Below are 243,793 nucleotides of genomic sequence, written 5' to 3'. Positions count from 1 at the left end.
GGGTTTGGGGGTGGCCGAGTGGGGTACGCCCTGAGCAGCTGGACGGCTTGCTCCAAAACCGGGGTGGGGGAGGCCGTGTTAACGGTTTCGCTTTGGCAATAGTTTTGTTCACAGTGAACTAAGGGCTGTCCATGAGAGGTAAGTGGTAGTGACCCAGGGAGAGCAGTGCAGGCTGCCGGGCGGGGCGCACGGCGACCTCGCCGAGTACCTGGTCCCGAGAGAGACAAAGGCGCTGTCAGCAGAAATCACAGATTTATTAACTCTTAAATATGTCAGTCAGTCGTTTACCAGTATGGCAAGAACAATGTAAACTATGTACAGTGTCCCAGGTGAACTGTGTGCTCCTGACACCCATGAAGCCAGCCGCACAGGGCCGACCGCCTCACGCCCCGTGTGGGACAGATCTCTACGGTGACACTTCCACACCACATGCTACGTTACAAGTGTAAAAAAACCCACTTATACCTATTTTTAAAATACATGTATGCCACGGGTAGCCGTTTCACAAAAAGGTAAAAGAAATTAAAAAGGAAAAATGAGGCCATTACTTCACAGGTCTCATTGGCAGTTAACACGGCTCATACATTTACTGTGTACATTTAGTTTAAATATATATGTTGTTTTAATTCATGTGATAATGATCAGAAAAGCTTCAATCCACCTACACATCCACTAGCAACAACATCTAGGGAAGAGGTGTGCACAGGGAGGGACGAAGGGAGCTCTGGTCTGTCCTGTGTCTGCTCCGGCCTCCAGCACAGGCTTTGGGGACACGTCACCATGGCAGCGACGGGGAGGGCCCGACCCCGAGGGAGGGCAGTGAGAGCAGCATGCCGCGTGGCCTGCGTGCTCACAGGGACGCATCACTCTGATGGGAAGGATCTGAAAAGCGCGGTGTGATGCTCAAGTTCAAAACACGAGGATGGAGAACGCATGTGGCCTCTGCTTGCTGAAGGGCGTGTGCGGTGCTCTGTCTGGCGCCTCTGTGCCAACCTGGCCACGGGGCTGCAGTTGGGGGTCCACAGCCGGGGTCCCGCAGCCGAGGGCCCACAGCCGGGGTAATGCAGCCAGGGTCCCGCAGTCAGAAGCCCACAGCTGGGGTCCCACAGTCAGGGGCCCACAGCCGGTGTCACGCAGTCGGGGGCCCGCAGCTCGACGTGCACTTCACACCCCTGACAGGGCCTTCGCGGCCCCGAGGTGATCAGAGCTGCAGGCCGGCAGCTCTGTGTCACCTGCGTTGTGCAAACCTCACTCTTCTCACACATGACCAGACAGAATGGAGAAGCAGACTGGAGAACAGGAAGAAGTGGGTCAAATGAAGAGAACAGATTTGAGAAATAAGTCAGTCCAGTGACATCCCCAGAGCCGCACGAGCACACGCTCGTTTGAGCACACTTCTGATGACAGCTGGAGCAGACGCTGTGCTGTGACGCGAGGTGACACGAGGTGGTGTGAGGGCAGCGCCCCCTCCACGCCCTCGAGGCTGCCCTCACGCCACCCGCCCCTCGTTGCACCAAGCAGCATTTCAGGTAGAACCACCATTTCAACCAGGATCACAGCAGGGAAGAGAGCGTGCTGTTTGCTTTGTTAAACAAGCCAGAATAGATGAAGAGCAGTTTTTTAAAAATTTGCATTTCTCTTACAAACAGTCTTTGGGGACAGAGATGGGAGCCTGTAAGTCTTGGCATAAACGGACAGTGACGAGACGTTGCTGGCGGTGGGCATCGTGAGGCCGACCTGTTGTGTGCGTGATGTCCTGCGGCCAGCTGGCGTAAACACGGACAGGAGGGTGACGGGATGCAGTTGGAGGCACACGGCACGCACTCCAGTGGGCACGAAGGCCAGGTCCGTCCGGAGCTCACAGACTTAATGGGGAGGCTCAGCTGCCGGGAGGAGGGAGGAGACAGGTTAGAAGAGACCCCGGCTGCTCCGCCCACGCGAGGCTGGGCTGCGAGCTCGCAACGCAGCCAGCAGCCGAGGAAGAGGCTGAGCGCTGTCTTCAGCTTGCGGTCATTGAAAGATAAAACACAGTGTTAAACGGGGCAGTGTGGAAACAGGACGTCCGGGTCAGTACCCGTCAGTGCGCCCACGCAGTGCTGAGCTGAAAGAGGGGCCAGGCGTCAGTCCTGTCCACTCTAGACACACGCTTGGCGTTCTCGTTCACCAGCAATCTAACATGAACATGGCCAGCGGGTGGAGACGGACTAGCAGTCTCGTCCTCCCTGAGCCTGGTCATTGCTCTGGGGTCCTGGACATCAACCTAACAGGGGTGGGGCCTCAGATGTGGGACGCATGGCGGCCGGCTGCCCTGGAGTCTTGCTGGTGGAGGCCAGCAGCTGGAGTGTGCACCCTTTAGAGCTCCAACCTCTGGGAGAGCACTCACAGGGGAGCCACACACTCCTGGACCTTCCCGGCCGAGTTAAGAGACAAGTCGTCAACAGCAGCACAGACAGGAATGCAATCACAGTTGACTCTCAGTCACGTTCTGCAATGACCCCGTGGCGAGTCCTGAACTTTGGGCAAGGAGGCAGCTTTGGAGACATGGCCAGGGCGAGCCGGGAGCTGCAGCCTCCAGAAAGCCAACAGGACACAGAGCACTGGACCCCACAACCTGGAGGCCCGGGCAGCTCAGTGCCTTCAGAGTGAGCACTGGGCTACCATGGTACCAGACATTGGACTCGCGAGCTCACACACAGATGGTGCCAACGTCCAAAGACCTGTTTCGGTTTTCAATGAACAGATGCAGGGAAGTGTGCCCTCGGGGGGAAGGGAACAGCATTCTGGACTAGCAGCTTCCTGCTCACCCCCGTCCCCAGGCCCACGGGCAGGGTGCTACTTACAAGATGTTTTGCCACAAACAGGTGTTCCCTGAGGAGTTGTCTTTGCCGGTGGAAATACAGGACGGCCTAGTGAAAGAAGCCCTACTCAGCCTCTGCACACGCGGGCTCTGTGCCATGGGCCCACCCCAAGGCGCTCGGACCTGGACCTGGGGAACGCTGCCCCGTCCACGCTGGCCATTTGTCCTGCAGCTCTTTGGGGTAAAACACACAAAAGGAGGGCCTTCACGGTCGCTGTGCTCCCTCTGCCTTTCTCGAGTGTGTAGCTCTTGTTTAGACTGAACCTCGCCTCCCATTACCTCCTGTGGGTACAGCTCACATGCCCACAGGAGCCTGCTGCGGCCTGGGAGAAGCCCTCAAAGCCGCTGTGGTCCCTGAAGCTGAATGGCCACTGTGGGGCCTTCACTTCTTGCCCTGCCCCAAACATTCGGGGCTGACCCAGGTGAGGGGGGAGGTCAGTAGAGGCCACACTGCACCGGGGACCCGCCCCTTGTTCCTAGTCAACTGTATCCCCTCTGTGGCTCCACTGCAGAGGGGCCGCCTCCTCGGCTCTGCCCCTACCTCCCGACACTGCGCCCAGGACACAGCGCTCCGTTTCATCACAGAGGCCTCTCCAGCACCCACAGGGACACAGGCACTCCACTCGCCAGCCGCACCTGCTGCTCTGAGGCTGACTGCGCCCCAATGCATACTTCCCGGGGCCCCGGCGGTCTGGACTAGAGTGCGAGGCACCCGCCATGTCTGGTGACCTGGCTGTGAGCAGGTGACAGATGCTGATCCCCTGGGACGCGCCCTTCAGTGTCCTGCTGTTTATAACTTCCCTTTGTGTGAGCCCCTGGTGGGTGACCTGCAAGCCTGAGCTCCCTGCTGTCCCCGTCCCTCCCGCTGCCGACTGTGACAATGAGGTCACACACAGTTTGCACATTACACAGGTCCTGATTTAACCCACGGGGGCTGGCCTGGCCTGGCAGGGCACCCGCTGGCTCCCAGCTGAAACCGGGCCGAGCTGCTCGTGACAGGTGTTAGCCCACAGACGCTGGGCGGTCGGTCCTTCCAGAGAACTCAACTATCCCCCACGAAGCACCTCTTCTTGTCCCACGGTGAGATGGGCCGCCCGCCCGCCCTGCGCCGGGAGCCGGGCACTCACTTGATGGGCACCTCTTCCCCGGCAAGACTGACCGCCCGCCCTGCGCCAGGTACTCACTTGATAGGCACCTCTTCCCTGGTGAGACTGACCGCCCACCCCGCCCCGCCCACCCTGCGCCAGGCACTCACTTGACGGGCACCTCTTCCCCGGCAAGACTGACCGCCCGCCCCGCCCACCCTGTGCCAGGCACTCACTTGGACAGGCACCTCTTCCCTGGCGAGACTGACCGCCCGCCCTGGGCCAGGCACTCACTTGACAGGAACCTCTTCCCTGGTGAGACTGACCGCCCGCCCCGCCCCACCCGCCCTGCGCCAGGCACTTACTTGGCGGGCACCGTGGGCGCGCCCGAGCGGTGGAAGTGCACGTTCTGCCACTTGCCGTCGCGGCGGTGCCACACGCGGGTCTCCTCTGACTGCATGGTCTTGGGCATTCCGCCGCCGTCCATGTATTGTGTGAGACGGATGTAGGCGATGCAGGCCGCGTCCTCGCCCACCAGGTGCACGTGCGGGTTCAGGATGATGGTGTGGATCGGCTTGTTGCTTTTGGACAACGCTGGAACAACAGAACTAGGGACTTGGCTTCTGGGCCAAGAAAACCGGAACCCACAGCTTCCGCTGGGATCAGTGAACACGCTCTCAGTCGCTCCCTCAGCTCACCTCCCCTGAGGGCCTGGCACCACGCCCCGCAGAGAGAGAGGATGTGGACACTGCCGCTATCTCCCTCTCCCTCTGTGGACGGTGCCCCTCGGGAAGCCCAGGCCAAGCAGGGCAGAGCTGGATGCAGTCACAAGCCACCACGCCAGGCGGCTGCTGTCTTTCCGAGGGAGGGGCCGCAGACAGGCCCTCCTGGTCTCGCCCGCCCCTGCTGGAAATGCACCAAGACTGTGTCTCCCACGGAGGCTGGCCACGGGGGTCCCCCTGAGCCTGCGGCCCCTGACTGAGCAGGGTCCCCTCCGTGATGGGCCAGGTGTGCCCCACAGCAAACCCTCCCCCACTCCATATACCGTGTCCGCAGGCGCCGGCCCTCCAGCCCTTTCCCCAGCCTAGCCACCCGCTGGCCCTCGTCCATGGCAGTGACACCAGCTGCCACCATCGACACTCGGACTAAGATGTATCTAATCATCAGTTCTTACACAAAATCAGATTTTTTTCAAAACACACTAACACTTTTAATCCTGTCTTGTTTTTTAGTTTTAAGTATTAAAATTTCTCACTGCATACAAGAACCAAGGGACCTACAAATCTGAGAGAAGTTCAAACAGAAGCTAGAAAAGACATGCTATTAAATTTAGAAAAAATGTACCATTTTCGAAGTAGAATCGATGAAAGTCCATGCCTTCCACTAAATTGCCCAAAGCTTCAGGCTCGAAAGCAGTGAGGCCAGGGTCACAGATCTTCCTGTGGGAGGAGAAAGAAGGAGACACATCCGTAAAAGAGTTGGTGTGTCCTGCTGTCCCCCAGAAGTCCGTCTGGCCTCCACCAGCCAGTGAATAGTAGTCTCGAACAACTACGAAAGATATATCTGCCACAGGCCCTGGCCAGGTGGGTGTGGAGCCGACCCTAAAACGGCAGGTTTTGGGGACAGGGACTGACGGGCGAGATGGCACCGCCTGTCCCAACGGGGAGTGTGCAGGGCTACAGGACTCCCATGGGGCTCCTGCCTGTCCCAGCAGGGAGTGTGCAGGGCTACAGGTCCTCCCTGTGGGGCTCCCGCCTGTCCCAGCGTGGAGTGGACAGGGCTACAGGACTCCCGTGGGGCTCCTGCCTGACCCAGCGGGGAGTGTGCAGGGCTACAGGACTCCCGTGGGGCTCCCGCCTGACTCAGCAGGGAGCGTGCAGGGCTACAGGACCCTCCCCATGGGGCTCCCGCCTGTCCCAGTGGGGCGCGTGCAGGGCTACAGGACCCTCCCTGTGGGGCTCACATCCTTTTCTGGCCAAGGTGAGTTCTCCAGGCCTCACTTTCTCTAACTCTCTTGACTAAAGTTTATTATTTTTTAAATGCTGCCTGAATCCAAGCCTCTCTCCAAACCCCCAACTCTGGCTCCAAAATGAACTGCGTTTGGATTGGCTTCTGACGCCTCCTACGCTCACGACAAACCTCTACGTTACGACGGATCTGAAGGCAGGTGCCCCGTCCCACACTCCCTGGCAGCGTGCACAAGCTTAATTGTCTCGTTTAAATTTTAACTTTTAAAGTAAAATGAATGAGCAGTTCAAATGCACCTAAGAGTTTTCTTTTTAATCCTAGAAACAGAAGCATTGTTAAACACCTATTCTGTGGCCTTGATTCTTTGAAACTATTGCAACACAACTATTAACCCTGGAGCAGAAACAAACGAGGTGCTCCCAGCCAGGCTCCCCACACAGGCGGCAGGAGACTGAGGGACACAGGTGTGAGCGGGGCTCTCAGAACTGTGGAGGAGTTCTCCGGGAACGTGGGGGTGGCGGGCAGCGGAGTGCAGGAGAGCCCTGGCACTGGGCGTAAGAGGCAGAGCGTCTGCTGTGAGCAGCACTAGCCCCTGGAAACGGGAGACAGTTCCCTGAGCCTACGGGGAGTCGGGCAGGCTTCTCAGCAGGGACAGAAAACCTGAGTTTGAAGAATGAGTGGGAGTTCACAAAGTAAATAAAGGAGTACAAACTGAAGTAGCTACAAACTGAAGGGTTCTGGACTATTTATTAATCTGTGGGGCCTACATCTACATTTCATACAGAAGTCCCCCATTGGGAGGGAAACACCAAACGGTCCAATAAAAATACAGGATTAAAAGGCTAACCCAGAAGGTTCACAGAATATGGAACCGAGTTTAAGAGCACTTTTTAAGTAAAGCATCATTTTAAACTAAGAAGCCATGCTGGTCTGTGTGTGGGAAGGAAAGCTGTCAAGGACCCCCAGGGAGAGGAGGGGCTTCAGCTTTGCCCCAGGCTTTCTGGTGGGCAGTGTTTTCATGCTCACAGTTGAATCCGTACAAGCTCTTTCTACAGAGTCAGCGGGAAGGCCAGAGCTCCCAGGGCCAGGTGGGCAAGGACGTCCTCTGTAAACGTGACTCTGGTTATCGGCGCTGGGGACAGACGTTTGCCCTCCCCACATCTGCACTGTCGCCTGCCCTGCGACTGACCTTCTCCCCGACAATCAGGAGTCAATGCATTTGAAACCTGTTCATGTGCTGTGACCCCTGCCGGTGCTCCCAGCCTCTCCTACAGCAGGCTCTGCGTGAGGACAGGACTCACAAGGCTGCACGTGGCCAGGGGTGCCGTGCTCTGGGCAGTGCCTCGGGACCAGCCGGCTGGCAGGGCCACCCTGAGGCCTTCTCCAGAAGGTTCTCACAGGGATGTCCTGCCGGGTTGTCCCTGGGTCCACGACATGAAATCAGACCCAATCACAGGCAAGAGAGTCAGTGAACTGAGGTGACCCCAAGGAGCTGCACTATTTGTAACACCTGACTCACACTGCCTCAGAATACTGTAAGGACTCTGGCCAATTTTGCCACCGCCACCAGCAAAACATACTTCTCACTGTTCCACAGGGGATGCTATTATAGAAGGAGACTTAAAAACCACTATTCTTACATTTGGAGAACCATCTGGTGTAACCGTTCTATCAGCAAACAGAACAAGTCCTCCAACCCTGTGTGACGTGACCGGGACGGTGTCTGTGACCAGAGCGTCCAGCTCTACTTCTCACGGTTTCCTTCGTTCTGACTACACCCCGGGTCACGACACAGAATCGGCACACACAAACACATGTGTGCGTGTATCTGCACACGCACAGGTTCAGTCTGTGGAGCAGTCTGGATTTCATGTAGTCTTACACTGCTCCTCCCCCCACATGGCTATTTCAGTGCCATATTCTATGAAACTTGGAAAGCAGGAAAACCCAATTTGTTTTCCTGAGCCAAATAAGCATGTTTTTTCTTCCTTTGGGAAAATAATTCGGCATTTTCACTCACTGTTGCTCTTTTCCTTATGTAGTTGGGACCATATGGACACACTTTCATACCCTGCGTGGCCTTCAGTGACCACACCACAAGCATTCTGCCAGGTCCCCAGACACTCTGTAATCATCCGCATCCCAAACGCAGGGCAGACCACCTCGCTGGGACCAGGACTCTGGACACAGTGGTTTCCAATGTTTTCTGTTGTGAATGTTCCTTCAATAAATATCTCTGTTCACAATCTGTCCTTGTTTTAGATTCCAAACCCATAGCCATGTAGTTTTTTATCGGTGGAGTTAAAGGGTTGAAATAATGTGAACCTTTTATAAACTTGGGCCTCGTTCAAACCTGCACCCCATCACAGGGAATGTGCCCCCCACTTCCCACCTTTCAGTCTCATCTTCTCCACGAGCACACGCTTCCCGGCACCTCCTCTCCCCGTGAGTCTTGGTGGCCCTGACCGAGGCAGTCTCGCCAGGTACCTCCTCCCTGGATGATGCCCTCTGGTCAGCCGCCGCGAGCCCTCCTCAACCAGAGCCCACTGCCCCTGCGTGTCCCCCTTTTCCTCCAGAGGGAGCACGGCACAGGGGGGCTGAGGCTGACCTCACCGCCTCCCGAGCACCAAGGCCGTGAAAACACAACGGTGTGGCCAGGATGGCCGGGAGGGGAGCTGTGAGGACGCTCCCAGCCGTGGTGGCCTGTGTGTGTGCTCTGGCCTGTGTCTCGGCCAGTGCTGCCTCCCATGCATGGAGATGCGGTGATTACGTTTCTGCACCTGACAAAGAAGCCCAGTCCTACCAGAGTCCACCTGCCTCCCTGAGACCTGGGCCACTTCTGTCCTCACTCCCTGAAACCACACTGTGGCCGGCCTGTCAGACCCAGGAAAACCCACAGGTCAGCGCACTGATGCGGGCACTCAGCAGGCATGTACTCACGTGTACGCTTCAAAGTCCCCATTGTTGATGGCCTCGATCAGCTGTTCCGTGACCTTGATGATCTCCTGCTTCCGAGCTGTGGGTGAAGGTGCAGAGTTGGTGAGAAGAGAGGACAGAACCACGTGTGGCACACAGCAATGACGCGGTACACGGCAGGACACGGCCGCGTCCTCACAAAGGCACCGCCTCAGACATGCAGCCTGTGGGGTGTGCTGCTGTCTCTCCAACCCCTCGCCGCTGCCTGTGGCTGGACCCACCTGAGCTGGCTCTTCTGAGCCCGCACGGGACTGCAGGCCAGGCCCTCTGTCCCTCCCCCCCCTCCAGGAAGCACGCTGCCTACTGCCGGGCGGCCACCAAGGTCCAGGCTGTTTTTAATCAGCGCTTGTTCCCTTCAGCATCACACCTTCTCTGAGTATTCGCACGTCTACACTGTTCAGCCCAACCTGCTCCACTGCGCAGGAACGTGGCCCTTAGTGAGCTGCCCCATGACGCAGGGTTGTGGCTGTCACCCTCACACCATGCGGGACCTGCACTTACTCTGGCTCAGATCTCACCTATGGGTGATTCTCTCCTGATGGCTCCTGCCCTGCGAGTCCTTCCTGTCTTGAAGGCCTCGCATGTCACTCACGGCAATGAGGTCGTGTTACATCCCATGCCTACTTCTTTATTAAATCAAATGACCACCTGTTTAAGTTGTTATCAAATGTTGCTTACTGTGTGGCCTGGCTTCCTATTTAACTTAAAAGCTCCTGGTGGGGAAAGAACATGTTATTTCTGTGAACTCTCAAGTCCCCCACCCCTTTCACAGGCTGTGCTGGCATCTCTGTTCTCAGAGAGCAACACTAGGCCCTCTCCTGGATCCACACTCAGGGGCCAGGGCAGCTCAGGGGACAACTGGATGCTCATGTGACTGTGTTGGCTCACGGGCCTGGCCCTGCGGCCCCTGAATGCTTACTTCCCAGGGCAAAGGACCGAGAGAGTCATAGGCAGCACATGATAGCTGACCCTGGACAGGACAGTGGAGGCTGGCAGTGAACCACTTGTCCTCCGATGTCTGCAGTGCTTAAGATGGGTGCCACGTGACCCAGAGGAAGCCAGCTCTGTTCTGGCAGTGGGGAGGGCGAGGGACAGTCACGGTGCCCGGGTACATGCCCCCCCCCCCCCGAGTGTCAGGGATGGTCCCTGGAGGGCACTGCATGGTGAGGACCGCGCCCTGCATTCCTGTGACAGAAACTCAGGGCTGCCCCCACCTCACGGTGAGGCTGGCCACTCATCTCAGGGAACCAACAACCTCACTGTTCCAGTTATAGAACTGCAGTGCCTGCTGGCACCTACAGGCCCCATGCCGGCTTTGGGGTCTCCTGCTCCCAGGGAAGCTGGGCAGGGAGGCAGTCAGCAAAGCATGGTCCATTGCAGACCCTCCCATGCAATGATGCAAAAGCATGGGGCACCGAGGCTTGAGTCCCTGTTTCCTGGCTCGTCTTGCTCTGAGAGGTGGGAGAGGGCGGGAGGAGCCCGAGCGGTCCCAGGGTCTGAGCAAGAACACAACTGGCCGCAGGTGTGGCGACATGGCCTCCAGGGCTCAGGGGCCACCGGGCTTTGTGCACCACAGGCACTGGTTGCGGCCCCTGCCCTCCCCTGCTGTCCCTCATGGGGCCTTGCTGTCCCTGCCCCCTTGTCCCTTCTCTTCAGTACTTCCCACACGGCTACTCCTTTCAGAGGCTCAGCAGGCTCTCACCACACGTGGCTCCTACGGTTCATCTGCACTTTTAAAAGGCCATTGATACTCCATATCCCAGCCCGGCATGTGGTGGCCCTGCCACTCTACCCAGGACGCTCTCAGTGATGCCATGGCCTGTGAGACCTCACGTGTGGCCTTCCCTCTGGGGATGCTGTTCCCACTTCTGCCTCCACTTTTCTGAGCAGACCTCAGCCGCCGGCACCCTCGTGCTAGCAGAGGTCCCATAGGCCGCGTTACGCACACGGTGCTCACGCACTCACTGCGGGCACAGGTCAGTCGTTTTCCCTGTTGCTGCATGAGCTGTGAGCTGTGGGGCAGTCGTTTTCCCTGTCGCTGCGTGAGCTGTGGGGCAGTTGTTTTCCCTGTCGCTGCGTGAGCTGTGGGGCAGTTGTTTTCCTTGTCGCTGAGTGAGCTGCAGGGCAGGCCTCCCCGCCCCCACCCGCAGCACAGAAACGCTCATGAAGGTCTGAAGGAGCAGCCGTCGAGCTCCCGCACGTGCTAGAACCCGACACGGCCTTGTTTCAGATGGACCAGTCAGTGGAAACACACGCCCGTTCTGATCCAGGTGGACCTCCCACCTCCGGGTCCTCCTACCTTTCACGTCTTCATCTTCAATCGTGGTGTTGGAACTCTCTGTGGACTCCTGTTGAGAAGAAACATATTTCAAGTTGCCAACAATGAACAGCTTGACATTGTGTCTTCTTAAAGTTTGGCAAGTGATGTCACATCATGCAAACTCTTCAGCAGGCCATGTGCATATTGGACATGCAAACGGACAGACACGCTTGTGGCTTCCACAGAAATACAATGCCAAATGCTACAGACAGTCACACAGGGAGCTCTGGCCTCCGCTCCACTGCAGAAAGAGCCCAGGGGTGCGCAGACACAGCCTGAGGACGCCTCTCACCTTCAGAACAGTCTGAGGCTGCCTGGGCATGGGCCCTGCAGGGAGGCAGGTACTTACGCGAAACTTACTCCATCAGCCTAATGAATCTGAACCTTCAGACAACAGTTTTTATTCTTGACCTCTGAATCTGGGTGAGCCCAGCACTTAATCGACAGTGGCCTGTCCACCTCACTCCTCAGGGAGAGTGAGCTGTGTTGCGCGCCCCCCACATAGGGCGGGGCAGGGCGTTGCTAAGATACGCAGACGTGGTCTCAGAAGCGTCCTGCTGGGGCCAGCACTGGGGCAGGACATGGAGCCACTGGCTCTCGAGGACACGCACTCCTGAGTCGGGCCTGGCTGTCGGTGCCAACAGCTCCCCAGGGCTAGGCCCTTCCTGTCACCACCAGGGAAGTGGAAGGTCAGAAAGCACACCTACAAGGATGCCATGACCCCAGAACCAGGCTGCATCCCTCAGAGGTGGTCTGATAAATGTGTCCACTGACGTATCTTCCAGTAAAGAAATTTACAAACATTCTGAGACACAACTTTCTCCTTGGATGGATTCCAGGCTGGCAACCAAAACGCAGCTGTGTGCCCAGGGACCAAGCAGGCTCTGCAAAACGGTGCGAGTACCCATCGGTGTCCAGCCAGAGTTGCCGCTCGGAACAGTGGTCAGCTGATGTAGCCATCACACAGACAGACCAGAGGCGCATCCAGAGCCTCTGTCCACACCAAGCCCATCTCCATTCACTTAGTGTGGCCTCGCGGGCACCCTCACTCACGAGGATGGGACCCAGGCACTCACAGACCCGCCCGTGTGACCTGCCGTGCAGCGGCCCTCACAGCAGCAGGGACACAGCCCCGATGTTCTGGCTGAGCACCTGCCTCGCCCTAGTGCACGCACGGGGACATAGCACCTGGGGCTGCCCCTCACTGGCTCCGGGCAGCCATTTTCAACCTGTGTGCCATGAGAATTTCTAGAAGATACCAAACCTGACTGTGGGTCAGGGGCACTGCCTTCTTTTTCCCTCAGATCGTCAATTATAAACAAATAGTGGCCAGCACAAAAAAAGCTGTCCGGTGTGAATGCATCAAAGTTATACTGCCCCCCCCCCTCCTTTTTGTCAGATTGGCAAAATACATTCTTGGTATGCCATGGAATGAATCTTCGTCATTAGTTTCTGTGTGCCATGAGATGAAAAAGGTTGAAAATCGCTGGTGTAGAGCATCTTAAGTATTGTGACTTTAAATACATCTTAACAAACATGTGTAACACTTTTATGTTTCTCTCCTTTAAGGATTTTAATATCCACCAACTAAATGTTAAACCAGAAAAAATAAATGTGTTTTCGAACTTGACCACTGCTGACAACAGCGAGACGTGAGACCCATGACTTGTCTGTGAATGTCTGAAGGAGCATTTTCCCCCTCGTAGAAATATAATAACGTATGTGAACAATAAACTGCTCAGATGTCGTGTGTTCAGAAGATGCCCCCTCCCCCTAGGACATGCAAAAGGGCTGTTCCTCAGTAAAAATGCTGAACAGTTCAAAACAAACAGGAAACGTCTGATTCCTTTCACACAGTTAAATGTCTGTTATTGAAATGCATATAAATTCAACAAAAACCTATTTCGTAAAAAGTGAAACTCCCATATGCCATTCAAATGCATGCTAAACAAAAAACACCACCGCCAACAGAATTGAAAGAAAAAAATGGGTAACAGAATAAATGCAAAAGCAACATGGAACTTAAACACCTATGAACTCAAGTTGACTTTCTGAAGACGGTGGAATGACAGAGCGAGAAACTCTACAACTCCATGCAGGTACATCCAGAGCAGAGAGACGGGTGTGGAAGGGCAGCATGGACTTGCGGGGAGACAGTCATCGCAACAGAGACATGGTTCACCCGCCTTCCTTCCACTGACTACTGCACCCTCCCTGTCTATCAAGGTGCCTTCTCTTACTGTTCTGACAGGAACACGGGAGCGGTTCTACAGGAACCAGTCCCAGAAGGGGCTGAGGACTGCTTCCCTGGGCTGGGTCACTAAGTGTGCGTGTCTGCCACGCTGGGCAGTCGTGCTGGGCAGGACGGGGCCCTCAGCATACCTTGTTTCCTTCGGGGTTGTGCACTACAGTAGTTTGGGGTTCCTGAGCGAGAACAAAACAGAGAAGAAAGAGTTGCATTGGTAAGTGTATTCTGATGGGTGAGGGGCAGGCAGAGAGGGCCGGCCACAAGGCCCACAGGGGCGAAGTGGAAGCGGTGTGAGTTACGTCAGAGGTGGCGGCCAGGGCTCTGATGGGAAGGGGAGGGCCAGTCCGGGGAGCCCGGGGGACCCCGTGCCCAGAAGCGGCATGCAGAGACCTTATTCATCAGCAGACAGACAGGCTTTGAAGCCTGGGCACTGAGGAGGTGGGCACCATTCCACACACAACCCTGTGCCACAGAGCTCTCCTCCTGAAGCAAGTGCCCATCCACAGTGTCCCAGACACAGGCCCAGGACACCAGAGGTGGGGGCTCGTGCAGAGATTTCAAATTCTCTCTGAAGACACTTGTTAGCTGTTGTGTTTTCAGAACTGATTACGGGCTTACTTAATTTTATCCAAAATATTTTGAACTTCGTGGATTAGTCTGCGGGCCACACAAAATTGTTTGGCGGGCTGCATGCGGCCCGCGGGCCACGAGTTTGAGACCCCTGATCTAGAAGGTTCATTTACAGGGTTATAGAACTAATCATACAATTGCAGTAATTTGAGACACACTGCTGTTAAGTTCTGTGTTGATTCATATTTTAAAAAATTCTGCTTCATGGACTATCTGCACAGAGGATTTGCTTCTAAAGCCATGCTTTCCCATGAAGTATTAGTTTTCCTTTGCTTTCTACCAAAGAATTGAAGAAATAGTCCCCAGTAAAGAAAAAATACACAGAAACATTAAAAAAACCCAGCATCCGTCTATCGCAGACAATCTCGCTCACCATGTGGCGCCTTGCCGAGCACCCCGCCCGTCGGGCTGCAGGATGTCCTCACAGGCCTACTGACCACTTCCTAACCCTGCCAGACCTGCGAGCAGCTGGATCTCCTGCCACCTTGACGTGTCTGTCCTTTAACTGTTTTAAACTGGGCCTGCTGGTTGGTCCAAGTGAAATAACCTCTGACCAGTGTAGATTCATACAAAATATAACTATTGAGGCCAGTAAAAAAATCATAAATATTCCTGAAAATCATAGATCCAAACATGTAGTAGTTTGGGGAAAACAGAATGGGACTCAGATGTCAGAAGTGAACGCAGAACGGCTGTGAAGTGTTCGTCAGGCCTGGCCGCTGGCGTGTACGTGTGGCGGACAGGGACAGCCCTGTACCCAGGGGCACGTCACAGCTCTGTGCTGAAGTGAAGCAGGGATCACTGAATTTAGAAGACAACACCCAGATGAGGTAGAATGACCCAGTGCCTCGTCCTCTCACAGGGAGAGGTCCTGCAGAGCCGCTGTCTGAGAGGGAGCGGGTGTGGGCTCAACTGAGGTCTGCGTGGACAGCTGGCCACGGGCGGTGTTCCTGCCAGCATGCCCCTGCAGCCTCCAGTGGGGCAGAGTGGAAGCAGCCCAAGCACATTCACGCATGCTTCCAGGGCACGTGCAGGGGGTCAGCTGCAGGGACGCAGCCTGAGCGGGATGCTCGGCAGGGACACGAGGGCACGTCATGCTGGAAACATGGCGTGGCATCGGCCCCCACAGGAGGAGGTGAGCTTGTCCTTGTCTCAGGACGCAAACCACAAACAGAAACGAAACCCGACAGAAAGAATGGCTATGGTGTCCAGACAGAGAGCGAAGGAGAGGGATGGAGGGGGGACAGGACAGGGAGCACTCGCAGGGTCAGGAGTTAGCTGTACCAGTGCCGGGGGAGGGACGCTTTCTCGGGGACTAGTGACCACGTTGGCTTTGCTGTTGATCTGTGGGTGTGCAGAGACAGAAGAGACACCTTAAAGCCTGGCAGCAAGGTGTCCACATGGAGACATAGAGCCGCTGTTCCCAGGGAAGACATGGTGACAGCCACAGGAGGGAGGGCCGTCCAGTCCTCGAGGCCCCACATGCCGGTCTGTCCCTCTGAGCGGGATGACCAACTAGACCCACTGTCCTGCCCTGCCCCCACGTCAGATGACACAGAGTGGCGCAGTGGAGCCGCCAGGGGTCGGGCACTGGCCCCAAGCACACTCTCCGCGTCACACTCTGCGCCTGGCTCCCTGCCGCGCACACCACGAACACACTGCTGTGTGTGTCTCCTGCTGCCGCCCGGCGGACCACCTTCCTCAGGGGCTGCCATCACATCACTCTGTTCAGTAGGCACCCAATTAAACTGGCATCTTCTGATGAAATGCTGGTTTTATCATGTATTTTTTAAAATGTTAAGCCTGGGTTTCCTTTAAAAGATACATCTGCAAGGCCCTGGCCAGGTAGCTCGGTTAGAGCGTCATCCCCATATGCCGAGGTTGTGAGTTTGATCTCCGGTCAGGGCACATACAGGAATCAACTATGAATACGTGAATGAATGGAACAGATCAGTGTTTCTCTCTCTCTCTCTCCCTCCCTTCCCCTCTTGCTTTAAAACCAATAAAAAGTTAAAAAATACATCTTCAATTATAAGTTGGCAAACTGAACGTTTTACTGTATTCTGACTGTGAAATGACTATTTTTCACAGTTCTGGGAGAGGAGGAGCTGTGCTATCGCTAGGACTGAAGACGGAACCTGGAATGCCAGACCCTCACCCTGAGATAACTGGGTCTGCCCTTCCAAAGTGGTCACTGTCCCCGCAGAGGCTGCGCGGTGACCATGACCAGGGTCAGAAATCTGCGATGGGCCCTGGGAAATGGTGCCCAGTGGTGACTTGAAACTGTGTCTGAGTTTGTGGTTATCAAACAGAAACAGAAACGTTTTCTTGTGCTGTGTTCTCTCGGTGTTTCCTCCACATCTCGTCACAGAGAGGAACGTTTCACACAGTTTTACTATTTACGCACACATGGCTCTAACGGGACAAGCACGTTGCATAGAAACACAGACACCAAACGGTGTTGACAAGCAGTCTTGCCAGGTAGTGGCCTCCTGGGGACTCTGGCCGCTCTTACACTGGAGAGGAGTGGGGACGGCCCTGAGAGAAACGCAGGGGGCTCGGAAGCTGCCTTAGGGACATCACCCACATCTGTGGGACTGATCTCGTACTATGACCCTGAGCTCTGGGACATGAGGGAAAGAGAGAGGACTTGGGATGCCCCTGACTGCACAACACTTTAAATACCCATCTTTCTGGCAGACAGTGTGTCGGAAACCTTTCTTTAAATAAAAGTACATAGGAAAAATAACTGCACAGAATTTAAAGTTTGTGAACAGCCAAAAAGAGACATGAGAAAACAGAGCCTGTTAAAGGAGAGAGAAAACTCAGGGTCATGTGCGTAGAGAGCGTATGAGAAGAGGGGACGCACACAGGTGACCTCGTGTCCAGCAGCTGTGCTCGGCTGGACAGCCAGCTCCTCCACATCCAGGGGTCAGAGGCTACCTGCCACATTCAGCATATGTCCGTGGATGCAAAGGATGTAAGAGGAACTCCCTTTTATTTCTGTTTTCAGACAAAAGAGTTCATTTTTTTCTTCTAGAATGTGGATGACAAGAACTGCTTTATTTCAGTAAAAACGTCCCACGTGCACACCTCTGCACACAAACTTGCACGTGTGAGCACGCCTGCACCATCTCTCCCACACCAGGCTGTAGCCCGGACGAGCATGGGCCTCAGGCACACCCAGTGTGTGCCCACGTACAGTCAAAGATGTTTTTGTTAAAGCAAAGGTTAGCTGATGATTTCTCGTTTCACTGTATCTGTAATGTGGACTCACTGGAAAACACTAGGAGAATTTCTAAGTCAAGGCCAGGGGCGCTGCCTTCCAGAGAGTCCACACCAGGCTGGGTTTGGCCCTGGGCATCTGTCTTGAGACATAGAGAGGCTGCCGTCCAGTCTGGGAGATGCAGGGATTTTATATTATGGAAGCTGAGTGTTTTTCTTAAAAAAAAATAAATAAATAAAAAGACATCAAATCAGATACTTAAAGCGTGTGCTGAATTATTCTTATGAAGTGTGGCTAAGATTGCTCGTTTCTTGGGTGTTTATTCCATTTGCAGGTGCCTCACTAGGATGGTCCCCTGAGAGGTCACTGTCATACTGTTTATAAACTCCATGGTGGATGTATCATGGTGCATCTGTACTAATAGTCACTCCTATTTTAGTCATCGTAATCATCACTAAATCATCCTACAGTCTTACTTATCAGTGAACAGACATTCATTACCTCAGTGTCAAGAGGAGGCTGGACTTTGTCCTTGTAAAAGATCCTTTGACAGCACACGGATGAAGGAAGAACCTTTTTACATATTTAAAATATTCAGTTTCAAAGAGAACAACATTGTGCGACTGTGGATACTGTATGACAGTGGACTCACATTGACCCGCGTGGTCCTAGACTCTCCCACCTGACTCCCTCGGGCAGACAGGCTGTGGTTCCCTGGTGTGAACGTCCCCAGGAGAGATCCTCACCACCATCCAAACATTTACCTGGACTTCATTTTCTGAACTGACCCATCAGAGAGAAAGGGAAGACCAACCTGACTAGTTGAGTTTTTAAGTATCAAGCATGGAATTAATTCTGTCTTTAGGAAGAGCTATAAGTTGACTAGAAGAAAAAACTTCTGGAAATATCTCTGGAAGGGCACGAGGGAGGGTAAATATCTCAGTAGGTGCTGTGAGCTCTGCAGCTCTGAACGGGACAGAACTAGGCAGGAGAGGGAGACGTTCAGAAAATGGAAAACGTACCATTTTCCCCCATGTTAACTGGGAAAAGGGCAGATGCCCACTGAGATCTGACATGCCCACGAGTATGTGAGCAGAAGGGAGATGCCCAGACAGGCAGCACCGTCTTAACAGTCAGTGCCAGGCCTGCCACCATCATTTGGAAACCCACAGCTCACCCAGACGGGGTAAGGAGAGGATGGGGCACGCATTCAGCCACAGACCACTGTCTGTGTTCTGTTTCCAAAGTGAACAGACCACCTGACTTTGGGTCAAGTTCAAATGTCAGGATAGTAACTAATTCCCAAGAATGTTGAAGTGTTTGTGAGGTATGCGTGTGTTTGCCTTTGGAAGAGAAAGAAAAGTATTAAAGACAGCATTTGGGCAACACCCTGGGCAGGGAAACAGGCAAATATACAGCTACCTTCCAATTCCCACGACATAAAATGAATCAACAGGAAAGCAGTGGTACGGTTTTGCTTAGAAAGTAGTAACTTCCTATTATCTTTCTCGGAAAACTCTCCCATATCTGCTCCGAACATTCCCCTTGAGCACATCTCAGCACCTTGTGACAGCAGCACAGTGACCCCTGGGACCTCTGCAGAACAAGGCCAGGCAGAGAAGCCTGGTCACTTGATACTTCCAGACCACCTGATCCAGGCCACACGGTGTGGCAGCCTCCAGGGATGCAGCGTGACCATTCAGAGATTAGGTTTCCATGGATTTTCAGGTCACTGTGATAGTCTGGGACTATGGAAAACCCGAGAGAGGACTTAGATGTCCCACTTCTACAGGAACTCCCTATAAAAGAATTGTCTGTCGTGACTGGTTAACAAGCAGTAAGACAGGCCCTGGCCAGAGAGCTCTGGTGGTGAGAGGAGCGTCATCCTGAAACACCAAGGTTGCAGGTTCCATCCCTGCTCAGGACACAGACAGCAAGTGACCAACGAGGGCACAGCTGAGCGACACAGCAGACGAACGCTTCCTGCACCCGTGCCCTCTCCTCCCTCCCTCCCTCTTGGTCTCTCTAAAAACAATCAGTAAGAAAATATGTAATAAAAGAGAAAAAAATTACAGCTTTTCTGGGCATAAATATTGTCATCTTTGTGTATTGTTATTTTATACTTCAACCTGTGTTCTTTACAAGAACTATAAAAAACAAGCTACAAACACTCGGGTGTCATATTTAACATTACAAAATTATCAAGTAATTTTAGGAGCACACGCTCGACTTACCTTCACCCCGTCTGGTTTCTTCAGCAAACTCTTGGCTGCTACAAAATCAGAGAAGATCATGGTTAGTGAGCTGCGCCCGGCGCTCAGGGCCAGGAAGCGGGGCAGCCTCTGCCTCCCACTACCCTGCCAAGTCACGGCCACCGCACGCCCGTCACTGTCATGGCGGTCGTGTGAGCTGACTCACAGGACAGAGCTGCACTGTACCATCCACATGGAATTCGAGACCCTGTTCTTACTTAGCTCACTGCAGAGAACTGAGCATGAGGCCAGTCCTGATGCTGGACCGGGGACCCCCGCTGGCTGGGAGGAAGACATGCGTGGGAGCTGGAGCCCACTGTGATGTGTCCGCCAGGCAGGATGGCATCACATCCTGCAGCCTGAGCCTCTTGCGAGGGTCAGAACTTACTTGTGAAAATACACTGCCTAAATAACACCCTTTTATAAATATAAATATACACATACATGTATATATTTGAAATAGAACCATTTCATTTCTACAAATAATATTAACAACAGCATTTAAAATGAAATGGGATATTTTGACCCAGAGAAAAAACCCTTACTATTTGCCCTTTAAGAAAGGAAATTATATATTCTTCTATTTTTCAACATCAGAATACCAAGGTTTCATAAACACTAAAAAACTAACAATCAGTGTTTGAGGGGGGAGAGGAAACAAAACAAAATCCTGAACTAAGAGCACCCCCGAGGGACACGGCTCTGTAGGAGTCACCTTCCCAGAGGGACCTGCCTGCTGTCCAGCTGCTGCTAAGCCCGGGCACATCACGGGTGACGCTGTCTCTTCGGAAAGCGCACAGTGAGCGGCACACACAGACGCCACTGGTCACTAAAGAGCAGTGCTGAGTGCAGAGTGCTGACGAGCCCGCAGGGCAGAGCACGCCATCCCCCTGCGAGCACTGGAGTCTGCCTTCTGACTTGGGACATTGTTCTGCTATTTCTTTGGTGTAAGTTTATGTTTATTTAAAGAATCCAAAACTTAATTTTACCTAGTAGTCCTCTGCAACACAGCACTAATTTATTATCAACAGAGACGGTAAGAAACCCACCCCGGTGACAACCATCTGCGGGAGCTACAGAGCGAAGCTGAGTAAGGCCGGGCTCACAACCCGGAAGCCACCTTGGCGGGCAGGGCTGGGGCGGGGGGATGTGACCGCAGACACACGTGGGCCCAGGGCAGGGGCAGGGTCAGGACACATGGAGACGACCCCCTGGCTCGCCTGGCTCACAAGAATACATTCCTCCCCAAGGGAGGAGGAGCAATGGAAGCAGATCTATAACCACACGCCTGCGACAGATTGCTTCAAAGGGCACGTCTGGCAGCAAAACCGAGTGGATGAAATTCTCAAAACTCAAACAGCCACACGTCCAAGATGTGACCAGTCCCATGTGACCATCTGGCTCTGAAGCAGTGAACAAGCCCCACCTCTCGCGCAGGAACGGCACGCGACTCACGTGTCGTGTTTCATGTACACAGGATGGAGAAGTGAGGTACGCAATATAGTTCCTCTGTTGTTAAAAGGCTTGAGTCTGCCAATGTGTTCAAGACTTGAAAGAAACACACACTCTGTCCTGACTCCCTTCTCAAGTGAGCCTGACGTTCACAATACACACTCTATACACCCTCCTAACTGCGTGATTCTCAGGGGGTGCTCATTTGAACAGGAAGCACAGAGGTAATGCTGAAGGAGATGAAGGGAGCTCACCCCCATGAATGCCACCGTGTGATCGACAGCTCTGTCGTGCAGGGGAGCTTGCCAAGGGCAGGGACCAGGTTTCATCACAGCAAACACTGGACGAGACACACCCCCTGGGCAGCCCAGCGTCCCTTAGTGCAGCAACACAGCTGCCGTCTCAGGAGACCACCGGAAGGCCCGCTGTGGCCTTGCTCGTACCAACAACCACGCACAATGGGGACCGAGGGGCCACTGACAGGGACCGCTGATGGGCGATGCAGGAGCAGAGAAGAGAAGCCCCTGGACACACGGACACTGCACAGTCCGCCCATGTGAGCAGCCAGCCAGATGAAAGCGTCATGTGCTGGGTACAAGCTCTTGCCAACACTCTGAGGGTCAACGCCAAGCAGAAACTACCAAGAACGGCTTTCTGGCTGCGACAGGCCTGCCCGTATGTACAACTGATGTGCCGTTACCAGAATCTGACCTGGAGGCTGGGTCCCCTGTGGAAGGAGGGCCCCAACTCCCTTTCTGGAGACAACAGAAACCTGTGTGTGTCCATTCAGGAGAGACACTGGGCAGTGAGTATTGGCTCAGCTCCCCCGGGCACACGGACATGTCCTGCCCTGCAGGGTGCCAGGGTGCGTCTCTGGGCTGCTCTGCACACCACTGAGGGGGCCCATGCCTTCGCCAGGACACTACTGTGCGTCTGAAAGGACTAAGAGCACCGGGCTCCTCAACAATTCTAAAAGCCCTGTAGCTGAGATTCTGCGTGGACAGTGCACGAACTCACTGATGCTTTATGGAAAGTCAGTGGGTGAAGCCCCAGGCTAGCGCTGCACCCTGGAACTGGACACACATGTTCAGGGGTGTGCCGCAGGCCGGGCGGTGGGGTCACCTGTCCAGTGTCCCTGTGGCAGCACCAGGGGAAGCCGGAGGGCACCGTGTGGGCGCATCCACGAGACCATGAGTCCCAGAACAACGCAGCAGTGTTTTCCTAATTACTATTGTTTTCGGCTCCAAGGATACTGAGGAGGAAATGGCAGGCATGTCATGTACCTGAGAAGTTCCTCGTGGCGAGCATGGTGGTCAGGATGGCGCCCTGTCAGAGAGAGGAGGTCCAGTCAGTGTCGCTGGGCAGACCAACCCACATGCCGTCCAGGGACAGTCTCCCGGCCCAGCTCTGGTCAGGGGGTCTGTGGCCTGCCACTGTCTGGGCTCCTAGGCAACGGGCCTCTGGGTGGGGCCAAGGGTGTGGCAGACACGAGGTTCCCATGGCAGCTGTCCCTCTGCTGGGAGGGGCTGTGCACACGCGGTCATAGCCCCTCAGCTCTCCCTCACGGGTTCGATTCCAGGGTGCCCCGGATCCCCAAGACCCAGGAGACAAGCTCCAAGGTCTGAACGGGCAACAGAACCTGCTGCTTAATCCACCCGCCGCCCCTCCTGAGACGCTCTGTCTCACTTTCAGTTTCCTTCGAGCGTTGAACTTCTTCAAGCAGTCCACCGTCTCCTGTCTGTGCATCATGGAGGCCACGGTGGATCGTTGCTGCAGGAGAAGGAGACACTGACCTAGGGCCCGCTGTCCTTCAGCATTACCAGGCTCCCCCCCAGCACGCCTGTGTGGTGTCGTCATCACCGCCCATCACCTCCCTGCCCTCACCTCCCTGACAGGATGCCTTGCATCAGTCAGCGACGTGCCCACCTCTGCTGCCCAGGCCTAGAAACCGTGTCCATCTATGTCCCCAGTGCTATGCTATTCTCTCAGCCTCCCACGGCCACTCTTCCCTGCGAGGACGTCCTTCTAGCCTCCAACCATGGCACTGTCTCCTACAGCTGCCTAATGATAACTGATGAGCTCTGTCTACTCTTTCTCCTGGGAGACATTTCATCTGGGGCCACTTCCTTAGCTTCTGCTCACGAAGGTCATCAGTCATTGGAGGTGACCTGCCTGCGACACCGCAGGAAATACTTAGCCGTCTATGCAAACCAGATTGTCCATCCCAAAGTGAGTTTTTAACCATCATAAAATTAACTTTGTCAAATACCTTGAGTCAAAATTCACTCATTCACTCACTCACTCAATCTCTGTCTGCAAAAATTATTTCACACCCGTGAAAAGCCCTGTGGGTGAGCCCGTGGTGCCCAGGCCTGGGGTGGCACTCACGCAGATCCAGGGATGCTTCAGAGCCTCAGCCGCTGTGATGCGCTTTGCAGGGTTGATGGTCAGCATCTTATTGATGAGGTCTTTGGCTTCAGGAGTCACCGTGTCCCACTCTGGTGATGGAAACTTCAAAATAGATATTTATAAAAAGAGTTTAAAAAACAGATTCAGCCTGACCAGGTGGTGGTGCAGTGGATAGAGCGTCAGACTGGGATGCAGAAGACCCAGGTTCGAGATCCTGAGGTTGCCAGCTTGAGCGCAGGCTCATCTGGTTTGAGCAAAGCTCACCAGCTTGGACCCAAAGTCACTGGCTCGAGCAAGGGGTTACTTGGTCTGCTGAAGGCCCATGGTCAAGGCACATATGAGAAAGCAATCAATGAACAACAAAAGTGCCACAACTATGAGTTGATACTTCTCATCTCTCTCCCTTTCTGTCTGTCCCTCTCTCGGACTATCTTTCTCTCTCTCTCTCTGTCTCTGTCACACACACACACAAAAGAAACAACAAAATAAAAAACCAGATTCACTCTGTCGAACAGATACACTAATAATTTCCTTGAGAAGTAAATTTCTTCATAAATGCACTTTTTGCATGAATTATGCTGTATCTAGAGCCACCGATATAGATAAAAATACCCCTATGTGCATACACTTACTAACTGTACACTGATGAACAGTAGCTGGTGAGGGACAGATATACACACCAATGTGCCTATGATATCTATTTAGTAAATATTTTATACATCTTAAAATGAACTCAATCTTTTTGTCTTCTTAAAGTATCTTTGCTTTGAAAATGAAGTTTTATGTGATCCTCCTATTTGCAGAAATCAATGAAGTTGAAAGTTGTCACATGCACTCACACCTTCACACTGTCACGCCAGGGCGCCCTGAACAGGGATAGCAGACATGGCAGGAGCTGGTGTCTGGGGGATGGTGGGAGGGTGTGGGCCGTAAGGTCTCCAGGGGCCTGTGCACCTCTGCAGGCCGGTCTGCCACGCCCGGCACTACGGTCATGAAAGGACCAGTCCCTGTAACTGCTGTCGGAGACACCTTCACATTAGTTCCTTCATAATAAGGCTACTCATTCTGGGTCTCTCTACGTGAAATTTGTGTTGATAATTATGAAATCTCACTCTCACAAAATTAGCATCTTTAGTAGAAATACTCTTAGGGAAGGGTTAGAAAACTTAACATCAATTTAGTTTCCAGAGAACAAATATTCACAGTGTTCTTCAGAAAGTCCTGGGAAGAGCCACAGTCCCTGTATCCCGGCCTGAAGTCACTTCCCTTTCTGTAGCTGTATCAGGGGAGTCTGTGACCCATGGGCAAAGCCACAGTTGAGGGCACGGTGCTGACTCTCTCATACTTATAAGCTCGGAGTGTCACACTCGCCACTCTAACTCCATATATACTTTGGGCAGTTGTAAACATTGCTAACAATTAGGGACCATCAGGAACACTGTGCCGTGCAGGCCTCTGGTGGCAGAGGTTGGGGCTGCGGGTGAAGGCGGCCCTCCCCTCTCCCACGGTCACCAGGTTGCGTGTGCCGTGTGCCCTTCAGAGGGGCCTCACTCTCGTCCATCCGCAATGGCGGGGCAGGCGCTAGCCGTGGCCACCAAAACAACAGTCTGTCCCATTACTGGTCTGCCTGGATAGAGAGCTTCCAAGGGGAAAGAACACACATTTGAAACCCTCATGGCACAAACGTCCGTCTGACCAGAGTACGTGGACAGAAGGCAGGGGCTCACAAGGCCGGCAGCATGATTCAGACTGCACGGTCCTCTCACCTCTGCACTGAGCTCCTAATGCGCAGAGGGGGGCCCAGACCACCTACTACTAAGCACGCCAGCTCACACGTGACACCAGGGGAGAGGCACATCATGTACAGATGTGCTCATTGGAGAGAGACCGTGTCTGTGAGCAGCATGAAGCCAAGAAGGGAAAACAGACGAGACCTTCCTAGTCAGTCGGAACATAACGAGGACGTGTGCATACACACACGTGTCCACTTTCAAATAACCTCGTGACACGTGTTGGGATTGGGATTTTCAAATGTGTCTTGATGGTGAAGGTCCTCCTTCAGGTGAGTAGGCAAATACGACAAAACAGTCAATGTGGCCCTGGCCGGTTGGCTCAGCGGTAGAGCATCGGCCTGGCGTGCGGGGGACCCGGGTTCGATTCCCGGCCAGGGCACATAGGAGAAGCGCCCATTTGCTTCTCCACCCCCCCCTTCCTCTCTGTCTCTCTCTTCCCCTCCCGCAGCCAAGGCTCCATTGGAGCAAAAGATGGCCCGGGCGCTGGGGATGGCTCCTTGGCCTCTGCCCCAGGCGCTGGAGTGGCTCTGGTCGCGGCGGAGCGGCACCCCAGAGGGGCAGAGCATCGCCCCTGGTGGGCAGAGCGTGGCCTGTGGTGGGCGTGCCGGGTGGATCCCGGTGGGGCGCATGTGGGAGTCTGTCTGACTGTCTCTCTCCGTTTCCAGTTTCAGAAAAATACAAAAAAAAAATTAAATAAATAAATAAATAAATAAAAACAGTCAATGTGACACGGACAGGGTTCCACTGCTACAGGGGCCACTGCCAGGGATGCTGGTAGGTGGCTGAGAGCCATGTGGCCAGCACTGGGGTGACAGTCAAACAAACAGGCGGGAGCCTCCCCTAAAGCAAACATGCTTTAACTTTTAGGCATTAGGAGGCACTAAGAGCCAAAACATTCTGACAAGAGGTGCTGCCTTGGGGACTTCGCACTGTTCCCCCTAAGCCCCAGCAGACGGTGCGCAGTGAGCAAGCCCTCTGCCATCCTCACTGTCCGCCCTGGGAGGGAAGCCGTGATGGCTGCCTGAGATTGCGGCCCAAGCACCGTGAGCAGGTAGGTACGGGCCTTGGTCACTCACGGAGCAGGACCCCTGGGGAGAGCTCTGAACGCTACTACGTACGTCGTAAGCTCCAGCTTTGATTTGCTGGTAGAGTCTGTGCTGGTCCTCATCCCAGAAGGGTGGGTACCCCACCAGCAGGATGTAGAGGATGACACCTGCAGGGGGGCATATGAGACAGTGTCAGGGCACCCCAGTTATCAGCCAGTCCCTCAGCGAAGGCAGGGCTGCTGCTGGGCGCCCAATCAGACACGTGGGTGCCTGGGGAGGGCAGTGCCCACCAGCCCGGGCACCCCACCCACACTCGGGCCTACGACTGTGGGGGACGGCCATGTGCTCCCCAGCCTTTCCGTATACCACCCTTGCACACGTGTCCGTATAGAGCCCGTGTTGATGCTAGTCTGCAGGCTCATCTACAACTTGACCTGTTATAATTCTCAATCACGCCTGACCCAGCAGCACGCCAGGTCAGAGCCTTGTGCCTGACAGGCAGGTCTCGGGGACGTGGACGACCTGCAGGAAGAGGGGTCCTTTCCTCCTCGACCACAGCAGCCACAGAGGACGATTTTGAGTGACCCCTGACCAGGTGTCCGGCAGAAGGGAGCGGCTCACCTCCTTCAAGAACAGCCCACTGCACCGTGTGGTTACTCTGACACACAGCGCACACAGGAGGGGTCGGGGAACTGATTCTTCCCGTTTACTAACCACTTTTAGAAACAACACACTGCTTCCCCAGGCGGGGCAGCGCTGTGAAGGCACTGATTCAACGTCTGACTCTTGCAACACATTCCTGTCATTTTTCTCATTTATCCTCAGTTGTCTCATCTTTAACCAGCAGAAGCCACTTCAGTGGGCTCCTTAGCCTGTTACAACAAGCTCTGCAGCCGTACAGCTTCCTTCCTGGATGACCAAGCTGCCCCTGGTCACTGGGGCTCTTCCTGTCCAGACTCAGGACCGGCCCTCTACTAGAGTCTTGGCTTCTCACGGTGGCAGATGCTACGTGGAGACTAGGTTGGTACTCTGTGGGGTGCCTGTGGGGTCTACAGGGTCCCTCAACAAATAAACTGCGGAGTGAGGAGAGGGAGAGAGAGAGAGAGGGAGAGAGAGACCAGGGAGGGATGGGGGGAGAAGTAAAACCTACAAATTAAGAGATCCAAGAGACCAAAACGGCAAAACTATGAGCATGAGAGCAAACTGAAAAAACTACCAGATACCTGATTTTAAGCAATCATTAAATTTTAAATGTTACCATTAAAAGAGACCGTTCCTTTGAGACACATGGAGCCTGCGCAGGGTGCTGACAGGGTGCCTGGAGGGAGGGGCGGGCAGGGAGGGAGACCAGTGGGAGGGTTCTGTGCTGGTCTCTACTCTGGTTCACATTTTCCACAAGTGACCACTTGACACAGTGTCGTGCAGCCGTGGCAATGGAAGCCGCCAGTGCCCTCCCACCTACACAGCGGCTGTGCTCGGGGACCCCAAGACCCTCTAACTGCCGACTGGAAAGACAGTGCGACCAGGACACCCAGGTGATTTCAACAAGAGCCAGGGCTGGAAGAGCAGTCGCAGTGAGAAGCAGGTTAGGACCACCGCCCTGGAAGGCTGCTCTTTGGGGTGCGGGGCTGACGCTGTGGGGGGCCAGGGGAACAGAGCGGAAGGCAGAACCGCAGGTCAGACGTGAGACCCAACTCCTACAAGCCAACACTGAGGACACTAAGCCAGAATGCAGGAGGAAGTTCTGCAGAACCAGTGACTCAGTGAGCTCAGCTCATCAGGGAATCCCAGCAGCAGAACCGATCTGCTGCTGCTCATGGCAGAGCAGAGGGAGAGCCCGCGTCAGCAAGGCCCAGCACTCACTGCAGTGATGGACTAGCTGCTTCCTGGGCCCAAGGCCAGGTCAACCCTAACGGCTCTGAGCGCACAGAATCCAGCTGAAGGTGGAGTCTGGTGTCCCGAGTACCGGCTGTCACGTGTCCCTAGTAACCGGGCAAGGTTTCTCTCAGCCACAGCAGCCTCACTGTTCTGCTCAAAGGCCAAGCAACAGAGGTCGGCCGTGCCACAGCTTAGTCCCCAGAGGCCAGCTGTCCCCTGCCAGGCCACTGTGCTGCATGCCCTCTGTTACCAGGGGGCACTGCTTCTTACCACCTGCCACCCCATCACGCCTTGGGGGACGGCTGAGAAGTGTCTTCTCAGAGGTGCCAGAACCGGAAGCAGGTGTGCACTGTGGTGACACTCTGCTGGTCATGACAACGGCAGTGACAAAACATGTGTCACCTGACAACTAGGGTGAGTTTAATGTGCCTCTCCTGTCACTGGAGGTGACATAATAAAATGGTAAGATGATGCTCCAAACCCATAGCAGTGACCCAGAGATGTAACAAAAGGCAGGAGGATCTATTATGATGCTTCTGGTAGCGGGCAGTGGGGGTCACTTCCCCACACACGTGATGTTAGAAGAGCTGAGATACTTTGCAGCTGACTGTGTGACCCCAAGTGCACCTGTAGGCATGCAGTAACAGATGCCACAATCTCTAGGGGGACAGGAGCTGGCAGCAAACGTGCGCGGTAATGGGGAGGGGCCTGTCGCCAGGGCACGTGGCTGCTTGTGGGAATCGTGTGAGGAAGCGAAGGTGAGGAGAGACTGAGGACATGAACGGTGGCTCCGTCCACGGCAAAGCTGGGGTTGAAGCCCAGGAGATGTCCTGGGGTCTGCGTGCGTGCACACGCACACACGTGTATGTGCCGTATCCACCCATCCTCTACCCATCCCTCTCTCCCTCCACCCACCCATCCCTCCATCCATTGCTCCCTCCCTCCATCTACCCAATATTTACTTATAGTTTTAAAAATGCTGTATGTTCAGACAATGAGGAGGAAACAACTCTTTTTTCTATCATTTCTTCCTCTTCCAGTCATAAAAGTCAGCTCTTCCACCCTGTAACCTCAGGCTCACAAGTGTGAACTCGGATCATCACAGGAGAGCCATGACTTCAAAGGCGAACTCACAGCTGGACTGTGGAAACGCCCTCAGACAGAGGCCCAGGGAACTCCTGAGCTGAGCGAGGCGTGTGGTGAGTTTGATGACCTGTCCCAGTCCCTGCAGGGCAGGTGCCCGCGCTCAGCCCAGCAGCACTGGGGGTTGCTGTGACGCCTCCTCACCCAGTCTGTGCCCAGCCCAGTTCCCTAGCCCACCGCAGAGAGACACCACTGAATGACGATGTCACGGTCGTACCACAGAAAGCACACGGCAGGGGCTCCTTACCGCAGGCCCACATGTCCACGGGCTTTCCGTACGGGTCTTTGCGTAACACCTCTGGGGAGAGGTACCCGGGCGTGCCGGCGAAACCTGTGGAAACAGAAGCTGGGAGTCGCTGCTGACCTAGTGCCCACGGTGAAGTGGGGAAGACATGGCGGCCCTCATTCTGTCCGTGTGGGGCTGTGTAGGGCGAGGACACACCATCCCGCACACCACAGAGGCCACAGAGCACCTCAGCTGTGGCTGCCAAGAGCAGCAGACACAGGCAGAATCCTGTAATCCCCCCCACCCCATCCAGAGGGCAGGTCGTCAGTTTCCTGTAGGAGGGGTGCCCCCCTGCACCAAGCACACACCCACTAAAACCACTCCTGTGTTCCTGCAGCTGCCCTGTACCCGGTCACCCCCACCCCTGGCCCAGACCCTTTCTTTAAACTAAATCACGTAAATGCCCGGGACGCTGGCATTGCACATAATGAAGAGCTCTGCTCTCTCCACAGAGAGGGCGCAGACAGGCAGGTGTGTGTGCGGGATGCGGCAGAGAGGAGTGGACAGGCAGGTGTGTGTACGGGACCCGGCAGAGAGGGTATCAGTCAGTGGGCAGTAACTTATTCAGGCCAGACACAGAGAATCCATAGCCGGTTAGAAATACTAGAATTTAAATTTGTTTAGTGTTAATCTCAACCTAAATTATAAAGAAACAAATTTCATCATAAAGACATTTCAAAATTATCAACATTTTAGAGGAAATGGGCATTTTAGGGAAAAAAAAAGTTAAGATGAAATATAATATATATTGATGTAGATATACTTTTTAATAGTTTTTAAAACAAATGTACTGATCGCAAAGGTCTGTCAAATGTCCTGCACTTCCTGAGCACCTGCTGTTCACATGTAACTCTCTGGTCTGGCGACACTGCACGTGAAGAACCCATTTCTGCCCGAGTAAAACATGCCTGTGCTCCCTGGGCCTCTCCCACACCGTCTCACCCAGCCTGGCAGGAGCTCTGTGTGCTGTGCTCTCCTCCTACCTAACATCTCCCCACATCACTTCTGACCCATACCTGTGACGTCAGCAGGATCGAGGCTCAGACCCAAGGTTTCAAGCTGGTCGCACCACCGTCTGGGCCAGGCGACCATTCCCATGTCCTTGGGGCAGGGAGGGGGTGCGGCTGCGGCGCGGGGCCACAGGCCTACTCACCGAACCACGCCTGCTGGTCCCCTTGCACCTCGATGGCCAAGCCGAAGTCTGCCAGCTTCACGGCTGCCCCCTTGGATTTGCTAGCTAGAAGCAAGTTCTCAGGCTTTATTTAGAAGGAAAGGAAGAGACTGAAGTGAGAACCTGTTTCAGGTGGCTCTTCAGAACCAACCACATCTGACCAGATGGGGAAAGAGAGGCACACCCTGCCCTCTCTCCCGCCCGGGGCAGGCCAGGCTGGGAGTGACTCGGGGTCTACCTGTATGTACACAGGCTCAGACAGGGGCACAATCGCACAGGCCAGGTTCCCACGGGAGAAAGACCGCGCTGGGGCGGGGCAGAGGAAACGCCTGTCTGGACCTGCACGCGGGCTTCCCAGGGCCCCCCCCCCCCAAGGGCCAGGCGTGGCCAAGGACCCCGACTCGGAAGCCTAGCTGGTACAGGCACTTTCGGCAGAAGTAAACTTGGCAAAACGACAATAAGAGCTGGACCAATTTACACACATTTGGCAAATAAAACTGCAAATTAAATATGAGTTGACTTCATGACTTCAAGAATTTGGACCCAAACACAGTGATCTGGACTTGTCAGTGTTTCCAAACAATTTCTGTACAAATTTTGGAGTCTTACTCTGAATTATGTATTAAAATTGCTGTCTTTAAGAATCTGTTTATTCTTAAAGGCAGAAAGAGTGTGATATTATTTGCCAAATGTTATAGTCAGCTTTTTTGTTCTGTATAAGCCAGCTTTTCAAACATAATTTACATGTCTTCAGAGTGACTGAAAGCATTCCTTGTGCGTGTATTGTCACATGTTGGAATACTACGAGGAAGGAACATGAGTTTTTCCTTCTTGGGCACTGATCATCACTCCAGGGCTGCGACTCCATGCTGGGGTCAGGCTGTGTCCACCCCACTGCTTCCCAGCCACAGCACCGAGACACACGAGTCCCTAGGGGAGCAGTGCTGTCCAGCGGGGTATCCCCTGGACTGCCTGTGCAGCTATGAGGATCAGGGAAGGGGCTGGTTAGGCAGGAAGGAAAGTCTGTCCACTCCCCGGGTATGGAAGGACGTGGGGTTGGGCTACCACACACACGTCTCGGGGTGGGTGTCTTCCACCCTGGGACAGGACCCAGCGAACGCACAGGTGTGTCTCAGGCTGAACGAGGCTGGAAAACAATGGATTCTTCAAGGCCAAAACAATTGTCTAGAAATCTAAACATTCAGTCAATCAGATTGGCTTTGTTTATATACTGACAAACGCCGATTTCACATTTTTTCATAAAATTGGCAATTTTTTTTCTTACTGAATTAGTCGATTCTATTGTTTTGACCTTGTAGAAACACAGCCTAAACCAGTATTTAACTGATTAATTAAGCGAGCCATGCAAATCAGCAGAAGAATCATAGCCAGGACGGACTTGCAGAAACCAGACTAAGTCACAAGTACAACACTCCGTCGGGGCGTTCCCTGCTCCGGCCGCTCCTGCACTGCCATCAGACTCAGCGGTGCGGGCACAGCGGTGGCTGCCGGGCCTCGGCAGCGCTGGAAGGGCGCCGGGCGTTGAATGACCTCATCCCTGAACATACGGTAATTTAACTTGGATGTTGGGATAAAGATGTCTCAAGATGATGAAATATATCCATGCTGAAGAAATGGTCAGCAAAACCTAACGTTCAAAATCACCTGGAGCTGTTCTCTGTCAACACAGTACAGCAGGGGTCCCCAAACTTTTTACACGGGGCCAGTTCACTGTCCCTCAGACCATTGGAGGGCCGGACTATAAAAAAAAACTATGAACAAATCCCTATGCACACTGCATATATCTTATTTTAAAGTAAAAAAACAAAATGGGAACAAATACAATATGTAAAATAAAGAACAAGTAAATTTAAATCAACAAACTGACCAGTATTTCAATGGGAACTATGGGCCTGCTTTTGGCTAATGAGATGGTCAATGAACTTCTCTCACTGACCACCAATGAAAGAGGTGCTCCTTTCGGAAGTGCGGTGGGGGCCAGATAAATGGCCTCAGGGGGGCCGCATGTGGCCCACGGGCCGTAGTTTGGGGACCCCTGCAGTACAGTGTCCAAGCATGGAGTGCCACTGTCTGATTATTTTATCTTCACAACTAAAACCTATGGCCTACAATATTCATGAGTTTTCTGATGTAACGAAGAGAATTCATTTCCAGCTACTGATTTATGGAACAATGACTGAGAAACACATGGAGCTGTAACAATGGTTTATTTCTCTGTAACCTTCACAGTCAACAGCACTGAGTGGCGAGACCTGTGCTGATCCACGCGGCCCTGATCTCATGTCACCGGGGACCCATCTCGGGCAAGACTTGCAGTCCCTGGGCAGCACGGCCAGCTTAGGTCTGTGACGGGAAGGAGCCAGTCGTCTCGGATACACTTACAGATGCCACGTGCTCTTCTCATCGCTCTGTCAGGATGCTCTGGGCCCTGCTGTGTGCTCTGTGCCTTCCCCATGGAAAGGAGATGGGCACCATGGGCCTCATCCTGCGGGGCGCCTGAATGCTGTGCATGTTCGCACAGAGACGGGGTCTGCGGGCTCGCTGTGCAGCCTGTCACGCAGGAAGTCACAAACCCGTGTGGACAGGGTTTAGCCTCACACCTGTGACGACTGTTCAGCTGCAGGATGGACAGAAATGGGCAGGCTACTGTCCAGGCTTAAACGTTAATAGCACTGAAATAGCTTCACGCTTATATCTATCTTTTAGGCAAAACTAAAATACAGAATTATGGAACACAACTTGAAAAATTAGTACGATTACTAACTTCCTTAAGAGATTATTCACTTTATAAAATGTTTCATCACAAGACTGCTTCTAACAGCCAGTTTCAGTGGAACATGAAGTGTCACACAGATCTCACTTCTACATGACACCGTGGGAAGGTAGGGTCCCACCATCCACGCAGCCTCTGCCTGAGGATGTGCCACGAAGCTCCCCGGAGAGGATGCAACTCCCGTCCTGCCTGAGTGCAGGGAGGGAGGGGGTGGGTTATACTCCAGAGGAGAAGGGACAGCTGAGATGGCGAAGCCCCTCCGCTCCCCACAGCCACTTCCTTCACAAGGGTCCCCGGCACTGTGGGTGCTGCTGTCCCACCACTTTGACTTTCTAAAGGAAACCAGAAAAGGGAGCTCGGGAACAGGCTTCCTGTGTGGCTGTGTTGGTGTGGTGAACCAAACAGGCAGTGAGGTGATGCAGAAGAGGCCCGGGCGTGTGCCAAGCGTGGGCCCTGGGCGTGTCCTGAGCAGAGCATGGGCCCTGGGCGCGTGTCCAAGAGGTGTGTGCTCCGAGCATGTGCCCTGGAGGTGTGTCCCGAGTGTGAGCCCCAGGCATGTGTCCCGGAGGTGTGTGTCTCGGGCATGTGCCCCAGGCGGCGTGTGTCCCCGGGTGTGTGCCCCAGGCATGACATTACGAGTCTGCAGACTCATGAAGCTCAGTGAGTGATGTCTTCACTTCTCAAACACTGGGGGTAGTGATTATGTCTCCTAACAGCACATACGTGACTATGACATCTCAGAGGGTTTATCACAGGGCTTTGTCCTCTGCAGTGGACATTAGTGATGAGCAGCTGTCCTCTATGCACCTGGCCGTCTCAGTGTACAGAACCCTGAGTGTCTGTAACTAATGTTCCTAACTCCAGCAGTGCCGTATTCCTGACCTGTGTGTACTCTGTCACACTGCTCTGTATGAGCTCAGACTCCCTCTGACTTCTGCAATGCGGTCACTCTTCAGGTGCTTTGTAAGTAGACTCCATCTGACTTCTGCAATGCGGTCACTCTTCAGGTGCTTTGTAAGTAGACTCCCTCTGACTTCTGCAATGCGGTCACTCTTCAGGGTGCTTTGTAAGTAGACTCTACGGACAAGGCCTCACCCCGACTGTCCCCTGCCCCACAGCTTCCTCACAGTGCGGTTCTCAGGGACATCTGGTCTCCGTAGCAACAGCCATTCACAGTACATCTGCTGGATGAGCGGCACCTGCTAGCAAGCTCGGTCCTGTGCGTTCACATGGCCACAGTGGACACTTCTTCCACTGAGATTCGAGGTCTTCTTGGAACTGGTCGGATATGTTGAAGTGCAGAGGAGCTGCTGCTGGAACCACGTCTAGGGCTGCAAGAGACGGGCAGACGGAGTGACTGGAAACCCCGAGCCCCCACGCAAGCAAGGGGGTCCACCACGGTGGGGCAGAGCAAGCCCGCTGTCCGGTCCTGCTGTGACCGATGACACCAAGCCTGCTCCTCCAACAGGCTGCAGACGGTCCACTTCCTAAAGGCAGCCCACTTGGTCAGGATCTGGAGAGCAGGAAGCACTCAGGAAGGCTTGCCCCCCATACTCAAAAATGAGGGAGGATTATAAAAGCCTCAGTTCTGATCTTGCCTTTCCACAGATCTCCTGACCACGGAAGGGCCCATGTCAGCGGGAAGAGGTGGGGCTCAGTGCCAGCGCATCACAGACTTCACCGTGGGGCGCGGTGATGGTCCCCAGGGACCCCCCACAGGCAGGGATGCACGTGGGCAGTGGGATCCTGTCTGAGCTCTTCATGGGTTCTTCTCTGTCACACAAACAGCTGGTGATTAGCTCTGTTTTCTCACCTTATTACTCCTTACAAACCCTTAGCTTCTAGAATGTGACCTGGTCCCTGAGATTTCTCTCCTCCAGCGAGCATCTCAGCATTTCCGCATGGCGTGAGCCAAGCTGCGTGCAGTGTGTCCAGTCCGTTCCTTTGCAGAGGAGGTGTGAGCCCACCAGCACCTGGAAATACACTAAGATGAAGTTTTGCAGGAGCCAGAAAGCCGGAATATCGAGTTCACAAAGACACAGAGTAGAGGTAGGTTCCTTAAAGTTCTATATAAGCGTGGTTCTGACCAGAGTAGGACAACTGTGATTTGGAAATTCTTCCAAGTGCAGAATTCACAATTTGATCTGTGTACAACCTACGTGAATGACTTACTGAGTGTGTGTCCCATTCCTCCCAGAAAGCACACTCCTTTCTTTCCCTGTCAAATTCAGTTTTCTTCCCATGAAATACTCTTTAAATCCTCCCAAATTTCAGAATAATAACCTTCCTCAACATTCATCTGTTCCATCTCCATCCACCCACCTTCCGGCCAACGCCGTCCCACTTGGTAACACGGCTTTGCAGGAGGCCGGCTAAGAAAGGCGAGTTCCCAAGGAGAAAATTCACGGGCGTTGGTTTGTTGCCAAATAACCCAGTTGTGTGCGAAGCCTCGTATTCAGAATTTCAGTCATGAGGCAATTTCGTAGTGTTTCTGAAACACTTCAAACTGAAGAAGTCCTCCATTCTGTGTGCAAGTCAGCTGTTTGAAACAGCACAGCTCGGGACTCTCTCCTTTGACTTACTTCTGTCAGCTGTTCACAGAAACTCTTCTCTGGGCTCTCGCACAAGAACACGTCTGAGTAACGCTGCTCTATATCTTGTGACATCAGCATTGTCACTTGTCGCTGCAGGCTCTCTCTGACGCAGTGTTTTTCTGGTTGCAGCACTGGTCTGAGGTATGGCCTCCTCTCTGGGCAGGAGGGCAGTGACCACACAACACAGCTTTAAACGATGTCGAACCCGTGGCCCAGCACAAAGCTCTGCTCTTGATCTGCCTGTAACTCACGCCCTCAGCTCAGAGGTTCTGTGAATGTTGTCCTTCTCTTCCGCTCCTCAGTGTCCAGCCACCAGCTCACGGATGTGCAACGTGAGTCCCAGCGACCCGACCTCACACACAGTCTATTCCCAGCGCTCCACACCACCTGTCCTGACATGCCCCCCTCAGATGGGGCAGGGCCTCAGCTCTCTGAGCTGCGTTTCCCAAAGGCTGCAGCAGGCCCCCTGCTGGCCCTGAACAGGGAGCATTCAGTTCACACAGCGGCCTCCTGTCAGACGACACCCTCCCTTCCACGCTCTACCTGGAACATGCCTCCTTCTCTCATTCCCGTGACACAGACTTGGCACGGCTCCGGGAGACCCATAGGCGGGATTTAAAAACAGCTTTTGAAGCCCTGGCCGGTTGGCTCAGCGGTAGAGCATCGGCCTGGTGTGTGGGGGACCTGGGTTCGATTCCCGGCCAGGGCACATAGGAGAAGCGCCCATTTGCTTCTCCACCCCCCCACTCTCTCCTTCCTCTCTGTCTCTCTCTTCCCCTCCCGCAGCCAAGGCTCCATTGGAGCAAAGATGGCCCGGGTGCTGGGGATGGCTCCTTGGCCTCTGCCCCAGGCGGAAGAGTGGCTCTGGTCGCGGCAGAGCGACGCCCCGGAGGGGCAGAGCATCGCCCCCTGGTGAGCAGAGCGTCGCCCCTGGTGGGCGTGCTGGGTGGATCCCGGTCGGGCGCATGCAGGAGTCTGTCTGACTGTCTCTCCCCGTTTCCAGCTTCAGAAAAATACAAAAAAAAAACAACAACAAAAAACCCCAGCTTTTGAGCCACTAAACTTAGACCCATGTCCCATGTGACTCTTCATGTTGCAACTTCACTTCCCACCAGAGCAGGCCTATTCTGTGGCCTCCACAGTGAGTTGTGCTATCGCCGTGACCTGGAGCCACTCTGGTGGGTACAGCCCAATGGCTAGTGGCATGGACCTGGAGAGGGGCTGTCACTCAGGCCACCATGTCTCCCTTGGCAACAGGGGTCCCTCGGAGCCCTGCATATGAGACGGTTGTGAAGACCCTGGGACGCCTCAGGGGGCACACAGTGGCTACTAGTAAGGCCAGACATCATCCTGTTTGTTACGAAGGTACACCCTTGACCCTGACCCTCCCAAAGGCTAGCATCATACCCGAGTTCCCAGCACTAATCGCATCACTGTGGCCAGACCACTGCCTAGGTCCCCGCCACTGTCCATGGCCGCCTAGTGACAAGCTTGCGGCAAGCTGGCACTGGTCCAGCAGGTCCGCAATGGAATGGAATGGGGCCAGCACAGGCAGTGTCACAAGCCTCCAAGAACCTCACCTCTGCCCCCAGAGTCAGGGCAGGAGGGCGCAGGACAGTGCTCCCCTGAAAAGGAGGTGCTGGCTGAGGCCAGGCCTGACTCTCAGAGGGAAGCCTCCTGACGTCCCCACCTGAGTGTCTCATCAGTGACTTCAGCTCACATGTCAGAAAATGTCTCCTCCCTTGTGGCTAACCACTGGGCACACTGCCCTGATGAAAGCTGCAGTCAGGGGCTTATCGAGTGTCCAACAGGACCCAGGGCTGCAGTACAGAGTCTGGGAGGAGAGGTCACCCTTCCCGCCATGGTTCTGTGGTTTACTTACAATCACATAACATGCAGTAAAATATTTCAGATGATAAAATGATACACAGAGTATCTGCTAAAAGAGTACAAAAACATGCATGTCCACATAGGTCCACTCACAGAGCACGTGGGAGTCCTGAGAGTCTGAGACTTAACAGAAAGGCCTCTGTGTGTGTGTGGCAAGGAAGGGACTTCTGAGGTGATCGCCAGAAAAAGGGACTCCCAGCTAGAGAGGTCTGGGTCTGTGTGTGGGAAGCCAGCCCAGGGCCCACGGAGCACACCGCTGGACAGCACTGAGGACACCTGGATGCACGCCCGTTCACGTGGTGCTCAGGGCTCATGTGATGGCTCACGTGTGTTCTCTCCGCTCTGTCCCTGGGCCCTCACTGCTCTGGAGTCTGCAGGTGAGACCAGAGCGCCGAGCGCGTCCCCTCCTGCTTCCTTTCCAGTGATGTGACTGTCCCTTCATCAGTGACAGAAGCTGAGAGAAGTCTTAAGAATGTTAGTGTGCACACGTGTTCTGTAAATGTTACTCGATAATGAAATCACTTTACTTTTTTCCATCTGGCTGCAAAGGCACCTGTGCCTGGGTCCCTAGGAATGTGAGCTAGTGGAGAAAGAACCAGGAAGCCCCGTGTCTCCAGCGCTCCTGAAGCTGCTGTCCAGGAAAGGGGACTCAGAGTCCGGAGCAGGGCTCTGTAGCACCCAGCCACGTGGGCCAGAACCCACCCAGCACCTGCATCTTTTCCCACTCTGTAACCTGTTAACCTGACGTGGTCCTGGGGCTGCACAGCACGCTGGGCAGTAACACGTCTAAGTCACTGTCCACAGAGCGAGGTCAGAACGAGGCATGGCTGCAGGTTAGCGGCCCCATCAGGGGCTGTCGGTACCCTGATACAGAAAACCCTCTCCCGCTGAGGACACAGGCTAAAAATCTCAAGCTGGCGGGGGACATGCCAGGTGCCAGCTGAGACGAGTGCACACAGCTCTCCGGCCGGGCCTGCCTTTAAGACATGACCACAGTGGATAGCGTCCAGGGCATCACTTACCTTCAGGTCCCGGTGGACCACGCCCATCTGATGGCAATGCAGGGCGGCCTCCAGGGTCTGCTGAATGCAATGACTGCATGCAAACACCAGGGCAGCATTAGTCCTGAGCCACACACAGCAGACTGGGTGACACGCAGCCGGCCTGGGCGGCTGTGACACCTCCCGGAAGCGACACATTGCTCCAGCAGAGTGACGGCCTCAGGACAAGCAGCATCTTGCAGATGTGAGCCCAGCTGTGGGTCCACCTGTCCTAGAAAACCTGCCCTAAAGCTCCTTCCTTGAATGCAGGAGCTCCCTGCCTGGTTCAACACCCCCTGCCCACAAACAGCACCAGAGCTGTCCCCACACCCTCCTGTTTTGTCACAAGCAGCACGGCCCCATCAAGGTCGGCGCAGGACATGTGAAGGATTTTGGAGCAACCACTGGACCCCACTGCTCTGTTCTGGTGTGATGACCTCCTGCCTGAGGCCCGTCAGACCCAGGGGAGCAATGTGTAGCCAGTTTTTCTGCACGGCCACCGTGATCTCAGAACAAAAGTAGTGTCTAGTCTGCAGGTGACACACATCACAAGCTGTGGTCACAGTCCAACGCTAGATGCTGGGGGAGCAGCCCCCACACCGCGGCCTGACTCACTGCGGACACCACGGGTGTGCCCAGCACGGTGCCCCCCGCTGTGATGCGTGTCCGGCCTGCGGACGAGTAGCTGAGAGGCACATGCAGTGTCACCTCCCCGCAGTCGCTGCAGCGAAAGCAGGGAACAGCGAGCGAGCTGTCTCAGGTCCCCGCCCTCCTCCCTTCCCTAAACACAAGACGCTTTTGATTCTGATGCACGGACTCCACATACTGACCTTCAGGTCCCTGTGGACTATGCCATTTAGGTGACAATGATTTACACTCTCTAGAATCTGCTGTATACAATGACTGGAAGATACAAGGCAGAGGGAAGAGGGTGTGGTGAGGCACATGGTCACTCCGAGTCCAGGTCAAATGCGAGCTCAATGAAACACAAGTACGTCTCACATGTCTTAGCTGTGACACGGGAATTAACAGTGCTGAATGGAGCTACCTCTAGTTCTAACTAAAAGGACATCCAATACAGAACATGTGGCGAGCTCAGACAACACGCTCTGAGCTGTGTTCTGCTCCTTGCAAGTCTACAAAGTCGCTGGTCCCAGAGGTCGAGATGTGCACATGTAGGGAGGAAACTCTCTATTTCCCACCAGGTTCTGGGAAAACTCTTCAGAGACCTGAACGGTTTACACTCTGAGGTTACAATTCTCTCAGGTGTTGAAACAAGAGGATGGACACAGAGGAAGAGGCAGGGGACATAGGCTCAGACAGAGGACACATGAACCCTGACTGGGGAATGCCTCGTGGGTGACTAGGAAGGTCCCGGGAACAGGGAGAGTCACCGTCAACCCAGGACGTGAATCAGCCTCTGCAGTCAGGCCGACACTGGGGGAGGATAAGCTGATGGGAATGGATTCGTACCTGGAGCACTGTGATTGTTGAACATTCCCTCACACACCTGCTTATTACCTGTCACACGCACAGTTTATGCTCTTCCCACCACAGGCTCCCTGGTGTCAAACAGACAGCTAACTAAGTGAGAGGGAGGCCACGGAGGTGGTTCTAGAGTCCTTGTCATCTGCTGGACAGTGACGAGGGCCAGCACCTGTGCCGTCTGTCCAAACACAGGCATAGTCACAGAGGAAGGCCACCGTCCAGTGAGGACACGCTCAGCCATGTCATGTACGGAGTAACATTACTCCAAAGCGAGTTCCTGAATGAAAACAGTCCCACCACCGCTCTGTGTGTCCTCACAGAGCAAGATGGAGGTGGCCTGCTGCAGCTCTGTGCAGGGACCCACGACCAGGCCCATAGGCTGCTTCACATACAGCTGGTCTGGGTGCTGCTACTCTTAAGTCACATGACTCTAAGTCACATGCGCTACTTTTTAGGCGTTTCACTTTCTCTTCTGGAACCACAGGCACAGGTCCCTGGGCCAAGTGAGTTGAGGAAGTAACGAAGTAAACACTAATTCACACTAAACGACCCTAACCACTTTTCCCCAGTGAGAACGCACTGAATTCTGCACTCGAGGATCGGTATGAAACAGACTTTGGCAAATTATTTGCAGAATATGCTCTTTATGCTTGTGATTGGGAAGAGAATGTTCTTCTCCTTGATTCTGTGTGGGACTTCCCTAAAAATATCCTACCGTGACCTTCAAAGCTTCACATAAACAGGGGCAGGGGTGACCTAGCCCATAGGTCCGCCCCATGAACCCATGGCCTCTCCAGTGGTGAGAACAGTCTCTACTCCTATTTCAACCTGGATTCCCAGTGGTAACAACAGTCTGCTTACAAAACTGTGAAAAGCACGTAACTAACACTTCCTCACTTGTTTACTACCTCGATTTAAATGACTGCTTGCTCAGCAAGTGCTCCCTGAAGTCCCCTTGGGCCTCATGGGGGGGGGTCTGGGGGAACTGAGCTGGTGACAATTCACTCATAACTGTGCGGTGGTGATAGGGAGCTCTTTACCTGACTCTGGTAGTAAAAATCAGTGTGGTCACGCACAGGGAGACCCACGGAATGCCGCGAGCAGCAGCACCAGGCCCAGAACACGACCCAGAGAGGCAAAGGGCGCCGTGCAGGCAGCGCTGCTCTGGGGGGTGGGGCCCTGTGGGGCTGCGGCTCCGAGATGAGCTGAAGAGCGGCCAAGTCCTCAGCATGTCCCATTCCCATGCTAGCGGGGAACCCTGCTCCTGGCCGGGGTTTCCAGAGCACGTGCCCACTACGGGTCTGGACAAGGCAGCTGAGCAGAAGCAGCACCTGCAGGCTCAGCACCGAGAGTGTGGGCTGACGCTCCTCTCTGCGCTGTGCCGGGCAGCGCTGGGCCTGTCTCCTCAGCAAAACCTGGCCGTTTTCAACCTCTGCACAGACTTTGCCAAGAGACAGATCGGGAAATCTCCTGAACCCTCTGAAATACCTGAATAAGGACAATGTTTCTCAAACGAGGGTTCCTGGAACAGTCCACAGCTAACGGTGACTTCAAGTGAGCCGTGCTTGGGGCTGCCCCTCCCGTCACAGCCACGGGCTGTGATCCATGTTGGATGTGACCAAGGAATTGAACTTCTAATTTTATTTAATTTTAACTAACTGAAGTTGAGATTAAAGAGCCCCCGTCACCAGTGGCGTATCAGGCACCCAAAGACCTACAGACGAGAGGTCAATCTCTGACCTCTCACATTTGCTTAGAAAGTATATTTCTTCAGCAGAAGTCATTCTTGTAAGGCTTCAAGAATGAACTACGCACTGTAACTACAGACATTAAAGACAAACAGAGCTTAGACAAGATTCATGGATTGTTGTTTTCTTCCCTCTAAAGGATCCTCTTGGAGAAAAGAATCCCCAGGAGAACACAAAGCGTCACTCAGACGGGCTACAACCCGGCAGCTGGCAGTGAGGGGCCATCCTGGGGGGTCGGTCACTCACCTGGCGTCGGCCTCACTGTAGTACTCTCTCGCCACGATGTCTTCAAACAGCTCGCCTCCAGTAACTCTGAAAAAGGAAGAAATCAGGGTCTGTGGGTTTGTGTCAATGTTCATGCAGAAATTTTGTTTTCAGATTACTTAAAAAATTTTTATCAAAACATGAAATGTTTTAAAACACTGTACAAATGACAGCTTTGTAATGGCCAGTCTGGACAACCTCAACCTTGCCATCCGGCCTACCTGCCTGTGTATTACCGGACCCCGAGGACACCACCCTCTCATGCCATGAACACACTCAAAGACTGATTTACAGAAAATGGTCTCAGCGTCCCCAATACTGAGTACTGAGGTCTGATGAGGTAAGTGTAGAGTGTAGGGACACTTCTCAGCAAGTGGAGGAGATGGTGCCTGCCAACCAGCGGCACATTTATAGGGCACGCCTTGGGAGGGCTCTGTCACCGGGGGGGGGGGGGGGGGGGGGGGCACGCCCGGTGGAGAGAGGTGGCCTCGGCAAACGCAGGCATGGCCCCAGGCTGAGAGCCTGACCTTCTATCCTGACGGCACTGGGCTTCCCTCCCGGCTGCCGGGTTTCCCGGGGAACCAGACGCTGGGCTGTGGCTCTGCCCTGAGAGGCAGCGGGGCGACCCCACTAGCCATGAAGACAGGACCTGTGGCCTCGGAGCGAGGACTTGCCACACCACCAGCTGCATCTGGTTACTCTGGCAAGTCCCCTCAGACCGTGGGCCAGCGAGCCTGCTCAAGAGGACAGGGAACTTCTCCAGGTCCGCAAGTCACTGGTTTGGGGCTAGAAATCCCTAAACAGGGATTGTCCGGCTTAGGTGTTGTATGCCCTCTAAATAACATGCGTTTAAATTTCAAAGTAATATCGTTCTGTAGTAAAATTTTAAAAATATGGACATGTACCAAGTACTTACCTCCCCCATGTCTCAACCCCAACTTCATGCTGGACCAGACTAACTTTGTGCACATCCTTTTCACTTTCTGTGTCTTTAAATATTTACACTTTCCCCTTTGCAATGACGCAAAGGAAAACATACTGTTCTCACAAGAGAGGGAGTGTGCACCACGCATAAGCTACTAGGCGGCTGCAAGGTGTTCCATTTTATGTGAAGTCGTGGGCACTGTCTCCCGTCAGCCTTTCTCCTTTTTACAAGACAGACACATCCGTGCTTGTACACACACACGCATGTTCCAGAGTATTTCTAGAAGACAAACTCTTAAAAGTAGAATTGCTGGGTCAAAGAGTACCCATATTTAAGTTTTTAAGGGGGGCTAACACACCTCCCACAGTGGTAAGGTGCCGACAGACCACATCATTCCTAATGGTTATTGTCAACAAACAGAAGGCCAGTCCAGCGGGAAAGTCGCTGTCTCACATTGACACGAGGTCTTGGCATTAGTGACGGGCACCTTCTTCTCGTGTCCTATGGCTGCTTCCTCCGCTGCTGTGTCGGGTTTGGTTTTAAAAGGATATTTCAGTTTGGAGTTCAGCCCTGCAGGAGCTGACACGTGCCCAGCACGACGTCTTCGTGAGTCCCCCTGGTCCCTCTGAGCTGGGACCTCCTGTCAGCTGCTCAGGGACGGGCAGATAGCGGCACAGAGATGTTGCAAACTTGCTCAAGTGTACACAACCCTCCGTGTCGTGGGGCCACCCCTCCACGCTCAGGCTCTCCATCCCACGGGTAGCCCATAGTGACGGTGCCGCCCACCTGTCCAGTCGTCCCGAGGGCAGGAGTGTGGCAGCATGCTGGGCAAAGGGATGTCACAGAGTGTGAGGAAGGGCTGCCCGAGGGCAGCTGTTTGGACTGTCTGCCTTTGTTTTAACGGGTTCTGAAGCACCACTGCGTGACAGCTTGCTCCAGAGGTCCATGCTGCCCCCAGCCAAGGAGCTTGAGTGGCTGACCTGTGAGGGCTCCATCTGGGGCCTGTGCCTCCCCCCACTCCTGCAGCAGCAGAGCCACTCCTGTCGAGTAGTCATGCCTATGTGTAAATCGTGCATCTAAGACGATGCTTCTTCTCGCTTGTTTAATGTCTGTTATCCCCACCATGACGCTGCTGCGGTGGCAGACACTGTCCCTTTTCCACCGAGGGGACTTGGGGCCTCCTCTGGTTCCCTCTGGTGACTGTGCTCACACCCCATACACCAGCAGGGAGTCAGCTGTGGAACGGAGAATCATCAAACTAGACTCAATCCAGGGCTGCTGTTAGGACAATGCTGAGTTAGCCCCCACCCAGGCTCACGGAAACGAGAGTGAGTCCTGGCTCTACCCCCACCTCCCGCTTTCATCAACAGCCACGGAGGGTTGGAGCACTGGCTCGTGGGCGGAATGCATTCCCACGAGGTCCTCAGGCTGCAGCCGGTCCCCGCTGTCACAGGACACCGCCACCGGACCACAGAGTTCCCTGTGTCAGCCGGGTCTCTGGGATAGGACCCAACAGCTCACACACAGGCACACACCCTCACTTACTTCGTGAATGTGAAAAGTCAGAACCCATTGCTCTAGTAATCTCACCTCATTTTTTATTGGCTCTAAACTGTTCTGTGAATTTCAAAATAAAATGGCATCCCAGGAAAGCAGCCATAATTCAGATGAAATGCTGGTCTAAACAGCCACATTTATGAATGATGGGATTGTTTCTAAGGGAATGAAACTATACTTCTTTTAAATTAAAAGTAGGAAAGCCTCCTTTGCAAATGAAAGGTTCTGCCAGAGCTCAACTAAGCAGTAGCTGAGAGGTTTACATCAGCACACTCCATGCAAATTGCTGTGTCAAACACCTGTTTGGAGTCTTATTTACACGCACTCAGCACACTGCCTACCTAGAATGCCAAGAAGACCCAGGTCATTCAAGTTAGTGTCGATTTAAAAAGTTGCTCGTTTATTTATGTATTTGTGTGTTACTCGCACCACTTTCCAGAAGGGATGTGACAGCCAGTCATCTGTCCAGTGACCTTCATTATCCGACTTCCTCACCTGAGCTCTGAGTGCATGCACCTGGGTTTCCGACCAGGTTGGCACAGGGAGGAATAGAAAGTTCATTCTTGATGCCCCCAACCGAGGCTGTTCCGTCCTAAGTGACTCCCTTTCTCATCACAACAGCACAAGACAGATGTGCTTGAACAAATTCTTCACCTAATCTAAAATTATTTCCTGCTTACTATGTGCAAGCCACTGTGTTCAGCACTTAATTTAGCGAAACTTGGTTTAGCTGTTGGTCCATGGAATTTTTTTAAGGGACACTGAGGTTCTCAGGAACACAAGGCTTTGTGTGACTTGGTTCCTCACTGCACAGTGACTGTCCTCGTTCAGTCAGCAGCAGGCACACACAGAGCCACCACGGCAGGATGTGCACGGGTGGCACTGTGCCCTAGGGCCGTGAGTGCCGGTGGCGGTGGGCACAGCAGGATGTGCACGGGTGGCACTGTGCCCCAGGGCCGTGAGTGCTGGTGGTGGGCGCCCTGGGAACTCCACCCACGTGTGGGTTTCCTCTCCCTGTGTCTCCACCCTGGTCCCACCTCCAGCCCCCTAGGGATGGGTGAGTGCAGACATGGGGATTCCTTCTGCAGGGAGGTCTGGGCATCACTTGGAGATGGGGGGCTGCTGGAGAAATGGGGGTGCCCTTCTGCAGAGGGAGGACAGGTGCCTGGCTCTCCGGGAGGCACGTCTGGGGTTCACGGCAGAGGTGGTGGCAGGCCTGCTGCAGCCGATCACCTCAGCTGTCTATATATCTCCAGGGTTCAAGTCTGGAATGTCCCCAGACTCAGCTGTTCACCCCAGAAAGAACGGGAACAACCCAAGTCAGCACAGTAATCAGACCTTCCCCAAATATACATGACGTCAAGGTTTATCTTTGCTGAAGCGAACCTGACTGTGAGTAGTTCTTATGAAAGGGGGAGGGGACAGTTCAGTGAGAAACACGTGACAATGTAAATGGGAGCTGGCCTAGAAATCACAATTCCTTAGTGGGCCGTGAAACAGGGACCCTCACCCGGCTGACCGGCTTCTTCAAACCCACTGCTGTTTCCCATTTTCAAAGCCTTTCCCCGGTTACCAGTATGCGCTCTGCAGCACCCGCAGCAGGATGAACGAGCAGGAGATGAAGACGTCTACACACTCACAAATTCTCACCCTGTAGAAAGCCCTTCCTGGTTCTCTGAACCTGAGATGCCCAGCGCCGTGCTCAGACGTGGCCCTCCCTGCTGCCCTGGCTCTCGCAGCGCCCGATTCCTGACCCGAATAGGGTGCTCAGAGGGGCACTCGGATGATAGTGAGGCTGTGACATTCACACAAGGAAATTTCAGGTGATTGCTAAACTTCCTCATTAGGAATCTGTGTTTTATGATGCTCAAAAGCTGTAAAATCACCAACCTTAGGAGCATTTGAATTAAGAAATTTCAAGCTATGTAATAGTTCTTTAGTGTAACATTATCCCTCAGAGCAAAAGCATACTTCTCTTTCCGTTTTTTTTTTCCCCCAGACAGCTGGGAAAATGCCTTTCACAGGGAAGTTCACGTGGACGCTGCTTGGCAGGGTGGGGGCCTCGTGGTCTGCGCCTCCCGAGGCAGAGCTGCCTTAAACGAAGGACCCAGTCCCCCGGGGTGTGTGGTGTGTGGAGGGGACAGCAGGGGAAGGACCCTCTCTGAGCTTAGGCCCGGGCTTCCTGCAGCAGTTGGCCCCCAGGTGCCGGAGGGCAGAGACAGCTCTCTTGGCCCTTCCCAATCTGAGGCCGTGTTCTATCTCTGCCAGTCCTTCTGCGGTGCCCACCTGCCCCTCTCGCTGCGGTCGTCGGGTCTGACCGGGCAGGGAAGACTCAGTCACCTCTGCTGGAACCGTCTGGCTCCGGCCCCGTCCTCCACCCTGCCTGACACGTCCCCTGCCCCTGCCGCCCATACTCCTGGTCAGGGGGCAGATGGACACGGCCCACTGAGTTTGCCGCTCTACGGCTCTGGTGCTGTGGGAGTCGCCCGACGAGGTCAGCTCAGGGGTGTGAGCTGCAAGAACACAGAGGGCTTCGGAAACCAGACTTGTCCGTTCTCACACTGGACACGAGGTCTGCAGATGTAACCCTTATCTGGTGTATGTTAATTTAAAAACATACAAATCTTACCTAGTTTTGCTTGGTTGGTAGGTACGTGAGGGACAAGGAGCAGTTAGATTGGATGATGCAGCTTCAGTGGGACCTCTTACACCAGGAACTACACTCAAGTCTTTGTTTTTTGTATTTTCCAAAGTGAGAAGAGGGGAGGCAGATAGACTCCCGCATGAGCCCGACTGGGATCCACCCGGCATGCTCTCCAGGGGGCGATGCTCTGCCCATCTGGGGTGTTACTCTGTTGTAACCAGAGCCATTCTAGCGCCTGAAGCAGAGGCCATGGAGCCATCCTCAGCGCCTGGGCCAACTTTGCTCCAATGGAGCCTTGGCTGCAGGAGGGGAAGAGAGAGACAGAGAGGAAGGAGAGGGGGAGGGGTGGAGAAGCAGATGGGCGCTTCTCCTGTGTGCCCTGGCCGGGAATTGAACACGGACTTCTACACATAGGCCAACGCTAACCAGCCAGGGCCTGTACTCAGGTTTTTAAAGGAAGGACTTTTCATAGAGCTAAACTGACCTCTGCACAACTGCTTAAATATCTGTTCCATTTCCTTCTCACTCAGCCAGGACCCAGAGCGGAAGACACCACCTTATTTTCCAAAACAAGAGAGCATCCCCTTTTCATTTTGCTCTATTTAAAGGCAAAATACCATGACCTTAGCAATTAAATGTTTTCATTTCAATTTCTTCAACAGCCAGTTCAGACAGCAGCAGAGAACAGCAGCCTGATGCTCAGTGAACAATCGGGACCCTGGCTGGGGGTCTCTAAGCTCTGGGACAGTCTGTGGGACCAAAGTTATGAGTGCTGAGGACACACAATCAGACATAACCAGAAACGGTCTTTTATAGCGTGTTCATTAAAGTGCAATTATACGTCAATATTTTAACTGCCCCCTCAAGATAACATGACAAATTTAGTACTGGCTCTTTAGCACATTTTCTTTCCCCTGGATATAACTATCTCTCTAGTTAGGCAAGAGAGTCAAAAACAATTAAAATCTAAGAATGACCTGCCGATTCTGCCGCTCTAATAGACTGATGAGCTGTTTGCTGTGGTTAGGCACTCAGCCTCAGAAGCAGGTCTGTTTGGATTCAACGTCAGGTGGTAAAGCAGTGCTGTGTAGCTGTAAGACACTGCTAACTTCATGAATGCTTCTCACCTGAAAAACGACGTCACTTAGATGAGGATTAAACACTGTGTCCAGGGCACTGAGTGAGGGGCGCACACACGACGCTCTCTGTTCAAGTTGATGGTAATTAACTTTAAAGCTGTAGCCCGTCTCCAGAAGGAAGGCTATTTGTTCACCTTCCTTTAAAATACATATACATATCAGGCACCAGACACTCAGTGTGAAAGTGGAGATTAAAGCTTCCCTCGTGTAGGGGATAATTCGTGAGGAGAAGAGCTGGAATCAACCACTACGACTCTCTTCGCCTTCCTGTGTCTGAACAATCTTCTGTGGAGGAAGGAGAGGCCCAGCCCAGGGCTCGACTCTCACTGACAGGGAACCTGACTCAACAGAGCCTGGAATTCTGAGATGAAACAAGCTGAAAGGAACAGCTCGGACTTCTGCTCAGGTCCACTGTTCTTTTCCACTACGAGGGCCCTGCATTTTAGGAATAAATGAGGTGATGCTATCAAAACCTAGCGTTCGCCTGCATTTGGGGAAAGACCATCAAATGTCACTAGGCAATCTTCCTGCTCTCTACACAAAAGCTGAACTCACACTGGCCACAGCAAGTGACGTCACAGGGGAGCCTAGTCAGAGAAGCTGACGGCCGGTTCAGGCTGGCCTCTGAGAACCTGGGAAGCCACCGGGGAACGACGTTCTCCCTTCCTGTGAGCCAGCGTCCAGCCTCCGACCTCAGCACTGACCCCTCTGGCCAGTATCACTGTTTCTGCAACTCCGGAAACCCCTGCCCGCCATGGCTTTCAGAGAGATCACCTGATTCCACCCAGACCCGTGACTGACCGCTCCCACCTGCTCCTGGTTCCAAGCCAGGTGCCGGGCCCAGCTGGGCATCCACACCCACTGCAGTGAGCTGTGCCCGGGAGCAGGGTGACTTGTTCTGGGCTGTGGGTGGCGCTGTTTCTCCAGAACCAGACGAGGTAGGAAGAGAACGTGTGATGGACCTCAGTGCAGACCCTCCGCCTGCCTTCATCAGGGAGCACCCTCAGTGCACGCACACGCACAGTCACAGACTACCTCATGGGAGACAGACAACGTTTCTGTCACCACCTTGGGTTGTATCCCTCCAATGTTACCTAAAGGCTTTCATTAAAAAACTTGGCCTTTAAGGGAAAACATAAAATTGAATATATTGATCCTGACACTTGAGTGAACAAGTCACACAAAACCCAGAAAACAGGCTGTTTCTGCTCTAGCCCGCCTCAGGCTGTTGTCTGAATAAACACGGAAGGGGTGACCTTCAGCTGGACGTCACCAGCAGAGTGTGGGAGGTCCCAGCCCCAGGACTGACCCAGGGGCTCTCTCTCGGGTGGGAAGCTGCAGTCAGCATGGCTGGTCCTGCTGTGAGTGCTGGATGTCTGAGTTTAGAGCATGGCTCGCTGGTAAACACACACAGACCCGGCCCTGCGCCAAGGACGGCAGGACAGCTGGGAGGTGTCGAAGGTCGCAGCTCTATTTAACACCATCACACTCCAGGTTGGAAGGCAGGCATTTCCCGCGGGACACAGGCTGTCTGACCCCATGACTGTCCACCTGCAGTCCAGCCAGGGCCTGCCTTCAGAGGGTAGGGCTCCCCGAGTGGCCCACAGCGGGCCTCAGCCATTGTCATGGGCTTCCCGTCACATGCTGCCAGGCCGAGTGCCCCTCCCTCTCCATGCGTCTCTGAGTCTCACCTCGCTTGCTCAGAGGCCCCCCTGGTTTGGGAGAGTCTCCCAGGCCGTGGACTCCAGCTGGTGCTGAGTCTGCCCGGGCCACGGAGCAGTGTAGCTGATCCGAAACGGGAAGGCGGGCCTCAGGTCGGCCCCCCACGCCAGTTGGGTGCACCGAGTAACCTGCACAAACACCTCTGCGACAGCACTCTGTGGTGACAGGGCCCCCAGGAAGAAATTAAAAGCGACACCTGTCTCCTCGGGGACAGGTCAGAGGTCCTACTGAATGCTGTCACCACTGTGTTGGCTGCCATCTGACTCAGCTGGCAAGAGCACGACTCCTCTCACCTGTGAGGCCATGGGGGGTGCTGCATCTCCTGTTCACAGATGCCATGGTCCTGCCACCACGCCCACTGTCACAGAGGCGGGGACAGGAGACCAAGTGCCCGACGCTGTCCACCGCATTGCTGGTCTCCAGCCACAGAACCATAGCAGGAAGGACTTCTCACTGCCCATGAAAATGCCCCACTTGGGTCAACATTTCTGGAAAGGGTTGAATAGCTTTCACATTCCAGAACTAGAGATTAAAACAGCAAACAAAGGAGGTTTTCTATCCCCTGACCCCGATGAAGAAGATACCCCTGAAGAAACCGGGCACACTGCGTGACCCCAGCCTGGCCCTGTGGTCTCAGGAGGGGAAGGACGAGGACTCACTGCCCACAGGACCACAGGGACTGGCATCAGGCTCCCGGGAAACTGAGCCCTACTGGCTAACTGACCAATGTCCCCAGAAGAAGTCAAAATAGAGGCACACATCAGTTCATCAGGCCTCACAAAGTCAGAGCTTGGATGTAACGTATCAGAATAATTGTGTCTGAGAACCTCACGTTTTTTGAAAGGTGTGTGTGTCCATGACGACAGCACAGATTGAACCAAAGCTGGTGTTTGCTTGAACAAAACCTCCAGAGTCCGAGTTGTCTACAAGCCCATCTGTGAGGCTGAGAAGGCTGACCACCTGGCTACAGGCAGCCAGGCCCCAGGAACTGGCCCGGGGCACTGTCCACACGTGGAGGGGCCAGTGCCCTGACCCTGCTCAGGGCAGAGTGCTCCCCCAAGTGCTGCCGTGCGGGACCGCGGGCACCCACTCAGCACAGGGCTCCCCCAGGCCTGGAGAAAGGGAAGTGCGCCCCGCGGCCAATGGGACAGTGCACTGGGAAGTCCAGTCAGTGTGCAGCTCAGGGGTAAGTGTCCAGGGGAGGAAGCAGGCACGTCGGAAGTGGGGAGGAGCTGGTGAGACACCCCCGTTCAGCTGAACACTTGGGAAGGCCTCCATGAGGGTGACAGGTGAGCCGAGCCCAGTGGGAAGGCAGGGGTCAGGGACACCCAGGGCCCGGCCGGCACGCGGAAGGCAGTGGGCGGGAGCTGGAGGAAGGCCACCGCCCCCGACATGCTGGGCCCGCGGTCACGTCCCCACCCAGACACCGGGCACCACTCCTGCAGCTGCAGGGACTGCTCTGAACACATCCAGAACAGCACCCCCTTCTCCCCTCCTTCAGAACTGGGCCCCAGCCCAGGAGTGATGGGGGTTGGGGGGTGGGCCTCCTGTTCCTTCAGCCGTGTGGCCTCACCGAGCTCCCTCCTGCCCTGAAACCTACAGGCCTTCCCCGCAGACTGCAGTGTCCACACTGTCCTATGCTCTGGGCCGGCAGGGGCAGGCAGTGCCCCCCCCCAAGTCCCAGCACTGGCGCCTCCTCCCACTGGGCCCTGGCTCAGCAGCTGCCTCTCCTGCACTCCACACCACACCACACCACACAAACCAGAGGCTCCGGGCCAGGTAGGGTCAGCCATGGAGCGCACGGTCAGCCAGTGCACTCATCACTGGGTGAACGTGCCCCACCGAGAACCTGTTCACAGGGAAGGCCTAGCGCTGGCACACAAGAACAGATGGTGACGTGGTAGAGACAGAGATTCTGAGCAAGGACAAGAGAGAAAACAAACACTAACAGAAAGGAAGAATGAGCAACAGGCCCCTTGCAGACTGGACACGGCCATGGCCTCTACCAGAAACGTTGGACCCGGCCGGCAGGGGAGCTCAGGGGCACGGCCCATCGAGGGGATGCGATGGACGCCCACAGACGCCGCCCCAGCAGGCAGAGCACACACGTTCTCCTCGAGCTCCCAGAGCACATTCTGGGGGTCACAGCACCCCTCATCAGGTGTAGACGGACAGAAATCATACATCTGCTCTCAGACCACATGAAATTAAACTAGAAATCACTAACAGAAAAATCCAAAATACTTGGAGATGAAACAATATACTTCTATATAAGACACAGATCAAAGATAAAATGTCAACAGAAATTTAAAAATATTTTGAATGAAATGAACATGGAAATACAACTTAACAAAATCTGTGGGACATAGCACACAAGATGTTTATAGTATTGAATGCACACATCAGAAAAGATGAAAGATAAATAATCAGTAATCTAGGCTTGCACCAGGAAATGGAAAAAAAGGGAAAATTAAATTCAAAGTATGCGGAAGAATATCTTATATTTTATAGGTACCCAATACGCACCCAACTATAATTCTAATGGAATTTCTTACATTGGTTTTGAAACATACATACACTGTACTTCAACTTCAAAGCAGAGAAAAAAAGAAGTACTTCATGTACCAAGATGTGTTTCTGCTATGGGAAAAAAACAACGTGCCTTTTGAAGATGTAATAATAGCATTTTTCTCTAAGAGTTTAGGATCTTAAGAAATTTTATAATATTTAAAAATGACATCAGGAGTCCCACCAATTCCACCGAAAATCTCAGGCTGAGAACAGCGTCGCGGCCTCACGGGGCAGCTAGGCTCATGTTCACCGGGTCCGGCAGCCTCACTCCAGGCGAGGAAAACGGGGCCCAGAGAAAGCGGGTTGGACGCTCAGCGCCAGAGCTCTGACACAGCGTCATCCTCCTGGGTCAGCATTCCTTCCGTGAACCCTCATCTGTCCACTCGGTTCCTGGTTGAAACGACAGGGTCACCCCGAGTGCTGCTGCCTCACACGTTTACTCAGAGCCCCACGCCCCGTGCCACCGCCTGCCGGTGACCCAGGCTTCCGCGGACGCACATCACAGCCGACGGCTGCCTGTGCAGGCCTGTGTCTGTGGTAACGACTAACTCTGCGGTCTGGGAACAAAGCCTGCACATGGGACCTGGAGGGAGAGTCTAAGGCTGCTGTTGAACCCCTGAATTAACCAAATCAAGGATCCTTCTTCACTCTCGCGATGAGGTAACCAATTATATGCGCTCTTATAAAATTCAGTGGCAACTGAGGGCTGTCAGGCAGCCACATCCCTCCAGGGTGACGCTGTGCTCCTTACGTCCCAGTGACAATCCCAGGAGACTCTCATGACTGAAGATTAACTTCAGCTTTAAACACTGCCGGGCAGTCCCCGCTTTTCAAAAGAACTGGAGTTGAAAGTTACGTAAAGAACGTTAAAAAAAGATGACAGGGTCATTAACTTGGACTGTAAATGCCTGATTCGAAATGGTCTTCAAACAGCAGGAGGAAATGGACAGAGGCCATGGTACTCACAGGTCGAACACCAGGTAGTGGAAGCCCTCCTCCGAGATGCTGTCATGGAGCCGCACTGGACAGAGGAGAGAGAAGGAAGCATGTTAAACGTGTGCACTGACCCCCACAAGCCCCCATGTCTGCAGAGCTCGGCTGTAGCCCCTGCGGAGTCATGTCCTGCAGACCCAAGGGCAGGTGCTGGCTGTGGTGATGCACTGCGCTCACGACTACATCCGTCAGTGTGCAGTGACAGGAGCACCTGCCCTTCACAGAACGTCTGGGAAGGTGACGAGATGAAGGAGGACAGCCCCACATTGCTGGGGGGAACCTGGCTGATGTCACAACAGCCCCCATGTGCCCAACACCCCGGGCCCCAGCTTCCAGCAGGCCTCCCCTGAGCGTCTCTCTTGTGAGGTTCTCTGTAAGTCTCTCACCAGGTCTGTATTCGCTCATGCCTTCACCACTGCGACAGGCATGAGGGGCGCTGTCTAGGGCCTCACCCCCTTCCTGTCCAGGGAGCTGCCACACAGCACGCCCAGCCACGCTGGGAAATAGTTTGTACCACGCTCATTCTACACTCAAGTCACCAACATCCACTCACCAATCCATAAGCCAAAAACGCACAGCTAGAAGTTTTAATAAAATAACCCACTAGTTCTTCAAACTAACATGAACTTTAAATTCCCAACCAGAGAGGCTTACTACTGATAACGTGCTGAACCGCATCTCTCTTTTGAACCGAAAACAGTGTGGGCCCTAAACCCTACGTACACCACACGTGCAGAACGTGTCCACTGCTTATCTCTGCTGCTTCCTCCTGCCTGAGTCTCTCCCAACTCGCCCCAGCGACAGTCACTTCCTAACGACCTAAACCGCTCGCTGGCTTGGCTTTCACTGGGAGCCATTGAGGCAGGAAATGGGACAACTTGCGGGACACCCCTGCTTTTGAGAAGTCACCACAACTGTCCTTAGTATGTCCCCGTGCAGGGATGACTGCCACATGGAAACCGTGGACTCAGAGAACATCTAATTGTCACACACATGACAGCCATAATGGAGGGCTGTGCAGTCATCATGGAGGGGGACCCACGAGTCCCAGGCTCATTCGAGGAGTAAGGCCTGTTCTTCACCCCCAGTCTTACACGTCAGATGCCACCCCTGGCCCACTACTGAAGCCTTTCCTGAAACCTTCTCCAGAAGCTTCTCTGAGGCAGAGAAGACTGCTGCACGCAGTCACAGGCGATCCCTGTGCAGAGGCTCTCTCTCACTGGCCGGAGGGTCCAGGACACAGGCGACTGGGAGCGTCGTTGCGCATCCGGGCTCTGACCTCCGTCTGCGCCCCCACCCCGTGTCTCAGCATTCCCAGCACTTCTCGGGGAACCCTCTCTTACTTCAGGGACTGCCTCTAGTAGCCGAGCTTTCTTCAGTCCATGGAATTCCTTTCTCTTCAATGGACCAAAGAGAACCGTGCTCTTCAGCCTTGCACCCATCACAGAGACGTGACACACAGCCGATGGCCTTTCCAAACCTCCTGTTTGAGCAGGAACGGAGAGGAACCTGCTCCAGGAGTGCAGAACAAGGCAGCGTGTGGCAGAAGAGCCAGGTGACGGCAGTGCTGCTCGGGGGCGTCACCGAGGCTCTGCGAGACTTCTGCTTGAGTCACACACACAAACACTGTACACAGGGTTGCGATCCAGACTTCTAGAAACTGTGTCTGTAGGTCACAGACAACAACACTGAAGAGTGCTGGGTCGCGTGATCCTGTGATCCTGTACGAGGATCACGTAAGGTCTGTTCCCGCGGAGTCCCCGGGTGCCGATGCCAGAAGCTCACACACAGGAAGGAAGACCCACAGGCAGTGCCACCGAGGCAGGGTTCAGCACTATCCCTGCAGGGCAGGGCGTCTCCCTCTGCCACAACCCAACCAATTTACATTTAAAACAGACTCCCTTTCATTTCGCACCTGGTTCTAAGAAATAATAGCAAGAAGACTCCAAATGTCAATCTGGCCGAGGCAGAAGCACAGCTCTTCACAGCCGCCCGGAGCAGGCCGGCTGCTGTTCTGAAGGCGGCCCTTGGAGAGCAGAGCAAACGGAAAATGGACTAGCTCATGCTTCCACAGCTTGGCACATGACCCGACATCGCCTGTGAGCTATCCTGGGGACAGCAGCTGCAACACCCTCATCTCTCAAACCCCCTTCTGAAAATTCATTCCCTGCATGGAGTGTTTTTCCAAGCTTGATTCATGCAGTCAGTGGCAAGCAGGCGTGTTTACTATTCTACTAAGATGATACGTGCACTGTGAAACTGCAGCCACCATTCATACGACATCACTGTTATTCACGCCTTCCATTTAACTATTTTTGCGCTCTAAGTACTTAAAAGTAGCAGTTTCTGTCCTCCGGATGACACACACAAACTTGGGGCCACAACAACACCCAGTCGCCTCCGGCTCACACCCCAGGAACTGCATGCAGTCACTGCGAGCCTGGTCACAGCTGGACAGCACAGGAGCACAGCTGGTGCAGGTCAGCACCGCACACCTGCTCCTGGTGTTGGTTATGTGGTCAGTGAAACTGTCAGTTCACCTGGGTCAGTGATTTTATTTTGTAAAAAGAATAACTGTCCATTCATCATGAAATCAGAAAGTTACAATAACTGTCAGACATCCCAAATGAAAGAAGCCCAGAGAACTCGCGACCTTTGCTCAACCCAGCTCTGCCCAGTGCCGTCCACACCCTTCCGGTTCTTGGGATAAAAACCTCAGTGTGGTTCTCAATGCCCTTCTCTCAGGCTCCAAGTACAATCTGAAAGCAAACCCTTCAGAAACACAGAACAGTGTTTCTCTCTCCTGCCCCTCCTGGTCTTCATCATAACAGCCTGGACAGTCCTGCTAACACTCACACTGGCTACGGCTCTGGGACTCCTCCTCAGACACACGGACGCCCCAGCACCCGCCTGCTCCTCCTGGGCTCTCCTGCTCGCTGGGCGCCACCCCCTCAGGCCACTCCTGCCCCACCAACGCTGGCTGAGGCCCTGCCTGAGATCCTGACCTCTGGCGACAGTCACCATCTCACCTCCAAGTCCCCACTCAGCCTCTCACCATGTTTCTGAACAAGTCCCACGGGAATAGCCCATCTACGCTTCACATCTCATTCGGCTGCTCTCAAGCCGGACCGCATGCTTAGTGCTGCAACAAGGACCGATGGGCAGGCCTGGCGACAGTCACTGTTTGGCCGTCACGGCTGAAGTCTGCTGACCCTGAGCAGAAGAAAGGCTGCTGACCGGGGCAGGCCTGCCGTGAGCTGGGGTGTGGCAGAGGCCAGCTGTGGTGTCGACAGAAAACGGGAGGGAAGCGTGCTGTCTCCAGGACTGCAATGATGGGGTCATCACCTACAACCACAGGGAAAAGACTAACCCAGCTCTAGACGTGGACCACCTAATCGCTGAAGAGTCTGATACATTTTCACACTGACTTTTCTACTTTAGAAGACACATTTTTAAATAAACATCAGTGTTTAAGACCCAGCTGAAAGACTGCGAGCTTCTCATGTCATGTATCAGGGTCCGACCCTGGGGCTCCTGCACCTTACGAGAGTATTGCCGTGACATGTCCCCGCTGATGTGACATGTCCCACGCACACACGTGACCGCTGCACGCTGACCACGAACAGTGCCATCAGCAGCTCCTGACCCTGCCCACTTCACGTGGCAGGCCACGTCCTGGGCCCCCGGGAGGCCCTGGGCTGCCCTCAGTCCTGCTCTTCAGCCCGTCACTGTTGCTCACCCTCAGGGACCCCCTTGTGCACAGAGGACACCCAGAGAGCTGGGATTTCAGGGCCCCTGTGATCAGAGGTACTAGCTGGAGATCTGATATCTGCACTTCAACCTGCAGACAAGCAGGGCTCCTAAGCTGTCCCTGACGGCCTTGCCCTGTGACCTCTGAGACCCAGACCGTCTCTCCTGGAATGCTGTCTGTTCAGTCCCAACTGCAGAAGCCGGCCAGCCCTGTGTGCGCAAGGCTAGCCCTCTCCCTCTCCTTCTGTGTGTGCCATGATCCTGCAAACTCACTTCAGCTCAACTCAAAGAAAAGGCACAGTAAAAGTTAGCCGTCGAAATAAAAAACAAACCATAAGCAATCTTGAATGCTGGAAGTGAACACTGTAAGATTTTTTTGTACAGGAAATCAGGTAAGAAAGTCAGAAACTGTATCAAATTCCCACAGAGCAGGAGCCGGGCTGTGAGGAAACAGGCTGACCGATGTGGACAGAAATAAAAAGAATCAGAACAGTCTTTCAGTCACCCACACAGGCTCCGTCTATGATAACAGGGTGTTCTGCACACTGGCGAGAGGACGACGTGGACAGAAGAGCTGCCGTGCCGACCATGGCTTCGCTCAGATGAAGCGCTCCCGGTCACTCGGGAAGGTGACCACCGTCTCCGGCCCTGACTTCCCAGACTTCAGCGGACTCTGATGTCACTGCCTCCTGCTGTGAACTCAATCTAATAAGGCAACCCCGACAGCCTGCTTGCTGGCCCCGGGGGCGATGGGGCTCCCTGAAATCCGGAACCACACCGTGGTCTCTCCTGCACAGACCAGCCGCGTCCCAGCTACGCTGCTGTAAGCTGCAGAAGGCCGGGGCAGGAGGTGGCACTCAATGAACAGTAGCTGATGAAGAGCTCACCCATTTTCCCGATTAGTAATTACGAAGCACACGCTCTGTGTACAGTCCTGGGGCCTCTAGGGACAGAGCAGGGTGCTGGCCTCACAGGGCTGTGCTCAAGCGTGGGGGACGTGCCATCAACCCCAGGCCAGAGTGCTTGAGCGAAGACTGCCCTGGAACACGGCTGGGGTGGAGAGCGCCCGCAGAGGGGCAGCGGGCATCTGGGAAGAGCCTCGTGGTGAGCTGAGCTTCCGGGAGAGCAGATGGTGCAGAGCTGGCCCTGGGGATGGTGCAAGAAACCTGAGGGAGTCCCGTCAGGCCAGCAGGTCCTAATGCAAGAGGACACCGTGTGTTTGAGAAACGGGGCACTAGAGCAAGGTGGGTGGCGTGTGAGTGCGTGTGCATGTGTGTCCGTGCGTGCATGCACCCCACACCTGGAGAAGGGCCTCACAAGGGCCCTGCCTGCCCTGAGCTCCCAGGTGCTCACTGCGTCCTGCTGTTCTGGAAATACCACCTGCTGTGTCAGAACCGGCGGCCACTGCTGGGGAGCACAGGCATGTGCAATGGGCTTGGTGTGTGAGGACGTGTGGACAGCAGAGAGGACAGGAATTGTGGCAGTGCTGGGTGGGACACAGAGGAAGGAAGGAGGGAGGACTGGGGTTCTGAGAGACCAGGCCTCAGCGCAGGTGAGGAGGGAGGAGGAGCCGTGAAGACACAGGAGCAGCTGAAAATGCGAGGCATACACTCAGGGCTCTTCTGTAACAGCACCGCCCCGCCTGCTGGACACGCATGAGGCCAGGTGTCAGGCTCCCCGGGGGATGCCTGTGCTCACCATGGCTGTCACCTGTACCTCAGCCTCTCAGCTGTCGAGTGGGGAGACAGCGCTTGTTTAGCACTGGGTAATGGGGCGAGCGGGGAGTCAGGCACCCCCCACCCCTACTGCGTCTGTGCACAGGGATGTGATGAGGCAGCAGCCCCGAGCCTGGCGACTGCCAACAAAATGACGTGTACTGAGCAGGTGGCATCACGCCTGGCACGTGCGATACGTCCATCAAAGGTTTAACAGTTGTCAAAAAAAAAAAAAAAAAAGGTTTAACAGTTGTCATTCAAGAACCAGGTTGAAAATGCGCACTCACGTGCTCTGAAAAGGGGGGTGTCATCCTGGCTCTGGAAGGAGCGGCTGTGCGCACCAGGCAGAAGGCAGAGCGGGGTGCAGCGTATGGGCGCAGGGCCCTCTGACAGACGCCCTAGCCCTCTCTGTCCGACCCTCAGCAGCGTCTACGCTCACATGGTGGGGAAGGCAAAGAGGACTGAGCAGGGCCCCTGCGGGTCCTGACCTCTCAGCCAGACACAGAAAGGGGCGGCTTACAGCCCAGGAATGGTACTGAAATGGGGCTTCCATATCGCTCTGGCAGGGGGGAGAGTGGGTAGAAACAATACTGACACCCCACACAGGAGGACATCCAATCCTGCTCCAGCAGTGGCAGTTCCAAGTCAGGCTATCTGTCCACTGGTTAAAGCTGCTCCATGGACGGCACCTGCCCCAGTGTGCCAGCTTCCCTGGGAGTTCAGGATGACCCTGCTGTACAGGCCGCACACTGCTTATCTCCAAGTGTGAACAAACACTTCCTGTGCACTGAGGCTGCCAGGCTCGTATCTAGACTGTCTCACCCTCGCTCCCACGTAGGGTGCGGCCCAGGTGATGCTAGTGTGCCCGGAGCAGAGATGTGCAGAAGACTGGGGCACAGGGTCAGTCTTCTGAGGTTCAGAGGCTAGACTGTGCTGCACCGAACATACAGCCTACCGTGCCATTGCTCTGGTCCACGGTGACCAATGCCGGGCCCCGGACACACAGTGCCACGGGAGTGCACAGCAGGGGCAGTGCCCCCAGCTGCCGTGACAGCGACGAGCACACAGACGAGCGACAGCTCGCATGCAGCAGGACGTGCTGACATGGGCATTCCCATCTGACCGGAGAGTTGCTGCCACACTGACCTCTGCGGATTGTCCATGCCTGACGCTCCTGAACACAGCCCTGCTCTGACCCCCATGCGGCACAGACCTTGTCGTGGCGGCCTGACCACTCACCACCGAGAGCGCAGGAGGAGGGGAATGGTGACCCACACGAGAAAGGGTCCCACAAAGTGCACTCACTGCGACGGGACAGACGTCAGTCCTCAGCAACGCGAAGGTGTCAGTATCAGTTTTTATGGATTTTGTTTTCAAAAAAAGGAAGGAAAAGGAGGTTTTCTTTCAGCATGTGAGCAGCACTGTGGAGGGCCAGGGTGCCCATCAAACATGGGGTGCCTGTTCTAGAAAGCAGTATATTCAAACCAGTCTCCAGAATACGTTGTTCAGGCCCTGGGGAAAAAACAAACAAAAACAAAACCAGTCCGCCCTCCCTGATGTGGGTAGAGAGGGGAGAAAGTGGACGTGCCGCTGGGCAGCCCGCCGCCCTTCCTGCAGGCTCCGTGGGCTGCACTCCTGTTGTGTCTGTGTTATGTGAAGTCTGCAGCTGACCCTGTGAGTGGAAGCCCGGGGGGAGGGGTGCTGATCTCAGGCCACAGGCTAGTTAATATTCAGATTGCAGCTTGTCACCTCCAGATGGTCTTCACCGGCTCTTGACCTAACGTCTCCTTGTGGAAGTCTCACTGGCATTTTCAAATCCACGTGCCAGAAACACACCCTCAGCTTCCATTACAACACCACACCCCCACCCTGCCCATTTCTCCCCACGGCCACCGTCCCAACTCCTCAGAGTTTCTGCTGGAGTCCCCTCTGCTGTGGCAGCCCTGCCACCCACGTGGGTTCTGCCCGCAGACACCCAGTGTGGTCCTCCAGAAGAGCACCCAGAGCGACCCTCTTCCAGCCGGGGCACTGGCTCCCTCTCTCCTTATGTCTGAGAGCCCCACCTCGCACCAGCATGGCCGCACACCGGACATCACACGCAGGTTCACGCAGTCCACGCTGATCCTCCATTGGGAGGCCCCACATCCCAGGTCAAGGTGCTAGCAGAGCTGGTCTGGGGAGTCCTTTCCCTGTCTCGCAGATGGCCACCCTCTCGCATGTCCTCAGATGGAGAGTACCTCTGGTGACCATGTGGGAACCCAGGCACCTCACTAGGGCCCACCTCAAGTGCCACCACGCTGGGGGTCAGGGCTTCAGCATGGATCTGGTCCACAGTCCCACCCCACCAGGGAGCAGAGCAAAGGCCCTACACCATGAGGACGCCTGTCCCCTCCCTGGTGACCCCGACACCCTCCAGGCCACACCAGGACACGTGGCCGCAGGCTCTAGCTCCGTCCCCGAGGCCCTGCCCTCTCCCTGCAAAGCCTGTCCCCTCACTGCCTGTGGGCTGGCCTCGCTTCCACATCAGACCTCTCTGCTCCTGCCCCAGGTGCCCAGCAAGCATGGACACAGGGATGGATGGATGGATGAGTGAGGCTGAGGCCTACAGGCCGAGCGCAATCTTACATCAGCAGTGACCTTCCTACAACTCTGAAAGTAGATCTATGTCCAAAACTGGGCCCCTTCTAAGTGCTGTTTGTTCCCCAGAATAATGTAAAATAAAACATGTCAAGTGGAAAAAGGAAGCAGAGTGGGGGTGGGTTATGAAAGGGAGTTATTTAGAGCTGGCTGGTGAGGACTTATCTCTCCACCTCGGTTTCGCTCGTGTTTGGTTTCATTATCCTCGCAGGGAAGCTAAATGCAGCCTTTTGTTGGGCCCGGACACCACAGGAAGCCTGAGAGGCCCAGAGATGGGCGTTGCCCGTCCGGAGAGCTGGGGTCAGGGCAGCGTGGGGTCAGGGCAGCGTGGGGTCGGGGCAGCCTGGGGTCGGGGCAGCCGGGATCAGGGCAGGGCTCTGTGTGCAGTGAGAGCTCACATTCTAACCTGCGGCCTCCCTCCCAGGTGTCCCGACTGCCAGCTATGAATCAGAAGAGGCAGTGTGAGCAGCACCGTGGCCTGCGAGAGCCAAGCACGGAACAGGCGTGCTGCTCACCAGTCTGTGCTCATTGACTCCGTGACTCCACACTCATCTCTAAAGAAAACGTGAATGCGGCCTCCACACCTAAGGAGCGAAGGGCAGGGAGTACGGGCACCTAAACGGGCTGCGTGCCAGCCTGCATGGCGCCCTGCCCTGACAATACCCAGGTGCCCAGGTGGGTGGAGGGATGTGGTCAGAGACCTTTCCGACACAGATGGAGAGAGGGCCTCTCCCTGGTGGAAGAGTGGACGCGAAGGTGCTAAGCAAAGACCAAAACTTTGACTTGGGACGAAGACGGGTGGCATGCTCGGTCCAGGGCGACACGAGAGGCTCTCTGCACGTCAGGGGGTTAGAATGCAGCCTGAGTGCTGGGGACACAGGGCAGGGTTTCAGGACAAAGGGCAGGCAAACAGGCGTCCCCCCTCCCCCCAGAGCAGAGCAGGAAGGGGTAAGAGGAGAGGCTGGAAAAGTCCAGTCCGTGGCCCCTTGTCAGGGTGGAGGACATTCAGACACCATTAAGGTCACTGACACGAGAGGAGCTGCTGGAGACGGTAGGTTGTCACAGGAATGGTGCGGCCAGGACGCATGGCAGGACAGGGAGCTGGAGCCCAGCTGCAGGTCTGGGTGTGTGTGTGTGGGGGGGGGGAGCGCGTGGGGACGAGGTACACTCTGTTTACAGAATGCCTGCTGGGGGGAGTGGCTGCCCAGCATGGGGGAGTGCACCACCGCTGAGATGCCCCAGAGGCCAGGACAGAGGGACTCGCTGGTGTCACAGGGGCCTCGTAGATGACTCACACTTTCACCATGACCCGAGGCCGTGCTGTGCGGCCAGAGCAGCTACGTGCCACTGGACTGAATCAGGGGAAGGCGGTCACCACGGGCCACTTCACTGGGATGGGCAGCAGCTGAGGCAGGGTAGGGATGGGGACAGTCTCTCCCCAGCGCTCAGTGACCAGCGAGGAGAGTGGGAGCTGCTTAGCAGCTGGTCCAGACAGTCTACACATGCACGCTGTAGACGGTGACTGCCCGCCCGCCCCCAGAACCAGCTCATTTCAGCTCCCATGACTCTGGGGCGGCTCTGTCCCACTACACCTGGCTCCTCAAGGTCCATGGCTCTGCCAGCACCGTGCATGAGCACCTGCAGACAGCACGAACCTCTTCTCTGACACCCAGTCCGGGCCTCCACGACAGCCACGCTCCACTGGGTCATCACCACGCTGGGTACTGTGCTGGCACAGACGAGAGCCTGACCAACACAGAGACCAGCTGCCCAGGCAGCGTCTGGCTCCCAGCAAAGCAGGAAGTGAGGAAGGAGGCTGCAGGGAACAAACGTGAACTTTGGAATCAAACAAAGGTTCTCATTCTGGTTCCACCCTTCGTAAACTGTCCCCTAAGGCAAATCAGTTTGCTGTGAATACAGCTTCTTCCCTGTGTGGCCACCTGGCCAGGTTCTGTGTCTATTACACCTAAGCAAACAATGGGGACACCATGACCACCCAGGGCAGCTTCTGGGGAAGCAGACGAGGTAAGAGTGGTGAGCATGCAGACATGACAGGGCTAGCTAGGCCCGACCTACTATTCTTAGGGGCTCACGCTCCAGACCTCCACTGGAGGGCAGAGGACGGGAGTCAGTGGTGGCCTGAGTAGACAGATGGCTCTGGCTGAGAACAGTGCCTTCTGCAGCGTGGTCCCTGAGAACCTAAGCAGAATCCCCTGCCGCCTCCCTCATGAAAACACAAAGCAAACAGACACACAGACACAGACTCCCGTGCCCACCCAGCTGGGTCAGCGACGGTGCAGGTCAAAGCAGCCCCTGGTCAGGGACCTCACACCCAGGAGTGTCTCGGCTCAGCTGCTGTGGGCACCTGACCGCCTCATCGGGGTCCCCATGCAGTAGGCTCTCTCATGGAGGCTGTGACCCATGGGGGCTGGGAGGTGGAGGGGTGGGCGAGAGTCCAGATGTATAGAAATCAGGCGCGTGGCCACGGCCAGCACTGTCCCCTTCGCTCCGCACCACTTTCCTCACGTGCAGGTGCCAGCAGCAGGGTCGGCTGCACAGCGTAGGCTGAGCTAAGCCCACAGGTACCACAGTGTCTCTGAGAAGGACCTGGCCAGGTTCTCCCCAGGTCAGATGTGGGCAGGCGGCTATCCATCTCCCCTCTTTCCTTGTGTAGTGCCCACGCCCAGCCTCGAGGCTTGTTTACTTTTCCACAGAGAGGTCGTGAAACCACAGCTCTGCTCCCCAGGGCCTCTGGCGAGCAGAAAAGATCCATGCCTTTTCTGCTATACAGGACACGCCAGAGGCACAGGCCAGACCCACTGGCTGAGCGCCCATGGAAGGGTCACGCCCTTGGAGGGACCAGACCACAGCAGCACGAAGGACCCTGCTGGCTGATACGCACTGGGAGACTAGTTCAATAAAACGTGACTTCCTGGATTTCTATTTCCACTGCCTACTGCTTTAGCTCCTCAGTCAGAGAGTGACGAAGTCCCACCAGGTCCTGAAGCTACCATGTCATTCGTTACTATGATCATCTGAGTGCCACGTGATAGTAAAATACCAAGGGAACCATTGTCACACCCTCTTGAGGTGCTTTTTAAAAGGAATGTCCTTTTTATGAATAAGACATTCCTGAGCACAGCACAGTCTGGTGACAGTGTCCCCAGGAAGGTGGGCAAGCAGCCTGCAGTCAGGTGTCTGGAGGGGACATGAGTCAGACTCCTGCAAGGCAGGGACCACACCACAGGTCACTGGAGGGCCCGTCTGGGACCTGGGGCAGCTCAGGCAAGGAGCAGAAGGAGGCTGACTCACGGGGCTGGCCAACCTGCCCCACCAGGCGACACCAGGCAAGCTGGAGCTTGGGTTTCAGTCCCTGCAGCTGTGGGCGTGCCCAAGGCCACCGACACACATTTCAGCAGGAGGAGACCAAGCTTCTGCAGACAGCCCTGCGCCTGGATGAAACAGTCTTCAAATGTTAACAAAGTTTACTTTTTCCCTCTAATTATGTTAATTGGAGGGTTGTTCCCCTTCAGAGTCCCTACACCTAATAGACATGTGCACCGTTCGCTGCTGGATTCGTACACGTATGTACCAAGCACAGGCTTGGCACAAGACAGACGGCTGACAGGCTAACCTTGCCTCCAGGACTTTGAGAGCTGGTGGTAGAAAATACACTGCATCGTGGTAAGTGGCACAGATACAGCAGTGGGGGACAGTCCTGCCAGGTGGAGGGTGTGGGGCGGAGGCACTCCTTTGGGGGGGGGGGGCAGGTCAGAGGGACTCAGACCAGGAAGGTTCTAGGGGGAAATGTCAGACCTGGAAAGTAATCTCCTTAAAATGCAGCTGGAATCGCCCACTTCCCTATTTAAATATGAAAATTTTCCTAAGTTAAAAACAAATACAGCATAAACACTGTGCTCAACTGTTCTCAGAAATATTTGGTTCATGAAAAACCTCAGGACCCAGTCACACCTGTGCCCCAGCTCCCCGGGGGACATCATGGGCACGTCTCACCAATCCAGACCAACTGGGGAGACCCGTCAAAACCACCTGAGAGACAGACCCACCACCCTCGAGTATGCGAGATAATGAAGCAGGCTTGACGAGGCTGCCTCAGAAATCCTGTTGTAAGAGTGGGTTTTAAAGGTGTGACCGTAGCCAGCATCAGCACCGGTCCAGGCCCAGGTCCAGGCCCAGGCCCAGGTGAGGCTGCCTGCGGCCACTGTCTACGTGCACTTGAACTAGAGGCGGTGCGTTCTCTTCTCTCAACACACACCTGAGTTCTAACACTGCTCCTTTTCTAACAGATCCAGTGGGAACTACAAGGAGCCATAAATACACGTGAGGTTGGCAGGGGTCCTGTCTGGGGTTTCGACTTCCCAGTGAGCCGAGTGGGACTTGTACCCCAGGCTGCGGTGCACAACCTCATCCCCACACTGCGCTAAGACAGCTGGACGGAGGGAATGTGCAAGTCTTTCTATAGGAATTCAAGGTCATCAACGTTTTCCTGAGAGTCACATTAAAGACAGCATTTTACTGTGTTTCATCCAAAAAAGGTTTGTTTTGGTTTACTATGAAATCTATGGTTCAAAGGTCCGTAACTCTACTGGTCTCTGAAAATACCCCAAACTCGATGAAAAACTTGTGGTGTCAAAATGCAACTTTATGGAGGAAGAATCTATAGCCAAAACGTCCCCAGGACAGGAGAGAGCAAAGGGGCACAATCACCCCAGGTGGAGAATGGACCTTAAGTCACTGACTTTGGCTTCGGAGGGGGCGTGGCCTCATCTCATTGTCCTTGTCCCTGGGCTCCACCCTTCCTGCTGTCCACTCTCAGGCCCTGGGTCAAGACTGCTCATGCATCACACAGAAATTCATTCCAACCACCTCCAACTGTCCTTTCAACATCAGTTTCTCCTGACTCCAAATAGTTATGCTTCTCATCTTCTAAGAAACCAACATTCCCCATTTCTACACATTAGAGATCAAATTCCTCGTCACAAAGCCGAGGCTCCGCACTGTTGTCCCCGTCGACCCTTCTGGCCAGCACCCCCAGGCTCCTGTGGTCTGCAGGCGAGGAGGACATCCACAGCTGGCCTCTCCTTGTGTCTCCGCACCCTCCAGTCCACACTTGTCTGCAGCGGATTCTCTGTTGTCCCAGCACTTCAGTTACAATCCCTGGCGTTTGAGCAGCAGCTTTGTGGTCAGAGGAGATCACAGCGCTCAGGGCTGCACACGTGCCTCTGCCCTCTGGCCCTCTGGCCTCCCGCAGCCCCTCACCACACCAGCATGGGCACTGCTTTGCTGTCGGGGCTGAGCCCTCGTCCTGGAGGGAGATGGCGGCCCCAAGCACACAGATGTGCACGCTGCGCACCTCCCGTCCCGTCCCGTCCCGTCCCTCACCTGGCCGCTGTGGCTCTATAACTGGGGAGTCAAGTGCAGGCATCGAAACACTCACCTCATGGCTGTGTAACAATCTGAAGGGCCCTGGTCAGGGGTGCAGGGGATAGAGTGTTGTCCTGGAGCACCCAGGGTGCCAGCTCAAGCCCAGGGTTGGGGGCTCAACCCCAAAGTCATGGGTCTAGGCCCCGATCGGGGCAAATATGAGAAGCAATCAATGGCACAACTACTAAGCGGAATGAGTTGATGTCCCCCCCTCATTCCCCCTTCCTCTCTTTCTTCTTTTATTTCTCAAAAACATTAAATCGCCACTTCAATTTGAAAGTGAGAGCTTTGTCCTTATTGAAAAATAGGTCAATGATGACAATGCAATGTATTTTTTTTTAAACCAATAGCCAACAGAAATGCAAAACCACTGATACCCACAGGGGACTGTTTCCCTAGATAAGATGCAAATCACGTATTTGTAGGTAAAACCCTACATTTTCTGAATAGAACAAATGCAAGAGGAGGTTTCCGAGACTGCAGGATGCTGAACACGCAGAACCCGCAGCCTGACCTCAGCTCTGGGACCAGCTGGGGCCGCGGGCATTCTCTTCTCACCCCAAGCCTGCTGCGAGCGCTGACATAGACATGCTCGAGATGTGGAACCGCCTCTCAACAATGAACTAAAAGAGCTGCTCACCTTCAACAGCATGAACAAAATCTTACCAAATACGTCCTCTGCCGTTTTTTTTCACAGGACATACACATCACAACTGAAGTACCAAACGTAAAAAAAAAATTTAAGAGAAAAAGAATTCAAGTCACATTGCTGTGTGCATCCACTCCAGCCCCCTGCAGCACCAGTCAGCAATTAACTTTCTAAAGTAAAATTCAACAAAACAAGTCCCAAACACCAATCTGACACAACCATCACCCCAGGCCAAGATCACGATTTCGTTAAGCAGATTCACTACAAATCAAATATAAAGAACAAATTCTTCTACTTGTGGAACATTTTTAAAGAAAAAAAAAATCCTATCTCTAAATTTATAAACAGGAATACAAAGCTACTTTTCCTAAAGTGACAACTTTTCTGCCTAAGTAAACCACAGCTAGCCTTACAAAATGCTAGAAATAAATGATTTATCATTGAACTCTAAATTACACTTTCAAAAGTTATCTCAAAACTCTGCAGTCAGTATTTCCTGTGTATACTCTATTAAAACCAGACATAATCAACAGCTACTTAAAACATACACACAAACTCATCCCAAGGTTTGTCTGAGCTCAGAATCCATCCCAGTGCCCTATCCTGATTCTCCGTCTACAGATTAGAGAGGGGCTGCTAAAATTTGCTTTGTCATCTGTTACACAAACCTGTTGCTGGTTTGTTTTCCACCCTTTGCTGTTTTGTGACAAACATTTCATTCATTTTCCTGATCAATGAGAGTAAAAGATTGTCCTGCATTGCAAGTAAATAATTAATTCAGGGTTAAATATAACCACATTCAAGATTTTTGCGCCGAGATACTGGAAATTGTTGCTGTTAAATATCACTAGTCCTACAGTGCCTGGACTTGCAGTGTGTCCGTAACCGCACACTGACAGTTCCAGGAGGAAGGACTGAGGACAGCCAGTTAAACCCTGTAACCGTCCAGAACAGTCAGTGACTACTCGCCTTCAGAAGAACGAAGCTCAAATGAAGGTTCTGTTTCTCCGGAACCTGAACAAGAACGTGCTCTCTTAACTGCAGGGCTGTGCTGTGTGATTTCCCCATAGATAGTTCTGGGCTGAATCATAGTGACCTCTGGCCTCAGGCCCCAGAATGTGGCTGCATTTGCATTAATCTTTAAAAGGCTAATTCAGTGAACATGGTGTAATGAGGGCAGACCCTGACCCAGTATTACTGGTGTCCTTACACAGAGAGACTACAAATAGAGACAAGACCATATGAACACAAGATGTCGTCGCCCACCCAGGGGACAGGCTGCAAACTGCCACCCCGCCCAGCCTCCCGCTGTCAGAGCCAGGAGAGTGGCTTCCCTGTGCGAGCCCCCATCTACGGAATGTGGTTGTGGCTGGACGGCACTTGCCCAGAACAGGCGCAGCAGTGGTTATGCTGAAGCGCACTCTGCTCCCCCAGCGGGTCCTTCGGGCGCTAATGCACGGCCCCGCTATGTATCCACTTCTGCCTACAGAGCCAGAGCCTGAGGGGCCTGCAGAATGTGGCAGTGAACCCTACAGTGGGAGAAGACGCTGGGGTCCTCTGATGGGCCAGCAGCATGGGGCCTCCACAGGGCAGGCAGCGGTCCTGCAGCCCCGTGCCAGCCCTCAGCCCCACCACAGAATGGCTCTGGTGCCCACACAGCCGGCAGGGCTGGGACAGGACATTTCCCAAAGGACCAGTCCTTGTCCCAGAGAGCAGCCTGTGTCTCTTCTGCTTCCTCCTCCTGCCTTTCTTATCCTCACCTCTCTCTTGCTTTGAATGTTGCCATGCTGTTTTAAAATCCACGAGAAAGAATACTCTAAAGCAGCTTTACTAGTTTCTGGAATAGAATCAGAGAGGATGACGTCCCTTTTCCACAGAACAGGTGACTGAAGGCATAAGTGTCTCTCCAATGCCATCAGCTTGAGGTGAGTGACCCCTGAAGACGGCATTCACCTGATAATACCTCAGGTTAGTCCACAGAGAACTGCTACTTTTGGAAAAACTTTAAAAACTTTAGAGAATCAAATGTAACCAAGACTAAAAGTTAGAAACCTATCTGATAATAGCTGCAAATATTCAATTATTAAATAAAGCATTTCCTTACCAATGTTGGGATGCTTTAGGAGACGGCAGATTCTAGCTTCCCTTTCCAGTTTCTGATGATCTGTTATAAAAACAAAAACAGAAAAATAAATCACAACTTCGGTAAAAAAAAGTTTAAGACAATCAAGAGTGTAACGAAATGAGATAAAGGCTGCACATTCACTTATCCTGTGATTTCGTCTGAAACCCAGTCATTTGAAGTTGGAGTTACATGAACAGGTAGTCTGTAACAACCTCATTGCACTCTTTTCCGTGGGCTTGGCGCCGAGGGAGTGACGTGACCCGGAACCCCGTGTCCTGCGCCCGCCCTCACGGCATGTCTGGGCATGAACCCAGAGCAGGGGACTCAGGTCTGGAGCTGGCCGCGCCCACACTGTCCTACAGAGACATGCTCATCCCGCTATGTCCCATGGCTGCTGTCCCAGGTCCCTTAGCCCTCCTCCCAGTACCCCTTTTCGGCCCCTGGGCCTGCGCCCCTCCCCACCGCCCTCCCCCCACTCCTCCCCGCCTCTCCCCGCGCTCCGCTCTGTCCTCCTCCCCGCCTCTCTCTCCGCCCCTCTCCACGCTCCTCTTCCCGCGCTCCTCCCCGGGCTCCCCCCCCTTTGCCCCCTGCCCCCCTCCACTCCCCCGCACTTCCCCAAGTCTCCAACTGCTTGTTCTTCTCCACCCTAGTTCCCTGGCCATTTAAAAACTTTTTTGATCCCTGTTTCCAGCTTCAGAAAAATACAAAAAAAAAAAAAAAAAAACTTTTTTGGGGGGGTTCCTTTCTCTTTTTTTAACTTGACTTATGGGGATGGCACTGGTTCCCAATACCAAACAGGTGTTACTCCATGTAACCCTCTGCACAGGCATCGTGCACTCTCCACCCCATCTCCCCTAGACCCTGCCCCCCATGGCCCCCACGCCCTTCCTTCTGGCTGCGGCCACCCCACCGCCAGCGTCTGAGTCAAGAGCACCCTCTCTGGCTCGCCCCCTCACCTCCCTCCCGCCAGCCCGCACCATGCTGTGAGGTGTGGGCCCTGGTAACCTGCCCTTTAAGAACTGTCAGAGCTCTTTCCCGTGTGTCGCGGTTCCCACGCACGTGATTATAACAGAAGCCACAGCCCAGCACAGGACTGGGGGAGGAGCACACACATGCGAGGATCCTGCGGAGGAGTGGCTGTCTGGCTCGGAGCCTCACGCAGATGCAGACCTGATGCTCCCCAGGCAGCCCTGGAAGACACACACCGCAGCTACAAACATGAGCACTACAGTGCATAGGGGCTGCGTCTCCCTGGATCATAGCATGAGTAAGTGGGGTCTGCCATTCAGCACTCATTATAACTAATGTAACAAATCAGCCTTAAGAGAACATGGGGGGCTCCAAACTGCCCCCCAAACACAGCCTACACCAACAGTCCTCACTGGGTGGTCCGGACCTCAGTGCCTTTGTCCGTGGGCAGGATGTGTTAACAGTTACTCTATTACAGCCGAGGACGTTTTAAATATATACTTAATTCATTTAAAAACAATAATGAGGCCCTGGCTGGTTGGCTCAGTGATACACTGTCAGCCCAGCATGTAGAAGTCCCAGGTTCGATTTCCGGTCAGGGCACACAGAAGCGCCCATCTGCTTCTCCACCCCTCCCCTTCTCCTTTCTCTCTATCTCTCTCTTCCTCTCCCACAGCCAAGGCTCCATTGGAGCAAAGTTGGCCCAGGCACTGAGGATGGATGGCTCCATGGCCTCCGCCTCAGGCACTAGAATGGCTCTGGTTGTAATGGAGCAGGGGTCCCCAAACTATAGCCCCCTGAGGTCATTTATAGAGCCCCCCCGCCGCACTTCCGGAAGGGGTACCTCTTTCATTGGTGGTCAGTGAGAGGAGTACTGTATGTAGCGGTGCCACAAAGCGCGGCATCACTCATGTACAGTACTACTTCCGGTGACGTGGGACGCATGCGTCACGGCTCCAGAAGTGTGTCATATATCACTTGTTACGGCCAGCAGTGACAAATATGGAATTGCACATTGACCATCTCGTTAGCCAAAAGTAGGCCCATAGCTCCCATTGAAATACTGGTCAGTTTGTTGATTTAAATTTACTTGTTCTTTATTTTAAATATTGTATTTGTTCCCGTTTTGTTTTTTTACTTTAAAATAAGATATGTGCAGTGTGCATAGGGATTTGTTCATAGTTTTTTTTTTATAGTCCGGCCCTCCAACGGTCTGAGGGACAGTGAAATGGCCTCCTGTGTAAAAAGTTTGGGGACCCCTGCAATGGAGTAATGCCCCAGATGGGCAGAGCATCGCCCCATGGTGGGCATGCAGGGTGGATCCCGGTCAGGCGCATGCAGGAGTCTGTCTCTGCCTCCCGCTTCTCACTTCAGAAAATTTAAAAAAAAAAAAAAAAACACAAATAATAATGAACCCACTATGTATTAGCATAAGTGATTATTTAAATTTAAAAACTTTCTCTGGAAATAACAGAAATATAAATTTGAATAGACTAGCATAAAACACCTGTATACAACTTACCCTGTAACAGATCACCTATTTCTAATCATGTATGCATCTTCCCCATGTGCACATACGTGCACACACACACTGATCTGACACACATGTAAACACGTACAGCCATGTGAATGCATGTTAATACTAGTGTCCGAGTGACTCTGCACCCATTATCTCTGAATCACCAAATGTGAAGACAGACACCCTCCGGCCAGACCACTGTCTAAAACTGCACATCTTTGAACTAAATGCAAATTCTTCAACCCTCCATCTCTTCATTCTTAAGAGAAGCTACTTCTAGAATATTCTTATTTAGAAATAATACAACTAGACACAAAACATAGATTTGGAAAGTGCACCAACACCATCTTCAAAACTGAAGTGCTGTATGTGAGCATATGGAATATGTTGCTTATAGATTTCACAGCTGTGTTGTGGAGACAGAAATATGCAAATACATATGCAAAGCCATGAGATATATAATAGAATCATTAGCATAGATTAATGTCCATATTAAAAATCTGATTCAGGTATAGTTATGTTAAGGAAAAACAAGGTAGTAAAAGACCTTTCTTGATCAAAGTGGTACTGAGTGACAGCTCAGAGAAGAGCATAATTACAGAATTCCGGTGGCCTGTCCCCATGGGCTATACTGGGCCCCTCCCCCCCCCAAACTCCTGTGCTAAAGTCCTAACCCTCGTACCTCAGAAGAGGACTGCACCTGGGGCTGGGGTTCTTAAATGGGTCATTAAGGTAAAATAAGGCCCTTACGGTGGGCCCGACTCTGATACAGCTGGTACCCTTCTAAGAGATTAGAAAGATGATTTGCAGAGAGGGGCGCCCACAGGAGGACACAGGCAGGGGATGGCCGCCTGCACACCAGGGAGAGGAGCCTCAGGAGGAACCAGCCTGCCGACACCTGGATCTCGGAATTCCAGCCTCCAGACTGGAGGAATGAATTTCTGTTGCTGAAGTGTGCGGTGCTGTTGATGGTAGCCCCGGAGAACGGATACACCTGCCCATGGATGAGCTCTCCACAGCTGCAGAGCAAACCACCACAACCACAGCAGCTACCAGAACAGCCAGAGGGTCAGGACCCTGTGCGAACCCGCTGCGCCCGGCAAGGTCTCCCAGGCGGCACACAGGATGGAGGCTCTGCCGCACACAGCACAGGGTCCCTGCTGTCCTGACTGGGGAGAACGTGCTTCCCTGCCACAGTCCTGGTGGCCGTGCAGCTCCCACGGGCTGTGGCTGGAGGCTGTCCTAGGCAGCAGATGCTGTTGGCAGGGCACCGTGCTCGTCTGTGTCACCGGGGACAGAGCCTGCTTTCCCAGATCACAGAGAGTTAACCACAGAAGCAACACTCCACTGGCTGGAGCGAGTCACTGGCGGGCCACTGCGCAGGAGAGGTGACCACATAAGATGGGACCCCTGGAGCCAGAAGCCCTGGGGAGTCTTGGGGCTGCGCTAGGGCACAGCTTCCTGCCACCCGCTGACCCAGAGCCCACACGCACAGGAGGCACCTCAGATGCCACCTGGACTGACTCGGGCTCCTTCTGAACTCTGAGAGGAAGAGTACCTGCTTCCATGTTGCAACCTTTACGCTGTCCAACAACGTCCTGCACAGGAATGAAGGGACCCCTACCCTGCGAGTGTACAGACCCCAGCCATCTGCCCAGTGTCTGTCTGCCACTGACACTGAGGACAGTTCCTGACTTGTGTTCATCCGCAGCCATGAGCAGGGCCTGCACTGGCCCCCCAGCAGCTGGGAGGGGGCGGGGAGCCGGGAGCTTGTTGGATCCCAGCGCTGTCCGTAGCCGCTCTGCCCGGAACACAACACCCCAGCGCAAGGGGTCACCCGCACCGCACGCCCCTTATAGCCCGGACTTGGGGAGTTGTACACGGGGGCTGTGACCATGCTCCTCCAGCGGTGTCCTGCAGTCAAAGCCAACACCTGGCCACCGTTCACCCACGGCTGACCGTGCACAAGCCCATAACCGTGCACAGAGCTTGCGCTTGATCTCCCTGTCCCTATCCTCATGTTACCTTCTTTTCCCAACAGTATTTTTATTTTTGAAAAAATGTATTGAAAAATGACAGATTCCAACTGAAAAACACATATATGTGACATTTTTTCAGGAAACAGCTGAAAACACTTTGCGGAGACACTGGCTGGCTGGACAAGCCTCTGTGGACAAGACATGGCCCAGTCACACCACAGGTCCTCCTGCAGCCTCGCAAAGGGACATGCCTGACTCCTCAGAACAGTTCCATAAATGGTAACATGCCCACGGAGTCGGGGGAAGATTCAATGGTTCTGATGAAAAGTTCACCTTTGGGAGAAAACACGAGGTGACTGTGTAAATGGCGTGCGCGCCCAGGTAGCTGTGGCAGAGGTGAAGTGGGTGCCGTGCACCAAGTGCACCGAGGAGCACAGCCCACTGTGGGGCTCTCCTGCTTCCCGCCTGCATGGCGGGTGGCCTCCACTCCCCAGCGTGCCCCCACCCATGATGCCCACTACGGGGAAGACGTGCCGTTCAGAATCCAGGCTACTTCCACTTCATGACGCGGTCCCTGGGCCTGGCGGTCACCCTCCTCCGTGCTGCGCCCACTCCAAGGCCGCACTGGGATTCCACAAGCTCCGGGCTCCCCGCCCCCTGCCCAGCTGCTGGGGGCTCAGTGCAGGCCCTGCTTGGAGCTGAGATAGGCACAGATCAGGCGCACTCTGAGCCACGTCATCTGCTCGTTCGTGCCCCAGGCTGGCACCTCTGCTGGCTGCAGCCCGGTCTCCCTGGCGTCCCTCCCTCCCCCAGCCCACGGTAACCGTTCTCGCAGCCACTCCCTGAACAGCCACCTCCCCAGAATCAGGAGGTGCAAGTCCTCACATTCAGCCCCAGTGGCTCACTTTCCACCACCCGTTCAATGTCTCCGAGGTAACTGACCTCCTTCCAACCATCAGCACCACCAGCCGCTGACCACCGCCGGCCTGGTCCGTGGTCCCCTCCACTGTCCACCTTCCACCTCTCCTCCAGCCATACAGACTCCCTAGACTCCCAGAGGTGCCCTGTGTCCTCCGAACTCAGTGCACAGAGTGCGCTGCCCCGCACTGGAACGCCCTGCCTCTCTCTGACCCTCTCTCTGACCCTCCCTCTGGCCCTCTCTCTGACCTCTCTCTGACCCCACACCTCTCCCAGGGTTCTCAGAGCGCTAGGTGGAGACCAAGGGTTTTCAGCCCAGGGCACGTCCCTTGTCCGCCACTTCAAAAATACTGAAGTGTGAACACAAATGGAAGATTGCACATACATACTGCCTGCACTGTGCAGTGACCCTTCCTGAAATGGACATACCCTATGACCCGAACCCAGAATCCCCGGCCAGCCCCGGCCTCCTACCCCACAGAACCCGTCTCCTCTGGTCACTGAGAATTGGAGGAAAAACGCCCTCTGTTCCAGGGGAAATCTGTCCTTGGACACAGAGTGATATGCACTGCTCTGTGCAGGGTCCCGAGACCAGCGACGGCCTCCCAACGACAGGTCTGAGCGATGGACACTGGTCTCCGGGACAGCGTGGGGTGCCTGGCCAGTGAGGTGTATTCATATTCATACGTTTGAGAGGCAGGTGGGTCAGAAACAGTACCACACTAGACTGCGACCCAGAGAGACAGGAGCACAAGAGGCAGGTCAGGCGTTCCCCTCCCGTCACACGCTGAGTGTGGAGCCAGGGGCCGCAGTGGCAGCGCCCGGCACGCACACCTCCTGCCGCAGAGACTCAGTATCACCGCTGGCCACGCCCACATGTAGATGTGCCCCCCTCCACCTTCTTCCCATCGGTCATGTGAACACTCTCGTGTTACCACCAAGCAGTGAGACACACTATTCATTCCCCACGTTCGGTGCAGAGACAGCGAGGGACACGGCGCAGCCAGCAGACCCCTCTCCGGTCATAGAAAATGCCACAGCCGTGCAGAACTCCATCCTGGGCTCATGCCAAGCTACAGAGTTACCACCTAACGAGGGGCTCACACCCCATGAGCCCCCCTTTAGTCAGACCCTCTAATGAGATATAAATGACAGTTCAAGTATGGATCAATCTTCTATTTAGGTAACTTTTGCTTAAAATAGGCCACAAGTCAGGAGCCCAGACTCCTCAGAGCCTCCACCTCTCACCCTCAACTGTGCTGAACTCATGCAAAGACCTGTGAACTGGCATCTGTCTTACTTAACATTAGAAATGACACCATCCTGGTGTTCAACAGATTAAACACGAGCGGTGTCCCTCGACCATCACTCAGGTAAGTGTGCAGTTCAAACACTCCTCAGGAGAGCTGGCCAAGCACTTCCCTCAGGGATGGAGAGCTGCGGGGTCTCCGAGTTCCATCCCCCCAGCTCCCCTGGACACACGCGAGTCAGATGACCACAGCTGGGCACACGATGCAGAGGGTGTTCCGCCACGCCTGGAACGTGAGGGGAGAGTCCCTCGGCCTGTCCGCAGTGCTCTGCTGCCCTGACACCTCGCTGGCTGCCCGCTCCCAGACACGGGCGTTGCACACTCACTGTTCCCTCCCACCTCTTACATGCCCAGAGGACAGAAACTATTGGAAGTGGGTGTGCTGGTCTGGTTTCAGGCATTTCAAAACCCTGCACCATCTGCACAGGAAACCCTGACAGAACACCAGCAGGATCCAACGCAGCACCCAGGACACAGCCACGCGCCCGGGCAGAGTGTGGTTACAGGAAGTCAGCAGTGGGACATGCACTCCCAGTGGAGGGCACGGGACACCTTCTCTTGTCAATAAAGGGCTCAGCCAGGTTCAGGACGCCTCAATCTTCTCACAGTCTAGGCTGGACACTGGTCCCCTGAGGACAGAGTTAAACACTGACCTGTTGCACAAGTGCCAACTCTATGCTTGGGGGCTGCGGGCATGAAGCCGGGCAGGTCCAGAGGAAAGCCACAGCAGATAAAGACTGGCCATGACGAGGGAAGCGCCACACACAGGCACCCAGTAAGTGCTGCGGGCACATGCTGTGAGGAAGCCACCGTTCTGTCAGATGCATGGAAGAGGGGACGTCACCCTGGCTTCAAGGACAGCAGGGGTCCTCCAGCTGGATGGCATGAGTACACTCTGGACAAGAAGGGGAGCATGAGGACCCCACTGAGTCAGGAGAAACACCGCCGTGGACAACCTCAGCCGCCAGACGGGCACCCGCAGGAGCCTGCAGCGGCCCTGAGCCAGGAGGCAGGGCTTCCTGCTGCGCAGAACACAGATTCTGATGAGGGGTGGTGGCAGTTCCGGTCTGCAGGGCAGGACAGAGTGGTGGGTGAGGGCGTGCACTCCACAGCTGTCCCATCTGGGTCCAGGGTGCCAGGGTGTCTCAGTTTCCCCTTCCATGAGGTAAGGTATGAATAGTACTACGTGTGGAGCTGCTGAGACTTCTCTGAGTAAAAACAGATGAGTGCTGGCATGTGGCGAGAACCTTAGTGCGCAGTGTTACTGTTACTTCAGAAGAATGAGGTCGGTGTCAGCATGAAGGATGACACCGGAGAAGGAAATGCCACAGGCAAGGACCTCAATCAAAAGGTTCATAAACACTGTGCCTGCAAAACTAGGCAGGTCTGTGAAGACATCTCTGCGTGATGCTGTTCTAACAGAATGACCATGTATCACATAAACGAACACAGAATTCCAAGTCTGGTGTGTGTGTGCATGCGTGCACACGCACCCAAACCCCTAGGCAAACTAACAGACACGTCAGGCTACAAGTCGTCAACATAAGCCTGCTCTCTACCGACGACCTGGTGGGTGCTGTGTGGACAGGCAGAATCTAGCAGGACGCAGATAGCCGATGGGAAAGAGTACTCCTCTCTGTGTCAGGGACGCGGCGGAGGGATGAGGAGGAGACGCACCCTCTCTGACGCGGCCAGTCCGAGGGTCAGAGCCACAGGAGAGGGAGACACAGCTTCCCTCTCCTGCCCATCAATTCCTATTTACTGGAAAAGCTGCAGAAACCTTTACCAAACCTCTATGTAAAATTCCAAACTTCTACTTAGAAAAATAACACTGTTTCAGCACAGAAATAGCATCTGCAGCTCCCAGCAAACACGGCCATTACTCTAAAAACAAACTTAACAGATCAAAGTCTTGAGTTCAGTTTTAAACACTGTGCTGAGCAGCTACACAGGCAGTGGCCCATCCACCCACGACAGTGTGGGGTCCCTGAAGGACAGGACCTCAGGGTGGCGCCAGGAAGGGTGTGTCACGGAGGAGGGCGCCCCCAGGTCCAGACGGCAGCGCGGCCACTGTGCAGGCTCTGTAGAGGCATCCAGCCTGACACACCTGACGTCACATGAACAGGCACCCCTCGCTAATGGTCCAGATGGTAGAGAGGAAAGCCGTGAAAGTACTTAAAAAGTGAAATGTCTATACATTGTGAAAATAAGCAGAAATCAGTAATATTGTAAACAGTGTTGCATAGGAACATTTTGATTTTACATTGATAATCATGAAAGCTGTTCATTTTTCAGAATAAATAATAGATATCTTTGGGAACCAAGAGAGATAAACATGTAACTACTATAGCCTCCACTGTTTTCTTTGGAAATTACAATGTAGAAAGATAGATTAATGAATAATGGATGAAAGCCAAGTCACTAAAATGCACTTGATGCTAAACAACATCTTTGACACTAAAATTAAAATTAACTTTTATATTGAAAGTAATGGTAAAAACTTATCAAAATCTTTCTGAGTGACCCAGTCCGAATAATGGCCACTCGTCTACCTGAAGTCACCCAGCACGCCTCTGAGATGTCACCGGCCACACCTCTCCAGCTCTCCGGAGAGACACCCATATGCACTGGATCTAAAACGATGGAGCTAATGACAGAGCAGCCAGAACCAGAGGTTCTTTCTCTAAACGTGGCCATGGCCCCAACACGTCCCTGGGATTTCCAACCTTCTTAAAGGGTGTTCAAGGTCTCTCTACACTCAGCAAGGAAAGATACAGCTAATCACAGTCCTCTTGGAGGAGATGAGAGTTTTGGAAATTAAACCTGCACAAATCTTGAGCCTCATCCCAAGAATCTAGTCTCACAAGCTCTGGGTGTATTGTAAAATGATCACTGAGAACAGTGTCTTTGGCCCTGACTTCCTAACAAGAGACCCATTCTCACCCGTGCTGGTCAGTGTGAGATGTCACGCCACAAGTATTAATGCAAACATATTAAGCACCGTTCTTGTTTCAGTACATAAGTGAGTGTACCCACACACCAAACAGCTCACGTAGTCATTATCCCTTAAAAATCCACCAGAGGAAGAACAAAAAGGAATAGTTCCACAAGATAAAGGGCTACGCTTCCCAGGAGGAAAAGCAATGGTCATGGAGACAATAAATGTGTACAGCATGTGCCCAGAACGAGCCAGGAACTCTGGCGCTCCCTCCCTGCACCCACTGTGGCCCTTCCTCAATCGTCCATCCCTCTTACTGAGAAAAGGAGGACACTGGGCCTGCTCATCTCCAGCCACGACGCTGAGGTGGACACAGACCCATGGAGAGCACGTGCTCCAGGGGACCCGCCACAGGGCACTGCTGATGGCCCTGCGTGTCCTTTCCTGTGGCCTGTGCTCATAAACCCTCCTCGCAGGGCACACAGGTCCTCCACCACATCCAGGTCACGGGGCTCAGCAGGCCAGGGAGAGCGAGTGGGGGCCTGCAGACCTGCCTGCCCTGCCCCAGAGCACCAGGGACTGAGTGACCAATGGGCGCTGCCTCCACCCCGAAGGCATCACCGAGTCGGGTCAGGGCTGCACACCACACTCCAGGTCAGTCCGCCTGCGCCTGGCGGCTGCCAAGGCCACCCACTTCTGAGGCCTCCTATCTGCCCCATACTTCCTGGGAAATAAGAAACTCAAGAATTCCTTCCACGCCCACCAGCTGAAAATGGGCAGCTTCTGACTGTTTCTGTCAATGATAAGAGGCAGCCAGATACAAATGGGATACTTTAATTCGCCCTGACCCTGAACATAGACTAGTACATCACCAGGCGCTCTGCCTGTCTGCTAGCCCTCCTGGTTCAATCAGAAGCTTACACAAATGTCGGCTTTGCTGTCAAAGAGTGCAGGTAAGTCAAATCACGCGTGCAGAGGATTCTGTTACAAAATGACACACAAACTAAAACTTCCAACACATTTTGACAGGGATGCCAACAGTCACAAATCAGAAAACACACCTATACACACACAGACGGTGGGGGAGTTGTTTCAGTTAATGACAGTCACACCTGATCAAATAAAACCATTCGGTAGATGAGGCTCAGCAAAGAAAAGCAGCTGTCTTGGTGACTGAGTGGTGACCGAGCCTGTGACCCCAGCAGACGCCTCTCGTCTCTGGCACTGTCCCCACAACCAGGGCATCGGACAGCAGCCTGGAGCACGCACCAGCCCCAGGCAGGAGGAGTTCTGCTTTTCCAGATGTCTAGCCAGCTGTGTGCCCCCTGGGCTGCTGGGACCTCTGGAAAGGACCTCAGAAGACCTCAGAGCCCGGGAGACAGGGTGTGTGCCCCTTCTCACTGTGTCAGTCTTCAACACCTGCAAGAGACAGCCCGCCACCCCCTCCGGTGAGAACGGGGTGCTTTCTGTCGAAGATCTTCATCCAGACGGAGCACAGGAACCGTCCCGACATGCCCTGAAAGCCGGGTCTGCAGCCCGGCCTCTCCTTGGCTTTCCAAACAACTCCGGCTGCCAGAGGCCTACCTGCCCTGCCTAACCAGCACTGCCTTCCACTGAGAACCGAGGTGGGAAGGCATGTGGGGGACACCCCGCTGAGTGACCAAATGCACCAAGATTAGGAGAAGGAGGAACCGATGGCAGACAGAACGAAACCACCACCACGGAAAGCGGCGCCTGTAGGGACAAAGGACGAGACACAGACTGCCCTGCCATGACCTTCCCCCAACAATCCACCCCACTCATGACCTGACCCCTGCTGAAGGGGCGGATAAAATGCTGAGATGATGAGAATGGTCACAGGTCTGTGGCCCTGCTGCCCTGGCCACTAAAGCATCTCACCAGAATTCCCCGGCTCCCAGCAAGGAAGCCACAGGGGAGTCCAGGGGGGTGAAAGGAGGTGGTCTGTGAAACTGAGGGAAATGGGCTCCTAATGGTGGGACTAGGTCCCTGGGCAGACCAGGGCCCACGCTGGTCTCTAACCTCATGTCCCCAGACAGCGGACGCCCGGAAGAGGCTGAGAAGTGTTCCTGTTACAATCACTCCATACCAAAGTGGTGTTTGTCCAGCTATCTGCAGACCGATTTCCACCTCACTGGCCCTTCCTCAGCTGTGGTCCCGCCACATCTGAGCAGAGCACTCCCCACTCCACAATCACCTTCCAGTCCTAGACTTAGTCTAGACACACTTGGTGACTGCCGTGCACGGGTTACTGTGAGACAGAAGTCAAAGCTGAGGTTCTGTTGAGATGACGTCCCCACAGACTTGGGCAGACTCCGGTCCAAATACTCCTTTGAAGCTGGTACGTAGGGAATATGGCAGGGACTGCTGTGAGTGCTGGTACCCCAAAACCCGTAGAAATAAGGTAATCACAAGCGCTGAGATGCTCTCCTCTCCCGGGGCTGGCTGCAGCACAGAGCCTGTGTAACAGCCACACCTGTCTGCGTTCCCACAGCCACACCTGTCACGAGAACCTCCTCAAGAATGGAACCTCCCCTGGGGACAGAAAATAGGCGCACTACCCTCCACGACACTGGCGAGAACCAAACCGGAGCGCTCCTGCTCTGCAGAGCCCTGGACATCGGCTCCGTGGAAAGCTTAGGACAGGAAGCCTGGTGCCTTACTAAAGATTAAAACTAGTTACGCGTCCTGGTCGCAGAACTGGGTGCAAAGCAGAGTGCAGGCTGGTGGAACCAAGGCAGGGCCGTCGGCTGAGCCGTTCCTGGGCAGTCCTCCTGTGGCCGCGGCCTCAGTGAAGAACATTAACAACTGCCCCCGAGCGGCGGGGAAGCCCGGTCACCCTGGACACACTGCCGAAGTGGCTGGAGAGGGAGACTGGCCAAATTACACGAGGACTCCTCTGTGCTGTGACCACCGCCCAGGATTCTATTCTGAGCTTTAATGAAATTTTCTTCCTACTTCTGAGAAAAGGAGAGAGAGAAAGAGCAATGTCGTGAGCAGAATAAAGTCAACCGTGAAACAATTACAGAAGCAAGGCTTCATACGCTGCTGAGAAGACGCAGTGAGTAATCTAAGAGGCCTTGCGAAGCGCCTCCCTCCTCGACCTCTTGTTCTCTAAGGGACCGTCCCTAGCACGCCAGTCCTTCCTGACATCCAGCTGCCCGTCCCTGCCTGAGTCACCTGTGACTACATCTCCCCACTTGCACACCACAGCCTTCGTCCTCCCGATAGAACATACTGAAAATAGGTAAAATCAATGCTATACTCTCATTTACTAAATAAAAATATGTTCACCGTCTTCAGTTTGTGAGCTTTTTGAGTAATATTCACTTAATGCAGCATCTCAATCCTATTACACTAATATTTATAGAAAACACACACAAAACGCCTGTGTGCTAATACACCCCCTGAACACAAGTGAGTATGTGAAATTTACATTGTTCTTGGAAATGCTACCTGTACCGACCACCTTTTAAAAGGACTCTGGTCTCCGCACTGTATGAAGGCAGGCAGAGCTCCTGGGGCGGCTGTCCGAGTCCCAGGGTTCAGAACACTTCCACTTCCTCCTGCGGCGGAACCCACAAGAAACCACTCCTATGCCCTCTGACCCACAGGAGACAGGAAAAGTCCACGAAGCAAGTCTGCAGGGGCTGGACCTGGCTCTGCGCCCACCTGCCGGACAAGTGCACCTACCCAGCACAACAGAGGGTGAGGAGGGGTGTAGGCCGGGGAGGGGTGCGGGGCGGGCAGGGAGGGAGGGGTGTAGGGCGGGCAGGGAGGGGTGCAGGGCAGGGGAGGGGTGCAGGGCGGGGAGGGAGGGGTACAGGGCAGGGGAGGGGTGCGGGGCGGGCAGGGAGGGGTGTGGAGAGGGGTGCGGGGCAGGGGAGGGAGGGGTGTGAGGCGGGCAGGGAGGGGTGTGGGGCAGGGGAGGGGTGTGGGGCAGGCAGGGAGGGGAGCGGGGCAGGGAGGGGTGCGGGGCAGGGAGAGGTGCGGGGCAGGGAGGGAGGGATGCAAGGCAGGGGAGGGGCAGGGAGGGGGGGTGCAGGGCAGGGCAGGGCAGGGGTGCGGGGCAGGCAGGGAGTGGTGTGGGCAGGGGTGCGGGGCAGGGGAAGGAGGGGTGCGGGGTGAGAAGTGGGGTGGGGGAGGGGTGCGAGGCATGGAGGGGTGCGGGGCGGAGAGGGGTAGGCAGGGAGGGGTATGGGGCGGGGAGCGGGGCGGGGGAGGGGTGCGTGGCGGGGGAGGGGAGGGGAGGGGAGGGGAGGGGAGGGGAGGGGAGGGGAGGGGAGAGGGAGGGACGGTGGTCAGAAGAGGAAGCCCGTCCCAAATACCATTCCAGGTAGCAGGTCTTCCTGGAGTAGTGTCACTGTGTTGTCAGAAACATTTGTCAAGTTTACGGGACCCAAAGTTGCCATTTAAACCCCTAAAAGACCTGCCTGGAAGTCAAGAAAGACAAAGAAAGACTTAGCTAGTTTGGCTCAATTCCAAAACGTTAACAGATTTTTTGAGACTTTATTTGTATAAAGTATTTAGAAACAACGCAATAAAATCCTGCCTTTTCTTGGTAGCTTCAAGTCAACCCTTGTAGAGCTCACCTACTCATTGGCTAAGCCTCTACAACGCCCCTGGTTTGGTTCCATCCCGACCCGACTTGCACAGAGAGAAGGGCAGCATCTGGCCAGGGAAGCAGTGGGAGACAGGGTCAGGGGCCCAGTGTCCCTCCTCCTCGGTCTCACTGTGACTGGGGGTCCCTTGCGTTCCAGCCGGGAGGGAGATCTCTGGCTTAGGACCTAAGAATTCGGAAGTGTGTTCTGTGAACTGCGAGGTTGGAAATGGGCGTATCCAAAGGAAAGTACAGAACGAAAGCAGTATCTCATCATCAATAAAAATATTTTTACTTGTCAAGATTACAGCTGTTTGGGGATTATCCAAAAGAAATGTTTGGGGCTTTCTCATACTACCTATATAGTATTTTCCAATCTTAAGATTTGTTACAGTGATTTTCAACTGGTGAGCTCCAAGAAATTTTAAAATATGCCATACCTGACTGTGTATTCAGGGCACTGACCTCTTTCCCCTTAGATCATCAAATAAAAAAGCGAAAACAGCCAACACAACATTAGTTGTCCGGTAAGGAATGAATCAAAATTGTATCTTTTCTTTTTTTTTTTTTTTTTTTTTTTTGCCCAGCAAGAAATACATTTTTTGGTGCGGTGCAGAATTTTATAATTAGGTTATGTGTGCAACGAAATGAGAAAGGTTGAAAATGAGCCCCCCATAAGAAGATGGGTTCTGCTAGAAACAGTCCGGTAAGCGCTATCCGCCCAGTGCAGAAGCGCTGTTCCGACACCCCTCACTTGTCCACGGCAGAGCAGGTGCCAGCAGGAGCCGAAGCTCTTCGCTCCGTGCCAAAGCCTCTCCTGTCTGCCAGTCTTCCCCTGGGCGTCCACAGCCTGTGCCCGCGAGCTTCCCCTGTGGGCATGCGCGGGTCTGTGCAGGGGAGTTGGACCAGCTGGTCTGCCCAGAGAATGGAAACACCACCTGATACATCTGACCTCAGGAGCATGGAGATGCACTCGTGTCCTCAGGAAGAGGGAGATCTGGTTTCCGGCCGCTGCTGAAGTACTGATGGAGCGCAGACGCGAGCCTTCATGATGCTCCAGCTCTTGCACAGACGTGCCTCCAATGTGTTTCTGTCGGGAGCCGTCAACAGTTGAGATCAGGAGGCAGCCTGCAGTCCACGCAACAATGTGTTTCTCAAGAGCAGGTGCCTTGGAGACCGAGGCTCTTCTCTTCCTTCGGGATAGGGTCCCACACTCACACGCCACAGAGAGAAGGGGGCGCAGCTCTGACCTGAACACCTGTCGCTGTGTCTCCAAGGCCTGTCGGGCTAACAGGAGAACACTGCCAGAAATGTCTACAGTTAACTGTCTCAGCTCCTCCTCCTGCCACTGTGCACCCTGCCCGAGGCTCACTGGGAGTGCCTGACTCTGCGCTCTCATGGCCCGGCAGCGTGAGCCCGGGCTCTCAGCAGTCTGCAAGTTCCTTGAGGCCAGAAACTCCGGGCAACGCTTCTCTTCCGCCACCCACATGTGTGTGACCATCCCTGCATGTGCAGACCTGGACTAGCACACAACTGGCACAAATAAGACCGCCGACAAGGGGTGAGATGCAAGTCCCCTGTGTCCTGCCAGGAGCCGAGCTGATCACAGCTGGACCATGTCCAAGAGCTACCCTTCACCTCACTGTCCATCTGGCTCCCTCCCATGACAGATACCTCCCTCGCCGGCAGTGACTGTCAGTGCTGTGGCCACTCTGGACTTTGTGGGACGAGAGGAGGGTGAGAAGAATGAAACACAGATGAAAGAAAAAGGATGCAGAGAGGTCAAGAGGAACCTCCAACTCATTCATCATCCAACCCGACCCCAGCACATGAACATCTCTCCTCTCACCAGGAAGGTGGGGGACAATGACCCTGAGGGCAAGGGGATGGCCTGGTCTGTCCCAGTACAGGGCAGAGGCGCTGCCTCCTCTCTCTGGCTTCTAAGGGGTCCCTAACTTATTAAACCAACAGCTGCTGCTGGCGTGCTGTGTCCAGGCACCACTCTGGGTCCTGGTGACACAGCAGGGACCGGAATCAAACATAAGATCTGCCTTCTGGGAGCTCATGTCCTAGGCCTCAATAAAATGCAGTAAGTATGTAAGACAGGAGCAGGGCTGTGGGCTGGAGAGAGGGAAGGAGAGAGGGAGAGAGAGAAGGAGGGGAGAAGGGAGAAAGGGAAGGTAGGAGGAGGGAAAGAGGGAGGAGGGAGGGGAGAAGGGGAAGGTGGGAGAAGGGAGGGAGGGAAGGTGGGAGGGAGGAAAGGTGGGAGAGAGGGAAAGAGGGAGAGAGGGAGGGGAGGAGGGAGAAAGGGAAGGTGGGAGGAGGGAGGGAGGAGAGAGGGGAGAAGGGGAAGGTGGGAGGAGGGAGGGAGGGAGGAGAGGGGAGAAGGGGAAGATGGGAGGAGGGAGGGAGGGAATGAAGAAGAGACGGAAGGAGGGAGGAGAGAGAGGTAAGGAGGGATTGGTGAGAGGGAAGGAGGGAGGGGAGAGAGGGAAGGTGGGAGGAGGGAAGGAGTGAGGGAGGGAAGGAGGGAATGAGGGAGAGAGGGAGGGAGGGAAGGAGGGAAGGAAGGAGGGAGGGGAGAGGGGGAAGGTGAGAGGAGGGGAGGAGGGAAGGAAGGGGGGAAGGCAAGAGGGAATATGTGTGTAGCTGTGGGCAGCAAATTTCAGTGTTCTGGTGAGGAGAGACCAGCACCATTGGGGAAGCCCTGAAGGGGTAGACAGCCGTGTGCACCCCTGTGGAGGGCTTTCTGAGCAGAGCCCAGGAAGGTGCACGGGTGGGAGTGGGGAGCACACCGGGCATGCGCAGGAGTACCAGGGAGGCCGTGTACTGGAGCAGAGTGATCACAGAGAGAGGGGGGTGTGGAGGGGCGCAGGCCCGGGGCACACAGGACCCCTGTCCCAGTGCAACCCCCACCTTCTGTACTGCGTGAGGTGGGGGTGCTTGACTGAGATGTGAGGGCAAGAGCCACGTGGACCAGGTGCAGTGGGGGAGGAGGTGAGAAGCACTAGGCTGGGGCTCACCTGGAAGCAGAGCAGTTAGACACTGCTGACAGTGGCAGCTGGGGCAAAGGCGGGAGGAGTCAGCCACAGGGAAGGAGCTGTCACGAGTGTGACTAGGAAGTGGAAGCAGAAGGGACGATGGGTGTGGGGGAGGGACGGGGCTGAGCAGGTGCCATGCAGACCCTCGTAGAGACGGAGAGCTGAGCTGGGACTCAGGGAGGTAGGAGCTGGACACGCGCCCTTGAGCTTGCAGACTTAGATCTGGGAGCCACGGAGGCTGTCCTACTTGTGTGGTCCTCTTCGTGTCTACCTCATGGGGACGGCACACAGGAAGCTACTGCCCCACAGCCTGTCCCACAGCCGTCACTACCAAGTGTTCACAACACAGCAGGGCCGTGTGGGCACCTAAACACATTCCCAGTGCTCATGGCATTCTGGGGTGCAGGCTTCTCTTCACCTCATTCCTGTTACGAGGACACCGAGGCTCAGGATAGACATGCTCACACAGGCAGGAAGTGAGAGTCTGGGTCTGAACGTGGGTCCACTGTCCAGGGCCACGTCCCCCTCCAGAGGCTCTCACGGGTGCAGAGAAGGGCTGAGGGGACGCATAAGTGCCTGTGAGGCTGTCTGGAAACAGCTCAGTGACAACACTGACATGCAAGGAAGTACACACCGGTCTGGTGCAGGACGGGACGTTGGGCACACTGACCGGCAGTCTCTCCACAGGTCCACGGGTCCCGCTCCACTGGCAGGGAGACAACAAGAGAAGCAGAAGGCAACGGGCACATGTGGGAACACGCACGTGCACATGTGTGCAGCACAGCGGACGTACTCCCTCACCTGGTCAGCAGCCTGTGTCTGTGCTCCAGGCCCTGTCACACGTCCGGGGGACCCAGCCCTGTGCTCGAGGAGCTCCCTGGCTCCAAGGTAGGTCCAGGACAACAGGGAAGCTCAGTTAGCAGCGCTGCGCCCAGTCCCCACACCACAGCCAGGAGGAACAGCAGGACAGAGCGTGTGAGCCAGTGACGGGGTGCCGACCTCGGCTGTAAGTCGTGCTAACGGCAGGTTCTAGGCTCACGGTCCCCCGTGCACTCGAGCCCCAGCCCCACCTGGGAGCTGTGCCCCCCTTCCCAGAGAACAGCAGCATGAGAGAAAATCATTCCTAGCGTCTCTCGGCCCAGCGACGGGCTTGGAATAGGAGGGGTTTTTCTCACTGCCCTGGGCCCATGCTCACAAGACATGACTCATGCGCTACCTCTGTTCTGAAATACCTCCCCAAAATTCCAAAGCAGAGCAGACCCCCTCCCCCCCGTGGAAATGACTCCCTCAAACACAAGTCCTGGGAACTCATCAAACAGCCCCTTTTCTCCTTCACTTAAGCCCGAGGCCCACTGGGGACCGCCCAGCATGAGGGCCTGCCTCCCCTTTCCCTCTGCTCACAAGACAGCAAGCACAGTGCGCTGCCTCTGCAATGAACCGCTCACAGAGGGACACGCTCTGCAGTACCTACCCCCAACCCTCCTGGGGACCCTTCCTCACACATGCCAGGGACATCCGCCCGATTCACCATCAACATAGCTGGGCTCTTAAGACCTGCCTAGTAGGGTTTCTAGTGAGAATCTAGTAAGGACAGGCCAGCAGAGACAGTGCCTGGACCACTGGGAGCACTCAGGGCCGGCCACCGCCACTGCTGCTGCTGCAAGCATTTTCAGTCTCCTGTCTGTGTTTTCTATTTAAACTTAAACATGTCATGCCCCGGCTGAGGGGCTCAGTGTTAAAGCATTGGTACGGCGCACTAGAGGCCGTGGGTTTGATCTCCAGTCAGGGCGCATATGAGCAGCACCCAGTGCATGCAAAAGTCGAAGGAACCACTAAGTGAAACAGCAAGTTGATTCTCTGCCTGTCTCTGTCTCTCCCTTCCTCCCTCTCTTAAACAATGGAAACATTTTTCAAATATTTTTTTACATATATATATATACTCCAAACCAACGCAAACAGTCCAAGAAAGAGAAAGGGCAGGTGCAGACCCCCTGCCCTGTCCCTGGGCTCTCTCTACCCCACCCTCCAGCAGTGTCCCATCTGCGTGCCCTCCTGACACACTCCAGACGGGGCGCCCAGCCCCGTGCCCAGATGTCTCCTGTCCTAGTTACACAGCAAGGCCACACTACATGACTGCTGTGCTCCCCATGCTTCCTCGGGGGCATCCTGTGCAGCCCCCGGGTGTGTGTGCATGGCCTCTCCCTGGCAGCCGCCATCTACAGGCACGTGAGCCACGTTCAGTCTCCAGCGAACAGCACGGGTGCTGTGGCCAGCTGTCACTGTCAACACGCAATGCTTCAGGGAGCACGTGACGTGCGCACAGGTGCCACGTGAGGGCCAGGGTACCCTAGAAGAGTGTCTCTGGACCATGGCTGTGTCTACACGCAGCTTGACGAGAACGGTGAGACCACACTGCCCCAGTGCAGTATCTCTACCATCTTAAAGGGCACAGGAACCCAGCAGGAACAGAACCTTGGGGCGCACAGAAGAGCAAGTGTGCAGGATCCCTGCGGGACAGGCGCTCCGGGGACTGAGGACGACACGCCCCTGAGCAGACCTGGGAGAAGAGCAGTCTCCCCGAGAAAGGCCCCAAGGTGAAGGCCCCGCATGCACAACGCTCCTCTCCCTTCCTATGCGTCATCCGTGAGCTGCACACACTCAGATTCACCTTCCAGATAGCATGTCCTCAGAAAGCGCTGACCGCCGGCTCCTGCCAACGTGGGCTGGGGATGCTCAAGCACGCGCTCTGAGGCTCGGCAAGAGGTGCACGCTCACCCGCTATCAGCCCACGAACTCCAGACAACGGGACAGGGCCATGTTCCTTCTCCCTCCTGCCCGCCCCTCTCCACGCTGCCCCCACGACCGCAAAGTGTCCACACCATCTGCAGTCAGCTTGGTCCCATCCCAACAAAGATCACAAGGCTGACTGACCGGAGACAGAAAGCTGGCCTTGTTTAAAGGAACCCCGTCACGAACTCAGACACAGCTACAGTGCACACGCATACTGAGAGAAGAGGCCAAACCGTCATGTCGGACACTGCGGTAAAGAGACCATTCCCGTGTGGCTGTACTCTCCCAGACACAGGCAGACCTTCGTCTGCATTCGACATTCGGACAGACCAAAGGCACCAGGCTCTAGGATCAGTCACTCTTTCAGGAAAACCACGAGGCACTCTGATATTGCAACGTTGTTTGGGAATTATGAGTCAGTGCAAGAAGGTAGTTTAACTTGTTTATTTCATTTAGAATGACAGCGTGCTAAGCATCCCACGTTCCTGCCTGCCCATAACATCCCCATCTGGTACCTTCTGCAGATCGAATTCTGAGAACTCGTTTCTGTGGAAACGCGAGCACACACCTTCGACAGAATACCCTAAGAAAACCTGCCAGCCTGAAACAGGCAGCAGCTTCACGGCCCTGTCACAGGGTCACTTTTAATAAGCTCGTTACAAGCGGCCCGTCTCTGCTTCTGTCAGTGAAATTTAAGTAAAGCGAATTCCATGGACCTATCATAAGGCCAAGGGAGAATGAGCCCTGTCAGACCAAGAGAAGTGCCACACACAGACTTCTGTCCTGCGGGCTCCGGGCAGAGAGCAGGCCAGCTGAGCCTCGCAAGGGCAGCAGTCCGTGTGTGTTTGTGAAATCCCAGAACCATCCTGACCCTCACCCCTCCAGCGATGGGAGCAAGGGCTTCTCTGCCTTCACTGGGGAAAGCAGTATCCCAGAACCAACCTTGTCAGATCCAGAACAAGACATGCAGAAAGACTTCCATCCACACCAGACAGACCCGTGTGGGAGACACACTGCTTTGCCAAATGACAGAAAAGACCTGCATCAAGTGTGGAGAATATTTTGATGGAAAAAAGCTTTTAAAAGATTTTACTGTACTCAAAGTGATTACTGTTAAAAATGCATTCTTCTCTATATACAGTAGGACATGAAATTACTTCTTCTTTAACGAAACAGTTGACAATGCAAGTTTGCCTCAATCATAAGGCGTCTGGAACAGCAGCAGCCCAGGTGAGTGGCCGGAACTCCAGCGGGGAGCCACTCTGTGCCCGGAAACCCCAGATGAAACGCAATAGCAAGCCACCACTCTGGTGTTTCAAACGAACATCACTGGGCTCAGAAATAGAAAATTTGTTTAGAAACTCTGAGGTAAGCTTCTTATCTTACCCTCCACTGCCGGACTCACACTGGACCAGCCTAGCGAGCTCCCCACACCCGAGGGGTGCAGAGGGACGAGGACGGAAGCCCAGATGATGAGAGGGCTGGAGAGGGGAGAGAGGAGAGGACCCGGCGTGCCAGCTGGGAGGACACTCTCTCCTGTCCTGAGATACACCTGGGCTGCGGGAGTGAGATCAGTCACCAGCTGCCCTCCATCACTATTCAGGACACACCAGAAGAAGACGGCTTACATCAAAGCAGTGACACAGGTTACTAAGAGAAATCAATGAATCTTTTGCAGAGTTATTTAAAACTAAACACTTAATTTCTGCATTTTCTATCAGGACAGAGATTAAGATGCAGAGAGAGCCACCAGGCCTTACTGGGCACAGTCAACTACTCTGGCCGGAGGAGCAGACTGTGCTGGGGAAGCCTGGGACATGCCGGCAGGGCTCTGCGCTCAGCGCGACCCTGCGGCCCTGCATCTCTGCGGGGGCTGTGCCAGAAGTCACCCAGGAAAGTGCCCCATGGGTCCACTGAGCCAATTCGCCTGTGAAGAGCTGGGCCCTCTCAGACTGACCTGTCACTCAGTCAATGTGAGCTCCTGCTATTCCCCGGCGGACGCGACGCATAGGGGTCTCCATCCTGCAAGAGGGACAGATGCATACCCACGACACCTCCCAGACCCGCAGTGGAGACGCAGAAGGACCCCCCAGTGCACCACTCCGGCCTCGCCTCCTCTCAGGTCTGAGCCTGACTCTGCATGTCACCACGTTCCTGCGTCACAGGCAAATGACAGGAAACCACAGGGCTGCCGCTCCGTCCCCGATCCCGCAGTTCACTGTGGAAGAGGCCCGAGAGGTCAGTGCTGGGTCTGGAGGCTGCCAAGGTGTCTCCACATTCGGAAAACAGAGTCTGGGGACAGACTCTCCAGCAGTGACCAGCTCCATAAACCACCTCCAGGAAGGGGGCCAGGGCCTGCAGCTCTCTCCCCAGAGGCAGGATGGCCAGTGGTGTGGACAGTGCCTAGCCGTCAGCTGCTGCGTGCTGCCCCGGCCAGAGCTCGTCCGGCACCAGACACGCCGGTCCTTTCAGCCCAGCACATAACCGTCCGGTCACTTCCACACACAGTTGGGGAACGTCTCCTTCACAGCTCTAGAGACGATCTTTATAGAAAGCTAGACCTTTCATCACGTGCTATCAAATTGAGCATGTTTTATTTCCTTCAAAATAAGAGGGCTTTGTTTCTTTGTGTTTATTTTTTGATGGAACCAACAAATGAAATTTTAAGTACAGAAAAAATATTGATATGGCAAACTGATTTGGCTCTAAGAACAGGAAATTATTTTCCTGTTTATTTTTTAGAATAAATCACCCCATCATCTCAGAAACAGATTCCATTCTCTGGAGATCACCTCATTTCTCTAGGCACCCACATGACAACCTAATTTTTCTATCAGAGAAATTTCACATTAATCAAAATGTTTTTTCTTAAATCCAGAGAAGTGAAGCTCAATAGTCACTCTGTGCTATTTAAGGGTACATGTTTCTCATTAAAGTAAACGAATAGTAATTGAATATATCAGGCTGAGAAACGGAAGCAGCCCTGGGCCCCCAAATCAGTCAGAACGCTGAGGAGACAGTATGATCCGGGGGCAGGGCTGGGGGCTGAGGGGTAAGTGGTGAGGGATGCAGAGTGCAGGGACTGGGGCTGGGGTAGACTGCCGCAACCCAGTGAGGATGCACAGAGCATCCCTGTGGCCTCACAGCCTCCCCCAGGCCAGGCGGCCTGGACTCCAGTATCTGAAAGACCCACCCCAACAAGTCCCGCAGGTTCTGAGGTGCAGCCCCACCTGCTCCGCTCCCCAAGGGCCCCCCCACGTCATGGGAGCACAGAAGGCCAGAGGTCTAGGGTGGTGCTCCTCTCACTGTAACGCTGTGTTGGGGGAGGGCAGCACACCTCTATCTGTGACTGCTCCCCAGTGTGACGCTGGGGGGAGGGTAAACTGCGGGAAGAAATCAGGGTGTCTGGAAGGCCAGTTTAGCACTCCGACCGTCTGACCAACCAGATCCCCTAGCACAGATCTGATACACTTAGATTTCAGGGTACTTAAAAACTAGGCCATTAACAAGACTTACTCACATACTTGTGAGTACATCCCCACTATTTTTAAGAGTCAAAGGCCTGAAGGACAGGTGTGCAGGCCACAGGAAGTGAAGCGGTGTGTACACAGAGGCTCCGGGCCCTGAGCCGTCTGGGGAGAAAGGGGGATAGTCCTCAGCACCAGCATGCGCAGGCCAACATCCTGGCTGGGGGGAACCAGAGCCACAGGGCCAAGCCCCCAGGACCATCTGAGGCCTCGTGTTCCTGCCCCTGAAGACAAGAAACACCTTGCTCTTTGGGCCCAGCTGTCCTGGCAGTTCAGTACACACACAGTTCAGTACAAACACAGTTCAGTACACGGTCCAGTACACACACAGCTCAGTACACACACGGCTCAGTACACACACGGTCCAGTACACACACAGTTCAGTACACTCACAGTTCAGTACACACACAGTCCAGTACACACAGTACAGTACACTCACAGTTCAGTACACAGTCCAGTACACACAGTACAGTACACTCACAGTTCAGTACACAGTCCAGTACACACATGGCTCAATACACACATGGTTCAGTATACGGTCCAGTACATACACGGCTCAGTACACACACGGTCCAGTACACACACGGTCTAGTACACACACACAGTACAGTACAATCACAGTCCAGTACATTCACAGTTCAGTACACGGTCCAGTACACACACGGCTCAGTACACACAAGGCTCAGTACACACACAGTTCAGTACACGGTCCAGTACATACACAGCTCAGTACACACACGGTCCAGTACACACACAGTCCAGTACACACAGGGCTCAGTCAGTACACACATGGTCCAGTACACATACGGTCCAGTACACTTACGGTTCAGTACACACACGGTCCAGTGCACTCACGGTCCAGTGCACACACAGTCCAGTACACACACGGCCCAGTGCACACACGGTTCAGTGCACACACAGTCCAGTACACTCATGGTACAGTACACACGCAGTCCAGTACACTCACAAGTGCGACTGTGTGTCGCACGCACACACAGTCGTCTCAATCACGCCTTCCTCTCATTTGCTCTGGGGAAGATGGAGATACGGGCTCCAGTTAGGGGACGGGATCTGCACTGAGCCAGCAAAGCGGACTAGTAGACCTGCCGCACTAATCCGGTCTCAGGGGTCATGCACCCTGCATGTGGCTGCAGCTCCCTCCAGGGGGCGGTCAGCAGCCCCTCTGCATGGACCCCAGCAGTGCAGGCGCACCTTGCCAGGGGGAAGGCCACCACGCTATTTTCAGAGAAAGCACAGGGCAGTGCTGCTGAGGAGGGTGCACGGTGGCGGACACACTGAAGGCACAGCTCCCAGGGCCCTGAGCCTCCTGGGGGCTCCTTCTCCGGGGGTCTTAGAAAGGTGAACATGAGAAACACCTTCCAGTGCTCACCCGTCTCTCTCAGAAGGGCAATGACTGTTACAGGATAAGAGGAAAACAGATGTGTCTCAGAAAGCAATCAATTCTAACTTGAGGATAGCTTATATTTTCCAGAATTGTCTCTCCTCTCTATTAATTTTCAAGATCAATTAGAAACAGCATCAATACCCAAAGAAAATGCTTGTAAAAACAAGTAAAACAAAATAAACAAAAATCTCATTTTGCTGGCAGAAAAAAATTGTCTTTGTTCATCCTTACCCAAAATGAGTTTTAAAAAACACAGAAGATAAAATGGTTTAACAAATTTATTAAAACCTTTTGGAGAATTTAGTATAATGAATGTTTATGGTATGTTTACCATTAAATTATCAGAGTCCGGGACCTGGCACGACCTCAAACCTGTGTCTAAACCTCTCTCCAGTGGACTTCACTGTGGTCACGGGCATAGGGGAACCCACCCTCACCTCCACCACAGCGTGCTGAGGGGAGGTGGTCAGGGGTCTGTCTGAGTGCACAGCTTTCAGGGGCCACATCTCTTAGCTGCTGTTTCAAACTACAAGGCTGGGAGGGGAAGTAGGAGACAATTTGCATTCCTAAAATCTTTGATTATTGGACAGAGTTGTTCATATGCTTCACTATCTTTTACTCCCTTTGGAAAGCAATAGTTCCAGTTCAGTAATGATACTTCAAGTTACAGCTTATGAGTATACTAAAGTTATATTCAGATTACTGGCCTTCACTGTAACAGAAAACTAAGAGGATCACATTTTATATATAGTGAGGTATGCTGATAACCTTAACTATTATGTCTGACCTTGAGCTCCCAGTCACTTTTTAAAAAAATAGTCTCTAGTAAAATGAAAGTTGTAAGGGGTATTAACTTGGAGACGACCTATATTTTTAAAGCAAATCGTGGGAATGATTTCTCAAGCAGAACAGAAATAAAAGACAGATATAACACAATTGTAGACAGAAATATGTAATAATAAATTATTTCTTTTTAGAAAAAATATACTAAATATGTATTAAGAAAGGTCAGTGAAGACTGAAATAAACGTAACCAATAACGATTTAAGAAAATGACGTGCGGGCCTTCATCCTCTGGTGGAGAATGAAGTGAAGGCATCACACAGGACAGACCCCCCCCCCCCAGGCCCAGCCCGGTGGCCCCGTGGCCTCGCGGTGGCCCCTGCAGCCTGGCAGCACTGTGGGATGGCCCAGGCCACCCAGCAGCCGTCGCCGATTCAGCAGGGGTGTCCCTCTGGCCACCCTGGGAGAGGAGAGAAAGGAATCTCTCATGTCCCCATCCTCTTTCTTTAACATCTAGTTCAACTGCTAAATTTAGTCAGCTCATGACAGTTCCTCTTTTTATAACAGCTTTGGTCAATGTAAATATCTTCTGTGTTTCTGCTGGTTTGAAAGCTTACTTTTCTTTTACAAATTCCGTGTCAGGCCCTGGCCGGTTGGCTCAGTGGTAGAGCGTCGGCCTGGCGTGCAGGAGTCCCGGGTTCGATTCCCGGCCAGGGCACACAGGAGAAGTGCCCATCTGCTTCTCCACCCCTCCCCCTCTCCTTCCTCTCTGTCTCTCTCTTCCCCTCCGCAGCCAAGGCTCCAATGGAGCAAAGATGGCCCGGGCGCTGGGGATGGCTCCTCGGCCTCTGCCCCAGGCACTGGAGTGGCTCTGGTCACAACAGAGCGACGCCCCGGAGGGGCAGAGCATCGCCCCCGGTGGGCAGAGCACCGCCCCCTGGTAAGCGTGCCAGGTGGATCCCGGTCGGGCGCATGCAGGAGTCTGTCTGACTGTCTCTCCCTGTTTCCAGCTTCAGAAAAATACAAAAAAAAAGTACAAACAGCCCTGGCCGGTTGGCTCAGCGGTAGAGCGTCGGCCTAGCGTGCGGAGGACCCGGGTTCGATTCCCGGCCAGGGCACACAGGAGAAGCGCCCATTTGCTTCTCCACCCCTCCGCCGCGCTTTCCTCTCTGTCTCTCCCTTCCCCTCCCGCAGCCAAGGCTCCATTGGAGCAAAGATGGCCCGGGCGCTGGGGATGGCTCTGTGGCCTCTGCCTCAGGCGCTAGAGTGGCTCTGGTCGCAACATGGCGACGCCCAGGATGGGCAGAGCATCGCCCCCTGGTGGGCAGAGCATCGCCCCATGGTGGGCGTGCCGGGTGGATCCCGGTCTGGCGCATGCGGGAGTCTGTCTGACTGTCTCTCCCTGTTTCCAGCTTCAGAAAAATGAAAAAAAAAAAAAAAGTACAAACAAACAAACAAAAAAACAAATGCCGTGTCAAAATGGTTTGCTCCTCAGACTCTGACGTGCTAATCTGTTTTTCCATTCATTTTATGCTAGTTTGCATTTAAAAACTAGGTTTGCCTCCTCAGCATTTCTAATATCCTAAAAATCCATTTCTGAGAAAACGTAATAGTAGGAATTAATTAATAAGTTTAAGATGTGCTTTAGGAAACACTAAATGAAAAGAAGCCGGTAAGAATTGTGCAGGTAGAAACCGGGAGCGGACGGAGCAGCGCGGGCCCTCGCGCTGTCAGACGCAGCGGCTGTGGAGACCGCCAGCCCAGCTCTGCAACGAGACAGACCTGCCCATACCATAGGTCACTTCCGTAAAGTGGAGACAGGAGAGGGGTGACCAACCTCGTTCTCACTCTGTAACTCTACCCTATTGGGTTTTATTCATAGAGATGAATCACTCTTAAGGAACTAAAGTATATTTTAAGTATGTGTACCCCAACCTTTTGTTCTGCATTAGACTCACTCTGCCTGGAGTGGAGCGGGCCAGTGCCTTTCTGAGACACTGATGTGGAGGGAAGCACTCTTGCCCCAAAGAGCTCACAGGGAGATACTAGCAGCTACTAATAGGTTTAATCTGTTTATAACAAATCACTTCAAAATTTATTATCAACAATCATTGCTGGAGTGACTATAAAGCACTGGAAAACAGTTTTGGTCCTTACATTGCCGATAATGAAAAATTCTTTTACCATGGCCCTACTCGCTCTTATACAACTGAAGGATGATTTCCACACAGCCTACACACGGATGTGTTCCTAACTCCAGAGAAGACAAGTTAAACAACAACAATATAATAATAATGGTAGAGTAGTTCCCCATCCATGGTTTTGCTTTCCGCAGTTTCACTTAATTGTGGTCAACTGTAGCCTGAAAATACTCGATGGAAAAGTCCAGAAATAAACAATCTGTAAGTTTTAACCTGTGCACCATTCTGAGCAGCATGACACAATCCCAGGATGTCGCCCTTTGTCCCGCCCGCAACATGAGTCACGCTTTGTCCAGAGCATCCACGCCACGTACACTACCCCTCCCACCCATCTATCACTCAGTGCTCACCTCACCATCACGGTGTCACAGGGCTATTTCACTTAGTCATGCCCCCAAAGCCACTCACGTAACTTTATTCACAGCATACTGTTACAACTGTTCCATTTCATTCTTAGTTACTGTGCCTAATTTATAAACTAAGGTTTATCACAGGTATGTCTGTCCAGGAAAGCAAAGTGTACGTGTGGTCTGGTACCATCTGTGGCTTCATGCCATCTGCTGGACAGTCCATAGGAGTCTCAGAACATATCCCTGCAGGTAAGGAAGGCTGCTGGATAGTCAAAAATTCAGCTGGTTGGAGAAACATGAACTCTTCTCTTTCCCTAAAGATTCCCATGGCCTCTGTCTTAAAAAGTGTATCAAAACCCAACCATTTCTCTCTCCTGAATGGCTGCCCTGTACAAAACCATGATCTCCTGTCTGGATTACTTCACAGCCTCCCAAGCATGCTTCCCGGTGATGTCCCTGCCTAGCAGGACAGCCAGAGGGATCTTCTAAAGGAATGTCAGGTCACAGAAAACCCAATGGAAGCTACAGAGAAAAGGAAGGTCATAGGATACATGACCAAGACACAAAAGTACGCCCTATTCCCAGTCATTAGCAATGAACCCTGGAAACAGAAATTATGACTGCTACATGATGGGTCACCTGATGCCAATGTCACAGACACGCACAGGGCTGTGCGCCGAGATCAGCGAGCACTAACCAGAGAAATCGCAGACCTAAGGACAGGGAAACGCAGTACAGACGCCAGTCCTCCTCAAATCCATCTGCAAATTCAATCTAGTTCCTATCAAAACCCCATGTCTGCTGTGGACGCAGACACAAATATCCTAAAACCTAAGGGCAATGCCAAGGAGCTGGAATAGCTGAAAGAATTTTGAAAAAAGGGGGAAGGCGGTGTGCGTGCACTGTTAGGTCTCATGGCCTCCAGCTGTCCAGCCGTCCAGCTGCTGTGGCCCGGAGACAGCAGACACAGATCAGTGCACCAGCACAGAGAGAGACCCGGTGATGGCACCCCACGCGTTCTCGTGGAAGGACACGCGGCCTCGACAGCAAGCAGTGCTGGACAGGCACCAGACACACAGGGGTCACAGGGTGAGCCTCCACCTGGACCTCACAGCACACAAAAGATTAACTCAGAATGAAAACCTTTTTAAAAATAAGAAAATTATCAGGATCTAGGACTATAGAAGGTCATGGACTTGACACAAAAGCACGGCCTGCTGGAGAAAAAACCGAGGCCTGAACCTCGTCAGAATTAACAACTCCTGCTCTGTGAAGTCCCTGATGAAGAGGCAAACAGCCACCGACAGGCGGGGTGTGTCCACAAGCCACGTGTCCAAAGGAAGACAAAGAATTCTCAGAAATCAAGGGGCAAACTCAACAATCCGATTAGAGAATGGGCACAGACATGGACGAGAATGCATGGCAGATGAGCCTGTGAACAGACCTTTCTCTTCACCAGCAACTGAGGAAGTGAAAATCCAACCAAAAGGAGCCGCCGCCACGCGTATCATAATGGCTAAATACACGCAGCATTCGATGCTGGTGAGACCCGGAGACTGAGCACTCATGGCTGTCTGGGGGTTCAAATGGCTCGGCCCCACTGGAAGACAGTCCGGCAAGTTCCTAAAAACTAAGTGTGCAATTAATTACCGCACGCCCAGCAACAACTCTCCCAGGCAGCCATCCTAGAGAAATGAAAAGCCATGCCAGGCCCTGCCCTGTTGGCTCAGTGACAGAGCGTCGGCCTGGCGTGCAGAAGTCCCGGATTCAATTCCCGCCCAGGGCACACAGGAGAAGCGCCCATTTGCTTCTCCACCCCTCCCCCTCTCCTTCCTCTCTGACTCTCTCTTCCCCACCCGTAGCCGAGGCTCCACTGGAGCAAAGATGGCCCGGGCGCTGGGGATGGCTCCTTGGCCTCTGCCCCAGGCGCTAGAGTGGCTCTGGTCGTGACAGAGCGATGCCCCGGAGGGGCAGAGCATCGCCCCCTGGTGAGCAGAGCGTCACCCCTGGTGGGCGTGCCGGGTGGATCCCGGTCGGGCGCATGCGGGAGTCTGTCTGACTGTCTCTCCCCGTTTCCAGCTTCAGAAAAATACAAAAAAAAAAGAAAAGCCATGCCCACAAACCTATAGACAGATGTTCACAGCAGCTGTATAACTTATTTACTTATTCATTTTTAGAGAGAAAGAGAGAGAGAGAGAGAGAGAGAGAGAGAGAAGGGGGGAGGAGCAGGAAGCATCAACTCTCATAGGTGCCTTGACCAGGCAAGCCCAGGGTTTTGAACTGGTGACCTCAGCGTTCCAGGCTGACACTTTATCGCTTTATCCACTGTACCGCCACGGGTCAGGCAGCAGCTGTATAATCAATAGCCCCAAACTGGGGACAGGAGTGCCCTTCAGCAGGGTTAAAGAAACTGCGGCTCCAGACCAAAGAATAGAAAGGAACAAAATACCGGTGTAGAGGCGACAAATGGGATGAATCTCACCTGCATCATACTGAGTTTTAAGGTTACAAAAAGGTTACATACTATTGATTTCATTTCCACAATGCTCTTCAAATGACAAAATTATAGAGATGAAAAAGTGTGGTGGCTGCTGGGGCTGGGCATGGGGTCTAGGAATTCTGCAGGGGGGTGGCAGGGCAGTGACAGGAAGGAACCCAGGGGAAGACATTTCCTGTTCAGGGTGCTAACACTGGTGCTGGGAGGGGAGAGGTATGGGGAGAGGAGGGGAGGGGATGGGAGGGGAGGAGTACAGGGAGAAGAGGGGGTGGGAGGGGAGGGGAGGGGAAGAGTGGAGAGGGGAGGGGTACAGGGAGGAGAGGGGGTGGGAGGGGAGGGGTCAAGGGAGGGTAGGGTAGGGGAAGGGTAGGGAGGGGAAGAGAGGGGAGTGGATACATTTTTTAAGTGTTGAGGCTGTGGTACAAGAACCCAGTCAAATTCTGAGCACACCACTCTCTGTACGTGGGACCTTGGGAACGCTCCTTCACCCCTCAGCCCCCTAGTTCCTCATTCTCAAGAGACTCCGAAAGCTCCCGCCTCCCAAGACCACAGTGTCTGGAGATGCAGACTAGATAGCCCCGTGCACAAAGCAAGGATCGGATTGGCTCAGAACCCTCAGCTGTTACCCGTTCTACTCGGAGCTCCCCAAAGAACACGCCCAACACAACCACGGGTGAGTGCGCACAGGTCTTCACTGAAAACTCACTTCTTGCCCTCGTAGGTGATGTAGTTATGATAAAAAACGTGATGATTATAAGACTGCGTTTCCATGGAGAAGCATGGGATTAAACCTGCAGTCAGAGAACTGCAGACCACGGGAAAAAAACAGAACATGATAACCCCCTCAGCCTGCACAGCCCACCACCCCTCCCCTGCACTAGCTCAGCGGTCTCCTGACATGACTCCCAGCTTCTTTCCAGCACTTTCCTCGATCCAGAACCCAGACTGACTGGGTTTATAAACAATTGTTGATAAACAATTCGGGTCACGGCAGGCCCCTGCTGAAGTCAGCTCACTGGCTAAACACTGCCGTAAGGCCAAGTCTGCACTTCCTACCCGGCCTGGGAGACCCTCTGGACACAGCTGCTGTCCCCTGTGCCCTAGCTGGCCCCGCCCTCCCTCACTGCCCTGAACCCGGTGACCCCTGGCCTCTGCACTGCCGCTCCCTGGGCCTCATGTACGCTGGCCCATGTCCCCTGTCCCCTCAGACCTCAGTCTGTGTCCTCAGGGAAACCCATCCTGGCCACCCTTTCTACAGCTTCCGGGTCACTTCCTATCACGTCACCTCGGGTGTCGGTTAACCCTGCGTGCACCTGTCCATCTCCAGTCTCCTGAGGATGGAGAGTCTCTCGGGGTCACTCAGTAGCCGCAGCTCCTGACAGTGCTCAGCACAGAGCTGTTACATTAATTACTGAACCCAGGAGTTCTAACTTCTCAGCAAACTCATTTCAGCCACACACTCATAGTCAACGTTCTGCTTGAAGCTCATCTTGTCACTTATCCTCACATCTTTCATTTGAGCAGTAGTTTCTTCTGAGTGACATGATGACTCACAGTGAGGGGGATGGCAGTGAAAGTTTCTGAAAAGGAAAAAATTTCATATAAATGACAGCAATTTCTTCTAATTTCTGAGATGCTCCCCGAAGGCGCCAGGACACCATTAGCCGTCTATGCTGCTCCTCCACTTGTGTCAGACCGCTGACACTCAGCAGCAAGCGCCCCGCGGGAACCCTGACCCCGAAGAGCTGCATCAAGGCCAACTACCGACTGGCTGACACACTCACCAGCAGCCTGGACCACAGCCCTGGCCCCTGCCACCACCCTTTCCCCGGTGCCAGCACAGAGCTCTGGGCCTCGTTGCCGTTCCCTCAGCTGTTGAACCACTCTTCTCACAGCAGCTGTCTTCTGCTTGCTCCCCGGTCCACCCCCGACTGGACCCTCCCTCTGCAGAGGGACGCAGGATGGAGCTTCCCCACCTGGTTACTACCAACCCACTTCCTGGGTGAGAGTCACGCCCTCCTTTGCCAAGCAACACGAGCATGCTCAGACCCACACTGAACTGGAGAAGTCGTATCATCAGAAACAGAGGGCACTTGGTTAGCAGCTGCTGTGATATCAAGCCCTGCAAATCACTGACTTAAAACAGGCAGTGGATACAGCCCTTAACCCTTACTTATGTCGCCAATTTCAATACAGTCTCTGAACGCCTCTTTTCAAGAAGGGTTAGCAAAATGCCTCACATTGTTGCAGGGACAAAGGAAGCAACTCTCGGAGGACAAAGATGCTCAGACAACGTGAGGAAGAGGATTTATTAGCCAGTGGAGCAGTGTTGCCTAATAGGCACCAAGTCAGGAGCTCCCTGAAGCTGGCATTCTTGAGCCTTACAAACCTTTACAGCCTTTATGTGAAAGCATCTAATTTCTTTGTCTGCAGACCTCCATGTCCCTCCTGCCTCCAGGAGGGGACGGAGCGTCAGGGAGGTTCGGATCATTTGTCCTGACTGTTCCCATAACCCGTTTTCCTTGCTTGAGTTGCAAGTTGCTTCAGGGAGCTGATAAAGGTGGCCACATGGCTATGGTTTGTTGTTTTAATGACTCAGTCCTTGGGCTCTTCCTCCCTCAAAACATCAACCTCGTTCCAGTAACTGCCCCTCAGTCAAGAACACAGGAAAGCAGAGACAAGCCACAAAGCTAAACTGGAGGCAATGGGCATGAAATCGAGTGACCACTGGTCATTCCCTGGTCCTCTCTGTGGTCAACATTTCTATTGAAAACCGGGCTCATCAATCCTGCTTGTTTCTCGGGCTTTACAAAGATGTAAAATTATAAATGCAAAAATGATTTCAAAGAAGTCTGAGTACTATGAAAATAACAATTCTGCTATAACTGAGTTTCCAAGGACTCAGAGATTAACATGCAATAGAGGACAACTTTTATAAGCAAGGTACATTATCTGCAATAACCTAGTTATTCCTTGCCTCTTACTCTTTAATGGTGAAAAAACCACTCTAAACCACTGAGAGTATCTAAGAAGGGGCCATTGTTCTCTTCAGATGACCCTCTCTCCCAGCTCGCAGCCCCTGAGTCCACAGCTCTGGTCACAACAGTCAGAGACACAGGACAGCAGACCGTATAGATGGGTCAGATGGGTCACTTCACTTACTTGAAATTAGTTTCCTCATCTTTAAAGTTAGGCAACTGGACTCTAGCAGTGAGGCCTAGGCTCTTGGGACATCAGCAACACTTTTCAATGTTAAAACACACAGTAGTGGTGTTTCTAGTATTGTTGGTTGAGCTTTTATGAATTCAGTAAGACTTTTACATGAATATGCCTTTAATCAAAACAGCATCAATTCACAGTGGTGTCGATCACAGGGCTGTCCACATATTCTCACACATCATCAGTGTGTGTGAACACCGGCCTCGAGTCATCCAAGAACAGGGTCCTGGGCCCACTGGCTGGGGACTTTTGAACTGGATGAGCTGTGACAACTCTCCACCTGCCCTGTCCTGCTGTGACTGACTAGTTATGAGAACATGAGCCTACACCAGGGCAATGAAACTATAAGACACAATATCAGTATTCATACATCTGGCAGCCCCCATGGGTAGGCTAGGGCTCAGAGCAAAACTTAGTTCTTCTGGGTTCTATTAAATAGACCCCTTTTGATAGACTTGAACATTTTCTTTTTATAGCAATCTTTCCTTGGCCATCTTTGAAATGTGTCTTTTCACATAGAATTTGAACTAAAGGAGCTCCGATTGGGTTTCCACTGGGCACTCGGACCCTCCTGGAGAGCTCGTGTCCCACGTCTGGAACTGAGACCCCTCCTCTCTGTGCAGCATCCAACAAACTTCATGGTCACACTTGACACAGGTGTGTGAGCTACTCCACATCTCCAGCCAACTTCCAGTGGACATAGGCTAAGATTAATTTATTTAAATTTATAAAAATCTATTGATTGATTTGGGGGGGGAGAGAAGGGGGGGGAGAGAGAGAAATCGGTATTTCTGTATGTGCCCTGACTAGGGATTGAACCAGGCAACCTTCGCACATCGGGACCAAGCTCCAACCACCAGAGTCCCCGCCCGGTGCAAAGGTTAATTTAAAGATGTAGTGCACATAAAGGAAGAGAGCCCTGTGGACCAGATTTACCGAGAGGCTGCCCACTGAAGACTGTGGTCCAGGCGCACGGGGAGGCGAGGCAGATGGGTGGACAGTGAAGCAGGTGTGGACCGTGCAGAGACCACGGAAGTGAGGAGCGGCGTGCAAGCAAACCAGCACCCAGATGGTGCCGTTGCATGAGGTTCTGAGACACTTCTGAGGATGTCTGTCCAACTGTCCACGCATCTGAACGTCTGGCCCTCGTACGTACGAGGAGTCTCCATCTCCACGTCTTCTCTGCCGCACACGCATGTCTTCTTCGGTGAGCTGTAAACCACTTAGGCATGTGCAGCATGAGTGACAAATGAGTCACTGAGTGCTGGTCTGACTCAGAGCTGCTCTCAGCAAGCACAAACCCTGTTCTAATCGCTAAGCTGAACATCTGTTTTAGTCTCACTTTCTTCCCAGCCACTTTTACTTTTTAAATGAGCTACAAATCCCCAAAGAGAAGAAAACACAAGTGATCAATCCCAGAGATAAATTAAAATACAATGCCAATGACACTGAAATTCTCAAAGATGAAAATGCTGCTCTGTTGAAAGTTTGGCCACTGGTCTGAAAGCAGAGCTTCAGAAAAGAGTTGCTGCACATTTCCACATAAAGGGCAAAGGCCACTCACTTCTAAAGCTTAGAAACACTGGCTCTGCTCAACCATGTAGTTTTGAAGTGGGAAATTACATAAATGGCATTTTCTTCATGAGTAAACTGTGATGCAGACATCTAATTATAATGGGCCACTTCACGAGGTGATTGCTTGACATCTGCCTTTTAAAATAAATACATAAGTAACTCCGTTGCTGACTCACGCACTGGGGAACCGGAGGTAAGCCAAATATGTGCAAATGAGAACAAGTTTCCACTCCGCCTTTCAACAGAACTGACAGAAAAATGGTTATTAAGGAAAAAATAACATCAATTTTAAATATCAAGAAGACTCTCAGCTGACCTCTGAGAGAGCAAAAGAACAGGAATTGATTGCAATTCTCATGTTTAACCATCTTCTTTAATGAAGGGTAGTCGTGTTTGAGCCGTCAAATGTGGGTAGGAAATAAAATCTCTGCACACCAAACTCCTCAGAAACACAGAGTTGAGAGCAGCACACACCTTAGGCGGGGTGTTGGTTACAAGAGATTCGCTCCATCGTGTGAACCTCCTTTCTGTTTCTCAGCTCCTTCTCAAATACGGCGCTGACGGTGTGGGCACGGACGACGCTGAGCTGGCGGCCTCCTGACGTAACTCAGAGTGAGTAACTGGGGGGAAGTTCACAGAACCACTTGCTGAACCCTGATTCACCCCTTAGGGAACATTCTTCGGTTCTGTTCCAATATGGAACATTTTATGCTGTTCTTTTTCATTGCTATAGTAAGCTCTCTGGTTTAACCACTTCAAATATAATTTTGCAAACAGTGACTTCTATCTAAACCAGTGAATGGGCGTGCCCAGCAACAGTGGGAATCATTCAGTGTCACCCATCGCCGGGATTAGGGGGAGGGCCAAGCACGGACGCCAGGGCAGCCTCACCAGAGCAGGAACCAGCTGACGGCCCAGAAAGACTGGTTATCACAGTGCTGGCGCGGTCATCATCAACAAGGTACAACAGAACTGAAATGCTGATGGGAAAACACATTTTCACTGTGTGTTTATATTTCTCTAAATGCCATGCGTGCACGTGCATCAGTACCACGGGTACGCTGAAGGAAAGCAAGAATAAAACGTGAACATTCCACTCAATCTCTTAAAATGCCTCAAAAAAGTTTAACCAATTTTAATCCTAACAGCTTTAGGAAAGTGAAAAAAAGGTCAGGAAAAAATCATGAGCCAGGGTTTTTAATGTCATATGTCAAACTGCTCAGGCTTTAATGTATCATCACCAAATTAATAATGCAGATTCCAAAAGTGATCCAGGACACACAAGAACTGAAACACAAAACAAAACACAAAGAAACTGCCCATCAGAGAAACGGCAACACCCACAGCACTCTGGGGCCTGGCAGACCAGAAACCTCTGTGCCCACGGAGTTCTACCTCGAGGGGACACAGGACAAGGACTGCTGTTCCCACTGTCACCATGTTCGGGATAAACAGGAGCTCCCTAGGACGCAACACAGTGGCTGAGGCAGTTTTACACTGAACATAAAACAATTAGAAGGAAGGAAAAACAAAAAGGAGACGGAAGCAGAGAGGAGGCCAAACCAGCACCGCCACCTCCTCGGACGGTCCCCGGAAACAGAGTCCCCACACCTACCCAACAGAGGAAGCAGCTCAGGCTTTGAACATCAGAAAAAATAAAAATGAAAAACATCCTTTCATCTCCTTTGTTAGAGCATCAGAAGACTTGAAAAGGCTCTACCAGCCTTCTGTGCCCACTGGGCAAGGACACAGGACGGATTCTTCAGGAAGAAGTGCCTCCTCACCCACAGCCCTGCTGAGTTAGACGCTGACTCATTCTGAGAATAAAGAGCCATCCCCCCACCATCCCAGTCACTTTTTAACAGCATATTTGAGGTGACTGCCATCTTGAGATAATAAGTTTACCACTTAGAAGCAGTGGGAGATATAACCTGATTGGTTGATCAAATAAATCCTTAAAAAATACAAGAATAAAAATTAACAAACAAAATACAGATCTCAAGAATAGGGTTTATTATAAAAGTCTTTCTTTCCCATTCACAATTGTAATTTTACATAGAAATATTCGCACACAGGTTGGCCTGTGGTGGCGCAATGGGTCAAGTGTTGACCTGGAACACTGAGGTCGCTGGTACAAAACCCTGAGCTTGCCCGGTGAACGCACCTATGAGAACCAACTACCACTATGAGCTGATGCTTCCTGCTCTTCCCCCTACCCCTCTTTCTCTCTCTCTCTCTTTAAAAAATTTAACAAATAAAAAATTATTCTCATTAAAAAAAAAGGTCTTCATTAGAATAAGGTTTTCCAAGTCATCCAATTATTCCAAAGGCTTTTTAAATGCTCTTCTTCAGCGCTGATAAATTTATAGTTTTGTTGTATCTAGTGTTGGATATTAAGTGTACATAGTACACACATTAACCCTAGTGAAACATATTAAACCCTACACTGTTCACCTAAATTAATCCCGCAAACCAAAAGGGTACACACCACTCTTCCGTGTACTCTAGCATTTAAAAGATAATGATTTATAAAGGCAATTCCCTACCAATATCTAGCAACTGGATTTAGTCAAAGTTCACTTCAGTTTTATTTTATTGCCTTACGGCAAATGGAACAGGAAGAAGAGAGGTATCCCCCCACACACAGTCTTTCTAAATCACAAGTCAGCACCTGCAGGGGCAGAGGACGTCGGCAGATGGGCGACCCCAGGGCACAGCCACATGCACGCCCCTGTGACGGGCTTCTCGACAAGCCAACACTGCTTCAGTGCAGCACACGCATTTCAGATTTGAAACGGAAATGCTGCGGCCCTTCTTTTTATTTAAATATCATCAAACTAGTCAAATGAACAGTCGCTATGAAAGTCAACAAAAAATATATACTGCTAAACTAAGGATTAAAAAAAAGGGGGCCACATGACCCCTAGCTCCTCCTGATTTGTCAAATCACATTACAACAAGCAAAAAAAGTCAGACTGCAGGTGAGAGCTTAGGGTGGCCAAGGCTACGAGATTGCTAAACCCACCTATCAGGAAGACTGCACTTCCCTCCACTAAGGGGGCGCCTGCCTGCTGAGTGCCCTGTGACACCTGTTCCCTCCAGTAAGGGGGTGCCGGCCTGCTGAGTGCCCTGTGACACCTGTTCCCTCCAGTGAGGGGGTGCATGCCCGCTGAGTGCACTGTGACACCTCTAGCCACACAGTGGAATATTCGACTTAGCAGTGTGCAAAATAATGCAGGTATCTTAGGGTCAATGCCCCGCACAGCCCTACGGACAGCAAAGGAGTCAGAATTATAAAATACAACATGTATTTTCCCTCCTCTTTTCCCGCCTTCATTTTCACCCATGAGAATATTCAATTTAATAATCGTAATAGCTTTTAGATAAAACATTGAAATCTCTACTACTCATAAGAGGTCAAATGTGGAAGAGCCCAAACGTGCATCAGTGGATAGACAGATGGATGAAGAAAATGTGGCCCATACTACAGTGGAACCCTGTCCAGCCTTAAAAAGGAACACAATACAATATCCTAATGATATATGAAAGAACTGCATATTTGAAATGTACATAACTTTATTAACCAATGTCATCCCAATAAATTTAATTTTTAAAAAGAAAGGAAATTTTGAAACATGCTACAAGATGGATGAACTTTGAGGACGTTATGCCCAGTTAGATAAGTTAGTCTCAAAGGACAGACAGTGTTTGATTCCAGTTTTGTGACGTTAGCAAGAGTAATCCAACTTATAGAGACAGAACATGAAAGGTGGGCGCCTGGGGCAGAGGACGGGGTGGCGGGTCAGGGTTTAGTGGGTGCAGGGCTGCAATCTGGGAGGATGAGAGGATCCAAGTGCCAAAGAACTGCACCCAGAACAATGGTCACAAAAGTAGATTTTAAGACAGTGCACCTTGTAGGTTCCCTCATTGTTTCACACAACTCTAAATTAGGGTTTAAAATAACAAAATGTTAACCAAACTGCCTAAGGTCGTCTGTCTCCCCATGTTAAAAATCAGAGTTTCCCACTCTGTGTAAGAGACTTGATAAATCACAGCTTTTACTTATTGCACACCAGCAGGAATGAGTGAAGAATCAAAGTATCTTGTTGAGAAATCACTTTGTGAGGAGGAATGATGAAGTTACATAAAGCAATCAATTAAATTCCTACTTAGGAAATCATTCTTTGTTCTCCGACAGTCTCCCTCAGCGAACCCCAAGTGTTACACAAGAGGACCAAGCACGCCCCTTCCCGTCCACGCTCCACAAACCATGGTTTCTGGAGACTGTGGACACCGACTCGGACGAAACCACGGGGCGGAGGGACGGGTGAGAAAGTTAGCTGCTTTTGTATTTCCAGCTTACAGCCTGATTTTTTCCGGTTTTTTTGTTTGTTTGTTTTTTAATTTTAGTTTCTTTTAGAGAGAGAAGGAGAGAGAGACAAGAACATCAAGCTGCTCTCGTATGTGCCCTGACCTGGGAATCGAACCAGAAACCTCTGTGCTCCCAGACAACACTCCAACCAACCTACCTATCCAGCTAGGGCTCTTTCTTTTTCTTTCTTTCTTTCTTTCTTTCTTTCTTTCTTTCTTTCTTTCTTTCTCTTTCTTTCTTTCTCTCTCTCTCTCTCTCTCTCTCTTTCTCTCTTTCTTTCTCTTTCTTTCTTTCTCTTTCTTTCTTTCCTTTCTTTCTTTCTTTCTTTCCTTTCTTTTTTTCTTTCTTTCTTTCTTTTTTTTTTTTTTTTTTTTTAGAGAGAGAGAGAGGAAGGGAGGGAGGGGAGAGAGAAGGGAAGCATTCATCTGTTGTTCCACTCAGTGGTGCATTCACTGGCCGCTTCCTGTGTCTGCCCTGACCGGGGATGGACCCACAGCCTTTTTGTTTGGGATGATGCTCTTAACTGACTGAGCCAACTGGCTATGGCTTCAACCTGATTTTTAAAAATGAAATAAGATAATGCCCAATCACTGAACACAAAAAATATTTTTAATGCGTTGTCATCCTATTGGGACTTTGGCAAAACATAAGTGGCATTTTCCATAATTCCTGTTTCTCTTTCTTAGGACTCTTGTGTATGTGTGTGTTCACAGAAGACTAAATAACATACAATTTTATTATATTTTCATATATTATACTGAGTGAAAATACTAAAATATAGTAACATTAACAGAAACTCACTATTTCAGATGTTAATACAAACCTTTCCAATATGGATTTCTTCATGTCACCAAGAGACAGTAAACTCTGAAAGGCTTAAAAGGTTATTAATCCAATTTAAAAGTTAATTTCAGTATTTTATGAAACATGTAATGTGGAGAACAGCACTTAATTCACTTGGAGATATACATCAAATTGTAAATATATGCGACAACACGGAACCTGTCCAAAAAATGTCCACTAAAGAGGACCTGTGGACTAGACGGCCCCCAGGAAAGCCCACTCCTGGTCCCCAAGTGGTCAGGTGTGCCCAGCACAGGACGCGGCACACCGTGGAGCTAGCTCTCAGGGCGGGAGCGCACAGCGCAACGGGAGAGTTCACGGCCACCACGAGCGTCCTGGGAAAGACAGGGCGTGAGCACTTACCCTCCAGTGCGTCCTGAGCCCACAGTTCCCCTTCTGCTGCAGAGGAGCCAGACAGAGGTCCTCCCAGCTGTCCTGCTGACCAGGCTTCGGTGAGGCAGTCCTGCCCGCCACCCTGCCCAGCCCCACCACCCCAGCACTCCCCAGGACAGCTCCCACCCAGAAGCAAAGAGCCTGCAGACCCTACACCAGCGTCAGAGGGAGGCGGTCTCTACCAGAGCCAGCACTGACACACAGAGCAGGAGCACCTCCCACAAGGGGATCTGGGAGGCTGGTCTCACCAGAGAATATCATCACACTTGCTACTCAATCAGCATGAAAATACACATGTGCACCAGTATCCTAACAAAACCACAACACAATAAAGACCCCACACCAAATTCCTTCTAGAGCAGTCGACATGAGTGAGGAGGTCACAGTGGAGTAGACAGACAGGTTGACTGATGATTCTTTGACATGGAATAGATGTTCAACTCTGGGCAGAGCTAATTCAAACTATGATTAAATAGAGGTCGTCCTACTCAGTGTAAGGTCTCTTTATTCCTCATACACAAGAGGAAAGCAGCAATAATTCACTTTCTTGTGCTGAAACTCTACTTCCATTTCTTTTACACACATCAAACTCTCTACACCACACACCATCTTACCTGTTTGCCAGACGCACATCAATCATTAGTTCTCACACTCCACTGGACGGTACTGTCTCCGTCATATTACTTTGTATCTTCAGTGAGTGAATAAGAGAGTGCGCGCAAAGTAAACACGCAAGACAAAGGGAAGCACAGGTCTGTACAGAACACCTGGACACACACATCCATACAGCACTGTTTATGAACCAGAAAGTGGGACGGGCACATGCCCATCAGCTGATGAGCAGATGAACAGAATGCGGCCTGTTCGTGCATGGCATGGTGTTTGACAGCGGTGTGCCGCATGGGGACAGGCCTGGAGCAGGTGCAGAAGGAAGGGAGCCAGTCACAAAGGCCACATGGGGTTGGAAGTGCGTACAGAGAGTGCACGCGTGGCCAGTGGTCTGCTGGTGAGAGGCAGAGGAGAGGGGCAGGACAGACTGCTCATAGACAGGGAGGATGATTTCACACTCCCACCTGAACTTCTGCTCCCCCCAACACAACTTCAGCCCACAGCTCCTGTCCTGGTCCAGTGCAGAGTCCCCTTGGCCATAAGCTAGGAGCCACACCTCCCGCTCCCCCACGCCTCCTCGTCTTCCCGTGGGCAAGTCCTGTGTCTCCTCCTTCCAAAGTGGACCCCTCTTCTCCCACTGCTGCCGTCACAACGCCCACAGGCCACTCACATATGGCAAACTCTGATCACATCTTCCCTGCGCCACACCCTCGAACGGCTCACCGCTTGGAAAATCAGGTGCAAATCGCAGGTTTGATTCCTAGTGAGGGCACACAGAAGTGCTCATCTGCTTCTCCACCCCCTCCCTCCTCTCTCTCTCTCTCTCTCTCTCTCTCTCTCTCTCTCCCCCTGCCCTCCTGCAGCCATGGCTCACATGGTTTGAGCTAGTTGGCCCCAGGTGCTGAGGATGGCTTCACAGCTTTCCCTCAGATGCTGAAATAGCTCAGTTGCCCTGTAGGGGGCTTACTGGGAGGATTCCCACTGGGGCACATGTGGGAGTCTGTCTCTGCCTTCCTGCCTCCCACCTCTCACTTAATAAAAAGGAAAAAAGAAAACTATTAAGGGTACCAATGCTTTTGGGAAAACCTACCAACCAAAAGCCCTCATCACAGTCAACGATCCAGAATTACGGAGAAAGGAAAGCAACAAGGCACATGGAACAAGAGTATTCGTGAGGATAAACCCACTAAACTCTGTCATGAAACACCAGGATCAGCCAGCTTCCATCTTTACAGTATTTATTCGCAGCCCAGACCTGCAGTAATTTCCCCGTCAGCGCTTCTCCAGTGAGGAGGCCACACGCAGCTCTGAACCAGGAAGGCTGCCAGCAGTCTTTGGTTTGTGCAGAGAAATGGAAGAACTTCACCCCAAATAAGCAAATAGCTAATTTAGGTCACGAACTGAAGATTCTCCGGGCTTCCCCATCAAGTAGAAAAAGAACGCTGCTACCAGACATTCCAAAATGATGTCATCCTGGCTGCCATTCCTGCAGAAGGCAGTTTTCTCCCTAGCCGCCTGCACCCTCAGCCCCGCCTCCCCCCCACACCCCCCCCCCACACCCCCGCTGGAGGCAGCACGCAGGCACGGAGCCTGGCAGGAACATCACACAGGACCAGGATGGCCGTGCTTTTCATCCTAGCCGCCCTGTTCTTACCCGCTGAACAAAGAAGGAAAACTAATGTAAAACAAACACAGAAAGCCTTTCTCCTTCAATGTTTATAAAGCAGCAGAGCCCGTGTGGCCTTCGCCTTGTCAAGCCCAGGTCCCCAGGGCCCGCCCATTAGGCACTCTAGGGTGAGAGTCAGGGCCGCGTCCCTGGTCCCACTGATGACCAGCTGCAGCTGCAGGGAGCTGACTGCTCACGAGAGCCCCAGACCACAGCCGTCTGCTCCACACACTGCATTGTACACTGTCGCCCCTCTGCTGTTCCCCCTCTGCTGTTCCCTGCGCCCAGCTGAACTGTGCCGTCTTCTGAGGGGCCAGAGGAGGGAAAATGTCTTTTCCCCCAACCTGACCCCTGGTTGCCACTTTCATTGGTCAGTCTCTAGGACTCAGGCCGCTTCCCTTGCTGGTGTTCCCAGATCCTTGCTGATTCTTTTCCTCTTCCTCCAAATAAGCTGCAGTTTTATTTACCACCCAAGGTAATTCCTTCAACCCAGCATATCCCTGGAATTAGTCCTAAGAGTGTCCCTCCCTCTCTCTTTTCCTATTTTATTAAACAAGCAAGATTTTACATATTATCTCCATTTATCCTTTAATTCCAAGAAACCCTTGTTCTTCTTTACCCACTCAGGGATTAGACGGCGTGTCATCTGCTTGTGGGTGGGACAGCCTCTCCCAGGCCTCCCCCCCCACACACACACTCCTCTGGGACACAGAGCAGAGCAGGGAACTCCAGGTAGGAGTGCGGCCCATGCCGCCTGGCCCCTGGCCTGGGTCCTCCCCCTTATCCACTCTCTCCTGGGTGGCCTTGTCCATCATCTCTGATACCTGGTCACGAGCCATGGCAGTCTGACTGGCACTCCAGCTCCTCAGGACAGTATGCCCATGCCGGCCCTGGCCAGAGCCTGCCCACAGGCAGAAGGAGAGGGAGCAGGGGGACAGGTCTGGGACCCTGGCCACCAGATTCTGGAGCCTGCACCACACCATTTCCTCAGGGACTATGCCCCATTTCCAGTGGTCTCTCAGACACTGCAGCCTGAACACAGTGCACCTCAGACACCACAATCCATCATCTTCCTGCATCCAGACCCACTCCCAACTCTGATGTCTTGTTCTGTTGGAATGACAACCCCCCGTGGCTGAACCCTGGAAGCTCACTTACCCTCCACCCCGTTCGGGCTTCCAGTGACACCCAGCTTGCCCCCTCTGCACCAGCCCACCCCGACTCCTCACCACCACCAGGCAGGTGCTGGGCCTCCCCATGTGTCCCCACCATGTGGGGGACACAGGCCCCACCCAGCGACCAGTGCTCTGGGAGGCCGTGCGTTTCTTTCCTCACTTCCCGCAGCTCCACAGGCAGGAGTGGGCCCACACAGCTCTCTGGGTCAGTCCCGCCCCGTGTCTGGTCCTCCCTCTTCCTTTCATCTGGGCTAACTTCTGCCCCCGTTGCTCCACTTGCTCTTACCACTGCAAGTCATGTCCAGGGACTGACCTGCCCGCTCTGCTCTTCCGCCCTCCCCTTGTCACCCCTGCAACTAGGGATGCACGCCTCCAGCCCCAAACCCGGTTTTAAGTCTGCTGCCTGAACCGGCCGCATCTCCTCATCCGCGGCCTACTGCTTGCTCTGGGCAGGCAGGGCACACGCGGCCTCAGGGGACCTGTGACCTCGCTGTCTTCTGTCACCCACCCTTGCTTGACACGGGAAGCCACATTCCTTAAGTGTTGAGCCCCCAAAGGTGCACCCGCGGCCAGAAGGGAAGTGAGGTCCGGTGGGTGCTCTTGGGGAGAAAGCAGGGTATAAAGTGGCTGAAAGGCAGACCCCTGAGGAACAGGGCTGCTGACCCAGGGACCTGGCCAAATCCCAACCCCGGCCACTGCCCTGTGCTCCCACAACGCCCAGAGTTCAGTAGGGGTGCTGCTTCGACTGCCTTCTGGTGTGGAGGGGGTGTAATGAGTCCCACGGAGTAGCTACAAAGTGCCACTCGGGTCCCTACCCCACACCCCAGAAGGGCTGAGAGACAGGAGCTGCCTCAGACCCTGGATGAGATGCTCACCAGACACTAGTGTGAGCTACCAGCACTTCTGAGAATACTCATTTCTCACTCCCCCCAGCTTCCCTGTGCTAGCGGCCCAAGGTTGGACGAGACGCTACCGCACGGTGGGGGACACGTCATCCTCTACCACACGGTGGGGGACACGCCATCCTCTACTGCATGGTGGGGGACACGCCATCCTCTACCGCATGGTGGGGGACAGGCCATCCTCTCACAGCAAATGCTGGTGCTGGAACCAGCCCTGTGCGTGGTCTCTGTGTATTTCCAACACTGGCATCTCTAAACTTTTCTTTTTTGCTTATTCCAAAACATATTAATAGCTGAAAGTCTCCTACTTAAAACAGTTTGTTAAAGTTTATAAATTATCAGCATTTACTGAAATAAAGTATTATTTTAAAGGACAAACACCTCAGCCATCCCTCCCCGTCCCCGTCCCCGTGCAGGGACTTCTCTCTGCTGTCGCCGGCAGACGGCAGACATGGCGGTTGCCCCGTAAACGGGGCACACGGGTCTACAGGAGCCGGGACGGGCTCTCTTTTCCTTTCAGACTGAAGGCTAACAGTTAAGTTCTGTTTTCCCTTTTCCTGCTCACGCAGACACACAGGACGCAGGGGAAAAAGTCAACCCAAAGAACGTTTTGTTTTGTTTTTCTCAAAAATAATTTCTAAAGCATGTAAGTGTAAGAGAGGAGCAGGACTCAACCTCACTTACGGACACACCGTTCTCTGTGGCAGCTTCTTTCCCTCCAGCTGTCCTGCGTGAGAACGGGCTGACTTCAGACCTGCTCTCAGAGGACAGGGAGCCTGGGATCTGGAATGCTGCTTGGGGTCTGGAATTAGGGTTTTCCCAGCCTGCTTTCCAGCGACAACGGTCCCCACCCTGAGTCACTGCTTCAGAAGTCAACAGAAGGCTTTCTGCTCTACAAACACGGCTCCTACCTCAAGAATGTTCCACTGCAAATTACTCGCACATGTGGAGTAAAACAGTATTCCCCTTTGAACTACAGGTCATACAGTCCTCAATATCAGTCACCCTGAGAGAGAGCTTACAAATTGAATTATTTTATAGCTAAGATCTTTTTTTTTTAATAGGGGGAAATATTGCAAGGCCGAGCTTGGGGTGTTAAACACTATTTAAATTGAAGTGTTTTCTATGTAAATGAGAGATCTGTTTTCACTATTTAAGTGAAGGGAATAAATGACTATTTTCTCGCCACTAGCTTGTGCTAAATTATACCACAGAATTCATCTATTAAATTTTGAGCTTTTCTTTGAAAAAAAATTTTTTAATGGTCACAGCTGGGCTAAGTGTATACAAATCCTGCTGCTGAAGTCCTGGGTCTGGCACTTGTCCATTTATCGTAATAAAATGTAGTTCTACAGTCACTTATTCATCCATCGATCCAATAAAAGTCTGTGAAGGGTGCCGGGCAGTCCCAGACCAGTGGGAACTCAGGAATTCAGAGAATGACGTCAACACCTTTTTAGACCTTGGGGTTTGAGTCAAACCCCACAAACATTTTTTTCCCCCAACAGTCAATAGTCCAACGTGGCAGCTGAGGGACCCCAGCCTCTCCTGGTTATGAACAGGAATACCCTCCCTCAGGCACTGTAATGCTGCTGGATTTTAAAAATCTCCCATTACCCATCCTTTATCTTCTGCTTAGTCACTCAATTATTTTTTTGGATTGCCCCCAAGCTAAATAAAACAATATGGTAGGTTGATAAGAAGCTATTCCTCTCTTATCAGCTGTTTATCCAGAATCCTCAGGGCTGTAAACCCCACAGCCCACCTTATCTCCTGCCTCCCACAAATCTGCAGGCCCGAGTCACTGGAAGAGACAGTCTGCTGGCTCAGGGAACTTTACACTGGTGGTCCATCACGCAAGGGTAGGGCTGTTTATGCACTTTCAAGTTCACTCTCTATTGGCACTTTCTGACTTCCTTGCTTCTCATGAATATTTTTTTATAATACTCTACTAATTTGTATCTGTTCTACCCATCTTTACACTCAAGAAAAACGGGTTATTTTCTAAACACAGTGCAGACATGGGCTCCATCAGGAAGTAGTCCCTGCCCTGCAGTCCTGCCTCCAAACTCTCTGCTCACAGCTCAGGAGAGCATGTCCACCCCAGCCGCCGGCCGGTGCTGATGCCCAGCTCCAGAGCCACCCCACCCGAGAGGAAGGGCCTCACCACCGTCCGCACCTGTGCTCATCCAGTACCCGGCATGGGGTCCAGAACAAGGTGAGTACTTGTTTTCTTTTCTTTCTTTTTTTTGGTTGAAATTGAAATTTAGAATCACTCTCCCAAATTCAGTTTCATTAGGTTACTTAAATGTCCCTGGTGGAGATGTATAACTTGCAGGTCAAAACCTGGTGACATTCATCAAGAGCTCTGGAAATCCAATCTTCTAACCTACAAGCTCTCCTGTATGAATATTCCCTAAGAAGAGAATCAGAAATCTGAAAAAGTTCTACAGAACACATTTTACTATTATATCATTTATCACAACAAAGAACAATTTTTTTAAAAAAGCTAGTGATACTAAACTGATGTTTTTACTTCCTGAATTATAATTCATAAAGAATTAAAAGTAAGAGGAAAATTTTGCAATATTAAGCAGTACAAAAAAATGTATATTTTAGTCTAGTATTCTAACAAATTAAAAAAAAAGACAACAAAATATTAACAGTGATTGGGGAAATTGAACTATGTCTGTTTTCTATTTTTCTGCTAATTTCTATATTTCTATAATTTTTCAATATATTTATATAAATTAAAATAAAAAATATATTTCAGAGGTATGTCCAAAGTGTACAATTCTCTCTGCATCTAACAAATATTTATGTACAATCTTTAATATAAGAGCATATACAACTTGCTTAAAATAACACAGCAAAAAAATAAAATAATAAAGCATTCATCATGGCTAAAATTTCTACCAAATGGGCAAACTGTTGAGCTGAACCATGTAATTTTCACAAACCACGCAGCCACCATGACCACAGACTTTAAGTTTTCATTTAAGAACACAAGTGACACATTTGGAATATGAAAAGAAAAGTGTATTTTCTAAATATGTGTGTGTATGTGCATGCGTCCGTGCTCGCATGCCCAGGGAGTCACAGAACCGCACACCCCCAATCTCCTGCAGCACATCGCACAGGCAGGTTCCCTGGAGGGACACAGGTGTGCTCTGAAACATGCCCCCTGCTGTGAGGGTCCCCCAATACAACGAGCCCTCTTCAGTCCTCCTGAGGAGGCAGGCACTCAGATGACAGACACGGCACTGTGACAGCTGGCCGCTAACTGCCTTTCCCAGAAAGTCAGATATTCTCTGTGAGACAGTGATGTCCATCATCTGTGTATCCAAACTCAATCAAGTGTCACCACAGTGCTTTCTATTTATTTTTATTTTTAAAAAGTGTGTTTGATTGATTTTAGAGAAAGGAAAGGAGAGAGGGAGAGACGTGGAAACGTCAATCTGTTTCTGTGTGAGCCCTGACAGAGACTGAGCCAGCAGCCTTCGCATGTGGGGACAACGCTTCAGCCAGTGAGCCACCCTGCCAGGGTTCCACAGTGTAAAAATAAGCACCTTGGAGAATGGATCAGAAGCATAAACCCCGCCCACTTCAGAATCCTGTGACGAGGACACGAGTGACCTTCCTCACGTGACCTTCCTCACGTGGCCCCGGCGGGGCACACAGGCCATGAGGACGTCACCCCCATTACTGAGCCCCCCACAGTGCCCAGAGAGAACAGCGGAAGGACTGGAGCACCAGGGGTCCTCAGGGAGGAACCTGGCAGCTGGATGAACTGAGGGACACAGTAGACGCCATCGATGATGCCTCAGCTTGCTTTCGATGGCCTTCCCTGCCCCAAGTCTCCGCACAGCACACGCCTGTCTTGAAAGATGCAGTCTTACCGGCTTACTCACTTGTCTGTCCACTCATCCCACAAACATCTACAAGTATCTGCAACACTGCACGTGCTGTGCCAGGCGCAGTCAAGGGCAAGTCAAAAACTGTCCACAAGGAGCTTGGGAGCCACGACACACCTGCGTGCCACTCAAGGGGAGGAACGGGGTGAGAGCCTTGGGAAACAGAAGAGCTGGTCGGAGGGGGACCCCTCTGAGGAGAGGGAAGCAGTGGAGGGGAGTCGGAGCTGCCCCTGCAGGCGGTGCCTCACACTTCATTTCACAAGTCTCCGCGAGGTCTGCCACAGGACCAGGCGCACCCATTCCGTCTGCAGGGTGTGGCCCACGCCGCCTCCCTTCCCCGGCACGCTGCTACTCCGCCTGGACAGTGGCTCTCTCTTCCCCACCAGGCTCCCATACCACTCAGGACACGAGCCCACACACGCCTCCCCAGGAAACGCTTTGTGCTGCGCCCCCTCCAGCTGGGTCTGCACAGGGGAGGAGGCGTGTCTGCAGTAAGCCCTCAGAACCACACTGAATCTCCACTGTCCTCCACACAGAGGGCCCACGGGGCATGGCTGGAGGGCTGTCTCTGCCACCCTCCCCTGGAGCACCAGAGAGCAGCAGAACTTTAAGCACAGGGCTCCCGCAGACCTGTAGGGACCGAGTAAACTAATCAACAATGGTTACTGTCAGCTGAAAAACCAGTCTAGGAAGTTTCTGTGTAAGAGCTGAAACAAGGAGGAGTCATACCTCCAGCACTCTGCAAGGAGCACTCGCTGGAGAGAGCGGAGATAGAGGAGGAGAGGAGGGAGCACCAGCTCCAAGCACAGGGCAGAGGCCCGCCAGGCCTCCCGGCACCAGAGACTCTGAAATTCAAGGTATCCCCAACACAGCCTCCAAAACTCATAAAACAATTTCTTTACCAAAACACAGAAGGTTAATGTAAACACGAAAGCTGTAACATGGCGTACATCAACTCCCTGTAAAACACAGTGTAAACCTGACTCACTCTCCCTTGCTATACTCCCTTGGAAAGACAGTTTCAGTGCACAGTTTACTCTTGTTTAATGTCAGTGTGTAGTCATCATCTCTAATGGCATTTCTTCAAGAAGATGCAGAAGGAAAATTACTACTAAAAAAATCCAGATAATCTAAGCCTTTCCTAGCCCTATGGGAGAGAGTGAAATGAGATACTGATATATACGACTTAATGCAAGTTTATTCCTTGAATTTACATAGATGAATTACAAAGTACAATACAGTTTACCTAGATAGTGCGTGCAAAGATTTTCCACAGGTGACTGACCGGTCACCTGAGACTAGTCAGCTGATTCCACCGCGGGGCTATGAGACAAGAAAGAGGTGTCTTTCCTAAAAAAACCTAGGAACAGAGATGAACTCTTAGACAAACCATGGGGACCACAAGGAGCACCCCAGTGGCTAAGCGTGGGAAGGGGATGTTCTAGTTACGAGGTGCAGAGGTGGGTTACAGGGTTCCTGACTCCTCTTTTATCATCATTTATATATGATGTAAGTGAGGATATCACATTTTACATAAAACAAATGTTTACTCCCTATGTAACCTCTAACTAAACAAAGCAGAGACCTTGGGGAGCACTGACCCCAGAGACTACGGAGCAGCACCATGTGTGGACCCTGAAGCCCCCTGCGGCACCCGAGTCATTTCTCCAGCAATACAAACCACGCACTTGTGGGCTCGTCCCGTCGCCACACTGCTGAATGAATCTGATGTGCACGGCAGTGCTGGCCAGGAAGCAACGACAGGCACCTGTCGTCCAGGCCTCTGGGTAAACGAGAGCAGCCCGAGAAGCAGATGCCCTTCCTGGAAGGTCTCTCTGTGCCCCAGCTAAGGGCTGAGGGTCTCTTGTCAGCAACATGTGAGTCGCACAGAATTAGTCATCCTAGGAACTTATGGCACATTGAGATATTTTTAATCAGTTAATAAAAGTAGGATTATCAAAAACACTGCCATCTTCTGCAACCCTCTTCCTACCATTTCAGTAAGTTTTTCATGACACTGTTTCCCTCCAACTGCAGCAGGAGGGTGGCTGAGGCTTCCATCTGATCTGATCTTACTGCACCAAGTGAAGCACTGTCTTCTCTCATAAGCTGGAACTCCAAAGACGTTTTCTTACAGAGACCCTTTGTTCTGCACCCTGCACTGAGGACACAAAGATGTGGAGACACAGTGCTTTCCACCCAGGCCCTGATGCCTCCTGTGCAGACCCACACAGAGGGCTGAGTTCTCTGGGATGACCGTGACAGGGCGTGACAACAGAGCCCTGCTTCCAAGCTGGAGGAAACCAGGCTGAAGTTGTTCCCACCACTTATTAACGCTGAGGCTCTTCGTAACCCAGTTTCTGCCATTAAAACCAGAGTGAGCACTGTCCACCCGGAGGCGATGCTGTGTAAAGTGCATTTAAGTGCACACTTGTTGCTGCAAGGTCTTCTTTAAATAAGGACGATTAACATTTCTATTATTTTATTATTGTTGTTGATTTTGGTAGTAACAAAGTTCCAACAAGTTAAAAAGGAGAACTCAGTCCCAGAAAAGGGCTCATCTAACTAAAAGAATCAGTGATGATGTTCCCCTGGGCAGAATGTCAGGATACTTAAGCTATTTAGAATCAAAACCGAACAAACAGAGCTGTCCTCTCCCCACTCCAAACCTAGCAGTGTCCCCACCGCACGGTAAGAGCCAGGCTCTGGCAAACAGAAGGTCTGTGCCTGTGCCTTAAGAAGGTACTGTTATATCTACCTCAACTGGATATTCTGTCCCCTAAAAGAATATTCTACTTCATTTAAAATTATTTTCTTCTAAAAATAACTTTGTACTGGTAGTTGCACCAGATTTACCATATGAATAACATTTTCATCATACTCAGGTATCTGAACTATTTGAACAATCTCTCCAACCTGCCTATGTCCATTTTGGTGCCTGAGCATCCTCTGAATAGTGGCTTCAAATTTTTATTTAAGTCCGTATTATGTAAAAGCCTTCCTTCATTTTCCTAGACAGAAATAAGCTTTCCCTCCTTTGAAAACCCACAGCACTTTATCCGTGAGGCTGGGCGTCAACCCCACTCACGTCTTCCACAATGCCCATTTGTATAGGTCACCCCTGTCTTTCCCAACACTCTGCCCACTGCCCTCATTCAATATTTACGAGATAAAAACACACAAAATAAGGTCACATATGTGAACATACTTAGTCATCTATAAAGTAGTATGAAATATAAGTTCCTATTAATAAGGTATTATGTTTTAGACTAAAATGTTGCTAAACTACATTTAATGTATCACACAGTCAAGTGATACTAAATGACACTATTCTAACTTGAATGCTTTACACACCTCTTATGTAAACAGCCATTAATTAATCACCAATAATTTATAAAGAACCTTGTACACACTACACCCTAATACTTGGAGGGAGACAGATGTTTAAAAAACCAGCCCAGCCCTAGTGACGCTAATGGTCAGCCTGCCTGCCTCAGGATCAGCCCAAGTAGACTTTTAAAAATTAAAATTCTAGTTAACAAAAGAAGTCAAATGCCCAAGAAAACACTAGTATGTGCTTCATAGTAATTCACAACATTAAAAAAAAAACTATAAAAAGTAATTACCAAATTTTAATTTTCACACTAAATTGGTTTAGTGTGTCAATGGAAATGACAAATATTGGTCTAATTGCAGAAGCGATCAAGCTTCCCAGGGTGTTCAGTTCCTATTACATAATATGTCAGCTAGGAGCTGACACTCGTTATTAATATCACAGCCCGGCACCTGACAACCACATTCTTTATTTAATAATGCTGAAACACAGACAGGATTTTTATTATTTCCTGGAAATGTAGATGTACACTTTTATTTTTATGTCCTAATTAGTTTTGAATATCAATTATTTTCTCATTCATCAAAGGAAGAAAATAAGTGTTTAATATCAAGGCTATGTAAGAACGGAAATACAGTTAAACATAACTAAAGAACACATAATAAGGATGATACATACCACTTTGAGACCCAAGAATTGAAAAACTGAAGAAATTCTATGCACAACAATAAAAATGGCCCTGGTCATTTAGTGCAGTGGGTTAAAAATGTCACCCCGAAACAAGCCCATAGTTTTGATTCCGGGTCAGGGCACATACAGGAGCAGCTCTATGTTCCTGTCTCTATCTCTCCCTGTCTCTCTCTCAAAAATAAGTAAACAAACAAATAAATAAATTACTAATTTTCTTAAAACATTATTGGAGCCAAAAAACTTATTTTGCCCAGCCAAAATATTAATTTGCCCAATGAATTCCAAAGTGCAAATCAATAACCTATATTCAGAGGTGGGCTTATCTATTATCTATATCATCCCAGATCAACTTTGACATCAACACAAATAATCACGAGGCTGAGAAATTACACTAATTTCTAGACTGTATGAATGCCAAAAAAGAGAAAAAATAACAAGAATTACTGACATGCCTATTGTAACATAAAAAAAGAGACAAGAACATATGTGCAACCTTCAGATTTCATTGCTGGGACCCAATTTTGTGTACATGGTCAAGTAGCTTTACAAAGTCATCAATTTAGGAGTTAACAAAACTAGCAAAATCAAGACAACCAAAATGATTTCACTGCATTAAATCTGAAGTTTTACAGAAATATAAAATGAAACCCTTTACTAACTTCTGCAATGGAGTAAAGAGAAAATATACTTATCATAGCATATATTATTTCAAGGCTCTACGGTAATCCATAATATTTTACAAAAACAGTGACTTCTGGTATATCAGGTTCTATGTAACTAGAAATGGTTTCTAATGATCGAACAAGACACTGGGAGGCCCTGGACCAGTGGCCCAGTGGGTAGGGTTTTGTCCTGGTACACCAGGGTCAAAGGTTCGATTCCCAGCAGGGGTACAAAGGAGAAGCAGTCAATGAGTGCAAAACTTATTAAGTGGGACAACAAGTTGATGCCCCTTTCTCTTTCTCTCTTCCTCGCTCTCTCTCTTCCTCCATCCCCCATTCCTCTTTGTCTCTCTCTAGTCAATGGAAAAAATTAAAAAAAAAAAAAAACTCTGGGAGATTAACATCAAGTCACTACAACCATAAAGTCTTTTTTTTTTCCCCTTTTTTGTATTTCTCTGAAGTTGGAAACGGGGAGGCAGATAGACTTCCGCATGCGCCCGACCGGGATCCACCCAGCACGCCCACCAGGGGGCGATGCTTTGCCCATCTTGGGGCGTCGCTCTGCCGCAATCAGAGCATAGAGCCATCCTCAGTGCCCACGCAAATGCTGCTCCAATGGAGCCTTGGCTGAGGGAGGGGAAGAGAGACAGAGAGGAAGGAGAGGGGGAGAGGTGGAGAAGCAGATGGGCGCTTCTCCTGTGTGCCCTGGCTGGGAATCAAACCTGGGACTCCTGCACGCCAGGCCAACGCTCTACCACTGAGCCAACCAGCCAGGGCCAACCATAAAGTCTTTTATCACAGGGAAGCGTCAAAGCGGAAGCCCATCCCCTGCCCTGTTTCTAAAGACATCAGCCACCGGTTCTGAACTCAACCCCAGCCTTGCACGGACCTTCCAGATCCTGACAATACCTTACCGTTATAACCAGGTCAGAATAGACAAATATCAAGACAGCACGGCAAATTAGCACTTACTAAGTACTAACCTAACTGTTTGGGATCAAAATGATGTCATTTCTAATTCTCATGGTGAGAACATGAGACAAAATTCAGTGCCATACTACTCAGCCTTACCTTCTTATAGCATGCCTTCTTATTCCTAACACACAACTTCTTGAACTTCGGCAACTACAGAAGCAATATCATATGCTTTGAGATGTTTCTACATGACTTATTTTTAAAACAAACCAAATTATGTACGAGTATACTTTCTTATTCATCTGATCAGTAGTATTGCATAAGGCATGCCCTGCACACACGTCTTAATGCAAAAAGAAAGAACTTCTTCAAAACTCCCAAGTACGGTGAGTGTGACTAACAGCTGAGAGGAAATATGGCTGGAGACCCCCTGGACTCAGCACAGAGGACCTCCGGAGACAGGGTGGGGGTGCAAGTCCATGAGGGAGGCAGCCCTGTCCTTTAGCGAGTCCCTGATGGCCTTAGGTGACAGTTACTGACAATGGCCCTTCTTTTTCAGTTGTGATGTTTCATTTAAAAGATATGTGAAGATTTTAGTTGAAGGACCAGCCTTATCTTTAAAACAAAGAGGGTTAAAGCTTGGATTTACAAAGACATGTGGCATTTCAAATAAAACAAAAATTTGTACAGATAAAAGTTGTATGTTCCACAAAAACTGCCATATGCAGCCCAAAACAACAACAAAAAAAACCCAAAACAAAAGAAAACCAGAGTCTTAGAAAAAAATACGCATGACTATTTTGCATTTCATTCTACATTTCCCATATTTGTTATTTAAAAATTTTTGTAAAAATTGACACAACTTGACCTTGCTATAGCAACAAGGTCTAATAAATTCAAGCACTCTCCCCTCTATGAGACAAGCATTTATATATTTATATAGATTTAGAAGATATAAAGAAATTTTTTTTTATAAAAGTAGTGTTTTAGGAACGTTATCTTCTGAGAATGCAGTGTTTCTAAAGGAGAATTCATCTTTTAATAAAGTGTATGTTCTGCACACACTATTTATCAATACAAACAACTTTACACCCGGAATTTGTCTGTTCTTCAGAGTAAACGAGGCAGGTACCTCACTCCTCTCCTGTCAATCTCCTGAGCTGTGCTCTGTGCTCAACACTGTGCAATGCTTTACGCCAGAACGAAAGTGTGGCACTTCTCCTTTAAGAGCTCATAATCTGACATAGGCATAGATTAAACAAAGGGACACACTCCCAGGTGCAGATATTCTGTAGCCAGCTCGAACTGTTCTGGTAACACCAGGAAAGAGCCTCTGAGAGGACAGTCTGGTCGTAGTTTTCAGGGGAGCAATGATAGCAGTAAACTCGACACAGCACTCTGCAAGTGAAGCAGTGACTCTCACAAAACTCACTGGGTCCTCACAATGCCACCTTCTGGGCACCCCTCCCCCCTCTACTGACAGAGAACCTGCCATCAGGAGGAGAGAAATGTCTGACCCAGTTTTACATGCTAAGCAGCAGGGTTCTGACTCACTGGGAGCCCAGCTAATCAGGGCTGCCACTGCCCATGTGACTGATCTCTGCTGCTCGCCACAGCCCCAAGCCAGAGCAGGGCACACTCAGAAGTCGCTGTCAGTGCGGTGGCAGCCCAGGCTCTTCCACTCACCCACAGAAGGAAGTGCTATGTTATCACATTCTAAAGATGAAGAAACACAGGCTCCCAGGAAGCTGACCCACAGGGGAACCAGGAGGTCTACCTGCAGCGGGTACCACAGAGCAGGCGAGGGAACCCGCCCAGTCCAGGGAGACGGCCTAGGAGAGCAGGGGGCACCCCGACCGCTTCTCCCACACGTGACCACACGTGCGAGGGTGCACTCAGGAGCGCAGACGGAGGCCTGGAGACGCGGGGCAGGAGCCTCAGACCTGGAGGCAGGCCTCAGACGCGGGCGCAGTCTGTGTACCCGAGTGCAGATGGCATCTCTGCCCTCTCAGCATGAACCAGGTGGAGGGAGACGGTGACTCTGGCTCAGGAAACAGCACAGTGAAGCACAGCATTTCTGCTTTGAGAGAAAGATTAAAGACACTGAAGAATCCTGGAGAGGTGTTGTAAGGCCTCTGTAAGGAGTGTGATCCGTGCAGGCTGAAGTGCCCAGCACACAGGGAGAAAGCACACCAGCTCTCAGAGATACACCTCATTTAGATTTTTTAAAAAAAGTAAAGTGTCACTTATGGTTTAGCAGCAACTTCTCACTGAAGAAAAAAACCTTCTTTCAGGTGGAGAAGCGGGAAGGGACGTAATAGAACCGACGAGCTCCCCCCTGACCCCCCGGCCTACCTCTGCCCCATGGCCTGCTTGAGCACTGACGCTCCTCAGACACAACACAATCCCACCCAAACGATGCCACCGAAATGCCAGCCTCAACCTCAAATCCACGTTCAAGTGGAACTTGCTGCAGGTAGAGAAAAGAACAAGGCAGAGAGCAAGCACATTGATACCAGGGACCTGGGCAATACCACTATTTAGACAACAAATTAAACCCAAATGGAATTCCTTTTTGCATTACTTAAAATAAAATAAACCAGGTCACTGATACGAGCTTACACTAGGGCACTGTGTTCGTATTCATTTCATTTTTCTCTCATTAAACCATACGTTCCCGTGGAAATACTTGGACACAATAACCGGAATGCCTAGCGTTTCAGAAGTCCTTTCCGCACGAGTTCAACGCAACAGGAGTGCACTGAAGGTCCTCCAAGATTTTTGCTTATGTCAAAAGCTATTTCACGAGCATGAATTATCTCTGTGGCTGTTAAGCATGTGCAAAACACATTCCGGGTCTGTGACCAATCTCAACGCGGGCGCCAAGGAAGGTCTGACTTGCACACAGAAACATTACAACCGGCTGGACTTCATGAGCATAGCAGTCAAATTTTTCCTCCCAAAGCCACAAGTGTTAAATATACCCTGATGAATTAAGTTCAAGTGTAACTACAACTAAAATACATGATTCAATGAAGCTTTGACCTATTTTTCCTCTTAAAAGCAAAAGGGAATAATGACAGTTGTGAGACTCATATTTTTTTCCATCCCAGCATTTTTCTGAAAGTTATTTCACAGTAGTCCTAAAAGCAAAATTCACTTAGTGACATATACTGGGTTTAAAATCTGGTGGTTGATGTTACTGCTCACAGGATAGGTAGAATTCTTACAATAGTTTGTGAAATTATATTTGTTGCTTTATTTCTAAACAGTACAGACTGAGAGACGTTCAGGAAGGAACCACTCTCAATATATAATATACTACCTAAGTCTGTAATTCAGTTATAACCATAGGATGCATGCACAAGGGAACCAACAGTGGACGTGAGACACAGAATTCACACACACACACACACACACACAGTTGGAAACACCTACCCCTGGCAGAGAGCTTCTTGGTGTTGATGATTTTGGCAGCATATTCTTGACCAGTGGGGATTTTCATACATCTTCTAACCACTGAGAAAGCCCCCCTGAAAATAAAAAAGAATTTCCAGGTAATCAATATTATCAGCTCTGACAGTACATGAACAAATTACATCAATTTGAGCATTTTTATTGAATGTAGTGAATTTTCAAATATCAGTGCACTACAATGATATCCAGAAAATGACCATCTCTTCCTGGAAACCCAGACCTTCCTTAATGCTGAGAAATAAAAGTAAATTTTATTTAGCTGTGAATACACATTATTATTATTATTTTTTTTCACTTTTCTGAAGCTGGAAACAGGGGGAGAGAGTCAGACAGACTCCCGCATGCGCCCGACCGGGATCCACCCGGCTCGCCCACCAGGGGCGACGCTCTGCCCACCAGGGGGCGATGCTCTGCCCATCCTGGGCGTCGCCATGTTGCGACCAGAGCCACTCTAGCGCCTGAGGAAGAGGCCACAGAGCCATCCCCAGCGCCCGGGCCATCTTTGCTCCAATGGAACCTTGGCTGCGGGAGGGGAAGAGAGAGACAGAGAGGAAAGCGCGGCGGAGGGGTGGAGAAGCAAATGGGCGCTTCTCCTGTGTGCCCTGGCCGGGAATCGAACCCGGGTCCTCCGCACGCTAGGCTGACGCTCTACCGCTGAGCCAACCGGCCAGGGCGTGAATACACATTATTAATGGGCAAAATGAAAGGGACTGCCAATTATGAGGCTCTCATTTGTACATGAAATCTGAAAACCTTTCACAATTCACACTCACACAGCACCCAATGCTGGGAGGAAACACCCTGCAAAGAGCGGAGCTGAGGAAGAGCAGCACAAACCTGCTGCCTATTTATTCTGGTAGAAGAAAACAAATGCGGCTCCAAGTAAGTAAACATGGCGATTGTTTTCACTAAAATATAAATCTTTGGAATATTTGAGTGGTTTAACCAATCCTGGTTGGTGATTTCTCTGTGCGTGCCCTGTACTGGGCTAGGGGAGGGGAGAGATTTGAATTAACCTGTCTTTCCGACATATTCTCCATGTTTGAACAGCAAACAATGCATAAACATGGGATAGAATGTTCATTTCATTTAGAAGACATTTCCATTTCCTTTCATTCGCCTGCATAAACCACCACCATACTCCGCACCCTTTCACCCGCGACAGTGAAAACGGGAGCAGAGGACTGGGTTTGAGTCAGACGCTGCAGGAACCATCAGTCAGCACACCCCGTCGCCCTAGTCCCCAAGCACAGCCCAACCCTCAGCAGGTCCTGTCCCCGCCTGCACACCTGCAGCCCTTGGTTCTCTATTCACGGTCCCCAGCAGTCCCCGTGCCTCCTGCACGCCCAGCCCCTGGTGGCCCCGCACAGGCCTCGGCGGGTCCCTGTCCTCTTCCCGCACATCTCCAGCGGTCCCGGAAGTCCACGCAACGTGAGGCCACCCTGGGGGCTCCCTGGTGTCCAGAGGGCTCTCCCACCGCGTGCGAGTCCTGCGGGGAAGGCGGGGACGCGCGCGAGCACCGGCGGCGGACGGCAAACGAGTCACCAGGGACAAGTTGCCATCGGTGCGGGGCACGATCGGGCTGGTCATTGCGGCTCCGCTCTGGACGTGGAACTCCGGACGCCAGTCACAGGGCACCCGCGCGTGGTCGCCCCGCGGGCTCGCAAGCATCTCCGCTTACAGAGGCCGGTCTGCGCGGCGTCCCCACGGCTCTCGGGGTGACAGTGACCACCGCGGGGCCCAGCCGCTCCGGCAGGGGCCCTGCCCGAGCCCCCAGGGCGAAGAGCCCGTCCCCGCCCTGCCCGCGCTCCCCGGCGCCTCGCTCACTTTCCGAGCTCCTCGAAGAGCTGGTACTCGTCCGTGAAGCGGGTGCAGGTGGTGGTGGAGGCCATCGTGGGGCTGGGCCGTCCCCGGGCCCGCTCGCCGTCCGCGTCCGCGTCCGAGGGTGGGTGGCCGGCCGACCGTGGGGCGCGCGCGGGGCGGGGGTGACCACAGAGGGCGCCTGCTCCTGTCGCGGCCCCGCGGCCCCTCCGCACGCCGCGCTGCTCGTTCCCGGCGCCTCTCCCCGACGCGGGGCAGCGCGCTCACCGCCGCGGGCCGGGAAACTACAAGCGGCTGGCGCGGGCGAGACGCAAGCGGCCAGCAGCTGCGAACGATCACTGGGCCCCCGGGCGGGGCGGAGGAGGGAGCGAGCCCTAGGCGGGGGCGGGGCCTGAGCGGGCCGGGGGTGGGGGGGTGGGGCGGGCCTGGAGGGCGTGGCTACGTGCGGAGAGGGGCGGGGTGAGGCCGCAGTTACCCGGCAACCCCGGCCGTCCCCTCGCGGGTCTCAGGCGCGCCCGCGTGGGGAGAGGCCGCGATGGGCCGACGGGGCGCGGGACGACCCCGCTGGCCGCGCCTCCGCCGCGGGGCTGCCCCTGCTCTCCGCTTCCCCGCCTCTTCCAAGTCGGGGCGCTCACACTCGGGCAGCCCCCGAGACGTGAGCGACGGCCATCACGCTAGCGGAGCGAAGGCTAGAGCGCCGCCTCTCGGCCACACCTCCGCCCCCTCAGGGACCCCGTCAGCTCCGAAAATGCCGCGGCGGCGGCTCTCGCGAGATCTCCGCGCGCCCGCGGGCGAGGCCTCCCGAGGCTTGGGGCGGTCACGGGACTCGCGGGCCGAAGTCGCCGCACCACGTGACCGCGGAGGGTGCTGGTTCCGGGCCGGCGTGGGCCGAGCGCGGCCGGAGGCACGAGTACAGAGGTCCCGGTCACGGCTGACCGTGGCAACGAGAGGAAGAGTCGAGATCGCTGAGGCCGCCCCTCCGGCCCAGGCCTCTCGTTATAACGGGGCGCGTCCAGACCCGACCCAGAAGCGCCGTGCGCAGTCCCGGTTCTGCTTCCTGACAGCGCCGCTGCTCACTGCTCCTCCAGCATCACGTCACGGACTCAGTGTCACAGTTGGAAGAGGAAAGATCAGGGGCAGAGATGGAGACTCGAGGATTTCAAGGCTCTGCTTGCACCCGGGGAAATGAAGGGAGCTCGGCATGTGTTAGTTTCACCCCATAAACTCTTATAAAGTCCCTTTAAGAGAAAAGTAAATCAGCCTTGTCCACATCCCACCTAATCCTCATTCCCTTGTGCCCTGATGTTGGGAATGGTGGACTGTCAATACTGAGCTCTTACCAAAGTTCTGAAATGTTTACAATTTTATTTTATTTTTCAGTGAGAGGAGGGGCGATAGAGACAGATGCCCTCCTGCGCACCCACCGGGATCCCCCTGGCAACACCCCCCCCCCTCCCCGGGCAGATGCTGGAGCCATCCTCAGCTCTGGGCTGATGCTGACAGTGGAACCAACTGAGCCCCTCGCTGCAGGAGGGGAAGGGGGGGGGGAACCAGATAGATGGTCAGTTCTCCTGTGTGCCCTGACCTGGCATGGAACCTGGGACGTCCGCAGGACAGGCCGAAGCTCTCTCTACTGAGCAACCCACCAGAGCCACATTCACAGTTCTTAACACTTATTATAACAAAATTGAACTTTGTAGATATTTTGATTACCAGCAGTAAAAAGCAAGTGTAACAGTGATACAGAAAAAGGATGATGTCAAAAACTACAGTGTGTCCTTAAAGTCATGGTGCACTTTTGACCGGTCACAGGAAAGCAACAGAAGACAATAGAAATGTGAAATCTGCACCAAAGAAAAGAAAAACCCTCCCAGTTTCATACCTATTTAGTGCAGTTAAATGTGGGCTCACACACAGATTTTTTAGGGCTCCTTGGGTAGCTATCCAATATAGCCTCTACAGACTCGTCACTGACTGATGGCCTACCAGAATGGGGTTTCTCCACCAAACTGCCCGTTTCCTTCAACTGCTTATCCCACCGAGTAATGTTATTCCTATGTGGTGGCGCTTCGTTATAAATGCGCCAATATTCACGTTGCACTTTGGTCACAGATTCGAATTTAGCAAGCCACAGAACACACTGAACTTTCCTCTGTACCGTCCACATCTCGACTGGCATGGCCGTGGGCTGCTCCGCTGTATACACGGTGTTACATCATCATCTGCGCATGTGCACATACTGCCACATCATCCTACAGAAACTGGGAGGGTTTTCCTTTTCTTTGGTGCAGATTTCACATTTCTATTGTCTTTTGTTGCTTTCCTGTGACCAGTCAAAAGTGCACCATGACTTTACGGACACACTGTATATTGGGGTAACACTGGTTAATAACATATAAAGTTTAGGTGTACAACTTTATAATGTGAAATCAGTGTGCTCCACTATGTACGCCCCACCTGAGCCTTGGGCTAGGCGTTAGGTCACCTTCCTGTGGTGAGTGCACACTGGAGGGGTCTGACGTCTCCTGTGGTGAGTGCACACTGGAGGAGTCTGATGTTGTCTCCCTGTGGTGCGTGCACACTGGAGGAGTCTACCATTGTCTCCCCCTCAGGGCTGACATTATTACTAGCTCACCATGTACTGGTTGGGGGAAAAGTCCAAAATCTTTAGGAGGCACAACCAGACATTTCCTGGTCTGGCCCTGCTTAGTTTCCGACTTCCCTACTTGGCTCCTACACATTTCTAGAACTATCTGTCCACTCTGTCCATTTGTCACCATTAGCACTCGAGACCAAGCTGTCATCTGCTCTCAGTCAGTGCAAAAACAGCCTTCTAACCGTCTTACTCTTGTACCCTGTTCCAGCTCCCCACAGCTGCGAGGGGGCTCCTTTGAAAGCAAACCTGATCCCACCCTTCCTTTGAGAACATGTTTCACTCACTTCTGTCGTCTTGAAAGAGAGACCAGAACACCTTACGTGTCTGACAAAGCCCTGTGTGATCTGTCTGCTTCTTTTGTCTGGTTCCAGAACCTGTTCTGTTCCCAAGGCCCTTTTCTCCTCCTGTTGTACTTCCATGATTAGTGTCTTAACCGTCTAAGTGTGTTGTGAATGGCATGAGGCAGGGATCTCCTCTCCTCCCCCCTAAAACAGATCGCTAGTTTAGCCAATGGGCTAAGTAAAGAGCTCATGTGTTCCCACTTATTTAAAAGACCTTTAAAATATATATATATATATATATATCTCATATATTCATTTATATGTGAATGTTCCTGTGGCAATTTTTCTTAATTCATGTAGCTTTAGAGAGGGCAGCATTTCCCTCATCATTGTTCATTTTCATAACTTTTTCAAAAAATTTTTTTCTCAGTATATACTTACTCAATATCCTGTACCACTTCTATCACAATCCTGTCTAAATAATAGGATTGCCATCTGTCTTATCTGCCTAACAGGTGCAGCTAATTTATTACTATGTATTATAATTTATTATTCAGATATTACTTACTCATTTTCTGGATCACCAAGACCTTTAATATTTCTTATCTCTCTGCTTATTTGCTTCCCAGAAGTTTGTTATGGATATGTTCATTCATTCCTTCAGAAAGTAGAAAGAGCTTTTAAGACTATTTTCAGCTCTGGCCAGTTGGCTCAGTGGATAAAGCATCAGCCCGGTTTGATTTCCAGTCAGGGCTCAAAGTAGAAGCAGCCATCTACTTCTCTCCCCTCCCTTTCTTCCTTCTCTCCCTCTTACCCTTCTGTACCCAGTGGCTTGATTGGTTCAAGTGTCAGCTGGGGTGCTGGGATAGCTCATTGGTCCCAGCATTAGCCTTAGGCACTAAAAATAGCTCAGTTGATTCGAGCATCAGCCCCTGACAGGGTTTGCCAGGTGGATCTCAGTTAGGGCACATGGAGGAATCTGTCTCACTATCTCGCCTCCTCTCACTTAAAAAATAATTTATATTTGCCCAATGAGATAATGCATGTGGCTAAATCTCCACGCCCACATCCATTCTAGCCTTGTGCAGATGTGGGCTGTGTGGGCACATAATAGGACTCAACCACAGATGACTACTTGCAGATGATATTTCTGGCAAAGGAGTGGGAACACGGGCCGGGGGCCCACTCCTGGTTGTACCCAGAGCCCCATGCCCGCTCAAATGTCCTCATATTTCCTTGATGGCAAGATGGCAGCTCCAAAGGATATGTTGGCAATCTCACATGGACAATAGCAGGGCCTCTGTTGCCTGGCCCCTGGAAGATCTCCTGGAGCACAGCTGCTGCTACCCGGGCACCCTGCCCCAGACCAGAGAAACAAATGTCTTTCCTTAAAGGAGCTGTTTTTGGAGGACCCTGTTTTTAGTAGGTTTGCGAACCCCCTCTACAAATGAAGTGTTATGAAACCATTAAAATGGAATGTCCTGCAAAAGCAGAAGCTTTCACTATGACTTAAAGCTTATGAATGAAATGACAATGGACGCATGGAAATAGGTGATTTGGATTATGACCACATCTACTTTTCCATATTACTCCAGCTTCCCTCAGTGTAGGCGCTGAGGGTCGGCCATTTTGCAGAAGGGCCTGACTGCGGTCAGAACAAGTCTCAAGGTGGCTCGAGTTAAAGGAAGAACCAGTTTACCATTTACACACACACACACACACACACACACACACAGATAGAGAGAGAGAGAGTCCATTCTGCAGGGGAAGCAGTTCTAGCGGTTCTGGGAGCTGTAGCCATACCACTTCAAGGGCCATGAACGTTTCTCTCTACACCCTTCCCAGTTCTAACACTTTCCTCTTTCATTTATCGTATGTGTCGGAGGAAAACCTTCAATTAGTAGTTTATTTGTGAGCAACACTCCTTTCTCACACTGCTTGGCTGATTTAACAAAGAACGTGTGCCCTCAAATTAAGAGTGAGAAGGTGTTTCTGAAGGTGAAGGCAATCACACTGAGGGGATAATCAACATGGAAAACAGAGAACCCTGCAGCTTAAGTGTGAACAAGTGTGAGGTTACTTCTGCAATATTTCTTCTATACATTGCATTTGTGTATGAAGCCAGGCACTGTGAGGATGAAAAATAGACCCAGACACTGTCCCCACTTCCACATGGCTCACTGTTGAGTGGCTGAGGTTGCCATTAAGTCAATTATTCATAAAAATGTAAAAACTAAAAGAGAAGACTGTGGGGAGCTATGAGAACGTATTCCATCTGTCTTGGTGGGGCAGGCGGAGTTTTAATGAGAAAAGAGCAAAACGAGATCTGAAGCCTAAGCAGGAATTTTACCAGATGGACGAGTGTCCAGGAAACAGTGTTCAGGTGGGTGGCACACGGTAGGTAGTTCAAGGACCCGTGAGGTCCAATGTGTTTGAGCGTAGTGAGCAAAACGAGGCTGTCATGGGTACTAGAAACCGTGTGAAGTACAGAGTGGCAGCACAGAAGGATTTTAGTAAGGGTGTGACATCTGTACGGCTCAGTTCACCTGGGAGCTGTGTGCCTCGTGGGGCATGAACGTCAGCCGTCTGGAGTGATCTGCTCACAGCAAGTGAAGAGAGAATGACGGTGGTGAACACAGATGTAAAGTATTTAAAATATATTTGGGGAAATTAATATTGATACAATGATAAGACATTGACAATTGAGACCATCTGTGTGAATATGAATTAGACAAAACTGTACACTATCTGTGTGAGCATGACTTAAATTCCATTTTTTGTTTTTAGGAAAACGCTGCCCAGGAAATATAGTGCAGTTGTGCGATGCTAACCAAAGAGGATACGTTCCGAGAAAGGTGTTGTTGGGTCGTTGTCATCATTGTGTGAGGACCTCAGAGGAACACACACAACCTCAGTGGTGTAGCCTACAGCTCCTGGGCTACAGCCCACGACAGCAGGCTGCTGCACAGAATACTGTAGCAACTGTAACACAACAGAACAGTCTGTGTATCTAAGCATAGAAAACACAGTACAAAAGATAAAAACAGTACACCTGTTCAGGGTACTTCCCATGGATGGAACTTGCAGGACTGGAAGCTGTCTGGGTGAGTCAGGGAGTGAGAATGATTGATGTGAGGGCTGAGGGCACCACTGTGCATGACTATAAATGTAAAGGAATAGCTGCCACAGCCAGCTGTGACGTCCATGCCCTCTGCTCTGTCCCTGTCCCACAAGACCCTCTAACAACCAAGGCCTCCAATGACCACATCGAGGCAACCTGACTCCAGCCTCATCGTTGCAGGAATCTATACAAACCTGAGGCCAAGTACCACCTCTTCTTGAAACTGGCTCCCTTTTGGTTCCCCAATTCCAGTCCTCCTGGTCTTCCTGCAGCCATGAACTGTCCTCCTGGTCTTCCTGCTGCCATGAACTGTCCTCCTGGTCTTCCTGCTGCCATGAACTGTCCTCCTGGTCTTCCTGCAGCCATGAACTGTCCTCCTGGTCTTCCTGCTGCCATGAACTGTCCTCCTGGTCTTCCTGCTGCCATGAACTGTCCTCCTGGTCTTCCTGCTGCCATGAACTGTCCTCCTGGTCTTCCTGCAGCCATGAACTGTCCTCCTGGTCTTCCTGCTGCTATGAACTGTCCTCTTGGTCTTCCTGCTGCCATTAACTGTCCTGCCGTCACCTGTTTTCCTGACTGGACTTCTTCCCTCTTTCTGCTGAGAGCGCTGTCATAGCCCTGGTCACTGCCTGTGTGCAGACCACGGCCACAGCAGGAGCCCAGCCTCCAGAGCTCTCCGGTGCACCTGCTTTGATGACAAAGCATATATCTATACTTTCCAAAGTCTCAGTTTCTGTTACTGGTACCATTTCCTCACTTATTTCAATTCAGTCCTTCCAGTAATGTTTGCTCTCCTCCTAATAGTTCCCATTACAACATTACCATACCCCATAGGTTCTCTATTAAAAATATCTCCATCTACAGCCATACCACCCTGAACATGCCTGATCTTGTCTAAAAATATCTGTATTAAGAGTTCTGTAGGCTTCACTCCTTCCCACTCAGAAGCCGTCATCATAGCAGGTGTCTGTGACCTCAGTGCTCAGGGAAGGCAATGTGGCTCCCCTCCCTACCACCAGCCCACCTCTCTCTCCTCCATGACTCCCCTCAGCCACCTCTGCACCAGAAACAAGGCCCAGCTAGCAGATGAGACCCTAAAATAACCCTCCAGTCTGACCTGTACTTCTGCACTCTCCCACGGTAACTGTCCAGTACCCACTGTGTGCCAAACACACTGCTCACCACTTTCACATATCACTTTTAATCCTTCCAACGACCCAAAGCAAGGCTGATACCTGTTGTACATGGTTCCAAACATGGTTCAATGACCAGCTGTTGGCTTTGGTCAGGTCACCTGGCTAGAAGGCACAAGGGGCTGTCCTTGTCCAGGTTGTTGGGGTTCCAAAGCTTATTCTAAGAACTTAATACCTAATACTGCAAAGGTGCATAATTAAAAATGAAAACTTGTTTTATATGTGACTGTACATCAGAAAACATTTTATAAATCCATCCAAGGAAGGTAAGAAACTACTCTTGGGAGTCGTATGGCTATGAAATGAGAGTACGCCTAAGCACAGGAGAGGAGATATCAACACTTCAGGCTAAGCTCAGCATCATGTAGTGCTCAATTCTCCACAGCCAGTGTTTGTTTTCCCCGAACTGTAACACCAGCCACGCACCGAGCAGTAGCGGGGACATCCTCTGCGACGCTGTGTCCAATGGCTCTTGTCAACCGGGCCACACAAAAGAAAGGACTCTTACGAATTCTCTAATAGGTAGAGGTTGGTGTAACTGCTCTTCCCCAAAGTTGAACCAATTTGCAATTTTTAAAAACCATATCCTCACCTTCTGAATCATACACGGCTCTCTGAGCCAGGATTGGGAACTATATTCATTTTCTTCGTGTGACTGGACCTGACACAGGCAAGACTATGGCCACCTGGTGGGGCCCCCACTCACCCATGTACTGCCCGAGAAACTGGAAACCGTCGCCTGTCCAGGGCCGGTGAGGAGAAGCCGCCCCGTGTCTGTGGGCGCGGATGGGCGTCTCCTCTGCTCTGCAAAGTATGCCAGTCAGACGCACACGCGTACCGTCATTTCTGTAAGGTAGAGATTAGGAGCTCGTATTTACAAAAGCTATTGACCACTGGTACTTAGAAATATTTATTAGCTCCTCTAAGCCACACATATGAATAGTTGTGTCTGGTCTGCAAGCCTGTATGATACACCATTATAAAAAAATGTACTGTGTTCCTAAAATATATTTGACCTACCCTCAAGGTAGGAAGTACTAAAATTTTTCCTGGTTTCTTGATTCTCTCTCTCTCTCTCTCTCTCTTTTTTACCAATAAAGATAAATATATGATTTTAAGAATTAGTTAACATTAGTATTCAACAACCTTTTTCATGTAGTAAATTATCCAGCTTCAATTGTGGTACACTGTTTGAAGCACATGGATAATGACCTGTCATCTTTTGTTGGAAACACCTTTTTGTAGGTTGTAGAAGTATTTTCATCTTTGTAAGTTTCTGCCAGCCTCAGAGACTGGCAGCATGGTATTGACCACTAGAGGGCTAGAAATTTGGGGTCCCTGCAGTCCTGGTGTTCGTTTCATCAAGGGCTTCTAGTAAATTTTGAAGAGGAAAATGCATACACCAACTCTGTGGATCCCGTATGACTAAAAAATGTTATCATTAAAATCCATCTTAATGTGCATCAAATCTTCTAAATAATCGTACCATGTACAATTATTAACTGATGATTTTTTTCAGAGAATCTTAATGAATTTGGAATATAGTATAATTGAAGTTTTGGAATTAACAATAGGGAGAGGCTTTTATATTACTACTGGGAGAAGAATCCAATAGAACCCTGGGTAAGACACCACCCCCCACAGAGAGGAAAGGAGAGAAGAGAGGATGGCAGTGGTCAGAGAACCAACCAGAAAGAAATTGAGTATTCCCTCCTTGGAAAGGCTGGCATACCCTTGGCAATGGGAAGCCAGGGGCGAGAGACTGGCTGCAAGTGTGGGTTCGGGGCCAGCGCAACAGGGTCAGGGGCCCTCTTCCAGGTGTACAGACAGCTGTCTCTCGTCTCCACATGTGCCAGTGAGCAGACACAGGGACCGTCCTCTTGTGCTGTATCCTTTTAGGGCTCCAATCCCACCAGAAGAACTCCACCTCGGGACCCCATCACCTCCTGGGGGCCCTGTCCTACTGATCACAGCAGGAATTAGGACTTTAGTTATAAACTTTGGGGAGACACAAGTCTTCTATTCACAACAGATGATACTGTGGTCACAGCACAGGCAAGCAAGCTGGGACTCGGCCTGGAAGGTTATACAATCCGGAGGAAGTAATGCCCGGTGTCAGTCCTCATGTGCCCACACCAGAGCCTTTCAGTGTTATCAGATTGTCTCCTGACTGCTCATGCTCTCCTCCTAAGATATAGGAGTTTATTGCCAACGCAGACTCAGTATACAGTGACAAAAACAGAGCAAATGAAGGCTAATTTTATTGTGACATTTAGTGTTTACAAATGTGACTTTCATAAAAAACCCTAAATGTTTTCCTGGGCAGTAAAATGATACAAAAAAAAAATAGCTAAAAATGAGAAAGGGAAAAATGGCTTATATAATGCAAATTTAATCAACACTTCCTTTGGTTTATAGGACACATTTTGCAAATGATACTGCTTGAGAGTCAGCTCAGCTAGGAATAGACCAAGAACTCCCAAACACAAATTCCACCCAGATGGAAAGAAATAAGGAAAAGTCTTAGTGTCATGACATTTCACAGAAATTCTGACATCAGGTAATAAGACAGGAAGCTTTATTTTGCATTTAAATTATTTAAGTTGCAGCACATTGTTTAGACCTGAAAGGCCCAATAGCCTCACATGCCCTCCCATTCGGAGCACCCTCCTTCCTGAGCTGAATGCTGTCGAGTATCCAGGGCCCACGTCGGGCTGTCCAAGCCAGAACCCCAAGAGCGATCCTAGGCTCACCCTGCACAAGAGAACCCAAGGGTCCCCTTTGCTGGAGAAAACTCAGGTGTGCGTGGCCAGAGTGGGCTGTCGTTCTGACAGAGGGACACGTGAGCACTGTGGCAGACCTGGGTGGAATTCCATCCCTGTTCCATCTTCTTGGCATTTTGTGGGAGCATCACGGTCACTCTGGACAAATAAAAGGGTTCCAATGACTCAGTGATCGAAACAGTCACTTGGTGCAGTTCATGGGGGAGGGACTGTCCTGTCTCTGGAAAACCAGAAGTAGCATCGGCAGCAGGACATTTTTTAGAATTAGAAATGGGTGGAAGAGTTGCTGTCCACAAATGGGTGCTCAGTAGACAAAGCAGTTATTTAATTAACTTAATCACATGATTCAGTAGAATAACTAAAGCCAGTCAAACACAAGGTGTTGAATATATAGGTTGGTGATTCTCCTCCAAATAAACAGATAACTTGCAAATCTTCACTTCACCTGATGCTTCATACACACATCCTGATGGTTATGGGCAAACAGAGCAGTAGCTGCTTTGTTGTAGAATTAAAGGCCCATGGAAGAGGCCACACTGACAAAACTGGACTTGAACTCTGCGGGTCACACCTCTGAAAGATGGCACTTGGGAGTCACTGGCCAGTCTTCCCAAATGGCAGGGCTCTGAGTGGACCTTCAGGTGTTCACCCCATCTTAACTGCTTTAACACCAACAACTTCTATCTGGACTAAGCAGGATCAGGCAGAGTCTCTCTGACATCACCACTGGGCCCATGTCAGCACAATCCATTCTGATGACAGTTTCATTTGAACAGGAAACAAGATTAGAACAGGTATCTCAGACCTGACCTGTCTCAGACTCCACCTGAAACACGCAGTTCAGCTCACTGGTTGTCTTCCCCGCACGTCACTACAGGGACTGCAGTGCACCTTCGCAGCTGCTCAGGGCAACGCGCCTAGGGCTTCTTGGCTTCTCTTCTGTGTCGCACATGCAGTCCTGCTGCAGGTTTGGCTGGTTATACCTCAGAATACATCCTGACTCTGTCCACTTCTCAAAATGTCCGCCAGCTGGCTTAAAGCACTACTCATGCAAGCTGTCCACGGCCTGGAGCTGCCCATGCCACCAATGCAGTGTCCGCTGTGCTCAGCCATACTGCTCCCTGGCAGCATCCTGCCTTTACACATGTCCTTCCCTCTGCTCCAGACATGGGTTTTCTTCCCTCACTTCCTCTGTCTCTGCTTAGACGCCACCTTGCTGTGAGGCATTCACCCCTGCCCAGCCCCTCCTGGCCATGAGGCTCCCTAGGGCACTGAGCTGTAGTCCCTCCAGCTACTGGCTCAGAGCCCAGGACTCAAGTGCTGATCTCGTACCTGCTGTACTACCTGCCCTTCCTGATTCAGTCACCTTGACACCCAGCTGCCAGCCCAGTCGTGGCCCAGCCAGAGTGTGACCACAAGTAAAACCAGCCACCCCTAGAGCAATTCCTCAAAGTGGCATCTCTGCTCTCTGGCCTGTTTCCCCATAGTGCTGTGGTTGTTACTGCCCTCTGAACTGTGGCGATGACAGGGGAACATCTGTGGAGGCTGTAGGAGAGACAGCAGTGACACAGAGAGATAGCCCACATGCTCGCTGACTAAGCTTGGCCCCACTACGGGCCCCAGAGAGACGCTAACCTTCCCTAGAATTTCTTCTGCAGATCCTGTGTCCAAGAAATACACTCTTTAACATAATTCAAATTATATATTCTTTGTGAATGCCAATGAGAGCCTATAGCATCAGAAATTGGGCCTAAGTGCAAAATCACTTTATTATTCAGGATGAAAAGAGTTGAATCAGTTTTCAGTAGACGCTAAAGTAGAGTGTGATGATTCATAGTCATGTTCCCAGGTTACATAAACTCAGAATCAGCACAGACAGGTGCATGAGGGGACTGGAAAGTTGCTGCTGTTCATAGTGATTTCACAATGAGCCAAATGGAAAATCAGAGTCATTCTGGTTTTAAAAAAAGCTCCCCAGCAAGAGAGGTTTTAAGTGAATTAGATAAAATGAATTCAGATATTGTTATGGCCCAAATACTTGCACTATTGTTGTTTAAAGTCATTCACACGGACTCTTTTGTTGCCATTATATTTCCGTCTCCTCCCTATCGGAGAACAGCGATTTATCTGAAACCAGCTGCTAGCTCCCTGGTTAAAAATACCTGCTGCCCCAGCCCCAGAGCATCCAGGCCCAAATCATCCCACGACACAGAAACACTTACTCTTTAAGGCCCGTTCCTGACCACCTGTCCACTTCTGTGCTTGCAGCTGGAACACAACGATTCCCTTATGGTCCAGCTGCTTCCCTCTTCCAGGCCTTCAGGGATCTTCCCACCCAGGAATCCTGGACGCTCTCCAAGGCCAGGTCCGAAGTCGCCCTTGTGGAAGGGAGCTCCCACACTCAGACAGGATTTTAAAAAGCTCTCCTCACTGCAAGATGAATGATAGCAAAGGTGTTAAAATATACATAAAGCCAGTATTTTCAAAATAAAGGACACGTAGCATGTACACAGGGTCTCTCAATCCAAAAGCTAAAGTCATTACATAAATATAAAGGATGAACTGTCTCTACCTCCAGATTGGGAAAATAAAATTAAACGTGACGACATGTCAAAAATACTCAAACTCTGGCTTAACATACCACCAGCCCCTAGCAATTCATGACTAGGAATCCTGAAGCCATTATGCACCCTTGGAAGTATGAAACGATATTTGCGAGGTGCATCCCATTAAGAGTTCTGTTTGTGTGCATGTATGTAAAGGCACCTGAGGCCCAGTCACATTTTCCGTGTGGGTAGAAGGCACCCAGGTGGACCTGAGCTGCTGGGACACTCTGCTCGTCAAGCCCGCTATTTGTACGAGCGATCCCACTTGCTGGTGAGACTCTCCTGAGCAGCTGGGTGGTCAATCCAGTGCCAACCCCTGTTCTTCTTTGTCCTGATGGCCCTTGTTTTACGGCCAGAGTCACACAAAGCCAAACGCTCACGTACCAGGCCTGCGTGCCAAGTGTACCCGCAGCCCGGTCCGCGGCAGACAGGTGGCTGCAGGTCCAGGGCGCTCCTGTCCCAGGCAGGAACCGGCTGCTGATGGCCGGCCCACGGCACCAATTCAGGCAAAGTCTGAGTCAGGATAGATATATGTTTTAAAATTTTATGCCAGCACTGGATCCATCTAATTAAAAACTGTAAAAAAAAATGCACAAAAAGCATAAACAGCTTTAACAGCATTTGCTCTGCGGACACACCAGGCACCACATGGGTGCCACTTTCCTGGTCATAAGGAAAAGCCCATCAGACAAAACCATGGCAACGGAAAGGAAGTCCTGACGTGATTTAATGAGCTTAATGGTCGTTTCATTCTGGATAATAATTCTTTCGGACAGTTAGGAAAAATGTCAGAAAAGACACAGTGTCAGGTTGGGTTTATTTCCATTACATTTCACGGCCATGTTTTCTGCTGCTGTGTATGAGCATCTCCAGCATTGCCACAGACACTTGTAATGATCATTGTAATATTTATTGCAGTCAATATTTATAATAATACACAGTTTAGCACTTTTTTTACATTTACTTCCCAGTTTATTTTTAATATTTAATTTTAATTTTATTTTTTATTTAGGCTCTGGCCATTTGGCTCAGCTGTAGAGCGTTGGCCCAGTGTGTGGATGTCCCGGGTTCGATCCTCGATCAGAGCTCACTGGAAAAGCGGCCATCCCCCTTCTCTCGCTCTCTCTCTCTCTCTCTCTCTTCCCCTCCCACAACCGTGGCTCAATTAGTTCAAGCGCATCAGTCCCGGGCGCTAAGGACAGCTCTGTGGAGCATCTGCCTCAGGCGCTAAAGATCGCTGGGTTGCAAGCATGGCTCTGGATGGGCAGAGCATCAGCCCCAGACGAGGTTTGCCAGGAGCATTTCGGCTGGGGTACATGCAAGAGTCTCTCTATCTCCCCTTCTCTCACTTGGAAAAAGAAGGAAAAAAATTTATTCATTTATTTTTAGAGAGAGAGGAAGGGAGAGAGACAGAGACAGAGAAATGTCAACTTGTTGTTCCACTTATTTATGCACTCACTGGTTGATTCTTGAATGTGCTCTGCTGGGGATCCAGCCTGCGACCTTGGCATGTTGTGACGATGCTCTAACCAGCTGAGCTACCCGGCCAACGCCCTCCCCAGTTTTATGAACCACTCCTTATTCTTGGGGACTGTCTGTCTGCAAATATAAAATAAAGAAAATAAATAATAAAGAAAATATAAAGAATTTTACATGTATTACATATTTAAATACTAGTCTATCAATATTATTCTAAAAATCTAATTAAACGTGAAATATCTTCAAACAGTTTTGAAAAGTGGGTGTTTTTAATTTAAAAAAATATTGCTTACGGAAGTAACAAAAACACTAAGTAAAGGTGTGATGGGACCACACTGCTTTTAGGCAGACATGACAAAAAGAAATGCCCATCAGAATGTCATAAATAATAAAACTAAATTTAAATTAATAAATCAATGGTTTGGTGCGGAAAAAAAGAACTATGGCACTAGGGTAACTATAGAGAATCCCAGCAGGAAGGAGCGATGAGTTTCTATTTTTATTATGACCATCAGTCAGGTTTTATACCAGCGTCATGATGCATGTAGGCTCTGCAATTGCTTGCAATCAGTATGAGAATTTGCAGTGAGATTCAGGAACAAGCCATTTACAGCTTCACCCTGAGGAAAATTTTATTGGTTTAAATATCACAACCAAATGGCCCAGTGGTGGGACTGAGGTGGTAGCCTGGACTGACCCATCAGCTCCCTCCTCTCCTTCCACCCCGGGTGGTTCTCGCTAACCTAGTACTAAAGTGTGGGTGCCAAAAGGGTCACTCCAACACTTCTGGAGGTCAGGGGTTATGTTATTTACTCAGTTACCCGAAGCAGTTTTTTACTGAATTCTAAGTGCAATGCAAAATTAATACAACCTGTTCACGGGCTGACTAATTAGCAACATTCTATGCCCATTCAGGGCCATGTACTCTATGAATTTTATTCTGTACTGGTGATCTATTACTGAATAACAAATAATCCCCAAATTCCATGGCTTAAACCAACAAGTTCACTTACATGTTAGCAGGATTCTGTCCTCCGTAGACTTTTGCACTGAGGTCACAGTTCCCCACTGGCTGGTGGCTGGTGGCTGGCGGCTTCTCCCCGTTCATTTTCACATGAGCCTCTGACAGGCAGCTGACAACCTCGCGGGCACTTCCATTAGAATGAGCTGAGCAGGTGAGCAGACAGGACATCAAGACGGAAGCCAGCCTCTTGGTAATGTAACCTTGAAAGTGTCACACTATTATTTTTCCCACGTTGTTTTCCTTAGAAGTGACTCATGAGGTCCAGCCCATTGACAAGAAGGGACTGTCACACAAGAGCAGGAACACCAGTGGTAGGGAGCTCTGGGCGCCATCTTGCAGGCCCCTCGCCCGTGTCCCTTTATAGACGAGGAAACAAGAGTGTTAGCAACACATTCCAGCAAAACACAGAGTAAATTCAAAAGCTGGAATCAAAACTTAGGTTGCAATCTGATTGATTTCCAAGTCCAGAGTGTTTCTATCACAACACATTGTCCCCTGTGGCAATCAAAGAATAAGTTCAAGTGACATGAACTACTTTTATCTGTAGAAGATAAAGAAACCAAATGTACCACCATGACACGAGTTGTGTATATAAATATTTCAAGTGAACTCTACAGACAAATGTTCAAGAGTTCAGTATGTAAATCTTAACGCCTGTCCAAAAGAAAAAATTGAGCCTGACCTGTGGTGGCGCAGTGGATAAAGCGTCAACCTGGAACGCTCAGGTAACTAGTTCAAATCCCTGGGCTTGCCTGGTCAAGGCACATATAGGAAGTAACTACACTGAGTAGATATTTCCTGCTTCTCCCCCCTTCTCACCTCCCCCTCCCCTCTCTCCAAAAGTCAATAAATAATTACATATATATATAACTAATTGAATTTTAATTTCCAGCAAAATAAAAATGTTAAGAAAATTAAAAAGTGTAATGCTATTCGGAAGTGAAGAAATCAAATACCTAGTAATAAATATAACAAAATACATATACCTATCCTCAGGAAACTACCAAACAATTACTGAGAGAAATTCAAGAGGACCAGAATAATTGGAGTGATGCAATATGGTCATGGTTTGGAAGAAGTTAACATCCATATTGCAGAGAAGTGAATTCTTCCCAAATCGATTTATAGATTAAATGCGGAATTTCAACACTTGAGAGAGTGCTGTGTGTGTGCGCATGAAAACTGACTGACTCTTATAAAATTTATATGGAAGCACAAAGGGTCAAGAATGACCTGACAACCTGAAGGAAGGAGGAGTCCAAGGTCAGACAGGGGTCACAGGGTCTGTCATCTCCATAGTATGAACTGCAGTGCTGACTGCATGTGTTTAGAGCTCAGACATGAATTATTTCCTGCTGTAATGCCCTCTGCTTGCCTCATATCTCCCATCAGTGGCTGTTTTTTTTCTCATTTATTTCAGTTCATCACGGAGGAAATTGAACATATATCGCATACTCCTAAGGTACAGTTTATCTCAGTCCTGAAGAGCATCTACGTGTTTTTCAATAGCACTTATAATTTTGAAAAGGTATAAAGAAGCACTTAGAATGAAAAAAGACACACCTGAAACTCAAGCACATTAAACGTATCTTAATTATTTCTGAAAAGTCCAGTTTCAGGTCATGTTCTAAGTGAAGGCAATACATGGACAAGGTAGCTGGTTTTCATAGGTGTGGTCTTACAGCATCTGTTTGACTCTGAAATCTGGGAAGTCAGATGGAGACCATTTTTTTCGGGGACAGCTGTTTTAACAATGAACACCAGGCGGTGTCACCAAAATGCTAGATTCCTTTATATGAATTGAGAACTGACCTAAATAACTCACATTGTTAAAAAGACAAAAGTACTCGGCCCTGGCCGGTTGGCTCAGCGGTAGAGCGTCGGCCTGGCGTGCGGGGGACCTGGGTTCGATTCCCGACCAGGGCACATAGGAGAAGTGCCCATTTGCTTCTCCACCCCCCCTCCTTCCTCTCTGTCTCTCTCTTCCCCTCCCGCAGCCAAGGCTCCATTGTAGCAAAGATGGCCCGGGCGCTGGGGATGGCTCCTTGGCTTCTGCCCCAGGCGCTAGAGTGGCTCTGGTCGTGACAGAGCGATGCCCCGGAGGGGCAGAGCATCGCCCCCTGGTGGGCAGAGCGTTGCCCCTGGTGGGCGTGCCGGGTGGATCCCGGTCGGGCGCATGCAGGAGTCTGTCTGACTGTCTCTCCCCGTTTCCAGCTTCAGAAAAATACAAAAAAAAAAAAAAAAAAAAAAAAAAAAGACAAAAGTACTCTTTGCTCCTAGCAGCTGGCTGCCAACGATGGCAATGTCTCCCTAGTGCTGCCTTTAATGGGGAAGTAAAAAACATCTCATCAAGGCAGAAAGGTTGCCCCAGGCAGGCAGGGAAAGCTCTGTTGTGACCGTGGTCAGCCCTGCCCACTCCCTCCTGGCCATGCTAGGAAGCAGGGTCCCTGGGGAAATGTCACATCAGGAGGGAAGTGGACTGTGACCGTCACTCCTCTGGAGCCTTGGTCAGTCCCAAAGCTGGCATTATCCTGGTGAGGCATCCTTGGGCAAGGACGGTCTCATCTGCCACACCAGCTTTATGGCTACAGCCCTGCATCCCCTGCATCCCCTGCTGTGCTTTAAATGACAAGACTCACTGTGGACACCACCAACAGGCAGCATGTTCTGAGGAATATATTTCTTCACTCATGTCCTCTTTAAAAAAGGTCTTAATGGCATATAGATTTAGAGAAAAATGTTATGTTCATTGGAATAAATTATTATATAAAATATAACTTTATAGTGTCTGCATTCCTACTGTTATTGTTATAGACATCAAGTTTTAAAATAAACTCTAATTTATTCCTTCGTTGTTGTTCAATTTTTACAGAATTCTTAATGCCCAATTTTTTAGGGAGGAGGGGGAAGAAAACGACTTTTTGCCCTTAGAGTATAACAAAAATCTTTTCATGATTTTGAGAAATGTTAAGCATAAACTTCAAATTATAGCAGTTCTCATTATAACAGCACTGAATAATCACCTCGTTAAGAGTGATTATCTGGACGTTAATAGAAGTCCCTGACCTACAAGCCTTTGGTAAATGTTGAGTGCTACACAGTGTAGTTTTTATTCTTCCTTAGTACTGAAGAAGCCTGTTGGTCCCATGGTTTAGGAGTGCTGAATGTTGCAAAATGTCAGGATTCTTTGTCTTAGGGAAAATAGCTGTGTGTGTGTGTTCATCATTTATTTTCTTGTGCTGCGTTACTATATATTAAATCAAGTGACACACGAAAGTGGCCTTAGGAGAAGCAGTGTATTTTGGTGGTGAGTGATTTTACATGTTTTAAATGGTTGGTGGTATTACTAAAGAGTGTTTCCATATCTGAAAATTTAAGTTATAAAATACTGAGAGGCAGATCTTTTCTTCCTATTTGCTATTGAAAAAAAAACAACTGACTTTAATAATCCAAGTTTTTGTTTCCTTTTTTTTTTTTTTTTGCTCCCTGCTGGAACAGGAATAATTTGGTGAAAAAAATGTGAGCAAAAATTTTGTCTATTGAAAAACATTTTTCCCTTTTTATGGGCAATCATTTTTCTTAATTTAAATGATCAAGCCATTCAACTGGATACTTTTATAAGTTGAGAGAAAAAAATGAAAAGAAACCATTTGTTAGCTAAAAGAAGATACTGGTTAATTCTTTATCCTCTACTCACAAAAGAGTTCTTATGCCTTGGCCAATATTTTAATACACTTCTTTATAATGTTATTACTCATGGGCAGAATTAAATAAGAATTTCACATGAAGAAAACAACTGAGAAGTAAAAATATACAGATGTCACATTTGTAATACATTTTTAACATCTCTTTTGAGAAGCAAAAGCCAAGAATCAAACCTTTGAGAGATGCTTTAAAATACAATGGTTTTATGAGTTAAATCGGTACTTTAAAAGGGTCCCTGGAAGCTGACATCATATGTAGACCATGGAGCTGTCCCCACATTGTTGAAATGAATACTTATTGTGTGAAAGTGTTTGGAGCAAATGTGTTAGAACAGGGGTCGGGAACCTTTTTGGATGAGAGAGCCATGAACGCCACATATTTTAAAATGTAATTCCAAGAGAGCTATACAATATGTTTAACACTAAATACAAGTAAATGTGTGCATTTTATGTAAGACCAACACTTTTAAAGTACAATAAATATCTGAATTCTTTTTAATAACATTGTTATGCTGTTGCTAACCAATGATGAATAAAGTACTTCTTACCATTAATGCAACTTCTGCTGCTGCATGGTTTTGCTGATGGCTTTGTAGTCTGGTTGATACGTGGTGAGGTTAAGCTTCATGCAGGCATTGAGACTTTCATCCATTAAACGTGATCGTAGGTTGGTCTTAACATTCTTTAGATGTGAGAAAGATTGCTCACATGCATATGTAGAGCCAAACATTGTCAGTACAGCAATACTCACACGCTGCAGTGTGTGGTATGTGATGGGAAGCGTGTTCCAAGTTTTGACAATCAGCTGGTTCGCGGGTTGAAGTTTTTCCCCACTTGTGTTTGCTCGACAACTCTGCTTGCTGTCGTGCAAGTCTTTCCAAATCTTTATTCAGTGACTTGAACTTATTCACCCACATGTATGAGGCCTTCAGGTCAGCAGCTTGTAGCTCAAAATCTCTGATGGAGACACGGGGGATGTAACTCAGGTTGGCACTGTTCACTGCACACTCAAGTGGATGGATAATGAACTTAAAAAGATGAGTGCACTCACGAAATTCTCCAAAGCATGCTTTGAATGACTGCAGGAGATTAGATGTGAAGCCCGCTAGCTGCTGGAGATCAAGATGTTGAGCAGGGTCACTTGCTATGCATGCATCTTTAAACTCACCCAGTTTTTCAAAGTGTAGTGAAATAACTGTTTCAATGTCAGCGATGAAGAGTTTCAGCTTGTTTTCAAATGCAAAGAATTCTTGTTGAAGGGATAAGACTGTATTTCCAACACCTTGCATATTCACATTGAGCTGGGTCAGATGTTCAGTTATGTCCACAAGATAGTAGAACTTCAGGAGCCATTCAGTGTTAGCTAACTCAGGATACTCAATGTTTTTCATTTTAAGAAAAGTCTGGATTTTGCTCAGACAAGCTACGAAACAGCTGAGCACATTCCCTCTTGACAACCAACACACATTGCTGTGCAGATGCAGACCAGGATAATTATTCCCAACCTCATCCAGCAGTGTTTTAAACTGGCGATCATTTAAAGCTCGGGCAACAATAAAGTTGACCACCTAAATGACCAGTGATATCACCTCACCAAAGCACCTTCTGTTGTAGGATGCAGTAAAAACTTAGGATGGGTCTCTTTTTATGTTCATGAAGAAGTGCTACGAATCCTCTTGTTTTTCCCCACTGTGCAAGGAGCACCATCAGTGCATACCGAAATAAGTTTATCCATCAGTAGATTTTTTTCTTTAGCGAACTCAGTGAAAAACTTGAATAAATCCTCCCCTCTTGTTGTCTCTTTCATAGGCAAAACAGCAAGACTTTCCTCACATAGTGTCATCGACAGCATACCTTGCAATCACGCTGAACTGGAAAAAATGGCTTACGTCTGTTGACTCATCCAAAGCAAGAGAAAACAATGGTGCTGCATTTATGTCCTTCACTTGTGTTGCCTCAATTTGATTTGCCATCATGATAGTACTATCGTGAATAGTTCTTGCTGACAGAGGCATGTCTTTTATTCGTTTGATTATCTTGTCCTTATCCGAAACGTCGTCAAAAAGTTCACTAGCAACATCAAGCATGAATGTTTTTGCACTCTCCCCATCTGTGAATTGCTTTCCGTTTCTCACAATTGCTAAAGCACCAGCAAAGCTAGCTGAATCCCAGTCACCTTGTTGGGTCTAAACACGGAGTTGCTGCTGACTAGCTTGCACTCTGCACAGTAGCTCTTGACATGCTTTCTTCCTGCTGTCCCCAGCTGGATATTTTGATGCAAGTGTAGTATGGTATGTGTCGAAGTGCCACTTTATATTTCACTGTTGCATCGATGCAATTTTATCATTGCATATTAGACACACTGAAGAACCTGCTCTCTCCACAAAGGCGAATTCCTCTGTCCATTCCTGCCGAAAGTACGATACTCCTCATCTTTTTTTCTTTTAGCCATCTTCTTCGTCAAAAGGGTTTCTGCAATTAGCTAGCTGACTACTTGATTAAAAGGAGGGAAATTTACTTCCTGACCTCACAATGACCCATATACATTATGCATTATCCAATAAAAATTTGGTGTTGTCCCGGAGGACAGCTGTGATTGGCTCCAGCCACCCGCAACCATGAACATGAGCGATAGGAAATGAATGGATTGTAATACATGAGAATGTTTTATATTTTTAACGTTATTTTTTTTTATTAAAGATTTGTCTGCGAGCCAAATGCAGTCATCAAAAGAGCCACATCTGGCTCGCGAGCCACAGGTTCCCGACCCCTGTGTTAGAAGCATGCATTTCAGGGAGACGGCTGGCAAAGGAAGCACTCAGCACTGTGTATTCAAGGTTTCTCCTGCACGCATTTCAACCTGCTGGTCTGTCATCCCCAACTTGAAATGCCCCCCTTTTACTTTCTGTGGATATGGGGATGACAAGATATCAAGTCTCCAAACGCCTGCCAGGGTGACCATATCAAAGACAGCCCTTCGGGTGATTTTACTGAGGATTAGATGACATTCTGTCCACCTAGGAAACCGGTCTGATTTGGGCACTCATCCCACATCAGAACAGCCTTATTGAGGATGGCAGAATTCTCCGTGCTCCCCTTTCACACCTTCTATTCTAGTTTCTTGTGACATTTTGGAAAAAACCCAGCAGGAGAACCCAAGTCGGCAAAGGAAAGCATGAGTGTTCGGGGGAACGTTTCAGAACGAAACCGGGTCACTCCTGCAGGGCAACAGGCCACGTCTCGTTCGCAGTGAAGCAGCACATCACAGGCTGTTTACAAGAAACATGAAGAAATGCTGGTGTTAACTCAGAGCACTGATGATGTCCAAGCCCTGAAGTGTTCTGTTCAAGCAGGGACGAGACTGCGGCAGGAGGAGGAGGCCGCAGAGGCAGAGGCCGCTCTGCGTGGACCCAGCTTTGTACAAGCCACCTGCAGAGCAGCTTTAGGACTTCAGGACCTTGTCATGGAGTCCCAGCTCACCACGCAGGCAGGCGCACCCCTGTGGTAAACCCCCCTGCCCCCTCTGCAGTGAGAAGGGACACTATCCCATTCTCCATGTGCTCAGGAGTCTGCCGCTGCAACAGCACTTCTCAAGGGGAAGCATGCTCCCCTCAGGTCTGGCCGTTTTTGTTTATCTTCAGTGTTTAACTATTCCTTGGTTAATTAAAAACGGATAAGTTCTCCAGGGTGCAAGTAGGCATGGGGCACCAGGTAGACACCAGAAAGAAAATGAACACTGTCACAGAACAGCAGGTGAGGCAAGAGCTCCTGGTGACAAGTGGTGTGGCGAGATGTTGACTTTCCTCCATGTTCTCTAGTCCTCCACCGTTTTCTCTGCGTTCTTCTGGAAACACTCACGTAACGTAAACAAGCTCAAAAGAGAAGCTCTCCAAGGACGATGTTAATGGTTCTTGACTCCGTCTCCCGGTCCCCCGTGGATGTGTACTGAATAGCTCTCCTTTGTGCAGAGGGTCCGGAGGAGGGCTGGTGCTCAGACGCAGCAGTATTAACCTCGGTTTGATTACCAGGACTTACCAGGAGATTCCGATACATGCTGGCTAAGTTTAGGGTAATTATCAGAGAGAGTTTGTCTTCCCGTTCACAGAGCTCATAATAATATGTTGCTGCAATTTATGCTCATAAAATGTTTTAAAAATTAAAGCCTCTGAAAAGAGGAATGAAACCTGGACATGACCTTCTGTTTCTTGCCTCTCCAGACATGTTCTTGCGAAGGAAGGGAAAGCTGAGATGTCACTCAGAGTACAGGTGACCGTGACACTGAAGCAGGTGCCGAGAGGCCACAGTCGACTAACCAGAGACCTTCCTGCCCTGTGACCGTGGTGTGGTCACTTCCACTCCCCATCCAGCCTCTTTACTTGCAGAAGAGAGATAAATACTATGGTAGAGCCTGTGTGACTGGGTCCTGGTGAGGATTCCAAGGATGGGTGTGGACTCCAATGAAGGCCTTGTCTCCACTTCCCCTGTATTCATTACTTCACTACTGAATGAATGTTACCAGATCTCTGAGAAGAGGTGCTCGCTTTATTCACTCATCTATCACCCATTACGTGGAACCCAGCTTCTGCCTGTAAAGGAGTCCCACTTAGAAATAGAAAGGTGACTTTATGCTTGAGCATTCGACTACCTTCTTTTGGAATGGCTTCTTCACCCATCAACCCCACAGTCATTCTCTATTTCTATGGTGTGATTATTTTGGCCATCTTGCCTATTTTAAATCAATTCTTTACCAAATTTTCAAGAAGAGTTTGTTCAGCACATTTTCAGTGAGCGCTGCATGTCCACCCCGGTGTCTGCAAAGTGCCCAGAGCTGTGGCCATGGATGAGCGGGGACACATGCAGCCTGACTGTCAGCACAGACTCTCTGAAGGAGCTTGTCCACCTGCTGATGAGATTCAACTTCTGAAAGGAAAAGTATTCTAAGTATTTCCCATCCAAGTACTAACCAGGCCTGACCCTGCTTAGCTTCCGAGATCAGATGAGATCAGGCGCATTCAGGGTGGTATGGCCGTAGACTATTCTAAGTGTTTCATTAGCTCCTCACTGTGCAAATGACAGAAATAAAAAAGCTACCTCCTGCATAAAGTTTAGGGATGGTGATTTAAAGTCAATGGAAATGTCTCTTTAAAGTAAGAACTTAAGCACCTTGCACTGTGTGTGCTATGACAGCAGATAACGAAGAATAATATTTCTATTATTGATTTGAACTTGTGCTGTGTCTGTAAATTCACCCAAAAGGATGAAGCTTTGTAGTAGTTGATAAAACATGATGTCACAAAACACCCAGGGGATTTTGCTTAGCAGGGTCTCCTCTGCTAGAAATACACCATCCACGCGATTGAAGACTAGAAATACTGTATTGGGCAGTTCTTTTCTTTATTCTTCTTTGTGAAATGTATAAAATAAGGCCATGGAAGACAATAAAATGGGAAACATGTATTTAGGTAACATTTTTGGATTCTATGTGGAAGTTAGGATGCCTTCTAGGCAAATGTCAGTGAGAGGGCAGCTCGTCCTCTATTAGCTTGTTACTCAGCCTCTACAGGTATTTGCTCGCTAATCTGTAAAATGGGTACAATAATTACACTTACTCACACAGTTGTTACACAATTAAATGAGGTAGTAATACTTGTAGAGCACTCAGGGTAGCGCTTGGCACTAATAAACATTCAATAAAAACTAGTGTTGTGCCATCCTGATTGCATCTGACTGAGCTATAGGAGACAGAGTCTTGTTCTCAATATTTCTCCCCAGGACGCCAGAAACCACAGCGGATGCTCTATTTTATAGAGACAATACTTACGACAATCTTTCCTGGCAATTGTTAGGCAATACTATAGACTTGGAGGGCTGTAACTCTTCTAGAAATGTTTGGAAACTGTATCAAGTATGGTTCTATAGACTTGGAATAGGTTTTGGGCTAACTGTTGACAAACTGTTAAAAATGAATAGATATTATTAATGTTAATTAAGTAGTTAATATTACTCTGCTATTAATAGCTATACTATATATAACATTCCACTTTCCAAACACAAAATTATTTTATGTAACATCTTACTTGGACTTGGTGCCATGGGAAGTTAGGTAGCTAAGCATCATTTTGCCATGTTTTATATAATGAGGAAGTAGAAGGCTACTGATTTTAAGAAGACATGTTGCTGTAAATGACAGATCTATGACATAAATTCAGGTGCTCTGATTTTATCCTCTGGGATATGTCAAGGTGGACGGACCTGGGGAGAGCCTGAGGTCGGACTTGATTCAACAAACACATGAGGAGTTTCCAGTAAGTCAGACACTGTACTGGACCCTGGAGCTAGAATGGGGACCAGGACAGAGGAGTCCCACCCATCTTGGAGCATGTGGAGCCCTGGGGGAGAGCACGCCCAGGATGGAAGTGAGTACCTGGGATAGTCATGAACATGGGACACAGTGCATGCTCTATGTGGGACACAGAGAGTGTGGGAAGAGAATACCACAGAGGCTGTCCATGGAGACAGGCAGGGACTTGCTGACATTGACCTCACAGCTGCCAACGGGAAGATACTGTGCTTATGAGACTGGTGGAGGTACGTTCCAGCCACTCTGACACTGGAGGCTTAGGGACAAGAAGAGACATGGTATTAGGGACCAGCAGCAGGTTACTGTGTATGGATTTGTGAGGACTGAGGGAGGACAGGGTTGGACAGGAGCCACGTTATGGAGCAGGTGTGGTGGGCACACTCTGTAGGGTCAGCCCAGCTCACGAGTGCATTCCTCACTGCATTCCACACCCCCGCAGCCCCATGTGGACATGACTCATTTTGCCTGGCCCGTTATCAAACTGTTTGTTCATGCCCTAAAAAGGACCTGCACATCTGCTACGTGCAACATGTAACAGGTCATCAAAACACACACACAGGTGCTGCCCCTGCTGAGTCTGCAGCCCAGTGGTACTGTGCCTAGATCCCAGCAGGGCCAATGACAGCTGCTCACCCAGGAGTTTGGAACTAGGCTAGAGAGAGGTTCAGCGTCTGCGTGACTAAGCCCTTGCCTGCAAAGTGGGTGTTTTGGAAGTCAGATTCCACCACATCCCGGGACGAGGCTGAGTCCAGTCCTTGGAGAGAAGAACGACACACAGAGGAGGAGACCATGCTCCCGCGGTCATCGACAGCTTCACCATGTGGACTCTGGGCTTTCAGGGATGGGCTGTACTCTGTCCTCTTGTTCTTGGAGATACCCGTAATACTATAACGTACTCACTTTCCTAAGGTGACTGAGCTATTTCGTTGATGTTGCTGCTGGTTATAAAATAAATATTACGAATACTCCAGACTGGATAACGAGGGAGGCACAGGCTCTGGGGGAGAAACAGGCTGCACACTGAGGGCTGAGTCAGGTGAGAATTTATGACCCCGGAGGGCAGAGACACCTCCTCATGGGGTTCACACAAACTTGGAGCAACAATATTCAAAGATATAAAAGCACTGTCTTGACCTCAGTTACTTCCTGATGCTGAGGAATACAATTACAATATTCAAATATAATTATGTTCCTGATGCTGAGGATGACAAGAGGCCACCACGCTTTTGCTAGACAGGAAACACATGCAGCGAGCCCTCTTGAAGCAACCGTTAGGCTCCAAATTATCCCCTTACTTGTGTCCAAAGCTTAGTCCCAAGGGGCCACATGCAGGGAAGTGTGCAGATTGATTCCCCTCCTACATCCAGGCCCGATGGGACTGTGCCCTCAGCACCTACCGTGTACAGGGTGAACACACAGAAGTGGCTTTTGCTTTCATAAACCTTGTTGCCTGGATGGGGGGCTGGGGGGCACCTGCTCCAAGACTCTGGGCCTCATGCTTCAATGTAGATTCTCTCTAGCCCTCATGGTAACTCTCCAAGTGTCATTATTCTTACTTTACAGAGACAGGAGCTGGGCCCCTCCCTCTCCGGGAAGTTGAGTGTCTGGAAGGAATGAGGGCAGAGGGCAGAGCACAGGCCGTTACTGCTGTGCCCTCCTATCACAGGCCCAAGCCCCACAAGCAGGGGACAAAAGCATGAAGCTGGGACCCTGGGGCCATAAAGCCACAACTGCTGCTGCTGCTGAGACAGGAAGCTCTGCATTGGATGCCTCCAGTGAGGCACTGGATAGCAAAGCCACCTCAAGTGACCTCCCCACACCAGGAAGCTGCAAAATCCCACCACCATGTATGCTGGCAACAGCAGGTCAAGGACCCAGAAGGGTTCCCTGCTCACCTTGCTGTCCATCCTTGGCACCAGAACATCTTGCTCTCCGCACCAGCGTGCACTCAGAACCCTAACGCAAAGGGCTCTGAGGAATGCAGCTTTCGGGCGTCTAGCCTGAAAGAGGACAGGACAGGAGGGACCACAGCCTGAGCAGCCCACTCCCAGGGCTGCTGCTCCCTTCGCTCATGGTGCCTGTCCTGCTTCGCACTTGAGCATTCACTGGAAATGTGGTACTTCATGTCCGTCAGTCTGGACAAGCTCAAGGTATGTCAGATCCTCGGGGTTGTTGCTCCTCGTGTCTGTCACATAACTGACTACCTACATTTAAAAGGTGGACATTGTCGATGCTACACACAGAGAGAAGAAAAAAGCTGCCTGGAGCCAGAAACCTGGAGTGTGTATGTGTGTTTTTCCTTCCAGGCCGCCATAACCACATCACCTTCCACAGGATAGCTGACCCCTCTGGGTGTTCCAGCGTCTTCTCTACAACAAGAGGAACGGCTCTTAGCACTTCCCTGTCTCTAGGGCTGCGGGGAGAGTTAATGGGCCACCAGGGTGAAAAGCTCTTCACTCTTTACCCCTCCTAGAAAGAATGCCGGAGTGTAAATAAAAGTCGTATCTCTACTTTGTGAGCTCTTTTCCTTCAGCATCTCTTAGTAACATTGAGAAAAAGAGGGTTTTTTTGAAGCGGCAGCAATTACCGTAGGTGTAACATGTAATAAAGGAGCTGTTTCTGCCAAGAAAAACAAAGGAGAGAGCAGAGCTTGAGTCAGCTCAAGTCTGCTCCCGGCTCCCTTTTTAATAGAACCAGTGGGAGGCTGGGCGATCACAAGTAAAGTATTACTGTTCAGAGAGCATATGAGAGTAGGAGGAGAAACCAGTTAGAGCCGCCATCCTGAAAGGAGAGAGAGAGGAGGTGCGGACTGTGCCATGCTCTTCACATCCTGGACAGGGAAGACCAGGGGGAGGCCAGGTGTTAGGGCCGACCGGCCCAAAGCAACTGGAAGTTCAACTTGAATAAGACGAAGATATTCCAGCCACGCCTGCTTAATCAGGCAATGAACTGTCTGTTAACATAAGCAGCATGGGCTATACTGTCTCTTCAATGAAATGCAATCTTCTGGTTGTGATTGGTGTTATAATGTCAAAAGCACAATCTTAAAGATTTTTTCTTTTCTGTCTGTAGATTACAGATGTCTAAATAAAGCAATTCTCAGGGACAGAAAATAGCCAACCTCTCTGGGGACTGTGGCACTGTCCACATTTATAGTAAAATTGCTTTCTTTATTTAGACTTTTTATTTATATCCCTAAGTAAATGATACATGACTTGAAACATGTTTAATGGTGGCTTCACAATGCTTCAAGAAGGCACTGAGCGGACTTCAGTGGTGTTTTGAGGCTGTTTCCTTATCTTAATTTTTCCCAGGCTTTTGAGAATGGAAAAAAAACCTAAATATTAATTATATGTTACAATATTAATTTGTGAGAGAGTTTTAAATCATCATTTAAAAATCAAGTCAGCCTGACCAGGCAGTGGCGCAGTGGATAGAGTGATGGACTGGGATGCGGAAGACCCAGGTTCGAGACCCTGAGGTCGCCAGCTTGAGCATGGGCTCATCTGGTTTGAGCAAAAGCTCACCAGCTTGGACCCAAGGTCGCTGGCTCAAGCAAGGGGTTACTCAGTCTGCTAAAGGCCTGCGGTCAAGGCACATATGAGAAAGCAATCAATGAACAACTAAGGTGTCACAATGAAAAACTGATGATTGATGCTTCTCATCTCTCCGTTCCTGTCTGTCTGTTCCTATCTATCCCTCTCTCTGACTCTCTCTCTCTGTCTCTGTAAAAAAATAAAATAAAATAAAAAAATAAAGTCAGCTCTGGCCAGTTGGCTCAGTGGTAGAGCATCGGCCTGGCGCATAGGAGTCCCAGGTTTGATTCCCGGCCAGGGCACATAAGGCACCCATCTGCTTCTCCACCCCTCCCCCTCTCCTTCCTCTCTGTCTCTCTCTTCCCCTCCTGCAGCCAGGGCTCCATTGGAGCAAAGTTGGCCTGGGCGCTGGGGGTGGCTCTATGGCCTCTGCCTCAGGTGCTAGAATGGCTCTGGTTGCAACAGAACAACGCCCCAGATGGGCAGAGCATCGCCCCCTGGTGGGCATGCCGGGTGGATCCCGGTCAGGTGCATGCAGGAGTCTGTCTGCCTCCCCGTTTCCAACTTCATAAAAATACAAAAAAATAAAAGTAAATTAATAAAAGTAAAAATCAAGTCAATTAAGAAGCTAATGGCAATTAAACCCATAGATGCTACTCACAGGATGGAAGATTTCTGGATGCGGGCAGAAGATCAGTGATAAACTTGGGAGAACTGTTCTCAAGAGTCAGGGAATCCACGGAGGGGAGCAGGACAGCCCTGATGGTCTGCATCTGTCCCCTTTGTTGAGCCATCTCTTGCCACTCCCACTTAAAGACTTCCTGTTTCTCCTTGCTCTCCATCTTCTCTCTTTTCTTCTAAATAGCAAAGTTGCATCAGGTGGTGGAATGTGAATAAAGCTGCAGTCACAAAAGGCTGTGGGGACTGTGGGAAAGAGGGTAAGTGACCTTTTCAGGTTATCTCTTCCTCCAGCTCAAGCTAAGCAGAAAAAACACACATAAAATCTTTCATTAAGAAGAGGTTATGGAAGATGCCTGCAGTGCACAGCAATGATAGTGCCGACAGCTGCTTTATAAGAGCAAGGTAATTGCTTTTAAGTCCTTTCCCTCCCTCCCAAACACGGACATGATTCTGGGATTCTAAGGGACAAAACCGAGCATTCAGCTTTTTGTCAAACAGAAGGAAGCAGTCTGGTAGTGAGGCTTCAAGGTGAGAGGAGGAGCGGCTGGCTTCCACACAGAAGACCACACACTAAACCACTCCTTTATTCAAAGACACAATTCATACGTAAGGACTTAGGTACTTTAAATAACAGAGACTGTAACGGAGTCAACGTGGTATTTTCAGTGTTCTATTACTTTGAATATTTAAACTGGATTCAAATATATGAACAAATAATAAAAACCCAAGATAATCCAAAAGTGAGCTCTGGAGCAGAACCTAGGCGTGACGAGGGGAGGGGGGGACACGGACATGGCAGCCCCAGCTGATCAGGTGACAGTGTAACTTGGCCTGTCCAAGCCTGGAACGCTGTGTTCAAACACCACATGCCCAGTTATCCCTGCCAGGATGCCAGTGGGAAGCTGTCCTTCACTGGGTTCTTGCTAGTGGCTTCCAGGTAGCTGATGCTTCTCTTTAGCCAAATGTGTCTTCTACAATGCCTAAGTATTCAATAGGTTATCTAACGAAAAGTTAGGAAGATGACAAAGTAGTTTAGTTGAGGAAAACCCAAACACTTGATTAGCTGTATCTGTTGTTCCTAACAGTTTTCAACACACACAGCTAATTACCTGTTCTTGACTGACCTATAATCTCTCCATAGTGCCATCGTTTACTTTTATACTTTATTCACTCAACACACATTCACTATGTGCCAGATACTATTCCCATGCCTAGATAGGATGGTGAGTCCAACCAAGCATGGCCCAGTTCCCGGGGAACTATACACTGAGTGGAGGGAGGCACACACTAATCAAATAGTTAATAAACGTGAAAATCACAACTCTTCAAAGAATACAAAGGCAGGAACACAGGCAGACTTCTCAGGGCACTGCTGGCGATTATGGATTTTCTTATGACTACAGCTAGGGAGTTTTCACCTGCCTGATGAGAGTTCTCCTCACGCCCACTCCTGACCTACATCATCCCACCACCTCTCACAGGCTCCGCCCGCGCTCCTTAGGCTTGGCTTTTACCACCCCTTTACTTACTCTCTAGTCTGAGTCGCCTTCCCCCTTCTTAACCTGGTCCCTCCCACTTTCATGGCCTCTGAATCATCTTGTTTTCAGGAGCAGAAAAAAAAAATCAGCCTTCAAACCATTCCTCCAAATCTTTGTCTCAAACAGTGGTTAATAGCTTCATTCTTTGAGTCTTTGGTTTATGGGGCCATGGGCTGTGGGAAATGCCCTCAGAATACTATTTACAAAGCACTGGGAGAGACAATCTTCAGAAAACATACAAGTCATTACTTCGAGTTATAGTCCTGCCACATAAGTAAAGGAGACAGGCAGACATCTGGCACAGAAAGAGCGTATTGGGTGGCAATTAGGCACAAGACAGGATGAAGTTCAAAGCAACAAGTCAGATGAGCCCATCTGTGGGAGTGATAGGTCCATGACTGCATCTAGAGTATAAGATGTCCTAATGGGCTCTCTGGGATATGCAGGTGGTTTCCTGTGTCAGGAACACATTATATTAGACTTCCCATATAGACCAGGCAGAACAAGTGTCGCATGTAACCTGTGACTGAGGTAGGAGAGTGAGGAGATTCTGTGGACACTCCTAAAGAAGGCTTTTAAAACCCGTATGGTCCCAGATCTTCTGTGTGGCTTTTGAAATAATTACACCTTCTAATGCTGGGCCAAAGAGTAAGCTATATTTTTGTCTTGAAGAGAAAGAAGACGAGATAGCTGTTTTCAAATAATAAAAGTTTCAGTATTAAGAAACATCTCACCTACTGCTCAAGAATCTGAGGGCAGAGGCAGAACTTTCTCCAGTGAAGAATGTTCTGACAGTGGACAAGGTGACCTTGGGAGGCAGCACATGTTGCCGTGTTCAGAGGCTGCACGGCCTTTCGCCAAAGATGAACGGATATCTGTGCATCAACTAGCGATCGGAAATAAACGCTCAGTCCCTTCTGCTACCGTTTCCAGGTGAACGTCCCCAACCAGAAAAATCTCAAGAGCATGGTTGTTTTAAAACACGTTTGTGTGAAAGAAAATGGTTTTTATGGAGAAGCAAGAAGCATGTAAAAATAATAATAATAATACAACCAAAAACAGCGTGCACTGCTTTCATTTTGGATTTTAAGTAGCGACAATGGATTGATTCCTCTGGCTTTGCAGTGAGCATGCTACAGTGCCCTGGAAAGGACGTGGGACTCAATAAAAATAAAATAAAATAAAACAAAAAGCAGAGACTCGATTGTTTTTAACATGTGATGCTCCCCGTGATGGTCTGCTGTGTTGAAATCTGCAGAAGTTTAGTTCTCAACTCCACGATAAGCCATAAATTCAATTGGCCATTTCACACGGGGTAGACATTTTTCTTCTTTCTTGGCATGGAGCATGGGTAAAGCAGGTAATGAAGAAAAATTGGGGAACGATTGCTTCTCTTCCTTTCCAAGGTTGACTGTTCGGAGACCCAGAAAATCCTCTTGAAGAGAGACCAGGCTCCCCTAAATGCAGTCCTCCCGCCCGAGCTGTGGCTGCTGGATGGACCAGTGCCCTGCCACGTGGTTCTGGGCGAGGCCGGGCCTGAGAGGCATGCTGCTGGGCCACGTGGTCCCTGCGTGCCCATGGGAGTGCGGATGCAGAGGGACTGCACGGCCACGAGGTCACCGTCACGGGCTGTTCTTTCCGCAGGGGCAGCCCTGCAGTTCCCAAGGCTGCGGCCCCCTCCGGCTCCGGGGCGGATCCGGATCCGGAATGGACGCACACCCGGAGACCGTGCCAGACCGCGCCCCACGGCCCCTGTTCCGTGTGGGGTGGCTCGTGTCCCTGCCCGGCGACCCCACGGTTAGGTGGTGGATGACCAGCGCGCTCAGCATGGAGAACGGCAGCAGCCTGGGCCGACCCCGTCCCTGGGACACGCATGCAGCTTGGGTCCCCAGAGTCCCAGCTCGTCGCGCGGGGGTCAGCAGGGACAGTCGCCGTGTCCGGCTGGCCGCCATACTGGCTCAGCTGGGCCTGTCTGGGGGACACTGCCCCCGGGCCCGGTGGCTGATAATGGCGGCATCGCGCGGGAACAGGAGGACAGCACCACTCTCAGCAGCTGCGGCCACCGCACGGCGCTCCGTGGGAACCTTTCAGGACCACGGTGTGTGTGGGGGGCTCCTCGGTGGGAAGCTCCACAGACCATGGAACCTCAACCCACGTGCTTGACCTCACAGAACAGTCCGGCCGGCTCTGCGCGTCAGCACGTCCCTGTGTCGTGCCTCACGGTGTCACGACGTCCCAGGGTCCGCTGGAACTTGGCTGGGAGGCCCGAAGGCAGTTCCCTGAAGGCAGTCACCATGGCAACAGACGCTGCGCAGGCATGTGACCTGTGTCTGAGGACACGCTCGCTGTGTGGGGTTCTGACAGGCGCACCCCCAGCGCAGGTGCCGGGCAGAGGGCCCCCGTGGCGGCAGCGGTGGCAGCATCCGGACCTGAGTCGCCCTCGTGGGGACCTCACCGCAGAGCTTAGCGGGCGGAGTGGAAAGAGGAACGCAAGTCCACAGCGACTCCAGGGCTCAGGCTTGCAGGTCGGGCTGACGGCTCATCTGCAAACCGGGGCACGCGGGAAGGACGGGACACGGGGCTGCAGTCGGGGCTCTGAGGTTACACATCTGGATCCGGAAATGCGGAGAGCGGATCCCTGGGAAGAGCGGATACCTGGGAAGAGACACCAGGCCAAGGCCAGGCCCTGCAGCCGGACTGTCCTGGACAGGGTGGACGCGTCGCGCATGCGCTCTCCTGGGCTGCCCTTTACGTGTCTGCAGACAGCGTGATATCTGCACCCAGGCCTCGCTGCCCCCGGGCCGCTGTAAAGACGTCACCCGTGGGAAACTCCGCAGGGTGCCACCGAAGGGAGCTCGCCATCCGTGGGCAGCAGGAATGAGGTCTGGACACTGGAAGACCAGTCCTGTGTGCCATCCCCAAAGCAGGGTCTGCTAGGATCCATCTTCATGGAGGGAAATGGATGATCACCTCCGGGGAAGTGCCCACGTTCAGGAGACGGCAAAGGAGAGGGCTCAAGGACTTGTGAGCAGCATCAGAGAGAAACAAAAGACACTGGAGGGAACACGCTAAGTCATGAAATTGCAAACAGGTGCAGGGTCCAGTTTAGCCAACGTCTTAAGAAGGGTGGGTAGAGGCCATGGGGTCATTTAGTTCCTCGGTACCATTAGGAGGCATTTATCAAAGGAGTGGTTTCTGGGTTTTGGCCTTTGGCCCATCCAAACTGTGTGGAATTGGCAACCAACCATGGCACAACCTTGATTATGCCCGTTATTCACCGGCATGTGCCTGCAGGTCTGAAACATCTGAGTCGAGCCATTACATGGATTGAGTTTCCAAAGCTGCCTACAAACCTTCCATCAGAGACGCCATGCCAATAACCACCATGCTTCTGCTGGTTTGAGATGAGTGTGATGCCAGTACTTTGAAGCTGACTGGCATCTTCCACTTTTAATGCGTATTTACTTAGACTTGCAAATATTATCCTTAGAATGACCTCGTTACTTAGATAGGAAAAGTAATTATATTTCCCCTTTTTATATGCAAGGCGTCTGAACTTTCAAAATATTTAAAGTGAATAGCAAAGAATTGGGGCTTGAATTCCATACCCAATCAAGAATTTGCACAAGAGCGCACACTGGTCCATTCCCTTACTTACTATCTCTTCTTCAAAATCTTTCCCTGTGTTTACATTTAAACAGTTTTTAGAATTTCCATTCCTCTTTTTATTCTTCATAACCATCTTTACTTGATATCTTATGTAATTATTTCAGACAGAGCTACATTTTTTTTTTTCTGAGATGAAAGAGGGATAGTGAACTCTCTGTCTGATTTTGGCTCTGATAAAGAAAAAGACAGAGAGAAACGGGAAAAAAACATCCCATGATTAGGAAGTTAGCAAAAAAAACCACTAGTCTGGTTGTCATGGAAACCACCCTAGCAGATAATGTGTAGGAAGGGGTGGGAGGGATGATTAGAGGTAGATATGCTTCCAGTGGTGGAATGGCGGTGATCAAGAAGCTCCTGGCCTCTGGAGGTGGGGGAGCAAATAGGTCTGGAGGGGGAGGGGGAGACAATACCGTGGGAGGTGCAGGCTTGGTGGGTGAGGGGCGGGCATTGCTGCTGCTTCCCCAGTATTTCCGGTTCTCTTCCTCCCCAGGACAGACAGGACTAGCACTCTGCACCTGTGTGCGTGGGAGGAGCCAGATGCCTAGTCTGGCCAGTGAGCTGGGGAAAGAAGTGACACGTGTCATTCCAGGCCTAACTTTTAACCTCTGCTACAAGGCCCTCCAGAGCTATATCTCCCTCCCAGCCCAGGGAGCAGAAATGCCCATCAGCCCAAGGACCTGGATGAGGGAGCTCCTTGTATACCCACAGTGAGCACACAGTGTAAAGACTAAGCCTTTGTTGTTCAAACCACTGATGTTAGTGAGCTGTTTTCACCTCTGTCTGACCTGGCTTGCCTGGCTCATCAGCAAATGGATGGCCAGGGTACAATTGACAGGTCGTATGTGAGAGGCTTTTCTAGTTATTTATTGCTGTGTAATAACCCGCTCCACGACTCAGTGCCATAAAACCACAAGGGTTTAATTTTGCTCATGGATCCTGTGGACAGGAACTCAGAAAGGCGATGTGGGGCTGCCTTGTCTCCACTCCACAGTATCTGGGGGCGATAAGGGGGCCAGACCTGCCATCATTTGCTGCTTCCTCGTTCATGTGCCAGGCACTTACGCTGGGGGCACTGGGAGCCCAGCAAGGCTTGGCCTGTGCACAGGACACCTGCATGTGACCTCTCCATATGGCTTAGGCTTCCACAGACTGGGAGTGGAGATTGAGGGACAGCACCTGATAATGAGCATTCCTGAAGGCCCTGTGGAAGATCTGTGGCCTTTTATCCACCTGGTATCTGATCTGTGCATTCTGTTAGTTATAACAGAGCCACAGGAAAACCAAGGACCCAGTGGGGGTGGGGGTGTGTTGAGAGGGGAATTAGACTTCACTCTTGCATAGAAGAGTATCTGAGGATGTCCGGCCTCTGTAATGTCACCACCGAAAGGTAAAGGAAAGTGTTCCTGGCTGTGGAAAGAAGCTGATGTGCAATGTGGTCACATCACAGTCCAATCCATAGAGACCAGGTCCTATCTCTGTGGCTAAGCCCTGCAGCTTATCCTACACGGCCACGTGCCTTCCTCCTCCAACACCCACGCTGGAATTCAGGGCTGCTATTTTTATCCTGAGAATACAAAGGAGAGGAGAATTCTGAGAGGAATCTGAACTAGCTAAATACTGTATACCACTTAATGGACAGATATTTAAATGGATCTTCTGATATTTCAGACTATACTCTTCACTGTATTCTGAGCTAAATAATATTGAACACTCACAGGGGCTGTGGGTCCCCATGAAGACACATGAACCCCCTTTGTGAGCCGGGTGAGGGCGAGGAGCTGACACACAGAGAAAGCACAGGGCTCACACCCGGAGCCCAGGGACAAGCATGTCAAAGTGCAAACTTTGTTCAGACTGTGGGGACAATATTGAAGCTGAATCTTAAAAGAATGAGAATCATTTAGGAAGTTGGCAGAGGAGTGGCCAAACCTCTCCGACATGAGCATGCGTAGGTGTTCAGATCTTATTCTAGCAGTGTGGCTGGTGTACAGGGCAGAAGAAGAAGAGAGGGCCCTAACATTGTACCTCATCCCGTCCAGCCTCCACCTGTGTCAGGCCAACCTAGAACATCTTTGGTTTGGAAAGGCGTGCAACTAACATTGTGCCTCAGCCAGTCTAACCTCTGCCTGTCTCAGGCCAACCTAGGATATCATTGTTTTGAGAGCCATGCAGCAGAACACATTAAATATTTTTCATGTCTAGATGGCTTTCCATCTCTGCAGCTGACTGACTGTCACTAATGTCTCTATGATCTCATGAGCTCCAAAATCATCCTGCACTGAAGGCTTCACTCTCAGGGAATGCTAACCTGGTTACAAACTACTTTTCCTTCTGTAGGGATTGATATTAGTCATCTACCTTCTCCCATAGACTAGACCCAAAATTAATCATAATTTAAGTGGTCTTAAAACTTTCCAAACAAACCTTGTTGAAGGACTAAGAAATAATTATTACAGGAACAGGTCAAGAGTTGTTCACTAATTTTAAAGAGTCACTGAGTCTAAAATAACATTGAAAAAAAATAAGGACGTTTCTTCTAAGAGGCTGGTTTTCAGAAGGATCTTCTGCAGTTCCATTCTGAGAACCCTCCTGGGCCCAACCTCAGCTCTGCTCTCCTCTCCACCCTCAAATTACGCAAAAACCATTACCTATCTGTTTCCTGTCACTGGCCCTGAAAGGCCCTCCTGGTTACAACAATAGGTATTAAAAGCTTTGCACTTAACAGAAAAGGATTATCTCACCGGGGTTCAGCTGTGTAATTTTTGATGCCCACCAGGAGATAGCCTGAAATGATTACATAGAAATAACTCTGAACTACTGCTGCTAGGACTGTTTAATTGAAGCACCATGGCAGTGAGAGCCTCTGGGTCTGACTTCATTCTGTGCTCTAAGCAGGAAATTACTCTCCTGCCTAATGGCATGGACACCCTCGTGAAGTTCCAGAAGTGTGGAGAAGAATCTGATCCCGCAGAGAGGACCCAACAGTCAAGGCAGAAGACCTGACCTTGTCCCAATGGGACGGGGGCCACCTCACAGGGGCAGCATGTCAGAACAGATGTGACGAGCACAAACCCTTCTGCAGAAACAAAAACTTCCGAGGAAACCGGCGGACACAGTGCTTGTCATGTAACAGCAGTGAGATGATAAATAGCTTTTGGGAGAGAGAAAGGCCAATACTAGAAGGCTGTGTTTTGGGCAAGTACATAAGCCTAATTAAAACCTATTAATAAGAGCCTGAAAGGAACAGAAACCCCAGACCCAGTTAGGTGGGACAGCAAATCACAGAGGCATAGAGAGGCAGAATATAGCCAACAGCAAGAGTTAATAAGAAAAGTCACCAATCTTTAAGAGAATGTACTACTATTATCCTGTATGTATCATATACTATTATGTCATAATGTTATATATAATATGTTATTATATACATTGCACATATATAAGGTCTACCAGAAAGTTCTGTTTGTTTTTGGAATAAAACAAAATACAAATTTTTCTTACCGTCAATAAATTTTATTAAATAATATAATTGCCTTTATTATTAAATGATTTCTTGCCAGCATGAGGGCAATTTGTATATCCCATTTTTGAAAAATGTTTTATCTTTTGATGTGAAAAATTGAACCAGTGCTTGTTTGATATCTTCTTCATTTTTAATTTTTTGCCCTTCAGAAAATTTTGTAAGAACAAAAACAAGTGATAGTTGGAGGGTGCCAAGTCCGGGGAATATGGTGGATGTGACAGACATGCTTCTGTAGCATTTCTTCCTTGTTGAAATTCATAAAAATTACAGTGGCATAAATGAACTTTATCAGTAGCCATGGGTACACTATTGCTTCACACATAAGACTAACGTGAATCAACTTTGTTTTAGTTAATTTGCTACGTCAGTATGTATACATTAAGTGATAAAAATAGAGAGGCACACATGCGCCAAATAAACATGTGCTTATATGTCAAAACTTGTTGTGATAGAAACGGACAGAACTTTCCGGTAGACCTATTATATATAATGGGAAACTTGATGTATTTTCTCATAGAGTATGCGTTCAGTTAATTCACAGAAACATTTTTGCTATTTCCATTACAATCACAATGAAATAACTTAAAGATACTTTTTTTTAAATTAAATTTAATGCAGTGACATTGATAAATCAGGGTACATATGTTGAGAGGAAATATCTCTAGATTATTTTGACATTTGATTGTGCTGTATACCCCTCCCCCAAAGTTAAATTGTCTTCTGTCATCTTCTATCTGGTTTTCTTTGTGCCCCTCCCCTCCCCTAACCCCTCTCTCCTTCTTCACCCCCTCCCCCCTCCCCCAACCTCCCGCCCCTGTTGCCATCACATTCTTGTTCATGTCTCTGAGTCTCATTTTTATGTCCCTTCTATGTATGGATTCATCTTAGTTTTTTTTTTTTTTTTTTTTTCTGATTTACTTATTTCACTCCGTATAATGTTGTCAAGGTCCATCCATGTTATTGTAAATGATCCGATGTCATCATTTCTTATGGCTGAGTAGTATTCCATAGTATATATGTACCAAAGCTTTTTAATCCACTCGTCCTCTGACGGACACTTGGGCTGTTTCCAGATCTTCGCTATTGTGAACAATGCTGCCACAAACATGCGGGTGCATTTCTCCTTTTTGAGCCGTTCTATGGTGTCCTTGGGGTATATTCCTAAAAGTGGGATAGCTGGGTCAAAAGGCAGTTAAAATACAAATGACATACTTCAAAGATATAGAACACATATTCCAAAAATTTATATGGAACCAAAAGAGGACACGAATAGCCTCAGCAATCTTAAAAAAGAAGAATAAAGTGGGAGGTATCACACTTCCTGATATCAAGTTATACTACAAGGCCGTTGTACTCAAAACAGCCTGGTACTGGCATAAGAACAGGCATATAGATCAATGGAACAGAACAGAGAACCCAGAAATAAACCCACAGTTCTATGGACAACTGATATTTGACAAAGGAGGTAAGGAAATACAATGGAGTAAAGACAGCCTCTTTAACAAATGGTGTTGGGAAAATTGGAAAGCTACCTGCAAAAAAATGAAACTAGATCACCAGCTTACACCACTCACAAAAATAAACTCAAAATGGATAAAAGACTTGAATGTAGGCCATGAAACCATAAGCATCTTAGAAGAAAACATAGGCAGTAAGCTCTCCGACATCTCTTAGAGCAATATATTTGCTGATTTATCTCCACGGGGAAGTGAAATAAAAGACAGGATAAACAAATGGGACTATATCAAACTAAAAAGCTTTTGCACAGCTAAAGACAACAAGAACAGAATAAAAAGACAAACTACACAATGGGAGAATATATTTGACAAGACGTCTGATAAGGGGTTAATAACCAAAATTTATAAAGAACTTGTAAAACTCAACACCAGGAAGACAAACAACCCAATCCAAAAATGGGCAAAAGAGATGAATAGACACTTCTCCAAAGAGGACATACAGATGGCCAATAGGCATATGAAAAAATGCTCAACATCACTAATCATTAGAGAAATGCAAATTAAAACCACAATGAGATATCACCTCACACCAGTCAGAATGGCGCTTATCAACAAAACAACACAGAATAAGTGCTGGCGAGGATGTGGAGAAAAGGGAACCCTCCTGCACTGCTGGTGGGAATGCAGACTGGTGCAGCCACTGTGGAAAACAGTATGGAGATTCCTCAAAAACCTGAAAAAAAGATACTTTTAAATAAAGATTTCTAAATGCAGTGACCCAGACCTGGCTGTTACAGATAAAATTCTGGTGCTTTGGTGAGCAAGACCAGGAGCGAGGAATGTAACAGACAGAGTTAGGGTTTATGAAGTAGGCTGCTGGCTTCTGGGGAGCTCTTATGTTGGCGAACAGTCTAAGGCTTAGCAGGAGAAGTAATTTGAGTTGTGTTACCACACAGGTGAGGCAAGAGAAGAGTCAGTCTTCAGGCATCAAAGGTCTGGTTCCAAAGCACAGAACCAGCTGTTCCGTAGCTCACGGTTGCTTCCCAGCTCTGGACACAAGACCTCCAGACCCCTGAGCTTTGCCCATGTGGAGGGCAGCCCTGCAGTGACTTTCCTCGTGGTCAGAAGCAGGTTCCTATACATCTACTCATAATAACCTTGCTCTGGACCTTGGTCTCTTTTGACCTTCAGTTATCATGTATAATATCACACTACTTTTTGTGTATGCACTAATAATGAGAGCCACAGAGTTTTTACAAAAAAAAAGTTGCTGAAAACAACAATTCTTCCCTTTATGATCTAACAAAAGGAAGCCAAACTAGTAAATCTCAGCATTCTCAGGTCTTCCCTGTCTGGCCAGGTTCGAAGTCTTCCACTGAATGTATGACTGAAAGTAACATTTAGTGAAGATATTTAAAACTCAGAGTAGAGTTATAAACTCTACTCTGAGAGGTCTGAATGGTTCAGAGGAGAGCATCTTTGCTTAGGATCCCATAACTCTGCCAACATGTCTCTGTAAAGAACTCCAGGCCTGTATCTTGAGAGTTATGTTTTTAGCAAAACATGACTTTTGGGACTCTCAGGATCTAAGAGAAATTACTCCTTAGAACTGCAGGTATTAATGATCTCCAGTGGGAAACAGATCTTTAACCGTTAGCGCTCTTAGACTGGTATCTGCCTGTTTTTAAACTATTCGCATAGAAGAAAATACATATCCAAAGCTTAAAGCAGTGCTTTCTCTTTAAGAAAGGGAGCTAATGGAGACTAAAATTGAGTTATACAGAAATAAACAGCAAATCATCCAAGGGGCTTCTCCCACTCTTGACAGCACCTAATTTTCTGCAGGCCATCTTTAATATTATGTCAGCTACTCACCCTTTTCCACAGATTTCTGTGAACGTCATAGGAAAAATAGTTTAAAGGCATTTTTGATCTTGGGCCACATTCTTTTTTTTTTTTTTTTTTGTATTTTTCCGAAGCTAGAAACAGGGAGGCAGTCAGACAGACTCCCGCATGCGCCCGACCAGGATCCACACGGCATGCCCACCAGGGGGCAATACTCCGCCCATCTTGGGGCGTCGCTCTGCCACAATCAGAGCCATTCTAGCATCTGAGGCAGAGACCACAGAGCCATCCTCAGCACCCGGGCAAACCTTGCTCCAATGGAGCCTTGGCTGCAGGAGAAGAGAGAGACAGAGAGGAAGGAGAGGGGGAGGGGTGGAGAAGCAGATGGGCACTTCTCCTGTGTGCCCTGGCTGGGAATCGAACCCAGGACTCCTACATGCCAGGCTGACGCTCTACCACTGAGCCAACCGGCCAGGGCCCTTGGGCCACATTCTTGACAGACTGCTCTTAACCATAGTCCCAAAGAACAGTGAGCGGTGTCTGCTGTTTTCAGGGAAACTGGCCTGTTAGCAGTGGAGCCAAAAGGGACAATTTCAGCATTTTTAAGTCATCTCTGAGTAAAATGGACACAACGATTGCCTTGCCAAATGTCACCCAGCTGGTTGGAAATACTGTTTAACGACTTGAGTGGGAAACATCTGTCCTGTTGAGAACACAGCCGGACACTCATCTGACAGAAGGAGCATCATTCAAGAGCCTGTGTGTGCAGACCTCCCGGGAAAATGGCGAGAGTCTGACGAAGATGAACAGGTCGTTCCTAAGACCCAGGGTGTCGCACCGCTAAATACATTGCTCGAGATGTTTTGATTAAAGTATTTTTTTAGGTTCCTTATTGAAATTATTAAATATCATTTATATATTTCTGCGCATACAACATGTATATAATTCAAAATAAAAAGTGCCTGATGCGTTGCATCCCACTGAACTGTTTAAACTGGGAATGTGCCACGGCTGTAGAGACTAGGAGAATGTGGGGAAGGGGGGTTCAGATCCTCAGTGCTCCAGAATAATGAGGAGGGGAGAGGAAGCCCAGCCAGAGCAGAGGAAATGAACCTGGCCCATGGCTGTGTTCCCAGCAGAGCGGTGGCCCACATCCAAGGTGTGGTGCCCACGCGGCTTGAGATCCTGCTTGATTGATGGAACAAGGCCGGGAGGGTTCCTGAGACAGGATGGCAGGCCGTGTAGATGGCCATCACCAGATGGTCTCTCCCTAAGCCAGGATGAGAGAGAACATGAGGCAGCCCCAGAGCCAGGCCCGGCCCCAGGTTCTGGCGACAGCGGGGGACAGCGCCGCTGAGGCCAGACTCGCAGCGTCCTCGGGGCAGCCTGTGGACTTGGCGTCCATTGGGCTGGGTTGTAATCCTGGCTCTCTCTCCCACACGCTTACCTGGTTTGTAACCTTTTCAGCTTAACCTGTAGAAAACCTGTTTTATCCTGGTTAACATGAAACCAATAATAACTTTTTTTTGTATTTTTTTGAAGTTGGAAATGGGGAGGCAGTCAGACAGACTCCTGCATGTGCCCGACTGGGATCCACCCGGCACACCCACCAGGGAGCGATGCTCTGCCCATCCAGTGTGTCACTCTGTTGCAACCAGAGCCATTCTAGTGCCTGAGGCAGAGGCCACAGAGCCATCCTCTACCACTGAGCCAATAGACCAGGGCCCCACCAATAATATCTTGAAAGATTTCTGAGGCTTAGTGATTCAGAGTTGAATTGCATGGTTAAGAGTCCAGACGGGGAACGTGAAGATGAAGGTGAGGCTCCTGGAGCTGGACTCCACGAGTCCTGTGCTGGCTGGGATTTGGGGCACCAGCTTCACTGTCTGCCTCAGTTTCTCATCTCTACTTTCATGTCCCTCAGGGTTTGTTCTTAGAACAGTGCCTGGTCGCTAAAAATAGCTCATCGACCAAGCATCAGCCCCAGACAGGTTGCCGGGTGGACCCCAGTCAGGGCACATGTGAGAGTCTGTCTCATTATCTCCCCTTCTCTTAAAAAACAAAAAAAGAATAGTACCTGGTACATCCTAGTAATCAATGCAGCTAATTAGGATTATCTGTAATGTCACAGAGACATAGAGAAGATATTTTATTGTTGCTATTGTTGATAGGCTAGGCATACAGACTACAGACAGTAAACATGCACAGGAGAAGGCGGGATCAGCACGTGCCAGGGCTGCTCCACTCCGTCCCAGCTGCGTGGGTGGAGTCTGTGTGTCCATGTGCCATTTGCCATCACCAGGAATGACAGCATCTGAGCAGGGCGTGCCAGACCTAGCCAGGTGGGGGCAATTAAGGAAACAGCATTCTGCAGTTAAGAACAGAACCATGGATGTCTGCTCAGGATTGTTACATCGTTCCCACGATGACTGCCTCCTTTCTGGCTTGTTCTGTTCTAAGAAGCTCTGAAGATGTGTCAGAATAAGCCCTTCCTCTCCGGGACCATCACTGTAATTGCATTTTTGCATTTACACTAAGGAACGTTACTAGACAATTCCTTAGTGTCCTAGCTTCCTTCATATAAAGTAGAGGGATTGGAGGAGACGTTCTATAATAACCTTTCAATTCACAAACGGCACTGTTTGGCACTCCCTCGAATGCCACCTTCAGAGATCAGGACATATGGTTGTGTAACCACATTCCAGGACAGTCCTTACGGATCTTCATGTAACTAAAAACTACATCTGTGATACGGTGAGCTGCGTTCTGTAGAGATCTGGGTTTTATCATGAGCTGAGGGACAGCTGGCTACCTTGTGATATGTTCCATCTTACCGTTTTATATCAGACAGTAGAATTGCCTAAAACGGCATGACCTGGAATCAGACACCGGTGAGAGGTTCCTGTTGGAAGCTTCTCACTCACCTCGTTCTTTGAGCCTTGTGGCTGCTCTGACTTCTGTCGGGCAGACTCTGGAGTGCACTTGATCTGTAAATATATATTATGTGTCTCAATAGCCATCATAATTTGTTCGAAAGCATTTTGCTTTTCTCCTCCTGTGACGTCGTATGTCACGAGAACAGTAACTGACATCTGGGCGCATGGCATGGGCCAGGCTCTGTGCTCGGGTGTGTGGCGTGTCCTCTCGTTTCCTTTCCCCAGAACCCCTGCGAGGCAGCGCTGTCATTGTTCCTGTTTCGTGGAAGACCAGGCTTTGAAGAGTTGAATGTGTCTTGTTCCATAACACTCGGCTTTCTAGATGAGCACATAGGATGGGTGGACACAAGGGTGGTGAAGTCCTGAATTCAGACGTGTGACCTTTGCTCACAAAGCCTTGGGACCATTAGGCCGAGTAGGCTGGAGCATTCTAGTCGTTCTGCAGAGCTTGGGCCTCTTTCTTGTGGCAAACACGTTGCTCTCTGTATGTCTGTTCACTGTATTTTTCTCAGATGGAGCTTAACTCTATTTTTATCAAGACTAACAATTCACTCATTCTTTCAGAAAGTTTGGTAATTATTTCTATTTTGAAATGGCTTACAGAACTTCCCAGGAAGATCTTTGCCTGTCGTGCTCTTGAACAATAAATTATTTTGAGTTCCCTCTGTCCTCAAAGCGCTATTATTACAAACCAAATTCTTAGCATCACCAACAGGCCAAAGGATAAGAGGCTTTTATTGATACTGTTCATTAAAATACTCATAACAAGGAATTTAAGAGGCATTCCCTGTTGAGTGTAATTAGATATTATTGTGTGCCTTTTATCTACTTGCTTTTTTTTCTAATAGTATTTTTCCAAAGTATAAGAGAGACATTGTCAGTGGTGGAGGGTGGGAAATGAGGAGGGGTACAGTGTAGCGCAGGGGTCTCCAAACTATGGCCCGCGGGCCGCATGCGGCCCCCTGAGGCCATTTATCTGGCCCCTGCCGCACTTCTGGAAGGGGCACCTCTTTCATTGGTGGTCAGTGAGAGGAGCATAGTTCCCATTGAAATACTAGTCAGTTTGTTGATTTAAATTTACTTGTTCTTTATTTTAAATATTGTATTTGTTCCTGTTTTGTTTTTTTACTTTAAAATAAGGTATGTGCAGTGTTTATAGGGATTTGGTCATAGTTTTTTTTTTTTTATAGTCCGGCCCTTCAACGGTCTGAGGGACAGTGAACTGGCCTCCTGTGTAAAAAGTTTGGGGACCCCTGGTGTAGCAGCTCCCCTAATGTACCCCGTCAGTATCATGGTCACGCTGGTAGAACCATGGGAAGACAGGCCCTCTGGAAGCAGTGCGCATGCGTCCACAACTGTCTGCTCTGGCACAGCCCCCCCTCCATCCTGGGTGCACCCCCAGGGTCGGGATGTATCCTGGGCCCTTTCAGTTCTAAGTGCGCCCCTGCTGGACTGGCCAGACTTCCCCCCAGGGTCCCCGGTGTTGATGGCTGACTCTGGTCCCAAAGTGGGACATGCTGCCGTGAAGACAGGCGCTATCACATGACCAGCAGCCCGTTGCCACAGCAACAGATGGAGCACGCGTAGCCAGTTGCCACAGCAACAGATGGAGCACAAGTGGCCTGAGGAGGTGCAATGGCACCCAGGAGACGCCTCACATGCAGGCCGGGCTGCAGGGCATACGCTCCCCGTGTCTACGCACAGCTGGATGTCTGTCCGTCCGTCCACGGGGCTTCCAGTACTAGTGTTAGCCGCCGCCACCACCTCACCCTGAGCATCGTAGGCCCATCATATTCACACATTCTGGCAGCCGGTGCGGTGAAGGCTATAGGGCGTGTTGCCCAAGGCAGGAGATTTTTAATGGGTAACCCAAAGGCTGGATTTCCAAAAGCTTCTTGAACTCTAAAAAAGAAATGATTTTCATAGTATTAAGTCAACATGTTTTTAGTTCTTCACCCTGCTGTACATCATCTCTGAGGGCAGCTGTGTGAGCATTGCACCTCCAGGAAGGGAAGGAGGGTGCTGCCTCTCCCAGGGCAAGGAGGATTGGGGTGGGAGCAGGAAGGACCCCTTACCGAGGGCTACAAGGCGGACTGCCTGAGTTGTAGCCTTTGCAGGGAGAAGGCCTGGGCTCTGGCCAAGGTGAAAGAGGCCATGTGCATGAACCCAGCACATGCCTCAGGAGGGAGTGGGGAACCAGCTGTCAGGTGTGGAATAGGAGCTCAATGGAGGACCACAGATCTCAGTTTATTGGAGGAACCCTCAGTCAGACCTGTGAGGTTCTTGACAGAAGCCCAGCGTCACATGGTAGCCCTTGGCTCTATGCAGACGCCCTTCCCAGCGCAGAGGAAGATGTCCTAATGTTCAGATGGAATTGAGAACAAGACATACCAATGAGGGGCAGACTTCACCATGGAACTTTCTGAGTCATCTTCCTCTTTCAGCTTGTCTGGCATCCCTCTGTTCAGGGTATTGTTGTACGTTTGAAAGTCTCGTCTTCATTTTCTTCCGTGGATTGCGTCTGATCCACTTGACCTCTTCTGCCACTGTGTCCTTTCCCTAGGAGAGCTGTCTTCATGGCTTTAATAACGTCTTACTGTAGATCCTGACTCCTCCCCTGCACTGGGACCTGCACTTGGGTATTTCAACCTAAGGGTCACTCTCCCCTCATTCTTGTGCCTTGACCTCCTGTTCACCCGCGTCACCCCAAACCACGCCAGTGCTATGCTGTTCACATTCCAGGTCTCTCTGTGCCAGTGCTCGATGTCGACATTCCCAATAACAGAAATGGTGACACTGAGCATGCCCTGGGGAGCGGCTCTGTCCTCATGCACTTTCGTAAGCCGTCCCTCTGCCTGGCGCACCCCCAGGCTCACACCCCTCTCCATCCTGAGCCCCAGGACAGGTGGTCACTCCACGTTCCATGCTGCTCTGTGCCCTGGGCATTTGCTGTGGTTGGACATAGTGCACTGTATTCCAATAGGTATGGATATGGCCAGCTCTCTCGGAAGTCCGCTGGGCGCCATGAGTCCACGTCTTTTTATCACTGTGTTCATCGGACTTGGTAGACTGCATGGTTTGCAGCCATGCATACTGAAAAAATGGATTGTTGAAATGAGTTTATCTTGAAGGCAGCAGAGTCGCTGACTGAAGTCAGTGTAAGTCCGTGAATGATATCATCAGATAACTTTCCGCAGGATAATTCCGGCAGCTGCGCTCCATGGCCGGTGGGACTGGGAGGCAGGTGGCGGAGAGTCTATGTAGGAGGCCTCCTCACGATCCAAGGGAGAGGTGGTAGAGGCCACACAGTGACTGTGGAAATGGAAACGAAGAAATAGGATTATGAGAGGCAGCATTTCTAGGACCTATGAAGTGACTGGATGGAGAAAGGGCCACAGGCATGCTGACAAGGTGGAATAAAAATGTCGTTAGGGAACCTGGAAGACTTTGTTTGTGGGAAAAATACTAGAGTTGGTTTTGAAAATGTTAAGAGAAAGGTGCTGAGTAGAAACATCTAAGAGAGCATTTGGAGAGAGAGGTTATGCATGTACTTTGTATGTCTTATGCTTTTATGTATCTGTTCTGTGTGTATTTTGTATGTATTATGTATGTGTTATATATGTTATGCATGTATATTTGTTTTATATATTTGTATGTTTTATGTACATACACTGCTCACAAAACTTAGGGGATCAGGGACTGTGCAGATACTCCAGTACTTTCAGCCTTTTGTCTGGTGCATTTTCACCAATGAAAATAAAAGTTGGTTTTGCATCTCATTTGCATAACCGAACTTTCTTTGGCTTGTTGTTTGCTTTTCTGATGTTTTGTTTAATTAAAAAAAGCAAATGCTTCTTTTTTTATTGCTTTATATTCATTTTGAAATATCCCCTAATTTTGTGAGCAGTATATTATGTATTGTGTGTTTATATATTATGTATGTATATGTATATTATTATCTATATTATCATGTATACTTATATTTTGTATTTGTACATTTAAAAACACTTTCTAAGTATGTATGTTGATTTTAAGAGTGTTTAGACAAGTTTATGAAGACCTCCTTTATCTTCTATGACAGAAGGCTTTACCCCTCCGCTGTGTCCTTCAGTGTGCTCCGTGCTATGTGATGAGAATCAAGGCTGGACACGTTAAGTGGATGAGGTATGGGCATCTCCTCACCTCTCCTTCACCCCGATCTCCTCATGGAGGCCGACTACACACCAGGGAAGCAACGAATACACAGAGTCAAGATGGGGACCTGCTCGAGGTCCTGTGGGGAGTAGCAGTGAGTGGGACTCTACATGTTGTCGCTCCTCAGATATTTACCTCAAGGCAGCCTTAGACAAGCATAGTTTGACTTTCTCAGGGGATGTTGAGGAATCAGTCTCTTCTCTGCCATCCAAGGCCAATTCAATAATGGACCCTTGAAGGCTGACTTAATAGTATTGTCTCCAGAGAATCTTAGGCTGTCTTGAAAAAACATGGCATTAGTCCTTTTAGTTTACCTGGGTCAGGTTTCAGGAGATGAAGGCCAGCAAGGTCCAGGTGGGAGAGAGGGAGGATGTGACCTCAGGGAGCTCGGTGGGCGCAAAACTTAGGGAGTGGCTGGGGAGGCTGGGTGGTCCCCGAGGCTTCGGCAGTGTCTGACTTAGTCCCTAGGCAAAGAGAGAAGGTCCACGTGTGGGGCAGAAGTCCTGGCTGTAGTGAGACACATTCATGTCCTGAGCCAGCCCTGGAGCACAAGGACAGGACCCATCGGACAGGGGAGGGGACACCCAGACGTCCCACAGTGATCCTGGTGGCACGGGAGCACCCGGTCCATCCTGGGCGCACACTATAGACCACAGTGGAAGAACAGGTTGGTCTTACCAGGCACAGCTCCCTGATCCAGACGTTCCTGTAAAACACAAGACCGCAGCTCCCTGCGGTGCTGGAGCAGAGCTACTCCCTGCCAGCCCTAGGAGTCCTCAGGATCGTTTGTTTCCACCTGGCTGCCCGCACAGAATCCTCGCTGCTATAGCAACTGTGTCCCTGAATATACAGCCGTTGACAAAAACACTATATGCTGATTTTATGCTCAGCGACGTAGGCTGGAGCTGGTGGGATGGATAAAACAACTGAGAACATTGCTGTAAGACAGTGCTGAAGCTCAGGTCTTTCTTTCACACCTCATATCCGTTCATCACCAGATCCTGTCAACACCCCCCGCCCACTCCCACTTGGTCGAAGCCATCAGCATCTCTCACCAGGGTGCCTGGGGTGGGCCCCATCCCTGGCCCCACCCCCACTCCCACCCCCACCCCAACCTGTTTCCTTCCTGGTGCCCCCCCACAGATGTCAGAGTGGACTTTTTGGAATATAATTCCAATGACTTGATGCCTTGATGTAAAACTTCCAGTGGAAATTCATCAGCACTTCCTTCGATTGATAGGTATCTCAGTTGTTTACAGTGCTGAGCGTCCACTGCTCTTGCCTGCAGGTCACCTGGGGCAGCTCTGCTTCAGGCTTCTGAGTGGGCGCTGGCTATGCCCTGGAACCTTACCCCGGGGCCCGGGCCAAAAGGGCAGTGCCTACCTGAAGCCGGCTCTTCAGATGGTACCCAGGGCCTCTCCAGGAGCAAGACAACCATGTGAGGTCCGTGAAGACCTCTGCCTGCGTCATTGTTGCCAAGGCTGTACTGACCAACACACGTCGTACGCATTGGTGACGTGAGGGGATACAGTCTACTCTTTGGGAGGGGACCACACAGACATAGCCAGGGTGTGAATATCACTGCACCACAGGAAGTGAAAAGCTGGGACCAGTGATCAAATCTCCCCTGGTGGCATCCACGGCACTGGAAAAGCCCCAGCTCGGCCTTTCCATGGCCCATGGGACCGCCATGGCTGGCTTGGGCCAACTCTCTGGGTAGTCCCCACCGTGCTTCTCTGTCCTGTCTCTACTGCAGATACTCTGGTCCTTTTCCTATTCCTCGCACCCTCCAAGTGGACCCTTGTCTCCGGAGTCTGTGTTCATTATTCTTGTGGCCAGAAACTCTTCCAGCTCATTCTGGCCTCTGGCCAAGTGTCCTTCCCTGAGAAAGCCTCTGACTGGCCACATGGGAGCTCACTGCCTCCTCCACTTCCCTGTTGTGTTGATGCTTCTCCATCTTCCTGGAGGAGGTGAGCATTGGGGACAGGGGCTTGGGACAGAGCTGCTGAGGGATGGGTGAGGGCAGGCAGCACCTTCCGGGCACACCCAGCCTCTTGCACACCTATCTTTGGAGCCTGGGCACGGGCAGCCATCTCACAGGGCTCCTCTCGCTGGACAAGACTGCGCTGAGTCACTCTCACTTGTCAGCCGCCTTCCAACCAGTGGTCAGGGGTCCAGGGTCGAGGCCCGGCGATTTCGTCCTGACTTCCATCTGCCGTGGCTTCATCAGGACAGCGGGCAGTTGCCGGGGTCATGTCCATCAGGGAGAGGCAGGAGCCCAGCTCTGGGTGCCCCTGTCAGCTCCTCCCCTTTCTCTTCAGCTTTTCCCATTGTGAGTGAGGTTATATGTTGGTCTGAGGGTCCAGCTGCTGTTCCACCAGCTCTGGGGTTGCACGGGGAGCAAGTGACCAACCGGAGAGGCACTGAGGATAGCACTTCCAGAAACATGCTCTCTTTAAGGAGGCCCACGGAGTTCAGCACCGGCCCGGTCTCCATGGGGCACGTCTGACAGCAGAGTGCGCACTGTGGGTGAGCCTTCATGTGTGCACCAGGCACCTGCTCGGGTCAGGCTCACCCAGGACCTGCTGGGAGCAGGCCATGTGACCTGAGACAGCCTTCGGCAGAGAGGCCTGGGGACAGCAGCCAAGGTCTGGGATGGAAGCCAATCCCCGCGCCCCACAGAACAGCACAGGACCAGGGACAGGGAGGGGCAGCCGGGGGCTAACAGAGAAAGGACGGACATGGGCTGATGGGACGTCTTGACGAAAGCCATCCTGGGGGGAGGGTGCAGCCCGTGTGCTGCTCATAACGGCGCAGAACCAGGCGCATCAGATATGTGTGCTCTGTCTGTACTGCTCACAAAAACCAGGGGATACTTCATAATAAACAGGAAGCGATAAGAAAAAGAAGCATTTTTTTTTAAAATTAAACAAGAACATTAGAAAAGCAAACAGATGAGCTGCAAACCCACTTTTACTTCCTTGGTGAAAACGCACTCAACAAACAGCTGAGGGTCCTGCAGCATCTGCACGGCCCCCAGCCCCTCACTCTCTGTGAGTGGTGCAGTTCAATGTATCTGATATGTATCATTTAAGCAAACAATCATGTTCTGTGGTCATATGTTTATCAAGGTTTTTTGTCACTTTAAAATTTTATTTTTAAAATTTATTTTTAAATGTACAATGGATGTACAATATTATATTTGTTTCAGGTGTTCAACGTAGTAACGAGACATTGATAGAACTCTTGAAGTCATCGCCCCTGTGCTTAGTTATTGAGGTCTCATCAACTACGCTCCCGACGCTGCACTGCGCACCCCGTGACGGTCTCTGTGACTGGCTGCGTGTCTCCTCAGTCCCTTCTCCTTCCCACCCACCTCCCTACCCCCGCCCCCTCTCTGGCAGTGGCCCGTCTGCTCTCTGTATCTCGAGTTTTTTCTTCTGTTGTGCGTTTCTTCATTTTGGTCGTTAGATTCCACACACAAGCCAGACCATACTGCATGTATCTTTCTCTGAAAAACTTTTAATGGCCATTATTATTAAGGTAAAAAAGGCATAATTCAGGAGTTAGATAGGGGTGTGTGGGTTTAACGTTCCGAAGGAATCTGAGTTGCGGAAAACAAGTTGTTTGGTTAATTGAAGGTTAGTCCAGGCAGGAACTGGGGGCTGATGCTGGGCCACTGCGACTCACTGCGGTCGGGGACAGCTGTGAGATGAGATAATTCGGTTTGGTTCCTGAGCCCAACCATCTGCCCTAAGAACTCTCACGATGCACTCAGAGCCCGATCACGATGCACTCAGAGCCCGAATCGAGGGGACCTTTAATGGAATGAATATATGCTTATCAATTATCGAAGCGTGTGGTTTAAATAGCACATGTTTGTATATAACTAATAAATACTTCAATATCTTTACATTTTAACTTGTCATCTTTATTTGTTGCTGTAGCTCAGTGTGCTGCCATAAAGGACGCATCTTTAAAAAATAATATCTAGTTAGATCAGCAACATTCCAGTGAATGGTGAGCACGCAGACCTTATTCCTTGTTTCGGATGTAAGTACTTTTAAATAAACACTGGTTAAAATCGGCACTTCCTGATTCAAACTGGTTTCTGAAGTTCTTCTTCTCTGTGTGAAAGTCACGTTGCCGAGGAGGTCATCCTCTGTTTGAGACACCCTAGGAGTATCTGGGGTTCACATAATTAATATTTCCGTTCTACCTGGGAGCATTTTCTTTCCATCAAGGTCCTTTCTCTCTGTTCCTTCTTTCTGAATTGCTGTAGGCAGTGGCCATATGCATCTCCGCTGTCTGTCCTGTGGACATCCTTCTTGTTGGTTCTTGTGACGTTTTCTTCCTGGTGTCTGGCATTAGCATTGATATCCTTTCCAGACCAACGCTTCTCCCTGTGATTTTCCATCATTTCCTTGTTCAACAAATACTGACGGGGTGCCAGGCAGGTTCAGAAACAGCAGTGAAATGATGAGCTCACCCAAGGGGCTGCACTTTGCCATGTGCACGAGGGGCCAAAGCAAGTCCAAGACCACGTGACAGGGCCCGCTTGTGTTTCTCAGCGTTTCTGACAGAATTCTGCTGTTTAGATGTCAGCGTTCCTGACAGGGAAAGCTTCCACAGATTTCTCAAATCCTCGGTCACAACGTGAAGGCACGACTCATCACTCATTTATGGTATTTTCCATTATGGGTAACATTGTTAATTCATCTCAGCATCATCGTATCAGCAGGGTACTGCTTCGTAACCAAATCGCCCCCCAAACTCAAGCAGCACCAAGCAACACATGCGTGTGATCTCACAGAGTTTCTGAAAGTTGGGAAACCAGAAGTGACTTTTCTGGATGGTTCTAGCTCCGGGTCTCCCCAACACAGTACGTAGACACCAGGCAGGGCATCCGGTGTGAGCCGGCCGGCCGGGCCGGAGGCTCTGCTTCCACAGGGCTCAGTTGTGGCTGCTGGCGAGAGGCCTCAGTTCCCCACTCCCTACAGGGCTGGTGGCTGTGGCACCGCTTCTGCCAGCACGAGCAGTCTCAGAGTGAGCTGGGGCAGCTACGTGCCCTCATGACCTAGCCCAGGGATCGGGAACCTTTTTGGCTGAGAGAGCCATTGATGCCACATATTTTAAAATTTAATTCCGTGAGAACCACGCAACGACCCATGTACTTTACGCATTATCCAATACAAATTTGGTGTTGTCCCAGAGGAGAGCTGTGATTGGCTCCAGCCATCCACAACCATGAACATGAGCGGTAGGAAATGAATGGATTGTAATACATGAAATTGTTTTATATTTTTAACGTTATTGTTTTTTTTTTTATTAAAGATTTGTCTGCAAGCCAGATGCAGCCATCAAAAGAGCCACATCTGACTTGCAAGCCATAGGTTCCCGACCCCTGACTTAGCCTGTCACGTCCCACGTCCTCAACTCACACTATGTCTGCACTCTGAGGAGGAGAGCTGGGCTCCACTGTTGGAAGAGAGGAATTTCTAAGAATTGGTGCCCATATTTTAAAAGTGCCACCACCATGGTAGGATCAACAAAGTCACTGGGCCGTGTCCCCCCTCAGTCTAGCAGATAGGGAACTGAGACCCAGAGGTGTGTGTGTGGGGTGTAAGAGCACTATCCCCTCCCCCTAGCTCTGCCCTGGGCAGCATCGAGCCCTGTCCTTTCTCACCCTCCACACCCATCTTCAGGCTTTCTGGCCTCTGGGCTGTGTAGAATTTAAATTGCTAACAGTAAATGAATTGATCATCTAAAAAATAAGGTCAGCTCCTGCTCCCATGTCAGGGTCTCCTCACAGGTAGAGTAGACGCCACCGTAACAGTAACTTGATAACGGTACACACTGTATTCAATGAATGGATGGATGGATGAGAGAATGAATGAATGAGGGAGTGAGGGAGTGAGTGAACGGGGAAGGGAAGGTTTGTGTTTTATACCCGAGAAGTCCTGGAAACACGATGCCAGTGTTGTCTGCGTACAAGAGCTAAGTGTCCTTCTCTGTCCAGCTGGGTTCACGCTTCTGCCACCTTCGGGGAGCACAGTCCCATATCCAAACCAGGTCCCTGGTCTATCGGGGCAGTAGTCCCCGGTGCCAGCCCAGAGGTGACCCCGCTGAGCTGTGGCTCAGTCTGCCCTCTATGGCTGGGTAGCCCTCAGTGGCTACAAACTACTCCCTAGTGTAGTCACGTATCCATCATCTGTTAAGCACTGTCTACACGACAGACTTTGTAGCAAGGGCACCAAGATCTTGAAAACAATAATGAAGATGCATTCTGTGGTACTGCAGATATGATGATACTTACTTGCTTAGTGTTTTCCCTTATTCAGAACCATGTGTGTGTACATGGGGCCTGCGTCTGTTGACATCCGCAGGGTAGATGATATTCCCATTTAGAGATGCGATGAGTTAGCCTGAGTGTATTGAAAGGATCTGTACAAGAGTGGCAGGCCAGCAAGTGCAAATCTGAGCTCACACTCGGGTCATGCAGCCCCACACATAGCATAGCACCCACCACTCAGCTGTGCTCACAGTGTCAGCAGCCTGAGGACAAGAACACGATCACAAAATCCAAGGATGTTTATGGCACCGGACGAATGTTGCAAAAATAAATTGTTTCTCTGAACCCAAGTGTAGACTATGAAATGAATTATATATGAGATGAATCAGGATCAATTGAATCAGGCATCACAAAAGGACCGTAGGTCAAGTTTCTGTGATGCCGTGTCTCTGAAGAGGCCTTGTTTTGTTTTAAACACTTTTTTGGGGTATTTTTCTGAAGTTGGAAATGGGGAGGCAGTCAGACAGACTCCTGCATGCACCCGACCAGGATCCACCCTGCATGCCCACCAGGGAGCGATGCCCTGCCCATCTGGGGAGTCACTCTGTTGCAACCAGAGCCATTCTAGCACCTGAGGCAGAGGCCACAGAGCCAACCTCAGCGCCCGGGCCAACTTTGCTCCAATGGAGCCTTGGCTGCAGGAGGGGAAGAGAGAGACAGAGAGGAAGGAGAGGGGGAGGGGTGGAGAAGCAGATGGGCGCTTCTCCTGCGTGCCCTGGCCGGGAATCAAACCTGGGACTCCTGCATGCCAGGCCGGCACTCTACCACTGAGCAAACTGGCTAGGGCTTTAAACACTTTTAAAAACATGTGTGCATTCAGTTTGGATGAAATGTATGTGAGTCCTCTCATCACATCATCCTTGATTGCTACGCTCACTTCCTTTTATTATCTCATTTTGCCTACTTTCCCTCATTTTTTTCTTTAGTTCCAAAAGGAAGAAAAAATTAACATTTAAAAAAAATAGAGGGTGTCAGATGTAAAATTTTTGACAAGCCTCTTACCTTAATGACTGTCCACATCTTGTTGTGGGGGTATCAGGTCTGTGGGGGGAGCTGTGTCCTCGGTATTTTTTGATTAAATGAGCTATGTACATTATGGATAGATGAGAAAGTACTACTGTTGAATGTGATAGATCTACTTGCTTTACACAGAATTTAAGATGATAATTTCTCAGTTTAACTTCAGTTTTATTTTTTTTTAATGTCATTTTTTTTTTTTTTTTTTTTGGAGAGACAGAAATGGCATGTCAAAGTTTAAGGAGACATTTCTGCACAGAAGCTTTGTACCCAAATTGAATTCATTCTGAGTAACGTTGACATGACAAGGTTAATATGAAGAGTTAAGATGCAGTAACTCCTTGGAGAATCACTAAAAATTGGCTCCACTTCACAAATTATTTTGCTGTCTGTTTTTCTTGCCTTAAGGTCATTGGGTATCAAGGCTCAGGCTGTTGGGTATAAAACAATGAGAAGGAATACTATCATATGGTAAAGAACAAAGTATCACTTTCCAATACCCGTTAGAAGGTAAACCACCATCTTATATATTTTTATTACCTTCTGTTTTGAGTGTATTCCAAAGCTTCTGAGCATTTTCAAGATGGATAAAAGGCAATTACTTAGACCTACTTGCGAAACCATTTTTACTTGCTTTTTTGTTTTACAGTGATTTTCTTTTTTTGTGATGAACTGTTTGGATTACTCTTTTTTAAAATTATTTATTTATTTATTCATTTTTAGAGAGGAGAGAGAGAGGGAGAGAGAGAGACAAAGAGAGAGAAGAGGGGAGGAGCTGGAAGCATCAACTCCCATATGTGCCTTGACCAGGCAAGCCCAGGGTTTAGAACCGGCGACCTCAGCATTTCCAGGTTTTTTGGATTCCTCTTGATTGTTGTTTTTGAAATATTTCCTTCAGAACATTTACCTGTATGTTTTGGAGCTGATAAAATAAATTGAGAAATATTTAACACGCCTGGTCAGAATTGACCAATGTTGCAGTAATGTTCCATAAAAGTAATATAACTATCTTTGATGTTAAATAATTTGCTCGTTATTAACCCAGTAATTAGTCATCTCATAGTTTTAAGACCATCACTTCAACCTCATCCATTCATTCATTTATCTGTCCAATATTTATTAAATATCTATCAGGATAAAACTATGGATAGCTAAAAGTATGAACTGAATCAGGTAGGACTGTACTCTAAAGTTGATGCTTTTTGTATCACAAAAATTTCCACTGGAAAGTTGACCAATTCAAGCAAATGTCTTGAACAGAATGCACCCCTGCACAACCATTTACAATAACAGAGAAGGTGAAGACCCTGTGATGGACGAAGCGAGATCGTTTCTGGGTGCAGAGAGGCCGGAGCTGAACCAGACATGCTGGGAGACAGACCATGGACAGCCTTAGCACGTTATTATCACCCACGATTGTTTAACCGCTATTCCTGTGAACCCCACTTGACGGTCTTCTGCAGGTCACAGAAGGCAGGACGAGATGCTCATGAGAGAGTTCTCAATATGGCTACAGATGAATATTCAGGAGATGACTTAGAGACCTAAAACCAAGGGAGAAGTAGCGGCTGGGTGATGGGCAATGCTGATCTGCCACGACAAGGTGCCCCCAGGATGTACTTGGAGCTGAGGCTTACTTAGTTTAGACTCTCAAGGGCCTGGGGCTTTTGTCAGGAAAATGGGGGAGGGCACCGAATCCGGACAGGTGGGCACTTGAATCAACGGAGACTGTCCCACGGAGGGACTTCCGAAGGACACCTCAGGTCTACAGTTCCCACGAGTGTGCAAAGACACGTTGGTAGCACCCTGACTAACTGGAGAGATAGGATGCGGGTTCTTAGAGAACAGTGCGTCTCCCCTCAAGTGTCTGGAACTTTCCTGGCTTCTAGGAGGAGGAGGAGGACATGCACATAGCGCCGGTTCCCGGGCGATGTTCCCGCTGTGCGGGCCTTAGCTCAGCCCGTGTGTCTGCTGACTGGTGCTGCCCATTCACAAGTCCACTCCTTTTTTTTTTTTTTTTTTAAGTCCACTCCTTCTTAACATGTGAAAGTGTGGTCTCTCTGTGTCCTCTGTGAGGAGGTTGGAATTGGACGGTCTCATTCCGTCCTGCCCACCACCTACAATGTGTGGGATTTGGGCAGTCCCTCGGTCTTCACGCTACTAACATGGGGATAATAAATGTGTTACCAGACTGAGGTGTTGGGAGAGCTAGTGGACATACAGCAAGTGCCTACAGTGGGGCCTAGCACGCGGTCCTGTGTGCCCGTGAGTGACTTCAGATGATTACACACATAAATAGGTTAGCGTTTCGTATGCTCAAATGCAAGAAATAAATATTGTATATATAGGCATATAGCTGGCAATTGCTAGCACTCCTTTTGTATCTCTATATACCACAAACGTGTGTGTGTGTGAAAAGCATTTGCGATGTTAATACTGAGGGTGTTGCGACTGTCGTGACACCAAAAGAATTGTTTAATAATAGAACAATCACTGTTGAAGCCTCACCAACCTTCCCCGGGTGATAGAGACGGCTGTGGGAACGGGAATCTCTGAGATGCTGTATAAGGAGGAGGCAACGTCGGGATAGGCTCAGAAACACCCTCAGCAGGGGCCCAGCCAACACCCAGTGGCTCACTGTCCCTCTCCAAGCCTTCACATCTGTGCAAGTCAGCCCTACATTGGGGGGACCACCCAATGTGCAGGGGGCGCATGGGCGGCATCCGCGATGGAGTCTCTGGCCTTGTTCACAGGAGATGTTTCCACATTTCATAGGTTTGGGTGAACTTGGCCCGATCTCTTTTAGCAACCCTCTTCTTTCTCAGTCACAGTCCTGCCTCGACTGAAAGAGGCTACAGACTATGAAAACAGGTGCTCTTTCTCCTTATCTGGTTTGCAGTCACCGTGCAAAGGGAAACATAATTTAAACATGCATTATGTATGCATTTGACTCCTAATGTGTGAGACGAAGGTTTTGATTCATATTTTATTCATGGTTTGTTGTGATGAAAGGCCTGATTCAGAATACAAATTCAGCCACGGAACCGCTGTTCAAGAATAATATATATATATATATTTTTAACGACATGTTGTTTCTGTGAAAGAGGGCTGGTGTTATTGAGGAAATGTTCTTTTTTTTTTTTTTTATAACACAGAAGCCTAGGGAAAAGCTATTTAGTTTAATGGTCAACCTCAGCTATTCTTTAGTCTTTTTGACTGTCTCTGCGCCCTCTGGTGGACGATATTCTGTGGGACATTCTGCATAGACTTCCCCTATGTCACCCCAGGCCCGTGCCAGTGAGTGGGTCGTCCCCTCCTGACCCCCGCCGCCAGGCAGTACAGCGTTGGCAGCTTAGAATCCCCCCATCAAAGCTGAGCGAGCGAGAAAGCACAGTGAGCCGTGTGCCAAGAATTCCTGCTCTGCCAGATTGGAGAGCTTGGTAATAAAATTCCCACGGACGACGGGCTGCCCAAGTCTGTCTGGCTTCGTAACACCGTGACCACGTAGATGTATACGGTCTGTGTTTGTTTTTCCTTTCCACAACTTGCTACAAAAAGTTATTCACCATCCGAGCCTCCCTCTCCTTTCTGAAAACACCTCCTGTAACGGACTCTGTCGTTTTCAAAGCGGCATTAAAATAATCATTTTTACCTCAACAGGTAAGAGGAAGAAACTTGCTGTCAGTGTTGCATGTGGCCGTTGCCTGGCTTTGCTGTGACTCTCTTGTTCCTACACATATACATTAGAGTAGGTGTTTATATGTACTAAAATGTCTGTATTTCACTGCTTTGCTATTTTTCATGAGGAAAGGTATTAGGGGCGGTTCGTTCTGTTTTCCGCAGTGACATCCCTGCACGGGAAATGGAAAGTGAAAACCCAAGAAAATGTAGCTGACCACGAGGACCTACAGGATTCTTTTACTGATTTATCCAAAAAGAACGTTGCATTCCGAGTGACTAGAAGCCAGGCATGAGCTTATAGATGGTGGGTCAGTAGAGATGGAAGCAGAGCCCACTCCATCACTTTCCTAGAGAAGTGTGTGCTCCCGGGAGAAGGGACAGAACACATGTGGAAGGAGGACATGAAACACACTGAAGGGTGGTCAGTACTACGGAGAGAGAGACCCAGCAGGGAGGACGGTGGGGTCAGGAGCTGTTTGTTCTGTGGCTTATGGCTGTGTCTCTCCCAGAAGAATGCAACCCCCTGAAGGGGGGACTCTGGTCCACGTTGCTGTCCCCACAGCCATTCCGTGTGGCGCATAACAAACGTTGAGTGAACGGATAAACTTGGCATTGACCATGCCCTCCCCCCAGCCTGGTCTACAGTCTCTTTTCTGCACGGCTTTGCAGAGTATATATATATATCGTTGACTCATTAGTTACGTTTATCGTTCATGCTGCGCGACTTGTCTGGAACGTAACCTGCGCAGGGCAAGAATTTCTACCCATTTTGTTTCCTGACGTATCACATTTAATTAATGTTTGTTGAGTAAATGCATTTTAACAAGGGATTCAGTGAGAGGAAACAATGAAGTCATTCATTTTAGGACCTCAGGGTTCTGTCTGCTCCGTTTGGAGATCCAGGGCCCCTGCCTGCCAACAGCACATTCTGACCGCTGCCAGCAAGCCCACACTCTGTGTGCTCAAGAATCCTGTGAATAATAAGATGCCGCAGGCGCTAATCCTGATGCCAGATTCATGCACTCCAGGGCACCAAATGTGGCCATGTATTAACTCTGTCCTCACTCAACTGTCAACCGCACGGTCTGTCCTCTGCACTTAACGTTTTTTAAAAGGGGCCCGGTCAGCAAAGCTGTCATGCTCCCTCAGGGTTTCGACAGTGAGGAAAGAGCCCATAAGAACAGGTGGGTCAGTCCCAGCACAGACCTGGCAGGCTGGGCAGCTGCTTCCATGACGGAAGGGCACGGAGTGTTCTGTCTGTTTCTTATTTGAATAAAATATTTGTGTCTGTTCTCCTCTGAGACAGCCAGCTGTGTCCACAGATTATTTTCTGACAAAGCCACTGTGATCCTTTTTCAACTGAGGGCTTCCTTCTGTTTCCACCGGGGGAGGGTCAGGGGGGTGACAGAGGCATTTACACAGGAAAGCGTGCTCCCAGATGGTGCTGGACACGCAGCTGAGATCTCGGTCAGGAGAACAGCCCCTGAGATTAGGTGCCCAATCTCGACACGGTTCACCAATTTAGGGGCACACCAGTCCAGGACAAGGACTCGTGAACACAGCATGATCCGCCTGCCCCCAGGCAGGGGACAGTGGCTTGGCCTTCACTGACAAAGTCTGGCCATCGATGGAGAATGTATGATCACATTGTGTTCTCTAATGCCCCCCTGGGTTCACGTGGGAGTTAATGTTCATTATCCTAATTTGCCTCTTGGCTCCTGCTTTTTTTTTTTGGTCTTGCTGAGGATTTCTAGAAGATTCTATATTTTTAGCTGGCAACTTTCAGAGTCTGTCCCACACTTTGCCTCATCCTGTGCCATGTGCTGCAGACAAGGGTTTTATGGTGAAATAAAGTTGAAAAGACTACATAAAAATTTCCTTTCTGTGAGAGACCTAATGGGAAAACTCAGATGTTAAAACCCTAAGAAAGTCTGCATTCAAGCCACCCTTTTAACTGTTTCGACTCAGCATTTCCTGAACTTATATATTCCCTCAGAGCCCTTTCTGAACAGAACAACAGCGAGAACTGGGAAACACCATCTACTGTAAGTCACATTGTTATTCTTACGTGCCACTAAGAAACCAGGGCTCTGACAACAGGCCTTTCATTTTAAAGACCCCCTTAAATCTACCATGGGCAAAAGACAAACGCAGGAAATGATACTTTATCCTCCTACATAATGAAATGGAAGTATGTATCCTGAAAGGGAAATGTTTCCAACGAGATTTTTAATCATTTGGTCCATTTTAATGAGTTGTTCAGCAATAGTCTCCAGATTCTCTTACTGGTGTCCATGAGCCAAGAAAGGCGGCCCCCGGAATGCCAGTCTCAGCGTGTTCAGACTTGGCCGCTGGCCATCACCCATTTTACCAACACCCGTCTCCTCACGCATCGCGCTCCTACTTCTGTGGTTGTATAGCGGCTTATGCATTAAGAGAGGGCCCCTTAGAGAAAACGCCAGGGCCTGCAGTCACCATGCCAGCTTGCTCACAGGTCACACAGACTGCGCGCCTCTGACCCTCCTCATGGTGTGAGTTTGCAGCTGTGAGTTCCAGACTGGACGGTGGCCACTCCAGGTAGGATCCATCTTTATTTCTGTCTCCCCACCCCGTGTCCACTGTGTGTGTGTGAGAGAGAGCAGGCTCACTACACGTGCTATCTGTTAACGAGAGAACATGTATAATCAGTAGCCAGGGAGCACGTCTGTTTGTAAGATTGTTATTACTTACTGTGTTGTTACCTTCAGCTGCCTAGTTGTGAAGACTTTTAAGATGAATGATGTGTTTGTTATCTAGACATCAGAGCAGAAAAGCCACACTAAATTTGCTGATGCCATAAAATAAATCATTTTAATAATTAAGGTACATAAATAAGGTGTTTATCATAGAAACAATCATGGTGTCGCTCAGCTCGGTACAAACACTGCCTTTCCAGTCCTTTGTGAGGGATACATTCATCTTACCATATTCAAGGTAATGGTTGAACAATGACGATTCTCATTTTTTTTTTGCATGTTTCTTTTTATCGTCTATGAATTCACACAGTGTGACAGTAATTTATAGTGTTACAGTGCTTGGTCATCTTAAAGATGTATAAAATTATTCTTATAGTATGTCGAAAATAAAAATAATTAAAAGTCCTTTGTATAGCATTTCAAGAACACAAAATAATTAGTGTTTTTTCTTTCTGTAAAAATAAATTATGTGCTTCATGCTGAAATGCTTGCCAGGAAAATGTTATGTGAACAGCGACGTCGGCACTCTGGCAGCGTGCTCACCTTCCCGCCTGCCGACCCCTCACATGGGAGGAGAGACGGCCACTGGCTGTCCCAGGAAAGAAAAGGACACATGAACCGGAGCTGGTTGACGACCCCCTGAGCCCCGTCACGGACACACCCTGCTCTCTGAGGAACACACGGTTCCTGAGGTCTTTCAGGCAAGTCAACCTCTGACTGTCCTTTCTGACGGTGGTGTTCCTTGGGCTGCCCTGGCACTCCCGTCCGGGGACACGTCGCCACGTCAGCTTAGTGTCCCTCTCGGACTCTAGAGCACAGTGCTGGTCACTGACGGAGGCACGGAGGCCAGACTTGTTTCCACCATGAACACCGTGCATGAAGGAGCAGGGAAGCAGACCCCCCCCAAGGGCATCCCTGACCTCTGGCCCTAACGCAGGGTTCCAGGCCGCCCAGCAGGAAGACAGGCCTGACGTGGGGGCAGCGGCAGAATCGAGTGCACACTCGCCGTCTGCATAGCCGACGGGTGCCAGATGGAGGACGGGATGGTGTGGAGCAGCAGAGGGAGGCGGTCACCCCCGAGGGACACCCAGGCCGCACCAGGGACCCGCGCTGGCTTCCTGCAGTCTCTTCTTTGCCTTCCTTCCCATCTGCCTGCGCTCCGCCTTGTTTTGGCGCGGCTTTTTTTTCTTGCTCTCCTCTTTGTACCAGGGCCCCCAGACACCCCCGTGGAGCTGAGGGTTGCTCCTGGGATCTCTGGGGGGGTACCTGACGGGCACCGCGGTCCTGTTGAACTGGGACAGCCTGCGCAGCAGCTGCCTGACGATGCCGGGATAGCGGCCGGACAAGTCCACCCTCTCGTAGGGGTCAGCCGTGATGTTGAAGAGCCACACGCTCTTGCCGGTGGACAGGGTCACCCGTTCATTGTGCCACCGGTCAGGGCCCAGGTTGCTGAAGGCCTGAGGGGGGACCCAGTCGCTGTAGCCGGGGTTCCCCGTGAGCAGCTTCCAGTGCCGCACCCGGATGGCCGACTGGATGGCGGTGTTCCAGATGCCGTAGCCTGCCGCCCAGGAGCCATTCCTGGCCTTGGTGTAGATGGGGTCGATGTTGTGCAGAATGTCCATCCGGGGCGAGCGCAGGCCTTCGCTGATGGTCTCCCAGACGTCGTAGCCATCCAGCTGGATGTCCTCGTCGATCTGCCCTCCGGCCAGTGCGATCAGGGTCGGGTACCAGTCAGTAATGTGCACCAGCTCCTTGCACACCGTCCCCCGGTTCCTCAGCAGGGGGCTATGCACGAAGCCGATGGCCCGGACGCCCCCTTCCCAGTAGGTCCCTTTGCTGCCCCTCAGGGGCCAGTTGCTCCCTCCGGCCGCGGGCTGGCCGCCGTTGTCTGAGGAGTAGATGATGATGCTGTTGTTATAGAAACCGTGCGCCTGCAAAGCCCGCGTCACATTGCGAACAGCCTCGTCCAGGCAGGAGAGCATGGCTGCGTACCTGCGTCTGTTGATGTTGACGATGGACCTGTAGGGCTCCAAGTACCGGCTGGGGGCTTGCAGCGGGGAGTGGACCGCCTGGTAGGCGATGTACAGAAAGAGAGGCTTCCCGGGGTCACGGGATGCCAGGATCCGCTGCACCCTCTGCGTGTACATCTGCGTGGAATACACACCGCTGTCGTGGTCCCAGGCTGCGCGGTCGTTTTCATACAGGTCGTAGCCGCACACCCCTGGACGATCACACTTATAGTGCGTGTAGTAGTCACCACTTCCCAAGAGGGAGCCAAAAAAGGTGTCGAAGCCTCTCCCGGTGGGCATGCATTCTCTCCTGTAAAAGCCCAGGTGCCACTTGCCTACCATGTGTGTGGAGTAGCCCACCTCCTTCAGCTTCTGAGGGAGGGTGGTGTTGTCCAGAGGGAGGCAGTTGGGCTGGGTGGGCCTGATAATCGAGTGTTGGAGTCCGGTGTGGATCTGATACCTGGGCGGGAGAGAACAGAGCTCGTCAATGCAAAAAAGGAGACCTTCTACATGAATGCTGAATCCTTACAGGATGCTTTGAGGAAGAGAAACTTCACCCCAAACGAACAATGACCAGTTCTGCCTTTGTCCTGTGAACTCAAGTCTGACCTGTCATGAGCATCCTATTTAACCTGGAAACGTATTTGACTCAGTCCTTTGGAAACAAAGATCTCACCACTTATCTCAACATGTTTTGAAAGTTCTTGTAACAGAATGTATTGGAGTCACCTTTAATTTTTTTAATTATGTGACACCAAGATCTAGCATAAGAAAGCATATGAACCTGACCAGGCGGTGGTGCAGTGGATAGAGCATTGGACTGGGATGCGGAGGACCCAGGTTTGAGACCCCAAGGTCGCCGGCTTGAGCGCGGGCTCATCTGGTTTGAACAAAGCACACCTGCTTGAGCCCAAGGTCGCTGGCTTGAGCAAGGAGTTACTCAGTCTGCTGAAGGCCCACGGTCAAGCTACATATGAGAAAGCAATCATTGAACAGCTAAGGTGCCACAATAAAGAATTGATGCTGGCCCTGGCCGGTTGGCTCAGTGGTAGAGCATTGGCCTGGCGTGCGGAAGTCCCGGGTTCGATTCCCGGCCAGGGCACACAGGAGAAGCGCCCATCTGCTTCTCCACCCCTCCCCCTCTCCTTCCTCTCTGTTTCTCTCTTCCCCTCCCGCAGCGAGGCTCCATTGGAGCAAAAGATGGCCCGGGTGCTGGGGATGACTCCTTGGCCTCTGCCCCAGGCGCTAGAGTGGCTCTAGTCACAGCAGAGCAACGCCCCGGAGGGGCAGAGCATCGCCCCCTGGTGGGCATGCCGGGTGGATCCCGGTCGGGCGCATGCGGGAGTCTGTCTGACTGCCTCCCCATTTCCAGCTTCGGAAAAATGAAAAAAAAAATGATACAAAAAAATCTCCTATCTGACTGTCAGAAATATTTTATAATTGGTCCTCAACCTGTTCGATCTGTCAAGAGAAAGAGAAGCTTTCTGACTCACGTTATTGTTGAAAAACCATCTTATTTTATTAACTTGAACATTTTTTAATTGCTGTTGACATTCAATATTCTATTAGTTTCAGGTGCGTGGTGTGGAAAAGCAATCTCAGAATAAATCTTGTTGTTAAGTTCTTAAATGGTCTCCCCCCCCACCCCAAGTAGCAGGAAGTGATCCTTGTCTCCTGGAGTGTGTACTTTAAAAAAAGTAAATTACACGTACATACAAAATGGTTTTGGAAATGTGGTAACTCTTTCGGGACATTAAAATCAAGTAAGTATAAGTTTCTGGCATTTTTCTTCGCCCCGCGGGTGTTCTGTTGTGGGCTTCTTTCCAGGGGATGGTTATTATTATGTAAGTCTGTGACTTTTCCATTTGGGTCCAAATGTGCCTCTCAGTCCGTGACATCTTTCAAAGCCATGGATTCTGTAGTTATTCTGTAAGTTCACAGAGACTTTTGAACTCGAAAATACAGAAATTCTGAGAAAATGAAGGTGACTGTGTCAGGGAACCCAATTACACCCAGTAATATCAGATCAAAACCATCTTTTCATTGTTGTAGTTTGTTTTTCAAATGGATTTACGGAGAGGTCAGTAGGTCACAGATGGCTTGGGTGGGCAGTTCAATGTGTATTTAAATGTCCAGCTGGGGGCCTGAACCAGCTGTGTGTTCCTTCCAGGATTCGCCGCCACCGCTGCCGGGGAATGCGCGGTCCTTCCGCAGGAGCTGCAGGGTGTCTGGGCACAGCTCAGGGCAGCCTTCAGAGGGGCCCCCTCCACGCTGCACACCAGTCACCCGCCAGACTTTGTGAGCAGTATGTCTCAGACCGTGAACTTAAGAAAATGCAAAGAAAAATGAGAGCAAAAAGGTCAGTATGACCTGTGCTCTATAGAGAGAATATCCTCTATAGAACAAATCCTGAGGAGTAACGATGCTACTCTGTGCTTGTAGGAATGTGTCTGGAACACAGTGGTCACTGCAGGTGCGTTTATTCATTGTATCAATTCCATACAGGCACTACTGTACTTGGTTTATGAATATGATGAAACACTTCCACAAAACAGAAGGTGGGAAGGATGACCAAGGTGGAATAGAATTTCTGGTAATTTCTTCTTCAATCCAGAGAATCATCCTGTGTCACCCTCAGGTGTGGGTCTCCAGGGTGGGGATGGTTGGTGCCCAAGGCTGGTCACAGGGATGAGAATGGACACAGTGTTTCTCTGCTCCCCTCGGAGCCCAAGTCAGAGAGGATGGTGGGCTGACTGCCCTCTAGTGGGGGTGACAGGAACTGAGTGGGCAGATCACGTGTGCACTTTGGACTCAGAACCGGAGAGGACTGGATTCGTGAGTGAGGACCAGAGAGGATGCAGAATGACCATCAGACCTGCCGCTGTCCTAACGTGGTGGACGGGGGACGGACAAGCTGATCTGTTCCACTGCAAAGTACACCCAGTCAGGACTAAGGGATGGCATCGCAGGAGGCCGGTGTCAAGTCAGCGCAAAAACAAAGACAAAAAATTCTAAATAAAAGAAAAACAAGAAAACAAAGAGTCGGCTGGATGCTCACCGCCCAGGAATCGCTAAATGCGTGTCTGAATTGGCAGAGGTCATGAGGGTCCTTCCGCATCTAGGATGCCGGGTTCTGGACTCAACAGCTTCCTGTGTCCACAGAGGACACAGGGCGCCCCTGAGTCGCTCCACAAAACCAAGCTCACATCACGACGTGGGGGTGTTTGATGAAGGCTTATCTGTGGTGCTCTGATAGAAGCTAACTCCTTTCTTTGAATCATGTCAACTTAGCTTAAAAATGGGGTTTTCACATAATATATTCTGAATGCTATAATCATGTGGGCTAAAGAAAAAAAAGATTTTTAAATTTAGTGGATTTTCTTTGGCCACTGTCTGGCTAGCATGTAAAGCCAAGTCCACAGGGACGATCGTAAAACCTAGAGCTGCCGTCTGTCAGTCTGTCACAATCAACAGCCACCCCCTCTCCCTTTCCCGCCAGCTGGCAAGGACAGAGGCCTGGGCCGTACAGCTGGGCACCAGGCACTGAGAAGAACTGTGTGACCTTATCGAATATTAATTTATGTCACCGGGTGCTGGGAGTAGTCCCTTCTGAGTTCTCTTTTGTCCACACCTGGCTAATACCACACTACGGCTTTAATTCGACGGCGTGTTTAATGCGCTCTTGTAAGGTCAGAACACTTCCAGGATAAACCATGAGTCCCAGGAGTTCTGTGCACGCTAGGAATCCCCGATGGTTAGGGTACAAAATCAGACCCACCTGGTGGGACCCTGCGTGCTTGTGGACAAGTACTCAGGGTTAGCCGCCCAGGGAAGGCACTTCTGGTCACGGTAGAGTGTCTGTTGTTTCCTTATATTTTTATAATAGAAACCGTGAGTTTCAGGGGGACAGGGCTGAACCTGCTGTGTCCACGTCACCTTACATGACATGAATGAATGAATGAACAGGAAGGTGTGTGTGCTCAAGAAGAGAAACAGAGAAAAGACAAACGCCAAGACTGTGAGCTTGATTCTTTCCATGGAAAGAACAATGGCGGGAAGGGCGGAAGCTTTCATCGTCTGTTGCATAAATTTACATAAAAATGAAATTTAGACAAAGGAGTCTCAGGAAGTGAGCTATTCTACTCAGGCTCATTAGGGACATGGGGCTATTTTTACAGAGGCCCTTACCTAGTTTTAAAAAATTAACTTTGAGCCTGACCTGTGGTAGCGCAGTGGATAAAGCGTCGACCTGGAAATGCCGAGGTTGCCAGTTTGAAACCCTGGGCTTGCCTGGTCAAGGCACATATGGGAGTTGATGCTTCCAGCTCCTCCCCTCCTTCTCTCTCTCTGTCTCTCCTTCTCCTCTCTAAAATGAATAAATAAAAAATAAAAATTAAAAAAAAATTAACTTTGAGTAGTACGAACGTTCCTGTACCTCCTCATGCCTCGTGACCCTCCAGAGTACGATCGCACATGTGTGAGGCAACATTAGAAAAAGGCAATGTATGTTCTTCTTGTTTCCACAAATTGGCTATCAAACAAACATGATTTTAAGTTAATAAAAACTGGAACTGGAACTAATTTCATTTTTTGAAAAAAAGAAAAACAACCAAAAACCAAAACTCACTCCTGGGGGTCAGCAAGCATGAAAAAAACTCACTACTCTAAGGGTTAAGTGCCAACCTCATGAGAACACTCACTCAGTCCTAGCCAGGGGTGTTGTTCCTGGAGGGACACCCACCCGAAGGCTGTGTCAGACCCCAGGGCAGGGGGCAGCGTGAGCGAGTATTTCTGCAGTCCTGCCCTGAAGGCTGGTCGCCCAGGCACCCTGCGGGCCCGCGGTGAGCCCACAGCTCTGGCACCTGCGCCTCTGCAGCTCTGGTTCTGGTCACAGCCCTCCTGGTCCCACCGGGAACGTGGCACACATCACCGGTAAGCTGGGTGTGGCCTTGTCCTGCCTCCCCCAGGCTTTGGGGACAGCCCTGGGCTTGTCTAGGGATTTCTTGTGTTGTGGCTGCAGCAGAGGTTCCAGGGGATCGGAACCTGCGGCCGTCCATGGCCCTTCTCTCTGGTGAACCTGAAGCCACACTCTCCCAGAGACCTCTCCCTTTCCCTCTGGGCTCTCACCAAGGAGGGGAGGCCCCGGAAGAAGCTGAGGCAGCCTGTGCTGGGTCTGCAGTGCCCAGTGGCTGATGATCGCGGCCGTCTCCGTGTCCAGCGTGAAAACAGACGAGACTGTCGTTCACAGGCCAGTGCTGCGGGGGGCGCACCCCACGGTCCCCGTGGGCTAAGGTTCTGCCTCCTTCTCCCCGTCGCCCCCTCACGGTTACCCGTGGTGGGTGTGCTCATTATGCCGCTCAGAATGAGGAACCCAAGGCGTGAAGACAGAACAAGCTGCCCCCTGCTTCGTGGACCCACCAGCTCCTCTGCGTACACCGAGGTCACCGCCCCTCCCCATACACACCCGGGGCTTGGCTGGCAGCTTGCAGGAGGTAGGGGGGCCTTTGTGTGGGAACGGGGTCAGATGTGGTGAGTGTCAGGCTCTGGGGGGCACAGGGGCACGGGCTGCACAGGTGCAAGTCACCCGCTCACCAGGGAACACGCAGCTCTGATGAAATCCATGGACATGTGGTCGCTCAGGACGCGTCCGGCTGGGTTGGCGGGAAGGAGAGGGACACCTGCTGTCCACTTCCTCTCTGGGAAGGACTTTCACCTGCCCAGGGCGCCCTGCGGGAACCCATCACTGGGACGAAGCAGATCCCTCGGCTGCCCCAGGCCTGCTATGTGCCCCCAGAGCCACCCCCAAACATGCCCCAGACCCGCCCCCAGAGCCCGCGGAGAGAGCACCAGGCCGGAGGGCAGGCTGGTTTGGTCCTAAGGAAACAGAAAGGCCCAGGACCTGGAATCTTTCTGCTGAGTGAGATTAGGCAGCGGCTGGGATGGAAATCCCAAGTGGGGAGGGGGGGCATCTATTGATCTTGTTTCAGAAGGTCCACCAGTCCAGCAGGTTGTATATGTCTGCTCTGTATCGGGCTCCATAACCCAAATATGAAAACACCTCACGTCAGCTGGAGAGGCTCGTGCTGAGGTGACCATGTCCCCGTGGTCACAGCAGCCCCCGCCACCACCACCTATCCGGCAGCCTCCCCGGCACAGGAGTGGGTGGCTCCTTGAAGGCTGCTCAGACCACATGTGTTAGAGACACACACCTGTGTACAGCCGAGGCCCAAGGCCGTCCGCGACATCCTTGGACCACTCTGCAGGATTGGAAGCAGGGACTGGGGTGGTCAAGGCAAACCAGAGAAGGCTTTTGTGCGAAGGACACTGGTGTCCACAAGGGAAGACACGTCTCATGGAAGGAGAAGGCTGGAGAGACAGGCACTGGACGCCCAGACAGCTGCCCCTCGAAGGCGTGTGCGGGGCTGGTTTCCCACCCGACAGCCTGTTTCATGCAGGAGAGTTTGCAAGCAGCAGGTTCCTACGTGGACGCAGCCCGGCCCTGCTCGTCCACAACCTTGATGTGCAGGCACCTTGCACACAGCCCCGCACACACGTGAGGACAGTTCCTGCATCCGCGGTGGGCGGCTCAGCTGAGTCAGCCCATGCTCACGCGCAGCGGTGGCCGGAGAACCGCCTGGGCACATTCCTCACGTGGTTGGTGTCCCTCTTCGAATCTGGCCCTTGGACGTGGACGCAGTGCAGACGGATGTCACGGGGCTCTCTCACCCGCCCTGCCACAAGCACTGCCCTCTGTCGGGATTCTCTGCCATGTCCCTGGCAGCTTGTTACACAGTGGGGTTCGCAGGCAGCCTGGACCCCATGTTATTATTTCTTTTTCACGGACTCTTTTCTGAAGCCGGTTTCCTACGTCTTGTAGAGGGACAGTTCCACTTGTGAACCTGCAGAGAATTTTCCATTTCCTGATGGTTTTCTCTTCGTCTTTCTGCCCCATCGGAAGGCGTAGAAAAGTCACGATTTTGCTAGCCATTACACTAACTCCTCCTTCTTCTCTGAGAATTCTGGAGGACAGGTGTCCCCACCCCCAAACTGAGTCAGAGATGTTGAGGGGAGAGAGCAGTAACTCAGGGCAGAGCCTCACGAGATGTGGCCAGAGACCCGCCCTCAGGACCCCAAGTTATTTATTTATTTATTATTTAAAGGGATATCTTCTCTATAATCTTTGTTGGAACTGAAATACAGTGTCCTCATAACTTCCCCCGCTGTGGGCCTCCCTAAAGACACTGGATTGGCATGTTTCGGGCACAGTTCTTCTCGACGGAGCCCAGGTAGGTGATCACAATCACTGATTCCGTCAACAGCCTGCTCAGGAACAATCTGTTGCCTAGGCAAGTAGGAGTTTTTTTGTTTGTTGGTTTTGTTTTTTTAATCAGGGCACCATCAGCGGTTCACTGGCCTGGCTTCTATTCTGCAGACTTTTCTCTTCTGACCTCAAGACCACACACTTACACTGTCCTTGGGTTTTCAGGACTCTTCAGGGGCCGCTTGTCCATTTTCCCCCCACATGCACTAATCTTCAAAATACAGCCTGAGATGTCCCCCACGGTGGCTTCCCATCCTGTCCTCTGTTCCAACAGCCTGGTCACCAGGACCACCTGTCCCTTCAGCCCAGGTGGACCTGGGGCGAGGCGCTGCTGAGAGCGGCCACTAGAGGGCAACAGAGGGCCGATAAAAACAGGTGCTGACAAGCCGGCCCCTGTGGGAGAGGCAGGTCCCTGAGACTTAGATGCCGGCAGCCTAGGTGAGAACTGGACGTGACCTCCAAGGTCTGCAATCAGCACTCAGGTGGGGGACCACACGGTTAGGAAGTCTGGCATCAGGGTCAAAAGCAGCCTGGACACTGGGAGTCTCAGTGCCATACTGACGTCTGTATTCAAAGCTAAGGTCAGGACAACATAGGCCCTGGCTGGCTGACGCGGTTGGAGCGTCGACAGAATCTGCTGAGGTTGTGGGTTCGATCCCCGGTTGGGACACATATGAGAATCAACAAACAAATGCATAAATAAGTGGAACAAAGAATCTCTCTCTCTCTCTCTCTCTCTCTCTCTCCCTCTCTCCCTCTCTCTCCCCCTCTCCCTTCCTCTCTGTAACAATCAATTAAAAAAAAGGAAAAATATTAAAAAAGAAAGCACAGACTGAGCCATAGTAGCTGCAGTGTATTGAGTGTTGATGGTATTTCCAGAATACACCAACACTGTCTCTCCGTCCTGGCCTCTGTCCCTCGGCAAGTAACAGGTCCCGCTTCCTAAAGAGGAACCGGCCTGAGACATGTGAGTGCAGGAATGGGGTGCAGACCTTGTGGGCACGCTGTCCCCACGTGGTCACTGGGGGCTCTGGGAAGAGGGTACAGCCAGAGCGGTAGACCCTCGGCCTCGACCGCCTGCCTCTTCTCCTAGGACCCGGAGAGCGGGGACAGGCGCCATCGGTCTGCCTGCTGATCACCGCAGGACAGCAGCCCTGCCCTGCTCAAAGATGACATGGAAGTGATCTGGGGAATGAAGGCGCAGAAGACAGTGGAGGTAAATAGGCCACTGCTGTCAGAGATGCTGGAAGAACGGAGCCCCAAGACATGGGGGGCTCGGCGCTGCCGCAGGTCTGAGCACGCAGAAAGCGCCTGCACGGTGATGGAGGTGGCGGGGCCCCTCCGAGGCTGCCTGTCCTGGGCTTCCCAGGCCTTCTCAGCGAGGACGTTGCTGAAATAATGCAGTGCCCCCTAAATCTGCCCCAGTTTTTCCAGAGGCAGTCCGTCCTCTGGTCCCCGAGAGACCGACATCTTGTTAGAATTCCAAATATATCCATCACACTGCTGCCGAGGAACACAGTCTCTCTCCTGCCCAGAGCATAGGAAAACCTTCCCTTGTAATCAATACAGACTTTTTCTGGAAATGAATATATAATGTTCCCCTAGGAAGCTTTTTTTTTTTTTTAATCATAAAACATAATTTGCAAGAAGTATGAACTAGGACAAAATTTCGGATTTATGGGACAAAACCCACCACTCATCTTATTTGCTCCTATTTTCACCCACTATGAGAATATGGAATTTACATACTCACAAAAAGAAAATAAGTGAAATGCTTATTTCAAATTCTGCCTCAAACGAAATACCTAGGGAGCCCTGTGTTTCAAAAAAAAACCCCACGAAACTAAAATGTGTTCCTTTGTCTCATTGAAAGGGGAAGACAGCCTGTGGTTTGGATGTGTACACCTGTCTCCCCTAATGTTCACGCCCACACTGTCCCGAGGACAGAGGGTTCCGTGTCACCGGCATATCTGATGGACGGGTTTGGCTGGGAGGTGGGGACAGATCTCACAGAGCTTGCGTGCTGGGCGGTGATCCGCCAATGGCCGATTGCTGGAGACAGGGGCCTTTTACGTGTGTGCTGCCTCTACAATGCCTGTGAGCATCCCATATCCATAGCCCAGAGCCAGAGGCTGCCCGATCAAGGGTTCTGTCCATGCTAATGCTTCCCCGGGCAGTTCTGCCTGCACTGATCTGTCTTGTGATCTCTGGTCCCTGTCCCCTGCGCACAGAGCTTTGTGCTCCTCCCTGACCTCCACCCCCACCTCCTCCACGTCTTGACTGTGTTCTTCAGCACATGTGAGAACACCACATCTGTTTCTGGGTCTGTGCCGGGAGGAGGCTGAAGTTAATTCCTGCAGAAATCTGAGGAAAGGGAGATCAAGGAGCTTTCTCAGGGCAGGAAGCCGGGGGGGGGGGGGGGCAGCGTGGGGGGGGTGGAGAAGCAGGGACCTTCAGCCTCAGGGGCCTTGGAGTTCCGGTTTCGCCGGCTCAGCCCTGCAACACCACGTGTGAGGGGGCGCTGGGGCAGCTACAGGGTTGGGAGAGACACCCCACTCTTCCCCAATGCTATAAATAAAAGGGCAGACTGATTATTACTTGCACATTAAAACTTAACCAATTTATGAAATTGTTTTTTTTTTAAACTTTATTTATTCATTTTAGAGAGGAGAGAGAGAGAGACAGAGAGAGAGAGAGAGAAGGGAGGAGCAGAAAGCATCAACTCCCATATGTGCCTTGACTAGGCAAGCCCAGGGTTTTGAACCAGCGACCTCAGCGTTCCAGGTCGAAGTTTTATCCACTGCACCACCACAGGTCAGGCAAAACTTAACCAATTTAATGACTTCTTTTAGGACCTAATCTGCATGGACTCGTGACAAAAACCAGTCCATTATGATTGCAAAGCAAATAAGTGATACATTGCACATTTAAGTGGTAAAATTAAGCCGGCGAACTGTTCATTTGAAAATGGCAATGGGTCCTTAAAGGTCTATGGCAACAGAGGTGAATGTTAGTCCCACGGAGGAGGAAGATTTTCAATCCGTCTTTCCAGGACAGAACATCGAAAACAGAAGCCAGCAGCTCCGAGCCCCTCCCTCCTGCTGGGCACCGACACATGCGTGTATCATGCACGCACAGAGTGTGTGCTCATGGATCGCGGCCCAGTTTGTGTGTGCTGAACACAATGGTTTGCTTCCTCTGTGCTTCTTATAAAAACAGAAACAAACAAACAAAACACCCGGTAACAATAACTTGCAAAAAGGACTCTAAATTGCACATATGAGGAAAAAAAACTGTAAAGTCAGATAGAATTTCATCCATAAGGATTAAATACGTCATGCCGTTTCATAATCTCACAGAGACCTTCTGAGACTGCCACTCTGGAAGCCGTCTGAGCTCGGACTCCGTGGTGACCGCTCTCTGCTCCAGGATAAGGTGTGCAAGAAAAGCAGCTGCATATGGTGTGACTTGCATACGTGCCACAGATCTTCTTGAACTTGCACGTTGTCCGGGGAACTTCTTTCAGAGAAACAGTGAGTGGCATACCAAAAAGTCATAAATGCGCCAAGTCCGCCAGGACGCTGATTGGGGGTGCCCTCCAGCTCCTGCCTCTGCCTCTGTCCCTCCAGGCTACGCGGGAGACGTGGAAGCAACTCTCTGTCCACAGGCTGGACAGTGTCCCACCGCTGGCCCTGCGAAGACTGAGAGAAGGGGCAGGCTGCAGCGTGGCGTGAGTGCATTACCGGACACATGTGGAAGGACAGGTCTCCAGCGTTCCTCCCTGGGGGGCTATCGGAACGGGGTGTTTGAGACAAAAGAGAAACTGGAGAGTTTGATGTTGGCCGAATGATCTTCTCCACTGTTGAGATGTGGGTGTGTTGTGTGACTATTTTCCACGACCTCCACACGCCACATTCAATGTCCAGTCCCTCATCCCCAGGTTTGTGGTATGGAGCAGGTCATAAGCCAGCGATGGACATACAATGGGGCTCCCGGGATGGTGAGGGGTGATGAAGAGGGTGCATACAGGGTGGACTGCTGCAGGGCCGCTCAGTGTGGCTCCCCAGGCCACACCTCTCCCTCTCCGGGCAGCTGGCCAGCGGTGTGGAACCACAGGTCCACCCTAGACCTTCTGGGACAGAGTTTCTGAGGAAGGTCCCAGAGGAATGGACGTGTAACAGATTGTTCAGGTGATGAATAACTCAAGTACTCTTAAACTGAAATCCAAAGAAGGGAGAAGGTCAGGTGTGGGGTCACCTGTTCCCCTGGGGCCGAGAGAGGGAGGCGAGGCTGACCGGCCTGAAGACTGGACTGAGAGTTTTCACAGGGGGCAGAACGGGATGCAGCCAGCAGGGCGTGGGAGCCGCACAGGGCACAGGCTCAGATCCGGGCTCTGCCGTTTAGTACCCTGTGACTGCGACTAGCTCCAGTCACTTCCTGAAACTTCCATGTGTCCTCTGTGACCTTTTCTAAATTATTTCGTACTTTTCCAAAAAATACAAACCTCTGAAGGTGAAACAATAGGGTGTTTGACAAGAGACTGGCACAGTTGAAATTCATTTCTCCCTCTTCTGGGTTCATCAGTGGGAACCAGGGAGGGACGTCTGTGGAGGCTGCTGATGTTACGGAGGTCCTGTCTGAGTGGAGCTAAGGGGCTAGGGGTGTCAGAGGGAGACGGGCTATGTACAACATCAGAGACAAAAGTCTTCTTTGCTGTCGGCACAGGGGCCAATGCCTGTCTCTGAAAATTTCACGTCTAGAATGGTGCGAGAACAAGGGGACAAACCCAGACGACATCAAAGGCGACTACAGACAATGGCCAGGTAACAATGTGACAATGAGTTTGCTGTTGGACAAAGCTGCAGGAAGCCAACCTCAGAGACAAAAACAGCTTTCAGAGGCGCCCCTGGGGGAGCAGGGACTCCAGTCTCAGTGGGTCCCGTGTGTGTGATCTCCCGGAGGAGAGGGAGGAGAGGGGTCGTCAGCCCTCTGCACCTGAGTTCATTTTCCACCTTCACAACAGCCGCTCAGGAAGCCCAACAGAATCCCCTGAAGAGGGATTCACTTCCAAGGGTATCTTTCTTTAAAAATGGACTCATTGGCCCTGGCCGGTTGGCTCAGTGGTAGAGCGTCGGCCTGGCGTGCAGGAGTCCCGGGTTCGATTCCCGGCCAGGGCACATAGGAGAAGTGCCCATCTGCTTCTCCACCCCTCCCCCTCTCCTTCCTCTCTGTCTCTCTCTTCCCCTCCCGCAGCCAAGGCTTCATTGGAGCAAAGTTGGCCTGGGCGCTGAGGTTGGCTCTGTGGCCTCTGTCTCAGGCGCTAGAATGGCTCTGGTTGCAACAGAGCGACGCCCCAGATGGGCAGAGCATTGCCCCCTGGTGGGCGTGCTGGGTGGATCCCTGTTGGGCGCATGCAGGAGTCTGTCTGACTGCCTCCCCGTTTCCAACTTCAGAAAAATACAACAACAGCAACAACAAAAAAAAAAAAAAAAAAAAAAAAAAAAAAAAAAGAGAGAGAGAGAAAAAAATGGACTCATTAAAAATTAGGGACTTGGATCCTGGGTGGAGGGGGGGAGAGGTACCTGTAGCTCATGTGACCACGATTCTATTTTCAGAAAAAAGAAACCCACGTGGTCAGACAGGAGGCGGAAGCAGTTTGCCAAACGGTCCCGTCTGCTGAGCCATCCTTCCTGAAACGGACCTGGGAGGTCTGAAAGCCGGGGTCTCCCTCCACTTCTGCTTCTGCTCCTTTTCCAATGTCCCAGGAGAACTCTCTCTTTTAAACACCTAAGCAGGACATGTACATCTCCCTAACTATTTATGTATTCAGTAAATATTTATGAACATAATATGTGAACTGTGAGTAACTGATACTCATTGAGCCCTCCCTGGGTGGAGAAATAGCACGAAAACCGGGCCTTGGATGGGAGGAGTGGATGGCCGAGGACACAGGTATGACCTGGTCCTCACAACACCGCAGAGGGGAGTGTATGCTGCACGCCTGCCTGCGCAGTGGGTTGGTCAGCCCTCGCCCCCTGTGAGGGCGGTGGGGAAAGAACCGCTTTGTCAGGGTTTGCAACATTAGGATGATTGTTACTTTGTTACTTGATAAACTCCATATCTAAAAGCAATGCTTTGTAAATTCCGAGGGAGGGGGCATGCACGCACCCCCCCCCCACCTCTGCAGGCCCCGCCGTGCACGGAGCAGGCACAGGTGGATATGCTGGATCCCAGGGTCCTGACTCTGCCTGACCACACACGGTGTGGCTGTAAGAGTATGTAGTGGGCAGTCAGGAGGCCCAGCTCAAGCAATATCTCCAGAAAGATGCCCTAAGGGCCAGCTCTTGAGACCATCTGGGGAAACATCATCCGCCATGCCCTTCAGCCCTATTTATTGGAGTCCTCACTGTGAGTCCCATCTTCCCGATACCTGCGGTCACTCAGATATTCTAGTCTATCCATCCCTGTGCATCCTCCTCTCTGACTCAACCCCTCTCCCTCTCCGCTTCCCCAACTCTTCCCATGTATCCTTCTGCTGTGAGTCTATTGTTAGCAAAATCCTGTGACCCCTACGTCTTTCCTGGCGTTCCACCTTCCGGCTCCAGCTGACCGCTGGTCACCTGGATGCCCTCCACTGGGGGCTGGTCGGTCCCCGCGGTCACAGGGCCTGAAGCAGGGCGCTGTCCTCTTGGCTCCTCACTGACTCTTCCAGACAAGTGGGGCTCCTGTCTCCTTCCAACAGCTCAACTGTCTCACGTTCCTTTCTGTTGAGTCCTTGACCCACTCTGGGCCCTGTCCCCACCCCGTCACCGATGGTGGCCGGCTGGCTCCCTGGCCTTGCTGCAGCTGCAGCACCTGTCTGACGGTCCTGAGGGACGTGACCCACCAGTACCTGCGCCGGCTCCCAGACCCTCCTCGCTGCCAGAGACGACTTACCCATCTTGCCTGAGCACCTGTTCCTGCCATTTCCAAACACTGTGCTCCCTGCGCCATTCTGACCCCCCGGCATCTATCTCTTCACGACCGTGGCCCATCTCTCCTGCATTCCCAGGTCACCGTTCTGTCCTCACGTTGGCCCCGTCCAGACAGTTGACCCATAGGCCCTGGCACTTTCTAGAGAACACAGAGCCCGATGACCCCTTTCCTTGCCACATGGGGAGTCTGTGATCCCACTCATGCGCTCGGCAAAGCCCCAAATCCAGTGAAACCCACCTCTTTGGGGGCGTTCTCTGCACGCGGGCGCCTGCACCTGGTGTGAGGAGAACAGATACGACAACAGGCTCTGCTTGGACTGTGAGCCCCATCCTGGTGAGTGTCACTGCGGCCCGGGGCCACAGCCGTTTCTGCTGCACCCATGCCTCACTCCCTGGGGGAAGTGCTTCCTACCTCTATCTCCCGACCTCCGGGCCCTCGTTTGTGATTTCACTTAGAAAACAGGACATTTCAGGAGAGAACAAACACCTCATGTTCCCCAGACTGTGTCCTTCCCTCGATCCACCCCCTGCATCCACACTTTCCCCTCTTTCCGTTCTGGGCGGCTTTGGGGAAGACAGGGCGGGGCACACCCACCTGCTCGCAGTGAAGAGACGCCGCTTGGGCACAAGAACAGACAGAGCAATGCAGAGTTGGGAACCCACCCCGCCCCATCCACTAACGTCAGTCAGGTGGGCAGAGTACTGTCTCCTCAGTGAACAGCATGGTCAGAATGCACGTCCACATGGGATGTCATCTTGAACTCTGACCAACGCCATGCTAGAAATCCATTTCAGAAGAATTACAGATTAAATTTAAAAACAAAACAATGCAATGTTTAGAAGAGGAGACCACTGTCACAAACGTCATAAGGAAATGATGATACGTGACTATGAGGAAATGAAAACCTTCTGGTCATCAGGAAAACAGTATTTCAAGCGAAAAAGCAGGCTGCAGAGCGGGCAAAGGCACTGTGTTGCAAATGTCCAGCAGAGGAATGGAATATGTAAATGACCACCACAGGTCAGTAGGGAGAGATAGTCACCTAATGGGTGAGCGGACACCTCTTCAAGGGCATCCGGAGAGTCCCATAAAAATATGAAAAGATGCTCAAATTCATCAGTCACCAAGGAAGTGCACGTCCGAGCCATAAATGCTCACCAGCACACAACCAGAGCAACTGACGCGTGAATGAACGTGACTGGACCATTGCTGATGACAGCGTGGACCCCTTTCAGTAACTGTTGGGCAATGTCTACGAAAACTGCCCATGCACAGCCCTACAACCCTGCCACCCACTCCCTGATGGACAGGCAAGGAAATGCACACGTATGTTCAGGAACAATAAGTATGTTTATGGCAGTGCCGTTCTCCAGCACTTGGGACAACCCAGGAGTCCATCAGGAGGAGACAGGGTGAATAAATTGTAGTACATCAACACCAAACAACACTGTTCAGTAATGAGAATAAATGAACCAGAGCTACAGGCAACAAAATGGATACATCTTACAACTATAATGTTGAGAGAAGGAAAGCCAGACAGGAGAGATTCCCTTCCCTCCCTGTAATTCCATTGGTTTCAAGTTCAACCACCAGCAAAATTAACCTAAGGTGTTTAGAAGCTGGGAGAGGCAGGGGTTGTTTTAAGATGAAATGAATTGATATCCCTTATCTTATGACAAACACACATGATTTGAGTTACCTTCCCTGTGGGTCAAAATTATCATTGTGGCATTTCAAGTGGGAAAAATTCATCACAAAACAGTGAAAACACAAAATTATGGCCCAAGATATACATTCAGTTCAGACTGCCAATCTTTCCTATGTTCAAGTCTGCATCAAGTTGTGTCTAAATTTTGCAAAAACACGTACGTCTCTTTCTGAAGCTTTCATTGTTTTGGTTTTTTTTTTTTTTTACAGTGCTTCAAAGGAAGACAGGGTGTCATTTCTCCATGTCTTCATTTGAAACACTGTAAAAAAAAAAAAAAGTGAGAAAATTTGAATGAAATCCAACACAGGCAGCTGGTTTCTCAATTAGCCTCCATGCTACCCAGCTGACTCCGCACCTAGAGCGCCGCGTCTCAAAAAGCCTGGTGTGCGGGAACCCCGCCACGCTGCCTTTCCCAGAATCTGTGGCCACGTCCACAGAAAATGGGGGTGACACCAGCAGCACCTCAGAGAGTGGCTGTGAAGGATAAACAAAGTAAAACGCACCACCCGGGAACACAGGGACCTCTTAGGAGACGCTCGCATTTAACACACAAACACCCTGACGATATCCGTTCTGTTAACAGCGATATCATAGTGATTAGTGGCAGGCGTGTTACATCACTACTGATTCCTGGACTCAGCCCTTGATGGAAACCCTGGTTGGGCCTGGAAATCCGTGTACTTTCACTGGTGTTCTGGCTGACCCGTTTCGCACACATGAAGTGGAAAGCCTAGTCCAGAGACGAGGGCCCACCTAGCTGTTCCCCGAATTCTGCTCAGGGATCCTGCATGCGACAAATGCTCCCGGACCGGCCGACTAGGGTTCAGCCTTGCCAGATGAGCGTGATGTCGTGACTCACGGGTCTGGAACTTATTGTAAAGATCTGTGCAGTGGGAGGGAATAGAGTTTTACATTTCTGACTCTAGAAAAACATAACACAAGGGCGGGGGGGGGGTTGTTTTGTTAATAGTATCAAACATAGCTTCGGCGTCAACCGTTTCAATTCTAAGATTTTTATTTATTCATTTCTTTATAAAGAGATAGGAAAAGGGGAGGTGAGAGAGAGGAAGAGAGGAGAGACAGGAACATTGATTTGTCATTCCACTTATTCATGTGTTCATTGGTTGATTCTCGTAGGTGCCCTGACTGGGGATCGAACCTGCAACCTTGGTGTGTTGGGAGGATGCTCTAATGGACTGAGCTACCTGACCAGGACCTAAACTCTTTCTTTATGAGTGTGAAGGTATTGGAATCCTCTCATATTTTATATAACCTTGTTTTTCCTTTGAAATAACTTGGCCCATTTAAGTTTCCATCACTTCTCTTTCTTTAGGTCAGGGGATCTGGAACATAGGCGTGTTCCCGTGAAGATGACAAGCGACCATATTCTCTGGGCTCTGCATTATTAATACTGTGCTGAGCCCAGATCCAGGTTCCAGAACCACTTTTTCTTTTTTAAATTTTTTAAAAATTAATTTAAGAGAGACAGAGGAAGGAGAGAGACAGAGAGACAGAAACATGGATCTGTTCCTAGGTGCACCCTGACCAGGGATTCAACCCACAACCTTTGTGTATTGGGGCGATGCTCCAACCAACAGAGCCATCCAGCCAGGGCCAGAAACATTTTATTTTTTAGGTTGGGTTACCTCCTGTAAAGGAAAGTTCCAGTAGTTGGTCAAGAGGGGAACTACGAGTCCCTAACTGTCCCTAAGCTGTCCAATTCAGACAGAAGTTCCGGTTACCTCACGGAAGCAACACTTGTCGCTACCTTTGTGGGGTCCAAGTCCAAGAACAACTTCACTGACGTGAGGGTTTCTTGAAACTGAAATCACGAGACACACATGCCAAAGCCTCCATCCACGCTTCCACGCGTGGTCCTGTGGTGGTCCGACTGTGGGTCTCGGTTTATCTCTGTCTGTGGCTGAACTTCCAAATCAGTAACAATAATATTAATTATTATTGGCCCTGGCCGGTTGGCTCAGTGGTAGAGCGTCGGCCTGGCGAGTGGAAGTCCTGGGTTCGATTCCCGGCCAGGGCACACAGGAGAAGCGCCCATCTGCTTCTCCACCCCTCCCCCTCTCCTTCCTCTCTGTCTCTCTCTTCCCCTCCCGCAGCCAAGGCTCCATTGGAGCAAAGATGGCCCAGGCGCTGGGAATGGCTCTGTGGCCTCTGCCTCAGGCGCTAGACTGGCTCTGGTCACAACAGAGTGACGCCCCAAATGGGCAGAACATCACCCCCTGGTGGGCGTGCCGGGTGGACCCCGGCTGGGCGCATGCGGGAGTCTGTCTGACTGCCTCCCTGTTTCCAGCTTCAGAAAAATACAAAAAAAAAAATTATTATTATTATTTTTTTTACTTAAGCATCCAAATAATCAGTGTTTTCTTAGCGTTAATCAGAAAATTCCCAGGCATATGAGGGGCAGCAGAGAACTTGGGGACATTTGACCCATCAATTCACTGAATTTACAGCGAATGTACTTGTGTGTTGAGAACTGTGCCTTGGTTATTGCCTGTGGCCTCCCTAGATTGCTGAGGAGAAGTCCAATCAAAGACCCAAACGGAGTCCCACAGGGGACACCGGTCAGTTTATACTGCCTTCCATTCCTTGCCCTCCATCCCCTTTCCCTCTGTGATGACCTGCAGCTTTGAGTATTCAGTTCTAGAAATCAATCAGGATGTGCAGAGAAATACCGGTCTGCCCCTCTTGTCAGTCATGGTGACTGTGAATTCCAGTGTGACACCAGGCGCTCAATGTGAGCGTGCCCCAAACCCAACTAGATTGGGGAGAGGAAACAGTTTCTGGGGCTGTCTGGTTGGTGGGAGAGTTGCCAAATCTCGACAGCAGTCTCCCAGGGTGCGTGAAACTGGAACAGACTGGTGCGTGCGCTCAGGGTCATTAACACTGACCCTAACTCAACTCATTGCCACATCCAGGCATTCATTCATGCAGTCGTTCACCCCCCCCCCCCCCCAGTTTCTGTCACCCCCCTAAATCAGGAGAGGGATCTTATTTAAATGCTTAAGGTTTCTCCAAAGAATAAACACATGAAGTAGTTCCACTTACTTTCCAGTAATAAGCTGACTCCTGGACGGTGTGCAGATGGGCTGGACGTAGTAGTTCTCCAGTTTAACGCCTTCAGCGGCGAGTCTGTCCAGGGTGGGGGTCCGTATCTCCGAGCCGTGGTAGCCCACGTCCCTAAATCCCTGGTCATCCGCGAGGATGAAGATGAGATGAGGTTGGGAGCTGGCGGGGGTGCTGGGCTCCGGCCTGTGTCCAGACTCCTGGTCGTCCTCGCGGCCGCGGGCCCAGGACAAGTAGCCGCAGGTGAGGAGGCTGAGGACCCAGAGGCCTGCCAGCGCGTGCATGGCCTGTACCCTTCTGACCCCCGGCGGCCATGCGTTCCCGCTGGGTCCCCCCACCTCCAGGCGCACATGCATGCGGGAGGGGGCGGCCTGACCTCCTACCAGTGATGGCTCTGCGGGCAGGGGAGCGGGCGAGCTATCTTCTCCATCACGTCTCTGGATGTCCTCCTCCCTGAGCGGGCAGCGTCCACGCGGTCCACGCCGCCACCCAGAAGTTCTCAGGAAAAACGTCCAGGAAGGGATAGAACATCACCCTGGGCAGCTCTGGCGGGCCGAGCCCTGGACGTGCGGCGAGGCTCTCGGGGCGCGTGGACGACCAAGATCCCTCACCTGGAGAGCGCGCACCTTCAGAAGAGTGACCTGGCCTCTTCTCCTCCCCAGGGAAAGTGAGGCGCTGACCTGCCGGGCGGTCCTGCCAGAGTCACTCCAAGGTCCAGCGCGCTTCCCTCCTGGTCCCTCCGAGACGCTGGCCAGTCCCTGGTCTGGCTCGGCGCTGGGCGCAGTGAGAAGCCAGTTTCCTGACGTTGCGCACGGTGACACCAGCCTCCGCCAAAGTGCGGCGGGACCGCGCAGCGTCCCTGTCTTCGCGGAGCCCCTGCGCCCGAGCGGGCGGCAGCTGCGCGCGGTCCGTGTGCTCCGGCCCCCCACCCCCACTTGGCGAATGAATCACTAACGGCGCCGCTCCAGCTCGGGGTGGGGAGCCCGGGGCGCTCCTGCTACTTCCTCCCGGGGCAGCAGAGGGGCCTCACGACGGGCGCTCGGGCGCTGTTCTGCCGGGTGTCCTGGAGCGCAGGCCCTGCTGTCCAGCTCCGAGAACTTCTCCAGCTCCTGCGGACCGAGCCAGGAAGAGCCGGAAAACCCGGGGCTCCTCCTTCCTCCCTGGTTTCTTCCTCCGCCCCGCCCCACCCCCCTCTGCAACAGTTTTGGGTGGGATTCCCTGTTCTGGGCCGTGGGCAGCCAGACTGCTTCAGGCTGGTGGCTCCCCAGGTGCTGAGATGCCCTGTCCCCTCCCCCCACAGTCACCACCCTGTGCGTCAAACCCCGGTCGCCTGGTAACCGGGTGGTGACCTCCTTCGAGATTGTCACCAGCTCCCCTGGAACCTGGGGCTGTACCTGCCCACGGGAAAGGGCGTCTGGTACGTGCGTGCAGGACGGGACTGCCCCCCAGCAGCCGGGACACTTTTCTTCCCCACGAGTGTCCTCACCGGCTACTGAACACCTACTACACGCGCGGCACCGAAATGCCACCTCCTCCCAGTTGCCTAAGCATTACTGTAGCTCTCTCTGAGCCCTTTCTTTTTAATTCTTTACAATTGCTCAAGTTCCTGTTTGTTCTCCAGGCAAAACATCTGTAAACTGGGCACTCCCCCTCTGGTACTTGCAGCATGCTCGGGCAGCTCCCTTCCCACAGGTAACCCTGGCAGCAGCTGCAGCTGGTTGGTGTGTCCTGGCACCGGATGCCTATGCCTATGCCTATGCCTATGCAGATGCCAGAGGTCAAAGGGGCTGGCAGTCTGCAGCCAGCCCGAAGCTGTAGAAGACCTGCCTGCTGGGGAATGGGATCTGGCGCCTGTCTGACTCTTTTGAGTTTAGTCACCGGACATGTTCCGCCAAGTGGACTGAGCGTTGGGAGAGTGAGCATGCTGGGAGGCCCAGGGGGCAGCTTGGTGGGCCTCCCGAGGTTTCTGGAGCCTGGAGGCCCCTCCCACAGGTGTGCCCTTCCCTCAGGATGGAAGGGCCACACCTGGCCCTTAGCTGCTTCTGCAGGAGGCAGGGCTGACACATGGTAGACTGAAGCACTGTTCACAATTAGTCCTGAGAACCAAGGCACAAGCGGTCACGCAGGGTCCACGAGAGACATGAGGTTCCGTAGCAGATGTGCCACCCGGGTGTCCGACCCCTGTGGGACATGGGGCCTGAGAATGAAGTCAGGTAGGAGGACCCTGGGCTTTACCGAACCTGTGCCGGTGTCATAAATACGTCACCTTCGCATTTCTTACCATTGGATTGGGATTCACGCCCTCTTGAGCCATGTTAGCATTCTCACAGAACCCCCAAGTTAAAGACCCTCATAAGCGGAGCCAGCGCTCTGGTGTTTAGACATCAGCCTCCCTCACTGGAATCTTTGGTTTGTTCTGGCTCCGATGCGGTCACATGACAAACACACGCCTCCAGTTATGATGTGATTGTATATACATTAAAGGTAATACTGGATTCTGCTAAAATGGCAGAGAGAACTGCTTAGCGATGCAATGAGTGTGGGCTGATCATTCAGGTGAGGCTGAACCAGGAGGTGGGGCAGAAGCCAGCCTCACAGGGTGACGGACAGCGGGGAGGAGACCAGCAGTTGCAGGAAGGGCAGTAGGAGGAATGAGGTCCCTTGGGCAGGACATAATGATGAAGTGTCAGTAAAATCCTACAAAGGTTGTTCAGGGGGCAACAGACGAGTGGCTTCTGTCTGTTAAATTTTGAAGTTCTGATTTAACCAAGGATGCTGAGTCTACTGAAGGTTTTTGGTTAAAGCAAGACTTGATGAAAACAAAGGAAAAGAAATCTCTGCTAGTTTGTTTTCAGGGTCAGATTTCCGGAGTGGAGGCAGGTAGAATTCAGGAGTGGGTGGGAAGGACCTATCAGGAAACGGACAAGCTAAGAGGATCCCAGAGAAGAGGAACGTGGGTACTTGTACAATGTTTCTGTGAAATATCCTTGTGAGTCCTCCCCATGAAAGTGACATTTCCTGCGGACCCTCCCCCCCAGGAGGCAGGGACAGGATCGCCCCACCTTACAGGTGCGTTCCTGAGCGAGACTCCCCCCCCCCCCATAGACAGCGTGCCCCCTACCCTGTTCCCTTTTGCCTTCCCACTCAGCTCAGGCGTCCTCAGGCGCTCGAACGACGCAGCTACAATAATTTTTAAATATAGTTTTAAAAAATTGTGAAAACGGTCAACCCAGGGATTTACAGACTATTAAAAATGATTTAAAACGCAATTGTTTCCGTTTATAAGTACCTTAAATACTTAAAAAAGGAGGCATGTCACCTAGTTTAAGTTCACACACAGTTTAAAGCAGATGTCTGACCTTATCATCCTGACGTGGATCCCCCCAGGTAATACACTCCTCATTTTTACTTTATTTTATTTTTAATTGTGATAGAGACAGAGACAGAGAGAGGGACAGATAGGGATAGACACACAGGAAGAAAGAAAGATGAGAAGCATCAATTCTTCATTGTGGCTCCTTAGTTGTTCATTGATTACTTTCTCATATGTGCCTTGACCAGGGGTGGGGGGGATACAGCAAATAGAGTGACCCTTTGCTCAAGCCAGTAACCTTTGAGCTCAAGCCAGCGACCATGGGTCATGTCTATGATCCCACACTCAAGCCAGCGACCCCACGCTCAAGCCAGATGAGCCTGTGCTCAAGCTGGTGATCTCGGGGTTTCAAACCTTGGTCCTCCACATTCCAGTCCAACACTCTATCTACTGTGCCACCAACTAGTCAGGCTACTATTCTTCTTTAAAGTACAAGTCCTCCTCCTCCTCCTCCTCCTCCTCCTCCTCCTCCTCCTTCTTTAAATGTGTATTTTATTGATTTTAGAGAGAGAAAGGGAGAGAGCAGGAGAGAGACAGGAACATTTGTTCCTCTATGTGCCCTGACTGGGGATCGAACTGTCAACCTCTGTGCTTCAGGACAAGGCTCCAACCTGAGCTATCCGGCCAGAACCATGTCTTCCTTCTTGATTTATAAGTTCAATGCCAGAAGATTTTAATGTAGAAAAAAAATGAAAATTCATAGCACTCGACCAGCATATTCTTAACAAGGTCAGTTCCTACACTGAGGTATTCAGAAGGAATTTCATTTTGAGAAAATGAGTCAACTCTTCAATGAATATGCTCTCATGTCAACACGGAAGTCTTGAGAGCCCATTGGCTACCACTCTTTCCTGCAACACCCCTCACCCCCGCCTCTCTAGGAAGCGTCTGACTGAGCGGAAGCAGAGCTATCACAGACACCGAAACCCTGCTGTGTGTCTTGTTCAGAACGGGGGACACGAGTTTTGTTGGTGAGATTTGTTTTCAATGCCTTTTAAGGTAGCATTTCATATTTAAAAAAAGGTGGTTTGTCAGATTTTTGTGTTCATCCCAGGAGAGAAGTCTTCGTTCATTTAAACATTGCTGTAATTGAGATAGTCATTTCCCTGTGACATCAAAGGGTTGGATCGTGAAAACAAGATTTTATGGGAGACGTTTCTCCTCGTGCTCTCTTGTGTTTAATTGCTACAGTCAGTTAGAAAGACATTCTGAAGATGTTGCCATGAGCACACTGAGAACACTGAGTCGTCCAGTCTGACCCCAGTGTGTATGTGTGTAACATGCCCAGCTCAGAACCCTTGGAAATAAGCCGAGTGCACTTAATTCTGTTTCCTCTAGTTTCAGGTTGTAGGGCATCTAGTTTTGTGACATGCATAAATGTTTTTTTGTTTGTTTGTTTGTTTTTTGCTTTCAATTAACTTAAGGAAACTGATTCATTGTAACAACGATACGCTTGAGGTTTTAGCAAAACAAAGTTAACATGTAAATATATGCTTAACCATGGAGTGTCTCTTTGCGGAAGAATAACGGAAGCATACTGGAATGTAGAGACAGTACACATACAAATATAGATAAAGAAGGAAAGATAAAAATGGGAGTGTTGTCTTACACATTTTACAGTACATTTCATTGAAACCATTTTAAAAGAAAAATGTATCATTTGCCGATGCTCTAATTTTAACCTGTCTCATGTCTGTTAGCTGAGTTTCTACGTCAGTCTTATTTTCTGGAAATAGCAAGAGGACTCTTTTACGACAAAGGATATTTCATGTTGTGGTTTCTTTCTTTTTTTTTTTTTTTTGGTGATAGAGAGAGACAGAGAGAGACTGATAGGGACAGACAGGCAGGAAGGGAGAGAGAATGAGAAGCATCAATTCATTGATTGCTTTCTCTCATATGTGCCTTGACTGGTGGGGGGGGGGGGCTACAGCAGAGCCCTTGTTCAAGCCAGTGAGCTTTGGGCTCAAGCTGGTGAGCCCACACTCAAGCCAACGACCTTGAGGTTTCGAACCTGGGTCCTCCATGTCGCAGTCCTGTGCTCTATCCACTGCACCACCACCTAGTCAGGCTGTTGTATCCATGTTTTAACTCGGGCTGTAAGTGCAGAGTAGGTGGTGACTCGCCCCTGGAAACGTCACTGAAATGAGAACTCTTTCAATAAGGCTGCACGTTTCCATGTTGGGGGAGCCGGCCTTCACGCTGCTTTCAGGGTTGGTCCCCCCCTCTCCCCCTGTGAAGACCAAGGCTGACGTCCATCTGTAAATCATTCTTGGGCAATTGCTTGGCTAATATTTGGGCTCACACACCTGAGAGAGAAGGGAGGGTGACAGAAGTCTCAGTCAAAGGCATGCTGACCACAGGCTAGAGCTGCTGGCAGAACCCGCCTTGGAAGGCTCAGTGGCACCAGCTGTGAATGCCCGAGGACAGTGTCAGTCCCACTGGGTGTCCCCCTGCTCCCCTGAGCCCGCAATGAAGAAGGTGATTTGGCGCCCCCTTGTGTTGGTTGCTGTTTGTTTCTTGTGACTTCTAGTTTTTTTTATTTTTTTACTTCCCCCACATGGTCTAAGTTTTCTTTTATGTTTGTTAAAACACATGTCGCATTCCGTGGGCACACACGCTGCCTCCACTGTTCCCAAGGACCTTGGCCCGCACAGTGCAGGACCCTGGCCCGGCTCTGCTTGAGTCGCCCGTGCGTCTGACCATCGGCTCACGATGGGCGGTGGTGCGGCCATGTGGACGGAGAGTACCCTTGAGAGTGGAGGCCTGTCTTTGGAGTCCCCACTCCCTTCCTCCTGTCCTCTCCAGCAGCACAGTCACCATGTGGTAGGTCCCTGTTGTCACAGACAGATGCCCAGCACCCCTGTTTACAGGAAGTCCTGCATCCTCACATCACCCGGCAGCAAAGCCTTCCAGGACATGAGCCGGGTCTTCACCGGCTTCCGCCTCCTACCTGCGTCTATTGCTGGTGGCTGGCACCTGCTGCAGGTGCCAAGGACAGGCCTGGCCCGAGGGTCCCTGAGACCCAGTGTCCCATGATGAGTGGACTCTGTGTGTATGGGTGGGGGTCTCCCAGCACCCAGAGTGGCCTCTGTCACACAGTCGGTGCTCAATCTGCGGTGGCCACTTCCATGCATGAGCACCTGTCATCCCGGAGGTCTTCACGGAGTCCCCCCTCCTCACACAGGCCTCCCCTCTGTCCTGTTCCTGAGGCGGCTCCTGCCCGATGAACGCCACACCATGCTCCGTACCGTCTCAGGGCGCCCCACGCCGCGTCAGTTCCCCTCACCACCGTGTCAGCAGCCGTGGTCCCTCTGCTCCTTGTCTGTGTGTCTGGCGACGATCTGAACCTCCTGCAGGACCCTAAGGCCGGAAGGGTCTACCGGGGCTCATGTACCTCAGAAACATCAGTGCCCAGGACAGCGCCTGCGCACGCTCATCCTGCGCAGTCATCCCCGGGACATATTTCTGGAAGAAATGATCAAATGAGTTCATGGACAAGAAGAGCCCTCGGTGAGGATTTCTGAGGGAACGTCGCTGGGAAGACGAAGGCAGACCCTGAGACACAAGCAAAGCTCAGCAAAGTGCCTGTGAGGGGTCAGCTGGCTTTCCTCCTCTGTCATGTGGCCGCTCGGTGACAGCGCTCACTCACCCGCCGGGCCCTGCCACCGCTGTGTGCCCACCAAGCCAGCCCTGTAAGTGGCCATGGGGACTGAATCAATTTCCCCTGCATTTAAAAAAACTTTGTTATGGAATTAATTTCTTCAGTTCACCCAGACATGGGGCATTGCTTCTGGGTTGCTGTGTTTTCTGGGAGAGGAGGAGACACCGAGGGAGGGAGGCCGCAGGGAAAGCAGAGGGAACAGCTTGTGCAGAGGATCACCCCACAGTGGCCGCCACCTTCAGGGGAGGGGGTGCTGTCCCCAGCATCTGGCAGGAGGGGACAGGGCCCTGAAAGACACCCTCTCCCCTCTCTCTAACAGCCTGGTGCCCCCCACTGGCCGGACCAACCAGAAGAAAGCGGAGGGGCAGCCACCGTGGGGTGTGCCTTGGGGACTGGCCCCCCGCAGAGCCAGGTAACAAATGAGGATGGAGACTGTGGGAGGGGACCCCCGAAAGGAGCCAAATGCAGGCCTTTCATGAGTCACGCGCATCACTGCTCGTTGCAAGAGGAACTGAACAACAGCTGTGACATCAGAAGCTGACAGTGTCTCAGATTTCCTCCAGACCCAGACACAGGCTGGCGCATTACTGACGGTTCTCACTGATCCCGGGAAGTTTAGCAGCACCCCTGCCCCCAGGCCTGAACCCCGTATCGGGATTACCATCCCCCTCCTTAGTCCTTGTACAGGCACATGCTGGCCCTCTGAACCCCTTCCGCAGAGTGGCCACTTCTTCCAGAACCCACGTCTGATGATGCAAACATAAATCAATAAGTAAAGTAAAAATGCTCTGATTCTCAAGATCCTGTTGGCTGGCCAACACCTTCCATAGGAGGTCCTGTCCATTAGAAAGCTGCTCCCATCTGCGTCTTTTCCCTTATCGACTGGAGGAGGGTTTGGGGGGGTCATTTCTGTTCTGCCCTTGGAGTCCTGTGCCCATCCAGCCATCTCTCAACGGAACTGTGTCTGCTTGGCATGATTGTCTGTGTCATATCAGCAGACACTCACCGCCCGCAGAAGCCACAGCTGTTCTTATGACAGAACACTTCCAACCGGGTTTTCATGTCCAGGGGGGTATGCGTTGTGTTTATATGTGGCAGGGGGCGGGGTGGGGGACGGTGCCATGGGGGTGGGGTGGGATGGAGACGCTGCTACATTCTGTTGTTCATCTTGTGTTTCTGGGTAGGGTGTTCAACGAAGAGATTTCAAAATACTCAGTTCATGGATCTGGACTCTGATGTGCAATGACTTCTGCCTCAGCCATGGGCGGTAAATAGTGAATAGAGTTGAGATTCCAGATACCTGGAGACACAGTGCAGCAGTTCTTCTTCGGTTTGTAATTTCCAGGGTGACCCCTCCCCCGTCTGATGCTTTTGCCTCCCCTGGACTCTGGGCAGAGCAGGAGAGTGGACGCCTCTGAGGAGGACAGTGCCAGCGCCGGCCAGAACCTCCCGTTCTCTGGATTTTATACAGGACAGCCTTCAAGAGCTGGACAGCTAAGTGACAAGGGAAAGGAGACATTTTCAAACTTAGATCATTCATTTCCTGCCACGTTGGTCCTCCAGGGACTCTGGACTACAAAAATAAATAAATAAATGAATAAATGAAGAGTGAGGTCACCCATGATAAAACATCTGGTTGTGTTTTGCTGGTTCTTCCTATTGTGAGCCTTCCAGCATCATGATTTCAGTCAATGGCGTTGAGAGAGGGACCCTGGTTCCCGTCAGTGAGGCTGATCTTTCCAAGGAGAGCATTACGTCGTTTCACGGAACCCTGATGACCCCTGGGAAACGGCTGTCTGCCTTTGAGCTCACTTGCGGAGATGTTTTGGGAGTGGTGCCCCCCCACCCTCATGGATCCACTTCTCCGTCCCCCGCTGAGAGCGTTTGTGGGAACACAGCCCCTGGGAGACTGGATTTGGGCAAGACCCGGCAGAATTGTGGGTAAAATATGCAGAGTGCCGGCACGCCAGGATGGGCGCCCTCATGGGGGGGCAGGGGGCACATCTCCTGTTCCTGCAGGCAAAACCCACCGCCGTTAAAGACAGACACGGTGTGAGGCTGTGGTTGCCGACGAGAAGGATAATGCTTGTTCCACAGGCTCTGGCTTCCAGGCGACGTGGAAGAAGGGAAGACCCAGCCGCCACCAGGAGTAGTTCTTACGTATCTTTCCCCAAATGGCCAGTAGTTTCTGTGTTTTAGTGAGGATCAGCTGGTGTATTATTCCTTAGAGAACAGAGCGTTGTGTTTTTCACTTAATGACAGCAATTTCAATTGTGTAAAAAAGTAGAGAGGACGTGATGATGGAACCCAATCAACCATCACCAAGCTTGAGTGATACGGAACCAGATTCAATTGTTTTTCTGTCTGGGTTTTAGAAATGGGGGTGCTACGAGGAGCCTGAGACATCTGTCCGCAACGATGAGGGTCGTTGACAGGAGCAGTTGTTGAGGGTCAAGTAAGCCAGCTGACAGTCACTCCCGGTGCCAGGGCTAAACCCAGACCTCGTGTCTGGACAGTCTGAGCAAAGTTGTTCAGTTCAGTCTCCATTTCTGAAACTGGGCGGCAGGAAGAGTCGTAACTCACCATGCTGCTTTGAGGGGCGCCATGCAGAGTCTTCCCTGGGCTTTGGGCAGAGCGTTGCTCCACTCTTGGAAGGCAGTAGGTCTCTCAGAGCGCAGCCTACCTCTACCTCTCAGACTCTGGCCTCCTTGGCCACTCACAGGAAGAAGAAGCATTCATTCCAGTCAGCCTGGAGGCCACCAGGGGACAGGAACCCTGGCCTCGGCAAAGACCCTGTGTGGAAATGAGAGCTCAGGGGACCTGCGAGCAGCACAGGTGTCCCAGCCCAGAAAAGGAGGTCGAGACATGTGCCCTGGGACCACCAGCATCTCAGAGAGCTGGTCAGAGTGGACAGTGTGCCACCAGATCCCGAAATCCACCTGATGTCAGCTGGACACCCGGCTGGCTGACCCTAGCGCTGCATCACTGTCCGGTTGGTCTCAGTGCCACATCCTCGGTGACAACGAGGACGGGATACAGGGCAGACATGGAGGGAGAGGAGGAAGCAGAGGCTGAGGTCAGGACCAGAGGCCAGCCCTGAAGCTCAGCCCTGCCCCCCACGCAGTATGCTCTGGACTTGGACTACTGCCCCTTGGCATCCACACGAATTCTCTATGCAGATGCCGGTGCTGGTGCAGCTCCTGGTCATCTGGAAACACCTGGAAGCCAAACATCGGTGATGTTTGTCTTGGACCAGGGACCAAGATTCCGATGAAGTGCGTGCCTGCAGCTCTGACACGCGTGTGACAAGCCCCTTCCACCCGAGTCCAGAGTCTTGTATCCACCTGCTTCCTTTAAGGAGGAAATGACACAATCAATTCAAGTTCACATTTCTACTGAAGAACCCGCCCCTCCTCACCACCTTTCTTGTTCCTTCTCTCTCTATTTTTCCTACAAAAGTGTTTATTCGGTAGCAACTTTGCCTGATCAGTGTGTTCACATTCTTCTGATGTTAGGAAAACCAGACCCTTTCGGCCATTGTCACATTCCACAGATGGAGGCCCATCTCTTTCCTTCATAGTATCATCCAGTCAAGCAAGATGACTTCAACTCTGGTCAGATACTTGGCTAGTTTCTCTTCCTGTGTGAACACAGGTGTGTTTTTATCAAATCTAAAATGGCATTGGCATTGTAGTCCTGGTGGGTTGTGTCTCTTGGTAGAAGACATCTCACTGTCAGCAAATGTGTTTGTCCTCAGGGATCCAGCCCAGCACATGAGCGGAGTCCGGCAGTCGAGGATGAACTTAGATCAGATGGAAGGGTGTCTGTGACAGTCCAGGTGTCTGAGGTGAGACCTGAACACTGAGCCCAGGGAAGGAACCGGCCTTCCTTCCTTCCTACTTTCTCTTCCTTCCTTCCTTCCTTCCTTCCTTCCTTCCTTCCTTCCTTCCTTCCTTCCTTCCTTTCTTCCTTCCTTCCTTCCTCCCTTCCTCCCTCCCTCCCTCCCTCCCTTCCTCCTTCCCTTCCTCCCTCCTTCCTTTCCTTCCTTCTCCCCTCCCTTCCATCCTTCCTTCCTTCCTTCCTTCCTTCCTTCCTTCCTTCCTTCCTTCCTTCCCTCCCTCCCTCCCTCCCTTCCTTCCTTCCTTCCTTCCTTCCTTCCTTCCTTCCTTCCTTCCTTCCTTCTCCCCTCCCTCCCTTCCTTCCTTCCTTCCTTCCTTCCTTCCTTCCTTCCTTCCTTCCTTCTCCCCTTCCTTCCTTCCTTCCTTCCTTCCTTCCTTCCTTCTCTCCTTCCTTCCTTCTCTCCTTCCTTCCTTCCTTCCTTCCTTCCTTCCTTCCTTCCTTCCTTCCTTCCATGGTTAAGGGTTCAGGAACCCTGTGGAGCCACCAGCAGTGTCAGCAGGACCTCCTGGTCCTGTCCTCGGGGCTGGAGTTGCCCCTTCCTAGGGTGCAGGTGGCTCAGGAAAGTTTCTCCGGGATTAGGTTTGGTGGGAGAGGTGTCACAGTGGGGGGGGCATGGTTCTGTCAGGTGTTCTGCTGCAGGTGGCATCTGATGGGGACGCCACGGAGAAACGCATGGCCTGGGGACAGGAAGTGTGCACATGTGGTGCACAGGTGAGCTGCACCGGTGCTGAGTTCACACCTGTGTCTACAGGTGTCCATGGAACGGGAACGCCTGTGATGTGCTGTTCCTCCTCCATCCTCCACCCCATCCCGCTCTCCGCTGCCCTTCTCAGTCCAGACCTCTGTTCCAGCACTTGGTGTGTCTGGCTCTCAGGAAGATGACAAACTTTGTCCTTTGTTCTCGCCCCAGGGCACCTGACACGCTACACGTTGTCACCATCAAATGCTCAGGTGTGTAGGTGTGTATTCTGCTGACCAAACAAGCCCACTGTCCTCACTCCGCCTCACACCAGGGGGAAGGGGCGTGGAAGGAGGGTTTCTGCGGGCCGCCCAGCGGAGCCGTTTCCTAAGCGGTGTGGGTCAGGAGCGCAGATGGCCACGGCGCTGCTTCTGTGTTTCCAGCGTGTTACCTGAGTCCACCCAGGGCAGCATGCCAGGAAGGAGAGAGTCGGTCAGCAGGGCCCCTCTGTTCAGGGCCGATGAGGAAAGGGAGGTAAATAGAGTATATCTGCGTCCTTGTGGGTGCGACAGAGTGCAGACCTGGACAAGCGGTTCCCTGCTGATGCCACCTTTCTGAGGTGACGGAGTAGCTCTGTGCTGTGTTAGAGCAGTAGAGACGGCAGGACCCGAGTGCCATGAATGAACCTCAGCCAGAGCCCGCCCATGGGTCCACTTCCACCTCCTGTGCCCGCCCACGGGTCCGCTCCCACCTCCTGTGCCCGCCCACGGGTCAGCTCCCATCTACGTTTGGTTTGGTTATCGGGTTGCAAGCATTTGTCAGTCACTTCGACAGTCAGCACGGACTTCGGCATGGATGAATGAATCTGAGGCCATGGTGAAGAACTGGGGCACAGAATTACGACTGTGCCAGGTTGCACGCCCTGCACATATATCTTGATGACTTAAAAACTGGGTTCTTCAACTACGCAGAACAAAACGACTATCTTTTCACATCGATGCGGTTCTCAGGTTCTCAGTGTGTCACTTAGTAACTGATACACATGAAAGGATGTCATTGTCATCTCTGTTATTTATCTGGTCTGCTTATTCTGTGGGCGTTTGCATAAACAGATCTACAGACTATATGCTAAAAGGTACTGCCAATACTCTAAATATATTGTCAAGAATATAGGAAGGCTATGTTATGACCTGGAAACCAAACTGTTAAGCATCCAAAGAGCATTGTTTTTTAATTTTTTAAATTTTTTAAATTTTTTGGTGAGAGGAGGGAGGCAGAGACAGACTCCTGCATGCGCCCGACCGGGATCCACCCAGTATGCCCACCAGGGGGCAATGCTCTGCCCATCTGGGGCGTTGCTCTGTTGCGACCAGAGCCATTCTAGCACCTGAGGCAGAGGCCACAGAGCCATCCTCAGCGCCTGGGCCAACTTTGCTCCAATGAAGCCTTGGCTATGGGAGGGGAAGAGAGAGACAGAGAGGAGGAGAGGGGGAGGGGTGGAGAAGCAGATGGGCGCTTCTCCTGTGTGCCCTGGCCGGAATTGAACCTGGGACTTCCACATGCAAGGCTGACGCTCTACTGCTGGGCCAACCTGCCAGAGCCCCGAAGAGTACTTTAACACATTCATGAATCAGTGGCGTCAGGTGGAGACGACTGTGCAGTGTAGCAGAATTGGTTCTGAGCCTTCTTGACCTACTAAGTCAAGAGTGCTGTTTCTACGGCAACTGCGCTTGGTGACAATGACCACTACTATTTTAAGAATCTAAACAGCAATTTTCAGCTGGCGGTGGCTTGCCCACACATCATGGATGCAAAGCACTTGAAACAGTCTGGTACGTGGAAGGCACGTAATTTCTCGCTGTGGAGATCCCACTGGAAGATGTGGAGCTTAGAGAGGGATGTCCCTGCTGTTTGGTTGCAGCTTGCAGGCTGACTCGGGACCATTGGTCAGTGTCGTCACAGACTGGATGCCTCCAAGACTTGAACTTCAACATCGAGGGCTGAGCTAGAACATGCCATAGAATTCACACAAGGTCTCCTCCCCACAGGCACCCCGACGGGGCAGCTTGTCCATTGGATCTGGAGGGAAGGCACTGGTTTCGGGAGCTGTGACCTGAATTCTGTTTCTGATGCTGTCGGTGACCATGTGGCCTGGGATAGATAACAGCATTTACTTCTATGGTGTGATCACTATGGCCGTGACAAGCTAGACAGCTTCTCATGCCAAGACTTTTTTTTTTTCAAACACATGCTTTACTTGTAAACGTTAGCCCAGAGGTAATGGTAATCTGCTGTTATTATGTTCAACGATGGTGCTATTTTGGTCTTCAACGTTCTTTGAAAAAATTAGTTTCCAGTAATTATGTTTTAAGCAGTTATATTGCACGCATGTGTCTGTGGCCCCTCTGCTATGAAATCTTAACCCTTAAAATCCATTCGTCACCACTATTCCATGCAGACGTGACAAGTTTGCATCAATCCACTCACCCAAGTCTTCAGTTTTTAGATCTTCCACTTGCCCCTCCCTTCCAAGTTCATTCAACATCTGTGTGGTCAAGAATATGAACACATATTATCTTATGAAGAGTTCCAGTTTTCCACAACAATGCCTAATCCTCACCACGGTATGGGACATCAAAAAACAAACAAACCAATCTCTCTGTCTGGTTGGCTCAGTGGTAGAGTGTTGGCCTGGTGTGTGGAAGTCCCAGGTTCGATTCCCGGCCAGGGCACACAGGAGAAGCACCCATCTGCTTCTCTACCCCTCCCCCTCTCCTTCCTCTCTGTCTCTCTTTTCCCCTCCCACAACCAAGGCACCATTGGAGCAAAGTTGGCCTGAACACTGAGGATGGCTCCATGGCCTCTGCCTCAGGTGCTAGAATGGCTCTGGTTGCAACAGAGCGGCGCCCCAGATGGGCAGAGTATTGCCCCCTGGTGGGCATGCCGGGTGGATCCCGGTCGGGTGCATGCGGGAGTCTGTCTGACTGCCTCCTCGTTTCCAACTTTAGAAAATACAAAACAAAACAAAGAATCATCAAGGGTAACATTAAAATGAGCAAGAAGCAGATACTGTGTGCATTTAAGGCAGCAAACGCGGACTGTCAGTATGAAGGGACGTGGAATTTCAGCAAGGAAGGAAGAAGGCAATGTTTATGCAGACAGAAAAGCTGTCCCCTGCACTTACACATCCTGGTCACCTTGTCCTCCCTGCAGAGGGACAGTTAGAGAGCAAGAGTCCATTAAATGTTACCGGCAAGATGTGATTAGAAATTGACCCAGGACATCAGCATCTGGTAGCTGGCCACAGCCCCATGCCTGATTTTGTTTCTCACTGACGAGCGGAGAAGAAGAAAGCTCTATTGAACAAAATCTAGGCCGAGAGCGAACATATGGCAGTGAGATTTCTTTCAGATGAAGTCATTTTAAACTGCGACGTCTCAGAGAATTATTTATTTTTTTTCCCCTGGAGACTCTTCTAACAGTGTCCTTAAAAAATCTGGCTGTGCCAAACTGGAGAAAATGATCCTTTAGAACCTGAGAAGATGCTCAGTTTTCTCCTCGGCTATTAATTCTGGGAAGATTTCCATATCATCATGGAATAGCAAACAGATTTGTCTGGGGGACTTTTGCCAGGAACGGAGTCACGTAGACACATCCTGCTCCATCGTGGAATCAGGAAGCGGTTGCTCTGCGGTGACTCACGGACAGAGAGCGGAGGCTGCCCTGCAGCTATCTCTCCACCCCGCCCCCCTCGAGCTGGAAGGTCGTGTCGATGACATCACTGCACATGTCCACACTGTCCAATGTGTTGTCCTTGTATGTTAGTAGGCACATTGGTTGGACTCCTCTTGGAAATAAACAGAAATAAACGGAACACCATTATACCACAGGGCATGAACTGTTTCCGCTATTACTTCAACCTTAACTGTTATAGGTTCAATGTTATTTTAAAAACTCCACAAAAACAAGACTTGATTACCGTTGCTTTCTTCTCTGTTTACTAGCCGGATGTTGTTATTATAATGGATAGCATTAGCAATGACAATTGTCCTACGATGGCCCCTTCCAATGGAGAGGTCAGTGTTTGTTTTATTGTATTAATTAATGCACCTTGTTTCCATGGTCTCACTTACTCTCTCAGACAGTCCCCAGGACGCACCTGTTCTTCTGTTTCACGTTTCAGAGCATGGCGGCACAGAGAGGCGAAATGACGTACCCAACGTCACACCCCTGACAGCGCGCAGAGTGGGGTGCAGACTTGGGGAGAGAGCCACCGGAGAAGGGGTGTTGGAGGCGGTGTGTTGGAAACCAAACCTGATTGGATGGGAGAACGCACCCTGGTGTGTGGAGCTACATGGAGCCCAAGAAGGACCTGGAGCCGATGGGTGGGGAACCCGGATGACAGGGTTGCAGGTGGGGGCCGTGACCCCCTACCCCATTAAGTAGACAAAGGGACACTGACAAACTGGATATCCCAGGTCACTACCCCCTGGGCATCCGGGTGACTGACCTCGGTAGGGAAGGTCCCCTCACTTACTTATGGATCATCTTATGTAAATCACTGAAAGCTCGATTTTTTCTTAAGGACGACCAGCCCCCACCCTTGAATCCCCTATTTAACCCGACCTGCTAGAGAACTAACTGGTGGCTGACCTCTGCCTTAGGCCTCAGCCGGGCAGATGACCCCCTTAATAAACTTTTCTTACCCTGAACTTCTGGTGTCCTCCTTTGGCCGACCTCGCACTGGAGATGCAGAGGGTACTGGAATCTCTGTATCACTCCGACAGTAAAGAAGACTGCCTGTCCAAGACAAAGATCAGTTAGCATCAGGTGCTCATGCAGTTTATTGGGAAAAATCTGTCTGAAGTCTTGAGGGGAAGATATTTGAAGAAGACGATCTGTTCTTATGTACGGGGGGTGGGAGGGGCATTGAAGGATGTTCTCACCAATGTATGAAACGAGGACACCACACCCCTACTCTCCCTGGAATAAAGAAAAACGAAAGGGAAGCCATGAAAAATGATAGATGACAAACAGCCCAAAGTGGGAAGAGGGTAGGACCATCAGAGGAAGTGGACAGAGAGGTTGGTGACACTCGCGGTGACTGCAGAAAGGTTGTTGATGTTTATTACTAAACAGTGCAGGTTATTATAGAAAGGTTGTTGATGTTTATTACAAAACAGTGCGGCTGTTACATAGCTGATGTGAGTGAAGATCAGAAGTGCTGGGATGCAAAAGCAGTGGGAAGCAGCCTACGATCAAGTCTGGAGCTACCGTTCTAGGATTATTCCCACAAAAGAACAAGAAAAGAATTATGGAGGATGCGACTTCTCTAATCCTTTTCCTAGACACTGTTCCAGGAAAATACCCGAATGGAGTCATGACAGGACATTTTTGAGTCTGTTGGCAAAAGCTCAGAGGACGCCAGCGGGTGGCAACCTTATGCCCTGCGTGTGGCAGGAGCCGTGTAGCAGGAGCCATGTGGACGGCTCCTCATCCCCACCAGGCAGGGCCTGCGGCTTGGGTTCCATGTGAAAGTGGCTGTAAAGGAACTTTCTCGGTTTTATTGACTGTGAATGGCTGTTTCTGTTTAGCCAGAGTCTGTGGTTTGTGTAAAACACAACGCTCCAGGTGTGTCACTAGAACCCTGCTGCAAGTCGGGCGTCGGGCGCCTGCCTGGCAAGGACATGCTGCTGCCTCTTTGGCACTTTCTCTGCTGAGAACCTGTCAGTGTTATGGGAAATAAAATGGAATTTATCTGAAAATACTTTGTTGCTCAGCAAATAAGAAATGCCAAACCAGTTAATATATTTTTAAAACAATTTCACATATTAGAGTCCAACTGTTAGTTAGTTGGTGTATCATTAACATCGAAGATAGTGTCACTAAACCGGGCGTGGGCGGTTGATGCCTCAGGTTTGATCCGCAGTTGACTACACCAGGCCATAGGAGACAGGGGTCCTTTCTGTGAATGCTACACAGGTGGGGGGGGGGGGGAGGGGGACAGAAACAGTGTTTACTTGGCCTTGTTCTGCTGTTATAAAGCTCTTTCAAATTCAAACTTTGAATTTGTAGGTAAAACGATTTTTTTTAATCTGGCATTGAGGTGGAATCTGAGAAAGGTAAAATAGGCACTGACTTTCATATTTTAATCAGCACATGGATCAGAATACAGGCCCACTGAGAACACAGGCCGGGGAGGACCAGTTTACAATGGATTTACCTCCGAGCCAGGAGCACACGTTCACGCGACTGGTCAGGTACCGGGTGGTTACCGGAGACACTAAGCACGTGAACTGGGAGGAACTTGGTGCCGGTTGTCGGTGATGCAGGTGACGAAAGGGTTGAGGAGGCATCCGGTTGGCGAGGCTGGTCCCCAGATGGGAGGGAAGGACGGAGGGTGGAGGCCGGTCACTGGAGCTCAGAGCACAGGCCGCCTGTGATGAGATGCAGTAAGGATGGTCTCTCAGCTGGAAGGGGAGTTGGACAGAGAGCAGAGTGAACAGGCAGCACCACCTGGAACCCCAGGAAGGAACCCGCCCCCTGCCTTAGGCTTCTCACATTTTCCAAGGACTGCACAATGTCCTCGCTTCCGACCTGCCTGGCGTCAGAGGGCAGGACTGGCTTCCTCCCACCTCTGCTATCTTGCCAGCAGACTGAAATCTAATCTTAGCTCAGGGTTCAGCCGTTGCGTGGCCTGAGCTCTCATCCTTAGGCTCCTGGGGCACTGGAGTGCCAGATCCCGGGACGGAGGGGACCTGTCGTCCTCAGTGCCCCTTTCTCCAGGTGACAGTAGCTGGACATCCTCATTCCTGTTGGGCCTAAGTCCCCCCCATCTCTGTGGTCCCAGTCGGCTGGTGGCTGCTGGGTCATCCTTATCATGCACACTATGCCTGGCCAGTCTCCCCGCGATGTCCCTGTCCTTCCTGTACTCTCTGGGCAGCAGGAAACGTGGTTTTAGCTGAGGGCTTCATCACGGGAGGGGGACCACTCCAGGCTGTGCAGAGCCTTACTGCTCCTGGGCTACGAAGCTGTCTCCGCTGTCACTGCCTTTGTGCTTGTAGAGACCGATTTGAGTCTAATCTATTACGGCCCCTTACAAGGTATTTGAGCATATTGAAAAATAGCACCTCCCCCTCTGGGTCATCGGTGAGCCCCGGAAACAGGAGCAATTAGAGCGAATGTTTTATTTCACCTGGTTAGTTTTTCTCTGCTTCTGATTTAATTGCATCTTCCAGCCCCTTGAGGATGATCAGCGCAATGGGGCATTCATCTCCGGGGAGCATATAGTCCAGACCTAGGACAAGACCGGGAGGTCTCAGGGGACCCTTACAGGAAGTCAGTTATGAAGATGTTGTCTTGAGGTCTAGTGTCAGTGAGGACAATGGCTTGCTTCAGGTTCAAAACAAAAATGGACTTTTCGGTGCAAAAATCTTGACAGCCAAGGTGTGGGGAAAACAGCTGTGTCAAGCTTGCTGGCTGGTTTACTGCAAGCAGCTGGCCTGACTGGTGCATGAGCATGGGGCAGCACCACATGTGTACAGTGCATGTAAGGTTACGAGTGCTCGCGCTCAGGGCTGATTGCCCGCCCACTCACCCACCACTGTGAGGGGTCATTTTTGCTGTTTCTTTGCCTGAGAAGCGGTTTCCCTGCCTGTGTGCCCGCTCACCACTGCAGACCCTGTTAGACAGGAATGGCCCCAGGCTTTCTGGTTCCACAGTCCCTCTCTCATCTGCCCGGATCCAGTGTGGACCCGCCTGGCCTCGGCCAGCGGCATCGTAGGAGGAGGCTGTGTTTCCCATAGAACATGTGTAACATGCGAGCCCTTGAGAAATAGAAGAGGAAGATGCTGGTGCGTTTTCCTCCATCACAGGCAATGTTGTGAAACCGCTGGAGAAGCTGATTAGAGCTGCAGTCCCAGAGGCGGAGACACAGACATACCTTTGTGCAAGCCGCCGGGAGGCCGTGTGCCCGTCTTCCCCAAGCGTGTTCAACGAGGCAGGTGGTGTGTCCTCAGGGCGCCTCCCACCACGACAGGTGTGGGACTGACCCACCGTTTCCTTGTGGCTGATGTCAGTGGGGGGGGGGTGATGAGGAACATAAAGGCATGTTGCTTGTGCTCCTCCTGCTGAGCATACCCGCCACGTCGAGAGCCAGCTAGGGATCCGGATACTGTAATAATCCTGCACCCCCGATTAAGAAGCTCATTGTATTTGCTGTTTCATTATCTGTTCTGTAAAACTCCTCTTTCCCTCTCTCTGCGGAAAAAGGAAAGCATGAAGGGCCTTAGATTCACAATCCCCTAATTTTAAACAATGCGCCTGGTGTGAGAACCGCCTCGCTCGTGACACTAACAGTGGCCGCTCGTCTCTGAGCTGGGCACGCAGCACGTGATGCTCCATTCTCGACAATGTGGTTCACGTGGACGGATGCGCTACCCGCTGGAGCTCTGGAGACTGACACCCGGGTCCTGGTAAGGCCTTCTCTCGTTGCCCCCTGTCACGTCTTTCGTCTTAGCAGAGGCATCTCTTTTGAGCTGTCTGCCCCCTTTCTCTAATTCGTGTCTCCTGCTCTTTCACCGGTGGGATGCCGGACGCCGGACGCCGCAGCCCTGCTGACTGGTCCACAGTTGATCCTCTGGGAAACGCACGGTGGCTCCTCACGCCCCAGGGCCTCTTGTCCGGAAGACGTAGCAATGACATCACAGCTCTGCAGGGAAATCCTCTTAGATGCGAAGAGACGTGGCCGGGAGGTCACGTCCCCAACCCCGTGTTTTGTTTCCAGGTGGGTCTCGGGCTTCCGTCTGAATGTTGTCACCGGTTATACCTGACCTTGCAAGGGTGCCTCTTGGATTCAGTAATACACGGGGGGGCCCTGACGTCATTCAGAGCTGGTAACGGGACAGAGAGGCAGTTTCTCCAGCCTGAGTATCTCCTCTTCTAATGTGTTCCACCGCAGGGTGCATACTACGTTTATTACCTTGTTTATTCACCTGCACGGGTTCCGCGTGACTCATACCGAGCCTGCAAAACGTGTGTGATGAGGTTTGGAATGGTAACACTGGGTTACCCAAAGGGCATGCTTCCTGATCCAGCCAGAAGGAGCAGACACAGCCAGCATGGCAGTGACAATGAGCAGGACCGCATGTGTCAGCTCGGGGCGGGAAGCTCAGTGGTTAAATGGTACAGGGACAGGTCGGGGCCTTCCTTGTCCTCTTTGGCCCAAGTCCTGCTTGTTTCTCCCTCCTTGTACTTTCTTCTTCTTAATTCTGATGGTCTCTCATATTTCTTTCTTTGTTTTTTTGTTTGTTTTTTTTTCATTAAATGAGAAGAGGGGAGGCAGAGAGACAGACTCCCATATGCAGCCCCACCAAGATCCAGGCCGAGATGCTCTGCCTATCTGGGGCATTGCTCCGTTGCTCCACAATCGAGCTATTTTTAGTGCCTGAGGTGGAGGCCACAGAGCCATCCTTAGTGTCCCAAGGCCAACTTGCTCACTGATCGAGCCATGGCTGCAGGAGAAGAGAGTGACAGAAAGGGAGGAGGAGGGGTGGAGAAGCAGCTGGTCACTTCTCCTGTGTGCCCTGACTGGGAATCAAACCTAGGACTTCCACATACCGGGCTGACATTCTACCACTTAACCAACTGGCCAGGGCCTCTATTATTTCGTTCAAATAATGCATCTCCTTCCATTATCTAATCTTCTTACTTCTACCTCTCTTCTATTACATTTCTTTCTGTGGCTCTGTGATTACATCTTTTCCAAATCGGCATTAAGGATGTGATAAAACAAAACTCAGCAGCAATTCAATGCTGAAAAATGTCATATTAAAGCTGGCTGCCCCCTGCAGATATGCACATAAATATGTCTGGCAACCTGACCCTTGAGTCAGCCAGCTGGGCACTTTGCCAGGTGGAGGGGACAGAGGGGAGGTTTTGTGGCTGGTCATCTGCCCTCATGTGCCTGTGTTCAGCCCAGAGGTCTCGATGGGATCAGCAAGGCAGCGACTGACCACATGGAGCGTGCCAGGCGAGGATTGGGAATCGCTCTGGCTCCGAGGGGAAGAGGCGAGATTCTGAGGGAAACGTGTCTGGGAGGTCAGGCTCCTTTCCTGCATTCCGTCCCATGCGCAGCGTTGAGGGAGGGCCCACTTCCACGTGTGTGTGGCAGAGTGAGGATGCTGGGACTCTGAGGCCCTCGGCCAGCCAGGTTCTCTGCAGGGGAAGACTCCCAGTGAGAAGACCAGACCCAAAGGACGCCAGCAGGAAAGGGGAGAAGATACTTACAAACCACAACCGGTCAGCAGATACAGGAGGAACACTCCCAACTCGATACAAAGCGGTGGTCCAGCTTCAGACTGGCACAACTTGTCGATGTCTCCGAAGAAGATACAGAAATGGCCAATGGACACAGTAGAAGATTCTTAGTATTATTTAGCCACCAGAGAAACAAAAGCCCAAACCCCAGGATGATCCACACAGGCAGTGATGGCAGCTGTTTTCCAGGATGTGGAGAAATTGGAATCGGCTCACACCTCCGGTCGGGATGTTGTTCTGCGCGGCCACTTTGGTGAGCAGTCTGGCGGTTTCTCCAAGGTCTGGAACAGAGTTACCACAAGACCCAGCAACTCCATTGTTAGATGACATGCCCAGGTAAGTGAAAACAGATGTCCACTCAAAACCTCGGGCAGAAATTGTCCTTAGCAGGGTGATTCATCACATCCAAGAGACAAAGCCGTGCCCGTCAACCAATGACTGGATGAATAAATGGTGGGTTGTTATTAATACAATGAAACAGCGTCTTCAGTAAAAGCAATGAGGTTTTCATACGTGCCGGGCTACAACGGGAACCTTGAACACAGGCTATGTGGCAGAAGCCAGTCACCAAAGACAAGCAGATGACACCATTTCTACGTGGCACTCAGAATGGGCTGGTCGGCAGACACAGGGGGAAGGTCACTGAGGACAGAGGGAGCTGGGTTGGACAAAACGGATACAGGATTTCTTTGACGGTGTTGAAAACATTCTACAGTTTATTGTTGCACAGCTGTGAATATACTAAAAGCCATTAAATTCTGTACTTTAAGTGATGAATAGTATGGTATGTGAATCACACCTTAATAAAACTGCTATAAAAAGGTAAACGAGTACTCTCACTAATGTGTTCTAAGTATTATATATGAACACACACATATATATATATTCCATTTTGCTATTTAACTTTGTACTCACTTTGTCATATTGTTAGCATAAAAAAATTTTATTTAGTTGAAATTATTGATCATTTTCTTTAGGATTTTTTTCTTTATTGTTTCTTACCAGAAAGCAGGGTTCCTTAAATCTAAATTGGATTAAAATTCTCATTGTTTAGTACTTTTGTAGGTTTTTTTTTTTTTTTCTTCTTATGTTTAAATCTTTGATCTACTTAGAATTATTTCTTCAAAACAGTCTTTCCTCTCTGACGGGAGGGTCGCTAGCACTTAACTTTGCATGTTTCTGAAAAGTCTCCCTCCAATCATGGAATTGGAGGAGATTCTAGAAAAGCACACATGCATTTTCCTAGGGTCTGTATTCATAACATACCTACTCTCAAAGGATTTCCTAAAAACAAAAAAAATCATAAGAATGCTTAACTGCTCAAATGAATGGTTCAATTCTCTCCTAGCTCTGAAAATACTATGAGTCCATCCCACTCAAGACATCGAGACAGCAGAAAGAATCGGGACAATAAATGTTAGATTACGTACTTTTAATTTAAACAATAATATTTGGCTAAAAACGTGTGACTGAACCTAGTATTTAAAAGACATAGAAACCGGCCCTGGCCGGTTAGCTCAGTGTTAGAACATCAGCCTGGCGTGTGGAAGTACCAGGTTTGATTCCTGGTCAGAGCATATAGGAGAAGCGCCCATCTGCTTCTCCACCCCTCCCCCTCTCCTTTCTTTCTGTCTCTCTCTTGCCCTCCCGCAGCTGAGGCTCCATTGGAGCAAAGTTGGCCCAGGCGCTGAGGATGGCTCTATGGCCTCTGCCTCAGGCACTAGAATGGCTCTGGTTGCAACAGAGTGATGCCCCAGATGAGCAGAGCATCGCCCCCTGGCGGGCATGCTGGGTGGATCCCGGTTGGGCACATGCGGGAGTCTGTTTCTCTGTCTCCCAGCTTCTCACTTCAGAAAAATACAAAAAAAAAAACCCCCAAACAAACCCCAAAACCACATAGAAACCTACAGAGCTTTCATTTTTTCCTACACCTTTATGGATGAGTGAGAAAATATTAATTTAGTGTGACCAAGATCTAGACAGAGAGACCTTAACGGTGTTGTTATTGATTATACGCCACTTTGAGAGAGAAGGGGCTGAACTCTGTAACCATGTCTTGTTCAAATGCATCCTGACAGGTGGGCCCCCGGGAGCAGGGTCACTGTCTGTGCATTCAGTGTCCCGCCCTCCAGCTCCAGGAGAAGCCCCAGACCCTGGCATGCTCATGACAGACGTCACCGCCCTCCGTGTGGAAACCGTGTCACGTCGGGAGATGGCGTGAGGAAAGAAGCTTCCAGGAGAAGACAAGCACTGGCTCTCTTCATCACAGACATAATAAGTAGGATGTGGACACTGGAAGACAGAACGCACACAGCACGATATGCGACAAGCCACATGTCCCGCTCGTTCCGGCCCTGCAGCCGTCTCTGCAGAACCCCCGACCCCGAGGCTGTGTCCGGTTCAGCGATGACACAGGCGCTTCTGTCTGGCTGCTGAGGACACGAGGCCTTTCTGTGCTGCCTCGTGGTTCCTTTTCAAACAGAATCCAAGTGACAGAGAAAATGAGGGCTGTTTTTTCACGTTCGTGGTGTGTTTTATCTCCTCTGGATAGCTTCCCAGAGTGGGATGGCTGGGTCCTAGAATAGTTCTGTTTTTCATTGTTTTGAGAATCCTTTGACCATTTTCCACGGTGTATTCCTCCAATGCTGAGCAGGAGTCCCCGTCAGCCAGCACGTGCTGCCCCTTGTCTGGTTGGCGACAGCCATTCTCAGCAGGCACAAGGTGACCTCCCGGTGTGGTCTGGCTTTGCATTTCCCTAAAGACTGCGACGCTGATCACCTTGGCCTTTCCTGTCCTCTTAGAAAAATGTCTATTCCAGTCTTTTGCCCATTTTCAAATTGGATTATTTGTTCGTTTGTTTTTTGGTGTTGAGTTTTACGAGTTCTTTGTATACAGTATTTTGGATGTTAACCCCTCATTAGAAATAGGGTTTGCTTTTCATTTTTTAGGTTGTCCTTTTTAATTGAATTTATTGGGGCTGACACTGGTTAACATAATCATACAGGTTTCAGGTGCTCAAGTCTACAGCATGTCTCTGCACACTTCCTTGTGTGCTCAACGCCATCTCCCGAGTCCAGTCTTTGTCATCACCAAGTATCACCCCATACCCTCCCCCACCTCCCCACCCCCAGCCATCAGTGCACTGTTGACCGTGTCTGGGTTTTTTTGTCCTTTTTTGCTTCATCCTTCCACCTCCTCTCACCCAACCCCCTGCCCCACAGCTGTCAGCCTGCTCTCTGTATCTCCGAGTCTGTTTGTATTTTGCTTATTAGTTCATTGTGTTCATTAGATTCCACATAGGAGCCAAATCGTATGGTTCTCGTCTTTCCTATGATGGGGTTTTACCACTCAGCATGATGGCATCCAGGTTGTCTTTTCATTTTGTTGACAGTTCCTTTGTGCTGTAGATGCCTTGATGTTTGAGGTCCTCTTGTTTACTTTTTATGTTTGTTGCTTGTGCGTTAGGTGTCGTTTCCAAAATCAGTCCTCGCCAAGACCCATGCATGCAGGGAAGCTTTGCTCTTGTGTTTTCTTCTAGGAGGCCATGGGTTTTGGGACTCACACATACGTCTTTGGTCCATGTCCAGTTGATGTCTGTGAGCGACATGATGAGTGAGGGTCCAGTTTCATTCTTGTACAGGTGAGTATCCGGTGTCTCACGGACATGTCTTATCACGCTTTTTGCCACGCCTGCCTCCTCCAAGAGACCTCTGCATTCTCCTCACAGTCACAACTCTCTCCCTTCTGTCTGCAGGGACCAACCAGTCCTGTGGCTTTACCCATTTTTAACTCTTTTATACCCATTTTGTGTAAAGCTGCCTGTTCTGTCAGCCTCAGCCATCCCATGGTGGTGTTCTGAGGATTAAGCTATAGCCTTTAATGACTTTGGCCAAGACAGAACGGGGGCCATGCTACTCCATAAACCAGGAACAGCAACACCTGGTCATTCATCATGTACAACACATTCTTTCAACGCAGGTCTTTAAAGCCAGAACTTGACCTATTTTCAGAGGCATTAAATTTTATATAGGTCATTCTGATGCATTATCATGCCGTGGCTTTGGTGATCTTGGCATTTCTTGTTTCACATTTGTAGAATCATTCTTATGTTAAACTTTTTAATGCAATGAATCCATCTAGATAAATTGTATGAGGTGCTATTTTCAGCCATTGCTCTGGATGGATTGATGCCCGCACGGCTGACGTTCTGTCAAGTTTTACGATTATTTATGGCGTGGTTTCACTGAGCGGCGTGATTTTCTTGGCAGGACGCCCAAGGCCACATAGACCTTTCCTATAATGAAGAGGCAGCCGCTCAAACAAAGGGCTGTCTGACAGTGTCCTTTTGCCTGTGGGGCCAGAACACTCCTCTCCCTGTGTAGGAGGAGCCGTATTTATTTCTAGAAGTTCATCCTTGCTGCGCTGCCCTTGATAGTTATATGGTCACACTATCCACATCGAAGGGGACCTGGCTGGGTCGTTGGACACCAGACACCAGACACACAGGTGGGACGGAGTGCGAACTGCCTGAGACATCCATTCTGCCCTCAGTGAATCAGCTCGTGTGTTCCAGGTCTAGATTTCTAACAGACTTTTCGGGAAACCTTCATGATGTCAGTTTGGTAATGGAATGGCTGCTCCTGTTGATGACGTACTTGACTGACTGTATGCAGGAGTCAAGTTCCTCAGAATCCCTCATAAATGGCTTCATTGGACCAACATAAAGGGAGGTTTGATCCTTACATGATATTTAGTTTTCAGTGACATGATTCAAACATCTGCTGACCTTATGAGTAGGTGCGTCTCTGAGTTTGGGCAGACGAGTTGTTTTCTGTTTCTGTGGCGGTCAGCAGATTCTAACTCCTGGATCAGATTCCTCACGGCCCTGGGAAGGAAGGAGGGATGTTCGTGTAAATGAAAAACAGCCACTTTGTTTGGGGCCGTTTGTGACCACAGTGCAGCTTAGTCTGTCCCAACCACGTTGATGGACAAATCCTGGGGGGATTTGATTGTGGGCCCTACTGTTCTGGTTTGTAATTTCCCTGAATCAAAAACACTAGGACTTGCTTCTCACATGGAGCACATCACAGTGAGAGGGTGTGTGTAAGACCGCAGCGTCCACCGTGCTAAGAGCCCTTCTGCTTTGTGGGCTTTGGAGGAGCGCGTTGCCAGGTTCCAGGTGCCACACGACCAGACCCTCATAGCAAGGAGCTCAGGGCCACCCGGGGCCGGCAGCCTGCAGAGGACGGAGGCCCTCCGTCTGGTAGCCTGCAGACCAAAGGCTGCCAACAGCTTCCCGGGCTGCAAGGCAGACCCTCTGCCTGGGGATCCCGAGGAGAGCCCGGTCCTGTCTGACTGATGGCAGCCTTGCAGGGGACCCGGCCAGCCACCCTGGGGCTCCTTCCCGCAGACATGACAGGTAAGAAATGCTGCGTCTGCCCACGTGTGAAGTTCATGGTGACCCCACTGTGCAGACATGCATAGCTGACGATGGGAGGTTTAGTCACGGGGTGTTTTCCTAACTCAGTCACAAGGGGGGAGCACCCTGATTTTGTTGCATCAATTTGAAAGAAAAATAAAGTTCCAGGAGGCGTTCTGGGGTCAACTGTTCCAGGACTCGATGCGATTTCAACTGCTTTGTGAGTCTATATGCCGTGGTTACCAGCACAGACTACAGAGAAGGCCGGTGCTCTGATCGTTTGATTAAGAGGCATTTGTCGAGTATGGTCTGGATCATTTCATGATTCCTGTTCAGATCCCTCGCCTGGAAATGGGTCCTCACAAAGCACGCTCGTTTCTATAAGTGAGTTGTTCTTCCACGAAAGGTGAAAGAGTGTAGCTATACTGGTTTTAAGTACCATCACATAATCTGTACATTTATTTCTTCTTTACTAAGATTTAGAGTGACTATAACATACAGAGGACTAATAGGCCATTTTTAACATCACAATTCGTGGTTTTCCTCTAGGATCTATAAAGGCCAGTGTTTTTCAGAAGTAAAGCAACATCAGAAAGCAATAAAGTCAAAATGATAAATGGGCCCTGGCCGATTGTCTCAGTGGTAGAGCGTCAGTCTGGAATGTGGAAGTCCTGGGTTTGATTCCTGGTCAGGGCACATAGGAGAAACATCATCTGCTTCTCTACCCTTCCCCCTCTCCTTTTTCTCTATCTGTCTCTTCCCTTCCCGCAGCCAAGGCTCCATTGGAGCAAAGTTGGCCCGGGCGCTGAGGATGGTTTCATGGCCTCTGCCTAAGGTGCTAAAAAGAGCTCAGTTGCTGAGCAGCAGAACAACTCCACAGATGGGCAGAGCATTGCCTCCTGGTGGGCATGCTGAGTAGATCCCATTTGGGTACATGTAGGAGTCTGTCTGACTGCTTCCCTGCTTCTCACTTCAGAAAAATACACGTACAAATAATAATAATAATAAAATGGTAAGTGGTAGCTTGATAGATGGATGGGTAGCTGGATGGGTGGACAGAGAGAGAGGTGGAGGATGGATGGATGGATGGATAAATAGACAGACGAACAGGCGGACAGACAATTCTAAAACAGCATGTCTCTTTCCCTCATTTCCTTTCTGATGGCAGAGTGATGGGGTTGGCGTCACAGGCCTTCAAATGAACGGTGTCTCCAGCTCACACCGTTGTTCCAGTCCAGCTGCTGGGTTGCTCGTGTTGTCATTGACCACTCTAAGGCACAGAGAGCATCCACACGATTGTTCTCCACACCCTGGTGCACATGAGCAGCCGTTCACTGGCGGGTTCTATTATACGTAACCTCCGTCCCTGACTCACTTCCTGTGGTGCACCGTGGCTCGTGACTTCGTGTTGAACAGAGGCTGTGGCCCTGCTGTCAGATGTTGGTCCAATGCCACTCCCCCCCCCCCCCACACACACACAGTTGAGCAGAGGGCTGTGGGCAGCCGGCCAAGTCCATAGGGGTCCATGCCTATAAGTCATGGCTCCCACGTCTCTGTCTCCACATCTGTGAGTCTGGGGTGAATGTGCCATAGTTCCTGTGTCACTCACTGCCCTGGGCGAGAGCTGTGGACGACGTCAGGCATGTCTGTGGCTGAAGAAGATGATATGATCTCTCAGCAGCAGCATCACTGCTCGGGAGAAACATGCAGGGCGTGTTCCCGGCCCGGTGGCTGAGCTTTTGGTTAGAGGGGGAGCGTGAGGCAGGGGACGGGGACCTGAGATCCTCCAGGGGGCTCTCTGCTTTCTGTCCTCCCCCCAACCCTGCCACTCAGCTCTAGACTCCAGAGAGTGACTCAGAGTCACTGTCAGCTGTCCCACAGATACCACTGAGGCTGGTACACGCGGTCCTGCCACACGTGGTCCTGGATTGCGTGTCTTTCCTCGGTTCATTTCTAAACCACTCATCTCAAACACGTGTGACTTGGGATTTAATCATTTCTGCTCTTATGCTGGCCTCACCCTTTTCCAGTGGCTTAATCTCCAGATAATCAACATGTTAAAATGGGTGAAGTTTGTCTATACTTAACCATTCATTCTTTTTGTGTGTGTGTGACAGAGAGAGAGAGAGAGAGAGAGAGA

At 51.0% G+C, this 243,793-nt stretch overlaps 2 protein-coding genes and 1 long non-coding RNA gene across 13 annotated transcripts; 1 reads left to right on the top strand and 2 right to left on the bottom strand.

Annotated features, from left to right (window-relative positions):
• Window positions 1-235: 235 nt before the first annotated feature.
• On the bottom strand, window positions 236-131,242 carry CAMK2D (calcium/calmodulin dependent protein kinase II delta). 9 transcript variants are annotated; one of them, XM_066233977.1, is made up of 21 exons: window positions 130,848-131,242; window positions 128,982-129,076; window positions 70,410-70,469; window positions 54,083-54,137; window positions 42,541-42,606; window positions 39,041-39,113; window positions 30,723-30,825; window positions 29,531-29,614; window positions 26,335-26,429; window positions 23,403-23,525; window positions 22,701-22,784; window positions 22,298-22,340; window positions 19,545-19,582; window positions 15,369-15,428; window positions 13,589-13,630; window positions 11,186-11,234; window positions 8,851-8,926; window positions 5,287-5,381; window positions 4,308-4,536; window positions 2,841-2,906; window positions 236-1,883 (listed from the first exon to the last, which is right to left on the bottom strand). In XM_066233977.1, the coding sequence occupies exons 1-21, from the start codon at window positions 130,910-130,912 to the stop codon at window positions 1,880-1,882; spliced, it is 1,605 nt and encodes a 534-aa protein (XP_066090074.1). In that variant the 5' UTR covers window positions 130,913-131,242; the 3' UTR covers window positions 236-1,879. The 9 variants fall into 9 exon arrangements, with proteins under 9 accessions (XP_066090074.1, XP_066090073.1, XP_066090077.1 ...); XM_066233976.1 differs by lacking the exon at window positions 39,041-39,113 and adding an exon at window positions 39,889-39,961 and having other exon boundaries at window positions 130,848-131,240; XM_066233980.1 differs by lacking the exon at window positions 15,369-15,428 and having other exon boundaries at window positions 130,848-131,241.
• Window positions 131,243-193,323: 62,081 nt separating this feature from the next.
• ARSJ (arylsulfatase family member J) lies at window positions 193,324-215,505 on the bottom strand. Of its 2 annotated transcripts, XM_066233974.1 has the most exons (3): window positions 214,287-215,505; window positions 199,439-199,585; window positions 193,324-195,679 (listed from the first exon to the last, which is right to left on the bottom strand). In XM_066233974.1, the coding sequence occupies exons 1-3, from the start codon at window positions 214,658-214,660 to the stop codon at window positions 194,281-194,283; spliced, it is 1,920 nt and encodes a 639-aa protein (XP_066090071.1). In that variant the 5' UTR covers window positions 214,661-215,505; the 3' UTR covers window positions 193,324-194,280. The 2 variants fall into 2 exon arrangements, with proteins under 2 accessions (XP_066090071.1, XP_066090072.1); XM_066233975.1 differs by lacking the exon at window positions 199,439-199,585.
• A 3,069-nt stretch (window positions 215,506-218,574) lies between these two features.
• On the top strand, window positions 218,575-230,533 carry LOC136320292 (uncharacterized). 2 transcript variants are annotated; one of them, XR_010728293.1, is made up of 3 exons: window positions 218,575-218,648; window positions 225,096-225,185; window positions 230,101-230,533. It is a non-coding gene; the product is annotated as an uncharacterized lncRNA (long non-coding RNA). The 2 variants fall into 2 exon arrangements; XR_010728292.1 differs by lacking the exon at window positions 230,101-230,533 and adding an exon at window positions 225,990-226,110.
• Window positions 230,534-243,793: the final 13,260 nt, after the last annotated feature.

The sequence above is a fragment of the Saccopteryx bilineata genome, chromosome 1 (genome assembly GCF_036850765.1).
Source record: "Saccopteryx bilineata isolate mSacBil1 chromosome 1, mSacBil1_pri_phased_curated, whole genome shotgun sequence".
In the NCBI taxonomy this organism is placed as follows: Eukaryota; Metazoa; Chordata; class Mammalia; order Chiroptera; family Emballonuridae; genus Saccopteryx; species Saccopteryx bilineata.
Note: the sequence above shows the minus strand (reverse complement) of the source record. Positions and strands in the feature narration are given on the sequence as shown.

Coding starts and splice junctions, on each gene's coding strand:
- CAMK2D (XM_066233977.1), bottom strand. CDS start 130,912: ATGGCCTCCACCACCACCTGCACCCGCTTCACGGACGAGTACCAGCTC. Junction 26,430..29,530: donor CGTGGACATGTGGGCCTGCG/GTAAGGAGCCCC, acceptor GCCCCCCTGCAG/GTGTCATCCTCTACATCCTG. Junction 15,429..19,544: donor AGAAACCAGACGGGGTGAAG/GTAAGTCGAGCG, acceptor GCACACCCACAG/ATCAACAGCAAAGCCAACGT.
- ARSJ (XM_066233974.1), bottom strand. CDS start 214,660: ATGCATGTGCGCCTGGAGGTGGGGGGACCCAGCGGGAACGCATGGCCG. Junction 199,586..214,286: donor AGTCAGCTTATTACTGGAAA/GTAAGTGGAACT, acceptor TATTCATTTTAG/AGAGGAGAAGGAGAGACAGA. Junction 195,680..199,438: donor TATCCACTGCGCTACCACAG/GTCAGGCTCAAA, acceptor TCTCCCGCCCAG/GTATCAGATCCACACCGGAC.